General features: G+C 46.5%; 1 protein-coding gene across 1 annotated transcript; it reads right to left on the bottom strand.

Moving 5' to 3' along the window:
- Nucleotides 1-82,348: 82,348 nt before the first annotated feature.
- On the bottom strand, nucleotides 82,349-270,854 carry LOC134043854 (uncharacterized). Its single transcript, XM_062492588.1, has 8 exons — nucleotides 270,816-270,854; nucleotides 270,645-270,695; nucleotides 269,348-269,483; nucleotides 88,107-88,238; nucleotides 83,651-85,461; nucleotides 83,427-83,545; nucleotides 83,213-83,268; nucleotides 82,349-82,596 (listed from the first exon to the last, which is right to left on the bottom strand). Exons 1-8 carry the CDS (start codon nucleotides 270,852-270,854, stop codon nucleotides 82,349-82,351), a joined length of 2,592 nt encoding a protein of 863 aa, XP_062348572.1.
- Between the last annotated feature and the right edge of the window lie 17,504 nt (nucleotides 270,855-288,358).

Raw genomic sequence — 288,358 nt, 5'->3', positions numbered from 1 at the left:
TTCTTGGCCTCCATGGTGGCATAATTGTACCAGGTTTTAATTGGGCCCCTTGCTTTCACAATTCATCCCTGCCCCTTTTTAGGCCCATTGGTGTCACAAGGGATCATTAGATTGTTAGCCTGCATTGGGTCACAATGGTTCCTTGCTTCTCTTAACCTCTGTGGTGTCACAATGCATTCCAAGCCCATTTAGGCCACTTGGTCTTACAATGAACCATTTGATTCTTGGCCTTCATGGCGGCATAATAGATCCTTGCTTCTATAGGTCACCATGCTGTCAGAGTCCATCCGTGGTCCTTTTGCGCCCCCTGGTGTCATAAGGGATTCTTAGATTGTTAGCCTGCATTGGGTCACAATGGATCCTTGCTTCTCTTAACCCCTGTGCTGTCACAATGCATCCCATGCCCTTTTAGGCCACATGATATCACAATGAATCATTGGATTCTTGGCCTCCACGGTGGCATAATAGATCCTTGCTTCTATTGGTCCCCGTGCTGTAACAATCCATCCCTGGCCCTTTTTATAACCCCTGGTGCCACAAGGGATCATTAGATTGTTAGCCCGCATTGGGTCACAATGGTTCCTTGCTTCTCGTAACCTCTGTGGTGTCACAATGCATTCCAAGCCCTTTTAGCCCACTTGGTCTTACAATGAACCATTTGATTCTTGGCCTTCATGGTGTCATAATGGTTCCTTGCTTCTATAGGTCCCCATGCTGTCAGAGTTCATCCGTGGTCCTTTTGCGCCCCCTGGTGTCAAAAGGGATTCTTAGATTGTTAGCCTCCATTGGGTCACAATGGTTCCTTGCTTCTCTTAACCCCTGTGCTGTCACAATGCATCCCATGCCGTTTTAGGCCACTTGATGTCACAATGAATCATTTGATTCTTGGCCTCCATGGTGGCATAATTGTACCAGGTTTTACTTGGGCCCCATGCTTTCACAATACATCCCTGCCCCCTTTAGGCCCATTGGTGTCACAATGGATCATTAGATTGTTAGCCTGCATTGGGTCACAATGGTTCCTTGCTTCTCTTAACCTCTGTGGTGTCACAATGCATTCCAAGCCCTTTTAGGCCACTTGGCCTTACAATGAACCATTTGATTCTTGGCCTTCATGGTTTCATAATGGTTCCTTGCTTCTATAGGTCCCCATGCTGTCAGAGTTCATCCGTGGTCCTTTTGCGCCCCCTGGTGTCAAAAGGGATTCTTAGATTGCTAGCCTGCATTGGGTCACAATGGTGCCTTGCTTCTCTTAACCCCTGTGCTGTCACAATGCATCCCATGCCCTTTTAGGGCACTTGATGTCACAATTAATCATTTGATTCTTGGCCTCCATGGTGGCGTAATTGTACCAGGTTTTAATTGGTCCCCGTGCTTTCACAATGCATCCCTGCCCCTTTGAGGCCCATTGGTGTCAAAAGGGATCATTAGATTGTTAGCCTCCATTGGGTCACAATGGATCCTTGCTTCTCTTAACCCCTGTGCTGTCACAATGCATCCCATGCGCCTTTAGGCCACATTATGTCACAATGAATTATTTGATTCTTGGCCTCCATGGTGTCATAATAGATCCTTGCTTCTATTGGTCCCCGTGCTGTAACAATTAATCGCTGGCCCTTTTAGGCCCATTGGTGTCACAAGGGATCATTAGATTGTTAGCCTGCATTGGGTCACAATGGTTCCTTGCTTCTCTTAACCTCTGTGGTGTCACAATGCATCCCATGCCCTTTTAGGCCACTTGATGTCACAATGAATCTTTTGATTCTTGGCCTCCATGGTGTCATAATGGTTCCTTGTTTCTATTGGGCCCCATGCCTTCACAATTCATCCCTGGCCCTTTTACGCCCCCTGGTGTCAAATGGCATCCTGGGATTTTTAACCTCTATTGGGTTACAATGGATCCTTGCTTCTCTTAACCCCTGTGGTGTCACAATGCATCCCATGCCCTTTTAGGCCACTTGATGTCACAATGAATCATTTGATTCTTGGCCTCCATGGTGGCATAATTGTACCAGGTTATACTTGGGCCCCATGCTTTCACAATACATCCCTGCCCCTTTTAGGCCCATTGGTGTCACAAGGGATCATTAGATTGTTAGCCTGCATTGGGTCACAATGGTTCCTTGCTTCTCTTAACTTCTGTGGTGTCACAATGCATTCCAAGCCCTTTTAGGCCACTTGGTCTTACAGTGAACCATTTGATTCTTGGCCTTCATGGTGTCATAATGGTTCCTTGCTTCTATAGGTCCCCATGCTGTCAGAGTTCATCCGTGGTCCTTTTGCGTCCCCTGGTGTCAAAAGGGATTCTTAGATTGTTAGCCTGCATTGGGTCACAATGGTGCCTTGCTTCTCTTAACCCCTGTGGTGTCACTATGCATCCCATGCCCTTTTAGGCCACTTGATGTCACAATGAATCATTTGCTTCTTGGCCTCCATGGTGGCGTAATTGTACCAGGTTTTAATTGGGCCCCATGCTTTCACAATACATCCCTGCCCCTTTTAGGCCCATTGGTGTCAAATGGGATCCTGGGATTATTAGCCTCCATTGGGTCACAATGGATCCTTGCTTCTCTTAACCCCTGTGCTGTCACAATGCATCCCATGCCCTTTTAGGCCACTTGATGTCACAATGAATCATTTGATTCTTGGCCTCCTTGGTGGCATAATAGATCCTTGCTTCTATTGGTCCCCGTGCTGTAACAATCCATCCCTGGCCCTTTTTATATCCCCTGGTGCCACAAGGGATCATTAGATTGTTAGCCTGCATTGGGTCACAATGGTTCCTTGCTTCTCTTAACCTCTGTGGTGTCACAATGCATCCCATGCCCTTTTAGGCCACTTGATGTCACAATGAATCATTTGATTCTTGGCCTGCATGGTGTCATAATGGTTCCTTGTGTCTATTGGGCCCCATGCTTTCACAATACATCCCTGCCCCTTTTAGGAGCATTGGTGTCAAAAGGGATCATTAGATTGTTAGCCTCCATTGGGTCACAATGGTTCCTTACTTCTCTTAACCCCTGTGCTGTCACAATGCATCCCATGCCCTTTTAGGCCACATGACGTCACAATGAATTATTTGATTCTTGGCCTGCATGGCGGCATAATAGATCCTTGCTTCTATTGGTCCCCGTGCTGTAACAATCCATCCCTGGCCCTTTTTATACCCCCTGGTGCCACAAGGGATCATTAGATTGTTAGCCTGCATTGGGTCACAATGGTTCCTTGCTTCTCTTAACCCCTGTGCTGTCACAATGCATCCCATGCCCTTTTAGGCCACATGATGTCACAATGAATTATTTGATTCTTGGCCTCCATGGCGGCATAATAGATCCTTGCTTCTATTGGTCCCCGTGCTGTAACAATTCATCCCTGGCCCTTTTAGGCCCATTGGTGTCACTAGGGATCATTAGATTGTTAGCCTGCATTGGGTCACAATGGTTCCTTGCTTCTCTTAACCTCTGTGGTGTCACAATGCATCCCATGCCCTTTTAGGCCACTTGATGTCACAATGAATCATTTGATTCTTGGCCTCCATGGTGTCATAATGGTTCCTTGTTTCTATTGGGCCCCATGCTGTCACAATTCATCCCTGGCCCTTTTACGCCCCCTGGTGTCAAATGGGATCCTGGGATTATTAGCCTCCATTGGGTCACAATGGATCCTTGCTTCTCTTAACCCCTGTGCTGTCACAATGCATCCCATGCCCTTTTAGGCCGCATGATGTCACAATGAATCATTTGATTCTTGGCCTCCATGGTGGCATAATAGATCCTTGCTTCTATTGGTCCCCGTGCAGTAACAATCCATCCCTGGCCCTTTTTATACCCCCTGGTGCCACAAGGGATCATTAGATTGTTAGCCTGCATTGGGTCACAATGGTTCCTTGCTTCTCTTAACCTCTGTGGTGTCACAATGCATCCCATGCCCTTTTAGGCCACTTGATGTCACAATGAATCATTTGATTCTTGGCCTCCATGGTGTCATAATAGATCCTTGCTTCTATTGGGCCCCATGCTTTCACAATACATCCCTGCCCCTTTTAGGCGCATTGGTGTCAAAAGGGATCATTAGATTGTTAGCCTGCATTGGGTCACAATGCATCCTTGCTTCTCTTAACCCCTGTGCTGTCACAATCCATCCCATGCCCTTTTAGGCCATTTGATGTCACAATGAATCATTTAATTCTTGGCCTCCATGGTGGCATAATAGATCCTTGCTTCTATTGGTCCCCGTGCTGTAACAATCCATCCCTGGCCCTTTTTATACCCCCTGGTGCCACAAGGGATCATTAGATTGTTAGCCTGCATTGGGTCACAATGGTTCCTTGCTTCTCTTAACCTCTGTGGTGTCACAATGCATTCCAAGCCCTTTTAGGCCACTTGGTCTTACAATGAACCATTTGATTCTTGGCCTTCATGGTGTCATAATGGTTCCTTGCTTCTATAGGTCCCCATGCTGTCAGAGTTCATCCGTGGTCCTTTTGCGCCCCCTGGTGTCATAAGGGATTCTTAGATTGTTAGCCTGCATTGGGTCACAATGGTTCCTTGCTTCTCTTAACCCCTGTGCTGTCACAATGCACCCCATGCCCTTTTAGGCCACTTGATGTCACAATGAATCATTTGATTCTTGGCCTCCATGGTGGCATAATTGTACCAGGTTTTACTTGGGCCCCATGCTTTCACAATTCATCCCTGCCCCTTTTAGGCCCATTGGTGTCACAAGGGATCATTAGATTGTTAGCCTGCATTGGGTCACAATGGTTCCTTGCTTCTCTTAACCTCTGTGGTGTCACAATGCATTCCAAGCCCTTTTAGGCCACTTGGCCTTACAATGAACCATTTGATTCTTGGCCTTCATGGTGTCATTATGGTTCCTTGCTTCTATAGGTCCCCATGCTGTCAGAGTCCATCCGTGGTCCTTTTGCGCCCCCTGGTGTCAAATGGGATCCTGGGATTATTAGCCTCCATTGGGTCACAATGGTGCCTTGCTTCTCTTAGCCCCTGTGCTGTCACAATGCATCCCATGCCCTTTTAGGCCACATGAAATCACAATGAATCATTTGATTCTTGGCCTCCATGGTGGCATAATAGATCCTTGCTTCTATTGGTCCCCGTGCTGTAACAATCCATCCCTGGTCCTTTTTATAACCCCTGGTGCCACAAGGGATCATTAGATTGTTAGCCTGCATTGGGTCACAATGGTTCCTTGCTTCTCTTAACCTCTGTGGTGTCACAATGCATTCCAAGCCCTTTTAGGCCACTTGGTCTTACAGTGAACCATTTGATTCTTGGCCTTCATGGTGTAATAATGGTTGCTTGCTTCTATAGGTCCCCATGCTGTCAGAGTTCATCCGTGGTCCTTTTGCGCCCCCTGGTGTCAAAAGGGATTCTTAGATTGTTAGCCTCCATTGGGTCACAATGGTTCCTTGCTTCTCTTAACCCCTGTGCTGTCACAATGCATCCCATGCCCTTTTAGGCCACTTGATGTCACAATGAATCATTTGATTCTTGGCCTCCATGGTGGCATAATTGTACCAGGTTTTACTTGGGCCCCATGCTTTCACAATACATCCCTGCCCCTTTTAGGCCCATTGGTGTCACAAGGGATCATTAGATTGTTAGCCTGCATTGGGTCACAATGCTTCCTTGCTTCTCTTAACCTCTGTGGTGTCACAATGCATTCCAAGCCCTTTTAGGCCACTTGGCCTTACAATGAACCATTTGATTCTTGGCCTTCATGGTGTCATAATGGTTCCTTGCTTCTATAGGTCCGCATGCTGTCAGAGTTCATCCGTGGTCCTTTTGCGCCCCCTGGTGTCAAAAGGGATTCTTAGATTGTTAGCCTGCATTGGGTCACAATGGTGCCTTGCTTCTCTTAACCCCTGCGCTGTCACAATGCATCCCATGCCCTTTTAGGCCACTTGATGTCACAATGAATCATTTGATTCTTGGCCTCCATGGTGGCGTAATTGTACCAGGTTTTAATTGGGCCCCGTGCTTTCACAATGCATCCCTGCCCCTTTGAGGCACATTGGTGTCAAAAGGGATCATTAGATTGTTAGCCTCCATTGGGTCACAATGGATCCTTGCTTCTCTTAACCCCTGTGCTGTCACAATGCATCCCATGTGCTTTTAGGCCACATGATGTCACAATGAATTATTTGATTCTTGGCCTCCATGGTGTCATAATAGATCCTTGCTTCTATTGGTCCCCGTGCTGTAACAATTCATCGCTGGCCCTTTTAGGCCCATTGGTGTCACAAGGGATCATTAGATTGTTAGCCTGCATTGGGTCACAATGGTGCCTTGCTTCTCTTAACCTCTGTGGTGTCACTATGCATCCCATGCCCTTTTAGGCCACTTGATGTCAAAATGAATCATTTGCTTCTCGGCCTCCATGGTGGCGTAATTGTACCAGGTTTAAATTGGGCCCCATGCTTTCACAATACATCCCTGACCCTTTTAGGCCCATTGGTGTCACAAGGGATCATTAGATTGTTAGCCTGCATTGGGTCACAATGGTTCCTTGCTTCTCTTAACTTCTGTGGTGTCACAATGCATTCCAAGCCCTTTTAGGCCACTTGGTCTTACAGTGAACCATTTGATTCTTGGCCTTCATGGTGTCATAATGGTTCCTTGCTTCTATAGGTCCCCATGCTGTCAGAGTTCATCCGTGGTCCTTTTGCGCCCCCTGGTGTCAAAAGGGATTCTTAGATTGTTAGCCTGCATTGGGTCACAATGGTGCCTTGCTTCTCTTAACCCCTGTGGTGTCACTATGCATCCCATGCCCTTTTAGGCCACTTGATGTCACAATGAATCATTTGCTTCTTGGCCTCCATGGTGGCGTAATTGTACCAGGTTTTAATTGGGCCCCATGCTTTCACAATACATCCCTGCCCCTTTTAGGCCCATTGGTGTCAAATGGGATCCTGGGATTATTAGCCTCCATTGGGTCACAATGGATCCTTGCTTCTCTTAACCTCTGTGCTGTCACAATGCATCCCACGCCCTTTTAGGCCACTTGATGTCACAATGAATCATTTGATTCTTGGCCTCCATGGTGGCATAATTGTACCAGGTTATACTTGGGCCCCATGCTTTCACAATACATCCCTGCCCCTTTTAGGCCCATTGGTGTCACAAGGGATCATTAGATTGTTAGCCTGCATTGGGTCACAATGGTTCCTTGCTTCTCTTAACCTCTGTGGTGTCACAATGCATTCCAAGCCCTTTTAGGCCACTTGGTCTTACAGTGAACCATTTGATTCTTGGCCTTCATGGTGTCATAATGGTTCCTTGCTTCTATAGGTCCCCATGCTGTCAGAGTTCATCCGTGGTCCTTTTGCGTCCCCTGGTGTCAAAAGGGATTCTTAGATTGTTAGCCTGCATTGGGTCACAATGGTGCCTTGCTTCTCTTAACCCCTGTGGTGTCACTATGCATCCCATGCCCTTTTAGGCCACTTGATGTCACAATGAATCATTTGATTCTTGGCCTCCATGGTGGCGTAATTGTACCAGGTTTTAATTGGGCCCCATGCTTTCACAATACATCCCTGCCCCTTTTAGGCCCATTGGTGTCAAATGGGATCATTAGATTGTTAGCCTGCATTGGGTCACAATGGATCCTTGCTTCTCTTAACCCCTGTGCTGTCACAATGCATCCCATGCCCTTTTAGGCCACATGATGTCACAATGAATTATTTGATTCTTGGCCTCCATGGCGGCATAATAGATCCTTGCTTCTATTGGTCCCCGTGCTGTAACAATTCATCCCTGGCCCTTTTAGGCCCATTGGTGTCACTAGGGATCATTAGATTGTTAGCCTGCATTGGGTCACAATGGTTCCTTGCTTCTCTTAACCTCTGTGGTGTCACAATGCATCCCATGCCCTTTTAGGCCACTTGATGTCACAATGAATCATTTGATTCTTGGCCTCCATGGTGTCATAATGGTTCCTTGTTTCTATTGGGCCCCATGCTGTCACAATTCATCCCTGGCCCTTTTACGCCCCCTGGTGTCAAATGGGATCCTGGGATTATTAGCCTCCATTGGGTCACAATGGATCCTTGCTTCTCTTAACCCCTGTGCTGTCACAATGCATCCCATGCCCTTTTAGGCCGCATGATGTCACAATGAATCATTTGATTCTTGGCCTCCATGGTGGCATAATAGATCCTTGCTTCTATTGGTCCCCGTGCAGTAACAATCCATCCCTGGCCCTTTTTATACCCCCTGGTGCCACAAGGGATCATTAGATTGTTAGCCTGCATTGGGTCACAATGGTTCCTTGCTTCTCTTAACCTCTGTGGTGTCACAATGCATCCCATGCCCTTTTAGGCCACTTGATGTCACAATGAATCATTTGATTCTTGGCCTCCATGGTGTCATAATAGATCCTTGCTTCTATTGGGCCCCATGCTTTCACAATACATCCCTGCCCCTTTTAGGCGCATTGGTGTCAAAAGGGATCATTAGATTGTTAGCCTGCATTGGGTCACAATGCATCCTTGCTTCTCTTAACCCCTGTGCTGTCACAATGCATCCCATGCCCTTTTAGGCCACATGACGTCACAATGAATTATTTGATTCTTGGCCTCCATGGTGGCATAATTGTACCAGGTTTTAATTGGGCCCCTTGCTTTCACAATTCATCCCTGCCCCTTTTTAGGCCCATTGGTGTCACAAGGGATCATTAGATTGTTAGCCTGCATTGGGTCACAATGGTTCCTTGCTTCTCTTAACCTCTGTGGTGTCACAATGCATTCCAAGCCCATTTAGGCCACTTGGTCTTACAATGAACCATTTGATTCTTGGCCTTCATGGCGGCATAATAGATCCTTGCTTCTATAGGTCACCATGCTGTCAGAGTCCATCCGTGGTCCTTTTTCGCCCCCTGGTGTCATAAGGGATTCTTAGATTGTTAGCCTGCATTGGGTCACAATGGTTCCTTGCTTCTCTTAACCCCTGTGCTGTCACAATGCATCCCATGCCCTTTTAGGCCACATGATATCACAATGAATCATTTGATTCTTGGCCTCCACGGTGGCATAATAGATCCTTGCTTCTATTGGTCCCCGTGCTGTAACAATCCATCTCTGGCCCTTTTTATAACCCCTGGTGCCACAAGGGATCATTAGATTGTTAGCCCGCATTGGGTCACAATGGTTCCTTGCTTCTCGTAACCTCTGTGGTGTCACAATGCATTCCAAGCCCTTTTAGCCCACTTGGTCTTACAATGAACCATTTGATTCTTGGCCTTCATGGTGTCATAATGGTTCCTTGCTTCTATAGGTCCCCATGCTGTCAGAGTTCATCCGTGGTCCTTTTGCGCCCCCTGGTGTCAAAAGGGATTCTTAGATTGTTAGCCTCCATTGGGTCACAATGGTTCCTTGCTTCTCTTAACCCCTGTGCTGTCACAATGCATCCCATGCCCTTTTAGGCCACTTGATGTCACAATGAATCATTTGATTCTTGGCCTCCATGGTGGCATAATTGTACCAGGTTTTACTTGGGCCCCATGCTTTCACAATACATCCCTGCCCCCTTTAGGCCCATTGGTGTCACAAGGGATCATTAGATTGTTAGCCTGCATTGGGTCACAATGGTTCCTTGCTTCTCTTAACCTCTGTGGTGTCACAATGCATTCCAAGCCCTTTTAGGCCACTTGGCCTTACAATGAACCATTTGATTCTTGGCCTTCATGGTTTCATAATGGTTCCTTGCTTCTATAGGTCCCCATGCTGTCAGAGTTCATCCGTGGTCCTTTTGCGCCCCCTGGTGTCAAAAGGGATTCTTAGATTGCTAGCCTGCATTGGGTCACAATGGTGCCTTGCTTCTCTTAACCCCTGTGCTGTCACAATGCATCCCATGCCCTTTTAGGGCACTTGATGTCACAATTAATCATTTGATTCTTGGCCTCCATGGTGGCGTAATTGTACCAGGTTTTAATTGGTCCCCGTGCTTTCACAATGCATCCCTGCCCCTTTGAGGCCCATTGGTGTCAAAAGGGATCATTAGATTGTTAGCCTCCATTGGGTCACAATGGATCCTTGCTTCTCTTAACCCCTGTGCTGTCACAATGCATCCCATGCGCCTTTAGGCCACATTATGTCACAATGAATTATTTGATTCTTGGCCTCCATGGTGTCATAATAGATCCTTGCTTCTATTGGTCCCCGTGCTGTAACAATTAATCGCTGGCCCTTTTAGGCCCATTGGTGTCACAAGGGATCATTAGATTGTTAGCCTGCATTGGGTCACAATGGTTCCTTGCTTCTCTTAACCTCTGTGGTGTCACAATGCATCCCATGCCCTTTTAGGCCACTTGATGTCACAATGAATCTTTTGATTCTTGGCCTCCATGGTGTCATAATGGTTCCTTGTTTCTATTGGGCCCCATGCCTTCACAATTCATCCCTGGCCCTTTTACGCCCCCTGGTGTCAAATGGGATCCTGGGATTTTTAACCTCCATTGGGTCACAATGGATCCTTGCTTCTCTTAACCCCTGTGGTGTCACAATGCATCCCATGCCCTTTTAGGCCACTTGATGTCACAATGAATCATTTGATTCTTGGCCTCCATGGTGGCATAATTGTACCAGGTTATACTTGGGCCCCATGCTTTCACAATTCATCCCTGCCCCTTTTAGGCCCATTGGTGTCACAAGGGACCAGATTGTTAGCCTGCATTGGGTCACAATGGTTCCTTGCTTCTCTTAACCTCTGTGGTGTCACAATGCATTCCAAGCCCTTTTAGGCCACTTGGTCTTACAATGAACCATTTGATTCTTGGCCTTCATGGTGTCATGATGGTTCCTTGCTTCTATAGGTCCCCATGCTGTCAGAGTTCATCCGTGGTCCTTTTGCGTCCCCCGGTGTCAAAAGGAATTCTTAGATTGTTAGCCTGCATTGGGTCACAATGGTGCCTTGCTTCTCTTAACCTCTGTGGTGTCACTATGCATCCCATGCCATTTTAGGCCACTTGATGTCAAAATGAATCATTTGCTTCTCGGCCTCCATGGTGGCGTAATTGTACCAGGTTTAAATTGGGCCCCATGCTTTCACAATACATCCCTGAACCTTTTAGGCCCATTGGTGTCACAAGGGATCATTAGATTGTTAGCCTGCATTGGGTCACAATGGTTCCTTGCTTCTCTTAACTTCTGTGGTGTCACAATGCATTCCAAGCCCTTTTAGGCCACTTGGTCTTACAGTGAACCATTTGATTCTTGGCCTTCATGGTGTCATAATGGTTCCTTGCTTCTATAGGTCCCCATGCTGTCAGAGTTCATCCGTGGTCCTTTTGCGTCCCCTGGTGTCAAAAGGGATTCTTAGATTGTTAGCCTGCATTGGGTCACAATGGTGCCTTGCTTCTCTTAACCCCTGTGGTGTCACTATGCATCCCATGCCCTTTTAGGCCACTTGATGTCACAATGAATCATTTGATTCTTGGCCTCCATGGTGGCGTAATTGTACCAGGTTTTAATTGGGCCCCATGCTTTCACAATACATCCCTGCCCCTTTTAGGCCTATTGGTGTCAAATGGGATCCTGGGATTATTAGCCTCCATTGGGTCACAATGGATCCTTGCTTCTCTTAACCCCTGTGCTGTCACAATGCATCCCATGCCCTTTTAGGCCACTTGATGTCACAATGAATCATTTGATTCTTGGCCTCCATGGTGGCATAATAGATCCTTGCTTCTATTGGTCCCCGTGCTGTAACAATCCATCCCTGGCCTTTTTATATCCCCTGGTGCCACAAGGGATCATTAGATTGTTAGCCTGCATTGGGTCACAATGGTTCCTTGCTTCTCTTAACCCCTGTGCTGTCACAATGCATCCCATGCCCTTTTAGGCCACTTGATGTCACAATGAATCATTTGATTCTTGGCCTGCATGGTGTCATAATGGTTCCTTGTGTCTATTGGGCCCCATGCTTTCACAATACATCCCTGCCCCTTTTAGGAGCATTGGTGTCAAAAGGGATCATTAGATTGTTAGCCTCCATTGGGTCACAATGGTTCCTTGCTTCTCTTAACCCCTGTGCTGTCACAATGCATCCCATGCCCTTTTAGGCCACATGACGTCACAATGAATTATTTGATTCTTGGCCTGCATGGCGGCATAATAGATCCTTGCTTCTATTGGTCCCCGTGCTGTAACAATCCATCCCTGGCCCTTTTTATACCCCCTGGTGCCACAAGGGATCATTAGATTGTTAGCCTGCATTGGGTCACAATGGTTCCTTGCTTCTCTTAACCCCTGTGGTATCACTATGCATCCCATGCCCTTTTAGGCCACTTGATGTCACAATGAATCATTTGTTTCTTGGCCTCCATGGTGGCATAATTGTACCAGGTTTTAATTGGGCCCCTTGCTTTCACAATTCATCCCTGCCCCTTTTTAGGCCCATTGGTGTCACAAGGGATCATTAGATTGTTAGCCTGCATTGGGTCACAATGGTTCCTTGCTTCTCTTAACCTCTGTGGTGTCACAATGCATTCCAAGCCCATTTAGGCCACTTGGTCTTACAATGAACAATTTGATTCTTGGCCTTCATGGTGTCATGATGGTTCCTTGCTTCTATAGGTCCCCATGCTGTCAGAGTCCATCCGTGGTCCTTTTGCGCCCCCTGGTGTCATAAGGGATTCTTAGATTGTTAGCCTGCATTGGGTCACAATGGTTCCTTGATTCTCTTAACCCCTGTGCTGTCACAATCCATCCCATGCCCTTTTAGGCCACATGATATCACAATGAATCATTTGATTCTTGGCCTCCACGGTGGCATAATAGATCCTTGCTTCTATTGGTCCCCGTGCTGTAACAATCCATCCCTGGCCCTTTTTATAACCCCTGGTGCCACAAGGGATCATTAGATTGTTAGCCCGCATTGGGTCACAATGGTTCCTTGCTTCTCGTAACCTCTGTGGTGTCACAATGCATTCCAAGCCCTTTTAGGCCACTTTGTCTTACAATGAACCATTTGATTCTTGGCCTTCATGGTGTCATAATGGTTCCTTGCTTCTATAGGTCCCCATGCTGTCAGAGTTCATCCGTGGTCCTTTTGCGCCCCCTGGTGTCAAAAGGGATTCTTAGATTGTTAGCCTCCATTGGGTCACAATGGTTCCTTGCTTCTCTTAACCCCTGTGCTGTCACAATGCATCCCATGCCCTTTTAGGCCACTTGATGTCACAATGAATCATTTGATTCTTGGCCTCCATGGTGGCATAATTGTACCAGGTTTTACTTGGGCCCCATGCTTTCACAATACATCCCTGCCCCCTTTAGGCCCATTGGTGTCACAAGGGATCATTAGATTGTTAGCCTGCATTGGGTCACAATGGTTCCTTGCTTCTCTTAACCTCTGTGGTGTCACAATGCATTCCAAGCCCTTTTAGGCCACTTGGCCTTACAATGAACCATTTGATTCTTGGCCTTCATGGTGTCATAATGGTTCCTTGCTTCTATAGGTCCCCATGCTGTCAGAGTTCATCCGTGGTCCTTTTGCGCCCCCTGGTGTCAAAAGGGATTCTTAGATTGTTAGCCTGCATTGGGTCACAATGGTGCCTTGCTTCTCTTAACCCCTGTGCTGTCACAATGCATCCCATGCCCTTTTAGGGCACTTGATGTCACAATTAATCATTTGATTCTTGGCCTCCATGGTGGCGTAATTGTACCAGGTTTTAATTGGTCCCCGTGCTTTCACAATGCATCCCTGCCCCTTTGAGGCCCATTGGTGTCAAAAGGGATCATTAGATTGTTAGCCTCCATTGGGTCACAATGGATCCTTGCTTCTCTTAACCCCTGTGCTGTCACAATGCATCCCATGCGCCTTTAGGCCACATGATGTCACAATGAATTATTTGATTCTTGGCCTCCATGGTGTCATAATAGATCCTTGCTTCTATTGGTCCCCGTGCTGTAACAATTCATCGCTGGCCCTTTTAGGCCCATTGGTGTCACAAGGGATCATTAGATTGTTAGCCTGCATTGGGTCACAATGGTTCCTTGCTTCTCTTAACCTCTGTGGTGTCACAATGCATCCCATGCCCTTTTAGGCCACTTGATGTCACAATGAATCTTTTGATTCTTGGCCTCCATGGTGTCATAATGGTTCCTTGTTTCTATTGGGCCCCATGCCTTCACAATTCATCCCTGGCCCTTTTACGCCCCCTGGTGTCAAATGGGATCCTGGGATTTTTAACCTCCATTGGGTCACAATGGATCCTTGCTTCTCTTAACCCCTGTGCTGTCACAATGCATCCCATGCCCTTTTAGGCCACTTGATGTCACAATGAATCATTTGATTCTTGGCCTCCATGGTGGCATAATTGTACCAGGTTATACTTGGGCCCCATGCTTTCACAATTCATCCCTGCCCCTTTTAGGCCCATTGGTGTCACAAGGGACCAGATTGTTAGCCTGCATTGGGTCACAATGTTTCCTTGCTTCTCTTAACCTCTGTGGTGTCACAATGCATTCCAAGCCCTTTTAGGCCACTTGGTCTTAAAATGAACCATTTGATTCTTGGCCTTCATGGTGTCATGATGGTTCCTTGCTTCTATAGGTCCCCATGCTGTCAGAGTTCATCCGTGGTCCTTTTGCGTCCCCCGGTGTCAAAAGGAATTCTTAGATTGTTAGCCTGCATTGGGTCACAATGGTGCCTTGCTTCTCTTAACCTCTGTGGTGTCACTATGCATCCCATGCCCTTTTAGGCCACTTGATGTCAAAATGAATCATTTGCTTCTCGGCCTCCATGGTGGCGTAATTGTACCAGGTTTTAATTGGGCCCCATGCTTTCACAATACATCCCTGACCCTTTTAGGCCCATTGGTGTCACAAGGGATCATTAGATTGTTAGCCTGCATTGGGTCACAATGGTTCCTTGCTTCTCTTAACTTCTGTGGTGTCACAATGCATTCCAAGCCCTTTTAGGCCACTTGGTCTTACAGTGAACCATTTGATTCTTGGCCTTCATGGTGTCATAATGGTTCCTTGCTTCTATAGGTCCCCATGCTGTCAGAGTTCATCCGTGGTCCTTTTGCGCCCCCTGGTGTCAAAAGGGATTCTTAGATTGTTAGCCTCCATTGGGTCACAATGGTTCCTTGCTTCTCTTAACCCCTGTGCTGTCACAATGCATCCCATGCCCTTTTAGGCCACTTGATGTCACAATGAATCATTTGATTCTTGGCCTCCATGGTGGCATAATTGTACCAGGTTTTACTTGGGCCCCATGCTTTCACAATACATCCCTGCCCCCTTTAGGCCCATTGGTGTCACAAGGGATCATTAGATTGTTAGCCTGCATTGGGTCACAATGGTTCCTTGCTTCTCTTAACCTCTGTGGTGTCACAATGCATTCCAAGCCCTTTTAGGCCACTTGGCCTTACAATGAACCATTTGATTCTTGGCCTTCATGGTGTCATAATGGTTCCTTGCTTCTATAGGTCCCCATGCTGTCAGAGTTCATCCGTGGTCCTTTTGCGCCCCCTGGTGTCAAAAGGGATTCTTAGATTGTTAGCCTGCATTGGGTCACAATGGTGCCTTGCTTCTCTTAACCCCTGTGCTGTCACAATGCATCCCATGCCCTTTTAGGGCACTTGATGTCACAATTAATCATTTGATTCTTGGCCTCCATGGTGGCGTAATTGTACCAGGTTTTAATTGGTCCCCGTGCTTTCACAATGCATCCCTGCCCCTTTGAGGCCCATTGGTGTCAAAAGGGATCATTAGATTGTTAGCCTCCATTGGGTCACAATGGATCCTTGCTTCTCTTAACCCCTGTGCTGTCACAATGCATCCCATGCGCCTTTAGGCCACATGATGTCACAATGAATTATTTGATTCTTGGCCTCCATGGTGTCATAATAGATCCTTGCTTCTATTGGTCCCCGTGCTGTAACAATTCATCGCTGGCCCTTTTAGGCCCATTGGTGTCACAAGGGATCATTAGATTGTTAGCCTGCATTGGGTCACAATGGTTCCTTGCTTCTCTTAACCTCTGTGGTGTCACAATGCATCCCATGCCCTTTTAGGCCACTTGATGTCACAATGAATCTTTTGATTCTTGGCCTCCATGGTGTCATAATGGTTCCTTGTTTCTATTGGGCCCCATGCCTTCACAATTCATCCCTGGCCCTTTTACGCCCCCTGGTGTCAAATGGGATCCTGGGATTTTTAACCTCCATTGGGTCACAATGGATCCTTGCTTCTCTTAACCCCTGTGGTGTCACAATGCATCCCATGCCCTTTTAGGCCACTTGATGTCACAATGAATCATTTGATTCCTGGCCTCCATGGTGGCATAATTGTACCAGGTTATACTTGGGCCCCATGCTTTCACAATTCATCCCTGCCCCTTTTAGGCCCATTGGTGTCACAAGGGACCAGATTGTTAGCCTGCATTGGGTCACAATGTTTCCTTGCTTCTCTTAACCTCTGTGGTGTCACAATGCATTCCAAGCCCTTTTAGGCCACTTGGTCTTACAATGAACCATTTGATTCTTGGCCTTCATGGTGTCATGATGGTTCCTTGCTTCTATAGGTCCCCATGCTGTCAGAGTTCATCCGTGGTCCTTTTGCGTCCCCCGGTGTCAAAAGGAATTCTTAGATTGTTAGCCTGCATTGGGTCACAATGGTGCCTTGCTTCTCTTAACCTCTGTGGTGTCACTATGCATCCCATGCCCTTTTAGGCCACTTGATGTCAAAATGAATCATTTGCTTCTCGGCCTCCATGGTGGCGTAATTGTACCAGGTTTTAATTGGGCCCCATGCTTTCACAATACATCCCTGCCCCTTTTAGGCCCATTGGTGTCACAAGGGATCATTAGATTGTTAGCCTGCATTGGGTCACAATGGTTCCTTGCTTCTCTTAACTTCTGTGGTGTCACAATGCATTCCAAGCCCTTTTAGGCCACTTGGTCTTACAGTGAACCATTTGATTCTTGGCCTTCATGGTGTCATGATGGTTCCTTGCTTCTATAGGTCCCCATGCTGTCAGAGTTCATCCGTGGTCCTTTTGCGTCCCCCGGTGTCAAAAGGAATTCTTAGATTGTTAGCCTGCATTGGGTCACAATGGTGCCTTGCTTCTCTTAACCTCTGTGGTGTCACTATGCATCCCATGCCCTTTTAGGCCACTTGATGTCACAATGAATCATTTGCTTCTTGGCCTCCATGGTGGCGTAATTGTACCAGGTTTTAATTGGGCCCCATGCTTTCACAATACATCCCTGCCCCTTTTAGGCCCATTGGTGTCAAATGGGATCATTAGATTGTTAGCCTCCATTGGGTCACAATGGATCCTTGCTTCTCTTAACCCCTGTGCTGTCACAATGCATCCCATGCCCTTTTAGGCCACTTGATGTCACAATGAATCATTTGATTCTTGGCCTCCATGGTGGCATAATAGATCCTTGCTTCTATTGGTCCCCGTGCAGTAACAATCCATCCCTGGCCCTTTTTATATCCCCTGGTGCCACAAGGGATCATTAGATTGTTAGCCTGCATTGGGTCACAATGGATCCTTGCTTCTCTTAACCCCTGTGCTGTCACAATGCATCCCATGCCCTTTTAGGCCACATGATGTCACAATGAATTATTTGATTCTTGGCCTCCATGGCGGCATAATAGATCCTTGCTTCTATTGGTCCCCGTGCTGTAACAATTCATCCCTGGCCCTTTTAGGCCCATTGGTTTCACTAGGGATCATTAGATTGTTAGCCTGCATTGGGTCACAATGGTTCCTTGCTTCTCTTAACCTCTGTGGTGTCACAATGCATCCCATGCCCTTTTAGGCCACTTGATGTCACAATGAATCATTTGATTCTTGGCCTCCATGGTGTCATAATGGTTCCTTGTTTCTATTGGGCCCCATGCTGTCACAATTCATCCCTGGCCCTTTTACGCCCCCTGGTGTCAAATGGGATCCTGGGATTATTAGCCTCCATTGGGTCACAATGGATCCTTGCTTCTCTTAACCCCTGTGCTGTCACAATGCATCCCATGCCCTTTTAGGCCGCATGATGTCACAATGAATCATTTGATTCTTGGTCTCCATGGTGGCATAATAGATCCTTGCTTCTATTGGTCCCCGTGCAGTAACAATCCATCCCTGGCCCTTTTTATACCCCCTGGTGCCACAAGGGATCATTAGATTGTTAGCCTGCATTGGGTCACAATGGTTCCTTGCTTCTCTTAACCTCTGTGGTGTCACAATGCATCCCATGCCCTTTTAGGCCACTTGATGTCACAATGAATCATTTGATTCTTGGCCTCCATGGTGTCATTACAGATCCTTGCTTCTATTGGGCCCCATGCTTTCACAATACATCCCTGCCCCTTTTAGGCGCATTGGTGTCAAAAGGGATCATTAGATTGTTAGCCTGCATTGGGTCACAATGCATCCTTGCTACTCTTAACCCCTGTGCTGTCACAATGCATCCCATGCCCTTTTAGGCCACATGACGTCACAATGAATTATTGGATTCTTGGCCTCCATGGTGGCATAATTGTACCAGGTTTTAATTGGGCCCCTTGCTTTCACAATTCATCCCTGCCCCTTTTTAGGCCCATTGGTGTCACAAGGGATCATTAGATTGTTAGCCTGCATTGGGTCACAATGGTTCCTTGCTTCTCTTAACCTCTGTGGTGTCACAATGCATTCCAAGCCCATTTAGGCCACTTGGTCTTACAATGAACCATTTGATTCTTGGCCTTCATGGCGGCATAATAGATCCTTGCTTCTATAGGTCACCATGCTGTCAGAGTCCATCCGTGGTCCTTTTGCGCCCCCTGGTGTCATAAGGGATTCTTAGATTGTTAGCCCGCATTGGGTCACAATGGTTCCTTGCTTCTCGTAACCTCTGTGGTGTCACAATGCATTCCAAGCCCTTTTAGCCCACTTGGTCTTACAATGAACCATTTGATTCTTGGCCTTCATGGTGTCATAATGGTTCCTTGCTTCTATAGGTCCCCATGCTGTCAGAGTTCATCCGTGGTCCTTTTGCGCCCCCTGGTGTCAAAAGGGATTCTTAGATTGTTAGCCTCCATTGGGTCACAATGGTTCCTTGCTTCTCTTAACCCCTGTGCTGTCACAATGCATCCCATGCCCTTTTAGGCCACTTGATGTCACAATGAATCATTTGATTCTTGGCCTCCATGGTGGCATAATTGTACCAGGTTTTACTTGGGCCCCATGCTTTCACAATACATCCCTGCCCCCTTTAGGCCCATTGGTGTCACAAGGGATCATTAGATTGTTAGCCTGCATTGGGTCACAATGGTTCCTTGCTTCTCTTAACCTCTGTGGTGTCACAATGCATTCCAAGCCCTTTTAGGCCACTTGGCCTTACAATGAACCATTTGATTCTTGGCCTTCATGGTTTCATAATGGTTCCTTGCTTCTATAGGTCCCCATGCTGTCAGAGTTCATCCGTGGTCCTTTTGCGCCCCCTGGTGTCAAAAGGGATTCTTAGATTGCTAGCCTGCATTGGGTCACAATGGTGCCTTGCTTCTCTTAACCCCTGTGCTGTCACAATGCATCCCATGCCCTTTTAGGGCACTTGATGTCACAATTAATCATTTGATTCTTGGCCTCCATGGTGGCGTAATTGTACCAGGTTTTAATTGGTCCCCGTGCTTTCACAATGCATCCCTGCCCCTTTGAGGCCCATTGGTGTCAAAAGGGATCATTAGATTGTTAGCCTCCATTGGGTCACAATGGATCCTTGCTTCTCTTAACCCCTGTGCTGTCACAATGCATCCCATGCGCCTTTAGGCCACATTATGTCACAATGAATTATTTGATTCTTGGCCTCCATGGTGTCATAATAGATCCTTGCTTCTATTGGTCCCCGTGCTGTAACAATTAATCGCTGGCCCTTTTAGGCCCATTGGTGTCACAAGGGATCATTAGATTGTTAGCCTGCATTGGGTCACAATGGTTCCTTGCTTCTCTTAACCTCTGTGGTGTCACAATGCATCCCATGCCCTTTTAGGCCACTTGATGTCACAATGAATCTTTTGATTCTTGGCCTCCATGGTGTCATAATGGTTCCTTGTTTCTATTGGGCCCCATGCCTTCACAATTCATCCCTGGCCCTTTTACGCCCCCTGGTGTCAAATGGGATCCTGGGATTTTTAACCTCCATTGGGTCACAATGGATCCTTGCTTCTCTTAACCCCTGTGGTGTCACAATGCATCCCATGCCCTTTTAGGCCACTTGATGTCACAATGAATCATTTGATTCTTGGCCTCCATGGTGGCATAATTGTACCAGGTTTTACTTGGGCCCCATGCTTTCACAATACATCCCTGCCCCCTTTAGGCCCATTGGTGTCACAAGGGATCATTAGATTGTTAGCCTGCATTGGGTCACAATGGTTCCTTGCTTCTCTTAACCTCTGTGGTGTCACAATGCATTCCAAGCCCTTTTAGGCCACTTGGCCTTACAATGAACCATTTGATTCTTGGCCTTCATGGTGTCATAATGGTTCCTTGCTTCTATAGGTCCCCATGCTGTCAGAGTTCATCCGTGGTCCTTTTGCGCCCCCTGGTGTCAAAAGGGATTCTTAGATTGTTAGCCTGCATTGGGTCACAATGGTGCCTTGCTTCTCTTAACCCCTGTGCTGTCACAATGCATCCCATGCCCTTTTAGGGCACTTGATGTCACAATTAATCATTTGATTCTTGGCCTCCATGGTGGCGTAATTGTACCAGGTTTTAATTGGTCCCCGTGCTTTCACAATGCATCCCTGCCCCTTTGAGGCCCATTGGTGTCAAAAGGGATCATTAGATTGTTAGCCTCCATTGGGTCACAATGGATCCTTGCTTCTCTTAACCCCTGTGCTGTCACAATGCATCCCATGCGCCTTTAGGCCACATGATGTCACAATGAATTATTTGATTCTTGGCCTCCATGGTGTCATAATAGATCCTTGCTTCTATTGGTCCCCGTGCTGTAACAATTCATCGCTGGCCCTTTTAGGCCCATTGGTGTCACAAGGGATCATTAGATTGTTAGCCTGCATTGGGTCACAATGGTTCCTTGCTTCTCTTAACCTCTGTGGTGTCACAATGCATCCCATGCCCTTTTAGGCCACTTGATGTCACAATGAATCTTTTGATTCTTGGCCTCCATGGTGTCATAATGGTTCCTTGTTTCTATTGGGCCCCATGCCTTCACAATTCATCCCTGGCCCTTTTACGCCCCCTGGTGTCAAATGGGATCCTGGGATTTTTAACCTCCATTGGGTCACAATGGATCCTTGCTTCTCTTAACCCCTGTGCTGTCACAATGCATCCCATGCCCTTTTAGGCCACTTGATGTCACAATGAATCATTTGATTCTTGGCCTCCATGGTGGCATAATTGTACCAGGTTATACTTGGGCCCCATGCTTTCACAATTCATCCCTGCCCCTTTTAGGCCCATTGGTGTCACAAGGGACCAGATTGTTAGCCTGCATTGGGTCACAATGTTTCCTTGCTTCTCTTAACCTCTGTGGTGTCACAATGCATTCCAAGCCCTTTTAGGCCACTTGGTCTTAAAATGAACCATTTGATTCTTGGCCTTCATGGTGTCATGATGGTTCCTTGCTTCTATAGGTCCCCATGCTGTCAGAGTTCATCCGTGGTCCTTTTGCGTCCCCCGGTGTCAAAAGGAATTCTTAGATTGTTAGCCTGCATTGGGTCACAATGGTGCCTTGCTTCTCTTAACCTCTGTGGTGTCACTATGCATCCCATGCCCTTTTAGGCCACTTGATGTCAAAATGAATCATTTGCTTCTCGGCCTCCATGGTGGCGTAATTGTACCAGGTTTTAATTGGGCCCCATGCTTTCACAATACATCCCTGACCCTTTTAGGCCCATTGGTGTCACAAGGGATCATTAGATTGTTAGCCTGCATTGGGTCACAATGGTTCCTTGCTTCTCTTAACTTCTGTGGTGTCACAATGCATTCCAAGCCCTTTTAGGCCACTTGGTCTTACAGTGAACCATTTGATTCTTGGCCTTCATGGTGTCATAATGGTTCCTTGCTTCTATAGGTCCCCATGCTGTCAGAGTTCATCCGTGGTCCTTTTGCGCCCCCTGGTGTCAAAAGGGATTCTTAGATTGTTAGCCTCCATTGGGTCACAATGGTTCCTTGCTTCTCTTAACCCCTGTGCTGTCACAATGCATCCCATGCCCTTTTAGGCCACTTGATGTCACAATGAATCATTTGATTCTTGGCCTCCATGGTGGCATAATTGTACCAGGTTTTACTTGGGCCCCATGCTTTCACAATACATCCCTGCCCCCTTTAGGCCCATTGGTGTCACAAGGGATCATTAGATTGTTAGCCTGCATTGGGTCACAATGGTTCCTTGCTTCTCTTAACCTCTGTGGTGTCACAATGCATTCCAAGCCCTTTTAGGCCACTTGGCCTTACAATGAACCATTTGATTCTTGGCCTTCATGGTGTCATAATGGTTCCTTGCTTCTATAGGTCCCCATGCTGTCAGAGTTCATCCGTGGTCCTTTTGCGCCCCCTGGTGTCAAAAGGGATTCTTAGATTGTTAGCCTGCATTGGGTCACAATGGTGCCTTGCTTCTCTTAACCCCTGTGCTGTCACAATGCATCCCATGCCCTTTTAGGGCACTTGATGTCACAATTAATCATTTGATTCTTGGCCTCCATGGTGGCGTAATTGTACCAGGTTTTAATTGGTCCCCGTGCTTTCACAATGCATCCCTGCCCCTTTGAGGCCCATTGGTGTCAAAAGGGATCATTAGATTGTTAGCCTCCATTGGGTCACAATGGATCCTTGCTTCTCTTAACCCCTGTGCTGTCACAATGCATCCCATGCGCCTTTAGGCCACATGATGTCACAATGAATTATTTGATTCTTGGCCTCCATGGTGTCATAATAGATCCTTGCTTCTATTGGTCCCCGTGCTGTAACAATTCATCGCTGGCCCTTTTAGGCCCATTGGTGTCACAAGGGATCATTAGATTGTTAGCCTGCATTGGGTCACAATGGTTCCTTGCTTCTCTTAACCTCTGTGGTGTCACAATGCATCCCATGCCCTTTTAGGCCACTTGATGTCACAATGAATCTTTTGATTCTTGGCCTCCATGGTGTCATAATGGTTCCTTGTTTCTATTGGGCCCCATGCCTTCACAATTCATCCCTGGCCCTTTTACGCCCCCTGGTGTCAAATGGGATCCTGGGATTTTTAACCTCCATTGGGTCACAATGGATCCTTGCTTCTCTTAACCCCTGTGGTGTCACAATGCATCCCATGCCCTTTTAGGCCACTTGATGTCACAATGAATCATTTGATTCCTGGCCTCCATGGTGGCATAATTGTACCAGGTTATACTTGGGCCCCATGCTTTCACAATTCATCCCTGCCCCTTTTAGGCCCATTGGTGTCACAAGGGACCAGATTGTTAGCCTGCATTGGGTCACAATGTTTCCTTGCTTCTCTTAACCTCTGTGGTGTCACAATGCATTCCAAGCCCTTTTAGGCCACTTGGTCTTACAATGAACCATTTGATTCTTGGCCTTCATGGTGTCATGATGGTTCCTTGCTTCTATAGGTCCCCATGCTGTCAGAGTTCATCCGTGGTCCTTTTGCGTCCCCCGGTGTCAAAAGGAATTCTTAGATTGTTAGCCTGCATTGGGTCACAATGGTGCCTTGCTTCTCTTAACCTCTGTGGTGTCACTATGCATCCCATGCCCTTTTAGGCCACTTGATGTCAAAATGAATCATTTGCTTCTCGGCCTCCATGGTGGCGTAATTGTACCAGGTTTTAATTGGGCCCCATGCTTTCACAATACATCCCTGCCCCTTTTAGGCCCATTGGTGTCACAAGGGATCATTAGATTGTTAGCCTGCATTGGGTCACAATGGTTCCTTGCTTCTCTTAACTTCTGTGGTGTCACAATGCATTCCAAGCCCTTTTAGGCCACTTGGTCTTACAGTGAACCATTTGATTCTTGGCCTTCATGGTGTCATGATGGTTCCTTGCTTCTATAGGTCCCCATGCTGTCAGAGTTCATCCGTGGTCCTTTTGCGTCCCCCGGTGTCAAAAGGAATTCTTAGATTGTTAGCCTGCATTGGGTCACAATGGTGCCTTGCTTCTCTTAACCTCTGTGGTGTCACTATGCATCCCATGCCCTTTTAGGCCACTTGATGTCACAATGAATCATTTGCTTCTTGGCCTCCATGGTGGCGTAATTGTACCAGGTTTTAATTGGGCCCCATGCTTTCACAATACATCCCTGCCCCTTTTAGGCCCATTGGTGTCAAATGGGATCATTAGATTGTTAGCCTCCATTGGGTCACAATGGATCCTTGCTTCTCTTAACCCCTGTGCTGTCACAATGCATCCCATGCCCTTTTAGGCCACTTGATGTCACAATGAATCATTTGATTCTTGGCCTCCATGGTGGCATAATAGATCCTTGCTTCTATTGGTCCCCGTGCAGTAACAATCCATCCCTGGCCCTTTTTATATCCCCTGGTGCCACAAGGGATCATTAGATTGTTAGCCTGCATTGGGTCACAATGGATCCTTGCTTCTCTTAACCCCTGTGCTGTCACAATGCATCCCATGCCCTTTTAGGCCACATGATGTCACAATGAATTATTTGATTCTTGGCCTCCATGGCGGCATAATAGATCCTTGCTTCTATTGGTCCCCGTGCTGTAACAATTCATCCCTGGCCCTTTTAGGCCCATTGGTTTCACTAGGGATCATTAGATTGTTAGCCTGCATTGGGTCACAATGGTTCCTTGCTTCTCTTAACCTCTGTGGTGTCACAATGCATCCCATGCCCTTTTAGGCCACTTGATGTCACAATGAATCATTTGATTCTTGGCCTCCATGGTGTCATAATGGTTCCTTGTTTCTATTGGGCCCCATGCTGTCACAATTCATCCCTGGCCCTTTTACGCCCCCTGGTGTCAAATGGGATCCTGGGATTATTAGCCTCCATTGGGTCACAATGGATCCTTGCTTCTCTTAACCCCTGTGCTGTCACAATGCATCCCATGCCCTTTTAGGCCGCATGATGTCACAATGAATCATTTGATTCTTGGTCTCCATGGTGGCATAATAGATCCTTGCTTCTATTGGTCCCCGTGCAGTAACAATCCATCCCTGGCCCTTTTTATACCCCCTGGTGCCACAAGGGATCATTAGATTGTTAGCCTGCATTGGGTCACAATGGTTCCTTGCTTCTCTTAACCTCTGTGGTGTCACAATGCATCCCATGCCCTTTTAGGCCACTTGATGTCACAATGAATCATTTGATTCTTGGCCTCCATGGTGTCATTACAGATCCTTGCTTCTATTGGGCCCCATGCTTTCACAATACATCCCTGCCCCTTTTAGGCGCATTGGTGTCAAAAGGGATCATTAGATTGTTAGCCTGCATTGGGTCACAATGCATCCTTGCTACTCTTAACCCCTGTGCTGTCACAATGCATCCCATGCCCTTTTAGGCCACATGACGTCACAATGAATTATTGGATTCTTGGCCTCCATGGTGGCATAATTGTACCAGGTTTTAATTGGGCCCCTTGCTTTCACAATTCATCCCTGCCCCTTTTTAGGCCCATTGGTGTCACAAGGGATCATTAGATTGTTAGCCTGCATTGGGTCACAATGGTTCCTTGCTTCTCTTAACCTCTGTGGTGTCACAATGCATTCCAAGCCCATTTAGGCCACTTGGTCTTACAATGAACCATTTGATTCTTGGCCTTCATGGCGGCATAATAGATCCTTGCTTCTATAGGTCACCATGCTGTCAGAGTCCATCCGTGGTCCTTTTGCGCCCCCTGGTGTCATAAGGGATTCTTAGATTGTTAGCCCGCATTGGGTCACAATGGTTCCTTGCTTCTCGTAACCTCTGTGGTGTCACAATGCATTCCAAGCCCTTTTAGCCCACTTGGTCTTACAATGAACCATTTGATTCTTGGCCTTCATGGTGTCATAATGGTTCCTTGCTTCTATAGGTCCCCATGCTGTCAGAGTTCATCCGTGGTCCTTTTGCGCCCCCTGGTGTCAAAAGGGATTCTTAGATTGTTAGCCTCCATTGGGTCACAATGGTTCCTTGCTTCTCTTAACCCCTGTGCTGTCACAATGCATCCCATGCCCTTTTAGGCCACTTGATGTCACAATGAATCATTTGATTCTTGGCCTCCATGGTGGCATAATTGTACCAGGTTTTACTTGGGCCCCATGCTTTCACAATACATCCCTGCCCCCTTTAGGCCCATTGGTGTCACAAGGGATCATTAGATTGTTAGCCTGCATTGGGTCACAATGGTTCCTTGCTTCTCTTAACCTCTGTGGTGTCACAATGCATTCCAAGCCCTTTTAGGCCACTTGGCCTTACAATGAACCATTTGATTCTTGGCCTTCATGGTTTCATAATGGTTCCTTGCTTCTATAGGTCCCCATGCTGTCAGAGTTCATCCGTGGTCCTTTTGCGCCCCCTGGTGTCAAAAGGGATTCTTAGATTGCTAGCCTGCATTGGGTCACAATGGTGCCTTGCTTCTCTTAACCCCTGTGCTGTCACAATGCATCCCATGCCCTTTTAGGGCACTTGATGTCACAATTAATCATTTGATTCTTGGCCTCCATGGTGGCGTAATTGTACCAGGTTTTAATTGGTCCCCGTGCTTTCACAATGCATCCCTGCCCCTTTGAGGCCCATTGGTGTCAAAAGGGATCATTAGATTGTTAGCCTCCATTGGGTCACAATGGATCCTTGCTTCTCTTAACCCCTGTGCTGTCACAATGCATCCCATGCGCCTTTAGGCCACATTATGTCACAATGAATTATTTGATTCTTGGCCTCCATGGTGTCATAATAGATCCTTGCTTCTATTGGTCCCCGTGCTGTAACAATTAATCGCTGGCCCTTTTAGGCCCATTGGTGTCACAAGGGATCATTAGATTGTTAGCCTGCATTGGGTCACAATGGTTCCTTGCTTCTCTTAACCTCTGTGGTGTCACAATGCATCCCATGCCCTTTTAGGCCACTTGATGTCACAATGAATCTTTTGATTCTTGGCCTCCATGGTGTCATAATGGTTCCTTGTTTCTATTGGGCCCCATGCCTTCACAATTCATCCCTGGCCCTTTTACGCCCCCTGGTGTCAAATGGGATCCTGGGATTTTTAACCTCCATTGGGTCACAATGGATCCTTGCTTCTCTTAACCCCTGTGCTGTCACAATGCATCCCATGCCCTTTTAGGCCACTTGATGTCACAATGAATCATTTGATTCTTGGCCTCCATGGTGGCATAATTGTACCAGGTTATACTTGGGCCCCATGCTTTCACAATTCATCCCTGCCCCTTTTAGGCCCATTGGTGTCACAAGGGACCAGATTGTTAGCCTGCATTGGGTCACAATGTTTCCTTGCTTCTCTTAACCTCTGTGGTGTCACAATGCATTCCAAGCCCTTTTAGGCCACTTGGTCTTACAATGAACCATTTGATTCTTGGCCTTCATGGTGTCATGATGGTTCCTTGCTTCTATAGGTCCCCATGCTGTCAGAGTTCATCCGTGGACCTTTTGCGTCCCCCGGTGTCAAAAGGAATTCTTAGATTGTTAGCCTGCATTGGGTCACAATGGTGCCTTGCTTCTCTTAACCTCTGTGGTGTCACTATGCATCCCATGCCCTTTTAGGCCACTTGATGTCAAAATGAATCATTTGCTTCTCGGCCTCCATGGTGGCGTAATTGTACCAGGTTTTAATTGGGCCCCATGCTTTCACAATACATCCCTGACCCTTTTAGGCCCATTGGTGTCACAAGGGATCATTAGATTGTTAGCCTGCATTGGGTCACAATGGTTCCTTGCTTCTCTTAACTTCTGTGGTGTCACAATGCATTCCAAGCCCTTTTAGGCCACTTGGTCTTACAGTGAACCATTTGATTCTTGGCCTTCATGGTGTCATAATGGTTCCTTGCTTCTATAGGTCCCCATGCTGTCAGAGTTCATCCGTGGTCCTTTTGCGTCCCCTGGTGTCAAAAGGGATTCTTAGATTGTTAGCCTGCATTGGGTCACAATGGTGCCTTGCTTCTCTTAACCCCTGTGGTGTCACTATGCATCCCATGCCCTTTTAGGCCACTTGATGTCACAATGAATCATTTGCTTCTTGGCCTCCATGGTGGCGTAATTGTACCAGGTTTTAATTGGGCCCCATGCTTTCACAATACATCCCTGCCCCTTTTAGGCCCATTGGTGTCAAATGGGATCCTGGGATTATTAGCCTCCATTGGGTCACAATGGTGCCTTGCTTCTCTTAACCCCTGTGCTGTCACAATGCATCCCATGCCCTTTTAGGCCACTTGATGTCACAATGAATCATTTGATTCTTGGCCTCCATGGTGGCATAATAGATCCTTGCTTCTATTGGTCCCCGTGCTGTAACAATCCATCCCTGGCCCTTTTTATATCCCCTGGTGCCACAAGGGATCATTAGATTGTTAGCCTGCATTGGGTCACAATGGTTCCTTGCTTCTCTTAACCTCTGTGGTGTCACAATGCATCCCATGCCCTTTTAGGCCACTTGATGTCACAATGAATCATTTGATTCTTGGCCTGCATGGTGTCATAATGGTTCCTTGTGTCTATTGGGCCCCATGCTTTCACAATACATCCCTGCCCCTTTTAGGAGCATTGGTGTCAAAAGGGATCATTAGATTGTCAGCCTCCATTGGGTCACAATGGTTCCTTGCTTCTCTTAACCCCTGTGCTGTCACAATGCATCCCATGCCCTTTTAGGCCACATGACGTCACAATGAATTCTTTGATTCTTGGCCTGCATGGCGGCATAATAGATCCTTGCTTCTATTGGTCCCCGTGCTGTAACAATCCATCCCTGGCCCTTTTTATACCCCCTGGTGCCACAAGGGATCATTAGATTGTTAGCCTGCATTGGGTCACAATGGTTCCTTGCTTCTCTTAACCCCTGTGGTATCACTATGCATCCCATGCCCTTTTAGGCCACTTGATGTCACAATGAATCATTTGTTTCTTGGCCTCCATGGTGGCATAATTGTACCAGGTTTTAATTGGGCCCCTTGCTTTCACAATTCATCCCTGCCCCTTTTTAGGCCCATTGGTGTCACAAGGGATCATTAGATTGTTAGCCTGCATTGGGTCACAATGGTTCCTTGCTTCTCTTAACCTCTGTGGTGTCACAATGCATTCCAAGCCCATTTAGGCCACTTGGTCTTACAATGAACCATTTGATTCTTGGCCTTCATGGTGTCATGATGGTTCCTTGCTTCTATAGGTCCCCATGCTGTCAGAGTCCATCCGTGGTCCTTTTGCGCCCCCTGGTGTCATAAGGGATTCTTAGATTGTTAGCCTGCATTGGGTCACAATGGTTCCTTGCTTCTCTTAACCCCTGTGCTGTCACAATGCATCCCATGCCCTTTTAGGCCACATGATATCACAATGAATCATTTGATTCTTGGCCTCCACGGTGGCATAATAGATCCTTGCTTCTATTGGTCCCCGTGCTGTAACAATCCATCCCTGGCCCTTTTTATAACCCCTGGTGCCACAAGGGATCATTAGATTGTTAGCCCGCATTGGGTCACAATGGTTCCTTGCTTCTCGTAACCTCTGTGGTGTCACAATGCATTCCAAGCCCTTTTAGCCCACTTTGTCTTACAATGAACCATTTGATTCTTGGCCTTCATGGTGTCATAATGGTTCCTTGCTTCTATAGGTCCCCATGCTGTCAGAGTTCATCCGTGGTCCTTTTGCGCCCCCTGGTGTCAAAAGGGATTCTTAGATTGTTAGCCTCCATTGGGTCACAATGGTTCCTTGCTTCTCTTAACCCCTGTGCTGTCACAATGCATCCCATGCCCTTTTAGGCCACTTGATGTCACAATGAATCATTTGATTCTTGGCCTCCATGGTGGCATAATTGTACCAGGTTTTACTTGGGCCCCATGCTTTCACAATACATCCCTGCCCCCTTTAGGCCCATTGGTGTCACAAGGGATCATTAGATTGTTAGCCTGCATTGGGTCACAATGGTTCCTTGCTTCTCTTAACCTCTGTGGTGTCACAATGCATTCCAAGCCCTTTTAGGCCACTTGGCCTTACAATGAACCATTTGATTCTTGGCCTTCATGGTGTCATAATGGTTCCTTGCTTCTATAGGTCCCCATGCTGTCAGAGTTCATCCGTGGTCCTTTTGCGCCCCCTGGTGTCAAAAGGGATTCTTAGATTGTTAGCCTGCATTGGGTCACAATGGTGCCTTGCTTCTCTTAACCCCTGTGCTGTCACAATGCATCCCATGCCCTTTTAGGGCACTTGATGTCACAATTAATCATTTGATTCTTGGCCTCCATGGTGGCGTAATTGTACCAGGTTTTAATTGGTCCCCGTGCTTTCACAATGCATCCCTGCCCCTTTGAGGCCCATTGGTGTCAAAAGGGATCATTAGATTGTTAGCCTCCATTGGGTCACAATGGATCCTTGCTTCTCTTAACCCCTGTGCTGTCACAATGCATCCCATGCGCCTTTAGGCCACATGATGTCACAATGAATTATTTGATTCTTGGCCTCCATGGTGTCATAATAGATCCTTGCTTCTATTGGTCCCCGTGCTGTAACAATTCATCGCTGGCCCTTTTAGGCCCATTGGTGTCACAAGGGATCATTAGATTGTTAGCCTGCATTGGGTCACAATGGTTCCTTGCTTCTCTTAACCTCTGTGGTGTCACAATGCATCCCATGCCCTTTTAGGCCACTTGATGTCACAATGAATCTTTTGATTCTTGGCCTCCATGGTGTCATAATGGTTCCTTGTTTCTATTGGGCCCCATGCCTTCACAATTCATCCCTGGCCCTTTTACGCCCCCTGGTGTCAAATGGGATCCTGGGATTTTTAACCTCCATTGGGTCACAATGGATCCTTGCTTCTCTTAACCCCTGTGGTGTCACAATGCATCCCATGCCCTTTTAGGCCACTTGATGTCACAATGAATCATTTGATTCCTGGCCTCCATGGTGGCATAATTGTACCAGGTTATACTTGGGCCCCATGCTTTCACAATTCATCCCTGCCCCTTTTAGGCCCATTGGTGTCACAAGGGACCAGATTGTTAGCCTGCATTGGGTCACAATGTTTCCTTGCTTCTCTTAACCTCTGTGGTGTCACAATGCATTCCAAGCCCTTTTAGGCCACTTGGTCTTACAATGAACCATTTGATTCTTGGCCTTCATGGTGTCATGATGGTTCCTTGCTTCTATAGGTCCCCATGCTGTCAGAGTTCATCCGTGGTCCTTTTGCGTCCCCCGGTGTCAAAAGGAATTCTTAGATTGTTAGCCTGCATTGGGTCACAATGGTGCCTTGCTTCTCTTAACCTCTGTGGTGTCACTATGCATCCCATGCCCTTTTAGGCCACTTGATGTCAAAATGAATCATTTGCTTCTCGGCCTCCATGGTGGCGTAATTGTACCAGGTTTTAATTGGGCCCCATGCTTTCACAATACATCCCTGCCCCTTTTAGGCCCATTGGTGTCACAAGGGATCATTAGATTGTTAGCCTGCATTGGGTCACAATGGTTCCTTGCTTCTCTTAACTTCTGTGGTGTCACAATGCATTCCAAGCCCTTTTAGGCCACTTGGTCTTACAGTGAACCATTTGATTCTTGGCCTTCATGGTGTCATGATGGTTCCTTGCTTCTATAGGTCCCCATGCTGTCAGAGTTCATCCGTGGTCCTTTTGCGTCCCCCGGTGTCAAAAGGAATTCTTAGATTGTTAGCCTGCATTGGGTCACAATGGTGCCTTGCTTCTCTTAACCTCTGTGGTGTCACTATGCATCCCATGCCCTTTTAGGCCACTTGATGTCACAATGAATCATTTGCTTCTTGGCCTCCATGGTGGCGTAATTGTACCAGGTTTTAATTGGGCCCCATGCTTTCACAATACATCCCTGCCCCTTTTAGGCCCATTGGTGTCAAATGGGATCATTAGATTGTTAGCCTCCATTGGGTCACAATGGATCCTTGCTTCTCTTAACCCCTGTGCTGTCACAATGCATCCCATGCCCTTTTAGGCCACTTGATGTCACAATGAATCATTTGATTCTTGGCCTCCATGGTGGCATAATAGATCCTTGCTTCTATTGGTCCCCGTGCTGTAACAATCCATCCCTGGCCCTTTTTATATCCCCTGGTGCCACAAGGGATCATTAGATTGTTAGCCTGCATTGGGTCACAATGGATCCTTGCTTCTCTTAACCCCTGTGCTGTCACAATGCATCCCATGCCCTTTTAGGCCACATGATGTCACAATGAATTATTTGATTCTTGGCCTCCATGGCGGCATAATAGATCCTTGCTTCTATTGGTCCCCGTGCTGTAACAATTCATCCCTGGCCCTTTTAGGCCCATTGGTTTCACTAGGGATCATTAGATTGTTAGCCTGCATTGGGTCACAATGGTTCCTTGCTTCTCTTAACCTCTGTGGTGTCACAATGCATCCCATGCCCTTTTAGGCCACTTGATGTCACAATGAATCATTTGATTCTTGGCCTCCATGGTGTCATAATGGTTCCTTGTTTCTATTGGGCCCCATGCTGTCACAATTCATCCCTGGCCCTTTTACGCCCCCTGGTGTCAAATGGGATCCTGGGATTATTAGCCTCCATTGGGTCACAATGGATCCTTGCTTCTCTTAACCCCTGTGCTGTCACAATGCATCCCATGCCCTTTTAGGCCGCATGATGTCACAATGAATCATTTGATTCTTGGTCTCCATGGTGGCATAATAGATCCTTGCTTCTATTGGTCCCCGTGCAGTAACAATCCATCCCTGGCCCTTTTTATACCCCCTGGTGCCACAAGGGATCATTAGATTGTTAGCCTGCATTGGGTCACAATGGTTCCTTGCTTCTCTTAACCTCTGTGGTGTCACAATGCATCCCATGCCCTTTTAGGCCACTTGATGTCACAATGAATCATTTGATTCTTGGCCTCCATGGTGTCATTACAGATCCTTGCTTCTATTGGGCCCCATGCTTTCACAATACATCCCTGCCCCTTTTAGGCGCATTGGTGTCAAAAGGGATCATTAGATTGTTAGCCTGCATTGGGTCACAATGCATCCTTGCTACTCTTAACCCCTGTGCTGTCACAATGCATCCCATGCCCTTTTAGGCCACATGACGTCACAATGAATTATTGGATTCTTGGCCTCCATGGTGGCATAATTGTACCAGGTTTTAATTGGGCCCCTTGCTTTCACAATTCATCCCTGCCCCTTTTTAGGCCCATTGGTGTCACAAGGGATCATTAGATTGTTAGCCTGCATTGGGTCACAATGGTTCCTTGCTTCTCTTAACCTCTGTGGTGTCACAATGCATTCCAAGCCCATTTAGGCCACTTGGTCTTACAATGAACCATTTGATTCTTGGCCTTCATGGCGGCATAATAGATCCTTGCTTCTATAGGTCACCATGCTGTCAGAGTCCATCCGTGGTCCTTTTGCGCCCCCTGGTGTCATAAGGGATTCTTAGATTGTTAGCCCGCATTGGGTCACAATGGTTCCTTGCTTCTCGTAACCTCTGTGGTGTCACAATGCATTCCAAGCCCTTTTAGCCCACTTGGTCTTACAATGAACCATTTGATTCTTGGCCTTCATGGTGTCATAATGGTTCCTTGCTTCTATAGGTCCCCATGCTGTCAGAGTTCATCCGTGGTCCTTTTGCGCCCCCTGGTGTCAAAAGGGATTCTTAGATTGTTAGCCTCCATTGGGTCACAATGGTTCCTTGCTTCTCTTAACCCCTGTGCTGTCACAATGCATCCCATGCCCTTTTAGGCCACTTGATGTCACAATGAATCATTTGATTCTTGGCCTCCATGGTGGCATAATTGTACCAGGTTTTACTTGGGCCCCATGCTTTCACAATACATCCCTGCCCCCTTTAGGCCCATTGGTGTCACAAGGGATCATTAGATTGTTAGCCTGCATTGGGTCACAATGGTTCCTTGCTTCTCTTAACCTCTGTGGTGTCACAATGCATTCCAAGCCCTTTTAGGCCACTTGGCCTTACAATGAACCATTTGATTCTTGGCCTTCATGGTTTCATAATGGTTCCTTGCTTCTATAGGTCCCCATGCTGTCAGAGTTCATCCGTGGTCCTTTTGCGCCCCCTGGTGTCAAAAGGGATTCTTAGATTGCTAGCCTGCATTGGGTCACAATGGTGCCTTGCTTCTCTTAACCCCTGTGCTGTCACAATGCATCCCATGCCCTTTTAGGGCACTTGATGTCACAATTAATCATTTGATTCTTGGCCTCCATGGTGGCGTAATTGTACCAGGTTTTAATTGGTCCCCGTGCTTTCACAATGCATCCCTGCCCCTTTGAGGCCCATTGGTGTCAAAAGGGATCATTAGATTGTTAGCCTCCATTGGGTCACAATGGATCCTTGCTTCTCTTAACCCCTGTGCTGTCACAATGCATCCCATGCGCCTTTAGGCCACATTATGTCACAATGAATTATTTGATTCTTGGCCTCCATGGTGTCATAATAGATCCTTGCTTCTATTGGTCCCCGTGCTGTAACAATTAATCGCTGGCCCTTTTAGGCCCATTGGTGTCACAAGGGATCATTAGATTGTTAGCCTGCATTGGGTCACAATGGTTCCTTGCTTCTCTTAACCTCTGTGGTGTCACAATGCATCCCATGCCCTTTTAGGCCACTTGATGTCACAATGAATCTTTTGATTCTTGGCCTCCATGGTGTCATAATGGTTCCTTGTTTCTATTGGGCCCCATGCCTTCACAATTCATCCCTGGCCCTTTTACGCCCCCTGGTGTCAAATGGGATCCTGGGATTTTTAACCTCCATTGGGTCACAATGGATCCTTGCTTCTCTTAACCCCTGTGGTGTCACAATGCATCCCATGCCCTTTTAGGCCACTTGATGTCACAATGAATCATTTGATTCTTGGCCTCCATGGTGGCATAATTGTACCAGGTTATACTTGGGCCCCATGCTTTCACAATTCATCCCTGCCCCTTTTAGGCCCATTGGTGTCACAAGGGACCAGATTGTTAGCCTGCATTGGGTCACAATGTTTCCTTGCTTCTCTTAACCTCTGTGGTGTCACAATGCATTCCAAGCCCTTTTAGGCCACTTGGTCTTACAATGAACCATTTGATTCTTGGCCTTCATGGTGTCATGATGGTTCCTTGCTTCTATAGGTCCCCATGCTGTCAGAGTTCATCCGTGGACCTTTTGCGTCCCCCGGTGTCAAAAGGAATTCTTAGATTGTTAGCCTGCATTGGGTCACAATGGTGCCTTGCTTCTCTTAACCTCTGTGGTGTCACTATGCATCCCATGCCCTTTTAGGCCACTTGATGTCAAAATGAATCATTTGCTTCTCGGCCTCCATGGTGGCGTAATTGTACCAGGTTTTAATTGGGCCCCATGCTTTCACAATACATCCCTGACCCTTTTAGGCCCATTGGTGTCACAAGGGATCATTAGATTGTTAGCCTGCATTGGGTCACAATGGTTCCTTGCTTCTCTTAACTTCTGTGGTGTCACAATGCATTCCAAGCCCTTTTAGGCCACTTGGTCTTACAGTGAACCATTTGATTCTTGGCCTTCATGGTGTCATAATGGTTCCTTGCTTCTATAGGTCCCCATGCTGTCAGAGTTCATCCGTGGTCCTTTTGCGTCCCCTGGTGTCAAAAGGGATTCTTAGATTGTTAGCCTGCATTGGGTCACAATGGTGCCTTGCTTCTCTTAACCCCTGTGGTGTCACTATGCATCCCATGCCCTTTTAGGCCACTTGATGTCACAATGAATCATTTGCTTCTTGGCCTCCATGGTGGCGTAATTGTACCAGGTTTTAATTGGGCCCCATGCTTTCACAATACATCCCTGCCCCTTTTAGGCCCATTGGTGTCAAATGGGATCCTGGGATTATTAGCCTCCATTGGGTCACAATGGTGCCTTGCTTCTCTTAACCCCTGTGCTGTCACAATGCATCCCATGCCCTTTTAGGCCACTTGATGTCACAATGAATCATTTGATTCTTGGCCTCCATGGTGGCATAATAGATCCTTGCTTCTATTGGTCCCCGTGCTGTAACAATCCATCCCTGGCCCTTTTTATATCCCCTGGTGCCACAAGGGATCATTAGATTGTTAGCCTGCATTGGGTCACAATGGTTCCTTGCTTCTCTTAACCTCTGTGGTGTCACAATGCATCCCATGCCCTTTTAGGCCACTTGATGTCACAATGAATCATTTGATTCTTGGCCTGCATGGTGTCATAATGGTTCCTTGTGTCTATTGGGCCCCATGCTTTCACAATACATCCCTGCCCCTTTTAGGAGCATTGGTGTCAAAAGGGATCATTAGATTGTCAGCCTCCATTGGGTCACAATGGTTCCTTGCTTCTCTTAACCCCTGTGCTGTCACAATGCATCCCATGCCCTTTTAGGCCACATGACGTCACAATGAATTCTTTGATTCTTGGCCTGCATGGCGGCATAATAGATCCTTGCTTCTATTGGTCCCCGTGCTGTAACAATCCATCCCTGGCCCTTTTTATACCCCCTGGTGCCACAAGGGATCATTAGATTGTTAGCCTGCATTGGGTCACAATGGTTCCTTGCTTCTCTTAACCCCTGTGGTATCACTATGCATCCCATGCCCTTTTAGGCCACTTGATGTCACAATGAATCATTTGTTTCTTGGCCTCCATGGTGGCATAATTGTACCAGGTTTTAATTGGGCCCCTTGCTTTCACAATTCATCCCTGCCCCTTTTTAGGCCCATTGGTGTCACAAGGGATCATTAGATTGTTAGCCTGCATTGGGTCACAATGGTTCCTTGCTTCTCTTAACCTCTGTGGTGTCACAATGCATTCCAAGCCCATTTAGGCCACTTGGTCTTACAATGAACCATTTGATTCTTGGCCTTCATGGTGTCATGATGGTTCCTTGCTTCTATAGGTCCCCATGCTGTCAGAGTCCATCCGTGGTCCTTTTGCGCCCCCTGGTGTCATAAGGGATTCTTAGATTGTTAGCCTGCATTGGGTCACAATGGTTCCTTGCTTCTCTTAACCCCTGTGCTGTCACAATGCATCCCATGCCCTTTTAGGCCACATGATATCACAATGAATCATTTGATTCTTGGCCTCCACGGTGGCATAATAGATCCTTGCTTCTATTGGTCCCCGTGCTGTAACAATCCATCCCTGGCCCTTTTTATAACCCCTGGTGCCACAAGGGATCATTAGATTGTTAGCCCGCATTGGGTCACAATGGTTCCTTGCTTCTCGTAACCTCTGTGGTGTCACAATGCATTCCAAGCCCTTTTAGGCCACTTTGTCTTACAATGAACCATTTGATTCTTGGCCTTCATGGTGTCATAATGGTTCCTTGCTTCTATAGGTCCCCATGCTGTCAGAGTTCATCCGTGGTCCTTTTGCGCCCCCTGGTGTCAAAAGGGATTCTTAGATTGTTAGCCTCCATTGGGTCACAATGGTTCCTTGCTTCTCTTAACCCCTGTGCTGTCACAATGCATCCCATGCCCTTTTAGGCCACTTGATGTCACAATGAATCATTTGATTCTTGGCCTCCATGGTGGCATAATTGTACCAGGTTTTACTTGGGCCCCATGCTTTCACAATACATCCCTGCCCCCTTTAGGCCCATTGGTGTCACAAGGGATCATTAGATTGTTAGCCTGCATTGGGTCACAATGGTTCCTTGCTTCTCTTAACCTCTGTGGTGTCACAATGCATTCCAAGCCCTTTTAGGCCACTTGGCCTTACAATGAACCATTTGATTCTTGGCCTTCATGGTGTCATAATGGTTCCTTGCTTCTATAGGTCCCCATGCTGTCAGAGTTCATCCGTGGTCCTTTTGCGCCCCCTGGTGTCAAAAGGGATTCTTAGATTGTTAGCCTGCATTGGGTCACAATGGTGCCTTGCTTCTCTTAACCCCTGTGCTGTCACAATGCATCCCATGCCCTTTTAGGGCACTTGATGTCACAATTAATCATTTGATTCTTGGCCTCCATGGTGGCGTAATTGTACCAGGTTTTAATTGGTCCCCGTGCTTTCACAATGCATCCCTGCCCCTTTGAGGCCCATTGGTGTCAAAAGGGATCATTAGATTGTTAGCCTGCATTGGGTCACAATGGTTCCTTGCTTCTCTTAACCTCTGTGGTGTCACAATGCATCCCATGCCCTTTTAGGCCACTTGATGTCACAATGAATCTTTTGATTCTTGGCCTCCATGGTGTCATAATGGTTCCTTGTTTCTATTGGGCCCCATGCCTTCACAATTCATCCCTGGCCCTTTTACGCCCCCTGGTGTCAAATGGGATCCTGGGATTTTTAAACTCCATTGGGTCACAATGGATCCTTGCTTCTCTTAACCCCTGTGGTGTCACAATGCATCCCATGCCCTTTTAGGCCACTTGATGTCACAATGAATCATTTGATTCTTGGCCTCCATGGTGGCATAATTGTACCAGGTTATACTTGGGCCCCATGCTTTCACAATTCATCCCTGCCCCTTTTAGGCCCATTGGTGTCACAAGGGACCAGATTGTTAGCCTGCATTGGGTCACAATGTTTCCTTGCTTCTCTTAACCTCTGTGGTGTCACAATGCATTCCAAGCCCTTTTAGGCCACTTGGTCTTACAATGAACCATTTGATTCTTGGCCTTCATGGTGTCATGATGGTTCCTTGCTTCTATAGGTCCCCATGCTGTCAGAGTTCATCCGTGGTCCTTTTGCGTCCCCCGGTGTCAAAAGGAATTCTTAGATTGTTAGCCTGCATTGGGTCACAATGGTGCCTTGCTTCTCTTAACCTCTGTGGTGTCACTATGCATCCCATGCCCTTTTAGGCCACTTGATGTCAAAATGAATCATTTGCTTCTCGGCCTCCATGGTGGCGTAATTGTACCAGGTTTTAATTGGGCCCCATGCTTTCACAATACATCCCTGACCCTTTTAGGCCCATTGGTGTCACAAGGGATCATTAGATTGTTAGCCTGCATTGGGTCACAATGGTTCCTTGCTTCTCTTAACTTCTGTGGTGTCACAATGCATTCCAAGCCCTTTTAGGCCACTTGGTCTTACAGTGAACCATTTGATTCTTGGCCTTCATGGTGTCATAATGGTTCCTTGCTTCTATAGGTCCCCATGCTGTCAGAGTTCATCCGTGGTCCTTTTGCGTCCCCTGGTGTCAAAAGGGATTCTTAGATTGTTAGCCTGCATTGGGTCACAATGGTGCCTTGCTTCTCTTAACCCCTGTGGTGTCACTATGCATCCCATGCCCTTTTAGGCCACTTGATGTCACAATGAATCATTTGCTTCTTGGCCTCCATGGTGGCGTAATTGTACCAGGTTTTAATTGGGCCCCATGCTTTCACAATACATCCCTGCCCCTTTTAGGCCTATTGGTGTCAAATGGGATCATTAGATTGTTAGCCTCCATTGGGTCACAATGGATCCTTGCTTCTCTTAACCCCTGTGCTGTCACAATGCATCCCATGCCCTTTTAGGCCACTTGATGTCACAATGAATCATTTGATTCTTGGCCTCCATGGTGGCATAATAGATCCTTGCTTCTATTGGTCCCCGTGCTGTAACAATCCATCCCTGGCCCTTTTTATATCCCCTGGTGCCACAAGGGATCATTAGATTGTTAGCCTGCATTGGGTCACAATGGTTCCTTGCTTCTATTAACCTCTGTGGTGTCACAATGCATCCCATGCCCTTTTAGGCCACTTGATGTCACAATGAATCATTTGATTCTTGGCCTTCATGGTGGCATAATTGTACCAGGTTTTAATTGGGCCCCATGCTTTCACAATTCATCCCTGCCCCTTTTAGGCCCATTGGTGTCACAAGGGATCATTAGATTGTTAGCCTGCATTGGGTCACAATGGTTCCTTGCTTCTCTTAACCCCTGTGCTGTCACAATGCATCCCATGACCTTTTAGGCCACATGATGTCACAATGAATCATTTGATTCTTGGCCTCCATGGTGGCATAATAGATCCTTGCTTCTATTGGTCTCCGTGCTGTAACAATTCATCCCTGGCCCTTTTAGGCCCATTGGTGTCACAAGGGATCATTAGATTGTTAGCCTGCATTGGGTCACAATGGTTCCTTGCTTCTCTTAACCTCTGTGGTGTCACAATGCATCCCATGCCCTTTTAGGCCACTTGATGTCACAATGAATCATTTGATTCTTGGCCTCCATGGTGTCATAATGGTTCCTTGTTTCTATTGGTCCCCATGCTGTCACAATTCATCCCTGGCCCTTTTACGCCCCCTGGTGTCAAATGGGATCCTGGGATTATTAGCCTCCATTGGGTCACAATGGATCCTTGCTTCTCTTAACCCCTGTGCTGTCACAATGCATCCCATGCCCTTTTAGGCCACATGATGTCACAATGAATCATTTGATTCTTGGCCTCCATGGTGGCATAATAGATCCTTGCTTCTATTGGTCCCCGTGCTGTAACAATCCATCCCTGGCCCTTTTTATAACCCCTGGTGCCACAAGGGATCATTAGATTGTTAGCCTGCATTGGGTCACAATGGATCCTTGCTTCTCTTAACCCCTGTGGTGTCACAATGCATCCCATGCCCTTTTAGGCCACTTGATGTCACAATGAATCATTTGATTCTTGGCCTCCATGGTGGCATAATTGTACCAGGTTATACTTGGGCCCCATGCTTTCACAATTCATCCCTGCCCCTTTTAGGCCCATTGGTGTCACAAGGGACCAGATTGTTAGCCTGCATTGGGTCACAATGTTTCCTTGCTTCTCTTAACCTCTGTGTTGTCACAATGCATTCCAAGCCCTTTTAGGCCACTTGGTCTTACAATGAACCATTTGATTCTTGGCCTTCATGGTGTCATGATGGTTCCTTGCTTCTATAGGTCCCCATGCTGTCAGAGTTCATCCGTGGTCCTTTTGCGTCCCCCGGTGTCAAAAGGAATTCTTAGATTGTTAGCCTGCATTGGGTCACAATGGTGCCTTGCTTCTCTTAACCTCTGTGGTGTCACTATGCATCCCATGCCCTTTTAGGCCACTTGATGTCAAAATGAATCATTTGCTTCTCGGCCTCCATGGTGGCGTAATTGTACCAGGTTTTAATTGGGCCCCATGCTTTCACAATACATCCCTGAACCTTTTAGGCCCATTGGTGTCACAAGGGATCATTAGATTGTTAGCCTGCATTGGGTCACAATGGTTCCTTGCTTCTCTTAACTTCTGTGGTGTCACAATGCATTCCAAGCCCTTTTAGGCCACTTGGTCTTACAGTGAACCATTTGATTCTTGGCCTTCATGGTGTCATAATGGTTCCTTGCTTCTATAGGTCCCCATGCTGTCAGAGTTCATCCGTGGTCCTTTTGCGTCCCCTGGTGTCAAAAGGGATTCTTAGATTGTTAGCCTGCATTGGGTCACAATGGTGCCTTGCTTCTCTTAACCCCTGTGGTGTCACTATGCATCCCATGCCCTTTTAGGCCACTTGATGTCACAATGAATCATTTGCTTCTTGGCCTCCATGGTGGCGTAATTGTACCAGGTTTTAATTGGGCCCCATGCTTTCACAATACATCCCTGCCCCTTTTAGGCCCATTGGTGTCAAATGGGATCATTAGATTGTTAGCCTCCATTGGGTCACAATGGATCCTTGCTTCTCTTAACCCCTGTGCTGTCACAATGCATCCCATGCCCTTTTAGGCCACTTGATGTCACAATGAATCATTTGATTCTTGGCCTCCATGGTGGCATAATAGATCCTTGCTTCTATTGGTCCCCGTGCTGTAACAATCCATCCCTGGCCCTTTTTATATCCCCTGGTGCCACAAGGGATCATTAGATTGTTAGCCTGCATTGGGTCACAATGGTTCCTTGCTTCTATTAACCTCTGTGGTGTCACAATGCATCCCATGCCCTTTTAGGCCACTTGATGTCACAATGAATCATTTGATTCTTGGCCTCCATGGTGTCATAATGGTTCCTTGTGTCTATTGGGCCCCATGCTTTCACAATACATCCCTGCCCCTTTTAGGCGCATTGGTGTCAAAAGGGATCATTAGATTGTTAGCCTCCATTGGGTCACAATGCATCCTTGCTTCTCTTAACCCCTGTGCTGTCACAATGCATCCCATGCCCTTTTAGGCCACATGACGTCACAATGAATTATTTGATTCTTGGCCTGCATGGCGGCATAATAGATCCTTGCTTCTATTGGTCCCCGTGCTGTAACAATCCATCCCTGGCCCTTTTTATACCCCCTGGTGCCACAAGGGATCATTAGATTGTTAGCCTGCATTGGGTCACAATGGTTCCTTGCTTCTCTTAACCCCTGTGGTATCACAATGCATCCCATGCCCTTTTAGGCCACTTGATGTCACAATGAATCATTTGATTCTTGGCCTCCATGGTGGCATAATTGTACCAGGTTTTAATTGGGCCCCTTGCTTTCACAATTCATCCCTGCCCCTTTTTAGGCCCATTGGTGTCACAAGGGATCATTAGATTGTTAGCCTGCATTGGGTCACAATGGTTCCTTGCTTCTCTTAACCTCTGTGGTGTCAGCATGCATTCCAAGCCCATTTAGGCCACTTGGTCTTACAATGAACCATTTGATTCTTGGCCTTCATGGTGTCATGATGGTTCCTTGCTTCTATAGGTCCCCATGCTGTCAGAGTCCATCCGTGGTCCTTTTGCGCCCCCTGGTGTCATAAGGGATTCTTAGATTGTTAGCCTGCATTGGGTCACAATGGTTCCTTGCTTCTCTTAACCCCTGTGCTGTCACAATGCATCCCATGCCCTTTTAGGCCACATGATATCACAATGAATCATTTGATTCTTGGCCTCCACGGTGGCATAATAGATCCTTGCTTCTATTGGTCCCCGTGCTGAAACAATCCATCCCTGGCCCTTTTTATAACCCCTGGTGCCACAAGGGATCATTAGATTGTTAGCCCGCTTTGGGTCACAATGGTTCCTTGCTTCTCGTAGCCTCTGTGGTGTCACAATGCATTCCAAGCCCTTTTAGCCCACTTGGTCTTACAATGAACCATTTGATTCTTGGCCTTCATGGTGTCATAATGGTTCCTTGCTTCTATAGGTCCCCATGCTGTCAGAGTTCATCCGTGGTCCTTTTGCGCCCCCTGGTGTCAAAAGGGATTCTTAGATTGTTAGCCTCCATTGGGTCACAATGGTTCCTTGCTTCTCTTAACCCCTGTGCTGTCACAATGCATCCCATGCCCTTTTAGGCCACTTGATGTCACAATGAATCATTTGATTCTTGGCCTCCATGGTGGCATAATTGTACCAGGTTTTACTTGGGCCCCATGCTTTCACAATACATCCCTGCCCCCTTTAGGCCCATTGGTGTCACAAGGGATCATTAGATTGTTAGCCGGCATTGGGTCACAATGGTTCCTTGCTTCTCTTAACCTCTGTGGTGTCACAATGCATTCCAAGCCCTTTTAGGCCACTTGGCCTTACAATGAACCATTTGATTCTTGGCCTTCATGGTGTCATAATGGTTCCTTGCTTCTATTGGTCCCCATGCTGTCAGAGTTCATCCGTGGTCCTTTTGCGCCCCCTGGTGTCAAAACGGATTCTTAGATTGTTAGCCTGCATTGGGTCACAATGGTGCCTTGCTTCTCTTAACCCCTGTGCTGTCACAATGCATCCCATGCCCTTTTAGGGCACTTGATGTCACAATTAATCATTTGATTCTTGGCCTCCATGGTGGCGTAATTGTACCAGGTTTTAATTGGTCCCCGTGCTTTCACAATGCATCCCTGCCCCTTTGAGGCCCATTGGTGTCAAAAGGGATCATTAGATTGTTAGCCTCCTTTGGGTCACAATGGATCCTTGCTTCTCTTAACCCCTGTGCTGTCACAATGCATCCCATGCGCCTTTAGGCCACATGATGTCACAATGAATTATTTGATTCTTGGCCTCCATGGTGTCATAATAGATCCTTGCTTCTATTGGTCCCCGTGCTGTAACAATTCATCGCTGGCCCTTTTAGGCCCATTGGTGTCACAAGGGATCATTAGATTGTTAGCCTGCATTGGGTCACAATGGTTCCTTGCTTCTCTTAACCTCTGTGGTGTCACAATGCATCCCATGCCCTTTTAGGCCACTTGATGTCACAATGAATCTTTGGATTCTTGGCCTCCATGGTGTCATAATGGTTCCTTGTTTCTATTGGGCCCCATGCCTTCACAATTCATCCCTGGCCCTTTTACGCCCCCTGGTGTCAAATGGGATCCTGGGATTTTTAACCTCCATTGGGTCACAATGGATCCTTGCTTCTCTTAACCCCTGTGGTGTCACAATGCATCCCATGCCCTTTTAGGTCACTTGATGTCACAATGAATCATTTGATTCTTGGCCTCCATGGTGGCATAATTGTACCAGGTTATACTTGGGCCCCATGCTTTCACAATTCATCCCTGCCCCTTTTAGGCCCATTGGTGTCACAAGGGACCAGATTGTTAGCCTGCATTGGGTCACAATGTTTCCTTGCTTCTCTTAACCTCTGTGGTGTCACAATGCATTCCAAGCCCTTTTAGGCCACGTGGTCTTACAATGAACCATTTGATTCTTGGCCTTCATGGTGTCATGATGGTTCCTTGCTTCTATAGGTCCCCATGCTGTCAGAGTTCATCCGTGGTCCTTTTGCGTCCCCCGGTGTCAAAAGGAATTCTTAGATTGTTAGCCTGCATTGGGTCACAATGGTGCCTTGCTTCTCTTAACCTCTGTGGTGTCACTATGCATCCCATGCCCTTTTAGGCCACTTGATGTCAAAATGAATCATTTGCTTCTCGGCCTCCATGGTGGCGTAATTGTACCAGGTTTTAATTGGGCCCCATGCTTTCACAATACATCCCTGCCCCTTTTAGGCCCATTGGTGTCACAAGGGATCATTAGATTGTTAGCCTGCATTGGGTCACAATGGTTCCTTGCTTCTCTTAACTTCTGTGGTGTCACAATGCATTCCAAGCCCTTTTAGGCCACTTGGTCTTACAGTGAACCATTTGATTCTTGGCCTTCATGGTGTCATAATGGTTCCTTGCTTCTATAGGTCCCCATGCTGTCAGAGTTCATCCGTGGTCCTTTTGCGTCCCCTGGTGTAAAAAGGGATTCTTAGATTGTTAGCCTGCATTGGGTCACAATGGTGCCTTGCTTCTCTTAACCCCTGTGGTGTCACTATGCATCCCATGCCCTTTTAGGCCACTTGATGTCACAATGAATCATTTGCTTCTTGGCCTCCATGGTGGCGTATTTGTACCAGGTTTTAATTGGGCCCCATGCTTTCACAATACATCCCTGCCCCTTTGAGGCCCATTGGTGTCAAATGGGATCATTAGATTGTTAGCCTCCATTGGGTCACAATGGATCCTTGCTTCTCTTAACCCCTGTTCTGTCACAATGCATCCCATGCCCTTTTAGGCCACTTGATGTCACAATGAATCATTTGATTCTTGGCCTCCATGGTGGCATAATAGATCCTTGCTTCTATTGGTCCCCGTGCTGTAACAATCCATCCCTGGCCCTTTTTATATCCCCTGGTGCCACAAGGGATCATTAGATTGTTAGCCTGCATTGGGTCACAATGGTTCCTTGCTTCTATTAACCTCTGTGGTGTCACAATGCATCCCATGCCCTTTTAGGCCACTTGATGTCACAATGAATCATTTGATTCTTGGCCTTCATGGTGGCATAATTGTACCAGGTTTTAATTGGGCCCCATGCTTTCACAATTCATCCCTGCCCCTTTTAGGCCCATTGGTGTCACAAGGGATCATTAGATTGTTAGCCTGCATTGGGTCACAATGGTTCCTTGCTTCTCTTAACCCCTGTGCTGTCACAATGCATCCCATGACCTTTTAGGCCACATGATGTCACAATGAATCATTTGATTCTTGGCCTCCATGGTGGCATAATAGATCCTTGCTTCTATTGGTCTCCGTGCTGTAACAATTCATCCCTGGCCCTTTTAGGCCCATTGGTGTCACAAGGGATCATTAGATTGTTAGCCTGCATTGGGTCACAATGGTTCCTTGCTTCTCTTAACCTCTGTGGTGTCACAATGCATCCCATGCCCTTTTAGGCCACTTGATGTCACAATGAATCATTTGATTCTTGGCCTCCATGGTGTCATAATGGTTCCTTGTTTCTATTGGTCCCCATGCTGTCACAATTCATCCCTGGCCCTTTTACGCCCCCTGGTGTCAAATGGGATCCTGGGATTATTAGCCTCCATTGGGTCACAATGGATCCTTGCTTCTCTTAACCCCTGTGCTGTCACAATGCATCCCATGCCCTTTTAGGCCACATGATGTCACAATGAATCATTTGATTCTTGGCCTCCATGGTGGCATAATAGATCCTTGCTTCTATTGGTCCCCGTGCTGTAACAATCCATCCCTGGCCCTTTTTATAACCCCTGGTGCCACAAGGGATCATTAGATTGTTAGCCTGCATTGGGTCACAATGGATCCTTGCTTCTCTTAACCCCTGTGGTGTCACAATGCATCCCATGCCCTTTTAGGCCACTTGATGTCACAATGAATCATTTGATTCTTGGCCTCCATGGTGGCATAATTGTACCAGGTTATACTTGGGCCCCATGCTTTCACAATTCATCCCTGCCCCTTTTAGGCCCATTGGTGTCACAAGGGACCAGATTGTTAGCCTGCATTGGGTCACAATGTTTCCTTGCTTCTCTTAACCTCTGTGTTGTCACAATGCATTCCAAGCCCTTTTAGGCCACTTGGTCTTACAATGAACCATTTGATTCTTGGCCTTCATGGTGTCATGATGGTTCCTTGCTTCTATAGGTCCCCATGCTGTCAGAGTTCATCCGTGGTCCTTTTGCGTCCCCCGGTGTCAAAAGGAATTCTTAGATTGTTAGCCTGCATTGGGTCACAATGGTGCCTTGCTTCTCTTAACCTCTGTGGTGTCACTATGCATCCCATGCCCTTTTAGGCCACTTGATGTCAAAATGAATCATTTGCTTCTCGGCCTCCATGGTGGCGTAATTGTACCAGGTTTTAATTGGGCCCCATGCTTTCACAATACATCCCTGAACCTTTTAGGCCCATTGGTGTCACAAGGGATCATTAGATTGTTAGCCTGCATTGGGTCACAATGGTTCCTTGCTTCTCTTAACTTCTGTGGTGTCACAATGCATTCCAAGCCCTTTTAGGCCACTTGGTCTTACAGTGAACCATTTGATTCTTGGCCTTCATGGTGTCATAATGGTTCCTTGCTTCTATAGGTCCCCATGCTGTCAGAGTTCATCCGTGGTCCTTTTGCGTCCCCTGGTGTCAAAAGGGATTCTTAGATTGTTAGCCTGCATTGGGTCACAATGGTGCCTTGCTTCTCTTAACCCCTGTGGTGTCACTATGCATCCCATGCCCTTTTAGGCCACTTGATGTCACAATGAATCATTTGCTTCTTGGCCTCCATGGTGGCGTAATTGTACCAGGTTTTAATTGGGCCCCATGCTTTCACAATACATCCCTGCCCCTTTTAGGCCCATTGGTGTCAAATGGGATCATTAGATTGTTAGCCTCCATTGGGTCACAATGGATCCTTGCTTCTCTTAACCCCTGTGCTGTCACAATGCATCCCATGCCCTTTTAGGCCACTTGATGTCACAATGAATCATTTGATTCTTGGCCTCCATGGTGGCATAATAGATCCTTGCTTCTATTGGTCCCCGTGCTGTAACAATCCATCCCTGGCCCTTTTTATATCCCCTGGTGCCACAAGGGATCATTAGATTGTTAGCCTGCATTGGGTCACAATGGTTCCTTGCTTCTATTAACCTCTGTGGTGTCACAATGCATCCCATGCCCTTTTAGGCCACTTGATGTCACAATGAATCATTTGATTCTTGGCCTCCATGGTGTCATAATGGTTCCTTGTGTCTATTGGGCCCCATGCTTTCACAATACATCCCTGCCCCTTTTAGGCGCATTGGTGTCAAAAGGGATCATTAGATTGTTAGCCTCCATTGGGTCACAATGCATCCTTGCTTCTCTTAACCCCTGTGCTGTCACAATGCATCCCATGCCCTTTTAGGCCACATGACGTCACAATGAATTATTTGATTCTTGGCCTGCATGGCGGCATAATAGATCCTTGCTTCTATTGGTCCCCGTGCTGTAACAATCCATCCCTGGCCCTTTTTATACCCCCTGGTGCCACAAGGGATCATTAGATTGTTAGCCTGCATTGGGTCACAATGGTTCCTTGCTTCTCTTAACCCCTGTGGTATCACAATGCATCCCATGCCCTTTTAGGCCACTTGATGTCACAATGAATCATTTGATTCTTGGCCTCCATGGTGGCATAATTGTACCAGGTTTTAATTGGGCCCCTTGCTTTCACAATTCATCCCTGCCCCTTTTTAGGCCCATTGGTGTCACAAGGGATCATTAGATTGTTAGCCTGCATTGGGTCACAATGGTTCCTTGCTTCTCTTAACCTCTGTGGTGTCAGCATGCATTCCAAGCCCATTTAGGCCACTTGGTCTTACAATGAACCATTTGATTCTTGGCCTTCATGGTGTCATGATGGTTCCTTGCTTCTATAGGTCCCCATGCTGTCAGAGTCCATCCGTGGTCCTTTTGCGCCCCCTGGTGTCATAAGGGATTCTTAGATTGTTAGCCTGCATTGGGTCACAATGGTTCCTTGCTTCTCTTAACCCCTGTGCTGTCACAATGCATCCCATGCCCTTTTAGGCCACATGATATCACAATGAATCATTTGATTCTTGGCCTCCACGGTGGCATAATAGATCCTTGCTTCTATTGGTCCCCGTGCTGAAACAATCCATCCCTGGCCCTTTTTATAACCCCTGGTGCCACAAGGGATCATTAGATTGTTAGCCCGCTTTGGGTCACAATGGTTCCTTGCTTCTCGTAGCCTCTGTGGTGTCACAATGCATTCCAAGCCCTTTTAGCCCACTTGGTCTTACAATGAACCATTTGATTCTTGGCCTTCATGGTGTCATAATGGTTCCTTGCTTCTATAGGTCCCCATGCTGTCAGAGTTCATCCGTGGTCCTTTTGCGCCCCCTGGTGTCAAAAGGGATTCTTAGATTGTTAGCCTCCATTGGGTCACAATGGTTCCTTGCTTCTCTTAACCCCTGTGCTGTCACAATGCATCCCATGCCCTTTTAGGCCACTTGATGTCACAATGAATCATTTGATTCTTGGCCTCCATGGTGGCATAATTGTACCAGGTTTTACTTGGGCCCCATGCTTTCACAATACATCCCTGCCCCCTTTAGGCCCATTGGTGTCACAAGGGATCATTAGATTGTTAGCCGGCATTGGGTCACAATGGTTCCTTGCTTCTCTTAACCTCTGTGGTGTCACAATGCATTCCAAGCCCTTTTAGGCCACTTGGCCTTACAATGAACCATTTGATTCTTGGCCTTCATGGTGTCATAATGGTTCCTTGCTTCTATTGGTCCCCATGCTGTCAGAGTTCATCCGTGGTCCTTTTGCGCCCCCTGGTGTCAAAACGGATTCTTAGATTGTTAGCCTGCATTGGGTCACAATGGTGCCTTGCTTCTCTTAACCCCTGTGCTGTCACAATGCATCCCATGCCCTTTTAGGGCACTTGATGTCACAATTAATCATTTGATTCTTGGCCTCCATGGTGGCGTAATTGTACCAGGTTTTAATTGGTCCCCGTGCTTTCACAATGCATCCCTGCCCCTTTGAGGCCCATTGGTGTCAAAAGGGATCATTAGATTGTTAGCCTCCTTTGGGTCACAATGGATCCTTGCTTCTCTTAACCCCTGTGCTGTCACAATGCATCCCATGCGCCTTTAGGCCACATGATGTCACAATGAATTATTTGATTCTTGGCCTCCATGGTGTCATAATAGATCCTTGCTTCTATTGGTCCCCGTGCTGTAACAATTCATCGCTGGCCCTTTTAGGCCCATTGGTGTCACAAGGGATCATTAGATTGTTAGCCTGCATTGGGTCACAATGGTTCCTTGCTTCTCTTAACCTCTGTGGTGTCACAATGCATCCCATGCCCTTTTAGGCCACTTGATGTCACAATGAATCTTTGGATTCTTGGCCTCCATGGTGTCATAATGGTTCCTTGTTTCTATTGGGCCCCATGCCTTCACAATTCATCCCTGGCCCTTTTACGCCCCCTGGTGTCAAATGGGATCCTGGGATTTTTAACCTCCATTGGGTCACAATGGATCCTTGCTTCTCTTAACCCCTGTGGTGTCACAATGCATCCCATGCCCTTTTAGGTCACTTGATGTCACAATGAATCATTTGATTCTTGGCCTCCATGGTGGCATAATTGTACCAGGTTATACTTGGGCCCCATGCTTTCACAATTCATCCCTGCCCCTTTTAGGCCCATTGGTGTCACAAGGGACCAGATTGTTAGCCTGCATTGGGTCACAATGTTTCCTTGCTTCTCTTAACCTCTGTGGTGTCACAATGCATTCCAAGCCCTTTTAGGCCACTTGGTCTTACAATGAACCATTTGATTCTTGGCCTTCATGGTGTCATGATGGTTCCTTGCTTCTATAGGTCCCCATGCTGTCAGAGTTCATCCGTGGTCCTTTTGCGTCCCCCGGTGTCAAAAGGAATTCTTAGATTGTTAGCCTGCATTGGGTCACAATGGTGCCTTGCTTCTCTTAACCTCTGTGGTGTCACTATGCATCCCATGCCCTTTTAGGCCACTTGATGTCAAAATGAATCATTTGCTTCTCGGCCTCCATGGTGGCGTAATTGTACCAGGTTTTAATTGGGCCCCATGCTTTCACAATACATCCCTGCCCCTTTTAGGCCCATTGGTGTCACAAGGGATCATTAGATTGTTAGCCTGCATTGGGTCACAATGGTTCCTTGCTTCTCTTAACTTCTGTGGTGTCACAATGCATTCCAAGCCCTTTTAGGCCACTTGGTCTTACAGTGAACCATTTGATTCTTGGCCTTCATGGTGTCATAATGGTTCCTTGCTTCTATAGGTCCCCATGCTGTCAGAGTTCATCCGTGGTCCTTTTGCGTCCCCTGGTGTAAAAAGGGATTCTTAGATTGTTAGCCTGCATTGGGTCACAATGGTGCCTTGCTTCTCTTAACCCCTGTGGTGTCACTATGCATCCCATGCCCTTTTAGGCCACTTGATGTCACAATGAATCATTTGCTTCTTGGCCTCCATGGTGGCGTAATTGTACCAGGTTTTAATTGGGCCCCATGCTTTCACAATACATCCCTGCCCCTTTGAGGCCCATTGGTGTCAAATGGGATCATTAGATTGTTAGCCTCCATTGGGTCACAATGGATCCTTGCTTCTCTTAACCCCTGTTCTGTCACAATGCATCCCATGCCCTTTTAGGCCACTTGATGTCACAATGAATCATTTGATTCTTGGCCTCCATGGTGGCATAATAGATCCTTGCTTCTATTGGTCCCCGTGCTGTAACAATCCATCCCTGGCCCTTTTTATATCCCCTGGTGCCACAAGGGATCATTAGATTGTTAGCCTGCATTGGGTCACAATGGTTCCTTGCTTCTCTTAACCTCTGTGGTGTCACAATGCATCCCATGCCCTTTTAGGCCACTTGATGTCACAATGAATCATTTGTTTCTTGGCCTTCATGGTGGCATAATTGTACCAGGTTTTAATTGGGCCCCATGCTTTCACAATTCATCCCTGCCCCTTTTAGGCCCATTGGTGTCACAAGGGATCATTAGCTTGTTAGCCTGCATTGGGTCACAATGGTTCCTTGCTTCTCTTAACCCCTGTGCTGTCACAATGCATCCCATGCCCTTTTAGGCCACATGATGTCACAATGAATCATTTGATTCTTGGCCTCCATGGTGTCATAATAGATCCTTGCTTCTATTGGTCTCCGTGCTGTAACAATTCATCCCTGGCCCTTTTAGGCCCATTGGTGTCACAAGGGATCATTAGATTGTTAGCCTGCATTGGGTCACAATGGTTCCTTGCTTCTCTTAACCTCTGTGGTGTCACAATGCATCCCATGCCCTTTTAGGCCACTTGATGTCACAATGAATCATTTGATTCTTGGCCTCCATGGTGTCATAATGGTTCCTTGTTTCTATTGGTCCCCATGCTGTCACAATTCATCCCTGGCCCTTTTACGCCCCCTGGTGTCAAATGGGATCCTGGGATTATTAGCCTCCATTGGGTCACAATGGATCCTTGCTTCTCTTAACCCCTGTGCTGTCACAATGCATCCCATGCCCTTTTAGGCCACATGATGTCACAATGAATCATTTGATTCTTGGCCTCCATGGTGGCATAATAGATCCTTGCTTCTATTGGTCCCCGTGCTGTAACAATCCATCCCTGGTCCTTTTTATAACCCCTGGTGCCACAAGTGATCATTAGATTGTTAGCCTGCATTGGGTCACAATGGTTCCTTGCTTCTCTTAACCTCTGTGGTGTCACAATGCATTCCAAGCCCTTTTAGGCCACTTGGTCTTACAATGAACCATTTGATTCTTGGCCTTCAAGGTGTCATGATGATTCCTTGCTTCTATAGGTCCCCATGCTGTCAGAGTCCATCCGTGGTCCTTTTGCGCCCCCTGGTGTCAAAAGGGATTCTTAGATTGTTAGCCTGCATTGGGTCACAATGGTTCCTTGCTTCTCTTAACCCCTGTGCTGTCACAATGCATCCCATGCCCTTTTAGGCCACATGATGTCACAATGAATTATTTAATTCTTGGCCTCCATGGTGGCATCATTGTACCAGGTTTTAATTGGGACCCATGCTTTCACAATATATCCCTGCCCCTTTTAGGCCCATTGGTGTCAAAAGGGACCATTAGATTGTTAGACTCCATTGGGTCACAATGGATCCTTGCTTCTCTTAACCCCTGTGCTGTCACAATGCATCCCATGCCCTTTTAGGCCACATGATGTCACAATGAATCATTTGATTCTTGGCCTCCACCGTGGCATAATAGATCCTTGCTTCTATTGGTCCCCATGATTTCACAATTCATCCCTGCCCCTTTTAGGCCCATGGGTGTCACAAGGGATCATTAGATTGTTAGCCTGCATTGGGTCACAATGGTTCCTTGCTTCTCTTAACCTCTGTGGTGTCACAATGCATCCCATGCCCTTTTAGGCCACTTGATGTCACAATGAATCATTTGATTCTTGGCCTCCATGGTGTCATAATGGTTCCTTGTTTCTATTGGTCCCCATGCTGTCACAATTCATCCCTGGCCCTTTTACGCCCCCTGGTGTCAAATGGGATCCTGGGATTGTTAGCCTGCATTGGGTCGCAATGGTTCCTTGCTTCTCTTAACCCCTGTGCTGTCACAATGCATCCCATGCCCTTTTAGGCCACTTGATGTCACAATGAATCATTTGATTCTTGGCCTCCATGGTGGCATAATAGATCCTTGCTTCTATTGGTCCCCGTGCTGTAACAATCCATCCCTGGCTCTTTTTATACCCCCTGGTGCCACAAGGGATCATTAGATTGTTAGCCTGCATTGGGTCACAATGGTTCCTTGTTTCTCTTAACCTCTGTGGTGTCACAATGCATTCCAAGCCCATTTAGGCCACTTGGTCTTACAATGAACCATTTGATTCTTGGCCTTCATGGTGTCATGATGGTTCCTTGCTTCTATAGGTCCCCATGCTGTCAGAGTCCATCCGTGGTCCTTTTGCGCCCCCTGGTGTCAAAAGGGATTCTTAGATTGTTAGCCTGCATTGGGTCACAATGGTTCCTTGCTTCTCTTAACCCCTGTGCTGTCACAATGCATCCCATGCCCTTTTAGGCCACATGATGTCACAATGAATTATTTAATTCTTGGCCTCCATGGTGGCGTCATTGTACCAGGTTTTAATAGGGCCCCATGCTTTCACAATATATCCCTGCCCCTTTTAGGCCCATTGGTGTCAAAAGGGATCATTAGATTGTTAGCCTCCATTGGGTCACAATGGATCCTTGCTTCTCTTAACCCCTGTGCTGTCACAATGCATCCCATGCCCTTTTAGGCCACATGATGTCACAATGAATCATTTGCTTCTTGGCCTCCACCGTGGCATAATAGATCCTTGATTCTATTGGTCCCCATGATTTCACAATTCATTCCTGGCCCTTTTAGGCCCATTGGTGTCACAAGGGATCATTAGATTGTTAGCCTGCATTGGGTCACAATGGTTCCTTGCTTCTCTTAACCTCTGTGGTGTCACAATGCATCCCATGCCCTTTTAGGCCACTTGATGTCACAATGAATCATTTGATTCTTGGCCTCCATGGTGTCATAATGGTTCCTTGTTTCTATTGGGCCCCATGCTGTCACAATTCATCCCTGGCCCTTTTACGCCCCCTGGTGTCAAATGGGATCCTGGGATTATTAGCCTCCATTGGGTCACAATGCATCCTTGATTCTCTTAAACCCTGTGCTGTCACAATGCATCCCATGCCCTTTTAGGCCACATGATGTCACAATGAATCATTTGATTCTTGGCCTCCATGGTGGCATAATAGATCCTTGCTTCTATTGGTCCCCGTGCTGTAACAATCCATCCCTGGCTCTTTTTATACCCCCTGGTGCCACAAGGGATCATTAGATTGTTAGCCTGCATTGGGTCACAATGGTTCCTTGCTTCTCTTAACCCCTGTGGTGTCACAATGCATCCCATGCCCTTTTAGGCCACTTGATGTCACAATGAATCATTTGATTCTTGGCCTCCATGGTGGTGTAATTGTACCAGGTTTTACTTGGGCCCTATGCTTTCACAATTCATCCCTGGCCCTTTTAGGCCCATTGGTGTCACAAGGGATCATTAGATTGTTAGCCTGCATTAGGTCACAATGGTTCCTTGCTTCTCTTAACCTCTGTGGTGTCACAATGCATCCCATGCCCTTTTAGGCCACTTGATGTCACAATGAATCATTTGATTCTTGGCCTCCATGGTGTCATAATGGTTCCTTGTTTCTATTGGGCCCCATGCTGTCACAATTCATACCTGGCCCTTTTACGCCCCCTGGTGTCAAATGGGATCCTGGGATTATTAGCCTCCATTGGGTCAGAATGCATCCTTGCTTCTCTTAACCCCTGTGGTGTCACAATGCATCCCATGCCCTTTTAGGCCACTTGATGTCACAATGAATCATTTGATTCTTGGCCTCCACAGTGGCAGAATGGTTCCTTGTTTCTATTGGGCCCCATGCTGTCACAATTCATCCCTGGCCCTTTTACGCCCCCTGGTGTCAAATGGGATCCTGGGATTATTAGCCTCCTTTGGGTCACAATGGATCCTTGCTTCTCTTAACCCCTGTGCTGTCACAATGCATCCCATGCCCTTTTAGGCCACTTGATGTCACAATGAATCATTTGATTCTTGGCCTCCATGGTGGCATGATGGTTCCTTGCTTCTATAGGTCCCCATGCTGTCAGAGTCCATCCGTGGTCCTTTTGCGCCCCCTGGTGTCAAAAGGGATTCTTAGATTGTTAGCCTGCTTTGGGTCACAATGGTTCCTTGCTTCTCTTAACCCCTGTGCTGTCACAATGCATCCCATGCCCTTTTAGGCCACATGATGTCACAATGAATTATTTAATTCTTGGCCTTCATTGTGGCGTCATTGTACCAGGTTTTAATTGGGCCCCATGCTTTCACAATATATCCCTGCCCCTTTTAGGCCCATTGGTGCCACAAGGGATCATTAGATTGTTAGCCTGCATTGGGTCACAATGGATCCTTGCTTCTCTTAACCCCTGTGCTGTCACAATGCATCCCATGCCCTTTTAGGCCACTTGATGTCACAATGAATCATTTGAATCTTGGCCTCCATGGTGGCATAATAGATCCTTGCTTCTATTGGTCCCCGTGCTGTAACAATCCATCCCTGGCCCTTTTTATATCCCCTGGTGCCACAAGGGATCATTAGATTGTTAGCCTGCATTGGGTCACAATGGTTCCTTGCTTCTCTTAACCTCTGTGGTGTCACAATGCATCCCATGCCCTTTTAGGCCACTTGATGTCACAATGAATCATTTGATTCTTGGCCTCCATGGTGTCATAATGGTTCCTTGTTTCTATTGGGCCCCATGCTTTCACAATACATCCCTGCCCCTTTTAGGCCCATTGGTGTCAAAAGGGATCATTAGATTGTTAGCCTCCATTGGGTCACAATGCATCCTTACTTCTCTTAACCCCTGTGCTGTCACAATGCATCCCATGCCCTTTTAGGCCACATGACGTCACAATGAATTATTTGATTCTTGGCCTCCATGGCGGTATAATAGATCCTTGCTTCTATTGGTCCCCGTGCTGTAACAATTCATCCCTGGCCCTTTTAGGCCCATTGGTGTCACAAGGGATCATTAGATTGTTAGCCTGCTTTGGGTCACAATGGTTCCTTGCTTGTCTTAACCTCTGTGGTGTCACAATGCATTCCAAGCCCTTTTAGGCCACTTGGTCTTACAATGAACCATTTGATTCTTGGCCTTCATGGTGTCATAAGTGTTCCTCGCTTCTATAGGTCCCCATGCTATCAGAGTTCATCCGTGGTCCTTTTGCGCCCCCTGGTGTCAAAAGGCATTCTTAGATTGTTAGCCTGCATTGGGTCACAATGGTTCCTTGCTTCTCTTAACCCCTGTGCTGTCACAATGCATCCCATGCCCTTTTAGGCCACTTGATGTCACAATGAATCATTTGATTCTTGGCCTCCACGGTGGCATAATTGTACCAGGTTTTATTTGGGCCCCATGCTTTCACAATACATCCCTGCCCCTTTTAGGCCCATTGGTGTCACAAGGGATCATTAGATTGTTAGCCTGCATTGGGTCACAATGGTTCCTTGCTTCTCTTAACCCCTGTGCTGTCACAATGCATCCCATGCCCTTTTAGGCCACTTGATGTCACAATGAATCATTTGATTCTTGGCCTCCATGGTGGCATAATTGTACCAGGTTTTACTTGGGCCCCATGCTTTCACAATACATCCCTGCCCCTTTTAGGCCCATTGGTGTCACAAGGGATCATTAGATTGTTAGCCTGCATTGGGTCACAATGGTTCCTTGCTTCTCTTAACCTCTGTGGTGTCACAATGCATCCCATGCCCTTTTAGGCCACTTGATGTCACAATGAATCATTTGATTCTTGGCCTCCATGGTGGCATAATAGATCCTTGCTTCTATTGGTCCCCGTGCTGTAACAATCCATCCCTGGCACTTTTTATTCGCCCTGGTGCTACAAGGGATCATTAGGTTGTTAGCCTGCATTGGGTCACAATGGTTCCTTGCTTCTCTTAACCCCTGGGGTGTCACAATGCATCCCATGCCCTTTTAGGCCACTTGATGTCACAATGAATCATTTGATTCTTGGCCTCCATGGTGGCATAATTGTACCAGGTTTTAATTGGGACCCATGCTTTCACAATTCATCCCTGACCCTTTTAGGCCCATTGGTGTCACAAGGGATCATTAGATTGTTAGCCTGCATTGGGTCACAATGGTTCCTTGCTTCTCTTAACCCCTGTGGTGTCACAATGCATCCCATGCCCTTTTAGGCCACATGATGTCACAATGAATTATTTGATTCTTGGCCTCCATGGTGGCATAATAGATCCTTGCTTCTATTGGTCTCCGTGCTGTAACAATACATCCCTGGACCTTTTAGGCCCATTGGTGTCACAAGGGATCATTAGATTGTTAGCCTGCATTGGGTCACAATGCTTCCTTGCTTCTCTTAACCCCTGTGGTGTCACAATGCATCCCATGCCCTTTTAGGCCACTTGATGTCACAATGAATCATTTGATTCTTGGCCTCCATGATGTCATAATGGTTCCTTGTTTCTATTGGGCCCCATGCTGTCACAATTCATCCCTGCCCCTTTTAGGCCCATTGGTGTCACAAGGGATCATTATATTGTTAGCCTGCATTGGGTCAAAATAGTTCCTTGCTTCTCTTAACCTCTGTGGTGTCACAATGCATCCCATGCCCTTTTAGGCCACTTGATGACACAATGAATCATTTGATTTTTGGCCTCCATGGTGTCACAATGGTTCCTTGTTTCTATTGGGCCCCATGCTGTCACAATTCATCCCTGGCCCTTTTACGCCCCCTGGTGTCAAATGGAATCCTGGGATTATTAGCCTCCATTGGGTCACAATGGATTCTTGCTTCTCTTAACCCCTGTGCTGTCACAATGCATCCCATGCCCTTTTAGTCCACATGATGTCACAATGAATCATTTGATTCTTGGCCTCCACCGTGGCATAATAGATCCTTGCTTCTATTGGTCCCCATGATTTCACAATTCATCCCTGCCCCTTTTAGGCCCATGGGTGTCACAAGGGATCATTAGATTGTTAGCCTCCATTGGGTCACAATGGTTCCTTGCTTCTCTTAACCTCTGTGGTGTCACAATGCATCCCATGCCTTTTTAGGCCACTTGATGACACAATGAATCATTTGATTCTTGGCCTCCATGGTGTCATAATGGTTCCTTGTTTCTCTTGGGCCCCATGCTGTAACAATTCATCCCTGGCCCTTTTACGCCCCCTGGTGTCAAATGGGATCCTGGGATTATTAGCCTCCATTGGGTCACAATGGATTCTTGCTTCTCTTAACCCCTGTGCTGTCACAATGCATCCCATGCCCTTTTAGTCCACATGATGTCACAATGAATCATTTGATTCTTGGCCTCCACCGTGGCATAATAGATCCTTGCTTCTATTGGTCCCCATGGTTTCACAATTCATCCCTGCCCCTTTTATACCCCCTAATGCCACAAGGGATCATTAGATTGTTAGCCTGCATTGGGTCACAATGTTTCCTTGCTTCTCTTAACCTCTGTGGTGTCACAATGCATTCCAAGCCCATTTAGGCCACTTGGTCTTACAATGAACCATTTGATTCTTGGCCTTCATGGTGTCATTATGGTTCCTTGCTTCTATAGGTCCCCATGCTGTCAGAGTCCATCCGTGGTCCTTTTGCGCCCCCTGGTGTCAAAAGGGATTCTTAGATTGTTAGCCTGCATTGGGTCACAATGGTTCCTTGCTTCTCTTAACCCCTGTGCTGTCACAATGCATCCCATGCCCTTTTAGGCCACATGATGTCACAATGAATTATTTAATTCTTGGCCTCCATGGTGGCGTCATTGTACCAGGTTTTAATTGGGCCCCATTCTTTCACAATATATCCCTGCCCCTTTTAGACCCATTGGTGTCAAAAGGGATCATTAGATTGTTAGCCTCCATTGGGTCACAATGGATCCTTGCTTCTCTTAACCCCTGTGCTGTCACAATGCATCCCATGCCCTTTTAGGCCACATGATGTCACAATGAATCATTTGATTCTTGGCCTCCACCGTGGCATAATAGATCCTTGCTTCTATTGGTCCCCATGTTTTCACAATACATTCCTGCCCCTTTTAGGTGCATTGGTGTCAAAAGGGATCATTAGATTGTGAGCCTGCATTGGGTCACAATGCATCCTTGCTTCTCTTAACCCCTTTGGTGTCACAATGCATCCCATGCCCTTTTAGGCCACTTGATGTCAAAATGAATCATTTGATTCTTGGCCTCTATGGTGACATAATGTTTCCATGTTTTTATTGGGCCCCATGCTTTCACAATTCATCCCTGGCCCTTATACAACTCCTTGTGTGACAAGGGATCATTAGATTGTTAGCCTGCATTGGGTCACAATGGTTCCTTGCTTCTCTTAACCTCTGTGGTGTCACAATGCATCCCATGCCCTTTTAGGCCACTTGATGTCACAATGAATCATTTGATTCTTGGCCTTCATGGTGGCATAATGGTTCCTTGTTTCTATTGGGCCCCATGCTGTCACAATTCATCCCTGGCCCTTTTACGCCCCCTGGTGTCAAATGGGATCCTGGGATTATTAGCCTCCATTGGGTCACAATGCATCCTTGCTTCTCTTAACCCCTGTGGTGTCACAATGCATCCCATGCCCTTTTAGGCCACTTGATGTCACAATGAATCATTTGTTTCTTGGCCTCCATGGTAGCATAATGGATCCTTGCTTCTATTGGTCCCCGTGCTGTAACAATCCATCCCTGGCCCTTTTTATTCGCCCTGGTGCTACAAGGGATCATTAGAATTTTAGCCTGCATTAGGTCACAATGGTTCCTTGCTTCTCTTAACCCCTGTGCTGTCACAATGCATCCCATGCCCTTTTAGGCCACTTGATGTCACAATGAATCATTTGATTGTGGCCTCCATGGTGGCATAATTGTACCAGGTTTTAATTGGGTCCCATGTTTCACAATTAATCCCTGGCCCTTTTAGGCCCATTGGTGTCACAAGGGATCATTAGATTGTTAGCCTGCATTGGGTCACAATGGTTCCTTTCTTCTCTTAACCTCTATGGTGTCACAATGCATCCCATGCTCTTTTAGGCCACTTGATGTCACAATGAATCATTTGATTCTTGGCCTCCATGGTGGCATAATTGTTCCTTGTATCTATTGGGCCCCATGCTGTCACAATTCATTCCTGGCCCTTTTGCGCCCCCTGGTGTCTAAAGGGATTCTTAGATTGTTAGCCTCCATTGGGTCACACTGGATCCTTGCTTCTCTTAACCCCTGTGCTGTCACAATGCATTCCATGCCCTTTTAGGCCACATGATGTCACAATGAATTATTTGATTCTTGGCCTCCACGGTGGCATAATAGATCCTTGATTCTATCGGTCCCCGTGCTGTAACACTTCATCCCTGGCACTTTTAGGCCCATTGGTGTCACAAGGGATCATTAGATTGTTAGCCTCCATTAGGTAACAATGGTTCCTTGCTTCTCTTAACCTCTGTGGTGTCACAATGCATCCCATGCCCTTTTAGGCCACATGATGTCTCAATGAATCATTTGATTCTTGGCCTCCATGGTGACATAATGTTTCCATGTTTCTATTGGGCCCCATGCTTTCTCAATTCATCCCTGGCCCTTATACAACACCTTGTGTGACAAGGGATCATTAGATTGTTAGCCTGCATTGGGTCACAATGGTTCCTTTCTTCTCTTAACCTCTGTGGTGTCACAATGCATCCCATGCTCTTTTAGGCCACTTGATGTCACAATGAATCATTTGATTCTTGGCCTCTATGGTTTCATAATAGTTCATTGTATCTATTGGGCCCCATGCTGTCACAATTCATTCCTGGCCCTTTTGCGCCCCCTGGTGTCTAAAGGGATTCTTAAATTGTTAGCCTCCATTGGGTCACACTGGATCCTTGCTTCTCTTAACCCCTGTGCTGTCACAATGCTTTCCATGCCCTTTTAGGCCACTTGGTGTTACAATGAATCATTTGATTCTTGGCCTCTATGGTGACATAATGTTTCCATGTTTTGATTGGGCCCCATGCTTTCACAATTCATCCCTGGCCCTTATACAACACCTTGTGTGACAAGGGATCATTAGATTGTTAGCCTGCATTGGGTCACAATGGTTCCTTGCTTCTCTTAAACCCTGTGGTGTCACAATGCATTCCAAGCCCTTTTAGGCCACTTTGTCTTACAATGAACCATTTGATTCTTGGCCTTCATGGTGTCATAATGGTTCCTTGCTTCTATAGGTCCCCATGATGTCACAGTTCATCCGTGGTCCTTTTTCGCCCCCTGGTGTCAAAAGGGATTCCTAGATTGTTAGCCTGCATTGGGTCACAATGGTTCCTTGCTTCTCTTAACCCCTGTGCTGTCACAATGCATCCCATGCCCTTTTAGGCCACTTGATGTCACAATGAATCATTTGATTCTTGGCCTCTATGGTGACATAATGTTTCCATGTTTTTATTGGGCCCCATGCTTTCACAATTCATCCCTGGCACTTATACAACACCTTGTGTGACAAGGGATCATTAGATTGTTAGCCTGCATTGGGTCACAATGGTTCCTTGCTTCTCTTAACCTCTGTGGTGTCACAATGCTTTCCAAGCCCTTTTAGGCCACTTGGTCTTACGATGAACCATTTGATTCTTGGCCTTCATGGTGTCACAATGGTTCCTTGCTTCTATAGGTCCCCATGCTGTCACAGTTCATCCGTGGTCCTTTTCAGCCCCCTGGTGTCAAAAGGGATACTTCGATTGTTAGCCTGCATTGGGTCACACTGGATCCTTGCTTCTCTTAACCCCTGTGCTGTCACAATGCATTCCAAGCCCTTTTAGGCCACTTGGCCTTACAATGAATCATTTGATTCTTGGCCTCTGTGGTGTCATAATATTTCCATGTTTTTCTTGGGCCCCATGCTGTAACAATTCATCCCTGGCCCATTCACAACACCTTGTGTGACAAGGGATCATTAGATTGTTAGCCTCCCTTGGGTCACAATGGTTCCTTGTTTCTCTTAACCTCTGTGGTGTCACAATGCATTCCAAGCCCTTTTAAGCCACTTGGTCTTACAATGAACCATAGATTCTTGGCCTTCATCGTGTCATAATTGTTCCTTGCTTCTATAGGTCCCCATGCTGTCAGAGTTCATCTGTTGTCCTTTTGCGCCTCCTGTTGTCAAAAGGGATTCTTAGATTGTTAGCCTGCATTGGGTCACAATGGTTCCTTGCTTCTCTTAACCCCTGTGGTGTCACAATGCATCCCATGCCCTTTTAGGCCACTTGATGTCACAATGAATCATTTGATTCTTGGCCTCCACGGTGGCATAATAGATCCTTGCTTCTTTTGGTTGCCGTGCTGTAACAATTCATCCCTGGCCCTTTTAGGCCCATTGGTGTCACAAGGGAGCATTGGATTGTCAGCCTGCATTGGGTCACAATGCTTCCTTGCTTCTCTTAACCTCTGTGGTGTCACAATGCATCCCATGACCTTTTAGGAAACTTGATGTCACAATGAATCATTTGATTCTTGGCCTCCATGGTGGCATAATTGTACCAGGTTTTAATTGGCCTCTGTGCTTTCACAATTCATCCCTGGCCCTTTTAGGCCAATTGGTGACACAAGGCAACATTAGATTGTTAGCCTCCATTGCGTAACAATGGATCCTTGTTTCTCTTAAGCTCTGAGGTGTCACAATGCATTCCACGCCCTTTTAGGCCACTTGATGTCACAATGAATCATTTGATTCTTGGCCTGCATGGTGTCATAATGGTTCCTTGTTTCTATTGGGCCCCATGATTTCACAATACATCCCTGCCCCTTTTAGGCGCATTGGAGTCAAAAGGGATCATAAGATTGTTAGCCTCCATTGGGTCACAATGCATCCTTGCTTCTCTTAACCCCTGTGCTGTCACAATGCATCCCATGCCCTTTTAGGCCACATGACGTCACAATGGATTATTTGATTCTTGGCCTCCATGGCGGCATAATAGATCCTTGCTTCTATTGGTCCCCATGCTGTAACAATCCATCCCTGGCCCTTTTTATACCCCCTGGTGCCACAAGGGATCATTAGATTGTTAGCCTGCATTGGGTCACAATGGTTCCTTGCTTCTCTTAACCCCTGTGGTATCACAATGCATCCCATGCCCTTTTAGGCCACTTGATGTCACAATGAATCATTTGTTTCTTGGCCTTCATGGTGGCATAATTGTACCAGGTTTTAATTGGGCCCCATGCTTTCACAATTCATCCCTGGCCCTTTTAGGCCCATTGGTGTCACAAGGGATCATTAGATTGTTAGCCTGCATTGGGTCACAATGGTTCCTTGCTTCTCTTAACCCCTGTGCTGTCACAATGCATCCCATGCCCTTTTAGGCCACATGATGTCACAATGAATCATTTGATTCTTGGCCTCCATGGTGGCATAATAGATCCTTGCTTCTATTGGTCTCCGTGCTGTAACAATTCATCCCTGGCCCTTTTAGGCCCATTGGTGTCACAAGGGATCATTAGATTGTTAGCCTGCATTGGGTCACAATGGTTCCTTGCTTCTCTTAACCTCTGTGGTGTCACAATGCATCCCATGCCCTTTTAGGCCACTTGATGTCACAATGAATCATTTGATTCTTGGCCTCCATGGTGTCATAATGGTTCCTTGTTTCTATTGGGCCCCATGCTGTCACAATTCATCCCTGGCCCTTTTTCGCCCCCTGGTGTCAAATGGGATCCTGGGATTATTAGCCTCCATTGGGTCACAATGGATCCTTGCTTCTCTTAACCCCTGTGCTGTCACAATGCATCCCATGCCCTTTTAGTCCACATGATGTCACAATGAATCATTTGATTCTTGGCCTCCATGGTGACATAATAGATCCTTGCTTCTATTGGTCCCCGTGCTGTAACAATCCATCCCTGGCCCTTTTTATACCCCCTGGTGCCACAAGGGATCATTAGATTGTTAGCCTGCATTGGGTCACAATAGTTCCTTGCTTCTCTTAACCTCTGTGGTGTCACAATGCATTCCAAGCCCATTTAGGCCACTTGGTCTTACAATGAACCATTTGATTCTTGGCCTTCAAGGTGTCATGATGGTTCCTTGCTTCTATAGGTCCCCATGCTGTCAGAGTCCATCCGTGGTCCTTTTGCGCCCCCTGGTGTCAAAAGGGATTCTTAGATTGTTAGCCTGCATTGGGTCACAATGGTTCCTTGCTTCTCTTAACCCCTGTGCTGTCACAATGCATCCCATGCCCTTTTAGGCCACATGATGTCACAATGAATTATCTAATTATTGGCCACCATGGTGGCATCATTGTACCAGGTTTTAATTGGGACCCATGCTTTCACAATATATCCCTGCCCCTTTTAGGCCCATTGGTGTCAAAAGGGATCATTAGATTGTTAGCCTCCATTGGGTCACAATGGATCCTTGCTTCTCTTAACCCCTGTGCTGTCACAATGCATCCCATGCCCTTTTAGGCCACATGATGTCACAATGAATCATTTGATTCTTGGCCTCCACCGTGGCATAATAGATCCTTGCTTCTATTGGTCCCCATGATTTCACAATTCATCCCTGCCCCTTTTAGGCCCATGGGTGTCACAAGGGATCATTAGATTGTTAGCCTGGATTGGGTCACAATGGTTCCTTGCTTCTCTTAACCTCTGTGGTGTCACAATGCATCCCATGCCCTTTTTGGCCACTTGATGTCACAATGAATCATTTGATTCTTGGCCTCCATGGTGTCATAATGGTTCCTTGTTTCTATTGGGCCCCATGCTGTCACAATTCATCCCTGGCCCTTTTACGCCCCCTGGTGTCAAATGGGATCCTGGGATTGTTAGCCTGCTTTGGGTCACAATGCTTCCTTGCTTCTCTTAACCCCTGTGCTGTCACAATGCATCCCATGCCCTTTTAGGCCACTTGATGTCACAATGAATCATTTGATTCTTGGCCTCCATGGTGGCATAATAGATCCTTGCTTCTATTGGTCCCCGTGCTGTAACAATCCATCCCTGGCTCTTTTTATACCCCCTGGTGCCACAAGGGATCATTACATTGTTAGCCTGCATTGGGTCACAATGGTTCCTTGCTTTTCTTAACCTCTGTGGTGTCACAATGCATTCCAAGCCCTTTTAGGCCACTTGGTATTACAATGAACCATTTGATTCTTGGCCTTCATGGTGTCATGATGGTTCCTTGCTTCTATAGGTCCCCATGCTGTCAGAGTCCATCCGTGGTCCTTTTGCGCCCCCTGGTGTCAAAAGGGATTCTTAGATTGTTAGCCTGCATTGGGTCACAATGGTTCCTTGCTTCTCTTAACCCCTGTGCTGTCACAATGCATCCCATGCCCTTTTAGGCCACATGATGTCACAATGAATTATTTAATTCTTGGCCTCCATGGTGGCGTCATTGTACCAGGTTTTAATAGGTCCCCATGCTTTCACAATATATCCCTGCCTCTTTTAGGCCCATTGGTGTCAAAAGGGATCATTAGATTGTTAGCCTCCATTGGGTCACAATGGATCCTTGCTTCTCTTAACCCCTGTGCTGTCACAATGCATCCCATGCCGTTTTAGGCCACATGATGTCACAATGAATCATTTGATTCTTGGCCTCCATGGTGTCATAATGGTTCCTTGTTTCTATTGGGCCCCATGCTGTCACAATTCATCCCTGGCCGTTTTACGCCCCCTGGTGTCAAATGGGATCCTGGGATTATTAGCCTCCATTGGGTCACAATGCATCCTTGCTTCTCTTAACCCCTGTGCTGTCACAATGCATCCCATGCCCTTTTAGGCCACATGATGTCACAATGAATCATTTGATTCTTGGTCTCCATGGTGGCATAATAGATCCTTGCTTCTATTGGTCCCCGTGCTGTAACAATCCATCCCTGGCCCTTTTTATACCCCCTGGTGCCACAAGGGATCATTAGATTGTTAGCCTGCATTGGGTCACAATGGTTCCTTGCTTCTCTTAACCTCTGTGGTGTCACAATGCATTCCAAGCCCTTTTAGGCCAATTGGTCTTACAATGAACCATTTGATTCTTGGCCTTCATGGTGTCATGATGGTTCCTTGCTTCTATAGATCCCCATGCTGTCAGAGTCCATCCGTGGTCCTTTTGCGCCCCCTGGTGTCAAAAGGGATTCTTAGATTGTTAGCCTGCATTGGGTCACAATGGTTCCTTGCTTCTCTTAACCCCTGTGGTGTCACAATGCATCCCATGCCCTTTTAGGCCACTTGATGTCACAATGAATCATTTGATTCTTGGCCTCCATGGTGTCATAATGGTTCCTTGTTTCTATTGGGCCCCATGCTTTCACAATACATTACTGCCCCTTTTAGGCGCATTGGTGTCAAAAGGGATCATTAGATTATTAGCCTCCATTGGGTCACAATGGATCCTTGCTTCTCTTAACCCCTGTGCTGTCACAATGCATCCCATGCCCTTTTAGGCCATTGATGTCACAATGAATCATTTGATTCTTGGCCTCCATGGTGTCATAATGGTTCCTTGTTTCTATTGGGCCCCATGCTGTCACAATTCATCCCTGGCCCTTTTACGCCCCCTAGTGTCAAATGGGATCCTGGGATTATTAGCCTCCATTGGGTCACAATGCATCCTTGCTTCTCTTAACCCCTGTGCTGTCACAATGCATCCCATGCGCTTTTAGGCCACTTGATGTCACAATGAATCATTTGATTCTTGGCCTCCACAGTGGCAGAATGGTTCCTTGTTTCTATTGGGCCCCATGCTGTCACAATTCATCCCTTGCCCTTTTACGCCCCCTGGTGTCAAATGGGATCCTGGGATTATTACCCTCCATTAGGTCACAATGGATCCTTGCTTCTCTTAACCCCTGTGCTGTCACAATGCATCCCATGCCCTTTTAGGCCACTTGATGTCACAATGAATCATTTGATTCTTGGCCTCCATGGTGGCATGATGGTTCCTTGCTTCTATAGGTCCCCATGCTGTCAGAGTCCATCCGTGGTCCTTTTGCGCCCCCTGGTGTCAAAAGGGATTCTTAGATTGTTAGCCTGCATTGGGTCACAATGGTTCCTTGCTTCTCTTAACCCCTGTGCTGTCACAATGCATCCCATGCCCTTTTAGGCCACATGATGTCACAATGAATTATTTAATTCTTGGCCTCCATGGTGGCATCATTGTACCAGGTTTTAATAGGTCCCCATGCTTTCACAATATATCCCTGCCCCTTTTAGGCCCATTGGTGTCAAAAGGGATCATTAGATTGTTAGCCTCCATTGGGTCACAATGGATCCTTGCTTCTCTTAACCCCTGTGCTGTCACAATGCATCCCATGCCCTTTTAGGCCACATGATGTCACAATGAATCATTTGATTCTTGGCCTCCACCGTGGCATAATAGATCCTTGATTCTATTGGTCCCCATGATTTCACAATTCATTCCTGGCCCTTTTAGGCCCATTGGTGTCACAAGGGATCATTAGATTGTTAGCCTGCATTGGGTCACAATGGATCCTTGCTTCTCTTAACCCCTGTGCTGTCACAATGCATCCCATGCCCTTTTAGGCCACTTGATGTCACAATGAATCATTTGATTCTTGGCCTCCATGGTGTCATAATGGTTCCTTGTTTCTATTGGGCCCCATGCTGTCACAATTCATCCCTGGCCCTTTTACGCCCCCTGGTGTCAAATGGGATCCTGGGATTATTAGCCTCCATTGGGTCACAATGCATCCTTGCTTCTCTTAACCCCTGTGGTGTCACAATGCATCCCATGCCCTTTTAGGCCACATGATGTCACAATGAATCATTTGATTCTTGGTCTCCATGGTGGCATAATAGATCCTTGCTTCTATTGGTCCCCGTGCTGTAACAATCCATCCCTGGCCATTTTTATACCCCCTGGTGCCACAAGGGATCATTAGATTGTTAGCCTGCATTGGGTCACAATGGTTCCTTGCTTCTCTTAACCTCTGTGGTGTCACAATGCATTCCAAGCCCTTTTAGGCCAATTGGTCTTACAATGAACCATTTGATTCTTGGCCTTCATGGTGTCATGATGGTTCCTTGCTTCTATAGGTCCCCATGCTGTCAGAGTCCATCCGTGGTCCTTTTGCGCCCCCTGGTGTCAAAAGGGATTCTTAGATTGTTAGCCTGCATTGGGTCACAATGGTTACTTGCTTCTCTTAGCCCCTGTGGTGTCACAATGCATCCCATGGCCTTTTAGGCCACTTGGTGTTACAATGAATCATTTGAGTCTTGGCGTCTATTGTGTCATAATATTTCCATGTTTTTATTGTGCCCCATGCTGTAACAATTCATTCCTGGCCCTTTTAAAACACCTTGTGTGACAAGGGATCATTAGATTGTTAGCCTGCATTGGGTCACAATGGTTCCTTGCTTCTCTTAGCCCCTGTGGTGTCACAATGCATACCATGGCCTTTTAGGCCACTTGATGTCACAATGAACCATTTGATTCTTGGCCTTCATGGTGTCATAATGGTTCCTTGCTTCTATAGGTCCCCATGCTGTCAGAGTTCATCTGTGGTCCTTTTGCGCCCCCTAGTGTCAAAAGGGATTCTTAGATTGTTAGCCTGCATTGGGTCACAATGGTTCCTTGCTTCTCTTAACCCCTGTGGTGCCACAATGCATCCCATGCCCTTTTAGGCCACTTGGTGTTACAATGAATCATTTGATTCTTGGCCTCTATGGTGTCATAATGTTTCCATGTTTTTCTTGGGCCCCATGCCGTAACAATTAGTCCCTGGCCCTTTTACAACACCTTGTGTGTCAAGGGATCATTAGATTGTTAGCCTGCATTGGGTCACAATGGTTCCTTGCTTCTCTTAGCCCCTGTGGTGTCACAATGCATTCCAAGCCCTTTTAGGCCGCTTGGTGTTACAATGAATCATTTGAGTCTTGGCCTCCATGGTGTCATAATATTCCCATATTTTTATTATGCCCCATGCTTTCACAATTCATCCCTGGCCCTATTACAACCTCTGGTGTCACAATGGATCATTAGATTGTTAGCCTGCATTGGGTCACAATGGATCCTTCCTTCTCTTAGTTCCTGTGGTGTCACAATGCATCCCATGCCCTTTTAGGCCACTTGGTGTTACAATGAATCATTTGGGTCTTGGCCTCTATGGTGGCATAATAGATCCTTGATTCTCTTGGTCCCCGTGCTCTAACAATCCATCCCTGGCCATTTTAGGCCCCCTGGTGTAACAAGGGATCATTAGATTTTTAGCAAGCATTGGGACACAATGGATCCTTGCTTCTCTTAACCTCTGTGGTGTCACAATGCATCCCATGCCCTTTTAGGCCACTTGATGTCACAATGAATCATTTGATTCTTGGCCTCCATGGTGGCATAATGGTTCCTTGTTTCTATTGGGCCCCATGCTGTCACAATTCATCCCTGGCCCTTTTACGCCCCTTGGTGTCAAATGGGATCCTGGGATTATTAGCCTCCATTGGGTCACAATGGATCCTTGCTTCTCTTAACCCCTGTGCTGTCACAATGCATTCCAAGCCCTTTTAGGCCACTTGATGTCACAATGAACCATTTGAGTCTTGGCCTCTATGGTGTCATAATGTTTCCATGTTTTTCTTGGGCCCCATGCTTTCACAATTCATCCCTGGCACTTTTACAAGACCTTGTGTGTCAAGGGATCATTAGATTGTTAGCCTGCATTGGGTCACAATGGTTCCTTGCTTCTCTTAGCCCCTGTGGTGTCACAATGCATCCCACGGCCTTTTAGGCCACTTGGTGTTACAATGAATCATTTGAGACTTGGCCTATTTTGTGTCATAATATTTCCATGATTTTATTGTGCCCCATGATTCACAATTCATCCCTGGCCCTATTACAACCCCTGGTGTCACCATGGATCATTAGATTGTTAGCCTGCATTGGGTCACAATGGTTCCTTGCTTCTCTAAGCCCCTGTGGTGTCACAATGAATCCCATGCCCTTTTAGGCCGCTTGGTGTTACAATGAACCATTTGAGTCTTGGCCTTTATAGTGTCATAATATTTCCATGTTTTTATTGGGCCCCATGCTTTCACAATTCATCCCTGGCCCTATTACCACCCCTGGTGTCACAATGGATCATTAGATTGTTAGCCTGCATTGGGTCACAATGGTTCCTTGCTTCTCTTAACCTCTGTGGTGTCAGAATGCATACCATGGCCTTTTAGGCCACTTGGTGTTACAATGAATCATTTGAGTCTTGGTCTATATGGTGTCATAATGCTTCCATGTTTTTCTTGGGCCCCATGCTGTAACAATCCATCCCTGGACCTTTTTATAACCCCTGGTGCCACAAGGGATTATTAGATTGTTAGCCTGCATTGGGTCACAATGGTTCCTTGCTTCTCTTAACCTCTGTGGTGTCACAATGCATTCCAAGCCCTTTTAGGCCACTTGGTCTTACAATGAACCATTTGATTCTTGGCCTTCATGGTGTCATAATGGTTCCTTGCTTCTATAGGTCCCCTTGCTGTCAGAGTTCATCCGTGGTCCTTTTGCGCCCCCTGGTGTCAAAAGGGATTCTTAGATTGTTAGCCTGCATTGGGTCACAATGGTTCCTTGCTTCTCTTAACCCCTGTGGTGTCACAATGCATCCCATGCCCTTTTAGGCCACTTGATGTCACAATAAATCATTTGATTCTTGGCCTCCATGGTGGCAGAATTGGACCAGGTTTTACGTGGGCCCCATGCTTTCACAATTCATCCCTGCCCCTTTTAGGCCCATTGGTGTCACAAGGGATCATTAGATTGTTAGCCTGCATTGGGTCACAATGGTTCCTTGCTTCTCTTAACCTCTGTGGTGTCACAATGCATTCCAAGCCCTTTTAGGCCACTTGATGTCACAATGAACCATTTGATTCTTGGCCTTCATGGTGTCATAATGGTTCCTTGTTTCTATTGGTCCCCATGCTGTCACAGTTCATCCGTGGTCCTTTTGCGCCCCCTGATGTCAAAAGGTATTCTTAGATTGTTAGCCTGCATTGGGTCACAATGGTTCCTTGCTTCTCTTAACCCCTGTGGTGTCACAATGCATCCCATGCCCTTTTAGGCCACATGACGTCACAATGGATTATTTGATTCTTGGCCTCCATGGCGGCATAATAGATCCTTGCTTCTATTGGTCCCCGTGCTGTAACAATCCATCCCTGGCCCTTTTTATACCCCCTGGTGCCACAAGGGATCATTAGATTGTTAGCCTGCATTGGGTCACAATGGTTCCTTGCTTCTCTTAACCCCTGTGGTATCACAATGCATCCCATGCCCTTTCAGGCCACTTGATGTCACAATGAATCATTTGTTTCTTGGCCTTCATGGTGGCATAATTGTACCAGGTTTTAATTGGGCCCCATGCTTTCACAATTCATCCCTGGCCCTTTTAGGCCCATTGGTGTCACAAGGGATCATTAGATTGTTAGCCTGCATTGGGTCACAATGGATCCTTGCTTCTCTTAACCCCTGTGCTGTCACAATGCATCCCATGCCCTTTTAGGCCACATGATGTCACAATGAATCATTTGATTCTTGGCCTCCATGGTGGCATAATAGATCCTTGCTTCTATTGGTCTCCGTGCTGTAACAATTCATCCCTGGCCCTTTTAGGCCCATTGGTGTCACAAGGGATCATTAGATTGTTAGCCTGCATTGGGTCACAATGGTTCCTTGCTTCTCTTAACCTCTGTGGTGTCACAATGCATCCCATGCCCTTTTAGGCCACTTGATGTCACAATGAATCATTTGATTCTTGGCCTCCATGGTGTCATAATGGTTCCTTGTTTCTATTGGTCCCCATGCTGTCACAATTCATCCCTGGCACTTTTTCGCCCCCTGGTGTCAAATGGGATCCTGGGATTATTAGCCTCCATTGGGTCACAATGGATCCTTGCTTCTCTTAACCCCTGTGCTGTCACAATGCATCCCATGCCCTTTTAAGCCACATGATGTCACAATGAATCATTTGATTCTTGGCCTCCATGGTGGCATAATAGATCCTTGCTTCTATTGGTCCCCGTGCTGTAACAATCCATCCCTGGCCCTTTTTATACCCCCTGGTGCCACAAGGGATCATTAGATTGTTAGCCTGCATTGGGTCACAATAGTTCCTTGCTTCTCTTAACCTCTGTGGTGTCACAATGCATTCCAAGCCCATTTAGGCCACTTGGTCTTACAATGAACCATTTGATTCTTGGCCTTCAAGGCGTCATGATGGTTCCTTGCTTCTATAGGTCCCCATGCTGTCAGAGTCCATCCGTGGTCCTTTTGCGCCCCCTGGTGTCAAAAGGGATTCTTAGATTGTTAGCCTGCATTGGGTCACAATGGTTCCTTGCTTCTCTTAACCCCTGTGCTGTCACAATGCATCCCATGCCCTTTTAGGCCACATGATGTCACAATGAATTATCTAATTCTTGGCCACCATGGTGGCATCATTGTACCAGGTTTTAATTGGGACCCATGCTTTCACAATATATCCCTGCCCCTTTTAGGCCCATTGGTGTCAAAAGGGATCATTAGATTGTTAGCCTCCATTGGGTCACAATGGATCCTTGCTTCTCTTAACCCCTGTGCTGTCACAATGCATCCCATGCCCTTTTAGGCCACATGATGTCACAATGAATCATTTGATTCTTGGCCTCCACCGTGGCATAATAGATCCTTGCTTCTATTGGTCCCCATGATTTCACAATTCATCCCTGCCCCTTTTAGGCCCATGGGTGTCACAAGGGATCATTAGATTGTTAGCCTGCATTGGGTCACAATGGTTCCTTGCTTCTCTTAACCTCTGTGGTGTCACAATGCATCCCATGCCCTTTTTGGCCACTTGATGTCACAATGAATCATTTGATTCTTGGCCTCCATGGTGTCATAATGGTTCCTTGTTTCTATTGGGCCCCATGCTGTCACAATTCATCCCTGGCCCTTTTACGCCCCCTGGTGTCAAATGGGATCCTGGGATTGTTAGCCTGCATTGGGTCACAATGCTTCCTTGCTTCTCTTAACCCCTGTGCTGTCACAATGCATCCCATGCCCTTTTAGGCCACTTGATGTCACAATGAATCATTTGATTCTTGGCCTCCATGGTGGCATAATAGATCCTTGCTTCTATTGGTCCCCGTGCTGTAACAATCCATCCCTGGCTCTTTTTATACCCCCTGGTGCCACAAGGGATCATTACATTGTTAGCCTGCATTGGGTCACAATGGTTCCTTGCTTCTCTTAACCTCTGTGGTGTCACAATGCATTCCAAGCCCATTTAGGCCACTTTGTCTTACAATGAACCATTTGATTCTTGGCCTTCATGGTGTCATGATGGTTCCTTGCTTCTATAGGTCCCCATGCTGTCAGAGTCCATCCGTGGTCCTTTTGCGCCCCCTGGTGTCAAAAGGGATTCTTAGATTGTTAGCCTGCATTGGGTCACAATGGTTCCTTGCTTCTCTTAACCCCTGTGCTGTCACAATGCATCCCATGCCCTTTTAGGCCACATGATGTCACAATGAATTATTTAATTCTTGGCCTCCATGGTGGCGTCATTGTACCAGGTTTTAATAGGTCCCCATGCTTTCACAGTATATCCCTGCCCCTTTTAGGCCCATTGGTGTCAAAAGGGATCATTAGATTGTTAGCCTCCATTGGGTCACAATGGATCCTTGCTTCTCTTAACCCCTGTGCTGTCACAATGCATCCCATGCCCTTTTAGGCCACATGATGTCACAATGAATCATTTGATTCTTGGCCTCCACCGTGGCATAATAGATCCTTGATTCTATTGGTCCCCATGATTTCACAATTCATTCCTGGCCCTTTTAGGCCCATTGGTGTCACAAGGGATCATTAGATTGTTAGCCTGCATTGGGTCACAATGGATCCTTGCTTCTCTTAACCCCTGTGCTGTCACAATGCATCCCATGCCCTTTTAGGCCACTTGATGTCACAATGAATCATTTGATTCTTGGCCTCCATGGTGTCATAATGGTTCCTTGTTTCTATTGGGCCCCATGCTGTCACAATTCATCCCTGGCCCTTTTACGCCCCCTGGTGTCAAATGGGATCCTGGGATTATTAGCCTCCATTGGGTCACAATGCATCCTTGCTTCTCTTAACCCCTGTGGTGTCACAATGCATCCCATGCCCTTTTAGGCCACATGATGTCACAATGAATCATTTGATTCTTGGTCTCCATGGTGGCATAATAGATCCTTGCTTCTATTGGTCCCCGTGCTGTAACAATCCATCCCTGGCCATTTTTATACCCCCTGGTGCCACAAGGGATCATTAGATTGTTAGCCTGCATTGGGTCACAATGGTTCCTTGCTTCTCTTAACCTCTGTGGTGTCACAATGCATTCCAAGCCCTTTTAGGCCAATTGGTCTTACAATGAACCATTTGATTCTTGGCCTTCATGGTGTCATGATGGTTCCTTGCTTCTATAGGTCCCCATGCTGTCAGAGTCCATCCGTGGTCCTTTTGCGCCCCCTGGTTTCAAAAGGGATTCTTAGATTGTTAGCCTGCATTGGGTCACAATGGTTACTTGCTTCTCTTAGCCCCTGTGGTGTCACAATGCATCCCATGGCCTTTTAGGCCACTTGGTGTTACAATGAATCATTTGAGTCTTGGCGTCTATTGTGTCATAATATTTCCATGTTTTTATTGTGCCCCATGCTGTAACAATTCATTCCTGGCCCTTTTAAAACACCTTGTGTGACAAGGGATCATTAGATTGTTAGCCTGCATTGGGTCACAATGGTTCCTTGCTTCTCTTAACCCCTGTGGTGTCACAATGCATCCCATGCCCTTTTAGGCCACTTGATGTCACAATGAACCATTTGATTCTTGGCCTTCATGGTGTCATAATGGTTCCTTGCTTCTATAGGTCCCCATGCTGTCAGAGTTCATCTGTGGTCCTTTTGCGCCCCCTAGTGTCAAAAGGGATTCTTAGATTGTTAGCCTGCATTGGGTCACAATGGTTCCTTGCTTCTCTTAACCCCTGTGGTGCCACAATGCATCCCATGCCCTTTTAGGCCACTTGGTGTTACAATGAATCATTTGATTCTTGGCCTCTATGGTGTCATAATGTTTCCATGTTTTTCTTGGGCCCCATGCCGTAACAATTAATCCCTGGCCCTTTTACAACACCTTGTGTGTCAAGGGATCATTAGATTGTTAGCCTGCATTGGGTCACAATGGTTCCTTGCTTCTCTTAGCCCCTGTGGTGTCACAATGCATTCCAAGCCCTTTTAGGCCGCTTGGTGTTACAATGAATCATTTGAGTCTTGGCCTCCATGGTGTCATAATATTCCCATATTTTTATTATGCCCCATGCTTTCACAATTCATCCCTGGCCCTATTACAACCTCTGGTGTCACAATGGATCATTAGATTGTTAGCCTGCATTGGGTCACAATGGATCCTTCCTTCTCTTAGTTCCTGTGGTGTCACAATGCATCCCATGCCCTTTTAGGCCACTTGGTGTTACAATGAATCATTTGGGTCTTGGCCTCTATGGTGGCATAATAGATCCTTGATTCTCTTGGTCCCCGTGCTCTAACAATCCATCCCTGGCCATTTTAGGCCCCCTGGTGTAACAAGGGATCATTAGATTTTTAGCAAGCATTGGGACACAATGGATCCTTGCCTCTCTTAACCTCTGTGGTGTCACAATGCATCCCATGCCCTTTTAGGCCACTTGATGTCACAATGAATCATTTGATTCTTGGCCTCCATGGTGGCATAATGGTTCCTTGTTTCTATTGGGCCCCATGCTGTCACAATTCATCCCTGACCCTTTTACGCCCCTTGGTGTCAAATGGGATCCTGGGATTATTAGCCTCCATTGGGTCACAATGGATCCTTGCTTCTCTTAACCCCTGTGCTGTCACAATGCATTCCAAGCCCTTTTAGGCCACTTGATGTCACAATGAACCATTTGAGTCTTGGCCTCTATGGTGTCATAATGTTTCCATGTTTTTCTTGGGCCCCATGCTTTCACAATTCATCCCTGGCACTTTTACAAGACCTTGTGTGTCAAGGGATCATTAGATTGTTAGCCTGCATTGGGTCACAATGGTTCCTTGCTTCTCTTAGCCCCTGTGGTGTCACAATGCATCCCACGGCCTTTTAGGCCACTTGGTGTTACAATGAATCATTTGAGACTTGGCCAATTTTGTGTCATAATATTTCCATGATTTTATTGTGCCCCATGATTCACAATTCATCCCTGGCCCTATTACAACCCCTGGTGTCACCATGGATCATTAGATTGTTAGCCTGCATTGGGTCACAATGGTTCCTTGCTTCTCTAAGCCCCTGTGGTGTCACAATGAATCCCATGCCCTTTTAGGCCGCTTGGTGTTACAATGAACCATTTGAGTCTTGGCCTTTATAGTGTCATAATATTTCCATGTTTTTATTGGGCCCCATGCTTTCACAATTCATCCCTGGCCCTATTACCACCCCTGGTGTCACAATGGATCATTAGATTGTTAGCCTGCATTGGGTCACAATGGTTCCTTGCTTCTCTTAACCTCTGTGGTGTCAGAATGCATACCATGGCCTTTTAGGCCACTTGGTGTTACAATGAATCATTTGAGTCTTGGTCTATATGGTGTCATAATGCTTCCATGTTTTTCTTGGGCCCCATGCTGTAACAATTCATCCCTGGCCCTTTTACAACACCTTGTGTGACAAGGGATCATTAGATTGTTAGCCTGCATTGGGTCACAATGGTTCCTTGCTTCTCTTAACCTCTGTGGTGTCACAATGCATTCCAAGCCCTTTTAGGCCACTTGGTCATACAATGAACCATTTGATTCTTGGTCTCCATGGTGTCATAATGGTTCCTTGTTCTATAGGTACCCAGGCTGTCAGAGTTCATCCGTGGTCCTTTTGCGCCCCCTGGTGTCAAAAGGGATTCTTAGATTGTTAGCCTGCATTGGGTCACAATGGTTCCTTGCTTCTCTTAACCCCTGTGGTGTCACAATGCATCCCATGCCCTTTTAGGCCACTTGATGTCACAATGAATCATTTGATTCTTGGCCTCCACGGTGGCATAATAGATCCTTGCTTCTATTGGTCCCCGTGCTGTAACAATCCATCCCTGGACCTTTTTATAACCCCTGGTGCCACAAGGGATTATTAGATTGTTAGCCTGCATTGGGTCACAATGGTTCCTTGCTTCTCTTAACCTCTGTGGTGTCACAATGCATTCCAAGCCCTTTTAGGCCACTTGGTCTTACAATGAACCATTTGATTCTTGGCCTTCATGGTGTCATAATGGTTCCTTGCTTCTATAGGTCCCCATGCTGTCAGAGTTCATCCGTGGTCCTTTTGCGCCCCCTGGTGTCAAAAGGGATTCTTAGATTGTTAGCCTGCATTGGGTCACAATGGTTCCTTGCTTCTCTTAACCCCTGTGGTGTCACAATGCATCCCATGCCCTTTTAGGCCACTTGATGTCACAATAAATCATTTGATTCTTGGCCTCCATGGTGGCAGAATTGGACCAGGTTTTACGTGGGCCCCATGCTTTCACAATTCATCCCTGCCCCTTTTAGGCCCATTGGTGTCACAAGGGATCATTAGATTGTTAGCCTGCATTGGGTCACAATGGTTCCTTGCTTCTCTTAACCTCTGTGGTGTCACAATGCATTCCAAGCCCTTTTAGGCCACTTGATGTCACAATGAACCATTTGATTCTTGGCCTTCATGGTGTCATAATGGTTCCTTGTTTCTATTGGTCCCCATGCTGTCACAGTTCATCCGTGGTCCTTTTGCGCCCCCTGATGTCAAAAGGTATTCTTAGATTGTTAGCCTGCATTGGGTCACAATGGTTCCTTGCTTCTCTTAACCCCTGTGGTGTCACAATGCATCCCATGCCCTTTTAGGCCACTTGATGTCACAATGAATCATTTGATTCTTGACCTCCACGGTGGCATAATAGATCCTTGCTTCTATTGGTCCCCGTGCTGTAACAATCCATCCCTGGCCCTTTTTATAAACCCTGGTGCCACCAGGGATCATTAGATTGTTAGCATGCATTGGATCACAATGGTTCCTTGCTTCTCTTAACCTCTGTGGTGTCACAATGCATCCCATGCCCTTTTAGGCCACTTGATGTCACAATGAATCATTTGATTCTTGGCCTCCATAGTGTCATAATGGTTCCTTGTTTTTATTGGGCCCCATGCTGTCACAATTCATCGCTGGCCCTTTTACGCCCCCTGGTGTCAAATGGTATCCTGGGATTATTAGCCTCCATTGGGACACAATGGTTCCTTGCTTCTCTTAACCCCTGTGCTGTCACAATGCATCCCATGCCCTTTTAGGCCACTTGATGTCACAATGAATCATTTGAATCTTGGCCTCCACGGTGGCATAATAGATCCTTGTTTCTATTGGTCCCCGTGCTGTAACAATCCATCCCTGGCCCTTTTTATACCCCCTGGTGCCACAAGGGATCATTAGATTGTTAGCCTCCATTGGGCCACAATGGTTCCTTGCTTCTCTTAACCTCTGTGGTGTCACAATTCATTCCAAGCCCTTTTAGGCCACTTGATGTCACAATGAAACATTTGATTCTTGGACTTCATGGTGTCATAATGGTTCCTTTCTTCTATAGGTCCCCATGCTGTCAGAGTTCACCCGTGGTCCTTTTGCGCCCCCTGGTGTCAAAAGGGATTCTTAGATTGTTAGCCTGCATTGGGTCACAATGGTTCCTTGCTTCTCTTAACCCCTGTGGTGTCACAATGCATCCCATGCCCTTTTAGGCCACTTGATGTCACAATGAATCATTTGATTCTTGGCCTCCATGGTGTCATAATGGATCCTTGTTTCTATTGGGCCCCATGCTGTCACAATTCATCCCTGGCCCTTTTACGCCCCCGGGTGACAAATGGGATCCTGGGATTATTAGCCTCCATTGGGTCACAATGGATCCTTGCTTCTCTTAACCCCTGTGGTGTTGCTGCCCGATCCCAAAGAGTAAAACACAAATCAACAAAGTTGTTTTGTGCGGTGCTTTATTCAGGGCCCGGGGACCTGAGGACTAGCGTCCAAAGTCAAAGTCCCAACCCCTTAGTGAATCTTACACAGTTTTATACCCTTTTACAAATCTTGCTTCACCATGGCTACATGCTATGGTCCACATACTTCACATCAAAGGCAGCAGTCATTTTCGAGATAACATTTCTAAAGGTTATAACTCTTGCACGCCTGCCTAAGTTAAGACAATAAGATACCTTTCTAACGGTTATAAATCCTACATGCTTGTCTAAACTAGAACTATAGATTAATCCCACACCTGTTTATTGTACTTCATCAGTAAATTCCCTACTGTTCCTATAAATAACCAGTTGGTCCTTCTTCGCCCCACTGGCCCTTAACTCATTATTCTGTAGCTCAGCACATTCCCTGGCTTAGTTCCCAGGGCCTACCTTGCACTAGCTACAAACTGCAGCCTTAGCATTACTACCACTAACTATTAAATGTATATGTATATGCTAACAACTCCCCCCTTTTGAGCATCCTTCAATCTTCTGCAAGGATGCTCAACTTCTTCCCTCCATTCTTCATGTAACCGTCTCTAAGCACGAAGGAGGCGGTGTGTTCCCAGCCGGTTGTCCGTTCCTGGTCATAGCCTTCATTATTCTCCGGGTATGAATTCCTTCTCTGGTGATTACTCCTAGAAGACATCTGTAAACTCCATACACAACTCCAATTAATATCAACAATATTATTGCATATTGAACAATTGAGGATATCCAACCAGAGACCTGGATCCCTAGAGAGCTGAATATTGCTCCAATCCAGTTATATTCCGCATCTTTTGCTATTTCCCTAGTTTTAGATTCAATATTCTCCAATTGATCTATATCTTTTTCTACTTCCTTTGTCACATTTGGGATATGAATACAGCAATGATCTGTCTTCCCATGCAGATATCCACAAACTCCATGCTCTCTTAGTAACAGCATATCTAATGCCATCCGGTTTTGCAATGTCATCCGAGTGGTTGCCTGTAATTGTGAATTTAAATCTTTAAATCCCTTCTTGGTGGCTGCTGCTAATCTTTCGGTCTGTCCCAGGAGTCTATACAACATTTCCCTATTTCGATATGTGGAGATAGGTGCAAATAAAGATTCTAGTGCCCATCCGAATTTTACTCCCCCTGACGGTTCATGCCACTCATTTTCTTCAATAATGTCATCTCCTATGTCTCTCCTTTGCCTGGCCTGTATTTCTTGTTTATTAAGTTTAGATTGTTTCCAGAATGGACATAAGGTAGGAACTCCTAAAGTTATTTGAGTTACCATCCCATCGATCGGTATATGAGTGGTCCATTTCCCATGTCCCATTACCCAGACCAAGTTACCAGGGCTTCTGATAGTGGTAGTTTTGCAATCTACTTGTTTGTTACCGGCCATCTCTCCCCTAATTGTATGATTGTACCCTCTACATTCACATCCCCACTTGAGTAACACTCTTACTGGTACCAAACCTATTTCTGCTTCTGGAGTATCACAAGTAATAACTCGTGAACAATTCCATGTCTCTGTTGTCCCAGTTGATGTCCTCTGAGCTGTCTCTGTTGTTAATACTCTAGTATAGGTCTGGTTCTTATTTCCTGTCCATTCAATGCACCAATTCACAGTTCCTAGGTAACTATATGTCTCTAATAAACTTGGTCCCCAAATTGCTCCCCAATCGTCTTCTAAAGACTGTGATTGCGTAATGTTTTGACATACTTCTTCATTTCTTGTGCGTTTTACCTGCATCCAAACCTTATTACAGGGTTCCCTTATTGGTCCTTCCACAATGCATTTGTTCATTTTACTAACCCACGCATAGTAGCCTGGCATTTGCTGGCAATCTTTTTCCAACATATTCCTAATTAATTGGCATCCTTCCTTCTTTTCTACATACTCCTTTGGTATCAATTTACAACTCCAAGTAAAATCCACGAATGCCCTGGGTAAAGTTTTTACTGGGATGATTCCCCACGGTATCGGCTCCCCGGCTGCCTGTGGCAAAGGTAAACAGGCTGTAATCGAGGAAACATTCTGCACTTTACCAAAGTCCCGAATTAATCCTACTATCAAATTTTCCTGTTCCTGACTGCGGGGAAATGTTACATCTATGGCTCGAGTTCTTCTGTGAGTTCCTCTGATGCTATTAAGATAAACTGCAGTTATTGCATGTCCCCGCCCACTATAGACCCCACGTTGGCCAGTGATTCCACCTCTCAAATGCGACCAAGCCCTGACGTTTCGTATTCCAAAGTCACCCATTTCTCCACATGAGACTATACACAAGTATCTACTTCCGAATTTCCCAATCTTCAGATCAGTAATATTTAACCATCCTCCTCCCACGGTTCCTTCGGACCACCAGCTAACTCCTTCGCTGATTTGATTCCACATTCCCTGAGAATTTTCCCTCCACCACTTAACTTGTATCCCATATTCACACTCGTTTTTCAATCGGAAAGTACAATTCATTCGCAAAGGAGGACTGTCCCACATGTCTACATAGGTTGAGGTTGGAATGACCTCAACATCCCCCTCCTTGGTACCATCCCCTAATAATGACATTACCCGTAATTTCAAGTTACCGTAGTCGAAACTATCTCTGATCCAGACTCCACATAAATACTTGTCTTCAGATCCCGAAGTTACATTTATCAATTGTAGGGTAGTGTTTCCCATTTGTGTTTTCATATCCCAAGTTGTGACAATACCTGTGTCTACCCAATCCATATCCTTTTTCCATCTTACATTGACTTCTTCGGATCCAGCTCCCTGGTCATTGGTGAATGAACAAGTCAGATTTACATTCATTCCTTCAACCGCCATAGTCACCGGCTCTAGAACAGTAATCACAACAGATTCATGAGTTAAAGTTACTTGACATGACATGATCAGTCCAATGATTAAGATGTAGGCCTTGGGTCGGTGGGTTTGGCTCGAATAACCATCTTGGTGGAAGACAGTGGCTGCACTTCCCAATGAGTAGGGACTTTCTTGATCCGGGTGTAGTGGATCCAGTTGTTGATGCCCTCGACTTTTGCCGCCGTGAAGGTTGTCATAATCACCTGACGTGGACCCTCCCATGATTCCTTCAAGGGGTCCGTGCTCCAGTTCTTTACATACACCCGGTCTCCTGGTTGGATGTCATGGACTGGATTTTCCAGCGGCAGAGGGCGATTCCACTGCAAAGCACCTCTCAAAGCTGTAAGAGTCTTGTTAAGAGATAGAACATAGTTAAAGAGCATTTGGTCCCCAACCACGTGAGGATCACCTTTTAATGTTGTTGCATGATATGGTCTGCCATATAGTATTTCATATGGACTTACTCCTACCTTTTCCCTGGGTTTAATCCTGATTCTTAACAAAGCCAATGGTAATGCTTGCGGCCATTGAATCTTAGCTTCTTGACAGATTTTCTTAATCTGACCTTTCAATGTCTGATTCATTCTTTCTACCTGCCCACTTGATTGAGGTCTCCATGGGGTATGTAAATTCCATTTAACATCGAGCACTCGTGCTATGTTTTGTACTATTCCGGCCACAAAATGTGGTCCCCTATCTGATGAAATTCCCAGGGGTACTCCAAACCTAGGAATAATTTCCCTTAATAAGGTTTTGACCACCTCCTTAGCCTGGTTAGTTCTGCACGGAAAAGCCTCGGGCCATCCCGAAAAAGTACATACATATACCAGAAGGTATCTGTACCCTTGAGCCCTGGGCAACTCTGAAAAGTCAACTTGCCAATAATCACCTGGCTCTGGTCCTACCTGTAATTTTCCTAATTGAATCTGCTTCCTCACTACAGGATTGTTCTTTATACAGACTGGGCACATTGCATTAACTCGTTTAGCTAAAGTCAACATCTGGTTAGAAATGATTTCTTTCTTTAAAAATTTAACCAATACCTCTGCCCCCCAGTGGCATTTGTTGTGTTCTGCTTCTAAAATTATTTTCATGATCTTGACAGGTACTAATACTTGCCCTATGTCGGTCACATACCACCCTAGCGCGTTCTTCTGGGCATTCACAAGTCTGGCCAGTCTTTCATCTTCTAAGGAGTAATCGGGCTTCTGCTCTAGGTGAGGAGTGACTGGGCTTACCTTTGTCGGAATCAATGCCAATTGTGTCCAAACCTCACGTGCCACTTTCCGAGCAGTAGCATCTGCTAGATTATTTCCTTGGAAAATTTTTCCTTCTTCCTTCTGATGTCCTCTCACATGCATTACTGCTACTGCAGCTGGTTTATGCACAGCATCCAAAAGAGATAGGATTTCGTTTCGATGTTTTATAGATGTCCCTTGAGAACTTAACAGTCCTCTTTCTTTCCATAATGCTCCATGGACATGCAGAACTCCAAATGCATATTTAGAGTCAGTCCATATATTTACCTTCTTTCCTTGACTCAAAACCAAGGCGCGAATCAAAGCCACAATCTCTGCTTTCTGCGCTGATGTTCCCGGGGTGAGGGCTTTAGCTTCCACGACCTGGAGAAGCGTTACCACCGCATAACCCGCATACCTGGTCCCATTCTCGACGAAACTGGATCCATCTGTAAACAGTTCCCAGTCCGGAGACTCCAATGGCACGTCTTTCAGGTCAGTGCGGCTAGCGAAGACTTGTTCAATGACTTCCACACAGTCGTGGGTCAATTCGCCTTCTTCCTGCTCACTGCGGAGAAATTCTGCTGGATTGATATGGTTAGTTACTTTTAGCTCAACATCATCTTGTTCCCTTAATATTGCTTGATATTGCAACATTCTGCTGGAGGACAGCCAATGCCCCCCTTTTTGTTCCAGAACTGTTATCACCATGTGAGGCACAAACACTTCTATTTTCTTACCCAAAGTCAATTTTCTTGATTCCTGAATCAATAGTACAGTAGCTGCCACGGCTCGCAAACAGGACGGCCATCCAGAGCTGACTGCATCTAGTTGTTTCGAAAAATAGCCGACCGGACGCTTCCATGATCCCAACTTTTGCGTGAGTACTCCTAAAGCCAGTCTCTGTCTCTCATTTACATATAATTGAAAGTCCTTAGTTAAATCAGGTAGTCCCAATGCCGGGGCTTCTTTTAGTGCTTGCTTTAGCCCTTGGAACGCATTCTGCTGTGGCTTGTCCCACCGTAACTGTGTCTCTTTTAGTGCCTCATATACGGGTTTGGCCAGGAGTCCGAAATTCGGTATCCACAGCCGGCACCATCCTACCATTCCTAGAAAGGATCTTAGTTCCTGATGATTTCGGGGAATAGGTATGGTGCAGATGGCTTCAATTCTATTTGCTCCTAATCGCCTTACTCCTTGTGTTATTTCACAGCCCAAATATAACACACTTGTCCGGATGAGTTGGGCCTTTTCTTTCGAGACCCGATATCCAGCCTGGCCTAGCATGTTCAATAAGCTTATAGTTAAATTTAGGCAAATGTCCCTTTCTTCTGTGGCCAGAAAAATGTCATCTACATATTGAAGTATTACATGAGAAAAGGGAGATTCTTTTACCTGTGTTGTTTTCCATTCCTCCAATTCCTTGGCTAACTGGTTCCCAAATATTGTGGGGGAATTCTTGAATCCTTGCGGAAGTCGTGTCCAAGTAAGCTGTTTCTTCCGGCCAGAGTCAGGGTCTTCCCACTCGAATGCAAAATATTTCCTACTTTCAAATGCCAGAGGGATGCAGAAGAAAGCATCTTTTAAATCAATTACTGTAAACCATTGAAATCTTTCAGACACAGATGTTAACAAAGTATAGGGGTTTGCCACCACTGGGTGGATATCCTTGGTTATATTATTTATAGCTCTCAGATCCTGAACTAACCTATATTTACCATTGGGTTTTCGTACTGGAAAAATTGGGGTATTAAATTCTGACTCACATTCTTGCAAAATACCTTGGATTAAGAATTGAGCAATCATGGGGGCTACTCCTTTCCTAGCTTCTAACTTAATCGGATATTGTCTAATCCTTACCGGTTGGACTCCCTCCTTTAGCTCAACCACTACTGGTTGAGCTGCCTTAGACTTACCTGGAGTGCCGGTTTCCCAAACCCAAGGTACCACTGCCTGTTCAACCTCTTCAGGAATTGGGGTGGGCTCTACCTCCTTAATCACAAATAGTCTAGATATTTCTTTATCAGGAATTTCTAATTTCACTCGTCCTCCTTCAAATAATATTCTCACATTTAGAAGAGATAACAGATCCCTTCCAAACAGTGACTCTGGGCAATTAGGCATATACAGGAATTGATGATCAAATTCTTTTCCCCCGAATTTTATGTCTAACGGCTGCAAAAATGTCCTCTCTTCTACTTGCCCAGTTGCCCCTATTACTTGAATTTTTGCATCACTTAATAACCCTAATTTTGTATTCAAAACCGAATGTGTTGCTCCCGTATCAACTCTAAATTCTCGTTCTTGTCCCCCTACCTCCAATACTACCTTCAGATCCTGATCTAGTCAGCTCTGATTTTGATAGTTGCCTAACACAAATGCCTGAGCGACATCTACCGGCCCCGTGGTAGCTCCTGCATTTCCCATAGGATTTACATTTCCCACATTACCCATTCCCCATTTGACTGGACATTCATTTTTCCAGTGACCTAACTGTCTGCAGAAGGCGCATTGATTAGGACCCAATTTTCCTTGCCCCCCGAAGGGATTTCCCAATCCTCCCATTGCTCCCCTTCCCAAATTCTGCTGAATTATGCCCCTTCCTCGACCCATACCACCCCGGCCCCGTCCTCGTCCTCTTGGGCTTCCTCCCGTAGCATGTTGCAATACTGCTAAAATATTTGCCTGATGTCTCTTTGCTGTCTCTTTTTCTCTATTATTATATACCTTCCATGCCACTTCTAGCATTTTCTCTAGGTTCCGAGTGTCCTCCCCTTCTAACTTTTGCAGCTTTTTCCTAATATCATCCTGAGATTGCCCCATAAAAATCAAAGCCAACTGTAATTTCCCTGCCTCCCCATCAACCTCTAAATTAGTAAATCTGCGTGCAGTTTCCTTCAGCCGCTCCAGGAATGCTGACGGGGACTCACTTTTATCCTGTCTTATGGAATACAGTTTTGACCAATTCATTGTTTTTGGCATCCCCGTTCTAATCCCTTCTATTATTAATTCTTGATAAACTTGAAGTCTTTTCCAACCCCGACTGGTGTTAGGATCCCACCCGGGGTCCTCTCTCGGGACCAAGTCATTTAGAGTTCCATCCATCATTTGTACCCTCAACATTTCCCTGGCTCGTTCTGTCATTGCCCGTAACACCATCTCTTTCTCAGTTGAATCCATCAAGGTATCTAGTAACACCTGTAAATCATTCCAATCAGGATTTTGTGTTTTTATTATCATTTTTACCACTCGAGCAACCTTGTCCGGATCCTCCCGGTATGACCCTGCTGCTTGTTTCCAAATTATCAGATCCCCAGGTGAGAACGGGACTTTAATAAACACCTTCTCACCCTGAGGTCCCATAGCTTCCCTTAAAGGGGCTATCAGTTGGGGTTTTTCCCTATTTTTCCTCCCTTGTCTAGTTCTTTCTGCAATAGGGGTTCTCGGTATATTACGGGTATGACCGGGAGATGGCTCCCCAGGACAAGGTATTATCGATTCCTGGGAGCCCTTCCCCATTTCTGGGGTTTGTATTATTTCTCTTTCTTCTTTATCACTATCTTCCTCTTCCGAAGCTAATTCTGCAGGAGGGGCACTAGGAGCTACAAGCAAAGATAGGTCCTCTTCCTGGCTTGTCAGCTTTGTCAAACAACCATTACACCTATTCCTTTGCCTACAACCTTGACAATTTTGTTCCTCTACCTGTAATACCATAATACCACATTCTTTCTGCCATTCGGGTTTGCCTTTTAGGGTATAAAACAAATCCAAATAAGGAATCTCATCCCATTTTTCATTTTCCCGTAAAAACTGCATTAACGGGGATATCACACCAGGGTCAATAGACCCATTAAGGGGCCACCCCGAACTTCCAGTTTCATATTGTGGCCACCAATGATTACAATAATCAATCATCCTTTCCCTTTTTAACTCTTGATGGAACCCTTCTCTTTTCCAACGCCCCAACAAACATCCTAACGGAGTATTTTCCGGAATCTTTTCATTAGATTGAACCAAAGCTTTAAACGTTTTAAATGGCATCATAATAACACAATCACACAATACTATCTCACAAACACACTTCCAACAGTCACGGCTACAACAGATATTGATTATCAAATTATTAACCAATAAACCAACGGATACTGATTATCGAATTATTAACCAACAAACCAACAGACACTGATTATCAAATCATCAACCAACAAACTAACAGACACTGATTATCAAATTATCAACCAACAAACCAACAGACAGTGATTATCAAATTACTAACCAATAAACCAACAGACACTAATTATCAAATTATTTAACCAACAAACCAACAGACAGTGATTATCAAATTATTAACCAATAAACCAATAATCAACCAAACTTGCCACTTCTCGACGCCGCGAGGGGCAAGTGCCGATCCTGCGCAGCTTTCGCCGCGTCTAACGGTCGGCGCCTAGGCTTTACCAACCAGAGACGTCTTCTGCCCAACCCTGCGAGGATCGCCGCCTCGACTTATCAGGCAGGCACCTAAACCAAATAATAAAGCACCTTCGGGCTTACCTGTTACAGTTGTCCGTCAGGCGCGGGGTCGGGCGCGGGTCGATGACTCCCCAGGAATCACCTGGTGCCGGCGTGGAGTGGATCAGCTCGCGAACCGCCCCAGCCACCTCCGGAGTCCTGCCGCGGTCGCCAAAAACTGCTGCCCGATCCCAAAGAGTAAAACACAAATCAACAAAGTTGTTTTGTGCGGTGCTTTATTCAGGGCCCGGGGACCTGAGGACTAGCGTCCAAAGTCAAAGTCCCAACCCCTTAGTGAATCTTACACAGTTTTATACCCTTTTACAAATCTTGCTTCACCATGGCTACATGCTATGGTCCACATACTTCACATCAAAGGCAGCAGTCATTTTCGAGATAACATTTCTAAAGGTTATAACTCTTGCACGCCTGCCTAAGTTAAGACAATAAGATACCTTTCTAACGGTTATAAATCCTACATGCTTGTCTAAACTAGAACTATAGATTAATCCCACACCTGTTTATTGTACTTCATCAGTAAATTCCCTACTGTTCCTATAAATAACCAGTTGGTCCTTCTTCGCCCCACTGGCCCTTAACTCATTATTCTGTAGCTCAGCACATTCCCTGGCTTAGTTCCCAGGGCCTACCTTGCACTAGCTACAAACTGCAGCCTTAGCATTACTACCACTAACTATTAAATGTATATGTATATGCTAACAGTGTCACAATGCATCCCATGCCCTTTTAGGCCACTTGATGTCACAATGAATCATTTCATTCTTGGCCTCCACTGTGGCATAATAGATCCTTGCTTCTATTGGTCCCCGTGCTGTAACAATCCATCCCTGGCCCTTTTTATAACCCCTGGTGCCACCAGGGATCATTAGATTGTTAGCCTCCATTGGGTCACAATGGTTCCTTGCTTCTCTTAACCTCTGTGGTGTCACAATGCATTCCAAGCCCTTTTAGGCCACTTGATGTCACAATGAACCATTTGATTCTTGGCCTTCATGGTGTCATAATGGTTCCTTGCTTCTATAGGTCCCCATGCTGTCAGAGTTCATCCGTGGTCCTTTTGCGCCCCCTGGTGTCAAAAGGGATTCTTAGATTGTTAGCCTGCATTGGGTCACAATGGTTCCTTGCTTCTCTTAACATCTGTGGTGTCACAATGCATCCCATGCCCTTTTAGGCCACTTGATGTCACAATGAATCATTTGATTCTTGGCCTCCATGGTGTCATAATGGATCCTTGTTTCTATTGGGCCCCATGCTGTCACAATTCACCGCTGGCCCTTTTACGCCCCCTGGTGTCAAATGGGATCCTGGGATTATTAGCCTCCATTGGGACACAATGGATCCTTGCTTCTCTTAACCCCTGTGGTGTCACAATGCATCCCATGCCCTTTTAGGCCACTTGATGTCACAATGAATCATTTGATTCTTGGCCTCCACTGTGGCATAATAGATCCTTGCTTCTATTGGTCCCCGTGCTGTAACAATCCATCCCTGGCCCTTTTTATACCCCCTGGTGCCACCAGGGATCATTAGATTGTTAGCCTGCATTGGGTCACAATGGTTCCTTGCTTCTCTCAACCTCTGTGGTGTCACAATTCATTCCAAGCCCTTTTAGGCCACTTGATGTCACAATGAACCATTTGATTCTTGGCCTTCATGGTGTCATAATGGTTCCTTGCTTCTATAGGTCCCCATGCTGTCAGAGTTCATCCGTGGTCCTTTTGCGCCCCCTGGTGTCAAAAGGGATTCTTAGATTGTTAGCCTGCATTGAGTCACAATGGTTCCTTGCTTCTCTTAACCCCTGTGGTGTCACAATGCATCCCATGCCCTTTTAGGCCACTTGATGTCACAATGAATCATTTCATTCTTGGCCTCCACGGTGGCATATTAGATCCTTGCTTCTATTGGTCCCCGTGCTGTAACAATCCATCCCTGGCCCTTTTTATAACCCCTGGTGCCACAAGGGATCATTAGATTGTTAGCCTGCATTGGGTCACAATGGTTCCTTGCTTCTCTTAACCTCTGTGGTGTCACAATGCATTCCAAGCCCTTTTAGGCCACTTGGTCTTACAATGAACCATTTGATTCTTGGCCTTCATGGTGTCATAATGGTTCCTTGCTTCTATAGGTCCCCATGCTGTCAGAGTTCATCCGTGGTCCTTTTGCGCCCCCTGGTGTCAAAAGGGATTCGTAGATTGTTAGCCTGCATTGGGTCACAATGGTTCCTTGCTTCTCTTAACCTCTGTGGTGTCACAATGCATCCCATGCCCTTTTAGGCCACTTGATGTCACAATGAATCATTTGATTCTTGGCCTCCATGGTGTCATAATGGTTCCTTGTTTCTATTGGGCCCCATGCTGTCTCAATTCATCCCTGGCCCTTTTACGCCCCCTGGTGTCAAATGGGATCCTGGGATTATTAGCCTCCATTAGGACACAATGGATCCTTGCTTCTCTTAACCCCTGTGGTGTCACAATGCATCCCATGCCCTTTTAGGCCACTTGATGTCACAATGAATCATTTGATTCTTGGCCTCCACGGTGGCATAATAGACCCTTGCTTCTATTGGTCCCCGTGCTGTAACAATCCATCCCTGGCCCTTTTTATAACCCCTGGTGCCACCAGGGATCATTAGATTGTTAGCCTCCATTGGGTCACAATGGTTCCTTGCTTCTCTTAACCTCTGTGGTGTCACAATGCATTCCAAGCCCTTTTAGGCCACTTGATGTCACAATGAATCATTTGATTCTTGGCCTCCATGGTGTCATAATGGTTCCTTGTTTCTATTGGGCCCCATGTTGTCACAATTCATCCCTGGCCCTTTTACGCCCCCTGGTGTCAAATGGGATCCTGGGATTATTAGCCTCCACTGGGTCACAATGGATCCTTGCTTCTCTTAACCCCTGTGGTGTCACAATGCATCCCCTGCCCTTTTAGGCCACTTGATATCACAATGAATCATTTGATTCTTGGCCTCCATGGTGGCAGAATTGTACCAGGTTTTACTTGGGCCCCATGCTTTCACAATTCATCCCTGCCACTTTTAGGCCCATTGGTGTCACAAGGGATCATTGGATTGTTAGCCTCCATTGGGTCACAATGGTTCCTTGCTTCTCTTAACCTCTGTCGTGTCACAATGCATTCCAAGGCCTTTTAGGCCACTTGATGTCACAATGAACCATTTGATTCTTGGCCTTCATGGTGTCATAATGGTTCCTTGCTTCTATAGGTCCCCATGCTGTCAAGTTCATCCGTGGTCCTTTTGCGCCCCCTGGTGTCAAAAGGGATTCTTAGATTGTTAGCCTGCATTGAGTCACAATGGTTCCTTGCTTCTCTTAACCTCTGTGGTGTCACAATGCATCCCATGCCCTTTTAGGCCACTTGATGTCACAATGAATCATTTGATTCTTGGCCTCCATGGTGTCATAATGGTTCCTTGTTTCTATTGGGCCCCATGCTGTCTCAATTCATCCCTGGCCCTTTTACTCCCCCTGGTGTCAAATGGGATCCTGGGATTATTAGCCTCCATTGGGTCACAATGGTTCCTTGCTTCTCTCAACCCCTGTGGTGTCACAATGCATCCCATGCCCTTTTAGGCCACTTGATGTCACAATGAATCATTTGATTCTTGGCCTCCATGGAGACAGAATTGTACCAGGTTTTACTTGGGCCCCATGCTTTCACAATTCATCCTTGCCCCTTTTAGGCCCATTGGTGTCACAAGGGATCATTAGATTGTTAGCCTCCCTTTGGTCACAATGGTTCCTTGCTTCTCTTAACCTCTGTGGTGTCACAATGCATCCCATGCCCTTTTAGGCCACATGATGTCACAATGAATCATTTGATTCTTGGCCTCCATGGTGGCATAATAGATCCTTGTTTCTATTGGTCCCCGTGCTGTAACAATCCATCCCTGGCCCTTTTTATACCCCCTGGTGCCACAAGGGATCATTAGATTGTTAGTCTGCATTGGGTCACAAAGGTTCCTTTCTTCACTTAACCTCTGTGGTGTCACAATGCATTCCAAGCCCTTTTAGGCCACTTGATGTCACAATGAATCATTTGATTCTTGGCCTCCATGGTGGCATAATTGTACCAGGTTTTACTTGGGCCCCATGCTTTCACAATTCATCCCTGCCCCTTTTAGGCCCATTGGTGTCACAAGGGATCATTGGATTATTAGCCTCCTTTGGATCACAATGGATCCTTGCTTCTCTTAACCTCTGTGGTGTCACAATGCATCCCATGCCCTTTTAGGCCACTTGATGTCACAATGAATCATTTGATTCTTGGCCTCCATGGTGTCATAATGGATCCTTGTTTCTATGGGGCCCCATGCTGTCACAATTCATCCCTGGCCCTTTTACGCCCCCTGGTGTCAAATGGGATCCTGGGATTATTAGCCTCCATTGGGACACAATGGATCCTTGCTTCTCTTAACCCCTGTGGTGTCACAATGCATCCCATGCCCTTTTAGGCCACTTGATGTCACAATGAATCATTTCATTCTTGGCCTCCATGGTGGCAGAATTGTACCAGGTTTTACTTGGGCCCCATGCTTTCACAATTCATCCTTGCCCCTTTTAGGCCCATTGGTGTCACAAGGGATCATTGGATTGTTAGCCTGCATTGGGTCACAATGGTTCCTTGCTTCTCTTAACCTCTGTGGTGTCACAATGCATCCCATGCCCTTTTAGGCCACTTGATGTCACAATGAATCATTTCATTCTTGGCCTCCACGGTGGCATAATAGATCCTTGTTTCTATTGGTGCCCGTGCTGTAACAATCCATCCCTGGCCCTTTTTATAGCCCCTGGTGCCACAAGGGATCATTAGATTGTTAGCCTGCATTGGGTCACAATGGATCCTTGCTTCTCTTAGCCCCTGTGGTGTCACAATGCATTCCAAGCCCTTTTAGGCTGCTTGGTGTTACAATGAATCATTTGAGTCTTGGCCTCCATGGTGTCATAATATTCCCATATTTTTATTGTGCCCCATGCTTTCACAATTCATCCCTGGCCCTATTACAACCTCTGGTGTCACAATGGATCATTAGATTGTTAGCCTGCATTGGGTCACAATGGATCCTTCCTTCTCTTAGTCCCTGTGGTGTCACAATGCATCCCATGCCCTTTTAGGCCACTTGGTGTTACAATGAATCATTTGGGTCTTGGCCTCTATGGTGGCATAATAAATCCTTGATTCTGTTGGTCCCCGTGCTCTAACAATCCATCCCTGGCCATTTTAGGCCCCCTGGTGTAACAAGGGATCATTAGATTTTTAGCAAGCATTGGGATACAATGGATCCTTGCTTCTCTTAACCTCTGTGGTGTCACAATGCATCCCATGCCCTTTTAGGCCACTTGATGTCACAATGAATCATTTGATTCTTGGCCTCCATGGTGGCATAATGGTTCCTTGTTTCTATTGGGCCCCATGCTGTCACAATTCATCCCTGGCCCTTTTACGCCCCTTGGTGTCAAATGGGATCCTGGGATTATTAGCCTCCATTGGGTCACAATGGATCCTTGCTTCTCTTAACCCCTGCGGTGTCACAATGCATCCCATGCCCTTTTAGGCCACTTGATGTCACAATGAATCATTTGATTCTTGGCCTCCATGGTGACATAACAGATCCTTGCTTCTATTGGTCCCCGTGCTGTAGCAATCCATCCCTGGCCCTTTTTATATCCCCTAGTGCCCCAAGGGAGCATTAGATGGTTAGCCTGCATTGGGTCACAATGGTTCCTTGCTTCTCTTAACCCCTGTGGTGTCACAATGCATCCCATGCCCTTTTAGGCCACTTGATGTCACAATGAATCATTTGATTCTTGGCCTCCAAGGTGGCATAATAGATCCTTGCTTCTATTGGTCCCCGTGCTGTAACAATCCAGCCCTGGCCATTTTAGGCCCCCTGGTGTCACAATGGATCATTAGATTGTTAGCCTGCATTGGGTCACAATGGTTCCTTGCTTCTCTTAGCCCCTGTGGTGTCACAATGCATCCAATGGCCTTTTAGGCCACTTGGTCCTACAATGAATCATTTGAGTCGTGGCCTCTATTGTGTCATAATCTTTCCATGTTTTTATTGTGCCCCATGCTTTCACAATTCATCCCTGGGCCTATTACAACCCCTGGTGTCACAATGGATCATTAGATTGTTAGCCTGCATTGGGTCACAATGGTTCCTTACTTCTCTTAAACTCTGTGGTGTCACAATGCATCCCATGCCCTTTTAGGCCACTTGATGTCACAATGAATCATTTGATTCTTGGCCTCCATGGTGGCATAATAGTTCCTTGTATCTATTGGGCCCCATGCTGTCACAATTCATCCCTGGCCCTTTTACGCCCCCTGGTGTCAAATGGGATCCTGGGATTATTAGCCTCCATTGGGTCACAATGGATCCTTGCTTCTCTTAACCCCTGTGCTGTCACAATGCATCCCATGCCCTTTTAGGCCACTTGATGTCACAATGAATCATTTGATTCTTGGCCTCCACGGTGGCATAATATATCCTTGCTTCTATTGGTCCCCGTGCTGTAACAATCCATCCCTGGCCCTTTTTATACCCCCTGGTGTCACAAGGGAGCATTAGATTGTTAGCCTGCATTGGGCCACAATGGTTCCTTGCTTCTCTTAACCCCTGTGGTGTCACAATGCATCCCATGCCCTTTTAGGCCACTTGGTGTTACAATGAACCATTTGATTCTTGGCCTTCATGGTGTCATAATGGTTCCTTGCTTCTATAGGTCCCCATGCTGTCACAGTTCTTCCGTGGTCCTTTTTCGCCCCCTGGTGTCAAAAAGGATTCTTAGATTGTTAGCCTGCATTGGGTCACAATGGTTCCTTGCTTCTCTTAACCCCTGTGGTGTCACAATGCATTCCAAGCCCTTTTAGGCCACTTGATGTCACAATGAACCATTTGAGTCTTGACCTCTATGGTGTCAAAATGTTTCCATGTTTTTCTTGGGCCCATGCTGTAACAATTCATCCCTGGCACTTTTAAAACACCTTGAGTGTCAAGGGATCATTAGATTGTTAGCCTGCATTGGGTCACAATGGTTCCTTGCTTCTCTTAGCCCCTGTGGTGTCACAATGCATTCCAAGCCCTTTTAGGCCGCTTGGTGTTACAATGAATCATTTGAGTCTTGGCCTCTATAGTGTCATAATATTTACATGTTTTTATTTTGCCCCATGCTTTCACAATTCATCCCTGGCCCTATTACAACCCCTGGTGTCACAATGGATCATTAGATTGTTAGCCTGCATTGGGTCACAATGGTTCCTTGCTTCTCTTAACCTCTGTGGTGTCACAATGCATTCCAAGCCCTTTTAGGCCACTTGATGTCACAATGAACCATTTGAGTCTTGGCCTCTATGGTGTCATAATGTTTCCATGTTTTTCTTGGGCCCCATGCTTTCACAATTCATCCCTGGCACTTTTACAACACCTTGTGTGTCAAGGGATCATTAGATTGTTAGCCTGCATTGGGTCACAATGGTTCCTTGCTTCTCTTAGCCCCTGTGGTGTCACAATGCATCCCACGGCCTTTTAGGCCACTTGGTGTTACAATGAATCATTTGAGACTTGGCCTATTTTGTGTCATAATATTTCCATGATTTTATTGTGCCCCATGATTCACAATTCATCCCTGGCCCTATTACCACCCCTGGTGTCACAATGGATCATTAGATTGTTAGCCTGCATTGGGTCACAATGTTTCCTTGTTTCTCTTAACCTCTGTGGTGTCACAATGCATTCCATGCCCTTTTAGGCCACTTGGTCTTACAATGAACCATTTGATTCTTAGCCTTCATGGTGTCATAATGGTTCCTTGCTTCTATAGGTCCCCATGCTGTCAGAGTTCATCCGTGGTCCTTTTTCGCCCTCGGGTGTCAAAAGGGATTCTTAGATTGTCAGCCTGCATTGTGTCACCATGGATCCTTTCTTCTCTTAGCCCCTGTGCTGTCACAATGCATCCCATGCCCTTTTAGGCCACTTGATGTCACAATGAATCATTTGATTCTTGGCCTCCATGGTGTCATAATGGTTCCTTATTTCTATTGGGCCCCATGCTGTCACAATTCATCCCTGGCCCTATTACACCCCCGGTGTCAAATGGGATTCTGGGATTATTAGCCTGCCATGGGTCACAATGGTTCCTTGCTTCTCTTAGCCCCTGTGGTGTCACAATGAATCCCATGCCCTTTTAGGCCGCTTGGTGTTACAATGAATCATTTGAGTCTTGGCCTCTATAGTGTCATAATATTTCCATGTTTTTATTGTGCCCCATGATTTCACAATACATCCCTGGACCTATTACAACCCCTGGTGTCACAATTGATCATTAGATTGTTAGCCTGCATTGGGTCACAATGGTTCCTTGCTTCTCTTAACCTCTGTGGTGTCAGAATGCATACCATGGCCTTTTAGGCCACTTGGTGTTACAATGAATCATTTGAGTCTTGGTCTATATGGTGTCATAATGCTTCCATGTTTTTCTTGGGCCCCATGCTGTAACAATTCATCCCTGGCCCTTTTACAACACCTTGTGTGACAAGGGATCATTAGATTGTTAGCCTGCATTGGGTCACAATGGTTCCTTGCTTCTCTTAACCTCTGTGGTGTCACAATGCATTCCAAGCCCTTTTAGGCCACTTGGTCTTACAATGAACCATTTGATTCTTGGCCTTCATGGTGTCATAATGGTTCCTTGCTTCTATAGGTCCCCATGCTGTCAGAGTTCATCCGTGGTCCTTTTGCGCCCCCTGATGTCAAAAGGTATTCTTAGATTGTTAGCCTGCATTGGGTCACAATGGTTCCTTGCTTCTCTTAACCCCTGTGGTGTCACAATGCATCCCATGCCCTTTTAGGCCACTTGATGTCACAATGAATCATTTGATTCTTGACCTCCACGGTGGCATAATAGATCCTTGATTCTATTGGTCCCATGCTGTAACAATCCATCCCTGGCACTTTTTATAAACCCTGGTGCCACCAGGGATCATTAGATTGTTAGCATGCATTGGGTCACAATGGTTCCTTGCTTCTCTTAACCTCTGTGGTGTCACAATGCATTCCAAGCCCTTTTAGGCCACTTGATGTCACAATGAATCATTTGATTCTTGGCCTCCATGGTGGCAGAATTGTACCAGGTTTTACTTGGGCCCCATGCTTTCACAATTCATCCCTGCCACTTTTAGGCCCATTAGTGTCACAAGGGATCATTGGATTGTTAACCTCCATTGGGTCACAATGGTTCCTTGCTTCTCTTAACCTCTGTGGTGTCACAATGCATTCCAAGCCCTTTTAGGCCACTTGATGTCACAATGAACCATTTGATTCTTGGCCTTCATGGTGTCATAATGGTTCCTTGCTTCTATAGGTCCCCATGCTGTCAAGTTCATCCGTGGTCCTTTTGCGCCCCCTGGTGTCAAAAGGGATTCTTAGATTGTTAGCCTGCTTTGGATCACAATGGTTCCTTGCTTCTCTTAACCTCTGTGGTGTCACAATGCATCCCATGCCCTTTTAGGCCACTTGATGTCACAATGAATCATTTGATTCTTGGCCTCCATGGTGTCATAATGGTTCCTTGTTTTTATTGGGCCCCATTCTGTCACAATTCATCGCTGGCCCTTTTACGCCCCCTGGTGTCAAATGGTATCCTGGGATTATTAGCCTCCATTGGGACACAATGGTTCCTTGCTTCTCTTAACCCCTGTGGTGTCACAATGCATCCCATGCCCTTTTAGGCCACTTGATGTCACAATGAATCATTTGAATCTTGGCCTCCACGGTGGCATAATAGATCCTTGTTTCTATTGGTCCCCGTGCTGTAACAATCCATCCCTGGCCCTTTTTATAACCCCTGGTGCCACAAGGGATCATTAGATTGTTAGCCTCCATTGGGCCACAATGGTTCCTTGCTTCTCTTAACCTCTGTGGTGTCACAATTCATTCCAAGCCCTTTTAGGCCACTTGATGTCACAATGAAACATTTGATTCTTGGACTTCATGGTGTCATAATGGTTCCTTTCTTCTATAGGTCCCCATGCTGTCAGAGTTCATCCGTGGTCCTTTTACGCCCCCTGGTGTCAAAAGGGATTCTTAGATTGTTAGCCTGCATTGGGTCACAATGGTTCCTTGCTTCTCTTAACCCCTGTGGTGTCACAATGCATCCCATGCCCTTTTAGGCCACTTGATGTCACAATGAATCATTTGATTCTTGGCCTCCATGGTGTCATAATGGATCCTTGTTTCTATTGGGCCCCATGCTGTCACAATTCATCCCTGGCCCTTTTACGCCCCCGGGTGACAAATGGGATCCTGGGATTATTAGCCTCCATTGGGTCACAATGGATCCTTGCTTCTCTTAACCCCTGTGGTGTCACAATGCATCCCATGCCCTTTTAGGCCACTTGATGTCACAATGAATCATTTGATTCTTGGCCTCCACTGTGGCATAATAGATCCTTGCTTCTATTGGTCCCCGTGCTGTAACAATCCATCCCTGGCCCTTTTTATACCCCCTGGTGCCACCAGGGATCATTAGATTGTTAGCCTGCATTGGGTCACAATGGTTCCTTGCTTCTCTTAACCTCTGTGGTGTCACAATTCATTCCAAGCCCTTTTAGGCCACTTGATGTCACAATGAACCATTTGATTCTTGGCCTTCATGGTGTCATAATGGTTCCTTGCTTCTATCGGTCCCCATGCTGTCAGAGTTCATCCGTGGTCCTTTTGCGCCCCCTGGTGTCAAAAGGGATTCTTAGATTGTTAGCCTGCATTGGGTCACAATGGTTCCTTGCTTCTCTTAACCCCTGTGGTGTCACAATGCATCCCATGCCCTTTTAGGCCACTTGATGTCACAATGAATCATTTCATTCTTGGCCTCCACGGTGGCATATTAGATCCTTGCTTCTATTGGTCCCCGTGCTGTAACAATCCATCCCTGGCCCTTTTTATAACCCCTGGTGCCACAAGGGATCATTAGATTGTTAGCCTGCATTGGGTCACAATGGTTCCTTGCTTCTCTTAACCTCTGTGGTGTCACAATGCATTCCAAGCCCTTTTAGGCCACTTGGTCTTACAATGAACCATTTGATTCTTGGCCTTCATGGTGTCATAATGGTTCCTTGCTTCTATAGGTCCCCATGCTGTCAGAGTTCATCCGTGGTCCTTTTGCGCCCCCTGGTGTCAAAAGGGATTCGTAGATTGTTAGCCTGCATTGGGTCACAATGGTTCCTTGCTTCTCTCAACCTCTGTGGTGTCACAATGCATCCCATGCCCTTTTAGGCCACTTGATGTCACAATGAATCATTTGATTCTTGGCCTCCATGGTGTCATAATGGTTCCTTGTTTCTATTGGGCCCCATGCTGTCTCAATTCATCCCTGGCCCTTTTACGCCCCCTGGTGTCAAATGGGATCCTGGGATTATTAGCCTCCATTAGGACACAATGGATCCTTGCTTCTCTTAACCCCTGTGGTGTCACAATGCATCCCATGCCCTTTTAGGCCACTTGATGTCACAATGAATCATTTGATTCTTGGCCTCCACGGTGGCATAATAGACCCTTGCTTCTATTGGTCCCCGTGCTGTAACAATCCATCCCTGGCCCTTTTTATACCCCCTGGTGTCACAAGGGAGCATTAGATTGTTAGCCTGCATTGGGCCACAATGGTTCCTTGCTTCTCTTAACGTCTGTGGTGTCACAATGCATCCCATGCCCTTTTAGGCCACTTGGTGTTACAATAAATCATTTGGGTCTTGGCCTCTATGGTGTCATAATGTTTCCATGTTTTTCTTGGGCCCCATGCTTTCACAATTCATCCCTGGGCCTGTTACAACCCCTGGTGTCACAATGGATGATTAGATTGTTAGCCTGCAGTGGGTCACAATGGTTCCTGGCTTCTCTTTACCTCTGTGGTGTCACAATGCATTCCAAGACATTTTAGGCCACTTGGTCTTACAATGAACCATTTGATTCTCGGCCTTCATGGTGTCATAATGGTTCCTTGCTTCTATAGGTCCCCATGCTGTCACAGTTCTTCCGTGGTCCTTTTTCGCCCCCTGGTGTCAAAAAGGATTCTTAGATTGTTAGCCTGCATTGGGTCACAATTGTTCCTTGCTTCTCTTAACCCCTGTGGTGTCACAATGCATTCCAAGCCCTTTTAGGCCACTTGATGTCACAATGAACCATTTGATTCTTGGCCTTCATGGTGTCATAATGGTTCCTTGCTTCTATAGGTCCCCATGCTGTCAAGTTCATCCATGGTCCTTTTGCGCCCCCTGGTGTCAAAAGGGATTCTTAGATTGTTAGCCTGCTTTGGATCACAATGGTTCCTTGCTTCTCTTAACCTCTGTGGTGTCACAATGCATCCCATGCCCTTTTAGGCCACTTGATGTCACAATGAATCATTTGATTCTTGGCCTCCATGGTGTCATAATGGTTCCTTGTTTTTATTGGGCCCCATTCTGTCACAATTCATCGCTGGCCCTTTTACGCCCCCTGGTGTCAAATGGTATCCTGGGATTATTAGCCTCCATTGGGACACAATGGTTCCTTGCTTCTCTTAACCCCTGTGCTGTCACAATGCATCCCATGCCCTTTTAGGCCACTTGATGTCACAATGAATCATTTGAATCTTGGCCTCCACGGTGGCATAATAGATCCTTGTTTCTATTGGTCCCCGTGCTGTAACAATCCATCCCTGGCCCTTTTTATACCCCCTGGTGCCACAAGGGATCATTAGATTGTTAGCCTCCATTGGGCCACAATGGTTCCTTGCTTCTCTTAACCTCTGTGGTGTCACAATTCATTCCAAGCCCTTTTAGGCCACTTGATGTCACAATGAAACATTTGATTCTTGGCCTTCATGGTGTCATAATGGTTCCTTTCTTCTATAGGTCCCCATGCTGTCAGAGTTCATCCGTGGTCCTTTTACGCCCCCTGGTGTCAAAAGGGATTCTTAGATTGTTAGCCTGCATTGGGTCACAATGGTTCCTTGCTTCTCTTAACCCCTGTGGTGTCACAATGCATCCCATGCCCTTTTAGGCCACTTGATGTCACAATGAATCATTTGATTCTTGGCCTCCATGGTGTCATAATGGATCCTTGTTTCTATTGGGCCCCATGCTGTCACAATTCATCCCTGGCCCTTTTACGCCCCCGGGTGACAAATGGGATCCTGGGATTATTAGCCTCCATTGGGTCACAATGGATCCTTGCTTCTCTTAACCCCTATGGTGTCACAATGCATCCCATGCCCTTTTAGGCCACTTGATGTCACAATGAATCATTTGATTCTTGGCCTCCACTGTGGCATAATAGATCCTTGATTCTATTGGTCCCCGTGCTGTAACAATCCATCCCTGGCCCTTTTTATACCCCCTGGTGCCACCAGGGATCATTAGATTGTTAGCCTGCATTGGGTCACAATGGTTCCTTGCTTCTCTTAACCTCTGTGGTGTCACAATTCATTCCAAGCCCTTTTAGGCCACTTGATGTCACAATGAACCATTTGATTCTTGGCCTTCATGGTGTCATAATGGTTCCTTGCTTCTATCGGTCCCCATGCTGTCAGAGTTCATCCGTGGTCCTTTTGCGCCCCCTGGTGTCAAAAGGGATTCTTAGATTGTTAGCCTGCATTGGGTCACAATGGTTCCTTGCTTCTCTTAACCCCTGTGGTGTCACAATGCATCCCATGCCCTTTTAGGCCACTTGATGTCACAATGAATCATTTCATTCTTGGCCTCCACGGTGGCATATTAGATCCTTGCTTCTATTGGTCCCCGTGCTGTAACAATCCATCCCTGGCCCTTTTTATAACCCCTGGTGCCACAAGGGATCATTAGATTGTTAGCCTGCATTGGGTCACAATGGTTCCTTGCTTCTCTTAACCTCTGTGGTGTCACAATGCATTCCAAGCCCTTTTAGGCCACTTGGTCTTACAATGAACCATTTGATTCTTGGCCTTCATGGTGTCATAATGGTTCCTTGCTTCTATAGGTCCCCATGCTGTCAGAGTTCATCCGTGGTCCTTTTGCGCCCCCTGGTGTCAAAAGGGATTCGTAGATTGTTAGCCTGCATTGGGTCACAATGGTTCCTTGCTTCTCTCAACCTCTGTGGTGTCACAATGCATCCCATGCCCTTTTAGGCCACTTGATGTCACAATGAATCATTTGATTCTTGGCCTCCATGGTGTCATAATGGTTCCTTGTTTCTATTGGGCCCCATGCTGTCTCAATTCATCCCTGGCCCTTTTACGCCCCCTGGTGTCAAATGGGATCCTGGGATTATTAGCCTCCATTAGGACACAATGGATCCTTGCTTCTCTTAACCCCTGTGGTGTCACAATGCATCCCATGCCCTTTTAGGCCACTTGATGTCACAATGAATCATTTGATTCTTGGCCTCCACGGTGGCATAATAGACCCTTGCTTCTATTGGTCCCCGTGCTGTAACAATCCATCCCTGGCCCTTTTTATACCCCCTGGTGTCACAAGGGAGCATTAGATTGTTAGCCTGCATTGGGCCACAATGGTTCCTTGCTTCTCTTAACGTCTGTGGTGTCACAATGCATCCCATGCCCTTTTAGGCCACTTGGTGTTACAATAAATCATTTGGGTCTTGGCCTCTATGGTGTCATAATGTTTCCATGTTTTTCTTGGGCCCCATGCTTTCACAATTCATCCCTGGGCCTGTTACAACCCCTGGTGTCACAATGGATAATTAGATTGTTAGCCTGCAGTGGGTCACAATGGTTCCTGGCTTCTCTTTACCTCTGTGGTGTCACAATGCATTCCAAGACATTTTAGGCCACTTGGTCTTACAATGAACCATTTGATTCTCGGCCTTCATGGTGTCATAATGGTTCCTTGCTTCTATAGGTCCCCATGCTGTCACAGTTCTTCCGTGGTCCTTTTTCGCCCCCTGGTGTCAAAAAGGATTCTTAGATTGTTAGCCTGCATTGGGTCACAATTGTTCCTTGCTTCTCTTAACCCCTGTGGTGTCACAAAGCATTCCAAGCCCTTTTAGGCCACTTGATGTCACAATGAACCATTTGAGTCTTGACCTCTATGGTGTCAAAATGTTTCCATGTTTTTCTTGGGCCCATGCTGTAACAATTCATCCCTGGCACTTTTAAAACACCTTGAGTGTCAAGGGATCATTAGATTGTTAGCCTGCATTGGGTCACAATGGTTCCTTGCTTCTCTTAGCCCTTGTGGTGTCACAATGCATTCCAAGCCCTTTTAGGCCGCTTGGTGTTACAATGAATAATTTGAGTCTTGGCCTCTATAGTGTCATAATATTTACATGTTTTTATTGTGCCCCATGCTTTCACAATTCATCCCTGGGCCTATTACAACCCCTGGTGTCACAATGGATCATTAGATTGTTAGCCTGCATTGGGTCACAATGGTTCCTTGTTTCTCTTAACCTCTGTGGTGTCACAATGCATTCCAAGCCCTTTTAGGCCACTTGATGTCACAATGAACCATTTGAGTCTTGGCCTCTATGGTGTCATAATGTTTCCATGTTTTTCTTGGGCCCCATGCTTTCACAATTCATCCCTGGCACTTTTACAACACCTTGTGTGTCAAGGGATCATTAGATTGTTAGCCTGCATTGGGTCACAATGGTTCCTTGCTTCTCTTAGCCCCTGTGGTGTCACAATGCATCCCACGGCCTTTTAGGCCACTTGGTGTTACAATGAATCATTTGAGACTTGGCCTATTTTGTGTCATAATATTTCCATGATTTTATTGTGCCCCAAGATTCACAATCCATCCCTGGCCCTATTACAACCCCTGGTGTCACCATGGATCATTAGATTGTTAGCCTGCATTGGGTCACAATGGTTCCTTGCTTCTCTTAGCCCCTGTGGTGTCACAATGAATCCCATGCCCTTTTAGGCCGCTTGGTGTTACAATGAATCATTTGAGTCTTGGCCTCTATAGTGTCATAATATTTTCTTGTTTTTATTGTGCCCCATGATTTCACAACACATCCCTGGACCTATTACAACCCCTGGTGTCACAATTGATCATTAGATTGTTAGCCTGCATTGGGTCACAATGGTTCCTTGCTTCTCTTAACCTCTGTGGTGTCAGAATGCATACCATGGCCTTTTAGGCCACTTGGTGTTACAATGAATCATTTGAGTCTTGGTCTATATGGTGTCATAATGCTTCCATGTTTTTCTTGGGCCCCATGCTGTAACAATTCATCCCTGGCCCTTTTACAACACCTTGTGTGACAAGGGATCATTAGATTGTTAGCCTGCATTGGGTCACAATGGTTCCTTGCTTCTCTTAACCTCTGTGGTGTCACAATGCATCCCATGCCCTTTTAGGCCACTTGATGTCACAATGAATCATTTGATTCTTGGCCTCCATGGTGGCAGAATTGGACCAGGTTTTACGTGGGCCCCATGCTTTCACAATTCATCCCTGCCACTTTTAGGCCCATTGGTGTCACAAGGGATCATTAGATTGTTAGCCTGCATTGAGTCACAATGGTTCCTTGCTTCTCTTAACCTCTGTGGTGTCACAATGCATTCCAAGCCATTTTAGGCCACTTGATGTCACAATGAACCATTTGATTCTTGGCCTTCATGGTTTCATAATGGTTCCTTGCTTCTATTGGTCCCCATGCTGTCAGAGTTCATCCGTGGTCCTTTTGCGCCCCCTGATGTCAAAAGGTATTCTTAGATTGTTAGCCTGCATTGGGTCACAATGGTTCCTTGCTTCTCTTAACCCCTGTGGTGTCACAATGCATCCCATGCCCTTTTAGGCCACTTGATGTCACAATGAATCATTTGATTCTTGGCCTCCATGGTGTCATAATGGTTCCTTGTTTCTATTGGGCCCCATGCTGTCACAATTCATCCCTGGCCCTTTTACGCCCCCTGGTGTCAAAAGGGATCCTGGGATTATTAGCCTCCATTGGGACACAATGGATCCTTCCTTCTCTTAACCCCTGTGCTGTCACAATGCATCCCATGCCCTTTTAGGCCACTTGATGTCACAATGAATCATTTGAATCTTGGCCTCCATGGTGGCATAATAGATCCTTGTTTCTATTGGTCCACGTGCTGTAACAATCCATCCCTGGCCCTTTTTATACCCCCTGGTGCCACAAGGGATCATTAGATTGTTAGCCTCCATTGGGCCACAATGGTTCCTTGCTTCTCTTAACCTCTGTGGTGTCACAATTCATTCCAAGCCCTTTTAGGCCACTTGATGTCACAATGAATCATTTGATTCTTGGCCTCCATGGTGTCATAATGGATCCTTGTTTCTATTGGGCCCCATGCTGTCACAATTCATCCCTGGCCCTTTTACGCCCCCGGGTGACAAATGGGATGCTGGGATTATTAGCCTCCATTGGGTCACAATGGATCCTTGCTTCTCTTAACCCCTGTGCTGTCACAATGCATTCCATGCACTTTTAGGCCACTTGATGTCACAATGAATCATTTGATTCTTGGCCTCCACGGTGGCATAATAGACCCTTGCTTCTATTGGTCCCCGTGCTGTAACAATCCATCCCTGGCCCTTTTTATAACCCCTGGTGCCACCAGGGATCATTAGATTGTTAGCCTCCATTGGGTCACAATGGTTCCTTGCTTCTCTTAACCTCTGTGGTGTCACAATGCATTCCAAGCCCTTTTAGGCCACTTGATGTCACAATGAACCATTTGATTCTTGGCCTTCATGGTGTCATAATGGTTCCTTGCTTCTATAGGTCTCCATGTTGTCAGAGTCGATCCGTGGACCTTTTGCGCCCCCTGGTGTCAAAAGGGATTCTTAGATTGTTAGCCTGCATTGGGTCACAATGGTTCCTTGCTTCTCTTAACATCTGTGGTGTCACAATGCATCCCATGCCCTTTTAGGCCACTTGATGTCACAATGAATCATTTGATTCTTGGCCTCCATGGTATCATAATGGTTCCTTGTTTCTATTGGGCCCCATGCTGTCACAATTCATCCCTGGCACTTTTACGCCCCCTGGTGTCAAATGGGATCCTGGGATTATTAGCCTCCATTGGGTCACAATGGATCCTTGCTTCTCTTAACCCCTGTGGTGTCACAATGCATCCCCTGCCCTTTTAGGCCACTTGATATCACAAGGAATCATTTGATTCTTGGCCTCCATGGTGGCATAATTGTACCAGGTTTTACTTGGGCCCCATGCTTTCACAATTCATCCCTGCCACTTTTAGGCCCATTGGTGTCACAAGGGATCATTGGATTGTTAGCCTGCATTGGGTCACAATGGTTCCTTGCTTCTCTTAACCTCTGTGGTGTCACAATGCATTCCAAGCCCTTTTAGGCCACTTGATGTCACAATGAACCATTTGATTCTTGGCCTTCATGGTGTCATAATGGTTCCTTGCTTCTATAGGTCCCCATGCTGTCAGAGTTCATCCGTGGTCCTTTTGCGCCCCCTGGTGTCAAAAGGGATTCTTAGATTGTTAGCCTGCATTGGGTCCCAATGGTTCCTTGCTTCTCTTAACCCCTGTGCTGTCACAATGCATCCCATGCCCTTTTAGGCCACTTGATGTCACAATGAATCATTTGATTCTTGGCCTCCACGGTGGCATTATAGACCCTTGCTTCTATTGGTCCCCGTGCTGTAACAATCCATCCCTGGCCCTTTTTATAACCCCTGGTGCCACCAGGGATCATTAGATTGTTAGCCTCCATTGGTTACAGTGGTTCCTTGCTTCTCTTAACCTCGGTGGTGTCACAATGCATCCCATGCCCTTTTAGGCCACTTGATGTCACAATGAATCATTTGATTCTTGGCCTCCATGGTGTCATAATGGATCCTTGTTTCTATTGGGCCCCATGCTGTCGCAATTCATCCCGGGCACTTTTACGCCCCCTGGTGTCAAATGGGATCCTGAGATTATTAGCCTCCATTGGGTCACAATGGATCCTTCCTTCTCTTAACCCCTGTGGTGTCACAATGCATCCCCTGCCCTTTTAGGCCACTTGATGTCACAATGAATCATTTCATTCTTGGCCTCCATGGTGGCATAATTGTACCAGGTTTTACTTGGGCCCCATGCTTTCACAATTCATCCCTGCCCCTTTTAGGCCCATTGGTGTCACAAGGGATCATTGGATTGTTAGCCTGCATTGGGTCACAATGGTTCCTTGCTTTTCTTAACCTCTGTGGTGTCACAATGCATCCCATGCCCTTTTAGGCCACTTGATGTCACAATGAATCATTTGATTCTTGGCCTCCACGGTGGCATAATAGATCCTTGTTTCTATTGGTCCCCGTGCTGTAACAATCCATCCCTGGCCTTTTTATACCCCCTGGTGCCACAAGGGATCATTAGATTGTTAGCCTGCATTGGGTCACAATGGTTCCTTGCTTCTCTTAACCTCTGTGGTGTCACAATGCATTCCAAGCCCTTTTAGGCCACTTGATGTCACAATGAACCATTTGATTCTTGGCCTCCATGGTGTCATAATGGTTCCTTGCTTCTATAGGTCCCCATGCTGTCAGAGTTCATCCGTGGTCCTTTTGCGCCCCCTGAGGTCAAAAGGGATTCTTAGATTGTTAGCCTGCATTGAGTCACAATGGTTCCTTGCTTCTCTTAACCTCTGTGGTGTCACAATGCATTCCAAGCCCTTTTAGGCCACTTGATGTCACAATGAACCATTTGATTCTTGGCCTTCATGGTGTCATAATGGTTCCTTGCTTCTATAGGTCCCCATGCTGTCAGAGTTCATCCGTGGTCCTTTTGCGCCCCCTGGTGTCAAAAGGGATTCTTAGATTGTTAGCCTGCATTGGGTCACAATGGTTCCTTGCTTCTCTTAACATCTGTGGTGTCACAATGCATCCCATGCCCTTTTAGGCCACTTGATGTCACAATGAATCATTTGATTCTTGGCCTCCATGGTATCATAATGGTTCCTTGTTTCTATTGGGCCCCATGCTGTCACAATTCATCCCTGGCACTTTTACGCCCCCTGGTGTCAAATGGGATCCTGGGATTATTAGCCTCCATTGGGTCACAATGGATCCTTCCTTCTCTTAACCCCTGTGGTGTCACAATGCATCCCCTGCCCTTTTAGGCCACTTGATATCACAAGGAATCATTTGATTCTTGGCCTCCATGGTGGCATAATTGTACCAGGTTTTACTTGGGCCCCATGCTTTCACAATTCATCCCTGCCACTTTTAGGCCCATTGGTGTCACAAGGGATCATTGGATTGTTAGCCTGCATTGGGTCACAATGGTTCCTTGCTTCTCTTAACCCCTGTGGTGTCACAATGCATCCCATGCCCTTTTAGGCCACTTGATGTCACAATGAATCATTTGATTCTTGGCCTCCATGGTGTCATAATGGTTCCTTGTTTCTATTGGGCCCCATGCTGTCACAATTCATCCCTGGCCCTTTTACGCCCCCTGGTGTCAAAAGGGATCCTGGGATTATTAGCCTCCATTGGGACACAATGGATCCTTCCTTCTCTTAACCCCTGTGCTGTCACAATGCATCCCATGCCCTTTTAGGCCACTTGATGTCACAATGAATCATTTGAATCTTGGCCTCCATGGTGGCATAATAGATCCTTGTTTCTATTGGTCCACGTGCTGTAACAATCCATCCCTGGCCCTTTTTATACCCCCTGGTGCCACAAGGGATCATTAGATTGTTAGCCTCCATTGGGCCACAATGGTTCCTTGCTTCTCTTAACCTCTGTGGTGTCACAATTCATTCCAAGCCCTTTTAGGCCACTTGATGTCACAATGAATCATTTGATTCTTGGCCTCCATGGTGTCATAATGGATCCTTGTTTCTATTGGGCCCCATGCTGTCACAATTCATCCCTGGCCCTTTTACGCCCCCGGGTGACAAATGGGATGCTGGGATTATTAGCCTCCATTGGGTCACAATGGATCCTTGCTTCTCTTAACCCCTGTGCTGTCACAATGCATTCCATGCACTTTTAGGCCACTTGATGTCACAATGAATCATTTGATTCTTGGCCTCCACGGTGGCATAATAGACCCTTGCTTCTATTGGTCCCCGTGCTGTAACAATCCATCCCTGGCCCTTTTTATAACCCCTGGTGCCACCAGGGATCATTAGATTGTTAGCCTCCATTGGGTCACAATGGTTCCTTGCTTCTCTTAACCTCTGTGGTGTCACAATGCATTCCAAGCCCTTTTAGGCCACTTGATGTCACAATGAACCATTTGATTCTTGGCCTTCATGGTGTCATAATGGTTCCTTGCTTCTATAGGTCTCCATGTTGTCAGAGTCGATCCGTGGACCTTTTGCGCCCCCTGGTGTCAAAAGGGATTCTTAGATTGTTAGCCTGCATTGGGTCACAATGGTTCCTTGCTTCTCTTAACATCTGTGGTGTCACAATGCATCCCATGCCCTTTTAGGCCACTTGATGTCACAATGAATCATTTGATTCTTGGCCTCCATGGTATCATAATGGTTCCTTGTTTCTATTGGGCCCCATGCTGTCACAATTCATCCCTGGCACTTTTACGCCCCCTGGTGTCAAATGGGATCCTGGGATTATTAGCCTCCATTGGGTCACAATGGATCCTTCCTTCTCTTAACCCCTGTGGTGTCACAATGCATCCCCTGCCCTTTTAGGCCACTTGATATCACAAGGAATCATTTGATTCTTGGCCTCCATGGTGGCATAATTGTACCAGGTTTTACTTGGGCCCCATGCTTTCACAATTCATCCCTGCCACTTTTAGGCCCATTGGTGTCACAAGGGATCATTGGATTGTTAGCCTGCATTGGGTCACAATGGTTCCTTGCTTCTCTTAACCTCTGTGGTGTCACAATGCATTCCAAGCCCTTTTAGGCCACTTGATGTCACAATGAACCATTTGATTCTTGGCCTTCATGGTGTCATAATGGTTCCTTGCTTCTATAGGTCCCCATGCTGTCAGAGTTCATCCGTGGTCCTTTTGCGCCCCCTGGTGTCAAAAGGGATTCTTAGATTGTTAGCCTGCATTGGGTCACAATGGTTCCTTGCTTCTCTTAACCTCTGTGGTGTCACAATGCATCCCATGCCCTTTTAGGCCACTTGATGTCACAATGAATCATTTGATTCTTGGCCTCCACGGTGGCATAATAGACCCTTGCTTCTATTGGTCCCCGTGCTGTAACAATCCATCCCTGGCCCTTTTTATAACCCCTGGTGCCACCAGGGATCATTAGATTGTTAGCCTCCATTGGTTACAGTGGTTCCTTGCTTCTCTTAACCTCGGTGGTGTCACAATGCATCCCATGCCCTTTTAGGCCACTTGATGTCACAATGAATCATTTGATTCTTGGCCTCCATGGTGTCATAATGGATCCTTGTTTCTATTGGGCCCCATGCTGTCGCAATTCATCCCGGGCACTTTTACGCCCCCTGGTGTCAAATGGGATCCTGAGATTATTAGCCTCCATTGGGTCACAATGGATCCTTCCTTCTCTTAACCCCTGTGGTGTCACAATGCATCCCATGCCCTTTTAGGCCACTTGATGTCACAATGAATCATTTCATTCTTGGCCTCCATGGTGGCATAATTGTACCAGGTTTTACTTGGGCCCCATGCTTTCACAATTCATCCCTGCCCCTTTTAGGCCCATTGGTGTCACAAGGGATCATTGGATTGTTAGCCTGCATTGGGTCACAATGGTTCCTTGCTTTTCTTAACCTCTGTGGTGTCACAATGCATCCCATGCCCTTTTAGGCCACTTGATGTCACAATGAATCATTTGATTCTTGGCCTCCACGGTGGCATAATAGATCCTTGTTTCTATTGGTCCCCGTGCTGTAACAATCCATCCCTGGCCTTTTTATACCCCCTGGTGCCACAAGGGATCATTAGATTGTTAGCCTGCATTGGGTCACAATGGTTCCTTGCTTCTCTTAACCTCTGTGGTGTCACAATGCATTCCAAGCCCTTTTAGGCCACTTGATGTCACAATGAACCATTTGATTCTTGGCCTCCATGGTGTCATAATGGTTCCTTGCTTCTATAGGTCCCCATGCTGTCAGAGTTCATCCGTGGTCCTTTTGCGCCCCCTGAGGTCAAAAGGGATTCTTAGATTGTTAGCCTGCATTGAGTCACAATGGTTCCTTGCTTCTCTTAACCCCTGTGGTGTCACAATGCATCCCATGCCCTTTTAGGCCACTTGGTCTTATAATGAACCATTTGATTCTTGGCCTTCATGGTGTCATAATAGTTCCTTGCTTCTATAGGTCCCCATGCTGTCAGAGTTCATCCGTGGTCCTTTTGCGCCCCCTGGTGTCAAATGGGATCCTGGGATTATTAGCCTCCATTGGGTCACAATGGTTCCTTGCTTCTCTCAACCCCTGTGGTGTCACAATGCATCCCATGCCCTTTTAGGCCACTTGATGTCACAATGAATCATTTGATTCTTGGCCTCCATGGTGTCATAATGGATCCTTGTTTCTATTGGGCCCCATGCTGTCACAATTCATCCCGGGCACTTTTACGCCCCCTGGTGTCAAATGGGATCCTGAGATTATTAGCCTCCATTGGGTCACAATGGATCCTTCCTTCTCTTAACCCCTGTGGTGTCACAATGCATCCCATGCCCTTTTAGGCCACTTGATGTCACAATGAATCATTTCATTCTTGGCCTCCATGGTGGCATAATTGTACCAGGTTTTACTTGGGCCCCATGCTTTCACAATTCATCCCTGCCCCTTTTAGGCCCATTGGTGTCACAAGGGATCATTGGATTGTTAGCCTACATTGGGTCACAATGGTTCCTTGCTTTTCTTAACCTCTGTGGTGTCACAATGCATCCCATGCCCTTTTAGGCCACTTGATGTCACAATGAATCATTTGATTCTTGGCCTCCACGGTGGCATAATAGATCCTTGTTTCTATTGGTCCCCGTGCTGTAACAATCCATCCCTGGCCCTTTTTATATCCCCTGGTGCCACAAGGGATCATTAGATTGTTAGCCTGCATTGGGTCACAATGGTTCCTTGCTTCTCTTAACCTCTGTGGTGTCACAATGCATTCCAAGCCCTTTTAGGCCACTTGATGTCACAATGAACCATTTGATTCTTGGCCTTCATGGTGTCATAATGGTTCCTTGCTTCTATAGGTCCCCATGCTGTCAGAGTTCATCCGTGGTCCTTTTGCGCCCCCTGAGGTCAAAAGGGATTCTTAGATTGTTAGCCTGCATTGAGTCACAATGCTTCCTTGCTTCTCTTAACCCCTGTGGTGTCACAATGCATCCCATGCCCTTTTAGGCCACTTGGTCTTATAATGAACCATTTGATTCTTGGCCTTCATGGTGTCATAATAGTTCCTTGCTTCTATAGGTCCCCATGCTGTCAGAGTTCATCCGTGGACCTTTTGCGCCCCCTGGTGTCAAATGGGATCCTGGGATTATTAGCCTCCATTGGGTCACAATGGTTCCTTGCTTCTCTCAACCCCTGTGGTGTCACAATGCATCCCATGCCCTTTTAGGCCACTTGATGTCACAATGAATCATTTGATTCTTGGCCTCCATGGTGTCATAATGGTTCCTTGTTTCTATTGGGCCCCATGCTGTCACAATTCATCCCTGGCCCTTTTACGCCCCCTGGTGTCAAATGGGATCCTGGGATTATTAGCCTCCATTGGGTCACAATGGATCCTTGCTTCTCTTAACCCCTCTGCTGTCACAATGCATCCCATGCCCTTTTAGGCCACTTGATGTCACAATGAATCATTTCATTCTTGGCCTCCACGGTGGCATAATAGATCCTTGCTTCTATTGGTCCCCGTGCTGTAACAATCCATCCCTGGCCCTTTTTATACCCCCTGGTGTCACAAGGGAGCATTAGATTGTTAGCCTGCATTGGGCCACAATGGTTCCTTGCTTCTCTTAACCCCTGTGGTGTCACAATGCATCCCATGCCCTTTTAGGCCACTTGGTGTTACAATAAATCATTTGGGTCTTGGCCTCTATAGTGTCATAATGCTTCCATGTTTTTCTTGGGCCCCATGCTTTCACAATTCATCCCTGGGCCTGTTACAACCCCTGGTGTCACAATGGATAATTAGATTGTTAGCCTGCAGTGGGTCACAATGGTTCCTGGCTTCTCTTTACCTCTGTGGTGTCACAATGCATTCCAAGACCTTTTAGGCCACTTGGTCTTACAATGAACCATTTGATTCTTGGCCTTCATGGTGTCATAATGGTTCCTTGCTTCTATAGGTCCCCATGCTGTCACAGTTCTTCCGTGGTCCTTTTTCGCCCCCTGGTGTCAAAAAGGATTCTTAGATTGTTAGCCTGCATTGGGTCACAATTGTTCCTTGCTTCTCTTAACCCCTGTGGTGTCACAATGCATTCCAAGCCCTTTTAGGCCACTTGATGTCACAATGAATCATTTGAGTCTTGGCCTCCACGGTGGCATAATAGATCCATGATTCTATTGGCCCCCGTGCTGTAACAATCCATCACTGGGCCTTTTACAAACCCTGGTGTCACAAGGGATCATTAGATTGTTAGCCTGCATTGGGTCACAATGGATCCTTGCTTCTCTTAACCTCTGTGGTGTCACAATGCATTCCAAGCCCTTTTAGGCCACTTGATGTCACAATGAACCATTTGAGTCTTGACCTCTAGGGTGTCAAAATGTTTCCATGTTTTTCTTGGGCCCATGCTGTAACAATTCATCCCTGGCACTTTTAAAACACGTTGAGTGTCAAGGGATCATTAGATTGTTAGCCTGCATTGGGTCACAATGGTTCCTTGCTTCTCTTAGCCCCTGTGGTGTCACAATGCATTCCAAGCCCTTTTAGGCCGCTTGGTGTTACAATGAATCATTTGAGTCTTGGCCTCTATAGTGTCATAATATTTACATGTTTTTATTGTGCCCCATGCTTTCACAATTCATCCCTGGGCCTATTACAACCCCTGGTGTCACAATGGATCATTAGATTGTTAGCCTGCATTGGGTCACAATGGTTCCTTGCTTCTCTTAACCTCTGTGGTGTCACAATGCATTCCAAGCCCTTTTAGGCCACTTGATGTCACAATGAACCATTTGAGTCTTGGCCTCTATGGTGTCATAATGTTTCCATGTTTTTCTTGGGCCCCATGCTTTCACAATTCATCCCTGGCACTTTTACAACACCTTGTGTGTCAAGGGATCATTAGATTGTTAGCGTGCATTGGGTCACAATGGTTCCTTGCTTCTCTTAGCCCCTGTGGTGTCACAATGCATCCCACGGCCTTTTAGGCCACTTGGTGTTACAATGAATCATTTGAGACTTGGCCTATTTTGTGTCATAATATTTCCATGATTTTATTGTGCCCCATGATTCACAATTCATCCCTGGCCCTATTACCACCCCTGGTGTCACAATGGATCATTAGATTGTTAGCCTGCATTGGGTCACAATGTTTCCTTGTTTCTCTTAACCTCTGTGGTGTCACAATGCATCCCATGCCCTTTTAGGCCACTTGATGTCACAATGAATCATTTGATTCTTGGCCTCCATGGTGGCAGAATTGGACCAGGTTTTACGTGGGCCCCATGCTTTCACAATTCATCCCTGCCACTTTTAGGCCCATTGGTGTCACAAGGGATCATTAGATTGTTAGCCTGCATTGGGTCACAATGGTTCCTTGCTTCTCTTAACCTCTGTGGTGTCACAATGCATTCCAAGCCCTTTTAGGCCACTTGATGTCACAATGAACCATTTGATTCTTGGCCTTCATGGTGTCATAATGGTTCCTTGCTTCTATTGGTCCCCATGCTCTCAGAGTTCATCCGTGGTCCTTTTGCGCCCCCTGATGTCAAAAGGTATTCTTAGATTGTTAGCCTGCATTGGGTCACAATGGTTCCTTGTTTCTCTTAACCCCTGTGGTGTCACAATGCATCCCATGCCCTTTTAGGCCACTTGATGTCACAATGAATCATTTGATTCTTGACCTCCACGGTGGCATAATAGATCCTTGCTTCTATTGGTCCCCGTGCTGTAACAATCCATCCCTGGCCCTTTTTATAAACCCTGGTGCCACCAGGGATCATTAGATTGTTAGCATGCATTGGGTCACAATGGTTCCTTGCTTCTCTTAACCTCTGTGGTGTCACAATGCATTCCAAGCCCTTTTAGGCCACTTGATGTCACAATGAATCATTTGATTCTTGGCCTCCATGGTGGCAGAATTGGACCAGGTTTTACTTGGGCCCCATGCTTTCACAATTCATCCCTGCCACTTTTAGGCCCATTGGTGTCACAAGGGATCATTGGATTGTTAGCCTCCATTGGGTCACAATGGTTCCTTGCTTCTCTTAACCTCTGTGGTGTCACAATGCATTCCAAGCCCTTTTAGGCCACTTGATGTCACAATGAATCATTTGATTCTTGACCTCCACGGTGGCATAATAGATCCTTGCTTCTATTGGTCCCCGTGCTGTAACAATCCATCCCTGGCCCTTTTTATAAACCCTGGTGCCACCAGGGATCATTAGATTGTTAGCATGCATTGGGTCACAATGGTTCCTTGCTTCTCTTAACCTCTGTGGTGTCACAATGCATTCCAAGCCCTTTTAGGCCACTTGATGTCACAATGAATCATTTGATTCTTGGCCTCCATGGTGGCAGAATTGTACCAGGTTTTACTTGGGCCCCATGCTTTCACAATTCATCCCTGCCACTTTTAGGCCCATTGGTGTCACAAGGGATCATTGGATTGTTAGCCTCCATTGGGTCACAATGGTTCCTTGCTTCTCTTAACCTCTGTGGTGTCACAATGCATTCCAAGCCCTTTTAGGCCACTTGATGTCGCAATGAACCATTTGATTCTTGGCCTTCATGGTGTCATAATGGTTCCTTGCTTCTATAGGTCCCCATGCTGTCAAGTTCATCCGTGGTCCTTTTGCGCCCCCTGGTGTCAAAAGGGATTCTTAGATTGTTAGCCTGCATTGGATCACAATGGTTCCTTGCTTCTCTTAACCTCTGTGGTGTCACAATGCATCCCATGCCCTTTTAGGCCACTTGATGTCACAATGAATCATTTGATTCTTGGCCTCCATGGTGTCATAATGGTTCCTTGTTTTTATTGGGCCCCATGCTGTCACAATTCATCGCTGGCCCTTTTACACCCCCTGGTGTCAAATGGTATCCTGGGATTATTAGCCTCCATTGGGACACAATGTTTCCTTGCTTCTCTTAACCCCTGTGCTGTCACAATGCATCCCATGCCCTTTTAGGCCACTTGATGTCACAATGAATCATTTGATTCTTGACCTCCACGGTGGCATAATAGATCCTTGCTTCTATTGGTCCCCGTGCTGTAACAATCCATCCCTGGCCCTTTTTATAAACCCTGGTGCCACCAGGGATCATTAGATTGTTAGCATGCATTGGGTCACAATGGTTCCTTGCTTCTCTTAACCTCTGTGGTGTCACAATGCATTCCAAGCCCTTTTAGGCCACTTGATGTCACAATGAATCATTTGATTCTTGGCCTCCATGGTGGCAGAATTGGACCAGGTTTTACTTGGGCCCCATGCTTTCACAATTCATCCCTGCCACTTTTAGGCCCATTGGTGTCACAAGGGATCATTGGATTGTTAGCCTCCATTGGGTCACAATGGTTCCTTGCTTCTCTTAACCTCTGTGGTGTCACAATGCATTCCAAGCCCTTTTAGGCCACTTGATGTCACAATGAATCATTTGATTCTTGACCTCCACGGTGGCATAATAGATCCTTGCTTCTATTGGTCCCCGTGCTGTAACAATCCATCCCTGGCCCTTTTTATAAACCCTGGTGCCACCAGGGATCATTAGATTGTTAGCATGCATTGGGTCACAATGGTTCCTTGCTTCTCTTAACCTCTGTGGTGTCACAATGCATTCCAAGCCCTTTTAGGCCACTTGATGTCACAATGAATCATTTGATTCTTGGCCTCCATGGTGGCAGAATTGTACCAGGTTTTACTTGGGCCCCATGCTTTCACAATTCATCCCTGCCACTTTTAGGCCCATTGGTGTCACAAGGGATCATTGGATTGTTAGCCTCCATTGGGTCACAATGGTTCCTTGCTTCTCTTAACCTCTGTGGTGTCACAATGCATTCCAAGCCCTTTTAGGCCACTTGATGTCGCAATGAACCATTTGATTCTTGGCCTTCATGGTGTCATAATGGTTCCTTGCTTCTATAGGTCCCCATGCTGTCAAGTTCATCCGTGGTCCTTTTGCGCCCCCTGGTGTCAAAAGGGATTCTTAGATTGTTAGCCTGCATTGGATCACAATGGTTCCTTGCTTCTCTTAACCTCTGTGGTGTCACAATGCATCCCATGCCCTTTTAGGCCACTTGATGTCACAATGAATCATTTGATTCTTGGCCTCCATGGTGTCATAATGGTTCCTTGTTTTTATTGGGCCCCATGCTGTCACAATTCATCGCTGGCCCTTTTACACCCCCTGGTGTCAAATGGTATCCTGGGATTATTAGCCTCCATTGGGACACAATGGTTCCTTGCTTCTCTTAACCCCTGTGCTGTCACAATGCATCCCATGCCCTTTTAGGCCACTTGATGTCACAATGCATCATTTGATTCTTGGCCTCCACGGTGGCATAATAGATCCTTGCTTCTATTGGTCCCCGTGCTGTAACAATCCATCCCTGGCCCTTTTTATACCCCCTGGTGCCACAAGGGATCATTAGATTGTTAGCCTCCATTGGGCCACAATGGTTCCTTGCTTCTCTTAACCTCTGTGGTGTCACAATTCATTCCAAGCACTTATAGGCCACTTGATGTCACAATGAAACATTTGATTCTTGGACTTCATGGTGTCATAATGGTTCCTTTCTTCTATAGGTCCCCATGCTGTCAGAGTTCATCCGTGGTCCTTTTGCGCCCCCTGGTGTCAAAAGGGATTCTTAGATTGTTAGCCTGCATTGGGTCACAATGGTTCCTTGCTTCTCTTAACATCTGTGGTGTCACAATGCATCCCATGCCCTTTTAGGCCACTTGATGTCACAATGAATCATTTGATTCTTGGCCTCCATGGTGTCATAATGGATCCTTGTTTCTATTGGGCCCCATGCTGTCACAATTCATCCCTGGCCCTTTTACGCCCCCGGGTGACAAATGGGATCCTGGGATTATTAGCCTCCATTGGGTCACAATGGATCCTTGCTTCTCTTAACCCCTGTGGTGTCACAATGCATCCCATGCCCTTTTAGGCCACTTGATGTCACAATGAATCATTTCATTCTTGGCCTCCACTGTGGCATAATAGATCCTTGCTTCTATTGGTCCCCGTGCTGTAACAATCCATCCCTGGCCCTTTTTATACCCCCTGGTGCCACAAGGGATCATTAGATTGTTAGCCTGCATTGGGTCACAATGGTTCCTTGCTTCTCTTAACCTCTGTGGTGTCACAATGCATTCCAAGCTCTTTTAGGCCACTTGATGTCACAATGAATCATTTGATTCTTGGCCTCCACGGTGGCATAATAGACCCTTGCTTCTATTGGTCCCCGTGCTGTAACAATCCATCCCTGGCCCTTTTTATAACCCCTGGTGCCACCAGGGATCATTAGATTGTTAGCCTCCATTGGGTCACAATGGTTCCTTGCTTCTCTTAACCTCTGTGGTGTCACAATGCATTCCAAGCCCTTTTAGGCCACTTGATGTCACAATGAATCATTTCATTCTTGGCCTTCATGGTGTCATAATGGTTCCTTGCTTCTATAGGTCCCCATGCTGTCAGAGTTCATCCGTGGTCCTTTTGCGCCCCCTGGTGTCAAAAGGGATTCTTAGATTGTTAGCCTGCATTTGATCACAATGGTTCCTTGCTTCTATTAACATCTGTGGTGTCACAATGCATCCCATGCCCTTTTAGGCCACTTGATGTCACAATGAATCATTTGATTCTTGGCCTCCATGGTGTCATAATGGTTCCTTGTTTGTATTGGGCCCCATGCTGTCACAATTCATCGCTGGCCCTTTTACGCCCCCTGGTGTCAAATGGTATCCTGGGATTATTAGCCTCCATTGGGACACAATGGTTCCTTGCTTCTCTTAACCCCTGTGCTGTCACAATGCATCCCATGCCCTTTTAGGCCACTTGATGTCACAATGCATCATTTGATTCTTGGCCTCCACGGTGGCATAATAGATCCTTGCTTCTATTGGTCCCCGTGCTGTAACAATCCATCCCTGGCCCTTTTTATACCCCCTGGTGCCACAAGGGATCATTAGATTGTTAGCCTCCATTGGGCCACAATGGTTCCTTGCTTCTCTTAACCTCTGTGGTGTCACAATTCATTCCAAGCACTTATAGGCCACTTGATGTCACAATGAAACATTTGATTCTTGGACTTCATGGTGTCATAATGGTTCCTTTCTTCTATAGGTCCCCATGCTGTCAGAGTTCATCCGTGGTCCTTTTGCGCCCCCTGGTGTCAAAAGGGATTCTTAGATTGTTAGCCTGCATTGGGTCACAATGGTTCCTTGCTTCTCTTAACATCTGTGGTGTCACAATGCATCCCATGCCCTTTTAGGCCACTTGATGTCACAATGAATCATTTGATTCTTGGCCTCCATGGTGTCATAATGGATCCTTGTTTCTATTGGGCCCCATGCTGTCACAATTCATCCCTGGCCCTTTTACGCCCCCGGGTGACAAATGGGATCCTGGGATTATTAGCCTCCATTGGGTCACAATGGATCCTTGCTTCTCTTAACCCCTGTGGTGTCACAATGCATCCCATGCCCTTTTAGGCCACTTGATGTCACAATGAATCATTTCATTCTTGGCCTCCACTGTGGCATAATAGATCCTTGCTTCTATTGGTCCCCGTGCTGTAACAATCCATCCCTGGCCCTTTTTATACCCCCTGGTGCCACAAGGGATCATTAGATTGTTAGCCTGCATTGGGTCACAATGGTTCCTTGCTTCTCTTAACCCCTGTGGTGTCACAATGCATTCCAAGCTCTTTTAGGCCACTTGATGTCACAATGAATCATTTGATTCTTGGCCTCCACGGTGGCATAATAGACCCTTGCTTCTATTGGTCCCCGTGCTGTAACAATCCATCCCTGGCCCTTTTTATAACCCCTGGTGCCACCAGGGATCATTAGATTGTTAGCCTCCATTGGGTCACAATGGTTCCTTGCTTCTCTTAACCTCTGTGGTGTCACAATGCATTCCAAGCCCTTTTAGGCCACTTGATGTCACAATGAATCATTTCATTCTTGGCCTTCATGGTGTCATAATGGTTCCTTGCTTCTATAGGTCCCCATGCTGTCAGAGTTCATCCGTGGTCCTTTTGCGCCCCCTGGTGTCAAAAGGGATTCTTAGATTGTTAGCCTGCATTTGATCACAATGGTTCCTTGCTTCTATTAACATCTGTGGTGTCACAATGCATCCCATGCCCTTTTAGGCCACTTGATGTCACAATGAATCATTTGATTCTTGGCCTCCATGGTGTCATAATGGTTCCTTGTTTGTATTGGGCCCCATGCTGTCACAATTCATCGCTGGCCCTTTTACGCCCCCTGGTGTCAAATGGGATCCTGGGATTATTAGCCTCCATTGGGACACAATGGATCCTTGCTTCTCTTAACCCCTGTGGTGTCACAATGCATCCCATGCCCTTTTAGGCCACTTGATGTCACAATGAATCATTTGATTCTTGGCCTCCACTGTGGCATATTAGATCCTTGCTTCTATTGGTCCCCGTGCTGTAACAATCCATCCCTGGCCCTTTTTATAACCCCTGGTGCCACAAGGGATCATTAGATTGTTAGCGTGCATAGGGTCACAATGGTTCCTTGCTTCTCTTAACCTCTGTGGTGTCACAATGCATTCCAAGCCCTTTTAGGCCACTTGGTCTTACAATGAACCATTTGATTCTTGGCCTTCATGGTGTCATAATGGTTCCTTGCTTCTATAGGTCCCCATGCTGTCAGAGTTCATCCGTGGTCCTTTTGCGCCCCCTGGTGTCAAAAGGAATTCGTAGATTGTTAGCCTGCATTGGGTCACAATGGTTCCTTGCTTCTCTTAACCCCTGTGGTGTCACAATGCATCCCATGCCCTTTTAGGCCACTTGATGTCACAATGAATCATTTGATTCTTGGCCTCCATGGTGTCATAATGGTTCCTTGTTTCTATTGGGCCCCATGCTGTCTCAATTCATCCCTGGCCCTTTTACGCCCCCTGGTGTCAAATGGGATCCTGGGATTAGTAGCCTCCATTAGGACACAATGGATCCTTGCTTCTCTTAACCCCTGTGGTGTCACAATGCATCCCATGCCCTTTTAGGCCACTTGATGTCACAATGAATCATTTGATTCTTGGCCTCCACGGTGGCATAATAGACCCTTGCTTCTATTGGTCCCCGTGCTGTAACAATCCATCCCTGGCCCTTTTTATAACCCCTGGTGCCACCAGGGATCATTAGATTGTTAGCCTCCATTGGGTCACAATGGTTCCTTGCTTCTCTTAACCTCTGTGGTGTCACAATGCATTCCAAGCCCTTTTAGGCCACTTGATGTCACAATGAATCATTTGATTCTTGGCCTCCATGGTGTCATAATGGTTCCTTGTTTCTATTGGGCCCCATGTTGTCACAATTCATCCCTGGCCCTTTTACGCCCCCTGGTGTCAAATGGGATCCTGGGATTATTAGCCTCCATTGGGTCACAATGGATCCTTGCTTCTCTTAACCCCTGTGGTGTCACAATGGCCTCCATGGTGGCATAATTGTACCAGGTTTTACTTGGGCCCCATGCTTTCACAATTCATCCCTGCCACTTTTAGGCCCATTGGTGTCACAAGGGATCATTGGATTGTTAGCCTCCATTGGGTCACAATGGTTCCTTGCTTCTCTTAAAATCTGTCGTGTCACAATGCATCCCATGCACTTTTAGGCCACTTGATGTCACAATGAACCATTTGATTCTTGGCCTTCATGGTGTCATAATGGTTCCTTGCTTCTATAGGTCCCCATGCTGTCAAGTTCATCCGTGGTCCTTATGCGCCCCCTGGTGTCAAAAGGGATTCTTAGATTGTTAGCCTGCATTGAGTCGCAATGGTTCCTTGCTTCTCTTAACCTCTGTGGTGTCACAATGCATCCCATGCCCTTTTAGGCCACTTGATGTCACAATGAATCATTTGATTCTTGGCCTCCATGGTGTCATAATGGTTCCTTGTTTCTATTGGGCCCCATGCTGTCTCAATTCATCCCTGGCCCTTTTACGCCCCCTGGTGTCAAATGGGATCCTGGGATTATTAGCCTCCATTGGGTCACAATGGTTTCTTGCTTCTCTCAACCCCTGTGGTGTCACAATGCATCCCATGCCCTTTTAGGCCACTTGATGTCACAATGAATCATTTGATTCTTGGCCTCCATGGAGACAGAATTGTACCAGGTTTTACTTGGGCCCCATGCTTTCACAATTCATCCTTGCCCCTTTTAGGCCCATTGGTGTCACAAGGGATCATTAGATTGTTAGCCTCCCTTGGGTCACAATGGTTCCTTGCTTCTCTTAACCTCTGTGGTGTCACAATGCATCCCATGCCGTTTTAGGCCACATGATGTCACAATGAATCATTTGATTCTTGGCCTCCATGGTGGCATAATAGATCCTTGTTTCTATTGGTCCCCGTGCTGTAACAATCCATCCCTGGCCCTTTTTATACCCCCTGGTGCCACAAGGGATCATTAGATTGTTAGTCTGCATTGGGTCACAATGGTTCCTTGCTTCACTTAACCTCTGTGGTGTCACAATGCATTCCAAGCCCTTTTAGGCCACTTGATGTCACAATGAATCATTTGATTCTTGGCCTCCACGGTGGCATAATAGATCCTTGCTTCTATTGGTCCCCGTGCTGTAACAATCCATCCCTGGCCCTTTTTATACACCCTGGTGCCACAAGGGATCATTAGATTGTTAGCCTCCATTGGGTCACAATGGTTCCTTGCTTCTCTTAACCTCTGTGGTGTCACAATGCATTCCAAGACCTTTTAGGCCACTTGATGTCACAATGAATCATTTGATTCTTGGCCTCCATGGTGGCATAATTGTACCAGGTTTTACTTGGGCCCCATGCTTTCACAATTCATCCCTGCCCCTTTTAGGCCCATTGGTGTCACAAGGGATCATTGGATTATTAGCCTCCTTTGGATCACAATGGATCCTTGCTTCTCTTAACCTCTGTGGTGTCACAATGCATCCCATGCCCTTTTAGGCCACTTGATGTCACAATGAATCATTTGATTCTTGGCCTCCATGGTGTCATAATGGTTCCTTGTTTCTATTGGGCCCCATGCAGTCAAAGTTCATCCGTGGTCCTTTTGCACCCCCTGGTGTCAAATGGGATCCTGGGATTATTAGCCTCCATTGGGTCACAATGGATCCTTGCTTCTCTTAACCCCTGTGCAGTCACAATGCATCCCATGCCCTTTTAGGCCACTTGATGTCACAATGAATCATTTGATTCTTGGCCTCCACGGTGGCATAATAGATCCTTGCTTCTATTGGTCCCCGTGCTGTAACAATCCATCCCTGGCCCTTTTTATACCCCCTGGTGCCACCAGGGATCATTAGATTGTTAGCATGCTTTGGGTCACAATGGTTCCTTGCTTCTCTTAACCTCTGTGGTGTCACAATGCATTCCAAGCCCTTTTAGGCCACTTGATGTCACAATGAACCATTTGATTCTTGGCCTTCATGGTGTCATAATGGTTCCTTGCTTCTATTGGTCCCCATGCTGTCAGAGTTCATCCGTGGTCCTTTTGTGCCCCCTGGTGTCAAAAGGGATTCTTAGATTGTTAGCCTGCATTGGGTCCCAATGGTTCCTTGCTTCTCTTAACCCCTGTGCTGTCACAATGCATCCCATGCCCTTTTAGGCCACTTGATGTCACAATGAATCATTTGATTCTTGGCCTCCATGGTGTCATAATGGATCCTTGTTTCTATTGGGCCCCATGCTGTCACAATTCATCCCTGGCCCTTTTACGCCCCCTGGTATCAAATGGGATCCTGGGATTATTAGCCTCCATTGGGTCACAATGGATCCTTGCTTCTCTTAACCCCTGTGGTGTCACAATGCATTCCAAGCCCTTTTAGGCCACTTGATGTCACAATGAACCATTTGATTCTTGGCCTTCATGGTGTCATAATGGTTCCTTGCTTCTATAGGTCCCCATGCTGTCAGAGTTCATCCGTGGTCCTTTTGCGCCCCTTAGTGTCAAAAGGGATTCTTAGATTGTTAGCCTGCATTGGGTCACAATGGTTCCTTGCTTCTCTTAACCTCTGTGGTGTCACAATGCATTCCAAGCCCTTTTAGGCCACTTGATGTCACAATGAATCATTTGATTCTTGGCCTCCATGGTGTCATAATGGTTCCTTGTTTCTATTGGGCCCCATGCTGTCACAATTCATCCCTGCCCCTTTTAGGCCCATTGATGTCACAAGGGATCATTAGATTGTTAGCCTCCATTGGGTCACAATGGTTCCTTGCTTCTCTTAACCTCTGTGGTGTCACAATGCATTCCAAGCCCTTTTAGGCCACTTGATGTCACAATGAATCATTTGATTCTTGGCCTCCATGGTGTCATAATGGTTCCTTGTTTCTATTGGGCCCCATGCAGTCAAAGTTCATCCGTGGTCCTTTTGCACCCCCTGGTGTCAAATGGGATCCTGGGATTATTAGCCTCCATTGGGTCACAATGGATCCTTGCTTCTCTTAACCCCTGTGCAGTCACAATGCATCCCATGCCCTTTTAGGCCACTTGATGTCACAATGAATCATTTGATTCTTGGCCTCCACGGTGGCATAATAGATCCTTGCTTCTATTGGTCCCCGTGCTGTAACAATCCATCCCTGGCCCTTTTTATACCCCCTGGTGCCACCAGGGATCATTAGATTGTTAGCATGCATTGGGTCACAATGGTTCCTTGCTTCTCTTAACCTCTGTGGCGTCACAATGCATTCCAAGCCCTTTTAGGCCACTTGATGTCACAATGAACCATTTGATTCTTGGCCTTCATGGTGTCATAATGGTTCCTTGCTTCTATAGGTCCCCATGCTGTCAGAGTTCATCCGTGGTCCTTTTGTGCCCCCTGGTGTCAAAAGGGATTTTTGGATTGTTAGCCTGCATTGGGTCCCAATGGTTCCTTGCTTCTCTTAACCCCTGTGCTGTCACAATGCATCCCATGCCCTTTTAGGCCACTTGATGTCACAATGAATCATTTGATTCTTGGCCTCCATGGTGTCATAATGGATCCTTGTTTCTATTGGGCCCCATGCTGTCACAATTCATCCCTGGCCCTTTTACGCCCCCTGGTATCAAATGGGATCCTGGGATTATTAGCCTCCATTGGGTCACAATGGATCCTTGCTTCTCTTAACCCCTGTGGTGTCACAATGCATTCCAAGCCCTTTTAGGCCACTTGATGTCACAATGAACCATTTGATTCTTGGCCTTCATGGTGTCATAATGGTTCCTTGCTTCTATAGGTCCCCATGCTGTCAGAGTTCATCCGTGGTCCTTTTGCGCCCCTTAGTGTCAAAAGGGATTCTTAGATTGTTAGCCTGCATTGGGTCACAATGGTTCCTTGCTTCTCTTAACCTCTGTGGTGTCACAATGCATTCCAAGCCCTTTTAGGCCACTTGATGTCACAATGAATCATTTGATTCTTGGCCTCCATGGTGGCAGAATTGGACCAGGTTTTACTTGGGCCCCATGCTTTCACAATTCATCCCTGCCCCTTTTAGGCCCATTGATATCACAAGGGATCATTAGATTGTTAGCCTGCATTGGGTCACAATGGTTCCTTGCTTCTCTTAACCTCTGTGGTGTCACAATGCATCCCATGCCCTTTTAGGCCACTTGATGTCACAATGAATCATTTGATTCTTGGCCTCCACGGTGGCATAATAGACCCTTGCTTCTATTGGTGCCCGTGCTGTAACAATCCATCCCTGGCCCTTTTTATAACCCCTGGTGCCACAAGGGATCATTAGATTGTTAGCATGCATTGGGTCACAATGGTTCCTTGCTTCTCTTAACCTCTGTGGTGTCACAATGCATTCCAAGCCCTTTTAGGCCACTTGATGTCACAATGAACCATTTGATTCTTGGCCTTCATGGTGGCATAATAGATCCTTGCTTCTATAGGTCCCCGTGCTGTATCAATCCATCCCTGGCCCTTTTTATAACCCCCTGGTGCCGCAAGGGATCATTAGATTGTTAGCATGCATTGGGTCACAATGGTTCCTTGCTTCTCTTAACCTCTGTGGTGTCACAATGCCTTCCAAGCCCTTTTAGGCCACTTGATGTCACAATGAACCATTTGATTCTTGGCCTTCATGGTGTCATAATGGTTCCTTGCTTCTATAGGTCCCCATGCTGTCAAGTTCATCCGAGGTCCTTTTGCGCCCCCTGGTGTCAAAAGGGATTCTTAGATTGTTAGCCTGCATTGGGTCACAATGGTTCCTTGCTTCTCTTAACCTCTGTGGTGTCACAATGCATTCCAAGCCCTTTTAGGCCACTTGATGTCACAATGAATCATTTGATTCTTGGCCTCCATGGTGGCAGAATTGTACCAGGTTTTACTTGGGCCCCATGCTTTCACAATTCATCCTTGCCCCTTTTAGGCCCATTGGTGTCACAAGGGATCATTAGATTGTTAGCCTGCATTGGGTCACAATGGTTCCTTGCTTCTCTTAACCTCTGTGGTGTCACAATGCATCCCATGCCCTTTTAGGCCACTTGATGTCACAATGAATCATTTGATTCTTGGCCTCCATGGTGTCATAATGGTTACTTGTTTCTATTGGTCCCCATGCTGTCACAATTCATCCCAGGCTCTTTTACGCCCCCCGGTGTCAAATGGGATCCTTGGATTATTAGCCTCCATTGGGTCACAATGGATCCTTGCTTCTCTTAACCCCTGTGGTGTCACAATGCATCCCATGCCCTTTCAGGCCACTTGATGTCACAATGAATCATTTGATTCTTGGCCTCCACGGTGGCATAATAGACCCTTGCTTCTATTGGTCCCCGTGCTGTAACAATCCATCCCTGGCCCTTTTTATAACCCCTGGTGCCACCAGGGATCATTAGATTGTTAGCATGCATTGGGTCACAATGGTTCCTTGCTTCTCTTAACCTCTGTGGTGTCACAATGCATCCCATGCCCTTTTAGGCCACTTGATGTCACAATGAATCATTTGATTCTTGGCCACCATGGTGTCATAATGGTTCCTTGTTTCTATTGGGCCCCATGCTGTCACAATTCATCCCTGCCCCTTTTACGCCCCCTGGTGTCAAATGGGATCCTGGGATTATTAGCCTCCATTGGGTCACAAAGGATCCTTCCTTCTCTTAACCCCTGTGCTGTCACAATGCATCCCCTGCCCTTTTAGGCCACTTGATATCACAATGAATCATTTGATTCTTGGCCTCCATGGTGGCATAATTGTACCAGGTTTTTCTTGGGCCCCATGCTTTCACAATTCATCCCAGCCTCTTTTAGGCCCATTGGTGTCAAAAGGGATCATTAGATTGTTAGCCTGCATTGGGTCACAATGGTTCCTTGCTTCTCTTAACCTCTGTGGTGTCACAATGCATTCCAAGCCCTTTTAGGCCACTTGGTCTTACAATGAACCATTTGATTCTTGGCCTTCATGGTGTCATAATGGTTCCTTGATTCTATAGGTCCCCATGCTGTCAGAGTTCATCCGTGGTCCTTTTGCGCCCCCTGGTGTCAAAAGGGATTCTTAGATTGTTAGCCTGCATTGGGTCACAATGGTTCCTTGCTTCTCTTAACCCCTGTGGTGTCACAATGCATCCCATGCCCTTTTAGGCCACTTGATGTCACAATGAATCATTTGATTCTTGGCCTCCATGGTGACAGAATTGTACCAGGTTTTACTTGGGCCCCATGCTTTCACAATTCATCCCTGCCACTTTTAGGCCCATTGGTGTCACAAGGGATCATTGGATTGTTAGCCTGCATTGGGTCACAATGGTTCCTTGCTTCTCTTAACCTCTGTGGTGTCACAATGCATCCCATGCCCTTTTAGGCCACTTGATGTCACAATGAATCATTTGATTCTTGGCCTCCATGGTGTCATAATGGTTCCTTGTTTCTATTGGGCCCCATGCTGTCACAATTCATCCCAGGCCCTTTTACGCCCCCTGGTGTCAAATGGGATCCTGGGATTATTAGCCTCCATTGGGTCACAATGGATCCTTCCTTCTCTTAACCCCTGTGGTGTCACAATGCATCCCATGCCCTTTCAGGCCACTTGATGTCACAATGAATCATTTGATTCTTGGCCTCCACGGTGGCATAATAGATCCTTGCTTCTATTGGTCCCCGTGCTGTAACAATCCATCCCTGGCCCTTTTTATAACCCCTGGTGCCACCAGGGATCATTAGATTGTTAGCATGCATTGGGTCACAATGGTTCCTTGCTTCTCTTAACCTCTGTGGTGTCACAATGCATTCCAAGCCCTTTTAGGCCACTTGATGTCACAATGAACCATTTGATTCTTGGCCTTCATGGTGTCATAATGGTTCCTTGCTTCTATTGGTCCCCATGCTGTCAGAGTTCATCCGTGGTCCTTTTGCGCCCCCTGGTATCAAAAGGGATTCTTAGATTGTTAGCCTGCATTGGGCCACAATGGTTCCTTGCTTCTCTCAACCCCTGTGCTGTCACAATGCATCCCATGCCCTTTTAGGCCACTTGATATCACAATGAATCATTTGATTCTTGGCCTCCATGGTGGCATAATTGTACCAGGTTTTACTTGGGCCCCATGCTTTCACAATTCATCCCTGCCCCTTTCAGGCCCATTGGTGTCACAAGGGATCATTAGATTGTTAGCCTGCATTGGGTCGCAATGGTTCCTTGCTTCTCTTAACCTCTGTGGTGTCACAATGCATCCCATGCTCTTTTAGGCCACTTGATGTCACAATGAATCATTTGATTCTTGGCCTCCATGGTGTCATAATGGTTCCTTGTTTCTATTGGGCCCCGTGCTGTCACAATTCATCCCTGGAACTTTTACGCCCCCTGGTGTCAAATGGGATCCTGGTATTATTAGCCTCCATTGGGTCTCAATGGATCCTTGCTTCTCTTAACCCCTGTGGTGTCACAATGCATCCCATGCCCTTTTAGGCCACTTGATGTCACAATGAATCATTTGATTCTTGGCCTCCATGGTGTCATAATGGTTCCTTGTTTCTATTCGGCCCCATGCTGTCACAATTCATCCCTGGCACTTTTAGGCCCATTGGTGTCACAAGGGATCATTAGATTGTTAGCCTGCATTGGGTCGCAATGATTCCTTGCTTCTCTTAACCTCTGTGGTGTCACAATGCATCCCATGCCCTTTTAGGCCACTTGATGTCACAATGAATCATTTGATTCTTGGCCTCCACGGTGGCATAATAGATCCTTGCTTCCATTGGTCCCCGTGCTGTAACAATCCATCCCTGGCCCTTTTTATACCCCATGGTGCCACAAGGGATCATTAGATTGTTAGTCTGCATTGGGTCACATTGGTTCCTTGCTTCTCTTAACCTCTGTGCTGTCACAATGCATTCCAAGCCCTTTTAGGCCACTTGATGTCACAATGAACCATTTGATTCTTGGCCTTCATGGTGTCATAATGGTTCCTTGCTTCTATAGGTCCCCATGCTGTCAGAGTTCATCCGTGGTCCTTATGCGCCCCCGGTGTCAAAAGGGATTCTTAGATTGTTAGCCTGCATTGGGTCACAATGGTTCCTTGCTTCTCTTAACCTCTGTGGTGTCACAATGCATCCCATGCCCTTTTAGGCCACTTGATGTCACAATGAATCATTTGATTCTTGGCCTCCATGGTGGCAGAATTGTACCAGGTTTTACTTGGGCCCCATGCTTTCACAATTCATCCTTGCCCCTTTTAGGCCCATTGGTGTCACAAGGGATCATTAGATTGTTAGCCTGCATTGGGTCACAATGGTTCCTTGCTTCTCTTAACCTCTGTGGTGTCACAATGCATCCCATGCCCTTTTAGGCCACTTGATGTCACAATGAATCATTTGATTCTTGGCCTCCATGGTGTCATAATGGTTCCTTGTTTCTATTGGGCCCCATGCTGTCACAATTCATCCCTGGCCCTTTTACGCCCCCTGGTGTCAAATGGGATCCTGGGATTATTAGCCTCCATTGGGTCACAATGGATCCTTGCTTCTCTTAACCCCTGTGCTGTCACAATGCATCCCCTGCCCTTTTAGGCCACTTGATGTCACAATGAATCATTTGATTCTTGGACTCCATGGTGGCATAATTGTACCAGGTTTTACTTGGGCCCCATGCTTTCACAATTCATCCCAGCCCCTTTTAGGCCCATTGGTGTCAAAAGGGATCATTAGATTGTTAGCCTGCATTGGGTCACAATGGTTCCTTGCTTCTCTTAACCTCTGTGGTGTCACAATGCATTCCAAGCCCTTTTAGGCCACTTGGTCTTACAATGAATCATTTGATTCTTGGCCTTCATGGTGTCATAATGGTTCCTTGATTCTATAGGTCCCCATGCTGTCAGAGTTCATCCGTGGTCCTTTTGCGCCCCCTGGTGTCAAAAGGGATTCTTAGATTGTTAGCCTGCATTGGGTCACAATGGTTCCTTGCTTCTCTTAACCCCTGTGGTGTCACAATGCATCCCATGCCCTTTTAGGCCACTTGATGTCACAATGAATCATTTGATTCTTGGCCTCCATGGTGTCATAATGGTTCCTTGTTTCTATGGGGCCCCATGCTGTCACAATTCATCCCAGGCCCTTTTACGCCCCCTGGTGTCAAATGGGATCCTGGGATTATTAGCCTCCATTGGGTCACAATGGATCCTTGCTTCTCTTAACCCCTGTGGTGTCACAATTCATCCCATGCCCTTTTAGGCCACTTGATGTCACAATGAATCATTTGATTCTTGGCCTCCATGGTGTCATAATGGATCCTTGCTTCTATTGGTCCCCGTGCTGTAACAATCCATCCCTGGCCCTTTTTATAACCCCTGGTGCCACCAGGGATCATTAGATTGTTAGCCTCCATTGGGTCACAATGGATCCTTGCTTCTCTTAACCCCTGTGGTGTCACAATGCATCCCCTGCCCTTTTAGGCCACTTGATGTCACAATGAATCATTTCATTCTTGGCCTCCATGGTGGCAGAACTGTACCAGGTTTTACTTGGGCCCCATGCTTTCACAATTCATCCCTGCCACTTTTAGGCCCATTGGTGTCACAAGGGATCACTGGATTGTTAGCCTGCATTGGGTCACAATGGTTCCTTGCTTCTCTTAACCTCTGTGGTGTCACAATGCATCCCATGCCCTTTTAGGCCACATGATGTCACAAAGAATCATTTGATTCTTGGCCTCCATGGTGTCATAATGGTTCCTTGTTTCTATTGGTCCCCATGCTGTCACAATTCATCCCAGGCCCTTTTACGCCCCCTGGTGTCAAATGGGATCCTGGGATTATTAGCCTCCATTGGGTCACAATGGATCCTTGCTTCTCTTAACCCCTGTGCTGTCACAATGCATCCCATGCCCTTTTAGGCCACTTGATGTCACAATGAATCATTTGATTCTTGGCCTCCACGGTGGCATAATAGACCCTTGCTTCTATTGGTCCCCGTGCTGTAACAATCCATCCCTGGCCCTTTTTATAACCCCTGGTGCCACCAGGGATCATTAGATTGTTAGCATGCATTGGGTCACAATGGTTCCTTGCTTCTCTTAACCTCTGTGGTGTCACAATGCATTCCAAGCCCTTTTAGGCCACTTGATGTCACAATGAACCATTTGATTCTTGGCCTTCATGGTGTCATAATGGTTCCTTGCTTCTATAGGTCCCCATGCTGTCAGAGTTCATCCGTGGTCCTTTTGCGCCCCCTGGTGTCAAAAGGGATTCTTAGATTGTTAGCCTGCATTGGGCCACAATGGTTCCTTGCTTCTCTCAACCCCTGTGCTGTCACAATGCATCCCATGCCCTTTTAGGCCACTTGATGTCACAATGAATCATTTGATTCTTGGCCTCCATGGTGACAGAATTGTACCAGGATTTACTTGGGCCCCATGCTTTCACAATTCATCCCTGCCCCTTTTAGGCCCATTGGTGTCACAAGGGATCATTAGATTGTTAGCCTGCATTGGGTCACAATGGTTCCTTGCTTCTCTTAACCTCTGTGGTGTCACAATGCATCCCATGCCCTTTTAGGCCACTTGATGTCACAATGAATCATTTGATTCTTGGCCTCCATGGTGTCATAATGGTTCCTTGTTTCTATTGGGCCCCATGCAGTCAAAGTTCATCCGTGGTCCGTTTGCGCCCCCGGGTGTCAAATGGGATCCTGGGATTATTAGCCTCCATTGGGTCACAATGGATCCTTGCTTCTCTTAACCTCTGTGGTGTCACAATGCATCCCATGCCCTTTTAGGCCACTTGATGTCACAATGAATCATTTGATTCTTGGCCTCCATGGTGGCATAATAGATCCTTGCTTCTATTGGTCCCCGTGCTGTAACAATCCATCCCTGGCCCTTTTTATACCCCCTGGTGCCACCAGGGATCATTAGATTGTTTGCATGCATTGGGTCACAATGGTTCCTTGCTTCTCTTAACCTCTGTGGTGTCACAATGCATCCCATGCTCTTTTAGGCCACTTGATGTCACAATGAATCATTTGATTCTTGGCCTCCATGGTGTCATAATGGTTCCTTGTTTCTATTGGGCCCCGTGCTGTCACAATTCATCCCTGGACCTTTTACGCCCCCTGGTGTCAAATGGGATCCTGGGATTATTAGCCTCCATTGGGTCACAATGGATCCTTGCTTCTCTTAACCCCTGTGGTGTCACAATGCATCCCATGCCCTTTTAGGCCACTTGATGTCACAATGAATCATTTGATTCTTGGCCTCCATGGTGTCATAATGGTTCCTTGTTTCTATTCGGCCCCATGCTGTCACAATTCATCCCTGGCACTTTTAGGCCCATTGGTGTCACAAGGGATCATTAGATTGTTAGCCTGCATTGGGTCGCAATGATTCCTTGCTTCTCTTAACCTCTGTGGTGTCACAATGCATCCCATGCCCTTTTAGGCCACTTGATGTCACAATGAATCATTTGATTCTTGGCCTCCACGGTGGCATAATAGATCCTTGCTTCTATTGGTCCCCGTGCTGTAACAATCCATCCCTGGCCCTTTTTATACCCCCTGGTGCCACAAGGGATCATTAGATTGTTAGTCTGCATTGGGTCACATTGGTTCCTTGCTTCTCTTAACCTCTGTGCTGTCACAATGCATTCCAAGCCCTTTTAGGCCACTTGATGTCACAATGAACCATTTGATTCTTGGCCTTCATGGTGTCATAATGGTTCCTTGCTTCTATAGGTCCCCATGCTGTCAGAGTTCATCCGTGGTCCTTATGCGCCCCCGGTGTCAAAAGGGATTCTTAGATTGTTAGCCTGCATTGGGTCACAATGGTTCCTTGCTTCTCTTAACCTCTGTGGTGTCACAATGCATCCCATGCCCTTTTAGGCCACTTGATGTCACAATGAATCATTTGATTCTTGGCCTCCATGGTGGCAGAATTGTACCAGGTTTTACTTGGGCCCCATGCTTTCACAATTCATCCTTGCCCCTTTTAGGCCCATTGGTGTCACAAGGGATCATTAGATTGTTAGCCTGCATTGGGTCGCAATGGTTCCTTGCTTCTCTTAACCTCTGTGGTGTCACAATGCATCCCATGCCCTTTTAGGCCACTTGATGTCACAATGAATCATTTGATTCTTGGCCTCCATGGTGTCATAATGGTTCCTTGTTTCTATTGGGCCCCATGCTGTCACAATTCATCCCTGGCCCTTTTACGCCCCCTGGTGTCAAATGGGATCCTGGGATTATTAGCCTCCATTGGGTCACAATGGATCCTTCCTTCTCTTAACCCCTGTGCTGTCACAATGCATCCCCTGCCCTTTTAGGCCACTTGATGTCACAATGAATCATTTGATTCTTGGCCTCCATGGTGGCATAATTGTACCAGGTTTTACTTGGGCCCCATGCTTTCACAATTCATCCCAGCCCCTTTTAGGCCCATTGGTGTCAAAAGGGATCATTAGATTGTTAGCCTGCATTGGGTCACAATGGTTCCTTGCTTCTCTTAACCTCTGTGGTGTCACAATGCATTCCAAGCCCTTTTAGGCCACTTGGTCTTACAATGAATCATTTGATTCTTGGCCTTCATGGTGTCATAATGGTTCCTTGATTCTATAGGTCCCCATGCTGTCAGAGTTCATCCGTGGTCCTTTTGCGCCCCCTGGTGTCAAAAGGGATTCTTAGATTGTTAGCCTGCATTGGGTCACAATGGTTCCTTGCTTCTCTTAACCCCTGTGGTGTCACAATGCATCCCATGCCCTTTTAGGCCACTTGATGTCACAATGAATCATTTGATTCTTGGCCTCCATGGTGTCATAATGGATCCTTGTTTCTATGGGGCCCCATGCTTTCACAATTCATCCCTGGCCCTTTTACGCCCCCTGGTGTCAAATGGGATCCTGGGATTATTAGCCTCCATTGGGTCACAATGGATCCTTGCTTCTCTTAACCCCTGTGGTGTCACAATGCATCCCATGCCCTTTTAGGCCACTTGATGTCACAATGAATCATTTCATTCTTGGCCTCCATGGTGGCATAATTGTACCAGGTTTTACTTGGGCCCCATGCTTTCACAATTCATCGCAGCCCCTTTTAGGCCCATTGGTGTCAAAAGGGATCATTAGATTGTTAGCCTGCATTGGGTCACAATGGTTCCTTGCTTCTCTTAACCTCTGTGGTGTCACAATGCATTCCAAGCCCTTTTAGGCCACTTGGTCTTACAATGAACCATTTGATTCTTGGCCTTCATGGTGTCATAATGGTTCCTTGCTTCTATAGGTCCCCATGCTGTCAGAGTTCATCCGTGGTCCTTTTGCGCCCCCTGGTGTCAAAAGGGATTCTTAGATTGTTAGCCTGCATTGGGTCACAATGGTTCCTTGCTTCTCTTAACCCCTGTGCTGTCACAAAGCATCCCATGCCCTTTTAGGCCACTTGATGTCACAATGAATCATTTGATTCTTGGCCTCCATGGTGTCATAATGGATCCTTGTTTCTATGGGGCCCCATGCTGTCACAATTCATCCCTGGCCCTTTTACGCCCCCTGGTGTCAAATGGGATCCTGGGATTATTAGCCTCCATTGGGTCACAATGGATCCTTGCTTCTCTTAACCCCTGTGGTGTCACAATGCATCCCATGCCCTTTTAGGCCACTTGATGTCACAATGAATCATTTGATTCTTGGCCTCCATGGTGTCATAATGGATCCTTGCTTCTATTGGTCCCCGTGCTGTAACAATCCATCCCTGGCCCTTTTTATAACCCCTGGTGCCACCAGGGATCATTAGATTGTTAGCATGCATTGGGTCACAATGGTTCCTTGCTTCTCTTAACCTCTGTGGTGTCACAATGCATTCCAAGCACTTTTAGGCCACTTGATGTCACAATGAATCATTTGATTCTTGGCCTTCATGGTGTCATAATGGTTCCTTGCTTCTATAGGACCCCATGCTGTCAGAGTTCATCCGTGGTCCTTTTGCGCCCCCTGGTATCAAAAGGGATTCTTAGATTGTTAGCCTGCATTGGGCCACAATGGTTCCTTGCTTCTCTCAACCCCTGTGCTGTCACAATGCATCCCATGCCCTTTTAGGCCACTTGATGTCACAATGAATCATTTGATTCTTGGCCTCCATGGTGACAGAATTGTACCAGGTTTTACTTGGGCCCCATGCTTTCACAATTCATCCCTGCCCCTTTTAGGCCCATTGGTGTCACAAGGGATCATTAGATTGTTAGCCTGCATTGGGTCACAATGGTTCCTTGCTTCTCTTAACCTCTGTGGTGTCACAATGCATCCCATGCCCTTTTAGGCCACATGATGTCACAAAGAATCATTTGATTCTTGGCCTCCATGGTGGCAGAATTGTACCAGGTTTTACTTGGGCCCCATGCTTTCACAATTCATCCCTGCCCCTTTTAGGCCCATTGGTGTCACAAGGGATCATTAGATTGTTAGCCTCCCTTGGGTCACAATGTTTCCTTGCTTCTCTTAACCTCTGTGGTGTCACAATGCATCCCATGCCCTTTTAGGCCACTTGATGTCACAATGAATCATTTGATTCTTGGCCTCCATGGTGTCATAATGGTTCCTTGTTTCTATTGGGCCCCATGCTGTCACAATTCATCCCTAGCCCTTTTACGCCCCCTGGTGTCAGATGTGATCCTGGGATTATTAGCCTCCATTGGGTCACAATGGATCCTTGCTTCTCTTAACCCCTGTGGTGTCACAATGCATCCCATGCCCTTTTAGGCCACTTGATGTCACAATGAATCATTTGATTCTTGGCCTCCATGGTGGCAGAATTGTACCAGGTTTTACTTGGGCCCCATGCTTTCACAATTCATCCCTGCCACTTTTAGGCCCATTGGTGTCAAATGGGATCCTGGGATTATTAGCCTCCATTGGGTCACAATGGATCCTTGCTTCTCTTAACCCCTGTGGTGTCACAATGCATCCCATGCCCTTTCAGGCCACTTGATGTCACAATGAATCATTTGATTCTTGGCCTCCACGGTGGCATAATAGATCCTTGCTTCTATTGGTCCCCGTGCTGTAACAATCCATCCCTGGCCCTTTTTATAACCCCTGGTGCCACCAGGGATCATTAGATTGTTAGCATGCATTGGGTCACACTGGTTCCTTGCTTCTCTTAACCTCTGTGGTGTCACAATGCATTCCAAGCCCTTTTAGGCCACTTGATGTCACAATGAACCATTTGATTCTTGGCCTTCATGGTGTCATAATGGTTCCTTGCTTCTATAGGTCCCCATGCTGTCAGAGTTCATCCGTGGTCCTTTTGCGCCCCCTGGTATCAAAAGGGATTCTTAGATTGTTAGCCTGCATTGGGCCACAATGGTTCCTTGCTTCTCTCAACCCCTGTGCTGTCACAATGCATCCCATGCCCTTTTAGGCCACTTGATATCACAATGAATCATTTGATTCTTGGCCTCCATGGTGGCATAATTGTACCAGGTTTTACTTGGGCCCCATGCTTTCACAATTCATCCCTGCCCCTTTCAGGCCCATTGGTGTCACAAGGGATCATTAGATTGTTAGCCTGCATTGGGTCACAATGGTTCCTTGCTTCTCTTAACCTCTGTGGTGTCACAATGCATCCCATGCTCTTTTAGGCCACTTGATGTCACAATGAATCATTTGATTCTTGGCCTCCATGGTGTCATAATATTTCCATGTTTTTATTGTGCCCCGTGCTGTCACAATTCATCCCTGGACCTTTTACGCCCCCTGGTGTCAAATGGGATCCTGGGATTATTAGCCTCCATTGGGTCACAATGGATCCTTGCTTCTCTTAACCCCTGTGGTGTCACAATGCATCCCATGCCCTTTTAGGCCACTTGATGTCACAATGAATCATTTGATTCTTGGCCTCCATGGTGTCATAATGGTTCCTTGTTTCTATTCGGCCCCATGCTGTCACAATTCATCCCTGGCACTTTTAGGCCCATTGGTGTCACAAGGGATCATTAGATTGTTAGCCTGCATTAGGTCGCAATGATTCCTTGCTTCTCTTAACCTCTGTGGTGTCACAATGCATCCCATGCCCTTTTAGGCCACTTGATGTCACAAAGAATCATTTGATTCTTGGCCTCCACGGTGGCATAATAGATCCTTGCTTCTATTGGTCCCCGTGCTGTAACAATCCATCCCTGGCCCTTTTTATACCCCCTGGTGCCACAAGGGATCATTAGATTGTTAGTCTGCATTGGGTCACATTGGATCCTTGCTTCTCTTAACCTCTGTGGTGTCACAATGCATTCCAAGCCCTTTTAGGCCACTTGATGTCACAATGAACCATTTGATTCTTGGCCTTCATGGTGTCATAATGGTTCCTTGCTTCTATAGGTCCCCATGCTGTCAGAGTTCATCCGTGGTCCTTATGTGCCCCCGGTGTCAAAGGGGATTCTTAGATTGTTAGCCTGCATTGGGTCACAATGGTTCCTTGCTTCTCTTAACCTCTGTGGTGTCACAATGCATCCCATGCCCTTTTAGGCCACTTGATGTCACAATGAATCATTTGATTCTTGGCCTCCATGGTGGCAGAATTGTACCAGGTTTTACTTGGGCCCCATGCTTTCACAATTCATCCTTGCCCCTTTTAGGCCCATTGGTGTCACAAGGGATCATTAGATTGTTAGCCTGCATTGGGTCGCAATGGTTCCTTGCTTCTCTTAACCTCTGTGGTGTCACAATGCATCCCATGCCCTTTTAGGCCACTTGATGTCACAATGAATCATTTGATTCTTGGCCTCCATGGTGTCATAATGGTTCCTTGTTTCTATTGGGCCCCATGCTGTCACAATTCATCCCTGGCCCTTTTACGCCCCCTGGTGTCAAATGGGATCCTGGGATTATTAGCCTCCATTGGGTCACAATGGATCCTTCCTTCTCTTAACCCCTGTGCTGTCACAATGCATCCCCTGCCCTTTTAGGCCACTTGATGTCACAATGAATCATTTGATTTTTGGACTCCATGGTGGCATAATTGTACCAGGTTTTACTTGGGCCCCATGCTTTCACAATTCATCCCAGCCCCTTTTAGGCCCATTGGTGTCAAAAGGGATCATTAGATTGTTAGCCTGCATTGGGTCACAATGGTTCCTTGCTTCTCTTAACCTCTGTGGTGTCACAATGCATTCCAAGCCCTTTTAGGCCACTTGGTCTTACAATGAATCATTTGATTCTTGGCCTTCATGGTGTCATAATGGTTCCTTGTTTCTATAGGTCCCCATGCTGTCAGAGTTCATCCGTGGTCCTTTTGCGCCCCCTGGTGTCAAAAGGGATTCTTAGATTGTTAGCCTCCATTGGGTCACAATGGATCCTTGCTTCTCTTAACCCCTGTGGTGTCACAATGCATCCCATGCCCTTTTAGGCCACTTGATGTCACAATGAATCATTTGATTCTTGGCCTCCATGGTGGCATAATTGTACCAGGTTTTACTTGGGCCCCATGCTTTCACAATTCATCCCAGCCCCTTTTAGGCCCATTGGTGTCAAAAGGGATCATTAGATTGTTAGCCTGCATTGGGTCACAATGGTTCCTTGCTTCTCTTAACCTCTGTGGTGTCACAATGCATTCCAAGCCCTTTTAGGCCACTTGGTCTTACAATGAACCATTTGATTCTTGGCCTTCATGGTGTCATAATGGTTCCTTGCTTCTATAGGTCCCCATTCTGTCAGAGTTCATCCGTGGTCCTTTTGCGCCCCCTGGTGTCAAAAGGGATTCTTAGATTGTTAGCCTGCATTGTGTCACAATGGTTCCTTGCTTCTCTTAACCCCTGTGGTGTCACAAAGCATCCCATGCCCTTTTAGGCCACTTGATGTCACAATGAATCATTTGATTCTTGGCCTCCATGGTGTCATAATGGATCCTTGTTTCTATTGGGCCCCATGCTGTCACAATTCATCCCTGGCCCTTTTACGCCCCCTGGTGTCAAATGGGATCCTGGGATTATTAGCCTCCATTGGGTCACAATGGATCCTTGCTTCTCTTAACCCCTGTGGTGTCACAATGCATCCCATGCCCTTTTAGGCCACTTGATGTCACAATGAATCATTTGATTCTTGGCCTCCATGGTGGCAGAATTGTACCAGGTTTTACTTGGGCCCCATGCTTTCACAATTCATCCTTGCCCCTTTTAGGCCCATTGGTGTCACAAGGGATCATTAGATTGTTAGCCTGCATTGGGTCGCAATGGTTCCTTGCTTCTCTTAACCTCTGTGGTGTCAAAATGCATCCCATGCCCTTTTAGGCCACTTGATGTCACAATGAACCATTTGATTCTTGGCCTTCATGGTGTCATAATGGTTCCTTGATTCTATAGGTCCCCATGCTGTCAGAGTTCATCCGTGGTCCTTTTGCGCCCCCTGGTGTCAAAAGGGATTCTTAGATTGTTAGCCTGCATTGGGTCACAATGGTTCCTTGCTTCTCTTAACCTCTGTGGTGTCACAATGCATCCCATGCCCTTTTAGGCCACTTGATGTCACAATGAATCATTTGATTCTTGGCCTCCATGGTGGCAGAATTGTACCAGGTTTTACTTGGGCCCCATGCTTTCACAATTCATCCTTGCCCCTTTTAGGCCCATTGGTGTCACAAGGGATCATTAGATTGTTAGCCTGCATTGGGTCTCAATGGTTCCTTGCTTCTCTTAACCTCTGTGGTGTCACAATGCATCCCATGCCCTTTTAGGCCACTTGATGTCACAATGAATCATTTGATTCTTGGCCTCCATGGTGTCATAATGGTTCCTTGTTTCTATTGGGCCCCATGCTGTCACAATTCATCCCTGGCCCTTTTACGCTCCCTGGTGTCAAATGGGATCCTGGGATTATTAGCCTCCATTGGGTCACAATGGATCCTTCCTTCTCTTAACCCCTGTGGTGTCACAATGCATCCCCTGCCCTTTTAGGCCACTTGATGTCACAATGAAGTATTTGATTCTTGGCCTCCATGGTGGCTGAATTGTACCAGGTTTTACTTGGGCCCCATGCTTTCACAATTCATCCCAGCCCCTTTTAGGCCCATTGGTGTCAAAAGGGATCATTAGATTGTTAGCCTGCATTGGGTCACAATGGTTCCTTGCTTCTCTTAACCTCTGTGGTGTCACAATGCATTCCAAGCCCTTTTAGGCCACTTGGTCTTACAATGAACCATTTGATTCTAGGCCTTCATGGTGTCATAATGGTTCCTTGCTTCTATAGGTCCGCATGCTGTCAGAGTTCATCCGTGGTCCTTTTGCGCCCCCGGTGTCAAAAGGGATTCTTAGATTGTTGGCCTGCATTGGGTCACAATGGTTCCTTGCTTCTCTTAACCTCTGTGGTGTCACAATGCATCCCATGCCCTTTTAGGTCACTTGATGTCACAATGAATCATTTGATTCTTGGCCTCCATGGTGTCATAATGGTTCCTTGTTTCTATTGGGCCCCATGCTGTCACAATTCATCCCTGGCCCTTTTACGCCCCCTGGTGTCAAATGGGATCCTGGGATTATTAGCCTCCATTGGGACACAATGGATCCTTGCTTCTCTTAACCCCTGTGGTGTCACAATGCATCCCATGCCCTTTTAGGCCACTTGATGTCACAATGAATCATTTGATTCTTGGCCTCCATGGTGGCGTAATTGTACCAGGATTTACTTGGGCCCCATGCTTTCACAATTCATCCCTTCCCCTTTTAGGCCCATTGGTGTCACAAGGGATCATTAGATTGTTAGCCTGCATTGGGTCACAATGGTTCCTTGCTTCTCTTAACCTCTGTGGTGTCACAATGCATCCCATGCCCTTTTAGGCCACTTGATGTCACAATGAACCATTTGATTCTTGGCCTTCATGGTGTCATAATGGTCCCTTGCTTCTATAGGTCCCCATGCTGTCAGAGTTCATCCGTGGTCCTTTTGCGCCCCCTGGTGTCAAAAGGGATTCTTAGATTGTTAGCCTCCATTGGGTAACAATGTATCCTTGCTTCTCTTAACCCCTGTGGTGTCACAATGCATCCCATGCCCTTTTAGGCCACTTGATGTCACAATGAATCATTTGATTCTTGGCCTCCATGGTGGCAGAATTGTACCAGGTTTTACTTGGGCCCCATGCTTTCACAATTCATCCTTGCCCCTTTTAGGCCCATTGGTTTCACAAGGGATCATTAGATTGTTAGCCTGCATTGGGTCGCAATGGTTCCTTGCTTGTCTTAACCTCTGTGGTGTCACAATGCATCCCATGCCCTTTTAGGCCACTTGATGTCACAATGAATCATTTGATTCTTGGCCTCCATGGTGTCATAATGGTTCCTTGTTTCTATTGGGCCCCATGCTGTCACAATTCATCCCTGGCCCTTTTACGCCCCCTGGTGTCAAATGGGATCCTGGGATTATTAGCCTCCATTGGGTCACAATGGATCCTTCCTTCTCTTAACCCCTGTGCTGACACAATGCATCCCCTGCCCTTTTAGGCCACTTGATGTCACAATGAATCATTTGATTTTTGGACTCCATGGTGGCATAATTGTACCAGGTTTTACTTGGGCCCCATGCTTTCACAATTCATCCCAGCCCCTTTTAGGCCCATTGGTGTCAAAAGGGATCATTAGATTGTTAGCCTGCATTGGGTCACAATGGTTCCTTGCTTCTCTTAACCTCTGTGGTGTCACAATGCATTCCAAGCCCTTTTAGGCCACTTGGTCTTACAATGAATCATTTGATTCTTGGCCTTCATGGTGTCATAATGGTTCCTTGATTCTATAGGTCCCCATGCTGTCAGAGTTCATCCGTGGTCCTTTTGCGCCCCCTGGTGTCAAAAGGGATTCTTAGATTGTTAGCCTCCATTGGGTCACAATGGATCCTTGCTTCTCTTAACCCCTGTGGTGTCACAATGCATCCCATGCCCTTTTAGGCCACTTGATGTCACAATGAATCATTTCATTCTTGGCCTCCATGGTGGCATAATTGTACCAGGTTTTACTTGGGCCCCATGCTTTCACAATTCATCCCAGCCCCTTTTAGGCCCATTGGTGTCAAAAGGGATCATTAGATTGTTAGCCTGCATTGGGTCACAATGGTTCCTTGCTTCTCTTAACCTCTGTGGTGTCACAATGCATCCCATGCCCTTTTAGGCCACTTGATGTCACAATGAATCATTTGATTCTTGGCCTCCATGGTGTCATAATGGTTCCTTGTTTCTATTGGGCCCCATGCTGTCACAATTCATCCCTGGCCCTTTTACGCTCCCTGGTGTCAAATGGGATCCTGGGATTATTAGCCTCCATTGGGTCACAATGGATCCTTCCTTCTCTTAACCCCTGTGGTGTCACAATGCATCCCCTGCCCTTTTAGGCCACTTGATGTCACAATGAAGTATTTGATTCTTGGCCTCCATGGTGGCTGAATTGTACCAGGTTTTACTTGGGCCCCATGCTTTCACAATTCATCCCAGCCCCTTTTAGGCCCATTGGTGTCAAAAGGGATCATTAGATTGTTAGCCTGCATTGGGTCACAATGGTTCCTTGCTTCTCTTAACCTCTGTGGTGTCACAATGCATTCCAAGCCCTTTTAGGCCACTTGGTCTTACAATGAACCATTTGATTCTAGGCCTTCATGGTGTCATAATGGTTCCTTGCTTCTATAGGTCCGCATGCTGTCAGAGTTCATCCGTGGTCCTTTTGCGCCCCCGGTGTCAAAAGGGATTCTTAGATTGTTGGCCTGCATTGGGTCACAATGGTTCCTTGCTTCTCTTAACCTCTGTGGTGTCACAATGCATCCCATGCCCTTTTAGGCCACTTGATGTCACAATGAATCATTTGATTCTTGGCCTCCATGGTGTCATAATGGTTCCTTGTTTCTATTGGGCCCCATGCTGTCACAATTCATCCCTGGCCCTTTTACGCCCCCTGGTGTCAAATGGGATCCTGGGATTAATAGCCTCCATTGGGACACAATGGATCCTTGCTTCTCTTAACCTCTGTGGTGTCACAATGCATCCCATGCCCTTTTAGGCCACTTGATGTCACAATGAATCATTTGATTCTTGGCCTCCATGGTGGCGTAATTGTACCAGGATTTACTTGGGCCCCATGCTTTCACAATTCATCCCTTCCCCTTTTAGGCCCATTGGTGTCACAAGGGATCATTAGATTGTTAGCCTGCATTGGGTCACAATGGTTCCTTGCTTCTCTTAACCTCTGTGGTGTCACAATGCATCCCATGCCCTTTTAGGCCACTTGATGTCACAATGAACCATTTGATTCTTGGCCTTCATGGTGTCATAATGGTCCCTTGCTTCTATAGGTCCCCATGCTGTCAGAGTTCATCCGTGGTCCTTTTGCGCCCCCTGGTGTCAAAAGGGATTCTTAGATTGTTAGCCTGCATTGGGTCACAATGGTTCCTTGCTTCTCTTAACCCCTGTGGTGTCACAATGCATCCCATGCCCTTTTAGGCCACTTGATGTCACAATGAATCATTTGATTCTTGGCCTCCATGGCGGCAGAATTGTACCAGGTTTTACTTGGGTCCCATGCTTTCACAATTCATCCCTGCCCCTTTTAGGCCCATTGGTGTCACAAGGGATCATTAGATTGTTAGCCTGCATTGGGTCACAATGGTTCCTTGCTTCTCTTAACCTCTGTGGTGTCACAATGCATCCCATGCCCTTTTAGGCCACTTGATGTCACAATGAATCATTTGATTCTTGGCCTCCATGGTGTCATAATGGTTCCTTGTTTCTATTGGGCCCCATGCTGTCACAATTCATCCCTGGCCCTTTTACGCCCCCTGGTGTCAAATGGGATCCTGGGATTATTAGCCTCCATTGGGTCACAATGTATCCTTGCTTCTCTTAACCCCTGTGGTGTCACAATGCATCCCATGCCCTTTTAGGCCACTTGATGTCACAATGAATCATTTCACTCTTGGCCTCCACGGTGGCATAATAGATCCTTGCTTCTATTGGTGCCCGTGCTGGAAGAATCCATCCCTGGCCCTTTTTATACACCCTGGTGCCACAAGGGATCATTAGATTGTTAGCCTGCATTGGGTCACAATGGTTCCTTGCTTCTCTTAACCTCTGTGGTGTCACAATGCATTCCAAGCCCTTTTAGGCCACTTGGTCTTACAATGAACCATTTGATTCTAGGCCTTCATGGTGTCATAATGGTTCCTTGCTTCTATAGGTCCGCATGCTGTCAGAGTTCATCCGTGGTCCTTTTGCGCCCCCGGTGTCAAAAGGGATTCTTAGATTGTTGGCCTGCATTGGGTCACAATGGTTCCTTGCTTCTCTTAACCTCTGTGGTGTCACAATGCATCCCATGCCCTTTTAGGCCACTTGATGTCACAATGAATCATTTGATTCTTGGCCTCCATGGTGTCATAATGGTTCCTTGTTTCTATTGGGCCCCATGCTGTCACAATTCATCCCTGGCCCTTTTACGCTCCCTGGTGTCAAATGGGATCCTGGGATTATTAGCCTCCATTGGGTCACAATGGATCCTTCCTTCTCTTAACCCCTGTGGTGTCACAATGCATCCCCTGCCCTTTTAGGCCACTTGATGTCACAATGAAGTATTTGATTCTTGGCCTCCATGGTGGCTGAATTGTACCAGGTTTTACTTGGGCCCCATGCTTTCACAATTCATCCCAGCCCCTTTTAGGCCCATTGGTGTCAAAAGGGATCATTAGATTGTTAGCCTGCATTGGGTCACAATGGTTCCTTGCTTCTCTTAACCTCTGTGGTGTCACAATGCATTCCAAGCCCTTTTAGGCCACTTGGTCTTACAATGAACCATTTGATTCTAGGCCTTCATGGTGTCATAATGGTTCCTTGCTTCTATAGGTCCGCATGCTGTCAGAGTTCATCCGTGGTCCTTTTGCGCCCCCGGTGTCAAAAGGGATTCTTAGATTGTTGGCCTGCATTGGGTCACAATGGTTCCTTGCTTCTCTTAACCTCTGTGGTGTCACAATGCATCCCATGCCCTTTTAGGCCACTTGATGTCACAATGAATCATTTGATTCTTGGCCTCCATGGTGTCATAATGGTTCCTTGTTTCTATTGGGCCCCATGCTGTCACAATTCATCCCTGGCCCTTTTACGCCCCCTGGTGTCAAATGGGATCCTGGGATTATTAGCCTCCATTGGGACACAATGGATCCTTGCTTCTCTTAACCCCTGTGGTGTCACAATGCATCCCATGCCCTTTTAGGCCACTTGATGTCACAATGAATCATTTGATTCTTGGCCTCCATGGTGGCGTAATTGTACCAGGATTTACTTGGGCCCCATGCTTTCACAATTCATCCCTTCCCCTTTTAGGCCCATTGGTGTCACAAGGGATCATTAGATTGTTAGCCTGCATTGGGTCACAATGGTTCCTTGCTTCTCTTAACCTCTGTGGTGTCACAATGCATCCCATGCCCTTTTAGGCCACTTGATGTCACAATGAACCATTTGATTCTTGGCCTTCATGGTGTCATAATGGTCCCTTGCTTCTATAGGTCCCCATGCTGTCAGAGTTCATCCGTGGTCCTTTTGCGCCCCCTGGTGTCAAAAGGGATTCTTAGATTGTTAGCCTGCATTGGGTCACAATGGTTCCTTGCTTCTCTTAACCCCTGTGGTGTCACAATGCATCCCATGCCCTTTTAGGCCACTTGATGTCACAATGAATCATTTGATTCTTGGCCTCCATGGCGGCAGAATTGTACCAGGTTTTACTTGGGTCCCATGCTTTCACAATTCATCCCTGCCCCTTTTAGGCCCATTGGTGTCACAAGGGATCATTAGATTGTTAGCCTGCATTGGGTCACAATGGTTCCTTGCTTCTCTTAACCTCTGTGGTGTCACAATGCATCCCATGCCCTTTTAGGCCACTTGATGTCACAATGAATCATTTGATTCTTGGCCTCCATGGTGTCATAATGGTTCCTTGTTTCTATTGGGCCCCATGCTGTCACAATTCATCCCTGGCACTTTTACGCCCCCTGGTGTCAAATGGGATCCTGGGATTATTAGCCTCCATTGGGTCACAATGTATCCTTGCTTCTCTTAACCCCTGTGGTGTCACAATGCATCCCATGCCCTTTTAGGCCACTTGATGTCACAATGAATCATTTCACTCTTGGCCTCCACGGTGGCATAATAGATCCTTGCTTCTATTGGTGCCCGTGCTGGAAGAATCCGTCCCTGGCCCTTTTTATACACCCTGGTGCCACAAGGGATCATTAGATTGTTAGCCTGCATTGGGTCACAATGGTTCCTTGCTTCTCTTAACCTCTGTGGTGTCACAATGCATTCCAAGCCCTTTTAGGCCACTTGGTCTTACAATGAACCATTTGATTCTAGGCCTTCATGGTGTCATAATGGTTCCTTGCTTCTATAGGTCCGCATGCTGTCAGAGTTCATCCGTGGTCCTTTTGCGCCCCCGGTGTCAAAAGGGATTCTTAGATTGTTGGCCTGCATTGGGTCACAATGGTTCCTTGCTTCTCTTAACCTCTGTGGTGTCACAATGCATCCCATGCCCTTTTAGGCCACTTGATGTCACAATGAATCATTTGATTCTTGGCCTCCATGGTGTCATAATGGTTCCTTGTTTCTATTGGGCCCCATGCTGTCACAATTCATCCCTGGCCCTTTTACGCTCCCTGGTGTCAAATGGGATCCTGGGATTATTAGCCTCCATTGGGTCACAATGGATCCTTCCTTCTCTTAACCCCTGTGGTGTCACAATGCATCCCCTGCCCTTTTAGGCCACTTGATGTCACAATGAAGTATTTGATTCTTGGCCTCCATGGTGGCTGAATTGTACCAGGTTTTACTTGGGCCCCATGCTTTCACAATTCATCCCAGCCCCTTTTAGGCCCATTGGTGTCAAAAGGGATCATTAGATTGTTAGCCTGCATTGGGTCACAATGGTTCCTTGCTTCTCTTAACCTCTGTGGTGTCACAATGCATTCCAAGCCCTTTTAGGCCACTTGGTCTTACAATGAACCATTTGATTCTAGGCCTTCATGGTGTCATAATGGTTCCTTGCTTCTATAGGTCCGCATGCTGTCAGAGTTCATCCGTGGTCCTTTTGCGCCCCCGGTGTCAAAAGGGATTCTTAGATTGTTGGCCTGCATTGGGTCACAATGGTTCCTTGCTTCTCTTAACCTCTGTGGTGTCACAATGCATCCCATGCCCTTTTAGGCCACTTGATGTCACAATGAATCATTTGATTCTTGGCCTCCATGGTGTCATAATGGTTCCTTGTTTCTATTGGGCCCCATGCTGTCACAATTCATCCCTGGCCCTTTTACGCCCCCTGGTGTCAAATGGGATCCTGGGATTATTAGCCTCCATTGGGACACAATGGATCCTTGCTTCTCTTAACCCCTGTGGTGTCACAATGCATCCCATGCCCTTTTAGGCCACTTGATGTCACAATGAATCATTTGATTCTTGGCCTCCATGGTGGCGTAATTGTACCAGGATTTACTTGGGCCCCATGCTTTCACAATTCATCCCTTCCCCTTTTAGGCCCATTGGTGTCACAAGGGATCATTAGATTGTTAGCCTGCATTGAGTCACAATGGTTCCTTGCTTCTCTTAACCTCTGTGGTGTCACAATGCATCCCATGCCCTTTTAGGCCACTTGATGTCACAATGAACCATTTGATTCTTGGCCTTCATGGTGTCATAATGGTCCCTTGCTTCTATAGGTCCCCATGCTGTCAGAGTTCATCCGTGGTCCTTTTGCGCCCCCTGGTGTCAAAAGGGATTCTTAGATTGTTAGCCTGCATTGGGTCACAATGGTTCCTTGCTTCTCTTAACCCCTGTGGTGTCACAATGCATCCCATGCCCTTTTAGGCCACTTGATGTCACAATGAATCATTTGATTCTTGGCCTCCATGGCGGCAGAATTGTACCAGGTTTTACTTGGGCCCCATGCTTTCACAATTCATCCCTGCCCCTTTTAGGCCCATTGGTGTCACAAGGGATCATTAGATTGTTAGCCTGCATTGGGTCACAATGGTTCCTTGCTTCTCTTAACCTCTGTGGTGTCACAATGCATCCCATGCCCTTTTAGGCCACTTGATGTCACAATGAATCATTTGATTCTTGGCCTCCATGGTTTCATAATGGTTCCTTGTTTCTATTGGGCCCCATGCTGTCACAATTCATCCCTGGCCCTTTTACGCCCCCTGGTGTCAAATGGGATCCTGGGATTATTAGCCTCCATTGGGTCACAATGTATCCTTGCTTCTCTTAACCCCTGTGCTGTCACAATGCATCCCATGCCCTTTTAGGCCACTTGGTCTTATAATGAACCATTTGATTCTTGGCCTTCATGGTGTCATAATGGTTCCTTGCTTCTATAGGTCCCCATGCTGTCAGAGTTCATCCGTGGTCCTTTTGCGCCCCCTGGTGTCAAAAGGGATTCTTAGATTGTTAGCCTGCATTGGGTCACAATGGTTCCTGGCTTCTCTCAACCCCTGTGGTGTAACAATGCATCCCATGCCCTTTTAGGCCACTTGATGTCACAATGAATCATTTGATTCTTGGCCTCCATGGTGTCATAATGGTTCCTTGTTTCTATTCGGCCCCATGCTGTCACAATTCATCCGTGGTCCTTTTGCGCCCCCTGGTGTCACATGGTATCCTGGGATTATTAGCCTCCATTGGGTCACAATGAATCCTTGCTTCTCTTAACCTCTGTGCTGTCACAATGCATCCCATGCCCTTTTAGGCCACTTGATGTCACAATGAATCATTTGATTCTTGGCCTCCATGGTGTCATAATGGTTCCTTGTTTCTATTGGGCCCCATGCTGTCACAATTCATCCGTGGTCCTTTTGCGCCCCCTGGTGTCAAATGGGATCCTGGGATTATTAGCCTCCATTGGGTCACAATGGATCCTTGCTTCTCTTAACCCCTGTGCTGTCACAATGCATCCCATGCCCTTTTAGGCCACTTGATGTCACAATGAATCATTTCATTCTTGGCCTCCATGGTGGCATAATAGATCCTTGCTTCTATTGGTCCCCGTGCTGTAACAATCCATCCCTGGCCCTTTTTATAACCCCTGGTGCCACCAGGGATCATTAGATTGTTAGCATGCATTGGGTCACAATGGTTCCTTGCTTCTCTTAACCTCTGTGGTGTCACAATGCATTCCAAGCCCTTTTAGGCCACTTGATGTCACAATGAATCATTTGATTCTTGGCCTCCATGGTGGCAGAATTGTACCAGGTTTTACTTGGGCCCCATGCTGTAACAATTCATCCCTGCGACTTTTAGGCCCATTGGTGTCACAAGGGATCATTAGATTGTTAGCCTGCATTGGGTCACAATGGTTCCTTGCTTCTCTTAACCTCTGTGGTGTCACAATGCATCCCATGCCCTTTTAGGCCACTTGATGTCACAATGAATCATTTGATTCTTGGCCTCCATGGTTTCATAATGGTTCCTTGTTTCTATTGGGCCCCATGCTGTCACAGTTCATCCCTGGCCCTTTTACGCCCCCTGGTGTCAAATGGGATCCTGGGATTATTAGCCTCCATTGGGTCACAATGGTTCCTTGCTTCTCTTAACCCCTGTGCTGTCACAATGCATCCCATGCCCTTTTAGGCCACTTGATGTCACAATGAATCATTTCATTCTTGGCCTCCACGGTGGCATAATAGATCCTTGTTTCTATTGGTGCCCGTGCTGTAACAATCCATCCCTGGCCCTTTTTATACCCCCTGGTGCCACAAGGGATCATTAGATTGTTAGCCTGCATTGGGTCACAATGGTTCCTTGCTTCTCTTCACCTCTGTGGTGTCACAATGCATTCCAAGCCCTTTTAGGCCACTTGATGTCACAATGAATCATTTGATTCTTGGCCTCCATGGCGGCAGAATTGTACCAGGTTTTACTTGGGCCCCATGCTTTCACAATTCATCCCTGCCCCTTTTAGGCCCATTGGTGTCACAAGGGATCATTAGATTGTTAGCCTGCATTGGGTCACAATGGTTCCTTGCTTCTCTTAACCTCTGTGGTGTCACAATGCATCCCATGCCCTTTTAGGCCACTTGATGTCACAATGAATCATTTGATTCTTGGCCTCCATGGTGTCATAATGGTTCCTTGTTTCTATTGGGCCCCATGCTGTCACAATTCATCCCTGGCCCTTTTACGCCCCCTGGTGTCAAATGGGATCCTGGGATTATTAGCCTCCATTGGGTCACAATGTATCCTTGCTTCTCTTAACCCCTGTGGTGTCACAATGCATCCCATGCCCTTTTAGGCCACTTGATGTCACAATGAATCATTTCACTCTTGGCCTCCACGGTGGCATAATAGATCCTTGCTTCTATAGGTGCCGGTGCTGGAAGAATCCATCCCTGGCCCTTTTTATACACCCTGGTGCCACAAGGGATCATTAGATTGTTAGCCTGCATTGGGTCACAATGGTTCCTTGCTTCTCTTAACCTCTGTGGTGTCACAATGCATTCCAAGCCCTTTTAGGCCACTTGGTCTTACAATGAACCATTTGATTCTAGGCCTTCATGGTGTCATAATGGTTCCTTGCTTCTATAGGTCCGCATGCTGTCAGAGTTCATCCGTGGTCCTTTTGCGCCCCCGGTGTCAAAAGGGATTCTTAGATTGTTGGCCTGCATTGGGTCACAATGGTTCCTTGCTTCTCTTAACCTCTGTGGTGTCACAATGCATCCCATGCCCTTTTAGGCCACTTGATGTCACAATGAATCATTTGATTCTTGGCCTCCATGGTGTCATAATGGTTCCTTGTTTCTATTGGGCCCCATGCTGTCACAATTCATCCCTGGCCCTTTTACGCCCCCTGGTGTCAAATGGGATCCTGGGATTATTAGCCTCCATTGGGACACAATGGATCCTTGCTTCTCTTAACCTCTGTGGTGTCACAATGCATCCCATGCCCTTTTAGGCCACTTGATGTCACAATGAATCATTTCACTCTTGGCCTCCACGGTGGCATAATAGATCCTTGCTTCTATTGGTGCCCGTGCTGGAAGAATCCATCCCTGGCCCTTTTTATACACCCTGGTGCCACAAGGGATCATTAGATTGTTAGCCTGCATTGGGTCACAATGGTTCCTTGCTTCTCTTAACCTCTGTGGTGTCACAATGCATTCCAAGCCCTTTTAGGCCACTTGATGTCCCAATGAACCATTTGATTCTTGGCCTTCAAGGTGTCATAATGGTTCCTTGCTTCTATAGGTCCCCATGCTGTCAGAGTTCATCCGTGGTCCTTTTGCGCCCCCTGGTGTTAAAAGGGATTCTTAGATTGTTAGCCTGCATTGGGTCACAATGGTTCCTTGCTTCTCTCAACCCCTGTGGTGTCACAATGCATCCCATGCCCTTTTAGGCCACTTGATGTCACAATGAATCATTTGATTCTTGGCCTCCATGGTGTCATAATGGTTCCTTGTTTCTATTCTGCCCCATGCTGTCACAATTCATCCGTGGTCCTTTTGCGCCCCCTGGTGTCATATGGGATCCTGGGATTATTAGCCTCCATTGGGTCACAATGGATCCTTGCTTCTCTTAACCCCTGTGGTGTCACAATGCATCCCATGCCCTTTTAGGCCACATGATGTCACAATGAATCATTTGATTCTTGGCCTCCACGGTGGCATAATAGATCCTTGCTTCTATTGGTCCCCGTGCTGTAACAATCCATCCCTGGCCCTTTTTATACCCCCTGGTGCCACAAGGGATCATTAGATTGTTAGTCTGCATTGGGTCACAATGGATCCTTGCTTCTCTTCAACTCTGTGGTGTCACAATGCATTCCAAGCCCTTTTCGGCTACTTGGTCTTACAATGAATCATTTGATTCTTGGCCTCCATGGTGGCAGAATTGTACCAGGTTTTACTTGGGCCCCATGCTTTCACAATTCATCCCTGCCCCTTTTAGGCCCATTGGTGTCTCAAGGGATCATTGGATTGTTAGCCTCCATTGGGTCACAATGGTTCCTTGCTTCTCTTAACCTCTGTGGTGTCACAATGCATTCCAAGCCCTTTTAGGCCACTTGATGTCACAATGAACCATTTGATTCTTGGCCTCCATGGTGTCATAATGATTCCTTGCTTCTATAGGTCCCCATGCTGTCAGAGTTCATCCGTGGTCCTTTTGCGCCCCCTGGTATCAAAAGGGATTCTTAGATTGTTAGCCTGCATTGGGTCACAATGGTTCCTTGCTTCTCTTAACCCCTGTGGTGTCACAATGCATCCCATGCCCTTTTAGGCCACTTGATGTCACAATGAATTATTTGATTCTTGGCCTCCATGGTGACAGAATTGTACCAGGTTTTACTTGGGCCCCATGCTTTCACAATTCATCCTTGCCCCTTTTAGGCCCATTGGAGTCACAAGGGATCATTAGATTGTTAGCCTGCATTGGGTCGCAATGGTTCCTTGCTTCTCTTAACCTCTGTGGTGTCACAATGCATCCCATGCCCTTTTAGGCCACTTGATGTCACAATGAATCATTTGATTCTTGGCCTCCATGGTGGCAGAATTGTACCAGGTTTTACTTGGGCCCCATGCTTTCACAATTCATCCCTGCCCCTTTTAGGCCCATTGGTGTCACAAGGGATCATTAGATTGTTAGCCTCCATTGGGTCACAATGGCTCCTTGCTTCTTGTACTGGTTTGAAAAGCAAAACCAGTGAGACTTCAAGTCAGTAATACAATTTTTAATAGGGAAGAGGAAAAAAAAGAAAAAAAAAAACAAAATACATGCAATAATAAAAAAAATAAAACCACTGACAGAGTCAGAATACAACCTGATACCCTGTCAGTCAGGGTGCTGGTGCAGTTTTCCTCCAAAGGGTCCAGCGATGATGTGGATAAGAACCTGGTTCTTCCTCTGGAATCCAGTGGAGAAAGGCTGCTTTTGGCGTTCTAAACCTCAGTTTTTATCTAGGTAAGAAAGGCTTGGCTCATCCTCCTGGCTGGAGCATCTCCCAATGGGATGAAGTAATCTTATCAGTTCTACAGTAGGACTCAATGGCCCATTAACAGAAGATACTTCCCACAGAGATAAGGATGATCACCCTTATCAGCGATGGCCCATCAACAGAAGACATTTCCCACAGAGATAAGGATGATCACACTTCTCAGATGGTAATAGAATATGTATGTTGTATTGTAAACCAGGACATAATCCACCCCTTATTCTATTACCATCTACATTATACCCAAACCAATACCCTATATATTTACATATAATACAGAATGAAACCCTACACACAGTTCTCTCTTAAAATAAGGTTTCCTTGCGGTACACAGCGGGTTTCTCCATCTTTCTGCATTACCCACCAAGTGTAACCAGGTCCTTGAGCAAAAACAATCCCACTGATTGGTTTGCCTTTGCCTGTGGTGGGATTGATCCAAACAGTCTTTCCTAAAATACCTTTCATGTGTACCACAGGGATTTTGTCTCCATCCACTGTGTGCAGGGGTTCAGATTGGGCAGGACCGGCTCGATTGATGGACCCTCTGGTGTTGACCATCCAGGTGGCTTTTGCCAAGTTCATTTCCCAATTTCTGAAGGTTCCCCCACCGAGTGCCTTCAGGGTAGTTTTAAGGAGTCCATTGCACCGTTCAACTTTCCCGGCAGCTGGTGCGTGGTAAGGGATATGATATATCCATTCAATACCATGTTCTCTGGCCCAGGTGTTGATAAGGCTGTTCTTGAAATGGGTTCCGTTGTCTGACTCAATTCTTTCGGGGGTACCATGCCTCCAAAGGACTTGTTTTTCTAGGCCCAAGATGGTGTTGCGGGCAGTAGCATGAGGCACAGGGTAGGTTTCCAACCATCCTGTGGTTGCTTCCACCATGGTCAGTACGTAGCGCTTGCCTTGGCGGGTTTGGGGAAGGGTGATGTAGTCAATTTGCCAGGCTTCCCCATACCTGTACTTTGACCATCGTCCACCGTACCACAGAGGCTTCACCCGCTTGGCCTGTTTGATTGTGGCACAGGTCTCACAGTTCTGGATGACCTGTGAGATGCTGTCCATAGTAAGGTCCACCCCTCGGTCACGGGCCCATCGGTATGTTGCATCTCTCCCCTGATGACCAGAGGCATCATGGGCCCAACGAGCTAGGAATAATTCTCCCTTGTGCTGCCAGTCTAGATCCACTTGTGATATTTTTACCTTGGCAGCTCGGTCCACCTGCTCGTTGTTGTGATGCTCTTCATTAGCTCGACTCTTAGGTACATGCGCATCCACATGTCGAACCTTCACGGTTAGCTTCTTTACTCGGGTGGCAATGTCCTGCCAAATCTCAGCAGCCCAGATGGGTTTCCCTCTGCGCTGCCAGTTGGCCTTTTTCCAGCGATCCAACCATCCCCACAGAGCATTAGCTACCATCCATGAGTCAGTGTAGAGATAGAGCTTTGACCACTTCTCCCGTTCGGCAATATCTAAAGCCAGCTGGATGGCTTTTAACTCTGCAACCTGACTCGATCCACCTTGTCCCTCGGTAGCTTGTGCAACTTGTCGTGTGGGGCTCCATACTGCAGCTTTCCATTTTCGGTTAGTGCCTACAACTCGGCAGGAACCATCAGTGAAGAGGGCATATCGTCTTTCAGTCTCCGGTAGCTCATTGTATGGTGGGGCTTCCTCGGCACGTGCCACTTGCTCCTCCTCTTCAGAAGATAACCCAAAAGTCTCACCTTCCGGCCAGTTTGTAATTATTTCCAGAATCCCAGGGCGATTCGGATTTCCAATACGGGCGCGCTGAGTGAGGAGGGCAATCCATTTGCTCCATGTAGTGTCAGTGGCATGATGTGTGGAAGGAACCTTTCCCTTGAACATCCAGCCCAGTACCGGTAGTCGAGGTGCTAGAAGCAGCTGTGTTTCAGTGCCAATTACTTCAGAGGCTGCTTGAACTCCTTCATAGGCAGCCAAAATTTCTTTCTCTGTGGGAGTGTAGTTGTTTTCAGACCCTTTGTAGCTTCTGCTCCAGAATCCCAGTGGTCGACCCCGAGTCTCACCAGGTACCTTCTGCCAAAGGCTCCAGGATAGACCATGATTTCCAGCTGCAGAGTAGAGCACGTTCTTTACCTCTGGTCCTGTCCTGACTGGACCAAGGGCTACCGCATGAGCGATCTCTTGCTTGATCTGGGTGAAGGCTTGCTGTTGTTCAGGGCCCCAGTGGAAATCATTCTTCTTGCGGGTAACCAGGTAGAGAGGGCTCACAATCTGGCTGTACTCAGGGATGTGCATTCTCCAAAAGCCTATGGCACCTAGGAAAGCTTGTGTTTCCTTCTTGTTGGTTGGTGGAGACATAGCGGTGATCTTGTTAATTACCTCTGTTGGGATCTGACGACGTCCATCTTGCCATTTGACTCCTAGAAACTGAATTTCCTGAGCTGGTCCCTTTACCTTACTTTGCTTAATGGCAAAACCAGCCTTCAGCAGAATCTGAATAATCTTCTCTCCTTTCTCGAAGACTTCCCCTGCTGTGCTCCCCCATACAATGATGTCATCGATATACTGTAGATGTTCAGGAGCCTCACCCTTTTCCAGTGCAGCCTGGATCAGTCCATGGCAGATGGTGGGACTGTGTTTCCACCCCTGGGGCAGTCGGTTCCAGGTGTACTGCACCCCCCTCCAGGTGAAAGCAAACTGAGGCCTGCACTCTGCTGCCAGAGGAATGGAGAAAAATGCATTGGCAATGTCAATGGTGGCGTACCACTTTGCTGCCTTGGACTCCAGCTCGTACTGGAGTTCCAGCATATCTGGCACGGCAGCGCTCAGCGGTGGAGTCACTTCATTCAATGCACGATAGTCCACAGTCAATCTCCATTCTCCATCAGACTTGCGCACAGGCCAGATGGGGCTGTTGAAGGGTGAGTGGGTTTTGCTGACCACCCCTTGGCTTTCCAGTTTACGAATCATCTCATGGATGGGAGTCACAGAGTCTCTGTCGGTACGGTATTGCCGACGGTGTACTGTTGTTGTGGCGATTGGTACCTGTTGCTCTTCAACTCTCAATAGTCCCACAGCAGAGGGGTCATCTGAGAGACCAGGTAAGGTATTCAGTTTTCTGATGTCTTCTGTCTCTACAGAAGCTATCCCAAAAGCCCAGCGATATCCCTTTGGGTCTTTGAAATACCCATTTCGAAGATAGTCTATGCCGAGGATGCATGGGGCCTCTGGGCCAGTCACGATGGGGTGTTTCTGCCACCCTTTCCCAGTTAAACTCACTTCGGCCTCTACTACAGTCAGCTGCTGGGATCCTCCTGTTACCCCAGAAATAGAGATTGACTCTTCTCCTACATACCTTGATGGCATCAGGGTACATTGGGCGCCGGTGTCAACCAAAGCCTTATGTTTTTGTGGGTCGGATGTGCCAGGCCATCGGATCCACACAGTCCAGTAGATCCGATTGTCCCTCTCCTCTACCTGGCTAGAGGCAGGGCTCCTCTATTCCTGGTCTTGGTACACGTTGCTCTCTTCCTGTAGATAGGTTCTTGAGGTCCCTTCAAGAGGATCAGTCATATCATCGTTCTGATACTGTTTGGAGTTCTGTGCACGAGAGACTGGAGCAGCGTTGACTCTAGGTGAGCTTCTTATGTTCGGTGTCCCTCTTTTCAGTTCACGTACCCGGGCTGCTAAGGAGGAGGTGGGTTTTCTATCCCACTTCCTCATGTCTTCTCCATGCTCCTGAAGGAAAAACCAGAGGTTACCTCGTGGAGTGTGTCCTTTCTCCCTGGCTGGGAAACGCCGGCTCCTAATGGCAGAGACTCTTGTTGGTTCTGGTGAGATCTGGTAGTTTTCTGCCTTAAGTTCTTTTTTAAGCTTCTGATGGCCCTCTTCAATCAAGCTCCGGACTTGCTCAACCAGCCTTGTTTCCACGGTTGAGACATGGGTACGAAATGGGGCAGTGACAGTGTCCTCATAAATTCTTAGTTTATTGGCCAAGACGCCTACCATGTCCTCACCTTCCCTCCATTGCAGCGTTGCCAGGTAACGGGAGTATATCTCTGGTCCAAGCCGTGCGAATCTCAACCACATCTGTGAGGTGCACCGGACACAGTCTGGGCTCTTAGGAAATCTCTCATCTTCTGAGAAAATGATCTCCAGCACAGCCAATTCCCTCAGGCATCGGATACCTTGTTCCATTGTGCTCCATTTTCCTTGGTGCACCTGGAGATCTTCTTTACAAAGGTATCTGTCCTTCACACTTGTCAACAGTCGCCGCCAGAGGCTGAGGGTTTCTTGGGTTTTCCCGATCCCCTGGTCAATGACCACATCCCGGGACAGAGATCCCAGTTGCCTGGCCTCACTTCCATCCAGAACTGTGTCATTGGCTGCAGCGTCCCAGATGCGGAGCAGCCAGGTCAGGATGGACTCGTTTGCCTGGCGGGTGAATTCCCTCCGCAGGTCACGCAGCTCACCCAGGGATAGAGAGCGAGTGATGATTTCTGGCTCTGTCTCTTCTGCTGGGTGCGAAGGTCCTGCCACGTCCTCATCAGTGACTATGCGAACTGATTTGCTCTTTGATTTCTTCTTCTGAACGGGGGCAACTGCTACTGGTCTGGGCTGTTCTGGTTCGGTGACAGTTTGTGTGGAGATGCTGGTGGCACTTTTGGTTCCTTCTTCCTGGATAAAAGTCTGTGTAGAGACGGATGCTGTTGCTTTTCTTTTGGCTCTTTTCTCCTTTGTGACAGTCTGTGCAGACATGGACGCGGTAGATTTGTTTCTTTTTTCCTCTTCCTCAAGAATACGCTGCACTATACCATGTAGTGTTTTGTTTCTAAGCATGTTGCAGGCTGTGAAGGCTGTGCAGAGAAGACAAAGCAGAACTAACAACAATATTATGCTGTCCTTGGCATCCAGAGAGAACTCAACATTTCCAAAAACTGCTGTGCCATGCCTGAAAGATTGGAAAAAATCATCCTTTTCCCCTCCCCCCAGGGGCTGGGTGCGATTGTTGAGACCCCAGATGTAGCAGCCTAGACTAGGACAAACAAACAAAGTTGAGTATATATTCCGAATGATGTTCATTGCCTCAGAGGTTATCATGCAATAGACATAATAGACCAATAAAGCAATTTTTATACCATACCCTGGTCTACACAGGAGCATTACAACCGGCAGATAGTTCCCCATGTGCGGAAAAATATAGAGAGTAAGATATAAAACCCACGTAAGCATGTTGAGAATCATGGTGAATAGGTGGCTGGCAAAATTCAAAATTGTAATGCTGACTTTTTTCTCAGTACCTTCTTGCCCCACATTGGGCGCCAATAAATGTACTGGTTTGAAAAGCAAAACCAGTGAGACTTCAAGTCAGTAATACAATTTTTAATAGGGAAGAGGAAAAAAAAGAAAAAAAAAAACAAAATACATGCAATAATAAAAAAAATAAAACCACTGACAGAGTCAGAATACAACCTGATACCCTGTCAGTCAGGGTGCTGGTGCAGTTTTCCTCCAAAGGGTCCAGCGATGATGTGGATAAGAACCTGGTTCTTCCTCTGGAATCCAGTGGAGAAAGGCTGCTTTTGGCGTTCTAAACCTCAGTTTTTATCTAGGTAGGAAAGGCTTGGCTCATCCTCCTGGCTGGAGCATCTCCCAGTGGGATGAAGTAATCTTATCAGTTCTACAGTAGGACTCAATGGCCCATTAACAGAAGATACTTCCCACAGAGATAAGGATGATCACCCTTATCAGTGATGGCCCATCAACAGAAGACATTTCCCACAGAGATAAGGATGATCACACTTCGCAGATGGTAATAGAATATGTATGTTGTATTGTAAACCAGAACACTTCTCTTAACCTCTGTGGTGTCACAATGCATTCCAAGCCCTTTTAGGCCACTTGATGTCACAATGAACCATTTGATTCTTGGCCTTCATCGTGTCATAATGGTTCCTTGCTTCTATTGGTCCCCATGCTGTCAGAGTTCATCCGTGGTCCTTTTGCGCCCCCTGGTATCAAAAGGGATTCTTAGATTGTTAGCCTGCATTGGGTCGCAATGGTTCCTTGCATCTCTTAACCCCTGTGGTGTCACAATGCATCCCATGCCCTTTTAGGCCACTTGATGTCACAATGAATCATTTGATTCTTGGCCTCCATGGTGGCAGAATTGTACCAGGTTTTACTTGGGCCCCATGCTTTCACAATTCATCCCTGCCCCTTTTAGGCCCATTGGTGTCACAAGGGATCATTAGATTGTTAGCCTGCATTGGGTCACAATGGTTCCTTGCTTCTCTTAACCTCTGTGGTGTCACAGTGCATTCCAAGCCCTTTTAGGCCACTTGATGTCACAATGAATCATTTCATTCTTGGCCTTCATGGTGTCATAATGGTTCCTTGCTTCCATAGGTCCCCATGCTGTCAGAGTTCATCCGTGGTCCTTTTGCGCCCCCTGGTGTCAAAAGGGATTCTTAGATTGTTAGCCTGCATTGGGTCACAATGGTTCCTTGCTTCTCTTAACCCCTGTGGTGTCACAATGCATCCCATGCCCTTTTAGGCCACTTGGTCTTATAATGAACGATTTGATTCTTGGCCTTCATGGTGTCATAATGGTTCCTTGCTTCTATAGGTCCCCATGCTGTCACAATTCATCCCTGGCCCTTTTACGCCCCCTGGTGTCAAATGGGATCCTGGAATTATTAGCCTCCATTGGGTCACAATGGATCCCTGCTTCTCTTCACCTCTGTGGTGTCACAATGCATCCCATGCCCTTTTAGGCCACTTGATGTCACAATGAATCATTTGATTCTTGGCCTCCATGGTGTCATAATGGTTCCTTGTTTCTATTCGGCCCCATGCTGTCACAATTCATCCCTGGCCCTTTTAGGCCCATTGGTGTCACAAGGGATCATTAGATTGTTAGTCTGCATTGGGTCACAATGGTTCCTTGCTTCTCTTAACCTCTGTGGTGTCACAATGCATCCCATGCCCTTTTAGGCCACTTGATGTCACAATGAATCATTTGATTCTTGGCCTCCATGGTGACAGAATTGTACCAGGTTTTACTTGGGCCCCATGCTTTCACAATTCATCCCTGCCCCTTTTAGGCCCATTGGTGTCACAAGGGATAATTAGATTGTTAGCCTCCATTGGGTCACAATGGTTCCTTGCTTCTCTTAACCTCTGTGGTGTCACAATGCATCCCATGCCCTTTTAGGCCACTTGATGTCACAATGAATCATTTGATTCTTGGCCTCCATGGTGGCATAATAGATCCTTGCTTCTATTGGTCCCCGTGCTGTAACAATCCATCCCTGGCCGTTTTTATACCCCCTGGTGCCACAAGGGATCATTAGATTGTTAGCCTGCATTGGGTCACAATGGTTCCTTGCTTCTCTTAACCTCTGTGGTGTCACAATGCATCCCATGCCCTTTTAGGCCACTTGATGTCACAATGAACCATTTGATTCTTGGCCACCATGGTGTCATAATGGTTCCTTGTTTCTATTAGGCCCCATGCTTTCACAATTCATCCCTGGCCCTTTTACACCCCCTGGTGTCAAATGGGATCCTGGGATTATTAGCCTCCATTGGGTCACAATGGATCCTTGCTTCTCTTAACCCCTGTGGTGTCACAATGCATCCCATGGACTTTTAGGCCACTTGATGTCACAATGAATCATTTCATTCTTGGCCTCCACGGTGGCATAATAGATCCTTGCTTCTATGGTCCCCGTGCTGTAACAATCCATCCCTGGCCCTTTTTATACCCCCAGGTGCCACAAGGGATCATTAGATTGTTAGTCTGCATTGGGTCACAATGGTTCCTTGCTTCTCTTAACCTCTGTGGTGTCACAATGCATTCCAAGCCCTTTTAGGCCACTTGATGTCACAATGAACCATTTGATTCTTGGCCTTCATGGTGGCATAATGGTTCCTTGCTTCTATAGGTCCCCATGCTGTCAGAGTTCATCCGTGGTCCTTTTGCGCCCCCTGGTGTCAAAAGGGATTCTTAGATTGTTAGCCTGCATTGGGTCACAATGGTTCCTTGCTTCTCTTAACCCCTGTGGTGTCACAATGCCTCCCATGCCCTTTTAGGCCACTTGATGTCACAATGAATCATTTGATTCTTGGCCTCCATGGTGACAGAATTGTACCAGGTTTTACTTGGGCCCCATGCTTTCACAATTCATCCCTGCCCCTTTTAGGCCCATTGGTGTCACAAGGGATCATTAGATTGTTAGCCTGCATTGGGTCAAAATGGTTCCTTGCTTCTCTTAACCTCTGTGGTGTCACAATGCATCCCATGCCCTTTTAGGCCACATGATGTCACAATGAATCATTTGATTCTTGGCCTCCATGGTGTCATAATGGTTCCTTGTTTCTATTGGGCCCCATGCTGTCACAATTCATCCCTGGCCCTTTTTATACCCCCTGGTGTCAAATGGGATCCTGGGATTATTAGCCTCCATTGGGACACAATGGATCCTTGCTTCTCTTAACCCCTGTGGTGTCACAATGCATCCCATGCCCTTTTAGGCCACTTGATGTCACAATGAATCATTTGATTCTTGGCCTCCATGGTGGCGTAATTGTACCTGGTTTTAATTGGGCCCCATGGTTTCACAATATATCCCTGCCCCTTTTAGGCCCATTGGTGTCAAAAGGGATCATAAGATTGTTATCCTCCATTGGGTCACAATGGATCCTTGCTTCTCTTAACCCCTGTGCTGTCAAAATGCATCCCATGCCCTTTTAGGCCACTTGATGTCACAATGAATCATTTGATTCTTGGCCTCCACGGTGGCATAATAGATCCTTGCTTCTATTGGTGCCCGTGCTGTAACAATCCATCCCTGGCCGTTTTTATACCCCCTGGTGTCAAAAGGGATCATTAGATTGTTAGTCTGCATTGGGTCACAATGGTTCCTTGCTTCTCTTAACCTCTGTGGTGTCACAATGCATTCCAAGACCTTTTAGGCCACTTGATGTCACAATGAATCATTTGATTCTTGGCCTTCATGGTGTCATAATGGTTCGTTGCTTCTATAGCTCCCCATGCTGTCAGAGTTCATCCGTGGTCCTTTTGCGCCCCCTGGTGTCAAAAGGGATTCTTAGATTGTTAGCCTGCATTGGGTCACAATGGTTCCTTGCTTCTCTTAACCCCTGTGGTGTCACAATGCATCCCATGCCCTTTTAGGCCACTTGATGTCACAATGAATCATTTGATTCTTGGCCTCCATGGTGGCAGAATTGTACCAGGTTTTACTTGGGCCCCATGCTTTCACAATTCATCCCTGCCCCTTTTAGGCCCATTGGTGTCACAAGGGATCATTAGATTGTTAGCCTGCATTGGGTCACAATGGTTCCTTGCTTCTCTTCACCTCTGTGGTGTCACAATGCATTCCAAGCCCTTTTAGGCCACTTGGTCTTACAATGAATCATTTGATTCTTGGCCTCCATGGTGGCAGAATTCTGCCAGTTTTTATTTGGGCCCCATGCTTTCACAATTCATCCCTGCGCCTTTTTGGACCATTGGTGTCACAAGGGATCATTGGATTGTTAGCCTGCATTGGGTCACAATGGTTCCTTGCTTCTCTTAACCTCTGTGGTGTCACAATGCATTCCAAGCCCTTTTAGGCCACTTGGTCTTACAATGAACCATTTGATTCTTGGCCTTCATGGTGTCATAATGGTTCCTTGCTTCTATAGGTCCCCATGCTGTCAGAGTTCATCCGTGGTCCTTTTTCGCCCCCTGGTGTCAAAAGGGATTCTTAGATTGTTGGCCTGCATTGGGTCACAGTGGATCCTTGCTTCTCTTAACCCCTGTGCTGTCACAATGCATCCCATGCCCTTTTAGGCCACTTGATGTCACAATGAATCATTTGATTCTTGGCCTCCACGGTGGCTTAATAGATCCTTGCTTCCATTGGTCCCCGTGCTGTAACAATCCATCCCTGGCCCTTTTTATTACCCCTGGTGCCACAAGGGATCATTAGATTGTTAATCTGCATAGGGACACAATGGTTCCTTGCTTCTCTTAACCCCTGTGCTGTCACAATGCATCCCATGCCCTTTTAGGCCACTTGATGTCACAATGAATCATTTGATTCTTGGCCTCCATGGTGACAGAATTGTACCAGGTTTTACTTGGGCCCCATGCTTTCACAATTCATCCCTGCCCCTTTTAGGCCCATTGGTGTCACAAGGGATCATTAGATTGTTAGCCTGCATTGGGTCACAATGGTTCCTTGCTTCTCTTAACCCCTGTGGTGTCACAATGCATCCCATGCCCTTTTAGGCCACATGATGTCACAATGAATCATTTGATTCTTGGCCTCCATGGTGTCATAATGGTTCCTTGTTTCTATTGGGCCCCATGCTGTCACAATTCATCCCTGGCCCTTTTACGCCCCCTGGTGTCAAATGGGATCCTGGGATTATTAGCCTCCATTGGGTCACAATGCATCCTTGCTTCTCTTAACCCCTGTGGTGTCACAATGCATCCCATGCACTTTTAGGCCACTTGATGTCACAATGAATAATTTGATTCTTGGCCTCCATGGTGGCGTAATTGTACCAGGTTTTACTTGGGCCCCATGCTTTCACAATTCATCCCTGCCCCTTTTAGGCCCATTGGTGTCACAAGGGATCATTGGATTGTTAGCCTCCATTGGGTCACAATGGTTCCTTGCTTCTCTTAACCTCTGTGGTGTCACAATGCCTGCCATGCCCTTTTAGGCCACTTGATGTCACAATGAATCATTTGATTCTTGGCCTCCATGGTGTCATAATGGATCCTTGTTTCTATTGGGCCCCATGCTGTCACAATTCATCCCTGGCCCTTTTACACCCCCTGGTGTCAAATGGGATCCTGGGATTATTAGCCTCCATTGGGTCACAATGGATCCTTGCTTCTCTTAACCCCTGTGCTGTCACAATGCATCCCATGCCCTTTTAGGCCACTTGATGTCACAATGAATCATTTGATTCTTGGCCTCCACGGTGGCATAATAGATCCTTGCTTCTATTGGTCCCCGTGCTGTAACAATCCATCCCTGGCCATTTTTATAACCCCTGGTGCCACAAGGGATCATTAGATTGTTAGCATGCATTGGGTCACAATGGTTCCTTGCTTCTCTTAACCTCTGTGGTGTCACAATGCATTCCAAGCCCTTTTAGGCCACTTGATGTCCCAATGAACCATTTGATTCTTGGCCTTCATGGTGTCATAATGGTTCCTTGCTTCTATAGGTCCCAATGCTGTCAGAGTTCATCCGTGGTCCTTTTGCGCCCCCTGGTGTCAAAAGGGATTCTTAGATTGTTAGCCTGCTTTGGGTCACAATGGTTCCTTGCTTCTCTTAACCCCTGTGCTGTCACAATGCATCCCATGCCCTTTTAGGGCACTTGATGTCACAATGAATCATTTGATTCTTGGCCTCCATGGTGACAGAATTGTACCAGGTTTTACTTGGGCCCCATGCTTTCACAATTCATCCCTGCCCCTTTTAGGCCCATTGGTGCCACAAGGGATCATTGGATTGTTAGCCTGCATTGGGTCACAATGGTTCCTTGCTTCTCTTAACCCCTGTGGTGTCACAATGCATCCCATGCCCTTTTAGGCCACTTGATGTCACAATGAATCATTTGATTCTTGGCCTCCATGGTGTCATAATGGATCCTAGTTTCAATTGGGCCCCATGCTGTCACAATTCATCCCTGGCCCTTTTACGCCCCCTGGTGTCAAATGGGATCCTGGGATTATTAGCCTCCATTGGGTCACAATGGATCCTTCCTTCTCTTAACCCCTGTGCTGTCACAATGCATCCCATGCCCTTTTAGGCCACTTGATGTCACAATGAATCATTTCATTCTTGGCCTCCACGGTGGCATAATAGATCCTTGTTTCTATTGGTCCCCGTGCTGTAACAATCCATCCCTGGCCCTTTTTATACCCCCTTGTGCCACAAGGGATCATTAGATTGTTAGTCTGCATTGGGTCACAATGGTTCCTTGCTTCTCTTAACCTCTGTGGTGTCACAATGCATTCCAAGACCTTTTAGGCCACTTGATGTCACAATGAATCATTTGATTCTTGGCCTTCATGGTGTCATAATGGTTCCTTGCTTCTATAGGTCCCCATGCTGTCAGAGTTCATCCGTGGTCCTTTTGCGCCCCCTGGTGTCAAAAGGGATTCTTAGATTGTTAGCCTGCATTGGGTCACAATGGTTCCTTGCTTCTCTTAACCCCTGTGGTGTCACAATGCATCCCATGCCCTTTTAGGCCACTTGATGTCACAATGAATCATTTGATTCTTGGCCTCCATGGTGGCAGAATTGTACCAGGTTTTACTTGGGCCCCATGCTTTCACAATTCATCCCTGCCCCTTTTAGGCCCATTGGTGTCACAAGGGATCATTAGATTGTTAGCCTGCATTGGGTCACAATGGTTCCTTGCTTCTCTTCACCTCTGTGGTGTCACAATGCATTCCAAGCCCTTTTAGGCCACTTGGTCTTACAATGAATCATTTGATTCTTGGCCTCCATGGTGGCAGAATTCTGCCAGGTTTTATTTGGGCCCCATGCTTTCACAATTCATCCCTGCGCCTTTTAGGACCATTGGTGTCACAAGGGATCATTGGATTGTTAGCCTGCATTGGGTCACAATGGTTCCTTGCTTCTCTTAACCTCTGTGGTGTCACAATGCATTCCAAGCACTTTTAGGCCACTTGATGTTCACAATGAACCATTTCATTCTTGGCCTTCATGGTGTCATAATGGTTCCTTGCTTCTCTTAACCCCTGTGGTGTCACAATGCATCCCATGCCCTTTTAGGCCACTTGATGTCACAATGAATCATTTGATTCTTGGCCTCCATGGTGACAGAATTGTACCAGGTTTTACTTGGGCCCCATGCTTTCACAATTCATCCCTGCCCCTTTTAGGCCCATTGGTGTCACAAGGGATCATTAGATTGTTAGCCTGCATTGGGTCACAATGGTTCCTTGCTTCTCTTAACCTCTGTGGTGTCACAATGCATTCCAAGCCCTTTTAGGCCACTTGGTCTTACAATGAACCATTTGATTCTTGGCCTTCATGGTGTCATAATGGTTCCTTGCTTCTATAGGTCCCCATGCTGTCAGAGTTCATCCGTGGTCCTTTTTCGCCCCCTGGTGTCAAAAGGGATTATTAGATTGTTAGCCTGCATTGGGTCACAATGGATCCTTGCTTCTCTTAACCCCTGTGCTGTCACAATGCATCCCATGCCCTTTTAGGCCACTTGATGTCACAATGAACCATTTGATTCTTGGCCTCCACGGTGGCATAATAGATCCTTGCTTCTATAGGTCCCAATGCTGTCAGAGTTCATCCGTGGTCCTTTTGCGCCCCCTGGTGTCAAAAGGGATTCTTAGATTGTTAGCCTGCTTTGGGTCACAATGGTTCCTTGCTTCTCTTAACCCCTGTGCTGTCACAATGCATCCCATGCCCTTTTAGGCCACTTGATGTCACAATGAATCATTTGATTCTTGGCCTCCATGGTGACAGAATTGTACCAGGTTTTACTTGGGCCCCATGCTTTCACAATTCATCCCTGCCCCTTTTAGGCCCATTGGTGCCACAAGGGATCATTGGATTGTTAGCCTCCATTGGGTCACAATGGTTCCTTGCTTCTCTTAACCCCTGTGGTGTCACAATGCATCCCATGCCCTTTTAGGCCACTTGATGTCACAATGAATCATTTGATTCTTGGCCTCCATGGTGTCATAATGGATCCTAGTTTCTATTGGGCCCCATGCTGTCACAATTCATCCCTGGCCCTTTTACGCCCCCTGGTGTCAAATGGGATCCTGGGATTATTAGCCTCCATTGGGTCACAATGGATCCTTCCTTCTCTTAACCCCTGTGCTGTCACAATGCATCCCATGCCCTTTTAGGCCACTTGATGTCACAATGAATCATTTCATTCTTGGCCTCCACGGTGGCATAATAGATCCTTGTTTCTATTGGTCCCCGTGCTGTAACAATCCATCCCTGGCCCTTTTTATACCCCCTTGTGCCACAAGGGATCATTAGATTGTTAGTCTGCATTGGGTCACAATGGTTCCTTGCTTCTCTTAACCTCTGTGGTGTCACAATGCATTCCAAGACCTTTTAGGCCACTTGATGTCACAATGAATCATTTGATTCTTGGCCTTCATGGTGTCATAATGGTTCCTTGCTTCTATAGGTCCCCATGCTGTCAGAGTTCATCCGTGGTCCTTTTGCGCCCCCTGGTGTCAAAAGGGATTCTTAGATTGTTAGCCTGCATTGGGTCACAATGGTTCCTTGCTTCTCTTAACCCCTGTGGTGTCACAATGCATCCCATGCCCTTTTAGGCCACTTGATGTCACAATGAATCATTTGATTCTTGGCCTCCATGGTGGCAGAATTGTACCAGGTTTTACTTGGGCCCCATGCTTTCACAATTCATCCCTGCCCCTTTTAGGCCCATTGGTGTCACAAGGGATCATTAGATTGTTAGCCTGCATTGGGTCACAATGGTTCCTTGCTTCTCTTCACCTCTGTGGTGTCACAATGCATTCCAAGCCCTTTTAGGCCACTTGGTCTTACAATGAATCATTTGATTCTTGGCCTCCATGGTGGCAGAATTCTGCCAGGTTTTATTTGGGCCCCATGCTTTCACAATTCATCCCTGCGCCTTTTAGGACCATTGGTGTCACAAGGGATCATTGGATTGTTAGCCTGCATTGGGTCACAATGGTTCCTTGCTTCTCTTAACCTCTGTGGTGTCACAATGCATTCCAAGCACTTTTAGGCCACTTGATGTTCACAATGAACCATTTCATTCTTGGCCTTCATGGTGTCATAATGGTTCCTTGCTTCTATAGGTCCCCATGCTGTCAGAGTTCATCCGTGGTCCTTTTGCGCCCCCTGGTGTCAAAAGGGATTCTTAGATTGTTAGCCTGCATTGGGTCACAATGGTTCCTTGCTTCTCTTAACCCCTGTGGTGTCACAATGCATCCCATGCCCTTTTAGGCCACTTGATGTCCCAATGAATCATTTGATTCTTGGCCTCCATGGTGGCAGAATTGTACCAGGTTTTACTTGGGCCCCATGCTTTCACAATTCATCCCTGCCCCTTTTAGGCCCATTGGTGTCACAAGGGATCATTAGATTGTTAGCCTGCATTGGGTCACAATGGTTCCTTGCTTCTCTTAACACCTGTGGTGTCACAATGCATTCCAAGCCCTTTTAGGCCACTTGGTCTTACAATGAACCATTTGATTCTTGGCCTTCATGGTGTCATAATGGTTCCTTGCTTCTATAGGTCCCCATGCTGTCAGAGTTCATCCGTGGTCCTTTTTCGCCCCCTGGTGTCAAAAGGGATTATTAGATTGTTAGCCTGCATTGGGTCACAATGGATCCTTGCTTCTCTTAACCCCTGTGCTGTCACAATGCATCCCATGCCCTTTTAGGCCACTTGATGTCACAATGAATCATTTGATTCTTGGCCTCCACGGTGGCATAATAGATCCTTGCTTCCATTGGTCCCCGTGCTGTAACAATCCATCCCTGGCCCTTTTTATTACCCCTGGTGCCACAAGGGATCATTAGATTGTTAATCTGCATAGGGACACAATGGTTCCTTGCTTCTCTTAACCCCTGTGCTGTCACAATGCATCCCATGCCCTTTTAGGCCACTTGATGTCACAATGAATCATTTGATTCTTGGCCTCCATGGTGACAGAATTGTACCAGGTTTTCCTTGGGCCCCATGCTTTCACAATTCATCGCTGCCCCTTTTAGGCCCATTGGTGTCACAAGGGATCATTAGATTGTTAGCCTGCATTGGGTCACAATGGTTCCTTGCTTCTCTTAACCCCTGTGGTGTCACAATGCATCCCATGCCCTTTTAGGCCACTTGATGTCACAATGAATCATTTGATTCTTGGCCTCCACGGTGGCATAATAGATCCTTGCTTCTATTGGTCCCCGTGCTGTAACAATTCATCCCTGGCCCTTTTAGGCCCATTCGTGTCACAAGGGATCATTAGATTGTTAGTCTGCATTGGGTCACAATGGTTCCTTGCTTCTCTTAACCTCTGTAGTGTCACAATACATTCCAAGACCTTTTAGGCCACTTGGTCTTACAATGAACCATTTGATTCTTGGCCTTCATGGTGTCATAATGGTTCCTTGCTTCTATAGGTCCCAATGCTGTCAGAGTTCATCCGTGGTCCTTTTGCGCCCCCTGGTGTCAAAAGGGATTCTTAGATTGTTAGCCTGCATTGGGTCACAATGGTTCCTTGCTTCTCTTAACCTCTGTGGTGTCACAATGCATCCCATGCCCTTTTAGGCCACTTGATGTCACAATGAATCATTTGATTCTTGGCCTCCATGGTGGCATAATGGTTCCTTGTTTCTATTGGGCCCCATGCTGTCACAATTCATCCCTGGCCCTTTTACGCCCCCTGGTGTCAAATGGGATCCTGGGATTATTAGCCTCCATTGGGTCACAATGGATCCTTGCTTCTCTTAACCTCTGTAGTGTCACAATACATTCCAAGACCTTTTAGGCCACTTGGTCTTACAATGAACCATTTGATTCTTGGCCTTCATGGTGTCATAATGGTTCCTTGCTTCTATAGGTCCCCATGATGTCAGAGTTCATCCGTGGTCCTTTTTCGCCCCCTGGTGTCAAAATGGATTCTTAGATTGTTAGCCTGCATTGGGTCACAATGGATCCTTGCTTCTCTTAACCTCTGTGGTGTCACAATGCATCCCATGACCTTTTAGGCCACTTGATGTCACAATGAATCATTTGAATCTTGGCCTCCATGGTGTCATAATGGTTCTTTGTTTCTATTGGGCCCCAGGCTGTCACAATTCATCCCTGGCCCTTTTACGCCCCCTGGTGTCAAATGGGATCCTGGGATTATTAGCCTCCATTGGGTCACAATGGATCCTTGCTTCTCTTAACCCCTGTGGTGTCACAATGCATCCCATGCCCTTTTAGGCCACTTGATGTCACAATGAATCATTTGATTCTTGGACTCCACGGTGGCGTAATATATTCTTGATTATATTGGTCCCTGTGCTGTAACAATCCATCCCTGGCCCTTTTTATACCCCCTGGTGCCACAAGGGATCATTAGATTGTTAGCCTGCATTGGGTCACAATGGTTCCTTGCTTCTCTTAACCTCTGTGGTGTCACAATGCATCCCATGCCCTTTTAGGCCACTTGATGTCACAATGAATCATTTGATTCTTGGCCTCTATGGTGTCATAATGGTTCCTTGTTTCTATTGGGCCCCATGCTGTCACAATTCATCCCTGGCCCTTTTACGCCCCCTGGCGTCAAATGGGATCCTGGGATTATTAACCTCCATTGGGTCACAATGGATCCTTGCTTCTCTTAACCCCTGTGGTGTCACAATGCATCCCATGCCCTTTTAGGCCACTTGATGTCACAATGAATCATTTGATTCTTGGCCTCCACGGTGGCATAATAGATCCTTGCTTCTATTGGTCCCCGTGCTGTAACAATCCATCCCTGGCCCTTTTTATACCCCCTGGTGCCACAAGGGATCATTAGATTGTTAGCCTGCATTGGGTCACAATGGTTCCTTGCTTCTCTTAACCCCTGTGCTGTCACAATGCATCCCATGCCCTTTTAGGACACTTGATGTCACAATGAATTATTTGATTCTTGGCCTCCATGGTGGCATAATAGATCCTTGCTTCTATTGGTCCCCGTGCTGTAAAAATTCATCCCTGCCCCTTTTAGGACCTTTGGTGTCACAACGGATCATTAGATTGTTAGCCTGCATTGGGTCACAATGGTTCCTTGCTTCTCTTAACCCCTGTGGTGTCATAATGCATCCCATGCCCTTTTAGGCCACTTGATGTCACAATGAATAATTTGATTCTTGGCCTCCACGGTGGCATAATAGTTCCTTCATTCTATTCGTCCCCGTGCTGTAACAATTCATCCCTGGCCATTTTAGGCCCATTGGTGTCACAAGGGATCATTAGATTGTTAGTCTGCATTGGGTCACAATGGATCCTTGCTTCTTTAACCCCTGTGCTGTCACAATGCATCCCATGCCCTTTTAGGCCACTTGATGTCACAATGAATCATTTGATTCTTGGCCTCCATGGTGGCAGAATTGTACCAGGTTTTACTTGGGCCCCATGCTTTCACAATTCATCCCTGCCCCTTTTAGGCCCATTGGTGTCAAAAGGGATCATTAGATTGTTAGCCTGCATTGGGTCACAATGGTTCCTTGCTTCTCTTAACCTCTGTGGTGTTACAATGCATCCCATGCCCTTTTAGGCCACTTGATGTCACAATGAATCATTTGATTCTTGGCCTCTATGGTGTCATAATGGTTCCTTGTTTCTATTGGGCCCCATGCTGTCACAATTCATCCCTGGACCTTTTACGCCCCCTGGTGTCAAATGGGATCCGTGGATTATTAACCTCCATTGGGTCACAATGGATCCTAGTTTCTCTTAACCCCTGTGGTGTCACAATGCATCCCATGCCCTTTTAGGCCACTTGATGTCACAATGAATCATTTGATTCTTGTCCTCCACGGTGGCATAATAGATCCTTGCTTCTATTGGTCCCCGTGCTGTCACAATCCATCTCTGGCCCTTTTTATACCCCCTGGTGCCACAAGGGATCATTAGATTGTTAGCCTGCATAGGGTCACAATGGTTCCTTGCTTCTCTTAACCTCTGTGGTGTCACAATGCATTCCAAGCCATTTTAGGCCACTTGGTCTTACAATGAACCATTTGATTCTTGGTCTTCATCGTGTCATAATGGTTCCTTGCTTCTATAGGTGCCCATGCTTTCAGAGTTCATCCGTGGTCCTTTTGCGCCCCCTGGTGTCAAAAGGGATTCTTAGATTGTTAGCCTGCATTGGGTCACAATGGTTCCTTGCTTCTCTTAACCCCTGTGCTGTCACAATGCATCCCATGGCCTTTTAGGCCAATTGATGTCACAATGAATCATTTGATTCTTGGCCTCCATGGTGGCATAATTGTACCAGGTTTTAATTGGGCCCCATGCTTTCACAATACATCCCTGCCACTTTTAGGCCCATTGGTGTCACAAGGGATCATTAGATTGTTAGCCTCCATTGGGTCACAATGGATCCTTGTTTCTCATAACCCCTGTGCTGTCACAATGCATCCCATGCCCTTTCAGGCCACTTGATGTCACAATGAATTATTTGATTCTTGGCCTCCATGGTGGCATAATAGATCCTTGCTTCTATTGGTCCCCGTGCTGTCACAATTCATCCCTGGCCCTTTTACGCCCCCTGGTGTCAAATGGGATCCTGGGATTATTAGCCTCCATTGGGTCACAATGGATCCTTGCTTCTCTTAACCCCTGTGCTGTCACAATGCATCCCATGCCCTTTTAGGCCACATGACGTCACAATGAATTATTGGATTCTTGGCCTCCATGGCGGCATAATAGATCCTTGCTTCTATTGGTCCCCGTGCTGTAACAATCCATCCCTGTCCCTTTTTATACCCCCTGGTGCCACAAGGGATCATTAGATTGTTTGCCTGCATTGGGTCACAATGGTTCCTTGCTTCTCTTAACCTCTGTGGTGTCACAATGCATCCCATGCCCTTTTAGGCCACTTGATGTCACAATGAATCATTTGATTCTTGGCCTCCATGGTGGCATAATTGTACCAGGTTTTAATTGGGCCCCATGCTTTCACAATACATCCCTGCCACTTTTAGGCCCATTGGTGTCACAAGGGATCATTAGATTGTTAGCCTGCATTGGGTCACAATGGATCCTTGCTTCTCTTAACCCCTGTGCTGTCACAATGCATCCCATGCCTTTTCAGGCCACTTGATGTCACAATGAATTATTTGATTATTGGCCTCCATGGTGGCATAATAGATCCTTGCTTCTATTGGTCCCCGTGCTGTCACAATTCATCCCTGGCCCTTTTACGCCCCCTGGTGTCAAATGGGATCCTGGGAATATTAGCCTCCATTGGGTCACAATGGATCCTTGCTTCTCTTAACCCCTGTGCTGTCACAATGCATCCCATGCCCATTTAGGCCACTTGATGTCACAATGAATCATTTGATTCTTGGCCTCCATGGTGGCAGAATTGTACCAGGATTTACTTGGGCCCCATGCTTTCACAATTCATCCCTGCCCCTTTTAGGCCCATTGGTGTCACATGGGATCATTAGATTGTTAGCCTGCATTGGGTCACAATGGATCCTTGCTTCTCTTAACCCCTGTGCTGTCACAATGCATCCCATGCCCTTTTAGGCCACTTGATGTCACAATGAATCATTTGATTCTTGGCCTCCACGGTGGCATAATAGATCCTTGCTTCTATTGGTCCCCGTGCTGTAACAATTCATCCCTGGCCCTTTTTATACCCCCGGGTGCCACAAGGGATCCTTAGATTGTTAGCCTGCATTGGCTCACAATGGATCCTTGCTTCTCTTAACCTCTTTGGTGTCACAATGCATTCCAAGCCCTTTTAGGCCACTTGATGTCACAATGAAACATTTGAGTCTTGGCCTCTATGGTGTCATAATGTTTCCATGTTTTTCTTGGGCCCCATGCTTTCACAATTCATCCCTGGCACTTTTACAACACCTTGTGTGTCAAGGGATCATTAGATTGTTAGCATGCATTGCGTCACAATGGTTCCTTGCTTCTCTTAACCCCTGTGGTGTCACAATGCATTCCAAGCACTTTTAGGCCGCTTGGTATTACAATGAATCATTTGAGTCTTGGCCTCCATGGTGTCATAATATTTCCATGTTTTTATTGTGCCCCATGCTTTCACAATTCATCCCTGGCCCTATTACAACCCCTGGTGTCACAATGGATCATTAGATTGTTAGCCTGCATTGGGTCACAATGGTTCCTTGCTTCTCTTAACCTCTGTGGTGTCACAATGCATTCCAAGCACTTTTAGGCCGCTTGGTATTACAATGAATCATTTGATTCTTGGCCTCCATGGTGTCATAATGGTTCCTTGTTTCTATTGGGCCCCATGCTGTCACAATTCATCCCTGGCCCTTTTACGCCCCCTGGTGTCAAATGGGATCCTGGGATTATTAGCCTCCATTGGGTCACAATGGATCCTTGCTTCTCTTAACCCCTGTGCTGTCACAATGCATCCCATGCCCTTTTAGGCCACTTGATGTCACAATGAATCATTTCATTCTTGGCCTCCACGGTGGCATAATAGATCCTTGCTTCTATTGGTCCCCGTGCTGTAACAATCCATCCCTGGCCCTTTTTATACCCCCTGGTGCCACAAGGGATCATTAGATTGTTAGCCTGCATTGGGTCACAATGGTTCCTTGCTTCTCTTAACCTCTGTGGTGTCACAATGCATTCCAAGCCCTTTTAGGCCACTTGATGTCACAATGAACCATTAGATTCTTGGCCTTCATGGTGTCATAAGGGTTCCTTGCTTCTAAAGGTCCCCATGCTGTCAGAGTCCATCTGTGGTCCTTTTGCGCCCCCTGGTGTCAAAAGGGATTCTTAGATTGTTAGCCTGCATTGGGTCACAATGGTTCCTTGCTTCTCTTAACCCCTGTGGTGTCACAATGCCTCCCATGCACTTTTAGGCCACTTGACGTCACAATGAATCATTTGATTCTTGGCCTCCATGGTGGTGTAATTGTACCAGGTTTTACTTGGGCCCCATTCTTTCACAATTCATCCCTGGCCCTTTTAAGCCCATTGGTGTCACAAGGGATCATTAGATTGTTAGCCTGCATTGGGTAACAATGGTTCCTTGCTTCTCTTAACCTCTGTGGTGTCACAATGCATCCCATGCCCTTTTAGGCCACTTGATGTCACAATGAATTATTGGATTCTTGGCCTCCATGGCGGCATAATAGATCCTTGCTTCTATTGGTCCCCGTGCTGTAACAATCCATCCCTGGCCCTTTTTATACCCCCTGGTGCCACAAGGGATCATTAGATTGTTAGCCTGCATTGGGTCACAATGGTTCCTGGCTTCTCTTAACCTCTGTGGTGTCACAATGCATTCCAATCCCTTTTAGGCCACTTGGTCTTACAATGAACCATTTGATTCTTGGCCTTCATGGTGTCATAATGGTTCCTTGCTTCTATAGGTCCCCATGCTGTCAGAGTTCATCCGTGGTCCGTTTGCGCCCCCTGGTGTCAAAAGGGATTCTTAGATTGTTAGCCTACATTGGGTCACAATGGTTCCTTGCTTCTCTTAACCCCTGTCCTGTCACAATGCATCCCATGCCCTTTTAGGCCACTTGATGTCACAATGAATCATTTGATTCTTGGCCTCCATGGTGGCATAATTGTACCAGGTTTTACTTGGGCCCCATGCTTTCACAATTCATCCCTGCCCCTTTTAGGCCCATTGGTGACACAAGGGATCATTAGATTGTTAGCCTGCATTGGGTCACAATGGTTCCTTGCTTCTCTTAACCCCTGTGCTGTCACAATGCATCCCATGCCCTTTTAGGCCACATGATGTCACAATGAATTATTTGATTCTTGGCCTCCATGGTGGCATAATAGATCCTTGCTTCTATTGGTCCCCGTGCTTTAACAATTCATCCCTGGACCTTTTACGCCCCCTGGTGTCAAATGGGATCCTGGGATTATTAGCCTCCATTGGGTCACAATGGATCCTTGCTTCTCTTAACCCCTGTGCTGTCACAATGCATCCCATGCCCTTTTAGGCCACATGACGTCACAATGAATTATTGGATTCTTGGCCTCCATGGCGGCATAATAGATCCTTGCTTCTATTGGTCCCCGTGCTGTAACAATCCATCCCTGTCCCTTTTTATACCCCCTGGTGCCACAAGGGATCATTAGATTGTTTGCCTGCATTGGGTCACAATGGTTCCTTGCTTCTCTTAACCTCTGTGGTGTCACAATGCATTCCAATCCCTTTTAGGCCACTTGGTCTTACAATGAACCATTTGATTCTTGGCCTTCATGGTGTCATAATGGTTCCTTGCTTCTATAGGTCCCCATGCTGTCAGAGTTCATCCGTGGTCCTTTTGCGCCCCCTGGTGTCAAAAGGGATCATTAGATTGTTAGTCTGCATTGGGTCACAATGGTTCCTTGCTTCTCTTAACCCCTGTGCTGTCACAATGCATCCCATGCCCTTTTAGGCCACATGATGTCACAATGAATTATTTGATTCTTGGCCTCCATGGTGGCATAATAGATCCTTGCTTCTATTGGTCCCCGTGCTGTAACAATTCATCCCTGGACCTTTTACGCCCCCTGGTGTCACAAGGGATCATTAGATTGTTAGCCTGCATTGGGTCACAATGGTTCCTTGCTTCTCTTAACCTCTGTGGTGTCACAATGCATCCCATGCCCTTTTAGGCCACATGACGTCACAATGAATTATTGGATTCTTGGCCTCCATGGCGGCATAATAGATCCTTGCTTCTATTGGTCCCCGTGCTGTAACAATCCATCCCTGTCCCTTTTTATACCCCCTGGTGCCACAAGGGATCATTAAATTGTTTGCCTGCATTGGGTCACAATGGTTCCTTGCTTCTCTTAACCTCTGTGGTGTCACAATGCATTCCAATCCCTTTTAGGCCACTTGGTCTTACAATGAACCATTTGATTCTTAGCCTTCATGGTGTCATAATGGTTCCTTGCTTCTATAGGTCCCCATGCTGTCACAGTTCATCCGTGGTCCTTTTTCGCCCCCTGGTGTCAAAAGGGATTCTTAGATTGTTAGCCTGCATTGGGTCACAATGGTTCCTTGCTTCTCTTAACCCCTGTGCTGTCACAATGCATCCCATGCCCTTTTAGGCCACTTGATGTCACAATGAATAATTTGATTTTTGGCCTCCATGGTGGCAGAATTGTACCAGGTTTTAATTGGGCCCCATGCTTTCACAATTCATCCCTGCCCCTTTTAGGCCCATTGGTGTCACAAGGGACCATTAGATTGTTAGCCTCCATTGGGTAACATTGGTTCCTTGCTTCTCTTAACCTCTGTGGTGCCACAATGCATTCCATGCCATTTTAGGCCACTTGATGTCACAATGAATCATTTGATTCTTGGCCTCCATGGTGGCATAATAGTTCCTTGTATCTATTGGGCCCCATGCTGTCACAATTTATTCCTGGTCCTTTTACGCCCCCTGGTGTCAAAAGGGATCCTGGGATTATTAGCCTCCATTGGGTCACAATGGATCCTTGCTTCTCTTAACCCCTGTGGTGTCACAATGCATCCCATGCCCTTTTAGGCCACTTGATGTCACAATGAATCATTTGATTCTTGGCCTCCATGGTGGCATAATAGATCCTTGCTTCTATTGGTCCCCGTGCGGTAACAATCCATCCCTGGCCATTTTAGGCCCCCTGGTGTCACAAGGGATCATTAGATTTTTAGCAAGCATTGGGTCACAATGGTTCCTTGCTTCTCTTAGCCCCTGTGGTGCCACAATTCATCCCATGCCCTTTTAGGCCACTTGGTGTTACAATGAATCATTTGATTCTTGGCCTCTATGGTGTCATAATATTTCCATGTTTTTATTGTGCCCCATGCTTTCACAATTCATCCCTGGCCCTATTACAACCCCTGGTGTCACAATGGATCATTAGATTGTTAGCCTGCATTGGGTCACAATGGTTCCTTGCTTCTCTTAACCTCTGTGGTGTCACAATGCATTCCAAGCCCTTTTAGGCCACTTGGTCTTACAATGAACCATTTGATTCTTGGCCTTCATGGTGTCATAATGGTTCCTTGCTTCTATAGGTCCCCATGCTGTCACAGTTCATCCGTGGTCCTTTTGCGCCCCCTGGTGTCCAAAGGGATCCTTAGATTGTTAGCCTGCATTGGCTCACAATTGATCCTTGCTTCTCTTAACCTCTTTGGTGTCACAATGCATTCCAAGCCCTTTTAGGCCACTTGATGTCACAATGAAACATTTGAGTCTTGGCCTCTATGGTGTCATAATGTTTCCATGTTTTTCTTGGGCCCCATGCTTTCACAATTCATCCCTGGCACTTTTACAACACCTTGTGTGTCAAGGGATCATTAGATTGTTAGCCTGCATTGGGTCACAATGGTTCCTTGCTTCTCTTAACCCCTGTGGTGTCACAATGCATTCCAAGCACTTTTAGGCCGCTTGGTATTACAATGAATCATTTGAGTCTTGGCCTCCATGGTGTCATAATATTTCCATGTTTTTATTGTGCCCCATGCTTTCACAATTCATCCCTGGCCCTATTACAACCCCTGGTGTCACAATGGATCATTAGATTGTTAGCCTGCATTGGGTCACAATGGTTCCTTGCTTCTCTTAACCTCTGTGGTGTCACAATGCATTCCAAGCCCTTTTAGGCCACTTGATGTCACAATGAATCATTTGATTCTTGGCCTCCATGGTGTCATAATGGTTCCTTGTTTCTATTGGGCCCCATGCTGTCACAATTCATCCCTGGCCCTTTTACGCCCCCTGGTGTCAAATGGGATCCTGGGATTATTAGCCTCCATTGGGTCACAATGGATCCTTGCTTCTCTTAACCCCTGTGCTGTCACAATGCATCCCATGCCCTTTTAGGCCACTTGATGTCACAATGAATCATTTCATTCTTGGCCTCCACGGTGGCATAATAGATCCTTGCTTCTATTGGTCCCCGTGCTGTAACAATCCATCCCTGGCCCTTTTTATACCCCCTGGTGCCACAAGGGATCATTAGATTGTTAGCCTGCATTGGGTCACAATGGTTCCTTGCTTCTCTTAACCTCTGTGGTGTCACAATGCATTCCAAGCCCTTTTAGGCCACTTGATGTCACAATGAACCATTTGATTCTTGGCCTTCATGGTGTCATAAGGGTTCCTTGCTTCTAAAGGTCCCCATGCTGTCAGAGTCCATCTGTGGTCCTTTTGCGCCCCCTGGTGTCAAAAGGGATTCTTAGATTGTTAGCCTGCATTGGGTCACAATGGTTCCTTGCTTCTCTTAACCCCTGTGGTGTCACAATGCCTCCCATGCACTTTTAGGCCACTTGACGTCACAATGAATCATTTGATTCTTGGCCTCCATGGTGGTGTAATTGTACCAGGTTTTACTTGGGCCCCATTCTTTCACAATTCATCCCTGGCCCTTTTAAGCCCATTGGTGTCACAAGGGATCATTAGATTGTTAGCCTGCATTGGGTCACAATGGTTCCTTGCTTCTCTTAACCCCTGTGCTGTCACAATGCATCCCATGCCCTTTTAGGCCACATGATGTCACAATGAATTATTTGATTCTTGGCCTCCATGGTGGCATAATAGATCCTTGCTTCTATTGGTCCCCGTGCTGTAACAATTCATCCCTGGCCCTTTTACGCCCCCTGGTGTCAAATGGGATCCTGGGATTATTAGCCTCCATTGGGTCACAATGGATCCTTGCTTCTCTTAACCCCTGTGCTGTCACAATGCATCCCATGCCCTTTTAGGCCACATGACGTCACAATGAATTATTGGATTCTTGGCCTCCATGGCGGCATAATAGATCCTTGCTTCTATTGGTCCCCGTGCTGTAACAATCCATCCCTGTCCCTTTTTATACCCCCTGGTGCCACAAGGGATCATTAGATTGTTTGCCTGCATTGGGTCACAATGGTTCCTTGCTTCTCTTAACCTCTGTGGTGTCACAATGCATTCCAATCCCTTTTAGGCCACTTGGTCTTACAATGAACCATTTGATTCTTGGCCTTCATGGTGTCATAATGGTTCCTTGCTTCTATAGGTCCCCATGCTGTCAGAGTTCATCCGTGGTCCTTTTGCGCCCCCTGGTGTCAAAAGGGATTCTTAGATTGTTAGCCTGCATTGGGTCACAATGGTTCCTTGCTTCTCTTAACCCCTGTGCTGTCACAATGCATCCCATGCCCTTTTAGGCCACTTGATGTCACAATGAATGATTTGATTTTTGGCCTCCATGGTGTCAGAATTGTACCAGGTTTTAATTGGGCCCCATGCTTTCACAATTCATCCCTGGCCCTTTTAGGCCCATTGGTGTCACAAGGGACCATTAGATTGTTAGCCTCCATTGGGTAACATTGGTTCCTTGCTTCTCTTAACCTCTGTGGTGCCACAATGCATTCCATGCCATTTTAGGCCACTTGATGTCACAATGAATCATTTGATTCTTGGCCTCCATGGTGGCATAATAGTTCCTTGTATCTATTGGGCCCCATGCTGTCACAATTTATTCCTGGTCCTTTTACGCCCCCTGGTGTCAAAAGGGATCCTGGGATTATTAGCCTCCATTGGGTCACAATGGATCCTTGCTTCTCTTAACCCCTGTGGTGTCACAATGCATCCCATGCCCTTTTAGGCCACTTGATGTCACAATGAATCATTTGATTCTTGGCCTCCATGGTGGCATAATAGATCCTTGCTTCTATTGGTCCCCGTGCGGTAACAATCCATCCCTGGCCATTTTAGGCCCCCTGGTGTCACAAGGGATCATTAGATTTTTAGCAAGCATTGGGTCACAATGGTTCCTTGCTTCTCTTAGCACCTGTGGTGCCACAATTCATCCCATGCCCTTTTAGGCCACTTGGTGTTACAATGAATCATTTGATTCTTGGCCTCTATGGTGTCATAATATTTCCATGTTTTTATTGTGCCCCATGCTTTCACAATTCATCCCTGGCCCTATTACAACCCCTGGTGTCACAATGGATCATTAGATTGTTAGCCTGCATTGGGTCACAATGGTTCCTTGCTTCTCTTAACCTCTGTGGTGTCACAATGCATTCCAAGCCCTTTTAGGCCACTTGGTCTTACAATGAACCATTTGATTCTTGGCCTTCATGGTGTCATAATGGTTCCTTGCTTCTATAGGTCCCCATGCTGTCACAGTTCATCCGTGGTCCTTTTGCGCCCCCTGGTGTCCAAAGGGATCCTTAGATTGTTAGCCTGCATTGGCTCACAATTGATCCTTGCTTCTCTTAACCTCTTTGGTGTCACAATGCATTCCAAGCCCTTTTAGGCCACTTGATGTCACAATGAAACATTTGAGTCTTGGCCTCTATGGTGTCATAATGTTTCCATGTTTTTCTAGGGCCCCATGCTTTCACAATTCATCCCTGGCACTTTTACAACAACTTGTGTGTCAAGGGATCATTAGATTGTTAGCCTGCATTGGGTCACAATGGTTCCTTGCTTCTCTTAACCCCTGTGGTGTCACAATGCATTCCAAGCACTTTTAGGCCGCTTGGTATTACAATGAATCATTTGAGTCTTGGCCTCCATGGTGTCATAATATTTCCATGTTTTTATTGTGCCCCATGCTTTCACAATTCATCCCTGGCCCTATTACAACCCCTGGTGTCACAATGGATCATTAGATTGTTAGCCTGCATTGGGTCACAATGGTTCCTTGCTTCTCTTAACCTCTGTGGTGTCACAATGCATTCCAAGCCCTTTTAGGCCACTTGATGTCACAATGAATCATTTGATTCTTGGCCTCCATGGTGTCATAATGGTTCCTTGTTTCTATTGGGCCCCATGCTGTCACAATTCATCCCTGGCCCTTTTACGCCCCCTGGTGTCAAATGGGATCCTGGGATTATTAGCCTCCATTGGGTCACAATGGATCCTTGCTTCTCTTAACCCCTGTGCTGTCACAATGCATCCCATGCCCTTTTAGGCCACTTGATGTCACAATGAATCATTTCATTCTTGGCCTCCACGGTGGCATAATAGATCCTTGCTTCTATTGGTCCCCGTGCTGTAACAATCCATCCCTGGCCCTTTTTATACCCCCTGGTGCCACAAGGGATCATTAGATTGTTAGCCTGCATTGGGTCACAATGGTTCCTTGCTTCTCTTAACCTCTGTGGTGTCACAATGCATTCCAAGCCCTTTTAGGCCACTTGATGTCACAATGAACCATTTGATTCTTGGCCTTCATGGTGTCATAAGGGTTCCTTGCTTCTAAAGGTCCCCATGCTGTCAGAGTCCATCTGTGGTCCTTTTGCGCCACCTGGTGTCAAAAGGGATTCTTAGATTGTTAGCCTGCATTGGGTCACAATGGTTCCTTGCTTCTCTTAACCCCTGTCCTGTCACCATGCATCCCATGCCCTTTTAGGCCACTTGATGTCACAATGAATCATTTGATTCTTGGCCTCCATGGTGGCATAATTGTACCAGGTTTTACTTGGGCCCCATGCTTTCACAATTCATCCCTGCCCCTTTTAGGCCCATTGGTGACACAAGGGATCATTAGATTGTTTGCCTGCATTGGGTCACAATGGTTCCTTGCTTCTCTTAACCCCTGTGCTGTCACAATGCATCCCATGCCCTTTTAGGCCACATGATGTCACAATGAATTATTTGATTCTTGGCCTCCATGGTGGCATAATAGATCCTTGCTTCTATTGGTCCCCGTGCTGTAACAATTCATCCCTGGCCCTTTTACGCCCCCTGGTGTCAAATGGGATCCTGGGATTATTAGCCTCCATTGGGTCACAATGGATCCTTGCTTCTCTTAACCCCTGTGCTGTCACAATGCATCCCATGCCCTTTTAGGCCACATGACGTCACAATGAATTATTGGATTCTTGGCCTCCATGGCGGCATAATAGATCCTTGCTTCTATTGGTCCCCGTGCTGTAACAATCCATCCCTGTCGCTTTTTATACCCCCTGGTGCCACAAGGGATCATTAGATTGTTTGCCTGCATTGGGTCACAATGGTTCCTTGCTTCTCTTAACCTCTGTGGTGTCACAATGCATTCCAATCCCTTTTAGGCCACTTGGTCTTACAATGAACCATTTGATTCTTGGCCTTCATGGTGTCATAATGGTTCCTTGCTTCTATAGGTCCCCATGCGGTCAGAGTTCATCCGAGGTCCTTTTGCGCCCCCTGGTGTCAAAAGGGATCATTAGATTGTTAGTCTGCATTGGGTCACAATGGTTCCTTGCTTCTCTTAACCCCTGTGCTGTCACAATGCATCCCATGCCCTTTTAGGCCACATGATGTCACAATGAATTATTTGATTCTTGGCCTCCATGGTGGCATAATAGATCCTTGCTTCTATTGGTCCCCATGCTGTAACAATTCATCCCTGGCCCTTTTACGCCCCCTGGTGTCAAATGGGATCCTGGGATTATTAGCCTCCATTGGGTCACAATGGATCCTTGCTTCTCTTAACCCCTGTGCTGTCACAATGCATCCCATGCCCTTTTAGGCCACATGATGTCACAATGAATCATTTAATTCTTGGCCTCCATGGTGGCGTAATTGTACCAGGTTTTAATTGGGCCCCATGCTTTCACAATATATCCCAGCCCCTTTTAGGCCCATTGGAGTCACAAGGGATCATTAGATTGTTAGCCTGCATTGGGTCACAATGGTTCCTTGCTTCTCTTAACCTCTGTGGTGTCACAATTCATCCCATGCCCTTTTAGGCATGACTTGATGTCACAATGAATCATTTGATTCTTGGCCTCCATGGTGTCATAATGGTTCCTTGTTTCTATTGGGCCCCATGCTGTCACAATTCATCCCTGGCCCTTTTACGCCCCCTGGTGTCAAATGGGATCCTGGGATTATTAGCCTCCATTGGGTCACAATGGATCCTTGCTTCTCTTAACCCCTGTGCTGTCACAATGCATCCCATGCCTTTTAGGCCACTTGATGTCACAATGAATCATTTGATTCTTGGCCTCCACGGTGGCATAATAGATCCTTGCTTCTATTGGTCCCCGTGCTGTAACAATCCATCCCTGGCACTTTTAATACCCCCTGGTGCCACAAGGGATCATTAGATTGTTAGCCTCCATTGGGTCACAATGGATCCTTGCTTCTCTTAACCTCTGTGGTGTCACAATGCATCCCATGCCCTTTTAGGCCACTTGATGTCACAATGAATCATTTGATTCTTGGCCTCCATGGTGGCATAATTGTACCAGGTTTTACTTGGGCCCCATGCTTTCACAATATATCCCTGCCCCTTTTAGGCCCATTGGAGTCACAAGGGATCATTAGATTGTTAGCCTGCATTGGGTCACAATGGTTCCTTGCTTCTCTTAACCCCTGTGCTGTCACAATGCATCCCATGCCCTTTTAGGCCACTTGATGTCACAATGAATCATTTGATTCTTGGCCTCCACCGTGGCATAATAGATCCTTGCTTCTATTTGTCCCCATGCTTTCACAATACATCCCTGGCCCTTTTAGGCCCATTGGTGTCACAAGGGATCATTAGATTGTTAGCCTCCATTGGGTCACAATGGTTCCTTGCTTCTCTTAACCCCTGTGCTGTCACAATGCATCCCATGCCCTTTTAGGCCACTTGATGTCACAATGAATCATTTGATTCTTGGCCTCCATGGTGTCATAATGGTTCCTTGTTTCTATTGGGCCCCATGCTGTCACAATTCATCCCTGGCCCTTTTACGCTCCCTGGTGTCAAATGGGATAATGGGATTATTAGCCTCCATTGGGTCACAATGGATCCTTGCTTCTCTTAACCCCTGTGCTGTCACAATGCATCCCATGCCTTTTAGGCCACTTGATGTCACAATGAATCATTTCATTCTTGGCCTCCGTGGTGGCATAATAGATCCTTGCTTCTATTGGTCCCCGTGCTGTAACAATCCATCCCTGGCCCTTTTTATACCCCCTGGTGCCACAAGGGATCATTAGATTGTTAGCCTCCATTGGGTCACAATGGTTCCTTGCTTCTCTTAACCTCTGTGGTGTCACAATGCATCCCATGCCCTTTTAGGCAACATGATGTCACAATGAATTATTTGATTCTTGGCCTCCATGGTGGCATAATAGATCCTTGCTTCTATTGGTCCCCGTGCTGTAACAATTCATCCCTGGCCCTTTTAGGCCCATTGGTGTCACAAGGGATCATTAGATTGTTAGCCTGCATTGGGTCACAATGGTTCCTTGCTTCTCTTAACCTCTGTGGTGTCACAATGCATCCCATGCCCTTTTAGGCCACTTGATGTCACAATGAATCATTTGATTCTTGGCCTCCATGGTGTCATAATGGTTCCTTGTTTTTATTGGGCCCCATGCTGTCACAATTCATCCCTGGCCCTTTTACGCCCCCTGGTGTCAAATGGGATCCTGGGATTATTAGCCTCCATTGGGTCACAATGCATCCTTGCTTCTCTTAACCCCTGTGGTGTCACAATGCATCCCATGCCCTTTTAGGCCACTTGATGTCACAATGAATCATTTGATTCTTGGCCTCCATGGTGCCGTAATTGTACCAGGTTTTACTTGGGCCCCATGCTTTCACAATACATCCCTGCCCCTTTTAGGCCCATTGGTGTCAAAAGGGATCATTAGATTGTTAGCCTCCATTGGGTCACAATGGATCCTTGCTTCTCTTAACCTCTGTGCTGTCACACTGCATCCCATGCCCATTTAGGCCACTTGATGTCACAATGAATCATTTGATTCTTGGCCTCCATGGCGGCATAATAGATCCTTGCTTCTATTTGTCCCCGTGCTGTAACAATCCATCCCTGGCCCTTTTTATACCCCCTGGTGCCACAAGGGATCATTAGATTGTTAGCCTGCATTGGGTCACAATGGTTCCTTGCTTCTCTTAACCTCTGTGGTGTCACAATGCATTCCAAGCCCTTTTAGACCACTTGGTCTTACAATGAACCATTTGATTCTTGGCCTTCATGGTGTCATAATGGTTCCTTGCTTCTATAGGTCCTCATGCTGTCGAGGTTCGTCCGTGGTCCTTTTGCGCCCCCTGGTGTCAAAAGGGATTCTTAGATTGTTAGCCTGCTTTGGGTCACAATGGATCCTTGCTTCTCTTAACCCCTGTCCTGTAACAATGCATCCCATGCCCTTTTATGCCACTTGATGTCACAATGAATCATTTGATTCTTGGCCTCCATGGTGGCGTAATTGTACCAGGTTTTAATTGGGCCCCATGCTTTCACAATATATCCCTGCCCCTTTTAGGCCCATTGGTGTCAAAAGGGATCATTAGATTGTTAGCCTCCATTGGGTCACAATGGATCCTTGCTTCTCTTAACCCCTGTGGTGTCACAATGCATCCCATGCCCTTTTAGGCCACTTGATGTCACAATGAATCATTTCATTCTTGGCCTCCACCGTGGCATAATAGATCCTTGCTTCTATTTGTCCCCATGCTTTCACAATACATCCCTGCCCCTTTTAGGCCCATTGGTGTCAAAAGGGATCATTAGATTGTTAGCCTGCATTGGGTCACAATGGTTCCTTGCTTCTCTTAACCCCTGTGCTGTCACAATGCATCCCATGCCCTTTTAGGCCACTTGATGTCACAATGAATCATTTGATTCTTGGCCTCCATGGTGTCATAATGGTTCCTTGTTTCTATTGGGCCCCATGCTGTCACAATTCATCCCTGGCCCTTTTACGCCCCCTGGTGTCAAATGGGATCCTGGGATTATTAGCCTCCATTGGGTCACAATGGATCCTTGCTTCTCTTAACCCCTGTGCTGTCACAATGCATCCCATGCCTTTTAGGCCACTTGATGTCACAATGAATCATTTGATTCTTGGCCTCCATGGTGGCATAATAGATCCTTGCTTCTATTGGTCCCCGTGCTGTAACAATCCATCCCTGGCCCTTTTTATACCCCCTGGTGCAACAAGGGATCATTAGACTGTTAGCCTCCATTGGGTCACAATGGTTCCTTGCTTCTCTTAACCTCTGTGGTGTCACAATGCATCCCATGCCCTTTTAGGCCACTTGATGTCACAATGAATCATTTGATTCTTGGCCTCCATGGTGGCATAATTGTACCAGGTTTTACATGGGCCCCATGCTTTCACAATTCATCGCTGCCCCTTTTAGGCCCATTGGTGTCACAAGGGATCATTAGATTGTTAGCCTGCATTGGGTCACAATGGTTCCTTGCTTCTCTTAACCTCTGTGGTGTCACAATGCATCCCATGCCCATTTAGGCCACTTGATGTCACAATGAATCTTTTAATTCTTGGCCTCCATGGTGGCGTAATTGTACAAGGTTTTACTTGGGCCCCATGCTTTCACAATATATCCCTGGCCCTTTTACGCCCCCTGGTGTCAAATGGGATCCTGGGATTATTAGACTCCATTGGGTCACAATGGATCCTTGCTTCTCTTAACCCCTGTGCTGTCACAATGCATCCCATGCCCTTTTAGGCCACTTGATGTCACAATGAATCATTTCATTCTTGGCCTCCACCGTGGCATAATAGATCCTTGCTTCTATTGGTCCCCATGCTTTCACAATTCATCGCTGCCCCTTTTAGGCCCATTGGTGTCACAAGGGATCATTAGATTGTTAGCCTGCATTGGGTCACAATGGTTCCTTGCTTCTCTTAACCTCTGTGGTGTCACAATGCATCCCATGCCCTTTTAGGCCACTTGATGTCACAATGAATCATTTGATTCTTGGCCTCCATGGTGTCATAATGGTTCCTTGTTTCTATTGGGCCCCATGCTGTCACAATTCATCCCTGGCCCTTTTACGCCCCCTGGTGTCAAATGGGATCCTGGGATTATTAGCCTCCATTGGGTCACAATGGATCCTTGCTTCTCTTAACCCCTGTGCTGTCACAATGCATCCCATGCCCTTTTAGGCCACTTGATGTCACAATGAATCATTTGATTCTTGGCCTTCATGGTGGCGTAATTGTACCAGGTTTTAATTGGGCCCCATGCTTTCACAATTCATCCCTGCCCATTTTAGGCCCATTGGTGTCAAAAGGGATCATTAGATTGTTAGCCTCCATTGGGTCACAATGGATCCTTGCTTCTCTTAACCCCTGTGCTGTCACAAGGCATCCCATGCCCTTTTAGGCTACTTGATGTCACAATGAATCATTTGATTCTTGGCCTCCATGGTAACATAATTGTACCAGGTTTTACTTGGGCCCCATTCTTTCACAATTCATTCCTGGCCCTTTTAAGCCCATTGGTGTCACAAGGGATCATTAGATTGTTAGCCTGCATTGGGTAACAATGGTTCCTTGCTTCTCTTAACCTCTGTGGTGTCACAATGCATCCCATGCCCTTTTAGGCCACTTGATGTCACAATGAATTATTGGATTCTTGGCCTCCATGGCGGCATAATAGATCCTTGCTTCTATTGGTCCCCGTGCTGTAACAATCCATCCCTGGCCCTTTTTATACCCCCTGGTGCCACAAGGGATCATTAGATTGTTAGCCTGCATTGGGTCACAATGGTTCCTTGCTTCTCTTAACCTCTGTGGTGTCACAATGCATTCCAATCCCTTTTAGGCCACTTGGTCTTACAATGAACCATTTGATTCTTGGCCTTCATGGTGTCATAATGGTTCCTTGCTTCTATAGGTCCCCATGCTGTCAGAGTTCATCCGTGGTCCTTTTGCGCCCCCTGGTGTCAAAAGGGATTCTTAGATTGTTAGCCTACATTGGGTCACAATGGTTCCTTGCTTCTCTTAACCCCTGTCCTGTCACAATGCATCCCATGCCCTTTTAGGCCACTTGATGTCACAATGAATCATTTGATTCTTGGCCTCCATGGTGGCATAATTGTACCAGGTTTTACATGGGCCCCATGCTTTCACAATTCATCGCTGCCCCTTTTAGGCCCATTGGTGTCACAAGGGATCATTAGATTGTTAGCCTGCATTGGGTCACAATGGTTCCTTGCTTCTCTTAACCTCTGTGGTGTCACAATGCATCCCATGCCCATTTAGGCCACTTGATGTCACAATGAATCTTTTAATTCTTGGCCTCCATGGTGGCGTAATTGTACAAGGTTTTACTTGGGCCCCATGCTTTCACAATATATCCCTGGCCCTTTTACGCCCCCTGGTGTCAAATGGGATCCTGGGATTATTAGACTCCATTGGGTCACAATGGATCCTTGCTTCTCTTAACCCCTGTGCTGTCACAATGCATCCCATGCCCTTTTAGGCCACTTGATGTCACAATGAATCATTTCATTCTTGGCCTCCACCGTGGCATAATAGATCCTTGCTTCTATTGGTCCCCATGCTTTCACAATCCATCCCTGGCCCTTTTTATACCCCCTGGTGCCACAAGGGATCATTAGATTGTTAGCCTGCATTGGGTCACAATGGTTCCTTGCTTCTCTTAACCTCTGTGGTGTCACAATGCATTCCAATCCCTTTTAGGCCACTTGGTCTTACAATGAACCATTTGATTCTTGGCCTTCATGGTGTCATAATGGTTCCTTGCTTCTATAGGTCCCCATGCTGTCAGAGTTCATCCGTGGTCCTTTTGCGCCCCCTGGTGTCAAAAGGGATTCTTAGATTGTTAGCCTCCATTGGGTCACAATGGTTCCTTGCTTCTCTTAACCTCTGTGGTGTCACAATGCATCCCATGCCCTTTTAGGCCACTTGATGTCACAATGAATCATTTGATTCTTGGCCTCCATGGTGGCATAATTGTACCAGGTTTTACATGGGCCCCATGCTTTCACAATTCATCGCTGCCCCTTTTAGGCCCATTGGTGTCACAAGGGATCATTAGATTGTTAGCCTGCATTGGGTCACAATGGTTCCTTGCTTCTCTTAACCTCTGTGGTGTCACAATGCATCCCATGCCCATTTAGGCCACTTGATGTCACAATGAATCTTTTAATTCTTGGCCTCCATGGTGGCGTAATTGTACAAGGTTTTACTTGGGCCCCATGCTTTCACAATATATCCCTGGCCCTTTTACGCCCCCTGGTGTCAAATGGGATCCTGGGATTATTAGACTCCATTGGGTCACAATGGATCCTTGCTTCTCTTAACCCCTGTGCTGTCACAATGCATCCCATGCCCTTTTAGGCCACTTGATGTCACAATGAATCATTTCATTCTTGGCCTCCACCGTGGCATAATAGATCCTTGCTTCTATTGGTCCCCATGCTTTCACAATTCATCGCTGCCCCTTTTAGGCCCATTGGTGTCACAAGGGATCATTAGATTGTTAGCCTGCATTGGGTCACAATGGTTCCTTGCTTCTCTTAACCTCTGTGGTGTCACAATGCATCCCATGCCCTTTTAGGCCACTTGATGTCACAATGAATCATTTGATTCTTGGCCTCCATGGTGTCATAATGGTTCCTTGTTTCTATTGGGCCCCATGCTGTCACAATTCATCCCTGGCCCTTTTACGCCCCCTGGTGTCAAATGGGATCCTGGGATTATTAGCCTCCATTGGGTCACAATGGATCCTTGCTTCTCTTAACCCCTGTGCTGTCACAATGCATCCCATGCCCTTTTAGGCCACTTGATGTCACAATGAATCATTTGATTCTTGGCCTTCATGGTGGCGTAATTGTACCAGGTTTTAATTGGGCCCCATGCTTTCACAATTCATCCCTGCCCATTTTAGGCCCATTGGTGTCAAAAGGGATCATTAGATTGTTAGCCTCCATTGGGTCACAATGGATCCTTGCTTCTCTTAACCCCTGTGCTGTCACAAGGCATCCCATGCCCTTTTAGGCTACTTGATGTCACAATGAATCATTTGATTCTTGGCCTCCATGGTAACATAATTGTACCAGGTTTTACTTGGGCCCCATTCTTTCACAATTCATTCCTGGCCCTTTTAAGCCCATTGGTGTCACAAGGGATCATTAGATTGTTAGCCTGCATTGGGTAACAATGGTTCCTTGCTTCTCTTAACCTCTGTGGTGTCACAATGCATCCCATGCCCTTTTAGGCCACTTGATGTCACAATGAATTATTGGATTCTTGGCCTCCATGGCGGCATAATAGATCCTTGCTTCTATTGGTCCCCGTGCTGTAACAATCCATCCCTGGCCCTTTTTATACCCCCTGGTGCCACAAGGGATCATTAGATTGTTAGCCTGCATTGGGTCACAATGGTTCCTTGCTTCTCTTAACCTCTGTGGTGTCACAATGCATTCCAATCCCTTTTAGGCCACTTGGTCTTACAATGAACCATTTGATTCTTGGCCTTCATGGTGTCATAATGGTTCCTTGCTTCTATAGGTCCCCATGCTGTCAGAGTTCATCCGTGGTCCTTTTGCGCCCCCTGGTGTCAAAAGGGATTCTTAGATTGTTAGCCTACATTGGGTCACAATGGTTCCTTGCTTCTCTTAACCCCTGTCCTGTCACAATGCATCCCATGCCCTTTTAGGCCACTTGATGTCACAATGAATCATTTGATTCTTGGCCTCCATGGTGGCATAATTGTAGCAGGTTTTACTTGGGCCCCATGCTTTCACAATTCATCCCTGCCCCTTTTAGGCCCATTGGTGACACAAGGGATCATTAGATTGTTAGCCTGCATTGGGTCACAATGGTTCCTTGCTTCTCTTAACCCCTGTGCTGTCACAATGCATCCCATGCCCTTTTAGGCCACATGATGTCACAATGAATTATTTGATTCTTGGCCTCCATGGTGGCATAATAGATCCTTGCTTCTATTGGTCCCCGTGCTTTAACAATTCATCCCTGGCCCTTTTACGCCCCCTGGTGTCAAATGGGATCCTGGGATTATTAGCCTCCATTGGGTCACAATGGATCCTTGCTTCTCTTAACCCCTGTGCTGTCACAATGCATCCCATGCCCTTTTAGGCCACATGACGTCACAATGAATTATTGGATTCTTGGCCTCCATGGCGGCATAATAGATCCTTGCTTCTATTGGTCCCCGTGCTGTAACAATCCATCCCTGTCCCTTTTTATACCCCCTGGTGCCACAAGGGATCATTAGATTGTTTGCCTGCATTGGGTCACAATGGTTCCTTGCTTCTCTTAACCTCTGTGGTGTCACAATGCATTCCAATCCCTTTTAGGCCACTTGGTCTTACAATGAACCATTTGATTCTTGGCCTTCATGGTGTCATAATGGTTCCTTGCTTCTATAGGTCCCCATGCTGTCAGAGTTCATCCGTGGTCCTTTTGCGCCCCCTGGTGTCAAAAGGGATCATTAGATTGTTAGTCTGCATTGGGTCACAATGGTTCCTTGCTTCTCTTAACCCCTGTGCTGTCACAATGCATCCCATGCCCTTTTAGGCCACATGATGTCACAATGAATTATTTGATTCTTGGCCTCCATGGTGGCATAATAGATCCTTGCTTCTATTGGTCCCCGTGCTGTAACAATTCATCCCTGGACCTTTTACGCCCCCTGGTGTCACAAGGGATCATTAGATTGTTAGCCTGCATTGGGTCACAATGGTTCCTTGCTTCTCTTAACCTCTGTGGTGTCACAATGCATCCCATGCCCTTTTAGGCCACATGACGTCACAATGAATTATTGGATTCTTGGCCTCCATGGCGGCATAATAGATCCTTGCTTCTATTGGTCCCCGTGCTGTAACAATCCATCCCTGGCCCTTTTTATACCCCCTGGTGCCACAAGGGATCATTAAATTGTTTGCCTGCATTGGGTCACAATGGTTCCTTGCTTCTCTTAACCTCTGTGGTGTCACAATGCATTCCAATCCCTTTTAGGCCACTTGGTCTTACAATGAACCATTTGATTCTTAGCCTTCATGGTGTCATAATGGTTCCTTGCTTCTATAGGTCCCCATGCTGTCACAGTTCATCCGTGGTCCTTTTTCGCCCCCTGGTGTCAAAAGGGATTCTTAGATTGTTAGCCTGCATTGGGTCACAATGGTTCCTTGCTTCTCTTAACCCCTGTGCTGTCACAATGCATCCCATGCCCTTTTAGGCCACTTGATGTCACAATGAATAATTTGATTTTTGGCCTCCATGGTGGCAGAATTGTACCAGGTTTTAATTGGGCCCCATGCTTTCACAATTCATCCCTGGCCCTTTTAGGCCCATTGGTGTCACAAGGGACCATTAGATTGTTAGCCTCCATTGGGTAACATTGGTTCCTTGCTTCTCTTAACCTCTGTGGTGCCACAATGCATTCCATGCCATTTTAGGCCACTTGATGTCACAATGAATCATTTGATTCTTGGCCTCCATGGTGGCATAATAGTTCCTTGTATCTATTGGGCCCCATGCTGTCACAATTTATTCCTGGTCCTTTTACGCCCCCTGGTGACAAAAGGGATCCTGGGATTATTAGCCTCCATTGGGTCACAATGGATCCTTGCTTCTCTTAACCCCTGTGGTGTCACAATGCATCCCATGCCCTTTTAGGCCACTTGATGTCACAATGAATCATTTGATTCTTGGCCTCCATGGTGGCATAATAGATCCTTGCTTCTATTGTTCCCCGTGCGGTAACAATCCATCCCTGGCCATTTTAGGCCCCCTGGTGTCACAAGGGATCATTAGATTTTTAGCAAGCATTGGGTCACAATGGTTCCTTGCTTCTCTTAGCCCCTGTGGTGCCACAATTCATCCCATGCCCTTTTAGGCCACTTGGTCTTACAATGAATCATTTGATTCTTGGCCTCTATGGTGTCATAATATTTCCATGTTTTTATTGTGCCCCATGCTTTCACAATTCATCCCTGGCCCTATTACAACCCCTGGTGTCACAATGGATCATTAGATTGTTAGCCTGCATTGGGTCACAATGGTTCCTTGCTTCTCTTAACCTCTGTGGTGTCACAATGCATTCCAAGCCCTTTTAGGCCACTTGGTCTTACAATGAACCATTTGATTCTTGGCCTTCATGGTGTCATAATGGTTCCTTGCTTCTATAGGTCCCCATGCTGTCACAGTTCATCCGTGGTCCTTTTGCGCCCCCTGGTGTCCAAAGGGATCCTTAGATTGTTAGCCTGCATTGGCTCACAATTGATCCTTGCTTCTCTTAACCTCTTTGGTGTCACAATGCATTCCAAGCCCTTTTAGGCCACTTGATGTCACAATGAAACATTTGAGTCTTGGCCTCTATGGTGTCATAATGTTTCCATGTTTTTCTTGGGCCCCATGCTTTCACAATTCATCCCTGGCACTTTTACAACACCTTGTGTGTCAAGGGATCATTAGATTGTTAGCCTGCATTGGGTCACAATGGTTCCTTGCTTCTCTTAACCCCTGTGGTGTCACAATGCATTCCAAGCACTTTTAGGCCGCTTGGTATTACAATGAATCATTTGAGTCTTGGCCTCCATGGTGTCATAATATTTCCATGTTTTTATTGTGCCCCATGCTTTCACAATTCATCCCTGGCCCTATTACAACCCCTGGTGTCACAATGGATCATTAGATTGTTAGCCTGCATTGGGTCACAATGGTTCCTTGCTTCTCTTAACCTCTGTGGTGTCACAATGCATTCCAAGCCCTTTTAGGCCACTTGATGTCACAATGAATCATTTGATTCTTGGCCTCCATGGTGTCATAATGGTTCCTTGTTTCTATTGGGCCCCATGCTGTCACAATTCATCCCTGGCCCTTTTACGCCCCCTGGTGTCAAATGGGATCCTGGGATTATTAGCCTCCATTGGGTCACAATGGATCCTTGCTTCTCTTAACCCCTGTGCTGTCACAATGCATCCCATGCCCTTTTAGGCCACTTGATGTCACAATTAATCATTTCATTCTTGGCCTCCACGGTGGCATAATAGATCCTTGCTTCTATTGGTCCCCGTGCTGTAACAATCCATCCCTGGCCCTTTTTATACCCCCTGGTGCCACAAGGGATCATTAGATTGTTAGCCTGCATTGGGTCACAATGGTTCCTTGCTTCTCTTAACCCCTGTGCGGTCACAATGCATCCCATGCCCTTTTAGGCCACTTGATGTCACAATGAATCATTTGATTCTTGGCCTCCATGGTGTCATAATGGTTCCTTGTTTCTATTGGGCCCCATGCTGTCACAATTCATCCCTGGCCCTTTTACGCCCCCTGGTGTCAAATGGGATCCTGGGATTATTAGCCTCCATTGGGTCACAATGGATCCTTGCTTCTCTTAACCCCTGTGCTGTCACAATGCATCCCATGCCTTTTAGGCCACTTGATGTCACAATGAATCATTTGATTCTTGGCCTCCATGGTGGCATAATAGATCCTTGCTTCTATTGGTCCCCGTGCTGTAACAATCCATCCCTGGCCCTTTTTATACCCCCTGGTGCCACAAGGGATCATTAGATTGTTAGCCTCCATTGGGTCACAATGGTTCCTTGCTTCTCTTAACCTCTGTGGTGTCACAATGCATCCCATGCCCTTTTAGGCCACTTGATGTCACAATGAATCATTTGATTCTTGGCCTCCATGGTGGCATAATTGTACCAGGTTTTACTTGGGCCCCATGCTTTCACAATTCATCGCTGCCCCTTTTAGGCCCATTGGTGTCACAAGGGATCATTAGATTGTTAGCCTGCATTGGGTCACAATGGTTCCTTGCTTCTCTTAACCCCTGTGGTGTCACAATGCATCCCATGCCCATTTAGGCCACTTGATGTCACAATGAATCTTTTAATTCTTGGCCTCCATGGTGGCGTAATTGTACAAGGTTTTACTTGGGCCCCATGATTTCACAATATATCCCTGGCCCTTTTACGCCCCCTGGTGTCAAATGGGATCCTGGGATTATTAGACTCCATTGGGTCACAATGGATCCTTGCTTCTCTTAACCCCTGTGCTGTCACAATGCATCCCATGCCCTTTTAGGACACTTGATGTCACAATGAATCATTTCATTCTTGGCCTCCACCGTGGCATAATAGATCCTTGCTTCTATTGGTCCCCATGCTTTCACAATTCATCGCTGCCTATTTTAGGCCCATTGGTGTCACAAGGGATCATTAGATTGTTAGCCTGCATTGGGTCACAATGGTTCCTTGCTTCTCTTAACCTCTGTGGTGTCACAATGCATCCCATGCCCTTTTAGGCCACTTGATGTCACAATGAATCATTTGATTCTTGGCCTCCATGGTGTCATAATGGTTCCTTGTTTCTATTGGGCCCCATGCTGTCACAATTCATCCCTGGCCCTTTTACGCCCCCTGGTGTCAAATGGGATCCTGGGATTATTAGCCTCCATTGGGTCACAATGGATCCTTGCTTCTCTTAACCCCTGTGCTGTCACAATGCATCCCATGCCCTTTTAGGCCACTTGATGTCACAATGAATCATTTGATTCTTGGCCTTCATGGTGGCGTAATTGTACCAGGTTTTAATTGGGCCCCATGCTTTCACAATTCATCCCTGCCCCTTTTAGGCCCATTGGTGTCAAAAGGGATCATTAGATTGTTAGCCTCCATTGGGTCACAATGGATCCTTGCTTCTCTTAACCCCTGTGCTGTCACAAGGCATCCCATGCCCATTTAGGCTACTTGATGTCACAATGAATCATTTGATTCTTGGCCTCCATGGTAACATAATTGTACCAGGTTTTACTTGGGCCCCATGCTTTCACAATTCATCCCTGCCCCTTTTAGGCCCATTGGTGTCAAAAGGGATCATTAGATTGTTAGCCTGCATTGGGTCGCAATGGTTTCATGCTTCTCTTAACCGCTGTGGTGTCACAATGCATCCCGTGCCCTTTTAGGCCACTTGATGTCACAATGAATCATTTGATTCTTGGCCTCCATGGTGGCATAATAGATCCTTGCTTCTATTGGTCCCCGTGCTGTAACAATTCATCCCTGGCCCTTTTAGGCCCATTGGTGTCACAAGGGATCATTAGATTGTTAGCCTGCATTGGGTCGCAATGGATCCTTGCTTCTCTTAACCTCTGTGGTGTCACAATGCATCCCATGCCCTTTTAGGCCACTTGATGTCACAATGAATCATTTGATTCTTGGCCTCCATGGTGTCATAATGGTTCCTTGTTTCTATTGGGCCCCATGCTGTCACAATTCATCCCTGGCCCTTTTACGCCCCCGGGTGTCAAATGGGATCCTGGGATTATTAGCCTCCATTGGGTCACAATGGATCCTTGCTTCTCTTAACCCCTGTGCTGTCACAATGCATCCCATGCCCTTTTAGGCCACTTGATGTCACAATGAATCATTTGATTCTTCGCCTCCATGGTGGCATAATTGTACCAGGTTTTACTTGGGCCCCATGCTTTCACAATTCATCCCTGCCCCTTTTAGGCCCATTGGTGTCACAAGGGATCATTAGATTGTTAGCCTGCATTGGGTCGCAATGGTTCCTTGCTTCTCTTAACCTCTGTGGTGTCACAATGCATTCCAAGCCCTTTTAGGCCACTTGATGTCACAATGAACCATTTGATTCTTGGCCTTCATGGTGTCATAATGGTTCCTTGCTTCTATAGGTCCCCATGCTGTCAGAGTTCATCCGTGGTCCTTTTGCGCCCCCTGGTGTCAAAAGGGATCATTAGATTGTTAGCCTGCATTGGGTCACAATGGTTCCTTGCTTCTCTTAACCCCTGTGGTGTCATAATGCATCCCATGCCCTTTTAGGCCACTTGATGTCACAATGAATAATTTGATTCTTGGCCTCCATGGTGGCATAATTGTACCAGGTTTTCCTTGGGCCCCATGCTTTCACAATTCATCCCTGCCCCTTTTAGGCCCATTGGTGTCACAAGGGATCATTAGATTGTTAGCCTGCATTGGGTCACAATGGTTCCTTGCTTCTCTTAACCTCTGTGGTGTCACAATGCATCCCATGCCCTTTTAGGCCACTTGATGTCACAATGAATCATTTGATTCTTGGCCTCCATGGTGGCATAATGATTCCTTGTTTCTATTGGGCCCCATGCTGTCACAATTCATCCCTGGCCCTTTTATGCCCCCTGGTGTCAAATGGGATCCTGGGATTATTAGCCTCCATTGGGACATAATGGTTCCTTGCTTCTCTTAACCCCTGTGCTGTCACAATGCATCCCATGCCCTTTTAGGCCACTTGATGTCACAATGAATCATTTGATTCTTGGCCTCCACTGTGGCATAATAGATCCTTGCTTCTATTGGTCCCCGTGCCGTAACAATCCATCCCTGGCCCTTTTTATACCCCCTGGTGCCACAAGGGATCATTAGATTGTTAGTCTGCATTGGGTCACAATGGTTCCTTGCTTCTCTTAACCTCTGTGCTGTCACAATGCATTCCAAGCCCTATTAGGCCACTTGGTCTTACAATGAACCATTTGATTCTTGGCCTTCATGGTGTCATAATGGTTCCTTGCTTCTATAGGTCCCCATGCTGTCAGAGTTCATCCGTGGTCCTTTTGCGCCCCCTGGTGCCACAAGGGATCATTAGATTGTTAGCCTGCATTGGGTCACAATGGTTCCTTGCTTCTCTTAACCCCTGTGCTGTCACAATGCATCCCATGCCCTTTTAGGCCACTCGATGTCACAATGAAACATTTGATTCTTGGCCTCCATGGTGGCATAATAGATCCTTCCTTCTATTGGTCCCCGTGCTGTAACAATCCATCCCTGGCCCTTTTAGGCCCATTGGTGTCACAAGGGATCATTAGATTGTTAGCCTGTATTCGGTCACAATGGTTCCTTGCTTCTCTTAACCCCTGTGCTGTCACCATGCATCCCATGCCCTTTTAGGCCACTTGATGTCTCAATGAATCATTTGGTTCTTGGCCTCCATGGTGGCGAAATTGTACCAGGTTTTACTTGGGCCCCATGCTTTCACAATTCATCCCTGCCCCTTTTAGGCCCATTGGTGTCACAAGGGATCATTAGATTGTTAGCCTGCATTGGGTCGCAATGGTTCCTTGCTTCTCTTAACCTCTGTGGTGTCACAATGCATTCCAAGCCCTTTTAGGCCACTTGATGTCACAATGAACCATTTGATTCTTGGCCTTCATGGTGTCATAATGGTTCCTTGCTTCTATAGGTCCCCATGCTGTCAGAGTTCATCCGTGGTCCTTTTGCGCCCCCTGGTGTCAAAAGGGATCATTAGATTGTTAGCCTGCTTTGGGTCACAATGGTTCCTTGCTTCTCTTAACCCCTGTGGTGTCATAATGCATCCCATGCACTTTTAGGCCACTTGATGTCACAATGAATAATTTGATTCTTGGCCTCCATGGTGGCATAATTGTACCAGGTTTTCCTTGGGCCCCATGCTTTCACAATTCATCCCTGCCCCTTTTAGGCCCATTGGTGTCACAAGGGATCATTAGATTGTTAGCCTGCATTGGGTCACAATGGTTCCTTGCTTCTCTTAACCTCTGTGGTGTCACAATGCATCCCATGCCCTTTTAGGCCACTTGATGTCACAATGAATCATTTGATTCTTGGCCTCCATGGTGGCATAATGATTCCTTGTTTCTATTGGGCCCCATGCTGTCACAATTCATCCCTGGCCCTTTTATGCCCCCTGGTGTCAAATGGGATCCTGGGATTATTAGCCTCCATTGGGACATAATGGTTCCTTGCTTCTCTTAACCCCTGTGGTGTCACAATGCATCCCATGCCCTTTTAGGCCACTTGATGTCACAATGAATCATTTGATTCTTGGCCTCCACTGTGGCATAATAGATCCTTGCTTCTATTGGTCCCCGTGCCGTAACAATCCATCCCTGGCCCTTTTTATACCCCCTGGTGCCACAAGGGATCATTAGATTGTTAGTCCGCATTGGGTCACAATGGTTCCTTGCTTCTCTTAACCTCTGTGCTGTCACAATGCATTCCAAGCCCTATTAGGCCACTTGGTCTTACAATGAACCATTTGATTCTTGGCCTTCATGGTGTCATAATGGTTCCTTGCTTCTATAGGTCCCCATGCTGTCAGAGTTCATCCGTGGTCCTTTTGCGCCCCCTGGTGCCACAAGGGATCATTAGATTGTTAGCCTCCATTGGGTCACAATGGATCGTTGCTTCTCTTAACCCCTGTGCTGTCACAATGCATCCCATGCCCTTTTAGGCCACTCGATGTCACAATGAAACATTTGATTCTTGGCCTCCATGGTGGCATAATAGATCCTTCCTTCTATTGGTCCCCGTGCTGTAACAATCCATCCCTGGCCCTTTTAGGCCCATTGGTGCCACAAGGGATCATTAGATTGTTAGCCTGTATTCGGTCACAATGGTTCCTTGCTTCTCTTAACCCCTGTGCTGTCACCATGCATCCCATGCCCTTTTAGGCCACTTGATGTCTCAATGAATCATTTGGTTCTTGGCCTCCATGGTGGCGAAATTGTACCAGGTTTTAATTGGGCCCCATGCTTTCACAATACATCCCTGCCCCTTTTAGGCCCATTGGTGTCAAAAGGGATCATTAGATTGTTAGCCTCCATTGGGTCACAATGGATCCTTGCTTCTCTTAACCTCTGTGGTGTCACAATGCATCCCATGCCCTTTTAGGCCACTTGATGTTACAATGAATCATTTGATTCTTGGCCTCCATGGTGGCATAATGGTTCCTTGATTCTATTGGGCCCCGTTCTGTAACAATTCATCCCTGGCCCTTTTAGGCCCCCTGGTGTCAAAAGGGATTCTTGGATTGTTAGCCTGCATTGGGTCACAATGGTTCCTTGCTTCTCTTAACCCCTGTGGTGTCACAATGCATCCCATGCCCTTTTAGGCCACTTGATGTCACAATGAATCATTTGATTCTTGGCCTCCACGGTGGCATAATAGATCCTTGCTTCTATTGGTCCCCGTGCTGTAACAATCCATCCATGGTCCTTTTTATACCCCCTGGTGCCACAAGGGATCATTAGATTGTTAGCCTGCATTGGGTCACAATGGTTCCTTGCTTCTCTTAACCCCTGTGGTGTCATAATGCATCCTATGTCTTTTAGGCCACTTGATGTCACAATGAATCATTTGATTCTTGGCCTCCATGGTGGCGTAATTGTACCTGGTTTTAATTGGGCCCCATGCTTTCACAATACATCCCTGCCCCTTTTAGGCCCATTGGTGTCAAAAGGGATCATTAGATTGTTAGCCTCCATTGGGTCACAATGGATCCTTGCTTCTCTTAACCTCTGTGGCGTCAAAATGCATCCCATGCCCTTTTAGGCCACTTGATGTCACAATGAATTATTTGATTCTTGGCCTCCATGGTGGCATAATAGATCCTTGATTCTACTGCTCCCCATGCTGTAACAATTAATCCCCGGCCCTTTTAGGCCCATTTGTGTAAACAAGGGATCATTAGATTGTTAGCCTGCATTGGGTCACAATGGTTCCTTGCTTCTCTTAACCCCTGTGCTGTCACAATGCATCCCATGCCCTTTTAGGCCTCTTGATGTCACAATGAATCATTTGATTCTTGGCCTCCACGGTGGCATAATAGATCCTTGCTTCTATTGGTCCCCGTGCTGTAACAATCCATCCCTGGCCATTTTATACCCCCTGGTGCCACAAGGGATCATTAGATTGTTAGCCTGCATTGGGTCACAATGGATCCTTGCTTCTCTTAACCCCTGTGCTGTCACAATGCATCTCATGCCCTTTTAGGCCACTTGATGTCACAATGAATCATTTGATTCTTGGCCTCCATGTTGGCATAATAGATCCTTGCTTCTATTGGTCCCCGTGCTGTAACAATTAATCCCTGGCCCTTTTAGGCCCGTTGGTGTCACAAGGGATCATTAGATTGTTAGCCTGCATTGGGTCACAATGGTTCCTTGCTTCTCTTAACCTCTGTGGTGTAACAATGCATCCCATGCCCTTTTAGGCCACTTGATGTCACAATGAATCATTTGATTCTTGGCCTCCATGGTGTCATAATGGTTCCTTGGTTCTATTGGGCCCTATGCTGTCACAATTCATCCCTGGCCCTTTTACGCCCCCTGGTGTCAAATGGGATCCTGGGATTATTAACCTCCATTGGGTCACAATGGATCCTTGCTTCTCTTAACCCCTGTGCTGTCACAATGCATCCCATGCCCTTTTAGGCCACTTGATGTCACAATGAATCATTTGATTCTTGGCCTCCATGGTGTCATAATGGTACCTTGGTTCTATTGGGCCCCATGCTGTCACAATTCATCCCTGGCCCTTTTACGCCCCCTGGTGTCAAATGGGATCCTGGGATTATTAGCCTCCATTGGGACACAATGGATCCTTGCTTCTCTTAACCCCTGTGCTGTCACAATGCATCCCATGCCCTTTTAGGCCACTTGATGTCACAATGAATCATTTGATTCTTGGCCTCCACGGTGGCATAATAGATCCTTGCTTCTATTGGTCCCCGTGCTGCAACAATCCATCCCTGGCCCTTTTTATACCCCCTGGTGCCACAAGGGATCATTAGATTGTTAGCCTGCATTGGGTCACAATGGTTCCTTGCTTCTCTTAACCCCTGTGGTGTCATAATGCATCCCATGACCTTTTAGGCCACTTGATGTCACAATGAATTATTTGGTTCTTGGCCTCCATGGTGGCATAATAGATCCTTTCTTCTATTGGTCCCCGTGCTGTAACAATTAATCCCTGGCCCTTTAAGGCCCATTGGTGTAAACAAGGGATCATTAGATTGTTAGCCTCCATTGGGTCACAATGGTTCCTTGCTTCTCTTAACCTCTGTGGTGTCACCATGCATCCCATGCCCTTTTAGGCCACTTGATGTCACAATGAATCATTTGATTCTTGGCCTCCATGGTGTCATAATGGTTCCTTGTTTCTATTGGGCCCCATGCTGTCACAATTCATCCCTGGCCCTTTTACGCACCCTGGTGTCAAATGGGATCCTGGGATTATTAGCCTCCATTGGGTCACAATGGATCCTTGCTTCTCTTAACCCCTGTGCTGTCACAATGCATCCCATGCCCTTTTAGGCCTCTTGATGTCACAATGAATCATTTGATTCTTGGCCTCCACGGTGGCATAATAGATCCTTGCTTCTATTGGTCCCCGTGCTGTAACAATCCATCCCTGGCCCTTTTGATACCCCCTGGTGCCACAAGGGATCATTAGATTGTTAGTCTGCATTGGGTCACAATGGTTCCTTGCTTCTCTTAACCTCTGTGGTGTCACAATGCATTCCAAGCCCTTTTAGGCCACTTGATGTCTTACAATGAACCATTTGATTCTTGGCCTTCATGGTGTCATAATGGTTCCTTGCTTCTATAGGTCCCCATGCTGTCAGAGTTCATCCGTGGTCCATTTGCGCCCCCTGGTGTCAAAAGGGATTCTTGGATTGTTAGCCTGCATTGGGTCACAATGGTTCCTTGCTTCTCTTAACCCCTGTGCTGTCACAATGCATCCCATGCCCTTTTAGGCCACTTGATGTCACAATGAATCATTTGATTCTTGGCCTCCATGGTGGCATAATAGATCCTTGCTTCTATTGGTCCCCGTGCTGTAACAATCCATCCCTGGCCCTTTTAGGCCCATTGGTGTAAACAAGGGATCATTAGATTGTTAGCCTGCATTGGGTCACAATGGTTCCTTGCTTCTCTTAACCTCTGTGGTGTCACAATGCATCCCATGCCCTTTTAGGCCACTTGATGTCACAATGAATCATTTGATTCTTGGCCTCCATGGTGTCATAATGGTTCCTTGTTTCTATTGGGCCCCATGCTGTCACAATTCATCCCTGGCCCTTTTACGCCCCCTGGTGTCAAATGGGATCCTGGGATTATTAGCCTCCATTGGGACACAATGGATCCTTGCTTCTCTTAACCCCTGTGGTGTCACAATGCATCCCATGCCCTTTTAGGCCACTTGATGTCACAATGAATCATTTGATTCTTGGCCTCCATGGTGGCGTAATTGTACCAGGTTTTAATTGGGCCCCATGCTTTCACAATACAACCCTGCCCCTTTTAGGCCCATTGGTGTCAAAAGGGATCATTAGATTGTTAGCCTCCATTGGGTCACAATGGATCCTTGCTTCTCTTAACCTCTGTGGTGTCACAATGCATCTCATGCCCTTTTAGGCCACTTGATGTCACAATGAATTATTTGATTCTTGGCCTCCATGGTGGCATAATAGATCCTTGCTTCTATTGGTCCCCGTGCTGTAACAATCCATCCCTGGCCCTTTAAGGCCCATTGGTGTAAACAAGGGATCATTAGATTGTTAGCCTGCATTGGGTCACAATGGTTCCTTGCTTCTCTTAACCTCTGTGGTGTCACAATGCATTCCAAGCCCTTTTAGGCCACTTGATGTCACAATGAACCATTTGATTCTTGGCCTTCATGGTGTCATAATGGTTCCTTGCTTCTATAGATCCCTATGCTGTCAAAGTTCATCCGTGGTCCTTTTGCGCCCCCTGGTGTCAAAAGGGATTCTTGGATTGTTAGCCTGCATTGGGTCACAATGGTTCCTTGCTTCTCTTAACCCCTGTGGTGTCACCATGCATCCCATGCCCTTTTAGGCCACTTGATGTCACAATGAATCATTTGATTCTTGGCCTCCATTCTGGCATAATTGTACCAGGTTTTCCTTGGGCCCCATGCTTTCACAATTCATCCCTGCCCTTTTAGGCCCATTGGTGTCACAAGGGATCATTAGGTTGTTAGCCTGCATTGGGTCACAATGGTTCCTTGCTTCTCTTAACCTCTGTGGTGTCACAATGCATCCCATGCCCTTTTAGGCCACTTGATGTCACAATGAATCATTTGATTCTTGGCCTCCATGGTGTCATAATGGTTCCTTGGTTCTATTGGGCCCCATGCTGTCACAATTCATCCCTGGCCCTTTTACGCCCCCTGGTGTCAAATGGGATCCTGGGATTATTAGCCTCCATTGGGACACAATGGATCCTTGCTTCTCTTAACCCCTGTGCTGTCACAATGCATCCCATGCCCTTTTAGGCCACTTGATGTCACAATGAATCATTTCATTCTTGGCCTCCACTGTGGCATAATAGATCCTTGCTTCTATTGGTCCCCGTGCTGCAACAATCCATCCCTGGCCCTTTTTATACCCCCTGGTGCCACAAGGGATCATTAGATTGTTAGTCTGCATTGGGTCACAATGGTTCCTTGCTTCTCTTAACCTCTGTGCTGTCACAATGCATTCCAAGCCCTTTTAGGCCACTTGGTCTTACAATGAACCATTTGATTCTTGGCCTTCATGGTGTCATAATGGTTCCTTGCATCTATAGGTCCCCATGCTGTCAGAGTTCATCCGTGGTCCTTTTGCGCCCCCTGGTGCCACAAGGGATCATTAGATTGTTAGCCTGCATTGGGTCACAATAGTTCCTTGATTCTCTTAACCTCTGTGCTGTCACAATGCATTCCAAGCCCTTTTAGGCCACTTGATGTCTTACAATGAACCATTTGATTCTTGGCCTTCATGGTGTCCTAATGGTTCCTTGCTTCTATAAGTCCCCATGCTGTCAGAGTTCATCCGTAGTCCTTTTGCGCCCCCTGGTGTCAAAAGGAATTCTTAGATTGTTAGCCTCCATTGGTTCACAATGGATCCTTGCTTCTCTTAACCCCTGTGCTGTCACCATGCATCCCATGCCCTTTTAGGCCACTTGATGTCACAATGAATCATTTGATTCTTGGCCTCCATGGTGTCATAATAGATCCTTGCTTCTATTGGTCCCCGTGCTGAAACAAGAAATCCCTGGCCCTTTTAGGCCCATTGGTGTCACAAGGGATTATTAGATTGTTAGCCTCCATTGGGTCACAATGGTTCATTGCTTCTCTTAACCCCTGTGCTGTCACAATGCATCCCATGCCCTTTTAGGCCACATGATGTCACATTGAATTATTTGATTATTGGCCGCCATGGTGGCATTATAGATCCTTGCTTCTATTGGTCCCCGTGCTGTAACAATTCATCCCTGGCCCTTTTAGGCCCATTGGTGTCACAAGGGATCATTAGATTGTTAGCCTGCATTGGGTCACAATGGTTCCTTGCTTCTCTTAACCTCTGTGGTGTCACAATGCATTCCAAGCCCTTTTAGGCCACTTGATGTCACAATGAACCATTTGATTCTTGGCCTTCATGGTGTCATAATGGTTCCTTGCTTCTATAGATCCCTATGAAGTCAAAGTTCATCCGTGGTCCTTTTGCGCCCCCTGGTGTCAAAAGGGATTCTTGGATTGTTAGCCTGCATTGGGTCACAATGGTTCCTTGCTTCTCTTAACCCCTGTGCTGTCACCATGCATCCCATGCCCTTTTAGGCCACTTGATGTCACAATGAATCATTTGATTCTTGGCCTCCATGGTGGCATAATTGTACCAGGTTTTCCTTGGGCCCCATGCTTTCACAATTCATCCCTGCCCTTTTAGGCCCATTGGTGTCACAAGGGATCATTAGATTGTTAGCCTGCATTGGGTCACAATGGTTCCTTGCTTCTCTTAACCTCTGTGGTGTCACAATGCATCCCATGCCCTTTTAGGCCACTTGATGTCACAATGAATCATTTGATTCTTGGCCTCCATGGTGTCATAATGGTTCCTTGGTTCTGTTGGGCCCCATGCTGTCACAATTCATCCCTGGCCCTTTTACGCCCCCTGGTGTCAAATGGGATCCTGGGATTATTAGCCTCCATTGGGACACAATGGATCCTTGCTTCTCTTAACCCCTGTGCTGTCACAATGCATCCCATGCCCTTTTAGGCCACTTGATGTCACAATGAATCATTTGATTCTTGGCCTCCACGGTGGCATAATAGATCCTTGCTTCTATTGGTCCCCGTGCTGCAACAATCCATCCCTGGCCCTTTTTATACCCCCTGGTGCCACAAGGGATCATTAGATTGTTAGTCTGCATTGGGTCACAATGGTTCCTTGCTTCTCTTAACCTCTGTGCTGTCACAATGCATTCCAAGCCCTTTTAGGCCACTTGGTCTTACAATGAACCATTTGATTCTTGGCCTTCATGGTGTCATAATGGTTCCTTGCTTCTATAGGTCCCCATGCTGTCAGAGTTCATCCGTGGTCCTTTTGCGCCCCTGGTGCCACAAGGGATCATTAGATTGTTAGCCTGCATTGGGTCACAATGGTTCCTTGCTTCTCTTAACCCCTGTGGTGTCACAATGCATCCCATGCCCTTTTAGGCCACTTGATGTCACAATGAATCATTTGAGTCTTGGCCTCCATGGTGTCATAATGGTTCCTTGTTTCTATTGGTCCCCGTGCTGTAACAATCCATCCCTGGCCCTTTTTATACCCCCTGGTGCCACAAGGGATCATTAGATTGTTAGCCTGCATTGGGTCACAATGGTTCCTTGCTTCTCTTAACCTCTGTGGTGTCACAATGCATTCCAAGCCCTTTTAGGCCACTTGGTCTTACAATGAACCATTTGATTCTTGGCCTTCATGGTGTCATAATGGTTCCTTGCTTCTATAGGTGCCCATGCTGTCAGAGTTCATCCGTGGTCCTTTTGCGCCCCCTGGTGTCAAAAGGAATTCTTAGATTGTTAGCCTCCATTGGTTCACAATGGATCCTTGCTTCTCTTAACCCCTGTGCTGTCACAATGCATCCCATGCCCTTTTAGGCCACTTGATGTCACAATGAATCATTTGATTCTTGGCCTCCATGGTGGCATAATAGATCCTTGCTTCTATTGGTCTCCGTGCTGAAACAAGTAATCCCTGGCCCTTTTAGGCCCATTGGTGTCACAAGGGATCATTAGATTGTTAGCCTGTATTCGGTCACAATGGTTCCTTGCTTCTCTTAACCCCTGTGCTGTCACAATGCATCCCATGCCCTTTTAGGCCACTTGATGTCACAATGAATTATTTGATTCTTGGCCTCCATGGTGCCATAATGTTTCCTTGTTTCTATTGGTCCCCGTTCTGTAACAATTCATCCCTGGCCCTTTTAGGCCCCCTGGTGTCAAATGGGATCCTGGGATTATTTGCCTCCATGGGGTCACAATGGATCCTTGCTTCTCTTAACCCCTGTGCTGTCACAATGCATCCCATGCCCTTTTAGGCCACTTGATGTCACAATGAATCATTTGATTCTTGGCCTCCATGGTGGCATAATAGATCCTTGCTTCTATTGGTCCCCGTGCTGAAACAAGTAATCCCTGGCCCTTTTAGGCCCATTGGTGTCATAAGGCATCATTAGATTGTTAGCCTGTATTCGGTCACAATGGTTCCTTGCTTCTCTTAACCCCTGTGCTGTCACAATGCATCCCATGCCCTTTTAGGCCACTTGATGTCACAATGAATTATTTGATTCTTGGCCTCCATGGTGTCATAATGGTTCCTAGTTTCTATTGGTCCCCGTTCTGTAACAATTCATCCCTGGCCCTTTTAGGCCCCCTGGTGTCAAATGGGATCCTGGGATTATTAGCCTCCATTGGGTCACAATGTATCCTTACTTCTCTTAACGCCTGTGCTGTCACAATGCATCCCATGCCCTTTTAGGCCACATGATGTCACAATGAATTATTTGATTATTGGCCGCCATGGTGGCATTATAGATCCTTGCTTCTATTGGTCCCCGTGCTGTAACAATTCATCCCTGGCCCTTTTAGGCCCATTGGTGTCACAAGGGATCATTAGATTGTTAGCCTGCATTGGGTCACAATGGTTCCTTGCTTCTCTTAACCTCTGTGGTGTCACAATGCATTCCAAGCCCTTTTAGGCCACTTGATGTCACAATGAACCATTTGATTCTTGGCCTTCATGGTGTCATAATGGTTCCTTGCTTCTATAGATCCCTATGAAGTCAAAGTTCATCCGTGGTCCTTTTGCGCCCCCTGGTGTCCAAAGGGATTCTTGGATTGTTAGCCTGCATTGGGTCACAATGGTTCCTTGCTTCTCTTAACCCCTGTGGTGTCACCATGCATCCCATGCCCTTTTAGGCCACTTGATGTCACAATGAATCATTTGATTCTTGGCCTCCATGGTGGCATAATTGTACCAGGTTTTCCTTGGGCCCCATGCTTTCACAATTCATCCCTGCCCTTTTAGGCCCATTGGTGTCACAAGGGATCATTAGATTGTTAGCCTGCATTGGGTCACAATGGTTCCTTGCTTCTCTTAACCTCTGTGGTGTCACAATGCATCCCATGCCCTTTTAGGCCACTTGATGTCACAATGAATCATTTGATTCTTGGCCTCCATGGTGTCATAATGGTTCCTTGGTTCTGTTGGGCCCCATGCTGTCACAATTCATCCCTGGCCCTTTTACGCCCCCTGGTGTCAAATGGGATCCTGGGATTATTAGCCTCCATTGGGACACAATGGATCCTTGCTTCTCTTAACCCCTGTGCTGTCACAATGCATCCCATGCCCTTTTAGGCCACTTGATGTCACAATGAATCATTTGATTCTTGGCCTCCACGGTGGCATAATAGATCCTTGCTTCTATTGGTCCCCGTGCTGCAACAATACATCCCTGGCCCTTTTTATACCCCCTGGTGCCACAAGGGATCATTAGATTGTTAGTCTGCATTGGGTCACAATGGTTCCTTGCTTCTCTTAACCTCTGTGCTGTCACAATGCATTCCAAGCCCTTTTAGGCCACTTGGTCTTACAATGAACCATTTGATTCTTGGCCTTCATGGTGTCATAATGGTTCCTTGCTTCTATAGGTCCCCATGCTGTCAGAGTTCATCCGTGGTCCTTTTGCGCCCCTGGTGCCACAAGGGATCATTAGATTGTTAGCCTGCATTGGGTCACAATGGTTCCTTGCTTCTCTTAACCCCTGTGGTGTCACAATGCATCCCATGCCCTTTTAGGCCACTTGATGTCACAATGAATCATTTGAGTCTTGGCCTCCATGGTGTCATAATGGTTCCTTGTTTCTATTGGTCCCCGTGCTGTAACAATCCATCCCTGGCCCTTTTTATACCCCCTGGTGCCACAAGGGATCATTAGATTGTTAGCCTGCATTGGGTCACAATGGTTCCTTGCTTCTCTTAACCTCTGTGGTGTCACAATGCATTCCAAGCCCTTTTAGGCCACTTGGTCTTACAATGAACCATTTGATTCTTGGCCTTCATGGTGTCATAATGGTTCCTTGCTTCTATAGGTGCCCATGCTGTCAGAGTTCATCCGTGGTCCTTTTGCGCCCCCTGGTGTCAAAAGGAATTCTTAGATTGTTAGCCTCCATTGGTTCACAATGGATCCTTGCTTCTCTTAACCCCTGTGCTGTCACAATGCATCCCATGCCCTTTTAGGCCACTTGATGTCACAATGAATCATTTGATTCTTGGCCTCCATGGTGGCATAATAGATCCTTGCTTCTATTGGTCTCCGTGCTGAAACAAGTAATCCCTGGCCCTTTTAGGCCCATTGGTGTCACAAGGGATCATTAGATTGTTAGCCTGTATTCGGTCACAATGGTTCCTTGCTTCTCTTAACCCCTGTGCTGTCACAATGCATCCCATGCCCTTTTAGGCCACTTGATGTCACAATGAATTATTTGATTCTTGGCCTCCATGGTGCCATAATGTTTCCTTGTTTCTATTGGTCCCCGTTCTGTAACAATTCATCCCTGGCCCTTTTAGGCCCCCTGGTGTCAAATGGGATCCTGGGATTATTTGCCTCCATGGGGTCACAATGGATCCTTGCTTCTCTTAACCCCTGTGCTGTCACAATGCATCCCATGCCCTTTTAGGCCACTTGATGTCACAATGAATCATTTGATTCTTGGCCTCCATGGTGGCATAATAGATCCTTGCTTCTATTGGTCCCCGTGCTGAAACAAGTAATCCCTGGCCCTTTTAGGCCCATTGGTGTCATAAGGCATCATTAGATTGTTAGCCTGTATTCGGTCACAATGGTTCCTTGCTTCTCTTAACCCCTGTGCTGTCACAATGCATCCCATGCTCTTTTAGGCCACTTGATGTCACAATGAATTATTTGATTCTTGGCCTCCATGGTGTCATAATGGTTCCTAGTTTCTATTGGTCCCCGTTCTGTAACAATTCATCCCTGGCCCTTTTAGGCCCCCTGGTGTCAAATGGGATCCTGGGATTATTAGCCTCCATTGGGTCACAATGGATCCTTGCTTCTCTTAACGCCTGTGATGTCACAATGCATCCCATGCCCTTTTAGGCCACATGATGTCACAATGAATTATTTGATTATTGGCCGCCATGGTGGCATTATAGATCCTTGCTTCTATTGGTCCCCGTGCTGTAACAATTCATCCCTGGCCCTTTTAGGCCCATTGGTGTCACAAGGGATCATTAGATTGTTAGCCTGCATTGGGTCACAATGGTTCCTTGCTTCTCTTAACCTCTGTGGTGTCACAATGCATTCCAAGCCCTTTTAGGCCACTTGATGTCACAATGAACCATTTGATTCTTGGCCTTCATGGTGTCATAATGGTTCCTTGCTTCTATAGATCCCTATGCTGTCAAAGTTCATCCGTGGTCCTTTTGCGCCCCCTGGTGTCAAAAGGGATTCTTGGATTGTTAGCCTGCATTGGGTCACAATGGTTCCTTGCTTCTCTTAACCCCTGTGGTGTCACCATGCATCCCATGCCCTATTAGGCCACTTGATGTCACAATGAATCATTTGATTCTTGGCCTCCATGGTGGCATAATTGTACCAGGTTTTCCTTGGGCCCCATGCTTTCACAATTCATCTCTGCCCTTTTAGGCCCATTGGTGTCACAAGGGATCATTAGTTTGTTAGCCTGCATTGGGTCACAATGGATCCTTGCTTCTCTTAACCCCTGTGCTGTCATAATGCATCCCATGCCCTTTTAGGCCTCTTGATGTCACAATGAATCATTTGATTCTTGGCCTCCACGGTGGCATAATAGATCCTTGCTTCTATTGGTCCCCGTGCTGTAACAATCCATCCCTGGCCCTTTTTATACCCCCTGGTGCCACAAGGGATCATTAGATTGTTAGCCTGCATTGGGTCACAATGGTTCCTTGCTTCTCTTACCTCTGTGGTGTCACAATGCATTCCAAGCCCTTTTAGGCCACTTGGTCTTACAATGAACCATTTGATTCTTGGCCTTCATGGTGTCATAATGGTTCCTTGCTTCTATAGGTCCCCATGCTGTCAGAGTTCATCCGTGGTCCTTTTGCGCCCCCTGGTGTCAAAAGGGATTCTTGTATTGTTAGCCTGCATTGGGTCACAATGGTTCCTTGATTCTCTTAACCCCTGTGGTGTCACCATGCATCCCATGCCCTTTTAGGCCACTTGATGTCACAATGAATCATTTGATGCTTCGCCTCCATGGTGGCATAATTGTACCAGGTTTTCCTTGGGCCCCATGCTTTCACAATTCATCCCTGCCCCTTTTAGGCCCATTGGTGTCACAAGGGATCATTAGATTGTTAGCCTGTATTCGGTCACAATGGTTCCTTGCTTCTCTTAACCCCTGTGCTGTCACAATGCATCCCATGCCCTTTTAGGCCACTTGATGTCACAATGAATTATTTGATTCTTGGCCTCCATGGTGTCATAATGGTTCCTAGTTTCTATTGGTCCCCGTTCTGTAACAATTCATCCCTGGCCCTTTTAGGCCCCCTGGTGTCAAATGGGATCCTGGGATTATTAGCCTCCATTGGGTCACAATGGATCCTTGCTTCTCTTAACGCCTGTGATGTCACAATGCATCCCATGCCCTTTTAGGCCACATGATGTCACAATGAATTATTTGATTATTGGCCGCCATGGTGGCATTATAGATCCTTGCTTCTATTGGTCCCCGTGCTGTAACAATTCATCCCTGGCCCTTTTAGGCCCATTGGTGTCACAAGGGATCATTAGATTGTTAGCCTGCATTGGGTCACAATGGTTCCTTGCTTCTCTTAACCTCTGTGGTGTCACAATGCATTCCAAGCCCTTTTAGGCCACTTGATGTCACAATGAACCATTTGATTCTTGGCCTTCATGGTGTCATAATGGTTCCTTGCTTCTATAGATCCCTATGCTTTCAAAGTTCATCCGTGGTCCTTTTGCGCCCCCTGGTGTAAAAAGGGATTCTTGGATTGTTACCTGCATTGGGTCACAATGGTTCCTTGCTTCTCTTAACCCCTGTGGTGTCACCATGCATGCCATGCCCTTTTAGGCCACTTGATGTCACAATGAATCATTTGATTCTTGGCCTCCATGGTGGCATAATTGTACCAGGTTATCCTTGGGCCCCATGCTTTCACAATTCATCCCTGCACTTTTAGGCCCATTGGTGTCACAAGGGATCATTAGATTGTTAGCCTGTATTCGGTCACAATGGTTCCTTGCTTCTCTTAACCTCTGTGGTGTCACAATGCATCCCATGCCCTTTTAGGCCACTTGATGTCACAATGAATCATTTGATTCTTGGCCTCCATGGTGTCATAATGGTTCCTTGGTTCTATTGGGCCCCATGCTGTCACAATTCATCCCTGGCCCTTTTACGCCCCCTGGTGTCAAATGGGATCCTGGGATTATTAGCCTCCATTGGGACACAATGGATCCTTGCTTCTCTTAACCCCTGTGGTGTCACAATGCATCCCATGCCCTTTTAGGCCACTTGATGTCACAATGAATCATTTGATTCTTGGCCTCCACGGTGGCATAATAAATCCTTGCTTCTATTGGTCCCCGTGCTGCAACAATCCATCCCTGGCCCTTTTTATACCCCCTGGTGCCACAAGGGATCATTAGATTGTTAGTCTGCATTGGGTCACAATGGTTCCTTGCTTCTCTTAACCTCTGTGGTGTCACAATGCATTCCAAGCCCTTTTAGGCCACTTGGTCTTACAATGAACCATTTGATTCTTGGCCTTCATGGTGTCATAATGGTTCCTTGCTTCTATAGGTCCCCATGCTGTCAGAGTTCATCCGTGGTCCTTTTGCGCCCCCTGGTGTCAAAAGGGATTCTTAGATTGTTAGCCTCCATTGGTTCAAAATGGATCCTTGCTTCTCTTAACCCCTGTGCTGTCACAATGCATCCCATGCCCTTTTAGGCCACTTGATGTCACAATGAATCATTTGATTCTTGGCCTCCACGGTGGCATAATAGATCCTTGCTTCTATTGGTCCCCGTGCTGTAACAATCCATCCCTGGCCCTTTTAGGCCCATTGGTGTCACAAGGGATCATTAGATTGCTAGCCTGTATTTTGTCACAATGGTTCCTTGCTTCTCTTAACCCCTGTGCTGTCACAATGCATCCCATGCCCTTTTAGGCCACTTGATGTCACAATGAATCATTTGATTCTTGGCCTCCATGGTGTCATAATGGTTCCTTGTTTCTATTGGGCCCCATGCTGTCACAATTCATCCCTGGCCCTTTTACGCCCCCTGGTGTCAAATGGGATCCTGGGATTATTAGCCTCCTTTGGGTCACAATGGATCCTTGCTTCTCTTAACCCCTGTGCTGTCATAATGCATCCCATGCCCTTTTAGGCCTCTTGATGTCACAATGAATCATTTGATTCTTGGCCTCCACGGTGGCATAATAGATCCTTGCTTCTATTGGTCCCCGTGCTGTAACAATCCATCCCTGGCCCTTTTTATACCCCCTGGTGCCACAAGGGATCATTAGATTGTTAGCCTGCATTGGGTCACAATGGTTCCTTGCTTCTCTTACCTCTGTGGTGTCACAATGCATTCCAAGCCCTTTTAGGCCACTTGGTCTTACAATGAATCATTTGATTCTTGGCCTTCATGGTGTCATAATGGTTCCTTGCTTCCATAGGTCCCCATGCTGTCAGAGTTCATCCGTGGTCCTTTTGCGCCCCCTGGTGTCAAAAGGGATTCTTGGATTGTTAGCCTGCATTGGGTCACAATGGTTCCTTGATTCTCTTAACCCCTGTGGTGTCACCATGCATCCCATGCCCTTTTAGGCCACTTGATGTCACAATGAATCATTTGATGCTTCGCCTCCATGGTGGCATAATTGTACCAGGTTTTCCTTGGGCCCCATGCTTTCACAATTCATCCCTGCCCCTTTTAGGCCCATTGGTGTCACAAGGGATCATTAGATTGTTAGCCTGTATTCGGTCACAATGGTTCCTTGCTTCTCTTAACCTCTGTGCGGTCACAATGCATCCCATGCCCTTTTAGGCCACTTGATGTCACAATGAATTATTTGATTCTTGGCCTCCATGGTGCCATAATGGTTCCTTGTTTCTATTGGTCCCCGTTCTGTAACAATTCATCCCTGGCCCTTTTAGGCCCCCTGGTGTCAAATGGGATCCTGGGATTATTTGCCTCCATTGGGTCACAATGGATCCTTGCTTCTCTTAACCCCTGTGCTGTCACAATGCATCCCATGCCCTTTTAGGCCACTTGATGTCACAATGAATCATTTGATTCTTGGCCTCCATGGTGGCATAATAGATCCTTGCTTCTATTGGTCCCCGTGCTGAAACAAGTAATCCCTGGCCCTTTTAGGCCCATTGGTGTCACAAGGGATCATTAGATTGTTAGCCTGTATTCGGTCACAATGGTTCCTTGCTTCTCTTAACCCCTGTGCTGTCACAATGCATCCCATGCCCTTTTAGGCCACTTGATGTCACAATGAATTATTTGATTCTTGGCCTCCATGGTGTCATAATGGTTCCTAGTTTCTATTGGTCCCCGTTCTGTAACAATTCATCCCTGGCCCTTTTAGGCCCCCTGGTGTCAAATGGGATCCTGGGATTATTAGCCTCCATTGGGTCACAATGGATCCTTGCTTCTCTTAACGCCTGTGATGTCACAATGCATCCCATGCCCTTTTAGGCCACATGATGTCACAATGAATTATTTGATTATTGGCCGCCATGGTGGCATTATAGATCCTTGCTTCTATTGGTCCCCGTGCTGTAACAATTCATCCCTGGCCCTTTTAGGCCCATTGGTGTCACAAGGGATCATTAGATTGTTAGCCTGCATTGGGTCACAATGGTTCCTTGCTTCTCTTAACCTCTGTGGTGTCACAATGCATTCCAAGCCCTTTTAGGCCACTTGATGTCACAATGAACCATTTGATTCTTGGCCTTCATGGTGTCATAATGGTTCCTTGCTTCTATAGATCCCTATGCTTTCAAAGTTCATCCGTGGTCCTTTTGCGCCCCCTGGTGTAAAAAGGGATTCTTGGATTGTTACCTGCATTGGGTCACAATGGTTCCTTGCTTCTCTTAACCCCTGTGGTGTCACCATGCATGCCATGCCCTTTTAGGCCACTTGATGTCACAATGAATCATTTGATTCTTGGCCTCCATGGTGGCATAATTGTACCAGGTTATCCTTGGGCCCCATGCTTTCACAATTCATCCCTGCCCTTTTAGGCCCATTGGTGTCACAAGGGATCATTAGATTGTTAGCCTGCATTGGGTCACAATGGTTCCTTGCTTCTCTTAACCTCTGTGGTGTCACAATGCATCCCATGCCCTTTTAGGCCACTTGATGTCACAATGAATCATTTGATTCTTGGCCTCCATGGTGTCATAATGGTTCCTTGGTTCTATTGGGCCCCATGCTGTCACAATTCATCCCTGGCCCTTTTACGCCCCCTGGTGTCAAATGGGATCCTGGGATTATTAGCCTCCATTGGGACACAATGGATCCTTGCTTCTCTTAACCCCTGTGGTGTCACAATGCATCCCATGCCCTTTTAGGCCACTTGATGTCACAATGAATCATTTGATTCTTGGCCTCCACGGTGGCATAATAAATCCTTGCTTCTATTGGTCCCCGTGCTGCAACAATCCATCCCTGGCCCTTTTTATACCCCCTGGTGCCACAAGGGATCATTAGATTGTTAGTCTGCATTGGGTCACAATGGTTCCTTGCTTCTCTTAACCTCAGTGGTGTCACAATGCATTCCAAGCCCTTTTAGGCCACTTGGTCTTACAATGAACCATTTGATTCTTGGCCTTCATGGTGTCATAATGGTTCCTTGCTTCTATAGGTCCCCATGCTGTCAGAGTTCATCCGTGGTCCTTTTGCGCCCCCTGGTGTCAAAAGGGATTCTTAGATTGTTAGCCTCCATTGGTTCAAAATGGATCCTTGCTTCTCTTAACCCCTGTGCTGTCACAATGCATCCCATGCCCTTTTAGGCCACTTGATGTCACAATGAATCATTTGATTCTTGGCCTCCACGGTGGCATAATAGATCCTTGCTTCTATTGGTCCCCGTGCTGTAACAATCCATCCCTGGCCCCTTTTAGGCCCATTGGTGTCACAAGGGATCATTAGATTGCTAGCCTGTATTTTGTCACAATGGTTCCTTGCTTCTCTTAACCCCTGTGCTGTCACAATGCATCCCATGCCCTTTTAGGCCACTTGATGTCACAATGAATCATTTGATTCTTGGCCTCCATGGTGTCATAATGGTTCCTTGTTTCTATTGGGCCCCATGCTGTCACAATTCATCCCTGGCCCTTTTACGCCCCCTGGTGTCAAATGGGATCCTGGGATTATTAGCCTCCTTTGGGTCACAATGGATCCTTGCTTCTCTTAACCCCTGTGCTGTCATAATGCATCCCATGCCCTTTTAGGCCTCTTGATGTCACAATGAATCATTTGATTCTTGGCCTCCACGGTGGCATAATAGATCCTTGCTTCTATTGGTCCCCGTGCTGTAACAATCCATCCCTGGCCCTTTTTATACCCCCTGGTGCCACAAGGGATCATTAGATTGTTAGCCTGCATTGGGTCACAATGGTTCCTTGCTTCTCTTACCTCTGTGGTGTCACAATGCATTCCAAGCCCTTTTAGGCCACTTGGTCTTACAATGAACCATTTGATTCTTGGCCTTCATGGTGTCATAATGGTTCCTTGCTTCTATAGGTCCCCATGCTGTCAGAGTTCATCCGTGGTCCTTTTGCGCCCCCTGGTGTCAAAAGGGATTCTTGGATTGTTAGCCTGCATTGGGTCACAATGGTTCCTTGATTCTCTTAACCCCTGTGGTGTCACCATGCATCCCATGCCCTTTTAGGCCACTTGATGTCACAATGAACCATTTGATGCTTGGCCTCCATGGTGGCATAATTGTACCAGGTTTTCCTTGGGCCCCATGCTTTCACAATTCATCCCTGCCCCTTTTAGGCCCATTGGTGTCACAAGGGATCATTAGATTGTTAGCCTGTATTCGGTCACAATGGTTACTTGCTTCTCTTAACCCCTGTGCTGTCACCATGCATCCCATGCCCTTTTAGGCCACTTGATGTCTCAATGAATCATTTGATTCTTGGCCTCCATGGTGGCGAAATTGTACCAGGTTTTAATTGGGCCCCATGCTTTCACAATACATCCCTGCCCCTTTTAGGCCCATTGGTGTCAAAAGGGATCATTAGATTGTTAGCCTCCATTGGGTCACAATGGATCCTTGCTTCTCTTAACCTCTGTGCTGTCACAATGCATCCCATGCCCTTTTAGGCCACTTGATGTCACAATGAATCATTTGATTCTTGGCCTCCACGGTGGCATAATAGATCCTTGCTTCTATTGGTCCCCGGGCTGTAACAATCCATCCCTGGCCCTTTTTATACCCCCTGGTGCCACAAGGGATCATTAGATTGTTAGCCTCCATTGGGTCACAATGTTTCCTTGCTTCTCTTAACCTCTGTGGTGTCACAATGCATCCCATGCCCTTTTAGGCCACTTGATGTCACAATGAATCATTTGATTCTTGGCTTCCATGGTGGCATTATAGATCCTTGCTTCTATTGGTCCCCGTGCTGTAACAATTCATCCCTGGCCCTTTTAGGCCCATTGGTGTCACAAGGGATCATTAGATTGTTAGCCTGCATTGGGTCACAATGGTTCCTTGCTTCTCTTAACCTCTGTGGTGTCACAATGCATTCCAAGCCCTTTTAGGCCACTTGATGTCACAATGAACCATTTGATTCTTGGCCTTCATGGTGTCATAATGGTTCCTTGCTTCTATAGATCCCTATGCTGTCAAAGTTCATCCGTGGTCCTTTTGCGCCCCCTGGTGTCATAAGGGATTCTTGGATTGTTAGCCTGCATTGGGTCACAATGGTTCCTTGCTTCTCTTAACCCCTGTGGTGTCACCATGCATCCCATGCCCTTTTAGGCCACTTGATGTCACAATGAATCATTTGATTCTTGGCCTCCATGGTGGCATAATTGTACCAGGTTTTCCTTGGGCCCCATGCTTTCACAATTCATCCCTGCCCCTTTTAGGCCCATTGGTGTCACAAGGGATCATTAGATTGTTAGCCTGCATTGGGTCACAATGGTTCCTTGCTTCTCTTAACCTCTGTGGTGTCACAATGCATCCCATGCCCTTTTAGGCCTCTTGATGTCACAATGAATCATTTGATTCTTGGCCTCCACGGTGGCATAATAGATCCTTACTTCTATTGGTCACCGTGCTGTAACAATCCATCCCTGGCCCTTTTTATACCCCCTGGTGCCACAAGGGATCATTAGATTGTTAGCCTGCATTGGGTCACAATGGTTCCTTGCTTCTCTTACCTCTGTGGTGTCACAATGCATTCCAAGCCCTTTTAGGCCACTTGGTCTTACAATGAACCATTTGATTCTTGGCCTTCATGGTGTCATAATGGTTCCTTGCTTCTATAGGTCCCCATGCTGTCAGAGTTCATCCGTGGTCCTTTTGCGCCCCCTGGTGTCAAAAGGGATTCTTGGATTGTTAGCCTGCATTGGGTCACAATGGTTCCTTGATTCTCTTAACCCCTGTGGTGTCACCATGCATCCCATGCCCTTTTAGGCCACTTGATGTCACAATGAATCATTTGATGCTTGGCCTCCATGGTGGCATAATTGTACCAGGTTTTCCTTGGGCCCCATGCTTTCACAATTCATCCCTGCCCCTTTTAGGCCCATTGGTGTCACAAGGGATCATTAGATTGTTAGCCTGTATTCGGTCACAATGGTTCCTTGCTTCTCTTAACCCCTGTGCTGTCACCATGCATCCCATGCCCTTTTAGGCCACTTGATGTCTCAATGAATCATTTGATTCTTGGCCTCCATGGTGGCGAAATTGTACCAGGTTTTAATTGGGCCCCATGCTTTCACAATACATCCCTGCCCCTTTTAGGCCCATTGGTGTCAAAAGGGATCATTAGATTGTTAGCCTCCATTGGGTCACAATGGATCCTTGCTTCTCTTAACCTCTGTGCGGTCACAATGCATCCCATGCCCTTTTAGGCCACTTGATGTCACAATGAATTATTTGATTCTTGGCCTCCATGGTGCCATAATGGTTCCTTGTTTCTATTGGTCCCCGTTCTGTAACAATTCATCCCTGGCCCTTTTAGGCCCCCTGGTGTCAAATGGGATCCTGGGATTATTTGCCTCCATTGGGTCACAATGGATCCTTGCTTCTCTTAACCCCTGTGCTGTCACAATGCATCCCATGCCCTTTTAGGCCACTTGATGTCACAATGAATCATTTGATTCTTGGCCTCCACGGTGGCATAATAGATCCTTGCTTCTATTGGTCCCCGTGCTGTAACAATCCATCCCTGGTTCTATTTATACCCCCTGGTGCCACAAGGGATCATTAGATTGTTAGCCTGCATTGGGTCACAATGGTTCCTTGCTTCTCTTAACCCCTGTGTTGTCATAATGCATCCCATGTCTTTTAGGCCACTTGATGTCACAATGAATCATTTGATTCTTGGCCTCCATGGTGGCATAATTGTACCAGGTTTTACTTGGGCCCCATGCTTTCACAATTCATCCCTGCCCTTTTAGGCCCATTGGTGTCACAAGGGATCATTAGATTGTTAGCCTGCATTGGGTCACAATGGTTCCTTGCTTCTCTTAACCTCTGTGGTGTCACAATGCATCCCATGCCCTTTTAGGCCACTTGATGTCACAATGAATCATTTGATTCTTGGCCTCCATGGTGTCATAATGGTTCCTTGTTTCTATTGGTCCCCATGCTGTCACAATTCATCCCTGGCCCTTTTACGCCCCCTGGTGTCAAATGGGATCCTGGGATTATTAGCCTCCATTGGGACACAATGGATCCTTGCTTCTCTTAACCCCTGTGGCGTCACAATGCATCCCATGCCCTTTTAGGCCACTTGATGTCACAATGAATCATTTGATTCTTGGCCTCCACGGTGGCATAATAGATCCTTGCTTCTATTGGTCCCCGTGCTGTAACAATCCATCCCTGGCCCTTTTTATACCCCCTGGTGCCACAAGGGATCATTAGATTGTTAGCCTGCATTGGGTCACAATGGTTCCTTGCTTCTCTTAACCTCTGTGGTGTCACAATGCATTCCAAGCCCTTTTAGGCCACTTGGTCTTACAATGAACCATTTGATTCTTGGCCTTCATGGTGTCATAATGGTTCCTTGCTTCTATAGGTCCCCATGCTGTCAGAGTTCATCCGTGGTCCTTTTACGCCCCCTGGTGTCAAAAGGAATTCTTAGATTGTTAGCCTCCATTGGTTCACAATGGATCCTTGCTTCTCTTAACCCCTGTGCTGTCACAATGCATCCCATGCCCTTTTAGGCCACTTGATGTCACAATGAATCATTTGATTCTTGGCCTCCATGGTGGCATAATAGATCCTTGCTTCTATTGGTCCCCGTGCTGAAAAAAGTAATCCCTGGCCCTTTTAGGCCCATTGGTGTCACAAGGGATCATTAGATTGTTAGCCTGTATTCGGTCACAATGGTTCCTTGCTTCTCTTAACCCCTGTGCTGTCACAATGCATCCCATGCCCTTTTAGGCCACTTGATGTCACAATGAATTATTTGATTCTTGGCCTCCATGGTGTCATAATGGTTCCTAGTTTCTATTGGTCCCCGTTCTGTAACAATTCATCCCTGGCCCTTTTAGGCCCCCTGGTGTCAAATGGGATCCTGGGATTATTAGCCTCCATTGGGTCACAATGGATCCTTGCTTCTCTTAACGCCTGTGCTGTCACAATGCATCCCATGCCCTTTTAGGCCACATGATGTCACAATGAATTATTTGATTATTGGCCGCCATGGTGGCATTATAGATCCTTGCTTCTATTGGTCCCCGTGCTGTAACAATTCATCCCTGGCCCTTTTAGGCCCATTGGTGTCACAAGGGATCATTAGATTGTTAGCCTGCTTTGGGTCACAATGGGTCCTTGCTTCTCTTAACCCCTGTGGTGTCACAATGCATCCCATGCCCTTTTAGGCCACTTGATGTCACAATGAATCATTTGATTCTTGGCCTCCATGGTGTCATAATGGTTCCTTGTTTCTATTGGGCCCCATGCTGTCACAATTCATCCCTGGCCCTTTTACGCCCCCTGGTGTCAAATGGGATCCTGGGATTATTAGCCTCCATTGGGTCACAATGGATCCTTGCTTCTCTTAACCCCTGTGCTGTCATAATGCATCCCATGCCCTTTTAGGCCTCTTGATGTCACAATGAATCATTTGATTCTTGGCCTCCACGGTGGCATAATAGATCCTTGCTTCTATTGGTCCCCGTGCTGTAACAATCCATCCCTGGCCCTTTTTATACCCCCTGGTGCCACAAGGGATCATTAGATTGTTAGCCTGCATTGGGTCACAATGGTTCCTTGCTTCTCTTACCTCTGTGGTGTCACAATGCATTCCAAGCCCTTTTAGGCCACTTGGTCTTACAATGAACCATTTGATTCTTGGCCTTCATGGTGTCATAATGGTTCCTTGCTTCTATAGGTCCCCATGCTGTCAGAGTTCATCCGTGGTCCTTTTACGCCCCCTGGTGTCAAAAGGGATTCTTGGATTGTTAGCCTGCATTGGGTCACAATGGTTCCTTGATTCTCTTAACCCCTGTGGTGTCACCATGCATCCCATGCCCTTTTAGGCCACTTGATGTCACAATGAATCATTTGATGCTTCGCCTCCATGGTGGCATAATTGTACCAGGTTTTCCTTGGGCCCCATGCTTTCACAATTCATCCCTGCCCCTTTTAGGCCCATTGGTGTCACAAGGGATCATTAGATTGTTAGCCTGTATTCGGTCACAATGGTTCCTTGCTTCTCTTAACCCCTGTGCTGTCACCATGCATCCCATGCCCTTTTAGGCCACTTGATGTCTCAATGAATCATTTGATTCTTGGCCTCCATGGTGGCGAAATTGTACCAGGTTTTAATTGGGCCCCATGCTTTCACAATACATCCCTGCCCCTTTTAGGCCCATTGGTGTCAAAAGGGATCATTAGATTGTTAGCCTCCATTGGGTCACAATGGATCCTTGCTTCTCTTAACCTCTGTGCGGTCACAATGCATCCCATGCCCTTTTAGGCCACTTGATGTCACAATGAATTATTTGATTCTTGGCCTCCATGGTGCCATAATGGTTCCTTGTTTCTATTGGTCCCCGTTCTGTAACAATTCATCCCTGGCCCTTTTAGGCCCCCTGGTGTCAAATGGGATCCTGGGATTATTTGCCTCCATTGGGTCACAATGGATCCTTGCTTCTCTTAACCCCTGTGCTGTCACAATGCATCCCATGCCCTTTTAGGCCACTTGATGTCACAATGAATCATTTGATTCTTGGCCTCCACGGTGGCATAATAGATCCTTGCTTCTATTGGTCCCCGTGCTGTAACAATCCATCCCTGGTTCTATTTATACCCCCTGGTGCCACAAGGGATCATTAGATTGTTAGCCTGCATTGGGTCACAATGGTTCCTTGCTTCTCTTAACCCCTGTGTTGTCATAATGCATCCCATGTCTTTTAGGCCACTTGATGTCACAATGAATCATTTGATTCTTGGCCTCCATGGTGGCATAATTGTACCAGGTTTTACTTGGGCCCCATGCTTTCACAATTCATCCCTGCCCTTTTAGGCCCATTGGTGTCACAAGGGATCATTAGATTGTTAGCCTGCATTGGGTCACAATGGTTCCTTGCTTCTCTTAACCTCTGTGGTGTCACAATGCATCCCATGCCCTTTTAGGCCACTTGATGTCACAATGAATCATTTGATTCTTGGCCTCCATGGTGTCATAATGGTTCCTTGTTTCTATTGGTCCCCATGCTGTCACAATTCATCCCTGGCCCTTTTACGCCCCCTGGTGTCAAATGGGATGCTGGGATTATTAGCCTCCATTGGGACACAATGGATCCTTGCTTCTCTTAACCCCTGTGGCGTCACAATGCATCCCATGCCCTTTTAGGCCACTTGATGTCACAATGAATCATTTGATTCTTGGCCTCCACGGTGGCATAATAGATCCTTGCTTCTATTGGTCCCCGTGCTGTAACAATCCATCCCTGGTCCTATTTATACCCCCTGGTGCCACAAGGGATCATTAGATTGTTAGCCTGCATTGGGTCACAATGGTTCCTTGCTTCTCTTAACCCCTGTGGTGTCACAATGCATCCCATGCCCTTTTAGGCCACTTGATGTCACAATGAATCATTTGAGTCTTGGCCTCCATGGTGTCATAATGGTTCCTTGTTTCTATTGGTCCCCGTGCTGTAACAATCCATCCCTGGCCCTTTTTATACCCCCTGGTGCCACAAGGGATCATTAGATTGTTAGCCTGCATTGGGTCACAATGGTTCCTTGCTTCTCTTAACCTCTGTGTTGTCACAATGCATTCCAAGCCCTTTTAGGCCACTTGATCTTACAATGAACCATTTGATTCTTGGCCTTCATGGTGTCATAATGGTTACTTGCTTCTATTGGTCCCCGTGCTGAAAAAAGTAATCCCTGGCCCTTTTAGGCCCATTGGTGTCACAAGGGATCATTAGATTGTTAGCCTGTATTCGGTCACAATGGTTCCTTGCTTCTCTTAACCCCTGTGCTGTCACAATGCATCCCATGCCCTTTTAGGCCACTTGATGTCACAATGAATTATTTGATTCTTGGCCTCCATGGTGTCATAATGGTTCCTAGTTTCTATTGGTCCCCGTTCTGTAACAATTCATCCCTGGCCCTTTTAGGCCCCCTGGTGTCAAATGGGATCATGGGATTATTAGCCTCCATTGGGTCACAATGGATCCTTGCTTCTCTTAACGCCTGTGCTGTCACAATGCATCCCATGCCCTTTTAGGCCACATGATGTCACAATGAATTATTTGATTATTGGCCGCCATGGTGGCATTATAGATCCTTGCTTCTATTGGTCCCCGTGCTGTAACAATTCATCCCTGGCCCTTTTAGGCCCATTGGTGTCACAAGGGATCATTAGATTGTTAGCCTGCTTTGGGTCACAATGGGTCCTTGCTTCTCTTAACCCCTGTGGTGTCACAATGCATCCCATGCCCTTTTAGGCCACTTGATGTCACAATGAATCATTTGATTCTTGGCCTCCATGGTGTCATAATGGTTCCTTGTTTCTATTGGGCCCCATGCTGTCACAATTCATCCCTGGCCCTTTTACGCCCCCTGGTGTCAAATGGGATCCTGGGATTATTAGCCTCCATTGGGTCACAATGGATCCTTGCTTCTCTTAACCCCTGTGCTGTCATAATGCATCCCATGCCCTTTTAGGCCTCTTGATGTCACAATGAATCATTTGATTCTTGGCCTCCACGGTGGCATAATAGATCCTTGCTTCTATTGGTCCCCGTGCTGTAACAATCCATCCCTGGCCCTTTTTATACCCCCTGGTGCCACAAGGGATCATTAGATTGTTAGCCTGCATTGGGTCACAATGGTTCCTTGCTTCTCTTACCTCTGTGGTGTCACAATGCATTCCAAGCCCTTTTAGGCCACTTGGTCTTACAATGAACCATTTGATTCTTGGCCTTCATGGTGTCATAATGGTTCCTTGCTTCTATAGGTCCCCATGCTGTCAGAGTTCATCCGTGGTCCTTTTGCGCCCCCTGGTGTCAAAAGGGATTCTTGGATTGTTAGCCTGCATTGGGTCACAATGGTTCCTTGATTCTCTTAACCCCTGTGGTGTCACCATGCATCCCATGCCCTTTTAGGCCACTTGATGTCACAATGAATCATTTGATGCTTCGCCTCCATGGTGGCATAATTGTACCAGGTTTTCCTTGGGCCCCATGCTTTCACAATTCATCCCTGCCCCTTTTAGGCCCATTGGTGTCACAAGGGATCATTAGATTGTTAGCCTGTATTCGGTCACAATGGTTCCTTGCTTCTCTTAACCTCTGTGCGGTCACAATGCATCCCATGCCCTTTTAGGCCACTTGATGTCACAATGAATTATTTGATTCTTGGCCTCCATGGTGCCATAATGGTTCCTTGTATCTATTGGTCCCCGTTCTGTAACAATTCATCCCTGGCCCTTTTAGGCCCCCTGGTGTCAAATGGGATCCTGGGATTATTTGCCTCCATTGGGTCACAATGGATCCTTGCTTCTCTTAACCCCTGTGCTGTCACAATGCATCCCATGCCCTTTTAGGCCACTTGATGTCACAATGAATCATTTGATTCTTGGCCTCCATGGTGGCATAATAGATCCTTGCTTCTATTGGTCCCCGTGCTGAAACAAGTAATCCCTGGCCCTTTTAGGCCCATTGGTGTCACAAGGGATCATTAGATTGTTAGCCTGTATTCGGTCACAATGGTTCCTTGCTTCTCTTAACCCCTGTGCTGTCACAATGCATCCCATGCCCTTTTAGGCCACTTGATGTCACAATGAATTATTTGATTCTTGGCCTCCATGGTGTCATAATGGTTCCTAGTTTCTATTGGTCCCCGTTCTGTAACAATTCATCCCTGGCCCTTTTAGGCCCCCTGGTGTCAAATGGGATCCTGGGATTATTAGCCTCCATTGGGTCACAATGGATCCTTGCTTCTCTTAACGCCTGTGCTGTCACAATGCATCCCATGCCCTTTTAGGCCACATGATGTCACAATGAATTATTTGATTATTGGCCGCCATGGTGGCATTATATATCCTTGCTTCTATTGGTCCCCGTGCTGTAACAATTCATCCCTGGCCCTTTTAGGCCCATTGGTGTCACAAGGGATCATTAGATTGTTAGCCTGCATTGGGTCACAATGGTTCCTTGCTTCTCTTAACCTCTGTGGTGTCACAATGCATTCCAAGCCCTTTTAGGCCACTTGATGTCACAATGAACCATTTGATTCTTGGCCTTCATGGTGTCATAATGGTTCCTTGCTTCTATAGATCCCTATGCTTTCAAAGTTCATCCGTGGTCCTTTTGCGCCCCCTGGTGTAAAAAGGGATTCTTGGATTGTTAGCCTGCATTGGGTCACAATGGTTCCTTGCTTCTCTTAACCCCTGTGGTGTCACCATGCATCCCATGCCCTTTTAGGCCACTTGATGTCACAATGAATCATTTGATTCTTGGCCTCCATGGTGGCATAATTGTACCAGGTTTTCCTTGGGCCCCATGCTTTCACAATTCATCCCTGCCCTTTTAGGCCCATTGGTGTCACAAGGGATCATTAGATTGTTAGCCTGCATTGGGTCACAATGGTTCCTTGCTTCTCTAAACCTCTGTGGTGTCACAATGCATCCCATGCCCTTTTAGGCCACTTGATGTCACAATGAATCATTTGAGTCTTGGCCTCCATGGTGTCATAATGGTTCCTTGTTTCTATTGGGCCCCATGCTGTCACAATTCATCCCTGGCCCATTTACGCCCCCTGGTGTCAAATGGGATCCTGGGATTATTAACCTCCATTGGGTCACAATGGATCCTTGCTTCTCTTAACCCCTGTGCTGTCACAATGCATCTCATGCCCTTTTAGGCCTCTTGATGTCACAATGAATCATTTGATTCTTGGCCTCCACGGTGGCATAATAGATCCTTGTTTCTATTGGTCCCCGTGCTGTAACAATCCATCCCTGGCCCTTTTTATACCCCCTGGTGCCACAAGGGATCATTAGATTGTTAGCCTGCATTGGGTCACAATGGTTCCTTGCTTCTCTTAACCTCTGTGGGGTCACAATGCATTCCAAGCCCTTTTAGGCCACTTGGTCTTACAATGAACCATTTGATTCTTGGCCTTCATGGTGTCATAATGGTTCCTTGCTTCTATAGGTCCCCATGCTGTCAGAGTTCATCCGTGGTCCTTTTGCGCCCCCTGGTGTCAAAAGGGATTCTTAGATTGTTAGCCTCCATTGGTTCAAAATGGATCCTTGCTTCTCTTAACCCCTGTGCTGTCACAATGTATCCCATGCCCTTTTAGGCCACTTGATGTCACAATGAATCATTTGATTCTTGGCCTCCACGGTGGCATAATAGATCCTTGCTTCTATTGGTCCCCGTGCTGTAAGAATCCATCCCTGGCCCTTTTAGGCCCATTGGTGTCACAAGGGATCATTAGATTGCTAGCCTGTATTTTGTCACAATGGTTCCTTGCTTCTCTTAACCCCTGTGCTGTCACAATGCATCCCATGCCCTTTTAGGCCACTTGATGTCACAATGAATCATTTGATTCTTGGCCTCCACGGTGGCATAATAGATCCTTGCTTCTATTGGTCCCCGTGCTGTAACAATCCATCCCTGGCCCTTTTTATACCCCCTGGTGCCACAAGGGATCATTAGATTGTTAGCCTGCATTGGGTCACAATGGTTCCTTGCTTCTCTTACCTCTGTGGTGTCACAATGCATTCCAAGCCCTTTTAGGCCACTTGGTCTTACAATGAACCATTTGATTCTTGGCCTTCATGGTGTCATAATGGTTCCTTGCTTCTATAGGTCCCCATGCTGTCAGAGTTCATCCGTGGTCCTTTTGCGCCCCCTGGTGTCAAAAGGGATTCTTGGATTGTTAGCCTGCATTGGGTCACAATGGTTCCTTGATTCTCTTAACCCCTGTGGTGTCACCATGCATCCCATGCCCTTTTAGGCCACTTGATGTCACAATGAACCATTTGATGCTTGGCCTCCATGGTGGCATAATTGTACCAGGTTTTCCTTGGGCCCCATGCTTTCACAATTCATCCCTGCCCCTTTTAGGCCCATTGGTGTCACAAGGGATCATTAGATTGTTAGCCTGTATTCGGTCACAATGGTTCCTTGCTTCTCTTAACCCCTGTGCTGTCACCATGCATCCCATGCCCTTTTAGGCCACTTGATGTCTCAATGAATCATTTGATTCTTGGCCTCCATGGTGGCGAAATTGTACCAGGTTTTAATTGGGCCCCATGCTTTCACAATACATCCCTGCCCCTTTTAGGCCCATTGGTGTCAAAAGGGATCATTAGATTGTTAGCCTCCATTGGGTCACAATGGATCCTTGCTTCTCTTAACCTCTGTGCTGTCACAATGCATCCCATGCCCTTTTAGGCCACTTGATGTCACAATGAATTATTTGATTCTTGGCCTCCATGGTTCCATAATGGTTCCTTGTTTCTATTGGTCCCCGTTCTGTAACAATTCATCCCTGGCCCTTTTAGGCCCCCTGGTGTCAAATGGGATCCTGGGATTATTTGCCTCCATTGGGTCACAATGGATCCTTGCTTCTCTTAACCCCTGTGCTGTCACAATGCATCCCATGCCCTTTTAGGCCACTTGATGTGACAATGAATCATTTGATTCTTGGCCTCCACGGTGGCATAATAGATCCTTGCTTCTATTGGTCCCCGTGCTGTAACAATCCATCCCTGGTCCTTTTTATACCCCCTGGTGCCACAAGGGATCATTAGATTGTTAGCCTGCATTGGGTCACAATGGTTCCTTGCTTCTCTTAACCCCTGTGGTGTCATAATGCATCCCATGTCTTTTCGGCCACTTGATGTCACAATGAATCATTTGATTCTTGGCCTCCACGGTGGCATAACAGATCCTTGCTTCTATTGGTCCCCGTGCTGTAACAATCCATCCCTGGCCCTTTTTATACACCCTGGTGCCACAAGGGATCATGAGATTGTTGGCCTGCATTGGGTCACAACGGTTCCTTGCTTCTCTTAACCTCTGTGGTGTCACAATGCATCCCATGCCCTTTTAGGCCACTTGATGTCACAATGAATCATTTGATTCTTGGCCTCCATGGTGGCATAATATATCCTTGCTTCTATTGGTCCCCGTGCTGTAACAATCCATCCCTGCCCCTTTTGGGCCCATTGGTGTCACAAGGGATCATTAGATTGTTAGCCTGCATTGGGTCACAATGGGTCCTTGTTTCTCTTAACCCCTGTGCTGTCACAATGCATCCCATGCCCTTTTAGGCCTCTTGATGTCACAATGAATCATTTGATTCTTGGCCTCCATGGTGGCATAATAGATCCTTGCTTCTATTAGTCCCCGTGCTGTAACAATCCATCCCTGCCCCTTTTAGGCCCATTGGTGTCACAAGGGATCATTAGATTGTTAGCCTCCATTGGGTCACAATGGATCCTTGCTTCTCTTAACCTCTGTGCTGTCACAATGCATCCCATGCCCTTTTAGGCCACTTGATGTCACAATGAATCATTTGATTCTTGGCCTCCACGGTGGCATAATAGATCCTTGCTTCTATTGGTCCCCGTGCTGTAACAATCCATCCCTGGCCCTTTTTATACCCCGTGGTGCCACAAGGGATCATTAGATTGTTAGCCTGCATTGGGTCACAATGTTTCCTTGCTTCTCTTAACCTCTGTGGTGTCACAATGCATTCCAAGCCCTTTTAGGCCACTTGGTCTTACAATGAACCATTTGATTCTTGGCCTCCATGGTGGCATAATTGTACCAGGTTTTACTTGGGCCCCATGCTTTCACAATTCAACACTGCCCTTTTAGGCCCATTGGTGTCAAAAGGTATCATTAGATTGTTAGCCTGCATTGGGTCACAATGGTTCCTTGCTTCTCTTAACCTCTGTGGTGTCATAATGCATCCCGTGCACTTTTAGGCCACTTGATGTCAAAATGAATCATTTGATTCTTGGCCTCCATGGTGGCGAAATTGTACCAGGTTTTAATTGGGCCCCATGCTTTCACAATACATCCCTGCCACTTTTAGGCCACTTGATGTCACAATGAATTATTTGATTCTTGGCCTCCATGGTGGCATATTAGATCCTTGCTTCTATTGGTCCCCGTGCTGTCACAATTCATCCCTGGCCCTTTTAGGCCCATTGGTGTCACACGGGATCATTAGATTGTTAGCCTGCATTGGGTCACAATGGTTCCTTGCTTCTCTTAACCCCTGTGGTGTCACAATGCATCCCATGCCCTTTTAGGCCACTTGATGTCACAATGAATCATTTGATTCTTGGCCTCCATGGTGTCATAATGGTTCCTTGTTTCTATTGGGCCCCATGCTTTCACAATTCATCCCTGCCCCTTTTACGCCCCCTGGTGTCAAATGGGATCCCGGGATTATTAGCCTCCATTGGGTCACAATGGATCCTTGCTTCTCTTAACCCCTGTGCTGTCACAATGCATCCCATGCCCTTTTAGGCCACTTGATGTCACAATGAATCATTTGATTCTTGGCCTCCACGGTGGCATAATAGATCCTTGCTTCTATTGGTCCCCGTGCTGTAACAATCCATCCCTGGCCCTTTTTATACCCCCTGGTGCCACAAGGGATCATTAGATTGTTAGCCTGCATTGGGTCACAATGTTTCCTTGCTTCTCTTAACCTCTGTGCTGTCACAATGCATCCCATGCCCTTTTAGGCCACTTGATGTCACAATGAATCATTAGATTCTTGGCTTCCATGGTGGCATAAGTGTACCAGGTTTTAAGTGGGCCCCATGCTTTCACAATACATCCCTGCCCCTTTCAGGCCCGTTCGTGCCAAAAGGGACCATTAGATTGTTAGCCTCCATTGGGTCACAATGGATCCTTGCTTCTCTTAACCCCTGTGCTGTCACAATGCATCCCATGCCCTTTTAGGCCACTTGATGTCACAATGAATCATTTGATTCTTGGCCTCCACGGTGGCATAATAGATCCTTCCTTCTATTGGTCCCCGTGCTGTAACAATCCATCCCTGGCCCTTTTATACACCCTGGTGCCACAAGGGATCAATAGATTGTTAGCCTCCATTGGGTCACAATGGTTCCTTGCTTCTCTTAACCCCTGTGGTGTCACAATGCATCCCATGCCCTTTTAGGCCACTTGATGTCTCAATGAATCATTTGATTCTTGGCCTCCATGATGGCGTAATTTTTCCAGGTTTTAATTGGGCCCCATGATTTCACAATACATCCCTGCCCCTTTTAGGCCCATTGGTGTCAAAAGGGATCATTAGATTGTTAGCCTGCATTGGGTCACAATGGATCCTTGCTTCTCTTAACCCCTGTGCTGTCACAATGCATCCCATGCCCTTTTAGGCCACGTGATGTCACAATGAATTATTTGATTCTTGGCCTCCACGGTGGCATAATAGATCCTTGCTTCTATAGGTCCACGTGTTGTAACAATTGATCCCTGGAGCTTTTAGGCCCCCTGATGTCAAATGGGATCATGAGATTGTTAGCCTGCATTGGGTCACAATGGTTCCTTGCTTCTCTTAACCTCTGTGGTGTCACAATGCATTCCAAGCCCGTTTAGGACACTTGATGTCACAATGAACCATTGGATTCTTGGCCTTCATGGTGTCATAATGGTTCCTTGCTTCTATAGGTCCCCATGATGTCAGAGTTCATCCGTGGTCCTTTTGCACCCCCTGGTGTCAAAAGGGATTCTTAGATTGTTAGCGTGCATTGGTTCACAATGGATCCTTGCTTCTCTTAACCCCTGTGGTGTCACAATGCATCCCATGCCCTTTTAGGCCACTTGATGTCACAATGAGTCATTTAATTCTTGGCCTCCATGGTGGCTTTATTATACCAGGTTTTACTTGGGCCCCATGCTTTCACAATACATCCCTGCCCCTTTTAGGCCCATTGGTGTCAAAAGGGATCATTAGATTTTTAGCCTCCATTGGGTCACAATGGATCCTTGCTTCTCTTAACCCCTGTGGTGTCACAATGCATCCCATGCCCTTTTAGGCCACTTGATGTCACAATGAACCATTTGATTCTTGGCCTCCATGGTGTCATAATGGTTCCTTGATTCTATTGGGCCCCATGCTGTCACAATTCATCCCTGCCCCTTTTACGCCCCCTGCTGTCAAAAGGGATTCTTAGATTGTTAGCCTGCATTGGATCACAATGGTTCCTTGCTTCTCTTAACCCCTGTGGTGTCACAATGCATCCCATGCCCTTTTAGGCCACTTGATGTCACAATGAATCATTTGATTCTTGGCCTCCATGGTGGCATAATTGTACAGTGTTTTACTTGGGCCCCATGCTTTCACAATTCATCCCTGCCCCTTTTAGGCCCTTTGGTGTCACAAGGGATCATTAGATTGTTAGCCTGCATTGGGTCACAATGGATCCTTGCTTCTCTTAACCCCTGTGCTGTCACAATGCGTCCCATGCCCTTTTAGGCCACATGATGTTACAATGAATTATTTCATTCTTGGCCTCCATGGTGGCATAATAGATACTTGCTTCTATTGGTCCCCGTGCTGTAACAAATCATTCCTGGCCCTTTTAGGCCCATTGGTGTCAAAAGGGATCATTAGATTGTTAGCCTGCATTGGGTCACCATGTTTCCTTGCTTCTCTTAACCTCTGTGGTGTCACAATGCATCCCATGCCCTTTTAGGCCACTTGATGTCACAATGAGTCATTTCATTCTTGGCCTCCATGGTGGCATAATGGTTCCTTGTTTCTATTGGGCCCCATGCTGTCACAATTCATCCCTGGACCTTTTACGCCCCCTGGTGTCAAATGGGATTCTTAGATTGTTAGCCTGCATTGGGTCACAATGGATCCTTGCTTCTCTTAACCCCTGTGCTGTCACAATGCATCCCATGCCCTTTTAGGCCACTTGATGTCACAATGAATCATTTGATTCTTGGCCTCCATGGTGGCATAATTGTACAGGGTTTTACTTGGGCCCCATGCTTTCACAATTCATTCCTGGCCCTTTTAGGCCCATTTGTGTTACAAGGGATCATTAGATTGTTAGCCTGCATTGGGTCACAATGGTTCCTTGCTTCTCTTAACCCCTGTGGTGTCACAATGCATCCCATGCCCTTTTAGGCCACATGATGTCACAATGAATTATTTGATTCTTGGCCTCCATGGTGGCATAATAGATCCTTGCTTCTATTGGTCCCCGTGCTGTAACAATTCATCCCTGGCCCTTTTTAGGCCCATTGGTGCCACAAGGGATCATTAGATTGTTAGCCTGCATTGGGTCACAATGGTTCCTTGCTTCTCTTAACCTCTGTGGTGTCACAATGCATTCCAAGCCCTTTTAGGCCACTTGGTCTTACAATGAATCATTTGATTCTTGGCCTTCATGGTGTCATAATGGTTCCTTGCTTCTATAGGTCCTCATGCTGTCAATGTTCATCCGTGGTACTTTTGCGCCCCCTGGTGTCAAAAGGGATTCTTAGATTGTTAGCCTGCATTGGGTCACAATGGTTCCTTGCTTCTCTTAACCCCTGTGGTGTCACAATGCATCCCATGCCCTTTTAGGCCACTTGATGTCACAATGAATCATTTGATTCTTGGCCTCCACGGTGGCATAATAGGTCCTTGCTTCTATTGGTCCCCGTGCCATAACAATCCATCCCTGGCCCTTTTTATAACCCCTGGTGCCACAAGGGATCATTAGATTGTTAGCCTGCATTGGGTCACAATGGTTCCTTGCTTCTCTTAACCTCTGTGGTGTCACAATGCATTCCAAGCCCTTTTAGGCCACTTGGTCTTACAATGAACCATTTGATTCTTGGCCTTCATGGTGTCATAGTGGTTCCTTGCTTCTATAGGTCCCCATGCTGCCAGAGTTCATCCGTGGTCCTTTTGCTCCACCTGGTGTCAAAAGGGATTCTTAGATTGTTAGCCTGCATTGGGTCACAATGGTTCCTTGCTTCTCTTAACCTCTGTGCTGTCACAATGCATCCCATGCCCTTTTAGGCCACTTGATGTCACAATGAATCATTTGATTCTTGGCCTCCACGGTGGCATAACAGATCCTTGCTTCTATTGGTCCCCGTGCTGTAACAATCCATCCCTGGCCCTTTTTATACACCCTGGTGCCACAAGGGATCATTAGATTGTTGGCCTGCATTGGGTCACAACGGTTCCTTGCTTCTCTTAACCTCTGTGGTGTCACAATGCATCCCATGCCCTTTTAGGCCACTTGATGTCACAATGAATCATTTGATTCTTGGCCTCCATGGTGGCATAATAGATCCTTGCTTCTATTGGTCCCCGTGCTGTAACAATCCATCCCTGCCCCTTTTAGGCCCATTGGTGTCACAAGGGATCATTAGATTGTTAGCCTGCATTGGGTCACAATGGTTCCTTGCTTCTCTTAACCCCTGTGCTGTCACAATGCATCCCATGCCCTTTTAGGCCACTTGATGTCACAATGAATCATTTGATGCTTGGCCTCCATGGTGTCATAATGGTTCCTTGTTTCTATTGGTCCCCGTTCTGTAACAATTCATCCCTGGCCCTTTTAGGCCCCCTGGTGTCAAATGGGATCCTGGGATTATTAGCCTCCATTGGGTCACAATGGATCCTTGCTTCTCTTAACCCCTGTGCTGTCACAATGCATCCCATGCCCTTTTAGGCCTCTTGATGTCACAATGAATCATTTGATTCTTGGCCTCCATGGTGGCATAATAGATCCTTGCTTCTATTAGTCCCCGTGCTGTAACAATCCATCCCTGCCCCTTTTAGGCCCATTGGTGTCACAAGGGATCATTAGATTGTTAGCCTCCATTGGGTCACAATGGTTCCTTGCTACTCTTAACCTCTGTGGTGTCATAATGCATCCCATGCACTTTTAGGCCACTTGATGTCAAAATGAATAATTTGATTCTTGGCCTCCATGGTGGCGAAATTGTACCAGGTTTTAATTGGGCCCCATGCTTTCACAATACATCCCTGCCACTTTTAGGCCACTTGATGTCACAATGAATTATTTGATTCTTGGCCTCCATGGTGGCATATTAGATCCTTGCTTCTATTGGTCCCCGTGCTGTCACAATTCATCCCTGGCCCTTTTAGGCCCATTGGTGTCACACGGGATCATTAGATTGTTAGCCTGCATTGGGTCACAATGGTTCCTTGCTTCTCTTAACCCCTGTGGTGTCACAATGCATCCCATGCCCTTTTAGGCCACTTGATGTCACAATGAATCATTTGATTCTTGGCCTCCATGGTGTCATAATGGTTCCTTGTTTCTATTGGGCCCCATGCTTTCACAATTCATCCCTGCCCCTTTTACGCCCCCTGGTGTCAAATGGGATCCCGGGATTATTAGCCTCCATTGGGTCACAATGGATCCTTGCTTCTCTTAACCCCTGTGCTGTCACAATGCATCCCATGCCCTTTTAGGCCACTTGATGTCACAATGAATCATTTGATTCTTGGCCTCCACGGTGGCATAATAGATCCTTGCTTCTATTGGTCCCCGTGCTGTAACAATCCATCCCTGGCCCTTTTTATACCCCCTGGTGCCACAAGGGATCATTAGATTGTTAGCCTGCATTGGGTCACAATGTTTCCTTGCTTCTCTTAACCTCTGTGCTGTCACAATGCATCCCATGCCCTTTTAGGCCACTTGATGTCACAATGAATCATTAGATTCTTGGCTTCCATGGTGGCATAAGTGTACCAGGTTTTAAGTGGGCCCCATGCTTTCACAATACATCCCTGCCCCTTTTAGGCCCCCTGGTGTCAAATGGGATCCCGGGATTATTAGCCTCCATTGGGTCACAATGGATCCTTGCTTCTCTTAACCCCTGTGCTGTCACAATGCATCCCATGCCCTTTTAGGCCACTTGATGTCACAATGAATCATTTGATTCTTGGCCTCCACGGTGGCATAATAGATCCTTGCTTCTATTGGTCCCCGTGCTGTAACAATCCATCCCTGGCCCTTTTTATACCCCCTGGTGCCACAAGGGACCATTAGATTGTTAGCCTCCATTGGGTCACAATGGATCCTTTCTTCTCTTAACCCCTGTGCTGTCACAATGCATCCCATGCCCTTTTAGGCCACTTGATGTCACAATGAATCATTTGATTCTTGGCCTCCATGGTGTCATAATGGTTCTTTGTTTCTATTGGGCCCCATGCTGTCACAATTCATCCCTGCCCCTTTTACGCCCCCTGGTGTCAAATGGGATCCTGGGATTATTAGCCTCCATTGGGTCACAGTGGATCCTTGCTTCTCTTAACCCCTGTGGTGTCACAATGCATCCCATGCCCTTTTAGGCCACTTGATGTCACAATGAATCATTTGATTCTTGGCCTCCACGGTGGCATAATAGATCCTTGCTTCTATTGGTCCCCGTGCTGTAACAATCCATCCCTGGCCCTTTTTATACCCCCTGGTGCCACAAGGGATCATTAGATTGTTAGCCTCCATTGGGTCACAATGGTTCCTTGCTTCTCTTAACCTCTGTGCTGTCACAATGCATCCCATGCCCTTTTAGGCCACTTGATGTCACAATGAATTATTTGATTCTTGGCCTCCATGGTGTCATAATGGTTCCTTGCTTCTATAGGTCCCCATGCTGTCACAATTCATCCCTGCCCCTTTTACGCCCCCTGGTGTCAAAAGGGATTCTTAGATTGTTAGCCTGCATTGGATCACAATGGATCCTTGCTTCTCTTAACCCCTGTGCTGTCACAATGCATCCCATGCCCTTTTAGGCCACTTGATGTCACAATGAATCATTTGATTCTTGGCCTCCATGGTGGCATAATAGATCCTTGCTTCTATTGGTCCCCGTGCTGTAACAATCCATCCCTGGCCCTTTTTATACCCCATGGTGCCACAGGGAATCATAAGATTGTTAGCCTGCATTGGGTCACAATGGGTCCTTGCTTCTCTTAACCTCTGTGCTGTCACAATGCATTCCAAGCCCTTTTAGGCCACTTGGTCTTACAATGAACCATTTGATTCTTGGCCTTCATGGTGTCATAATGGTTCCTTGTTTCTATAGGTCCCCATGCTGTCAGAGTTCATCCGTGGTCCTTTTGCGCCCCCTGGTGTCAAAAGGGATTCTTAGATTGTTAGCCTGCATTGGGTCACAATGGTTCCTTGCTTCTCTTAACCCCTGTGGTGTCACAATGCATCCCATGCCCTTTTAGGCCACTTGATGTCTCAATGAATCATTTGATTCTTGGCCTCCATGATGGCGTAATTTTTCCAGGTTTTAATTGGGCCCCATGATTTCACAATACATCCCTGCCCCTTTTAGGCCCATTGGTGTCAAAAGGGATCATTAGATTGTTAGCCTGCATTGGGTCACAATGGATCCTTGCTTCTCTTAACCCCTGTGCTGTCACAATGCATCCCATGCCCTTTTAGGCCACGTGATGTCACAATGAATTATTTGATTCTTGGCCTCCACGGTGGCATAATAGATCCTTGCTTCTATAGGTCCACGTGTTGTAACAATTGATCCCTGGAGCTTTTAGGCCCCCTGATGTCACAAGGGATCATGAGATTGTTAGCCTGCATTGGGTCACAATGGTTCCTTGCTTCTCTTAACCTCTGTGGTGTCACAATGCATTCCAAGCCCTTTTAGGCCACTAGATGTCACAATGAACCATTGGATTCTTGGCCTTCATGGTGTCATAATGGTTCCTTGCTTCTATAGGTCCCCATGCTGTCAGAGTTCATCCGTGGTCCTTTTGAACCCCCTGGTGTCAAAAGGGATTCTTAGATTGTTAGCCTGCATTGGTTCACAATGGATCCTTGCTTCTCTTAACCCCTGTGGTGTCACAATGCATCCCATGCCCTTTTAGGCCACTTGATGTCACAGTGAGTCATTTAATTCTTGGCCTCCATGGTGGCTTAATTATACAAGGTTTTACTTGGGCCCCATGCTTTCACAATACATCCCTGCCCCTTTTAGGCCCATTGGTGTCAAAAGGGATCATTAGATTGTTAGCCTCCATTGGGTCACAATGGATCCTTGCTTCTCTTAACCCCTGTGGTGTCACAATGCATCCCATGCCCTTTTAGGCCACTTGATGTCACAATGAACCATTTGATTCTTGGCCTCCATGGTGTCATAATGGTTCCTTGTTTCTATTGGGCCCCATGCTGTCACAATTCATCCCTGCCCCTTTTACGCCCCCTGGTGTCAAAAGGGATTCTTAGATTGTTAGCCTGCATTGGATCACAATGGTTCCTTGCTTCTCTTAACCCCTGTGGTGTCACAATGCATCCCATGCCCTTTTAGGCCACTTGATGTCACAATGAATCATTTGATTCTTGGCCTCCATGGTGGCATAATTGTACAGTGTTTTACTTGGGCCCCATGCTTTCACAATTCATCCCTGCCCCTTTTAGGCCCATTGGTGTCACAAGGGATCATTAGATTGTTAGCCTGCATTGGGTCACAATGGATCCTTGCTTCTCTTAACCCCTGTGCTGTCACAATGCGTCCCATGCCCTTTTAGGCCACATGATGTCACAATGAATTATTTCATTCTTGGCCTCCATGGTGGCATAATAGATACTTGCTTCTATTGGTCCCCGTGCTGTAACAAATCATTCCTGGCCCTTTTAGGCCCATTGGTGTCAAAAGGGATCATTAGATTGTTAGCCTGCATTGGGTCACCATGTTTCCTTGCTTCTCTTAACCTCTGTGGTGTCACAATGCATCCCATGCCCTTTTAGGCCACTTGATGTCACAATGAGTCATTTCATTCTTGGCCTCCATGGTGGCATAATGGTTCCTTGTTTCTATTGGGCCCCATGCTGTCACAATTCATCCCTGGACCTTTTACGCCCCCTGGTGTCAAATGGGATTCTTAGATTGTTAGCCTGCATTGGGTCACAATGGATCCTTGCTTCTCTTAACCCCTGTGCTGTCACAATGCATCCCATGCCCTTTTAGGCCACGTGATGTCACAATGAATCATTTGATTCCTGGCCTCCATGGTGGCATAATTGTACAGGGTTTTACTTGGGCCCCATGCTTTCACAATTCATTCCTGGCCCTTTTAGGCCCATTTGTGTCACAAGGGATCATTAGATTGTTAGCCTGCATTGGGTCACAATGGTTCCTTGCTTCTCTTAACCCCTGTGGTGTCACAATGCATCCCATGCCCTTTTAGGCCACATGATGTCACAATGAATTATTTGATTCTTGGCCTCCATGGTGGCATAATAGATCCTTGCTTCTATTGGTCCCCGTGCTGTAACAATTCATCCCTGGCCCTTTTAGGCCCATTGGTGCCACAAGGGATCATTAGATTGTTAGCCTGCATTGGGTCACAATGGTTCCTTGCTTCTCTTAACCTCTGTGGTGTCACAATGCATTCCAAGCCCTTTTAGGCCACTTGGTCTTACAATGAATCATTTGATTCTTGGCCTTCATGGTGTCATAATGGTTCCTTGCTTCGATAGGTCCTCATGCTGTCAATGTTCATCCGTGGTCCTTTTGCGCCCCCTGGTGTCAAAAGGGATTCTTAGATTGTTAGCCTGCATTGGGTCACAATGGTTCCTTGCTTCTCTTAACCCCTGTGGTGTCACAATGCATCCCATGCCCTTTTAGGCCACTTGATGTCACAATGAATCATTTGATTCTTGGCCTCCATGGTGGCATAATTGTACAGGCTTTTACTTGGGCCCCATGCTTTCACAATTCATCCCTGCCCCTTTTAGGCCCATTGGTGTCACAAGGGATCATTATATTGTTAGCCTGCATTGGGTCACAATGGTTCCTTGCTTCTCTTAACCTCTGTGGTGTCACAATGCATCCCATGCCCTTTTAGGCCACTTGATGTCACAATGAATCCTTTGATTCTTGGCCTCCATGGTGTCATATTGGTTCCTTGCTTCTATAGGTCCCCATGCTGTCAAGGTTTATCCGTGGTCCTTTTGCACCCCCTGGTGTCAAAAGGGATTCTTAGATTGTTAGCCTGCATTGGGTCACAATGTATGCTTGCTTGTCTTAACCCCTGTGGTGTCACAATGCATCCCATGCCCTTTTAGGCCACTTGATGTCACAATGAATCATTTGATTCTTTGCCTCCACGGTGGCATAATAGATCCTTGCTTCTATTGGTCCCCGTGCTGTAACAATCCATCCCTGGCCCTTTTTATACCCCCTGGTGCCACAAGGGATCATTAGATTGTTAGCCTCCATTGGGTCACAATGGTTCCTTGCTTCTCTTAACCTCTGTGCTGTCACAATGCATCCCATGCCCTTTTAGGCCACTTGATGTCACAATGAATTATTTGATTCTTGGCCTCCATGGTGTCATAATGGTTCCTTGCTTCTATAGGTCCCCATGCTGTCACAATTCATCCCTGCCCCTTTTACGCCCCCTGGTGTCAAAAGGGATTCTTAGATTGTTAGCCTGCATTGGATCACAATGGATCCTTGCTTCTCTTAACCCCTGTGCTGTCACAATGCATCCCATGCCCTTTTAGGCCACTTGATGTCACAATGAATCATTTGATTCTTGGCCTCCATGGTGGCATAATAGATCCTTGCTTCTATTGGTCCCCGTGCTGTAACAATCCATCCCTGGCCCTTTTTATACCCCATGGTGCCACAGGGAATCATAAGATTGTTAGCCTGCATTGGGTCACAATGGGTCCTTGCTTCTCTTAACCTCTGTGCTGTCACAATGCATTCCAAGCCCTTTTAGGCCACTTGGTCTTACAATGAACCATTTGATTCTTGGCCTTCATGGTGTCATAATGGTTCCTTGTTTCTATAGGTCCCCATGCTGTCAGAGTTCATCCGTGGTCCTTTTGCGCCCCCTGGTGTCAAAAGGGATTCTTAGATTGTTAGCCTGCATTGGGTCACAATGGTTCCTTGCTTCTCTTAACCCCTGTGGTGTCACAATGCATCCCATGCCCTTTTAGGCCACTTGATGTCTCAATGAATCATTTGATTCTTGGCCTCCATGATGGCGTAATTTTTCCAGGTTTTAATTGGGCCCCATGATTTCACAATACATCCCTGCCCCTTTTAGGCCCATTGGTGTCAAAAGGGATCATTAGATTGTTAGCCTGCATTGGGTCACAATGGATCCTTGCTTCTCTTAACCCCTGTGCTGTCACAATGCATCCCATGCCCTTTTAGGCCACGTGATGTCACAATGAATTATTTGATTCTTGGCCTCCACGGTGGCATAATAGATCCTTGCTTCTATAGGTCCACGTGTTGTAACAATTGATCCCTGGAGCTTTTAGGCCCCCTGATGTCACAAGGGATCATGAGATTGTTAGCCTGCATTGGGTCACAATGGTTCCTTGCTTCTCTTAACCTCTGTGGTGTCACAATGCATTCCAAGCCCTTTTAGGCCACTAGATGTCACAATGAACCATTGGATTCTTGGCCTTCATGGTGTCATAATGGTTCCTTGCTTCTATAGGTCCCCATGCTGTCAGAGTTCATCCGTGGTCCTTTTGAACCCCCTGGTGTCAAAAGGGATTCTTAGATTGTTAGCCTGCATTGGTTCACAATGGATCCTTGCTTCTCTTAACCCCTGTGGTGTCACAATGCATCCCATGCCCTTTTAGGCCACTTGATGTCACAGTGAGTCATTTAATTCTTGGCCTCCATGGTGGCTTAATTATACAAGGTTTTACTTGGGCCCCATGCTTTCACAATACATCCCTGCCCCTTTTAGGCCCATTGGTGTCAAAAGGGATCATTAGATTGTTAGCCTCCATTGGGTCACAATGGATCCTTGCTTCTCTTAACCCCTGTGGTGTCACAATGCATCCCATGCCCTTTTAGGCCACTTGATGTCACAATGAACCATTTGATTCTTGGCCTCCATGGTGTCATAATGGTTCCTTGTTTCTATTGGGCCCCATGCTGTCACAATTCATCCCTGCCCCTTTTACGCCCCCTGGTGTCAAAAGGGATTCTTAGATTGTTAGCCTGCATTGGATCACAATGGTTCCTTGCTTCTCTTAACCCCTGTGGTGTCACAATGCATCCCATGCCCTTTTAGGCCACTTGATGTCACAATGAATCATTTGATTCTTGGCCTCCATGGTGGCATAATTGTACAGTGTTTTACTTGGGCCCCATGCTTTCACAATTCATCCCTGCCCCTTTTAGGCCCATTGGTGTCACAAGGGATCATTAGATTGTTAGCCTGCATTGGGTCACAATGGATCCTTGCTTCTCTTAACCCCTGTGCTGTCACAATGCGTCCCATGCCCTTTTAGGCCACATGATGTCACAATGAATTATTTCATTCTTGGCCTCCATGGTGGCATAATAGATACTTGCTTCTATTGGTCCCCGTGCTGTAACAAATCATTCCTGGCCCTTTTAGGCCCATTGGTGTCAAAAGGGATCATTAGATTGTTAGCCTGCATTGGGTCACCATGTTTCCTTGCTTCTCTTAACCTCTGTGGTGTCACAATGCATCCCATGCCCTTTTAGGCCACTTGATGTCACAATGAGTCATTTCATTCTTGGCCTCCATGGTGGCATAATGGTTCCTTGTTTCTATTGGGCCCCATGCTGTCACAATTCATCCCTGGACCTTTTACGCCCCCTGGTGTCAAATGGGATTCTTAGATTGTTAGCCTGCATTGGGTCACAATGGATCCTTGCTTCTCTTAACCCCTGTGCTGTCACAATGCATCCCATGCCCTTTTAGGCCACGTGATGTCACAATGAATCATTTGATTCCTGGCCTCCATGGTGGCATAATTGTACAGGGTTTTACTTGGGCCCCATGCTTTCACAATTCATTCCTGGCCCTTTTAGGCCCATTTGTGTCACAAGGGATCATTAGATTGTTAGCCTGCATTGGGTCACAATGGTTCCTTGCTTCTCTTAACCCCTGTGGTGTCACAATGCATCCCATGCCCTTTTAGGCCACATGATGTCACAATGAATTATTTGATTCTTGGCCTCCATGGTGGCATAATAGATCCTTGCTTCTATTGGTCCCCGTGCTGTAACAATTCATCCCTGGCCCTTTTAGGCCCATTGGTGCCACAAGGGATCATTAGATTGTTAGCCTGCATTGGGTCACAATGGTTCCTTGCTTCTCTTAACCTCTGTGGTGTCACAATGCATTCCAAGCCCTTTTAGGCCACTTGGTCTTACAATGAATCATTTGATTCTTGGCCTTCATGGTGTCATAATGGTTCCTTGCTTCGATAGGTCCTCATGCTGTCAATGTTCATCCGTGGTCCTTTTGCGCCCCCTGGTGTCAAAAGGGATTCTTAGATTGTTAGCCTGCATTGGGTCACAATGGTTCCTTGCTTCTCTTAACCCCTGTGGTGTCACAATGCATCCCATGCCCTTTTAGGCCACTTGATGTCACAATGAATCATTTGATTCTTGGCCTCCATGGTGGCATAATTGTACAGGCTTTTACTTGGGCCCCATGCTTTCACAATTCATCCCTGCCCCTTTTAGGCCCATTGGTGTCACAAGGGATCATTATATTGTTAGCCTGCATTGGGTCACAATGGTTCCTTGCTTCTCTTAACCTCTGTGGTGTCACAATGCATCCCATGCCCTTTTAGGCCACTTGATGTCACAATGAATCCTTTGATTCTTGGCCTCCATGGTGTCATATTGGTTCCTTGCTTCTATAGGTCCCCATGCTGTCAAGGTTTATCCGTGGTCCTTTTGCACCCCCTGGTGTCAAAAGGGATTCTTAGATTGTTAGCCTGCATTGGGTCACAATGTATGCTTGCTTGTCTTAACCCCTGTGGTGTCACAATGCATCCCATGCCCTTTTAGGCCACTTGATGTCACAATGAATCATTTGATTCTTTGCCTCCACGGTGGCATAATACATCCTTGCTTCTATTGGTCCCCGTGCTGTAACAATCCATCCCTGGCACTTTTTATACCCCCTGGTGCCACAAGGGATCATTAGATTGTTAGCCTGCATTGGGTCACAATGGTTCCTTGCTTCTCTTAACCCCTGTGCTGTCACAATGCATCCCATGCCCTTTTAGGCCACTTGATGTCACAATGAATCATTTGATTTTTGGCCTCCATGGTGGCATAAATGTACCAGGTTTTAATTGGTCCCCATGATTTCACAATTCATCCCTGGCCCTTTTGGGCCCATTGGTGTCACAAGGGACCATAAGATTGTTAGCCTCCATTGGGTAACATTGGTTCCTTTCTTCTCTTAACCTCTGTGCTGTCACAATGCATTCCATGCCATTTTAGGCCACTTGATGTCACAATGAATTATTTGATTCTTGGCCTCCATGGTGGCATAATAGATCCTCGCTTCTATTGGTCCCCGTGCTGTAACAATCCATCCCTGGCCCTTTTTATACACCCTGGTGCCACAAGGGATCATTAGATTGTTAGCCTGCATTGGGTCACAATGGTTCCTTGCTTCTCTTAACCTCTGTGCTGTCACAATGCATCCCATGCCCTTTTAGGCATGACTTGATGTCACAATGAATCATTTGATTCTTGGCCTCCATGCTGTCATAATAGATCCTTGCTTCTATTGGTCCCCGTGCTGTAACAATCCATCCCTGGCCATTTTAGGACCCCTGGTGTCACAAGGGATCCTTAGATTGTTAGCCTGCATTGGGTCACAATGGTTCCTTGATTCTCTTAACCTCTGTGGTGTCACAATGCATCCCATGCCCTTTTAGGCCACTTGGTGTTACAATGAATCATTTGAGTCTTGGCCTCTATGGTGTCATAATGTTTCCATGTTTTTCTTGGGCCCCATGATTTCACAATTCATCCCTGGCACTTTTACAACACCTTGTGTGTCAAGGGATCATTAGATTGTTAGCCTGCATTGGGTCACAATGGTTCCTTGCTTCTCATAGCCCCTGTGGTGTCACAATGCATTCCAAGCCCTTTTAGGCTGCTTGGTGTTACAATGAATCATTTGAGTTTTGGCCTCCATGGTGTCATAATATTTCCATGTTTTTATTGTGCCCCATGCTTTCACAATTCATCCCTGGCCCTATTACAACCCCTGGGGTCACAATGGATCATTAGATTGTTAGCCTGCATTGGGTCACAATGGTTCCTTGCTTCTCTTAACCTCTGTGGTGTCACAATTGATTCCAAGCCCTTTTAGGCCACTTGATGTCACAATGAACCATTTGAGTCTTGGCCTCTATGGTGTCATAATGTTTCCATGTTTTTCTTGGGCCCCATGCTTTCACAATTCATCCCTGGCACTTTTACAACACCTTGTGTGTCAAGGGATCATTAGATTGTTAGCCTGCATTGGGTCACAATGGTTCCTTGCTTCTCTTAGCCCCTGTGGGGTCACAATGCATTCCAAGCCCTTTTAGGCCGCTTGGTGTTACAATGAATCATTTGAGTCTTGGCCTCCATGGAGTCATAATATTTCCATGTTTTTATTGTGCCCCATGCTTTCACAATTCATCCCTGGCCCTATTACAACCCCTGGTGTCACAATGGATCATTAGATTGTTAGCCTGCATTGGGTCACAATGGTTCCTTGCTTCTCTTAACCTCTGTGGTGTCACAATTCATTCCAAGCCCTTTTAGGCCACCTGATGTCACAATGAACCATTTGAGTCTTGGCCTCTATGGTGTCATAATGTTTCCATGTTTTTCTTGGGCCCCATGATTTCACAATTCATCCCTGGCACTTTTACAACACCTTGTGTGTCAAGGGATCATTAGATTGTTAGCCTGCATTGGGTCACAATGGTTCCTTGCTTCTCTTAGCCCCTGTGGTGTCACAATGCATTCCAAGCCCTTTTAGGCCGCTTGGTGTTACAATGAATCATTTGAGTCTTGGCCTCCATGGTGTCATAATATTTCCATGTTTTTATTGTGCCCCATGCTTTCACAATTCATCCCTGGCCCTATTACAACCCCTGGTGTCACAATGCATCATTAGATTGTTAGCCTGCATTGGGTCACAATGGTTCCTTGCTTCTCTTAACCTCTGTGGTGTCACAATTCATTCCAAGCACTTTTAGGCCACTTGATGTCACAATGAAACATTTGAGTCTTGGCCTTCATGGTGTCATAATGTTTCCATGTTTTTCTTGGGCCCCATGCTTTCACAATTCATCCCTGGCACTTTTACAACACCTTGTGTGTCAAGGGATCATTAGATTGTTAGCATGCATTGCGTCACAATGGTTCCTTGCTTCTCTTAACCCCTGTGGTGTCACAATGCATTCCAAGCCCTTTTAGGCCGCTTGGTGTTACAAAGAATCATTTGAGTCTTGGCCTCCATGGTGTCATAATATTTCCATGTTTTTATTGTGCCCCATGCTTTCACAATTCATCCCTGGACCTATTACAACCCCTGGTGTCACAATGGATCATTAGATTGTTAGCCTGCATTGGGTCACAATGGTTCCTTGCTTCTCTTAACCTCTGTGGTGTCACAATGCATTCCAAGCCCTTTTAGGCCACTTGATGTCACAATGAACCATTTGATTCTTGGCCTTCACGGTGTCATAATGGTTCCTTGCTTCCATAGGTCCCAATGCTGTCAGAGTTCATCCGTGGTCCTTTTGCGCCCCCTGGTGTCAAAAGGGATCCTTAGATTGTTAGCCTGCATTGGGTCACAATGGTTCCTTGCTTCTCTTAACCCCTGGGCTGTCACAATGCATCCCATGCCCTTTTAGGCCACTTAATGGCACAATGAATCATTTGATTTTTGGCCTCCATGGTGGCATAATTGTACCAGGTTTTAATTGGGCCCCATGCTTTCACAATTCATCCCTGGCCCTTTTAGGCCCTTTGGTGTCACAAGGGACAATTAGATTGTTAGCCTCCATTGGGTAACATTGGTTCCTTGCTTCTCTTAACCTCTGTGGTGTCACAATGCATGCAAAGCCCTTTTAGGCCACTTGGTCTTACAATGAACCATTTGATTCTTGGCCTTCATGGTGTCATAATGGTTCCTTGCTTCTATAGGTCCCCATGCTGTCACAGTTCATCCGTGGTCCTTTTGCGCCCCCTGGTGTCAGAACGGATTCTTAGATTCTTAGCCTGCATTGGGTCACAATGGTTCCTTGCTTCTCTTAACCTCTGTGGTGTCACAATACATCCCATGCCCTTTTTGGCCACTTGATGTCACAATGAACCATTTGATTCTTGGCCTTCATGGTGTCATAATGGTTCCTTGCTTCTATAGGTCCCCATGCTTTCACAGTTCATCCCTGGCCCTATTACAACCCCTGGTGACACAATGGATCATTAGATTGTTAGCCTCCATTGGGTAACAATGGTTCCTTGCTTCTCTTAACCTCTGTGGTGTCACAATGCATCCCATGCACTTTTAGGCCACTTGGTGTTACAATGAATCATTTGATTCTTGGCCTCTATGGTCTCATAATATTTCCATGTTCTTATTGTGCCCCATGCTTTCACAATTCATCCCCGTCCCTATTACAACCCCTGGTGTCACAAGGGATTCTTAGATTGTTAGCCTGCAGTGGGTCACAAGGGTTCGTTGCTTCTCTTAACCTCTTTGGTGTCACAATGCATTCCAAGCCCTTTTAGGCCACTTGGTCTTACAATGAACCATTTGATTCTTGGCCTTCATGGTGTCATAATGGTTCCTTTCATCTATAGGTCCCCCATGTTGTCAGTGTTCATCCGTGGTGCTTTTGCGCCCCCTGGTGTCAAAAGGGACCTTTAGATTGTTAGCCTGCTTTGGGTCACAATGGTTCCTTGCTTCTCTTAACCCCTGTGGTGTCACAATGCATCCCATGCCCTTTTAGGCCACTTTATGTCACAATGAATCATTGGATTCTCGGCCTCCATGGTGGCATAATAGATCCTTGCTTCTATTGGTCCCCGTGCCGTAACAATCCATCCCTGGCCCTTTTTATACCCCCTGGTGCCACAAGGGATCATTAGATTGTTAGCCTGCATTGGGTCACAATGGTTCCTTGCTTCTCTTAACCTCTGTTGTGTCACAATGCATCCCATGCCATTTTAGGCCACTTGGTGTTACAATGAGTCATTTGATTATTGGCCTCTATGGTGTCATAATATTTCCATGTTTTTATTGTGCCCCATGCTTTCACAATTCATCCCCGTCCCTATTACAACCCCTGGTGTCACAAGGGATTCTTAGATTGTTAGCCTGCATTGGGTCACAATGGTTCCTTGCTTCTCTTAACCTCTGTGGTGTCACAATGCATTCCAAGCCCTTTTAGGCCACTTGGTCTTACAATGAACCATTTGATTCTTAGCCTCCATGGTGTCATAATGGTTCCTTGCTTCTATAGATCCCCATGCTTTCACAGTTCATCCGTGGTCCTTTTGCGCCCCCTGGTGTCAGAAGGGATTCTTAGATTGTTAGCCTGCATTGGGTCACAATGGTTCCTTGCTTCTCTTAACCTCTGTGGTGTCCCAATGCATCCCATGCCCTTTTTGGCCACTTGATGTCACAATGAATCATTTGATTCTTGGCCTCCATGGTGGCATAATGGTTCCTTGTTTCTATTGGGCCCCATGCTGTAACAATCCATCCCTGGCCCTTTTACGCCCCCTGGTGTCAAATGGGATCCTGGGATTATTAGACTGCATTGGGTCAAAATGGTTACTTGCTTCCCTTAACCCCTGTGGTGTCACAATGCATCCCATGCCCTTTTAGGCCACTTGATGTCACAATGAATCATTTGATTCTTGGCCTCCATGGTGACATAATAGATCCTTGCTTCTATTGGTCCCCGTGGTGTAACAATCCATCCCTGGCCATTTTAGGCCCCCTGGTGTCAAAAGGGATCCTTAGATTGTTAGCCTGCATTGGGTCACAATGGTTCCTTGCTTCTCTTAACCTCTGTGGTGTCACAATGCATTCCAAGCCCTTTTAGGACACTTGATGTCACAATGAATCATTTGATTCTTGGCCTCCATGGTGGCATAATAGATCCTTGTTTCTATAGGTCCCCGCGCTGTAACAATCCATCCCTGGCCATTATAGGCCCCCTGGTGTCACAAGGGATCCTTAGATTGTTAGCCTGCATTGGGTCACAATGGTTCCTTGCTTCTCTTAGCCCCTGTGCTGTCACAATGCATCCCATGGCCTTTTAGGCCACTTGGTGTTACAATGAATCATTTGAGTCTTGGCCTCTATTGTGTCATAATATTTCCATGTTTTTATTGTGCCCCATGCTTTCACAATTCATCCCTGGCCCTATTACAACCCCTGGTGTCACAATGGATCATTAGATTGTTAGCCTGCAGTGGGTCACAATGGTTCCTTGCTTCTCTTAACCTCTGTGGTGTCACAATGCATTCCAAGCCCTTTTAGGCCACTTGGTCTTACAATGAACCATTTGATTCTTGGCCTTCATGGTGTCATAATGGTTCCTTGCATCTATAGGTCCCCATGCTTTCACAGTTCATCCGTGGTCCTTTTTCGCCCCCTGGTGTCAAAAGGTATTCTTAGATTTTTAGCCTGCATTGGGTCGCAATGGATCCTTGCTTCTCTTAGCCCCTGTGGTGTCACAATGCATCCCATGCCCTTTTAGGCCACTTGGTGTTACAAAGAGTTATTTGGGTCTTGGCCTCTATGGTGCCATAATGTTTCCATGTTTTTCTTGGGCCCCATGCTGTAACAATTCATCCCTGGCCCTTTTACAACACCTTGTGTGACAAGGGATCATTAGATTGTTAGCCTGCATTGGGTCACAATGGCTCCTTGCTTCTCTTAACCCCTGTGGTGTCACAATGCATCCCATGCACTTTTAGGCCACTTGATGTCACAATGAATCATTTGATTCTTGGCCTCCATGGTGGCATAATAGATCCTTGCTTCTATTGGTCCCCGTGCTCTAACAATCCATCCCTGGCCATTTTAGGCCCCCTGGTGTCACAAGGGATAATTAGATTTTTAGCAAGCATTGGGACACAATGGTTCCTGCTTCTCTTAACCCCTGTGGTGTCACAATACATCCCATGCCCTTTTAGGCCACTTGATGTCACAATGAATCATTTGATTCTTGGCCTCCATGGTGGCATAATTGTACCAGGTTTTAATTGGGCCCCATGCTTTCACAATTCATCCCTGGCCCTTTTAGGCCCATTGGTGTCACAAGGGACCATTAGATTGTTAGCCTCCATTGGGTAACATTGGTTCCTTGCTTCTCTTAACCTCTGTGGTGTTCACAATGCATTCCATGCCATTTTAGGCCACTTGATGTCACAATGAATCATTTGATTCTTGACCTCCATGGTGGCATAATAGTTCCTTGTATCTATTGGGCCCCATGCTGTCACAATTTATTCCTGGTCCTTTTACGCCCCCTGGTGTCAAAAGGGATCCTGGGATTATTAGCCTCCATTGGGTCAAAATGGATCCTTGCTTCTCTTAACCCCTGTGGTGTCACAATGCATCCCATGCCCTTTTACGCCACTTGATGTCACAATGAATCATTTGATTCTTGGCCTCCATGGTGTCATAATGGATCCTTGCTTCTATTGGTCCCCGTGCTGTAACAATCCATCCCTGGACATTTTAGGCCCCCTGGTGTCACAAGGGATCATTAGATTGTTAGCCTGCATTGGGCCACAATGGTTCCTTGCTTCTCTTAACCCCTGTGGTGTCACAATGCATCCCATGCACTTTTGGGCCACTTGGTGTTACAATAAATCATTTGGGTCTTGGCCTCTATGGTGTCATCATGTTTCCATGTTTTTCTTGGGCCCCATGCTTTCACAATTCATCCCTGGCCCTATTACAACCCCTGGTGTCACAATGGATCATTAGATTGTTAGCCTGCAGTGGGTCACAATGGTTCCTGGCTTCTCTTTACCTCTGTGGTGTCACAATGCATTCCAAGCCCTTTTAGGCCACTTGGTCTTACAATGAACCATTTGATTCTTGGCCTTCATGGTGTCATAATGGTTCCTTGCTTCTATAGGTCCCCATGCTTTCACAGTTCATCCGTGGTCCTTTTTAGCCCCCTGGTGTCAAAAAGGATTCTTAGATTGTTAGCCTGCATGGCGTCGCAATTGTTCCTTGCTTCTCTTAGCCCCTGTGCTGTCACAATGCATTCCAAGCCCTTTTAGGCCACTTGATGTCACAATGAATCATTTGATTCTTGGCCTCCACGGTGGCATAATAGATCCATGCTTCTATTGGCCCCCGTGCTGTAACAATCCATCACTGGGCCTTTTACAACCCCTGGTGTCACAAGGGATCATTAGATTGTTAGCCTGCATTGGGTCACAAAGGATCCTTGCTTCTCTTAGCCCCTGTGGTGTCACAATGCATCCCATGCCCTTTTAGGCCACTTGGTGTTACAATGAATCATTTGAGTCTTGGCCTCTATGGTGTCAAAATGTTTCCATGTTTTTCTTGGGCCCATGCTGTAACAATTCATCCCTGGCACTTTTAAAACACCTTGAGTGTCAAGGGATCATTAGATTGTTAGCCTGCATTGGGTCACAATGGTTCCTTGCTTCTCTTAACCTCTGTGGTGTCACAATGCATCCCATGGCCTTTTAGGCCACTTGGTGTTACAATGAATCATTTGAGTCTTGGTCTATATGGTGTCATAATGCTTCCATGTTTTTCTTGGGCCCCATGCTGTAACAATTTATCCGTGGCCCTTTTACAACACCTTGTGAGACAAGGGATCATTAGATTGTTAGCCTGCATTGGGTCACAATGGTTCCTTGCTTCTCTTAGCCCCTGTGGTGTCACAATGCATTCCAAGCCCTTTTAGGCCGCTTGGTGTTACAATGAATCATTTGAGTCTTGGCCTCCATGGTGTCATAATATTCCCATATTTTTATTGTGCCCCATGCTTTCACAATTCATCCCTGGCCCTATTACAACCTCTGGTGTCACAATGGATCATTAGATTGTTAGCCTGCATTGGGTCACAATGGATCCTTCCTTCTCTTAGTCCCTGTGGTGTCACAATGCATCCCATGCCCTTTTAGGCCACTTGGTGTTACAATGAATCATTTGGTTCTTGGCCTCTATGGTGGCATAATAGATCCTTGATTCTATTGGTCCCCGTGCTCTAACAATCCATCCCTGGCCATTTTAGGCCCCCTGGTGTAACAAGGGATCATTAGATTTTTAGCAAGCATTGGGACACAATGGATCCTTGCTTCTCTTAACCTCTGTGGTGTCACAATGCATCCCATGCCCTTTTAGGCCACTTGATGTCACAATGAATCATTTGATTCTTGGCCTCCATGGTGGCATAATGGTTCCTTGTTTCTATTGGGCCCCATGCTGTCACAATTCATCCCTGGCCCTTTTACGCCCCTTGGTGTCAAATGGGATCCTGGGATTATTAGCCTCCATTGGGTCACAATGGATCCTTGCTTCTCTTAACCCCTGTGGTGTCACAATGCATCCCATGCCCTTTTAGGCCACTTGATGTCACAATGAATCATTTGATTCTTGGCCTCCCTGGTGACATAACAGATCCTTGCTTCTATTGGTCCCCGTGCTGTAGCAATCCATCCCTGGCCCTTTTTATATCCCCTAGTGCCCCAAGGGAGCATTATATGGTTAGCCTGCATTGGGTCACAATGGTTCCTTGCTTCTCTTAACCCCTGTGGTGTCACAATGCATCCCATGCCCTTTTAGGCCACTTGATGTCACAATGAATCATTTGATTCTTGGCCTCCAAGGTGGCATAATAGATCCTTGCTTCTATTGGTCCCCGTGCTGTAACAATCCAGCCCTGGCCATTTTAGGCCCCCTGGTGTCACAATGGATCATTAGATTGTTAGCCTGCATTGGGTCACAATGGTTCCTTGCTTCTCTTAGCCCCTGTGGTGTCACAATGCATCCCATGGCCTTTTAGGCCTCTTGGTCTTACAATGAATCATTTGAGTCGTGGCCTCTATTGTGTCATAATCTTTCCATGTTTTTATTGTGCCCCATGCTTTCACAATTCATCCCTGGCCCTATTACAACCCCTGGTGTCACAATGGATCATTAGATTGTTAGCCTGCATTGGGTCACAATGGTTCCTTACTTCTCTTAACCTCTGTGGTGTCACAATGCATCCCATGCCCTTTTAGGCCACTTGATGTCACAATGAATCTTTTGATTCTTGGCCTCCATGGTGGCATAATAGTTCCTTGTATCTATTGGGCCCCATGATGTCACAATTTATTCCTGGTCCTTTTACGCCCCCTGCTGTCAAAAGGGATCCTGGGATTATTAGCCTCCATTGGGTCACAATGGATCCTTGCTTCTCTTAAGCCCTGCGGTGTCACAATGCATCCCATGCCCTTTTAGGCCACTTGATGTCACAATGAATCATTTGATTCTTGGCCTCCATGGTGGCATAATGGTTCCTTGTTTCTATTGGGCCCCATGCTGTAACAATCCATCCCTGGCCCGTTTTATACCCCCTGGTGTCACAAGGGAGCATTAGATTGTTAGCCTGCATTGGGCCACAATAGTTCCTTGCTTCTCTTAACCCCTGTGGTGTCACAATGCATCCCATGCCCTTTTAGGCCACTTGGTGTTACAATAAATCATTTGGGTCTTGGCCTCTATGGTGTCATAATGTTTCCATGTTTTTCTTGGGCCCCATGCTTTCACAATTCATCCCTGGGCCTGTTACAACCCCTGGTGTCACAATGGATAATTAGATTGTTAACCTGCAGTGGGTCACAATGGTTCCTGGCTTCTCTTTACCTCTGTGGTGTCACAATGCATTCCAAGACCTTTTAGGCCACTTGGTCTTACAATGAACCATTTGATTCTCGGCCTTCATGGTGTCATAATGGTTCCTTGCTGCTATAGGTCCCCATGCTGTCACAGTTCTTCCGTGGTCCTTTTTCGCCCCCTGGTGTCAAAAAGGATTCTTAGATTGTTAGCCTGCATTGGGTCACAATGGTTCCTTGCTTCTCTTAACCCCTGTGGTGTCACAATGCATCCCATGCCCTTTTACGCCACTTGATGTCACAATGAATCATTTGATTCTTGGCCTCCAAGGTGGCATAATAGATCCTTGCTTCTATTGGTCCCCGTGCTGTAACAATCCAGCCCTGGCCATTTTAGGCCCCCTGGTGTCACAATGGATCATAAGATTGTTAGCCTGCATTGGGTCACAATGGTTCCTTGCTTCTCTTAGCCCCTGTGGTGTCACAATGCATCCCATGGCCTTTTAGGCCTCTTGGTCTTACAATGAATCATTTGAGTCGTGGCCTCTATTTTGTCATAATCTTTCCATGTTTTTATTGTGCCCCATGCTTTCACAATTCATCCCTGGCCCTATTACAACCCCTGGTGTCACAATGGATCATTAGATTGTTAGCCTGCATTGGGTCACAATGGTTCCTTACTTCTCTTAACCTCTGTGGTGTCACAATGCATCCCATGCCCTTTTAGGCCACTTGATGTCACAATGAATCTTTTGATTCTTGGCCTCCATGGTGGCATAATAGTTCCTTGTATCTATTGGGCCCCATGATGTCACAATTTATTCCTGGTCCTTTTACGCCCCCTGCTGTCAAAAGGGATCCTGGGATTATTAGCCTCCATTGGGTCACAATGGATCCTTGCTTCTCTTAAGCCCTGCGGTGTCACAATGCATCCCATGCCCTTTTAGGCCACTTGATGTCACAATGAATCATTTGATTCTTGGCCGCCATGGTGGCATAATGGTTCCTTGTTTCTATTGGGCCCCATGCTGTAACAATCCATCCCTGGCCCGTTTTATACCCCCTGGTGTCACAAGGGAGCATTAGATTGTTAGCCTGCATTGGGCCACAATGGTTCCTTGCTTCTCTTAACCCCTGTGGTGTCACAATGCATCCCATGCCCTTTTAGGCCACTTGGTGTTACAATAAATCATTTGGGTCTTGGCCTCTATGGTGTCATAATGTTTCCATGTTTTTCTTGGGCCCCATGCTTTCACAATTCATCCCTGGGCCTGTTACAACCCCTGGTGTCACAATGGATAATTAGATTGTTAACCTGCAGTGGGTCACAATGGTTCCTGGCTTCTCTTTACCTCTGTGGTGTCACAATGCATTCCAAGACCTTTTAGGCCACTTGGTCTTACAATGAACCATTTGATTCTCGGCCTTCATGGTGTCATAATGGTTCCTTGCTGTTATAGGTCCCCATGCTGTCACAGTTCTTCCGTGGTCCTTTTTCGCCCCCTGGTGTCAAAAAGGATTCTTAGATTGTTAGCCTGCATTGGGTCACAATGGTTCCTTGCTTCTCTTAACCCCTGTGGTGTCACAATGCATCCCATGCCCTTTTAGGCCACTTGGTGTTACAATAAATGATTTGGGTCTTGGCCTCTATGGTGTCATAATGTTTCCATGTTTTTCTTGGGCCCCATGCTTTCACAATTCATCCCTGGGCCTGTTACAACCCCTGGTGTCACAATGGATAATTAGATTGTTAGCCTGCATTGGGTCACAATGGTTCCTTGCTTCTCTTAACCTCTGTGGTGTCACAATACATCCCATGCCCTTTTTGGCCACTTGATGTCACAATGAACCATTTGATTCTCGGCCTTCATGGTGTCATAATGGTTCCTTGCTTCTATAGGTCCCCATGCTGTCACAGTTCTTCCGTGGTCCTTTTTCGCCCCCTGGTGTCAAAAAGGATTCTTAGATTGTTAACCTGCATTGGGTCACAATGGTTCCTTGCTTCTCTTAACCCCTGTGGTGTCACAATGCATTCCAAGCCCTTTTAGGCCACTTGATGTCACAATGAATCATTTGAGTCTTGGCCTCCACGGTGGCATAATAGATCCATGATTCTATTGGCCCCCGTGCTGTAACAATCCATCACTGGGCCTTTTACAACCCCTGGTGGAACAAGGGATCATTAGATTGTTAGCCTGCATTGGGTCACAATGGTTCCTTGCTTCTCTTAACCTCTGTGGTGTCACAATGCATTCCAAGCCCTTTTAGGCCACTTGATGTCACAATGAACCATTTGAGTCTTGACCTCTATGGTGTCAAAATGTTTCCATGTTTTTCTTGGGCCCATGCTGTAACAATTCATCCCTGGCACTTTTAAAACACCTTGAGTGTCAAGGGATCATTAGATTGTTAGCCTGCATTGGGTCACAATGGTTCCTTGCTTCTCTTAGCCCCTGTGGTGTCACAATGCATTCCAAGCCCTTTTAGGCCGCTTGGAGTTACAATGAATCATTTGAGTCTTGGCCTCTATAGTGTCATAATATTTACATGTTTTTATTGTGCCCCATGCTTTCACAATTCATCCCTGGCCCTATTACAACCCCTGGTGTCACAATGGATCATTAGATTGTTAGCCTGCATTGGGTCACAATGGTTCCTTGCTTCTCTTAACCTCTGTGGTGTCACAATGCATTCCAAGCCCTTTTAGGCCACTTGATGTCACAATGAACAATTTGAGTCTTGGCCTCTATGGTGTCATAATGTTTCCATGTTTTTCTTGGGCCCCATGCTTTCACAATTCATCCCTGGCACTTTTACAACACCTTGTGTGTCAAGGGATCATTAGATTGTTAGCCTGCATTGGGTCACAATGGTTCCTTGCTTCTCTTAGCCCCTGTGGCGTCACAATGCATCCCACGGCCTTTTAGGCCACTTGGTGTTACAATGAATCATTTGAGTCTTGGCCTATTTTGTGTCATAATATTTCCATGATTTTATTGTGCCCCATGATTCACAATTCATCCCTGGCCCTATTACAACCCCTGGTGTCACCATGGATCATTAGATTGTTAGCCTGCATTGGGTCACAATGGTTCCTTGCTTCTCTAAGCCCCTGTGGTGTCACAATGAATCCCATGCCCTTTTAGGCCGCTTGGTGTTACAATGAACCATTTGAGTCTTGGCCTTTATAGTGTCCTAATATTTCCATGTTTTTATTGTGCCCCATGCTTTCACAATTCATCCCTGGCCCTATTACCACCCCTGGTGTCACAATGGATCATTAGATTGTTAGCCTGCATTGGGTCACAATGGTTCCTTGTTTCTCTTAACCTCTGTGGTGTCACAATGCATTCCATGCCCTTTTAGGCCACTTGGTCTTACAATGAACCATTTGATTCTTGGCCTTCATGGTGTCATAATGGTTCCTTGCTTCTATAGGTCCCCATGCTGTCAGAGTTCATCCGTGGTCCTTTTGCGCCCCCGGGTGTCAAAAGGGATTCTTAGATTGTCAGCCTGCATTGTGTCACCATGGATCCTTTCTTCTCTTAGCCCCTGTGCTGTCACAATGCATCCCATGGCCTTTTAGGCCAGTTGGTGTTACAATGAATCATTTGAGTCTTGGCCTCTATGGTGTCATAATGTTTCCATGTTTTTCTTGGGCCCCATGCTGTAACCATTCATCCCTGGCACTTTTACAACACCTTGTGTGTCAAGGGATCATTAGATTGTTAGCCTGCATTGGGTCACAATGGTTCCTTGCTTCTCTTAACCTCTGTGCTGTCACAATGCATCCCATGCCCTTTTAGGCCACTTGGTCTTACAATGAACCATTTGATTCTTGGCCTCCATGGTGTCATAATGGTTCCTTATTTCTATTGGGCCCCATGCTGTCACAATTCATCCCTGGTCCTATTACACCCCCGGTGTCAAATGGGATTCTGGGATTATTAGCCTGCCATGGGTCACAATGGTTCCTTGCTTCTCTTAGCCCCTGTGGTGTCACAAAGCAACCCATGGCCTTTTAGGACACTTGATGTCACAGTGAATCATTTGAGTCTTGGCCTCTATGGTGTCATAATGTTTCCATGTTTTTCTTGGGCCCCATGCGGTAACAATTCATCCCTGGCCCTTTTAAAACACCTTGTGTGACAAGGGATCATTAGATTGTTAGCCTGCATTGGGTCACAATGGTTCCTTGCTTCTCTTAACCCCTGTGGTGTCACAATGCATCCCATGCCCTTTTAGGCCACTTGATGTCACAATGAATCATTTGATTCTTGGCCTCCATGGTGGCAGAATTGGACCAGGTTTTACGTGGGCCCCATGCTTTCACAATTCATCCCTGCCACTTTTAGGCCCATTGGTGTCACAAGGGATCATTAGATTGTTAGCCTGCATTGGGTCACAATGGTTCCTTGCTTCTCTTAACCTCTGTGGTGTCACAATGCATTCCAAGCCCTTTTAGGCCACTTGATGTCACAATGAATCATTTGATTCTTGGCCTTCATGGTGTCATAATGGTTCCTTGCTTCTATTGGTCCCCATGCTGTCAGAGTTCATCCGTGGTCCTTTTGCGCCCCCTGGTGTCAAAAGGGATTCTTAGATTGTTAGCCTGCATTGGGTCACAATGGTTCCTTGCTTCTCTTAACATCTGTGGTGTCACAATGCATCCCATGCCCTTTTAGGCCACTTGATGTCACAATGAATCATTTGATTCTTGGCCTCCATGGTGTCATAATGGTTCCTTGTTTCTATTGGGCCCCAGGCTGTCACAATTCATCGCTGGCCCTTTTACGCCCCCTGGTGTCAAATGGGATCCTGGGATTATTAGCCTCCTTTGGGACACAATGGATCCTTGCTTCTCTTAACCCCTGTGGTGTCACAATGCATCCCATGCCCTTTTAGGCCACTTGATGTCACAATGAATCATTTGATTCTTGGCCTCCACTGTGGCATAATAGATCCTTGCTTCTATTGGTCCCCGTGCTGTAACAATCCATCCCTGGCCCTTTTTATACTCCCTGGTGCCACAAGGGATCATTAGATTGTTAGCCTGCATTGGGTCACAATGGTTCCTTGCTTCTCTTAACCTCTGTGGTGTCACAATTCATTCCAAGCCCTTTTAGGCCACTTGATGTCACAATGAACCATTTGATTCTTGGCCTTCATGGTGTCATAATGGTTCCTTGCTTCTATTGGTCCCCATGCTGTCAGAGTTCATCCGTGGTCCTTTTGCGCCGCCTGGTGTCAAAAGGGATTCTTAGATTGTTAGCCTGCATTGGGTCACAATGGTTCCTTGCTTCTCTTAACCCCTGTGGTGTCACAATGCATCCCATGCCCTTTTAGGCCACTTGATGTCACAATGAATCATTTCATTCTTGGCCTCCACGGTGGCATATTAGATCCTTGCTTCTATTGGTCCCCGTGCTGTAACAATCCATCCCTGGCACTTTTTATAACCCCTGGTGCCCCAAGGGATCATTAGATTGTTAGACTGCATTGGGTCACAATGGTTCCTTGCTTCTCTTAACCTCTGTGGTGTCACAATGCATTCCAAGCCCTTTTAGGCCACTTGGTTTTACAATGAACAATTTGATTCTTGGCCTTCATGGTGTCATAATGGTTCCTTGCTTCTATAGGTCCCCATGCTGTCAGAGTTCATCCGTGGTCCTTTTGCGCCCCCTGCTGTCAAAAGGGATTCGTAGATTGTTAGCCTGCATTGGGTCACAATGGTTCCTTGCTTCTCTTAACCTCTGTGGTGTCACAATGCATCCCATGCCCTTTTAGGCCACTTGATGTCACAATGAATCATTTGATTCTTGGCCTCCATGGTGTCATAATGGTTCCTTGTTTCTATTGGGCCCCATGCTGTCTCAATTAATCCCTGGCCCTTTTACGCCCCCTGGTGTCAAATGGGATCCTGGGATTATTAGCCTCCATTAGGACACAATGGATCCTTGCTTCTCTTAACCCCTGTGGTGTCACAATGCATCCCATGCCCTTTTAGGCCACTTGATGTCACAATGAATCATTTGATTCTTGGCCTCCACGGTGGCATAATAGACCCTTGCTTCTATTGGTCCCCGTGCTGTAACAATCCATCCCTGGCCCTTTTTATAACCCCTGGTGCCACCAGGGATCATTAGGTTGTTAGCCTCCATTGGGTCACAATGGTTCCTTGCTTCTCTTAACCTCTGTGGTGTCACAATGCATTCCAAGCCCTTTTAGGCCACTTGATGTCACAATGAATCATTTGATTCTTGGCCTCCATGGTGTCATAATGGTTCCTTGTTTCTATTGGGCCCCATGCTTTCACAATTCATCCCTGGCCCTTTTACGCCCCCTGGTGTCAAATGGGATCCTGGGATTATTAGCCTCCATTGGGTCACAATGGATCCTTGCTTCTCTTAACCCCTGTGGTGTCACAATGCATCCCCTGCCCTTTTAGGCCACTTGATATCACAATGAATCATTTGATTCTTGGCCTCCATGGTGGCATAATTGTACCAGGTTTTACTTGGGCCCCATGCTTTCACAATTCATCCCTGCCCCTTTTAGGCCCATTGGTGTCACAAGGGATCATTGGATTATTAGCCTCCTTTGGATCACAATGGATCCTTGCTTCTCTTAACCTCTGTGGTGTCACAATGCATCCCATGCCCTTTTAGGCCACTTGATGTCACAATGAATCATTTGATTCTTGGCCTCCATGGTGGCATAATGGATCCTTGTTTCTATGGGGCCCCATGCTGTCACAATTCATCCCTGGGCCTTTTACGCCCCCTGGTGTCAAATGGGATCCTGGGATTATTAGCCTCCATTGGGTCACAATGGATCCTTGCTTCTCTTAACCCCTGTGGTGTCACAATGCATCCCATGCCCCTTTAGGCCACTTGATGTCACAATGAATCATTTGATTCTTGGCCTCCATGGTGTCATAATGGATCCTTGTTTCTATTGGGCCCCATGCTGTCACAATTCATCCCTGGCCCTTTTAGGCCCCCGGGTGTCAAATGGGATCCTGGGATTATTAGCCTCCATTGGGTCACAATGGATCCTTGCTTCTCTTAACCTCTGTGGTGTCACAATGCATCCCATGCCCTTTTAGGCCACTTGATGTCACAATGAATCATTTGATTCTTGGCCTCCACGGTGGCATAATAGATCCTTGCTTCTATTGGTCCCCGTGCTGTAACAATCCATCCCTGGCCCTTTTTATAACCCCTGGTGCCACAAGGGATTATTAGATTGTTAGCCTGCATTGGGTTACAATGGTTCCTTGCTTCTCTTAACCTCTGTGGTGTCACAATGCATTCCAAGCCCTTTTAGGCCACTTGGTCTTACAATGAACCATTTGATTCTTGGCCTTCATGGTGTCATAATGGTTCCTTGCGTCTATAGGTCCCCATGATGTCAGAGTTCATCCGTGGTCCTTTTGCGCCCCCTGATGTCAAAAGGTATTCTTAGATTGTTAGCCTGCATTGGGTCACAATGGTTCCTTGCTTCTCTTAACCTCTGTGGTGTCACAATGCATCCCATGCCCTTTTAGGCCACTTGATGTCACAATGAATCATTTGATTCTTGGCCTCCATGGTGGCAGAATTGGACCAGGTTTTACTTGGGCCCCATGCTTTCACAATTCATCCCTGCCACTTTTAGGCCCATTGGTGTCACAAGGGATCATTAGATTGTTAGCCTGCATTGGGTCACAATGGTTCCTTGCTTCTCTTAACCTCTGTGGTGTCACAATGCATTCCAAGCCCTTTTAGGCCACTTGATGTCACAATGAATCATTTGATTCTTGGCCTTCATGGTGTCATAATGGTTCCTTGCTTCTATTGGTCCCCATGCTGTCAGAGTTCATCCGTGGTCCTTTTGCGCCCCCTGATGTCAAAAGGTATTCTTAGATTGTTAGCCTGCATTGGGTCACAATGGTTCCTTGCTTCTCTTAACCCCTGTGGTGTCACAATGCATCCCATGCCCTTTTAGGCCACTTGATGTCACAATGAATCATTTGATTCTTGGCCTCCATGGTGTCATAATGGTTCCTTGTTTCTATTGGGCCCCATGCTGTCACAATTCATCGCTGGCCCTTTTACGCCCCCTGGTGTCAAATGGGATCCTGGGATTATTAGCCTCCATTGGGTCACAATGGATCCTTGCTTCTCTTAAACCCTGTGCTGTCACAATGCATCCCATGCCCTTTTAGGCCACTTGATGTCACAATGAATCATTTGAATCTTGGCCTCCACGGTGGCATAATAGATCCTTGTTTCTATTGGTCCCCGTGCTGTAACAATCCATCCCTGGCCCTTTTTATACCCCCTGGTGCCACAAGGGATCATTAGATTGTTAGCCTCCATTGGGCCACAATGGTTCCTTGCTTCTCTTAACCTCTGTGGTGTCACAATTCATTCCAAGCCCTTTTAGGCCACTTGATGTCACAATGAATCATTTGATTCTTGGCCTCCATGGTGTCATAATGGATCCTTGTTCCTATTGGGCCCCATGCTGTCACAATTCATCCCTGGCCCTTTTACGCCCCCGGGTGACAAATGGGATCCTGGGATTATTAGCCTCCATTGGGTCACAATGGATCCTTGCTTCTCTTAACCCCTGTGCTGTCACAATGCATTCCAAGCCCTTTTAGGCCACTTGATGTCACAATGAATCATTTGATTCTTGGCCTCCACGGTGGCATAATAGACCCTTGCTTCTATTGGTCCCCGTGCTGTAACAATCCATCCCTGGCCCTATTTATAACCCCTGGTGCCACCAGGGATCATTAGATTGTTAGCCTCCATTGGGTCACAATGGTTCCTTGCTTCTCTTAACCTCTGTGGTGTCACAATGCATTCCAAGCCCTTTTAGGCCACTTGATGTCACAATGAACCATTTGATTCTTGGCCTTCATGGTGTCATAATGGTTCCTTGCTTCTATAGGTCCCCATGCTGTCAGAGTTCATCCGTGGTCCTTTTGCACCCCCTGGTGTCAAAAGGGATTCTTAGATTGTTAGCCTGCATTGGGTCACAATGGTTCCTTGCTTCTCTTAACATCTGTGGTGTCACAATGCATCCCATGCCCTTTTAGGCCACTTGATGTCACAATGAATCATTTGATTCTTGGCCTCCATGGTATCATAATGGTTCCTTGTTTCTATTGGGCCCCATGCTGTCACAATTCATCCCTGGCACTTTTACGCCCCCTGGTGTCAAATGGGATCCTGGGATTATTAGCCTCCATTGGGTCACAATGGATCCTTCCTTCTCTTAACCCCTGTGGTGTCACAATGCATCCCCTGCCCTTTTAGGCCACTTGATGTCACAATGAATCATTTGATTCTTGGCCTCCATGGTGGCATAATTGTACCAGGTTTTACTTGGGCCCCATGCTTTCACAATTCATCCCTGCCACTTTTAGGCCCATTGGTGTCACAAGGGATCATTGGATTGTTAGCCTGCATTGGGTCACAATGGTTCCTTGCTTCTCTTAACCTCTGTGGTGTCACAATGCATTCCAAGCCCTTTTAGGCCACTTGATGTCACAATGAACCATTTGATTCTTGGCCTTCATGGTGTCATAATGGTTCCTTGATTCTATAGGTCCCCATGCTGTCAGAGTTCATCCGTGGTCCTTTTGCGCCCCCTGGTGTCAAAAGGGATTCTTAGATTGTTAGCCTGCATTGGGTCACAATGGTTCCTTGCTTCTCTTAACTTCTGTGGTGTCACAATGCATCCCATGCCCTTTTAGGCCACTTGATGTCACAATGAACCATTTGATTCTTGGCCTCCACGGTGGCATAATAGACCCTTGCTTCTATTGGTCCCCGTGCTGTAACAATCCATCCCTGGCCCTTTTTATAACCCCTGGTGCCACCAGGGATCATTAGATTGTTAGCCTCCATTGGGTCACAGTGGTTCCTTGCTTCTCTTAACCTCGGTGGTGTCACAATGCATCCCATGCCCTTTTAGGCCACTTGATGTCACAATGAATCATTTGATTCTTGGCCTCCATGGTGTCATAATGGATCCTTGTTTTTATTGGGCCCCATGCTGTCACAATTCATCCCGGGCACTTTTACGCCCCCTGGTGTCAAATGGGATCCTGAGATTATTAGCCTCCATTGGGTCACAATGGATCCTTCCTTCTCTTAACCCCTGTGGTGTCACAATGCATCCCATGCCCTTTTAGGCCACGTGATGTCACAATGAATCATTTCATTCTTGGCCTCCATGGTGGCATAATTGTACCAGGTTTTACTTGGGCCCCATGCTTTCACAATTCATCCCTGCCCCTTTTAGGCCCATTGGTGTCACAAGGGATCATTGGATTGTTAGCCTACATTGGGTCACAATGGATCCTTGCTTTTCTTAACCTCTGTGGTGTCACAATGCATCCCATGCCCTTTTAGGCCACTTGATGTCACAATGAATCATTTGATTCTTGGCCTCCACGGTGGCATAATAGATCCTTGTTTCTATTGGTCCCCGTGCTGTAACAATCCATCCCTGGCCCTTTTTATACCCCCTGGTGCCACAAGGGATCATTAGATTGTTAGCCTGCATTGGGTCACAATGGTTCCTTGCTTCTCTTAACCTCTGTGGTGTCACAATGCATTCCAAGCCCTTTTAGGCCACTTGGTCTTACAATGAACCATTTGATTCTTGGCCTTCATGGTGTCATAATGGTTCCTTGCTTCTATAGGTCCCCATGCTGTCAGAGTTCATCCGTGGTCCTTTTGCGCCCCCTGAGGTCAAAAGGGATTCTTAGATTGTTAGCCTGCATTGAGTCACAATGGTTCCTTGCTTCTCTTAACCCCTGTGGTGTCACAATGCATCCCATGCCCTTTTAGGCCACTTGGTCTTATAATGAACCATTTGATTCTTGGCCTTCATGGTGTCATAATAGTTCCTTGCTTCTATAGGTCCCCATGCTGTCAGAGTTCATCCGTGGTCCTTTTGCGCCCCCTGGTGTCAAATGGGATCCTGGGATTATTAGCCTCCATTGGGTCACAATGGATCCTTGCTTCTCTTAACCCCTGTGCTGTCACAATGCATCCCATGCCCTTTTAGGCCACTTGATGTCACAATGAATCATTTGATTCTTGGCCTCCACGGTGGCATAATAGATCCTTGCTTCTATTGGTCCCCGTGCTGAAACAATCCATCCCTGGCCCTTTTTATACCCCCTGATGTCACAAGGGAGCATTAGATTGTTAGCCTGCATTGGGCCACAATGGTTCCTTGCTTCTCTTAACCCCTGTGGTGTCACAATGCATCCCATGCCCTTTTAGGCCACTTGGTGTTACAATAAATCATTTGGGTCTTGGCCTCTATGGTGTCATAATGTTTCCATGTTTTTCTTGGGCCCCATGCTTTCACAATTCATCCCTGGGCCTGTTACAACCCCTGGTGTCACAATGGATAATTAGATTGTTAGCCTGCAGTGGGTCACAATGGTTCCTGGCTTCTCTTTACCTCTGTGGTGTCACAATGCATTCCAAGACCTTTTAGGCCACTTGGTCTTACAATGAACCATTTGATTCTTGGCCTTCATGGTGTCATAATGGTTCCTTGCTTCTATAGGTCCCCATGCTGTCACAGTTCTTCCGTGGTCCTTTTTCGCCCCCTGGTGTCAAAAAGAATTCTTAGATTGTTAGCCTGCATTGGGTCACAATTGTTCCTTGCTTCTCTTAACCCCTGTGGTGTCACAATGCATTCCAAGCCCTTTTAGGCCACTTGATGTCACAATGAATCATTTGAGTCTTGGCCTCCACGGTGGCATAATAGATCCATGATTCTATTGGCCCCCGTGCTGTAACAATCCATCACTGGGCCTTTTACAACCCCTGGTGTCACAAGGGATCATTAGATTGTTAGCCTGCATTGGGTCACAATGGTTCCTTGCTTCTCTTAACCTCTGTGGTGTCACAATGCATTCCAAGCCCTTTTAGGCCGCTTGGTGTTACAATGAATCATTTGAGTCTTGGCCTCTATAGTGTCATAATATTTACATGTTTTTATTGTGCCCCATGCTTTCACAATTCATCCCTGGCCCTATTACAACCCCTGGTGTCACAATGGATCATTAGATTGTTAGCCTGCATTGGGTCACAATGGTTCCTTGCTTCTCTTAGCCCCTGTGGTGTCACAATGCATCCCACGGCCTTTTAGGCCACTTGGTGTTACAATGAATCATTTGAGACTTGGCCTATTTTGTGTCATAATATTTCCATGATTTTATTGTGCCCCATGATTCACAATTCATCCCTGGCCCTATTACCACCCCTGGTATCACAATGGATCATTAGATTGTTAGCCTGCATTGGGTCACAATGTTTCCTTGTTTCTCTTAACCTCTGTGGTGTCACAATGCATTCCATGCCCTTTTAGGCCACTTGGTCTTACAATGAACCATTTGATTCTTAGCCTTCATGGTGTCATAATGGTTCCTTGCTTCTATAGGTCCCCATGCTGTCAGAGTTCATCCGTGGTCCTTTTTCGCCCCCGGGTGTCAAAAGGGATTCTTAGATTGTCAGCCTGCATTGTGTCACCATGGATCCTTTCTTCTCTTAGCCCCTGTGCTGTCACAATACATCCCATGCCCTTTTAGGCCACTTGATGTCACAATGAATCATTTGATTCTTGGCCTCCATGGTGTCATAATGGTTCCTTGTTTCTATAGGTCCCCATGCGGTCACAATTCATCCCTGGCCCTTTTACGCCCCCTGGTGTCAAATGGGATCCTGGGATTATTAGCCTCCATTGGGTCACAATGGATCCTTGCTTCTCTTAACCCCTGTGCGGTCACAATGCATCCCATGCCCTTTCAGGCCACTTGATGTCACAATGAATCATTTGATTCTTGGCCTCCATGGTGGCATAATAGATCCTTGCTTCTATTGGTCCCCGTGCTGTAACAATCCATCCCTGGCCTTTTTATACCCCCTGGTGCCACAAGGGATCATTAGATTGTTAGCCTGCATTGGGTCACAATGTTTCCTTGCTTCTCTTATCGTCTGTGCTGTCACAATGCATTCCAAGCCCTTTTAGGCCACTTGGTCTTACAATGAACCATTTGATTCCTGGCCTTCATAGTGTCATAATGGTTCCATGCTTCTATAGGTCCCCATGCTGTCAGAGTCCATCCGTGGTCCTTTTGCGCCCCCTGGTGTCGAAAGGGATTCTTAGATTGTTAGCCTCCATTGGGTCACAATGGTTCCTTGCTTCTCTTAACCCCTGTGGTGTCACAATGCATCCCATGCCCTTTTAGGCCACTTGATGTCACAATGAATCATTTGATTCTTGGCCTCCATGGTGGCGTAATTGTACCAGGTTTTAATTGGGCCCAATGCTTTCACAATACATCCCTGTCCCTTTTAGGCCCATTGGTGTCAGAAGGGATCATGAGATTGTTAGCCTGCATTGGGTCACAATGGTTCCTTGCTTCTCTTAACCCCTGTGCTGTCACAATGCATCCCATGCCCTTTTAGGCCACATGATGTCACAATGAATCATTTGATTCTTGGCCTCCACGGTGGCATAATAGATCCTTGCTTCTATTGGTCCCTGTGCTGTAACAATCCATCCCTGGCCCTTTTTATACCCCCTGGTGCCACAAGGGATCATTAGATTGTTAGCCTGCATTGGGTCACAATGGTTCCTTGCTTCTCTTAACCTCTGTGGTGTCACAATGCATTCCAAGCCCTTTTAGGCCACTTGGTCTTACAATGAACCATTTGATTCTTGGCCTCCATGGTGTCATAATGGTTCGTTGCTTCTATAGGTCCCCATGCTGTCAGAGTTCATCCGTGGTCCTTTTGCGCCCCCTGGTGTCAAAAGGGATTCTTAGATTGTTAGCCTGCATTGGGTCACAATTGTTCCTTGCTTCTCTTAACCCCTGTGCTGTCACAATGCATCCCATGCCCTTTTAGGCCACTTGATGTCACAATGAATCATTTGATTCTTGGCCTCCACGGTGGCATAATAGATCCTTGCTTCTATTGGTCCCCGTACTGTAACCATCCATCCCTGGCCCTTTTTATACCCCCTGGTGCCACTGTTAGCATATACATATACATTTAATAGTTAGTGGTAGTAATGCTATGGCTGCAGTTTGTAGCTAGTGCAAGGTAGGCCCTGGGAACTAAGCCAGGGAATGTGCTGAGCTACAGAATAATGAGTTAAGGGCCAGTGGGGCGAAGAAGGACCAACTGGTTATTTATAGGAACAGTAGGGAATTTACTGATGAAGTACAATAAACAGGTGTGGGATTAATCTATAGTTCTAGTTTAGACAAGCATGTAGGATTTATAACCGTTAGAAAGGTATCTTATTGTCTTAACTTAGGCAGGCGTGCAAGAGTTATAACCTTTAGAAATGTTATCTCGAAAATGACTGCTGCCTTTGATGTGAAGTATGTGGACCATAGCATGTAGCCATGGTGAAGCAAGATTTGTAAAAGGGTATAAAACTGTGTAAGATTCACTAAGGGGTTGGGACTTTGACTTTGGACGCTAGTCCTCAGGTCCCCGGGCCCTGAATAAAGCACCGCACAAAACAACTTTGTTGATTTGTGTTTTACTCTTTGGGATCGGGCAGCAGTTTTTGGCGACCGCGGCAGGACTCCGGAGGTGGCTGGGGCGGTTCGCGAGCTGATCCACTCCACGCCGGCACCAGGTGATTCCTGGGGAGTCATCGACCCGCGCCCGACCCCGCGCCTGACGGACAACTGTAACAGGTAAGCCCGAAGGTGCTTTATTATTTGGTTTAGGTGCCTGCCTGATAAGTCGAGGCGGCGATCCTCGCAGGGTTGGGCAGAAGACGTCTCTGGTTGGTAAAGCCTAGGCGCCGACCGTTAGACGCGGCGAACGCTGCGCAGGATCGGCACTTGCCCCTCGCGGCGTCAAGAAGTGGCAAGTTTGGTTGGTTATTGGTTTATTGGTTAATAATTTGATAATCACTGTCTGTTGGTTTGTTGGTTAAATAATTTGATAATTAGTGTCTGTTGGTTTATTGGTTAATAATTTGATAATCACTGTCTGTTGGTTTGTTGGTTAAATAATTTGATAATTAGTGTCTGTTGGTTTATTGGTTAGTAATTTGATAATCACTGTCTGTTGGTTTGTTGGTTGATAATTTGATAATCAGTGTCTGTTAGTTTGTTGGTTGATGATTTGATAATCAGTGTCTGCTGGTTTGTTGGTTAATAATTCGATAATCAGTATCCGTTGGTTTATTGGTTAATAATTTGATAATCAATATCTGTTGTAGCCGTGACTGTTGGAAGTGTGTTTGTGAGATAGTATTGTGTGATTGTGTTATTATGATGCCATTTAAAACGTTTAAAGCTTTGGTTCAATCTAATGAAAAGGTTCCGGAAAATACTCCGTTAGGATGTTTGTTGGGGCGTTGGAAAAGAGAAGGGTTCCATCAAGAGTTAAAAAGGGAAAGGATGATTGATTATTGTAATCATTGGTGGCCACAATATGAAACTGGAAGTTCGGGGTGGCCCCTTAATGGGTCTATTGACCCTGGTGTGATATCCCCGTTAATGCAGTTTTTACGGGAAAATGAAAAATGGGATGAGATTCCTTATTTGGATTTGTTTTATACCCTAAAAGGCAAACCCGAATGGCAGAAAGAATGTGGTATTATGGTATTACAGGTAGAGGAACAAAATTGTCAAGGTTGTAGGCAAAGGAATAGGTGTAATGGTTGTTTGACAAAGCTGACAAGCCAGGAAGAGGACCTATCTTTGCTTGTAGCTCCTAGTGCCCCTCCTGCAGAATTAGCTTCGGAAGAGGAAGATAGTGATAAAGAAGAAAGAGAAATAATACAAACCCCAGAAATGGGGAAGGGCTCCCAGGAATCGATAATACCTTGTCCTGGGGAGCCATCTCCCGGTCATACCCGTAATATACCGAGAACCCCTATTGCAGAAAGAACTAGACAAGGGAGGAAAAATAGGGAAAAACCCCAACTGATAGCCCCTTTAAGGGAAGCTATGGGACCTCAGGGTGAGAAGGTGTTTATTAAAGTCCCGTTCTCACCTGGGGATCTGATAATTTGGAAATAAGCAGCAGGGTCATACCGGGAGGATCCGGACAAGGTTGCTCGAGTGGTAAAAATGATAATAAAAACACAAAATCCTGATTGGAATGATTTACAGGTGTTACTAGATACCTTGATGGATTCAACTGAGAAAGAGATGGTGTTACGGGCAATGACAGAACGAGCCAGGGAAATGTTGAGGGTACAAATGATGGATGGAACTCTAAATGACTTGGTCCCGAGAGAGGACCCCGGGTGGGATCCTAACACCAGTCGGGGTTGGAAAAGACTTCAAGTTTATCAAGAATTAATAATAGAAGGGATTAGAACGGGGATGCCAAAAACAATGAATTGGTCAAAACTGTATTCCATAAGACAGGATAAAAGTGAGTCCCCGTCAGCATTCCTGGAGCGGCTGAAGGAAACTGCACGCAGATTTACTAATTTAGAGGTTGATGGGGAGGCAGGGAAATTACAGTTGGCTTTGATTTTTATGGGGCAATCTCAGGATGATATTAGGAAAAAGCTGCAAAAGTTAGAAGGGGAGGACACTCGGAACCTAGAGAAAATGCTAGAAGTGGCATGGAAGGTATATAATAATAGAGAAAAAGAGACAGCAAAGAGACATCAGGCAAATATTTTAGCAGTATTGCAACACGCTACGGGAGGAAGCCCAAGAGGACGAGGACGGGGCCGGGGTGGTATGGGTCGAGGAAGGGGCATAATTCAGCAGAATTTGGGAAGGGGAGCAATGGGAGGATTGGGAAATCCCTTCGGGGGGCAAGGAAAATTGGGTCCTAATCAATGCGCCTTCTGCAGACAGTTAGGTCACTGGAAAAATGAATGTCCAGTCAAATGGGGAATGGGTAATGTGGGAAATGTAAATCCTATGGGAAACGCAGGAGCTACCACGGGGCCGGTAGATGTCGCTCAGGCATTTGTGTTAGGCAACTATCAAAATCAGAGCTGACTAGATCAGGATCTGAAGGTAGTATTGGAGGTAGGGGGACAAGAACGAGAATTTAGAGTTGATACGGGAGCAACACATTCGGTTTTGAATACAAAATTAGGGTTATTAAGTGATGCAAAAATTCAAGTAATAGGGGCAACTGGGCAAGTAGAAGAGAGGACATTTTTGCAGCCGTTAGACATAAAATTCGGGGGAAAAGAATTTGATCATCAATTCCTGTATATGCCTAATTGCCCAGAGTCACTGTTTGGAAGAGATCTGTTATCTCTTCTAAATGTGAGAATATTATTTGAAGGAGGACGAGTGAAATTAGAAATTCCTGATAAAGAAATATCTAGACTATTTGTGATTAAGGAGGTAGAGCCCACCCCAATTCCTGAAGAGGTTGAACAGGCAGTGGTACCTTGGGTTTGGGAAACCGGCACTCCAGGTAAGTCTAAGGCAGCTCAACCAGTAGTGGTTGAGCTAAAGGAGGGAGTCCAACCGGTAAGGATTAGACAATATCCGATTAAGTTAGAAGCTAGGAAAGGAGTAGCCCCCATGATTGCTCAATTCTTAATCCAAGGTATTTTGCAAGAATGTGAGTCAGAATTTAATACCCCAATTTTTCCAGTACGAAAACCCAATGGTAAATATAGGTTAGTTCAGGATCTGAGAGCTATAAATAATATAACCAAGGATATCCACCCAGTGGTGGCAAACCCCTATACTTTGTTAACATCTGTGTCTGAAAGATTTCAATGGTTTACAGTAATTGATTTAAAAGATGCTTTCTTCTGCATCCCTCTGGCATTTGAAAGTAGGAAATATTTTGCATTCGAGTGGGAAGACCCTGACTCTGGCCGGAAGAAACAGCTTACTTGGACACGACTTCCGCAAGGATTCAAGAATTCCCCCACAATATTTGGGAACCAGTTAGCCAAGGAATTGAAGGAATGGAAAACAACACAGGTAAAAGAATCTCCCTTTTCTCATGTAATACTTCAATATGTAGATGACATTTTCCTGGCCACAGAAGAAAGGGACATTTGCCTAAATTTAACTATAAGCTTATTGAACATGCTAGGCCAGGCTGGATATCGGGTCTCGAAAGAAAAGGCCCAACTCATCCGGACAAGTGTGTTATATTTGGGCTGTGAAATAACACAAGGAGTAAGGCGATTAGGAGCAAATAGAATTGAAGCCATCTGCACCATACCTATTCCCCGAAATCATCAGGAACTAAGATCCTTTCTAGGAATGGTAGGATGGTGCCGGCTGTGGATACCGAATTTCGGACTCCTGGCCAAACCCTTATATGAGGCACTAAAAGAGACACAGTTACGGTGGGACAAGCCACAGCAGAATGCGTTCCAAGGGCTAAAGCAAGCACTAAAAGAAGCCCCGGCATTGGGACTACCTGATTTAACTAAGGACTTTGAATTATATGTAAATGAGAGACAGAGACTGGCTTTAGGAGTACTCACGCAAAAGTTGGGATCATGGAAGCGTCCGGTCGGCTATTTTTCGAAACAACTAGATGCAGTCAGCTCTGGATGGCCGTCCTGTTTGCGAGCCGTGGCAGCTACCGTACTATTGATTCAGGAATCAAGAAAATTGACTTTGGGTAAGAAAATAGAAGTGTTTGTGCCTCATATGGTGATAACAGTTCTGGAACAAAAAGGGGGGCATTGGTTGTCCTCCAGCAGAATGTTGCAATATCAAGCAATATTAAGGGAACAAGATGATGTTGAGCTAAAAGTAACTAACCATATCAATCCAGCAGAATTTCTCCGCAGTGAGCAGGAAGAAGGCGAATTGACCCACGACTGTGTGGAAGTCATTGAACAAGTCTTCGCTAGCCGCACTGACCTGAAAGACGTGCCATTGGAGTCTCCGGACTGGGAACTGTTTACAGATGGATCCAGTTTCGTCGAGAATGGGACCAGGTATGCGGGTTATGCGGTGGTAACGCTTCTCCAGGTCGTGGAAGCTAAAGCCCTCACCCCGGGAACATCAGCGCAGAAAGCAGAGATTGTGGCTTTGATTCGCGCCTTGGTTTTGAGTCAAGGAAAGAAGGTAAATATATGGACTGACTCTAAATATGCATTTGGAGTTCTGCATGTCCATGGAGCATTATGGAAAGAAAGAGGACTGTTAAGTTCTCAAGGGACATCTATAAAACATCGAAACGAAATCCTATCTCTTTTGGATGCTGTGCATAAACCAGCTGCAGTAGCAGTAATGCATGTGAGAGGACATCAGAAGGAAGAAGGAAAAATCTTCCAAGGAAATAATCTAGCAGATGCTACTGCTCGGAAAGTGGCACGTGAGGTTTGGACACAATTGGCATTGATTCCGACAAAGGTAAGCCCAGTCACTCCTCACCTAGAGCAGAAGCCCAATTACTCCTTAGAAGATGAAAGACTGGCCAGACTTGTGAATGCCCAGAAGAATGCGTTAGGGTGGTATGTGACCGACATAGGGCAAGTATTAGTACCTGTCAAGATCATGAAAATAATTTTAGAAGCAGAACACAACAAATGCCACTGGGGGGCAGAGGTATTGGTTAAATTTTTAAAGAAAGAAATCATTTCTAACCAGATGTTGACTTTAGCTAAACGAGTTAATGCAATGTGCCCAGTCTGTATAAAGAACAATCCTGTAGTGAGGAAGCAGATTCAATTAGGAAAATTACAGGTAGGACCAGAGCCAGGTGATTATTGGCAAGTTGACTTTTCAGAGTTGCCCAGGGCTCAAGGGTACAGATACCTTCTGGTATATGTATGTACTTTTTCGGGATGGCCCGAGGCTTTTCCGTGCAGAACTAACCAGGCTAAGGAGGTGGTCAAAACCTTATTAAGGGAAATTATTCCTAGGTTTGGAGTACCCCTGGGAATTTCATCAGATAGGGGACCACATTTTGTGGCCGGAATAGTACAAGACATGGCACGAGTGCTCGATGTTAAATGGAATTTACATACCCCATGGAGACCTCAATCAAGTGGGCAGGTAGAAAGAATGAATCAGACATTGAAAGGTCAGATTAAGAAAATCTGTCAAGAAGCTAAGATTCAATGGCCGCAAGCATTACCATTGGCTTTGTTAAGAATCAGGATTAAACCCAAGGAAAGAGTAGGAGTAAGTCCATATGAAATACTATATGGCAGACCATATCATGCAACAACATTAAAAGGTGATCCTCACGTGGTTGGGGACCAAATGCTCTTTAACTATGTTCTATCTCTTAACAAGACTCTTACAGCTTTGAGAGGTGCTTTGCAGTGGAACCGCCCTCTGCCGCTGGAAAATCCAGTCCATGACATCCAACCAGGAGACCGGGTGTATGTAAAGAACTGGAGCACGGACCCCTTGAAGGAATCATGGGAGGGTCCACGTCAGGTGATTATGACAACCTTCACGGCGGCAAAAGTCGAGGGCATCAACAACTGGATCCACTACACCCGGATCAAGAAAGTCCCTACTCATTGGGAAGTGCAGCCACTGTCTTCCACCAAGATGGTTATTCGAGCCAAACCCACCGACCCAAGGCCTACATCTTAATCATTGGACTGATCATGTCATGTCAAGTAACTTTAACTCATGAATCTGTTGTGATTACTGTTCTAGAGCCGGTGACTATGGCGGTTGAAGGAATGAATGTAAATCTGACTTGTTCATTCACCGATGACCAGGGAGCTGGATCCGAAGAAGTCAATGTAAGATGGAAAAAGGATATGGATTGGGTAGACACAGGTATTGTCACAACTTGGGATATGAAAACACAAATGGGAAACACTACCCTACAAGTATTTATGTGGAGTCTGGATCAGAGATAGTTTCGACTACGGTAACTTGAAATTACGGGTAATGTCATTATTAGGGGATGGTACCAAGAAGGGGGATGTTGAGGTCATTCCAACCTCAACCTATGTAGACATGTGGGACAGTCCTCCTTTGTGAATGAATTGTACTTTCCGATTGAAAAATGAGTGTGAATATGGGATACAAGTTAAGTGGTGGAGGGAAAATTCTCAGGGAATGTGGAATCAAATCAGCGAAGGAGTTAGCTGGTGGTCCGAAGGAACCGTGGGAGGAGGATGGTTAAATATTACTGATCTGAAGATTGGGAAATTCGGAAGTAGATACTTGTGTATAGTCTCATGTGGAGAAATGGGTGACTTTGGAATACGAAACGTCAGGGCTTGGTCGCATTTGAGAGGTGGAATCACTGGCCAACGTGGGGTCTATAGTGGGTGGGGACATGCAATAACTGCAGTTTATCTTAATAGCATCAGAGGAACTCACAGAAGAACTCGAGCCATAGATGTAACATTTCCCCGCAGTCAGGAACAGGAAAATTTGATAGTAGGATTAATTCGGGACTTTGGTAAAGTGCAGAATGTTTCCTCGATTACAGCTTGTTTACCTTTACCACAGGCAGCCGGGGAGCCGATACCGTGGGGAATCATCCCAGTAAAAACTTTACCCAGGGCATTCGTGGATTTTACTTGGAGTTGTAAATTGATACCAAAGGAGTATGTAGAAAAGAAGGAAGGATGCCAATTAATTAGGAATATGTTGGAAAAAGATTGCCAGCAAATGCCAGGCTACTATGCGTGGGTTAGTAAAATGAACAAATGCATTGTGGAAGGACCAATAAGGGAACCCTGTAATAAGGTTTGGATGCAGGTAAAACGCACAAGAAATGAAGAAGTATGTCAAAACATTACGCAATCACAGTCTTTAGAAGACGATTGGGGAGCAATTTGGAGACCAAGTTTATTAGAGACATATAGTTACCTAGGAACTGTGAATTGGTGCATTGAATGGATAGGAAATAAGAACCAGACTTATACTAGAGTATTAACAACAGAGACAGCTCAGAGGACATCAACTGGGACAACAGAGACATGGAATTGTTCACGAGTTATTACTTGTGATACTCCTGAAGCAGAAATAGGTTTGGTACCAGTAAGAGTGTTACTCAAGTGGGGATGTGAATGTAGAGGGTACAATCATACAATTAGGGGAGAGATGGCCGGTAACAAACAAGTAGATTGCAAAACTACCACTATCAGAAGCCCTGGTAACTTGGTCTGGGTAATGGGACATGGGAAATGGACCACTCATATACCGATCGATGGGATGGTAACTCAAATAACTTTAGGAGTTCCTACCTTATGTCCATTCTGGAAACAATCTAAACTTAATAAACAAGAAATACAGGCCAGGCAAAGGAGAGACATAGGAGATGAAATTATTGAAGAAAATGAGTGGCATGAACCGTCAGGGGGAGTAAAATTCGGATGGGCACTAGAATCTTTATTTGCACCTATCTCCACATATCGAAATAGGGAAATGTTGTATAGACTCCTGGGACAGACCGAAAGATTAGCAGCAGCCACCAAGAAGGGATTTAAAGATTTAAATTCACAATTACAGGCAACCACTCGGATGACATTGCAAAACCGGATGGCATTAGATATGCTGTTACTAAGAGAGCATGGAGTTTGTGGATATCTGCATGGGAAGACAGATCATTGCTGTATTCATATCCCAAATGTGACAAAGGAAGTAGAAAAAGATATAGATCAATTGGAGAATATTGAATCTAAAACTAGGGAAATAGCAAAAGATGCGGAATATAACTGGATTGGAGCAATATTCAGCTCTCTAGGGATCCAGGTCTCTGGTTGGATATCCTCAATTGTTCAATATGCAATAATATTGTTGATATTAATTGGAGTTGTGTATGCAGTTTACAGATGTCTTCTAGGAGTAATCACCAGAGAAGGAATTCATACCCGGAGAATAATGAAAGCTATGACCAGGAACGGACAACCGGCTGGGAACATACCGCCTCCTTCGTGCTTAGAGACGGTTACATGAAGAATGGAGGGAAGAAGTTGAGCATCCTTGCAGAAGATTGAAGGATGCTCAAAAGGGGGGAGTTGTTAGCATATACATATACATTTAATAGTTAGTGGTAGTAATGCTAAGGCTGCAGTTTGTAGCTAGTGCAAGGTAGGCCCTGGGAACTAAGCCAGGGAATGTGCTGAGCTACAGAATAATGAGTTAAGGGCCAGTGGGGCGAAGAAGGACCAACTGGTTATTTATAGGAACAGTAGGGAATTTACTGATGAAGTACAATAAACAGGTGTGGGATTAATCTATAGTTCTAGTTTAGACAAGCATGTAGGATTTATAACCGTTAGAAAGGTATCTTATTGTCTTAACTTAGGCAGGCGTGCAAGAGTTATAACCTTTAGAAATGTTATCTCGAAAATGACTGCTGCCTTTGATGTGAAGTATGTGGACCATACCATGTAGCCATGGTGAAGCAAGATTTGTAAAAGGGTATAAAACTGTGTAAGATTCACTAAGGGGTTGGGACTTTGACTTTGGACGCTAGTCCTCAGGTCCCCGGGCCCTGAATAAAGCACCGCACAAAACAACTTTGTTGATTTGTGTTTTACTCTTTGGGATCGGGCAGCACCACAAGGGATCATTAGATTGTTAGCCTGCTTTGGGTCACAATGGTTCCTTGCTTCTCTTAACCTCTGTGGTGTCACAATGCATTCCAAGCCCTTTTAGGCCACTTGGTCTTACAATGAACCATTTGATTCTTGGCCTTCATGGTGTCATAATGGTTCCTTGCTTCTATAGGTCCCCATGCTGTCAGAGTTCATCCGTGGTCCTTTTGCGCCCCCTGGTGTCAAAAGGGATTCCCAGATTGTTAGCCTGCATTGGGTCACAATGGATCCTTGCTTCTCTTAACCCCTGTGGTGTCACAATGCATCCCATGCCCTTTTAGGCCACTTGATATCACAATGAATCATTTGATTCTTGGACTCCATAGTGGCACAATTGTACCAGGTTTTAATTGGGCCCCATGCTTTCACAATTCATCCCTGCCACTTTTAGTCCCATTGGTGTCACAAGGGATCATTAGATTGTTAGCCTGCATTGGGTCACAATGGTTCCTTGCTTCTCTTAACCTCTGTGGTGTCACAATGCATCCCATGCCCTTTTAGGCCACTTGATGTCACAATGAATCATTTGATTCTTGGCCTCCATGGTGTCATAATGGTTCCTTGTTTCTATTGGGCCCCATGCTGTCACAATTCATCCCTGGCCCTTTTACGCCCCCTGGTGTCAAATGGGATCCTGGGATTATTAGCCTCCATTGGGTCACAATGGATCCTTGCTTCTCTTAACCCCTGTGCTGTCACAATGCATCCCATGCCCTTTCAGGCCACTTGATGTCACAATGAATCATTTGATTCTTGGCATCCATGGTGGCATAATTGTATCAGGTTTTACTTGGACCCCATGCTTTCACAATACATCCCTGCCCATTTTAGGCCCATTGGTGTCACAAGGGATCATTAGATTGTTAGCCTGCATTGGGTCACAATGGTTCCTTGCTTCTCTTAACCCCTGTGCTGTCACAATGCATCCCATGCCCTTTTAGGCCACATGATGTCACAATGAATCATTAGATTCTTGGCCTCCACGGTGGCATAATAGATCCTTGCTTCTATTGGTCCCCGTGCTGTAACAATACATCCCTGGCTCTTTTTATACCCCCTGGTGCCACAAGGGATCATTAGATTGTTAGCCTGCATTGGGTCACAATGGTTCCTTGCTTCTCTTAACCTCTGTGGTGTCACAATGCATTCCATGCCCTTTTAGGCCACTTGATGTCACAATGAATCATTTGATTCTTGGCCTCCATGGTGTCATAATGGTTCCTTGTTTCTATTGGGCCCCATGCTGTCACAATTCATCCCTGGCCCTTTTACGCCCCCTGGTGTCAAAAGGGATCCTGGGATTATTAGCCTCCATTGGGTCACAATGGATCCTTGCTTCTCTTAACCCCTGTGGTGTCACAATGCATCCTATGACCTTTTAGGCCACTTGATGTCACAATGAATCATTTGATTCTTGGCCTCCATGGTGGCATAATTGTACCAGATTTTACTTGGGCCCCATGCTTTCACAATTCATCCCTGCCCCTTTTAGGCCCATTGGTGTCAAAAAGGATCATTAGATTGTTTGCCTGCATTGGGTCACAATGGTTCCTTGCTTCTCTTAACCTCTGTGGTGTCACAATGCATTCCAAGCCCTTTTAGGCCACTTGATGTCACAATGAATCATTTGATTCTTGGCCTCCATGGTGGTGTAATGGTACCAGGTTTTACTTGGGCCCCATGCTTTCACAATACATCCCTGCCCCTTTTAGGCCCATTGGTGTCAAAAGGGATCATTAGATTGTTAGCCTCCATTGGGTCACAAAGGATCCTTACTTCTCTTAACCCCTGAGCTGTCACAATGCATCCCATGCCCTTTTAGGCCACTTGATGTCACAATGAATCATTTGATTCTTGGCCTCCACGGTGGCATAATAGATCCTTGCTTCTATTGGTCCCCGTGCTGTAACAATCCATCCCTGGCCCTTTTTATACCCCCTGGTGCCACAAGGGATCATTAGATTGTTAGCCTGCATTGGGTCACAATGGTTCCTTGCTTCTCTTAACCTCTGTGGTGTCACAATGCATTCCAAGGCCTTTTAGGCCACTTGATGTCACAATGAACCATTTGATTCTTGGCCTTCATGGTGTCATAATGGTTCCTTCCTTCTATAGGTCCCCATGCTGTCAGAGTTCATCCGTGGTCCTTTTGCGCCCCCTGGTGTCAAATGGGATCCTGGGATTATTAGCCTCCATTGGGTCACAATGGATCCTTGCTTCTCTTAAGCCCTGTGCTGTCACAATGCATCCCATGCCCTTTTAGGCCACTTGATGTCACAATGAATCATTTGATTCTTGGCCTCCACGGTGGCATAATTGTACCAGGTTTAATTGGACCCCATGCTTTCACAATACATCCCTGCCCCTTTTAGGCCCATTGGTGTCACAAGGGATCATTAGATTGTTAGCCTGCATTGGGTCACAATGGTTCCTTGCTTCTCTTAACCCTTGTGCTGTCACAATGCATCCCATGCCCTTTTAGGCCACATGATGTCACAATGAAGTATTTGATTCTTGGCCTCCATGGTGGCATAATAGTTCCTTGCTTATATTGGTCCCCGTGCTGTAACAATTCATCCCTGGCCTTTCTAGGCCCATTGGTGTCACAAGGGATCATTAGATTGTTAGCCTGCATTGGGTCACAATGGTTCCTTGCTTCTCTTAACCTCTGTGGTGTCACAATGCATCCCATGCCCTTTTAGGCCACTTGATGTCACAATGAATCATTTGATTCTTGGCCTCCATGGTGTCATAATGGTTCCTTGTTTCTATTGGGCCCCATGCTTTCACAATTCATCCCTGGCCCTTTTACGCCCCCTGGTGTCAAATGGGATCCTGGGATTATTAGCCTCCATTGGGTCACAATGGATCCTTGCTTCTCTTAACCCCTGTGCTGTCACAATGCATCCCATGCCCCTTTAGGCCACTTGATGTCACAATGAATCATTTGATTCTTGGCCTCCATGGTGGCATAATAGATCCTTGCTTCTAATGGTCCCCGAGCTGTAACAATCCATCCCTGGCCCTTTTTATACCCCCTGGTGCCACAAGGGATCATTAGATTGTTAGCCTGCATTGGGTCACAATGGTTCCTTGCTTCTCTTAACCTCTGTGGTGTCACAATGCATCCCATGCCCTTTTAGGCCACTTGGTCTTACAATGAACCATTTGATTCTTGGCCTTCATGGTGTCATAATGGTTCCTTACTTCTATAGGTCCCCATGCTGTCAGAGTTCATCCGTGGTCCTTTTGCGCCCCCTGGTGTCAAAAGGGATTCTTAGATTGTTAGCCTGCATTGGGTCACAATGGTTCCTTGCTTCTCTTAACCCCTGTGGTGTCACAATGCATCCCATGCCCTTTTAGGCCACTTGATGTCACAATGAATCATTTGATTCTTGGCCTCCATGGTGGCATAATTGTACCAGGTTTTACTTGGGCCCCATGCTTTCACAATTCATCCCTGCCCCTTTTAGGCCCATTGGTGTCACAAGGGATCATTAGATTGTTAGCCTGCATTGGGTCACAATGGTTCCTTGCTTCTCTTAACCTCTGTGGTGTCACAATGCATCCCATGCCCTTTTAGGCCACTTGATGACACCATGAATCATTTGATTCTTGGCCTCCATGGTGGCGTAATGGTTCCTTGTTTCTATTGGGCCCCATGCTGTCACAATTCATCCCTGGCCCTTTTACGCCCCCTGGTGTCAAATGGGATCCTGGGATTATTAGCCTCCATTGGGTCACAATGGATCCTTGCTTCTCTTAACCCCTGTGCTGTCACAATGCATCCCATGCCCTTTTAGGCCACTTGATATCACAATGAATCATTTGATTCTTGGCCTCCACGGTGGCATAATAGTTCCTTGATTCTATTGGTCCCCGTGCTGTAACAATCCATCCCTGGCCCTTTTTATACCCCCTGGTGCCACAAGGGATCATTAGATTGTTAGCCTGCATTGGGTCACAATGCTTCCTTGCTTCTCTTAACCTCTGTGGTGTCACAATGCATTCCAAGCCCTTTTAGGCCTCTTGATGTCACAATGAACCATTTGATTGTTGGCCTTCATGGTGTCATAATGGTTCCTTGCTTCTATAGGTCCCCATGCTGTCAGAGTTCATCCGTGGTCTTTTTGCGCCCCCTGGTGTCAAAAGGGATTCTTAGATTGTTAGCCTGCATTGGGTCACAATGGTTCCTTGCTTCTCTTAACGCCTGTGGTGTCACAATGCATCCCATGCCCTTTTAGGCCACTTGATGTCACAATGAATCATTTGATTCTTGGCCTCCATGGTTTCATAATGGTTCCTTGTTTCTATAGGTCCCCATGCTGTCACAATTCATCCCTGGACCTTTTACGCCCCCTGGTGTCAAATGGGATCCTGGGATTATTAGCCTCCATTGGGTCACAATGGATCCTTGCTTCTCTTAAGCCCTGTGCTGTCACAATGCATCCCATGCCCTTTTAGGCCACTTGATGTCACAATGAATCATTTGATTCTTGGCCTCCACGGTGGCATAATTGTACCAGGTTTAATTGGACCCCATGCTTTCACAATACATCCCTGCCCATTTTAGGCCCATTGGTGTCACAAGGGATCATTAGATTGTTAGCCTGCATTGGGTCACAATGCTTCCTTGCTTCTCTTAACCCTTGTGCTGTCACAATGCATCCCATGCCCTTTTAGGCCACATGATGTCACAATGAAGTATTTGATTCTTGGCCTCCATGGTGGCATAATAGTTCCTTGCTTATATTGGTCCCCGTGCTGTAACAATTCATCCCTGGCCTTTCTAGGCCCATTGGTGTCACAAGGGATCATTAGATTGTTAGCCTGCATTGGGTCACAATGGTTCCTTGCTTCTCTTAACCTCTGTGGTGTCACAATGCATCCCATGCCCTTTTAGGCCACTTGATGTCACAATGAATCATTTGATTCTTGGCCTCCATGGTGTCATAATGGTTCCTTGTTTCTATTGGGCCCCATGCTTTCACAATTCATCCCTGGCCCTTTTACGCCCCCTGGTGTCAAATGGGATCCTGGGATTATTAGCCTCCATTGGGTCACAATGGATCCTTGCTTCTCTTAACCCCTGTGCTGTCACAATGCATCCCATGCCCTTTTAGGCCACTTGATGTCACAATGAATCATTTGATTCTTGGCCTCCATGGTGGCATAATAGATCCTTGCTTCTATTGGTCCACGAGCTGTAACAATCCATCCCTGGCCCTTTTTATACCCCCTGGTGCCACAAGGGATCATTAGATTGTTAGCCTGCATTGGGTCACAATGGTTCCTTGCTTCTCTTATCCTCTGTGGTGTCACAATGCATTCCGAGCCCTTTTAGGCCACTTGGTCTTACAATGAACCATTTGATTCTTGGCCTTCATGGTGTCATAATGGTCCTTGCTTCTATTGGTCCCCGTGCTGTAACAATCCATCCCTGGCCATTTTAATACCCCCTGGTGCCACACGGGATCATTAGATTGTTAGCCTGCATTGGGTCACAATGGTTCCTTGCTTCTCTTATCCTCTGTGGTGTCACAATGCATTCCAAGCCCTTTTAGGCCACTTGATGTCACAATGAATCATTTGATTCTTGGCCTTCATGGTGTCATAATGGTTCCTTGCTTCTATAGGTCCCCATGCTGTCAGAGTTCATCCGTGGTCCTTTTACGCCCCCTGGTGTCAAAAGAGATTCTTAGAATGTTAGCCTGCATTGGGTCACAAAGGATTCTTGCTTCTCTTAACCCCTGTGGTGTCACAATGCATCCCATGCCCTTTTAGGCCACTTGATGTCACAATGAATCATTTGATTCTTGGCCTCCACGGTGGCATAATTTTACCAGGTTTTACTTGGGCCCCATGCTTTCACAATTCATCCCTGGCCCTTTTACGCCCCCTGGTGTCAAATGGGATCCTGGGATTATTAGCCTCCATTGGGTCACAATGGATCCTTGCTTCTCTTAACCCTTGTGCGGTCACAATGCATCCCATGCCCTTTTAGGCCACTTGATGTCACAATGAATTATTTGATTCTTGGCCTCCATGGTGGCATAATAGATCCTTGCTTCTATTGGTCCCCGTGCTGTAACAATTCATCCCTGGCCCTTTTAGGCCCATAGGTGTCACAAGGGATCATTAGATTGTTAGCCTGCATTGGGTCACAATGGTTCCTTGCTTCTCTTAACCTCTGTGGTGTCACAATGCATCCCATGCCCTTTTAGGCCACTTGATGTCACAATGAATTATTTGATTCTTGGCCTCCATGGTGTCATAATGGTTCCTTGTTTCTATTGGGCCCCATGCTGTCACAATTCATCCCTGGCCCTTTTACGCCCCCTGGTGTCAAATGGGATCCTGGGATTATTAGCCTCCATTGGGTCACAATGGATCCTTGCTTCTCTTAACCCCTGTGGTATCACAATGCATCCTATGCCCTTTTAGGCCACTTGATGTCACAATGAATCATTTGATTCTTGGCCTCCACGGTGGCATAATAGATCCTTGCTTCTATTGGTCCCCGTGCTGTAACAATCCATCCCTGGCCCTTTTTATACCCCCTGGTGCCACAGGGGATCATTAGATTGTTTGCCTGCATTGGGTCACAATGTTTCCTTGCTTCTCTTAACCTCTGTGGTGTCACAATGCATTCCAAGCCCTTCTAGGCCACTTGGTCTTACAATGAACCATTTGATTCTTGGCCTTCATGGTGTCATAATGGTTCCTTGCTTCTATAGGTCCCCATGCTGTCAGTGTTCATCCGTGGTCCTTTTGCGCCCCCTGGTGTCAAAAGGGATTCTTAGATTGTTAGCCTGCATTGGGTCACAATGGTTCCTTGCTTCTCTTAACCCCTGTGGTGTCACAATGCATCCCATGCCCTTTTAGGCCACTTCACGTCACAATGAATCATTTGATTCTTGGCCTCCATGGTGGCGTAATTGTACCAGGTTTTACTTGGACCCCATGCTTTCACAATTCATCCCTGCCCCTTTTAGGCCCATTGGTGTCACAAGGGATCATTAGATTGTTAGCCTGCATTGGGTCACAATGGTTCCTTGCTTCTCTTAACCTCTGTGGTGTCACAATGCATCCCATGCCCTTTTAGGCCACTTGATGTCACAATGAATCATTTGATTCTTGGCCTCCATGGTGGCGTAATGGTTCCTTGTTTCTATTGGGCCCCATGCTGTCACAATTCATCCGTGGCCCTTTTACGCCCCCTGGTGTCAAATGGGATCCTGGGATTATTAGCCTCCATTGGGTCACAATGGATCCTTCCTTCTCTCAACCCCTGTGCTGTCACAATGCATCCCATGCCCTTTTAGGCCACTTGATGTCACAATGAATCATTTGATTCTTGGCCTCCATGGTAGTGTAATGGTACCAGGTTTTACTTGGGCCCCATGCTTTCACAATATATCCCTGCCCCTTTTAGGCCCATTGGTGTCAAAAGGGATCATTAGATTGTTAGCCTCCATTGGGTCACAATGGATCCTTACTTCTCTTAACCCCTGTGGTGTCACAATGCATCCCATGCCCTTTTAGGCCACTTGATGTCACAATGAATCATTTGATTCTTGGCCTCCACGGTGGCATAATAGATCCTTGCTTCTATTGGTCCTCGTGCTGTAACAATCCATCCCTGGCCCTTTTTATACATCCTGGTTACACAAGGGATCATTAGATTGTTAGCCTTCATTGGGTCACAATGGTTCCTTGCTTCTCTTAACCTCTGTGGTGTCACAATGCATCCCATGCCCTTTTAGGCCACTTGATGTCACAATGAATCATTTGATCCTTGCCCTCCATGGTGGCATAATTGTACCAGGTTTTACTTGGGCCCCATGCTTTCACAATTCATCCCTGCCCCTTTTAGGCCCATTGGTGTCACAAGGGACCATTAGATTGTTAGCCTGCATTGGGTCACAATGATTCCTTGCTTCTCTTAACCTCTGTGGTGTCACAATGCATCCCATGCCCTTTTAGGCCACTTGATGTCACAATGAATCATTTGATTCTTGGCCTCCATGGTGCCATAATGGTTCCTTGCTTCTATAGGTCCCCTTGCTGTCACAATTCATCCGTGGCCCTTTTACGCCCCCTGGTGTCAAATGGGATCCTGGGATTATTAGCCTCCATTGGGTCACAATGGATCCTTGCTTCTCTTAACCCCTGTGCTGTCACAATGCATCCCATGCCCTTTTAGGCAACTTGATGTCACAATGAATCATTTGATTCTTGGCCTCCACGGTGGCATAATTGTATCAGGTTTTACTTGGGCCCCATGCTTTCACAATACATCCCTGCCGATTTTAGGCCCATTGGTGTCAAAAGGGATCATTAGATTGTTAGCCTGCATTGGGTCACAATGGTTCCTTGCTTCTCTTAACCTCTGTGCTGTCACAATGCATCCCATGCCCTTTTAGGCCACTTGATGTCACAATGAATCATTTGATTCTTGGCCTCCACGGTGGCATAATAGATCCTTGATTCTATTGGTCCCCGTGCTGTAACAATCCATCCCTGGCCCTTTTTATACCCCCTCGTGCCACAAGGGATCATTAGATTGTTAGCCTGCATTGGGTCACAATGGTTCCTTGCTTCTCTTAACCCCTGTGGTGTCACAATGCATCCCATGCCCGTTTAGGCCACTTGATGTCACAATGAATCATTTGATTCTTGGACTCCATGGTGGCATAATTGTACCAGGTTTTAATTGGGCCCCATGCTTTCACAATTCATCCCTGCCCCTTTTAGTCCCATTGGTGTCAAAAGGGATCATTAGATTGTTAGCCTGCATTGGGTCACAATGGTTCCTTGCTTCTCTTAACCTCTGTGCTGTCACAATGCATCCCATGCCCTTTTAGGCCACTTGATGTCACAATGAATCATTTGATTGTTGGCCTCCATGGTTTCATAAAGGTTCCTTGTTTCTATTGGGCCCCATGCTGTCACAATTCATCCCTGGCCCTTTTACGCCCCCTGGTGTCAAATGGGATCCTGGGATTATTAGCCTCCATTGGGTCACAATGGATCCTTGCTTCTCTTAACCCCTGTGGTGTCACAATGCATCCTATGCCCTTTTAGGCCACTTGATGTCACAATGAATCATTTGATTCTTGGCCTCCATGGTGGCATAATAGATCCTTGCTTCTATTGGTCCCCATGCTGTAACAATCCATCCCTGGCCCTTTTTATACCCCCTGGTGCCACAGGGGATCATTAGATTGTTAGCCTGCATTGGGTCACAATGGTTCCTTGCTTCTCTTAACCTCTGTGGTGTCACAATGCATCCCATGCCCTTTTAGGCCACTTGATGTCACAATGAATCATTTGATTCTTGGCCTCCATGGTGTCATAATGGTTCCTTGTTTCTATTGGGCCCCATGCTGTCACAATTCATCCCTGGCCCTTTTACGCCCCCTGGTGTCAAATGGGATCCTGGGATTATTAGCCTCCATTGGGTCACAATGCATCCTTGCTTCTCTTAACCCCTGTGCTGTCACAATGCATCCCATGCCCTTTCAGGCCACTTGATGTCACAATGAATCATTTGATTCTTGGCCTCCATTGTGGCATAATTGTATCAGGTTCTACTTGGGCCCCATGCTTTCACAATACATCCCTGCCCATTTTAGGCCCATTGGTGTCACAAGGGATCATTAGATTGTTAGCCTGCATTGGGTCACAATGGTTCCTTGCTTCTCTTAACCTCTGTGGTGTCACAATGCATCCCATGCCCTTTTAGGCCACTTGATGTCACAATGAATCATTTGATTCTTGGCCTCCATGGTGTCATAATGGTTCCTTGTTTCTATTGGGCCCCATGCTGTCACAATTCATCCCTGGCCCTTTTACGCCCCCTGGTGTCAAATGGGATCCTGGGATTATTAGACTTCATTGGGTCACAATGGATCCTTGCTTCTCTTAACCCCTGTGGTGTCACAATGCAACCCATGCCCTTTTAGGCCACTTGATGTCACAATGAATCATTTGATTCTTGGCCTCCATGGTGGCATAATAGATCCTTGCTTCTATTGGTCCCCGTGCTGTAACA

This window comes from Cinclus cinclus, chromosome 4, assembly GCF_963662255.1.
Source record: "Cinclus cinclus chromosome 4, bCinCin1.1, whole genome shotgun sequence".
Lineage (NCBI taxonomy): Eukaryota > Metazoa > Chordata > Aves > Passeriformes > Cinclidae > Cinclus > Cinclus cinclus.
The sequence above is the reverse complement of the archived record's forward strand: the minus strand, read 5'-3'. Positions and strand labels throughout refer to the sequence as shown.

Bases quoted from the DNA above. Each gene is read 5' to 3' on its own strand.
- LOC134043854 (XM_062492588.1), bottom strand. From the start codon at position 270,854: ATGACCCTGCTGCTTATTTCCAAATTATCAGATCCCCAG. The intron at 83,269-83,426 runs GCAAGTATTAGT...CAATGTGCCCAG, and splicing joins TGGTATGTGACCGACATAGG to TCTGTATAAAGAACAATCCT. The intron at 82,597-83,212 runs GTAGGACCAGAG...TGGAAAATCCAG, and splicing joins TTCAATTAGGAAAATTACAG to TCCATGACATCCAACCAGGA.